A 288,358-nucleotide genomic window follows, 5' to 3' on the forward strand; every position below is an offset into this window, starting at 1 on the left:
CTGGTCTGACGTCGTGAAAGGAGGAGGACAGAATGCTTGGATAGTTATGGGGCCCCGTGGGCTCGTAGGAACCTTGGGGACATAACCCGGTCTGGGATGCAGAAAAGCCTTTACCATCCCAGGCGCAAACTCTAGGCATGAGGGCCCAACCGACAGGGACTGAATATCTCCTATTCTTTGCGAGATGATATGGCCAAAAGAAAGATAGTTTTGAGGGTGAGGAACTTATCCGAAACCTCCTCTAAGGGTTCAGACGGAGGCTCAGACAAGCCCCGCAAGACAATGGCCAAGTCCCATGCTGGGACCCTCGAGTGCATAGCCGGCCTCAACCTTAAGGTACCATGGAGGAAACATGTAATAAGAGGGTGTCTTCCCAAAGACACTCCACCCAAAGGGACGTGGAAGGCACCCCAGGCCGCCACGTACACCTTTATTGTGGAGGGGGGTCAACCCTGCCGAGAACCTTGCCTGCAGGAACTCCAGCACTGTACCAACCGGGCAGTTAACTGGGTCCCACTGGCGTTCTCTGCACCATGCTGAGAAAAGTTTCCATTTCAAAGCGTACAGCTTCCTCGTGGACGGAGCTCTGGAGTGAAGGATGGTCTCAACGACCTCGGCCGAGAGACCCTCCTCTATGAGCCTGGCCCCCTCAGAGGCCAAGCCCATAGTTTCCACATCTCTGGGCGTGGGTGCAGGAATCTCCCGCCCGCCTGAGAGAGTAGATCCCTCCTGGTCGGAATCTCCATCGGAGAGCCTTCCAAGAGAGATATCAGGTCCGAAAACCCGATTCTGGTCGGCCAGTATGGAGCCACTAGAAGTACCTGGGCCCCGTCCCGGCGTACCCTCTCCAGAACTCCTGGAAGCAAGACAATCGGGGGGAAGGCGTACAGGGGTAGCCTCGGCCACTCCTGTACCATGGCATCCAACCCCAGCGGGCTGGATGGGACAGAGAAAACCACTGCGGGCAGTGAGAATTCTCCTCCGAAGCAAATAGATCTATCTCTGCCTTCCCATATACCTTCCATAGGAGCTCCACCACCTCTGGGTGGAGTCTCCATTCCCCGGGCCTCGGCCCCTGCCTCGACAGGCTGTCTGCTTCCAGATTCAGGACCCCCGGGATATATACTGCTCTGACTGACAGCAATTTCCCTTGGGCCCACAGGAGGATCCAACGTGCCAATTTGTCCAACGGACGGGACCTCAGACCCCCCTGATGATTTATATAGGCGACCACCGATGTGTTGTCTGTCCTGACTAACACATGGTGGCCCCTGAGGTCGGGCAGAAACTGTTTCAATGCAAGAAACACTGCGAGCATCTCTAGCCGATTTATGTGCCAGTGCCGCTGATGTTCCTGCCATAGACCCTGGGATGAGTGACCACTCATGGTAGCCCCCCAGCCCGTGAGAGAGGCATCTGTCGTTAGCGTTACGCGTCGAACATGAGCCCCCAACACGGGACCCTGAGATAAAAACCCCGGGTTTTTCCACATGACCAGAGCACGTAGGCATCACCGCGTGACTTTGATCGTGCGGAGCGGATTTCCCCTCGGGGAGAACCCTTTTGTTTTGAGCCACCACTACAGTGGCCTTATGTACAGTAGGCCAAGAGGTATTACGTTGGACGCTGCTGCCATGAGACCTAACAGTTTCTGGAACTGCTTCACAGTGACGGCCCGGTCTAGCTTCTGCTCTTTGACTGCTGCCAGGATCGATGCTATGCGTGTTGCCGATAATTGCGCCCGCATAATTACCGAATCCCAGTCCACGCCTAAAAAAGTGGTTCTCTGAGCCGGAGAAAGCACACTCTTCTTGGCGTTCAGCCTCAACCCCAATTTCGACATGTGTGCGAGAACAGCATCTCGATGCTGAACCGCCATCTGTTCTGTATTCGCTAGAATCAGCCAGTCGTCGATATAATTCAGTATGCGGATGCCCTGCAGACGCAACAGCGCCAGCTGCATCCACACACTTGGTGAATGTGCGGGGTGACAGAGCTAGACCGAAAGGAAGTACACGATATTGGTATGCCTCTCCCCCGAAGGCAAACCTCCGGAACTTCCTGTGATGTGGAAGGATGGAGACAAAATACACATCTTTGAGGTCTATGGTGACAAACCAATCCTCCGATTTGATCTGCGACACAATCTGTCTGAGTGTGAGCATCTTGAACTTGAGCTTGGCCACTGAGCGATTTAAGAGATGCAGATCTAATATCGGGCGTAAGCCCCCATCCTTCTTTGGCACGATGAAGTAACGGCTATAAAACCCAGACTCCCTGCCGGGAGGAGGAACCCTTTCTATAGCCCCCTTTCGCAGGAGTGTCTCTACTTCCTGTGCCCTCACCAGAGCCTGCTCCGGGCCCACCTCTGTAGATAGGACACAGCTGAAAGGAGGTGGCCGCCTTTTAAATTGAATGGCATACCCCCTTTCAATTATCTGCAGGACCCAACGAGATATATTTGATAGACGTTTCCATTAGTCTAGAAAATCTACTAAGGGAACCAGCCTCTCGAGGCTGGCCTCTGGTGTACTTTGAACAGCAAGCACAGTGCCCTGAAGCGGCGGACCGGCAGGGAACGACTGACTTGACTGCTCGGGAGCCCCCCGAAGGGGGAGCGGACCACCCTCGAGTGGCCCGCGGGGACCGTCTGCGCCCCGGCATTGCGGCGGGGTTGGCAGCGCGGCCCCCAGAGGGCGCTGCAGGACAACGGGTACCGTAGGCAGAGGTAAACACCGTTTCCCTTCGGAGGGGACTACCCTCAGCGTCCTTTTGTTTCCCCTGCCCTCCGAGGAGGGGGCGGACCACCCTCAGGTGGCCCGCGGAGACCCTCTGCGCCCCGACATTGCGGCGGGGTTGGCAGCGCGGCCCCTTGAGGGTACCGAAGGAAGACGGGTACCGTATGCTGAGGTAAGCACCGTCTTCCCACGGAGGGGAAACTAAGGGAACCAGCCTCTCGATATCTTCCATACACAACACCGGGAATCAGACGTCACATCCACTGGCGCCACCCATTTTCCATAAGACCACACTACCTCTCCTACAGTAACTGCTGACCTATTAATCACAGTGAGGTGACCAGGATAGCTCTGTGGCAACAAGAAACATCTGTTAGAATCATACAATATAGTGTACTAGGCTATTAAAGAACACCAAAATACAAAATGTATAACCTATTAAATAGGTCTCCCCCCACACTCAAAAAAGGATACGAGTCAAGGCTATATGCTTACTGCAATTCATAGTCCATCAGCTTAACAGGGAGCCGGCGAAGACGCCCAGACTTTCGGAATGTCGGCACCGGACTGTGACAGGGGGAACTACTTGTACTGCTGACAGGACTACCAGGTACCGGTGCTGGTGCATCTATTGTCGTAGGAGTGTCAGATGATAGTGCTGGTGCTGCTGCTGGTTCGGCTATTGCCCTAGGAATGTCAGGAATCTGTGGGGTAGAGCTCACATCCCATTCCTCAATCTCAGAGTCCAAGTCCTCCTCAACTGCCGCTATTTTCTCAATGCTAGACCTAACTTTGTAACAATCGCTCAATCAAACTCTATACGAGCCACGTCATAGCTGTGATCCTGTAAACTTTCGAATGTTGCACCATGTCCCTTCAGTATTAAGTACCATATAACGACTCCGTGCCTGAGATTTATTCCAATCACTATACAAGTACACCAGATCTCCTGGGCCAACGTCTGGGCAAACTGCAAATCGGTTCGATGGTGCTTTGGCCTTACAGCTATGAGGATGGTTTGCCAGGCATTGAATATGCTGCTGAGTAATTAACTCCTGATCATGGAACGGTAACTGTTTAAGAGAAAACTGATCATGTTGGAACAGCATCTCACGGGCCGACATGCCCCGTGATCTAATCCAGCTGTTCAACTGAGCAACAGCCATAGACAAAAGAAGGTGTGATAAACTGACAATGTGGCTCCAATCGCAAAACCTCATCCTGCAGTTCTTGAATAGCTTTTTCAGCAACAGGGTTTTTGTTAACGTTTTTAGTTGCACCCACTTCGATGACCAATCTATGCCGGGCAAGCACCTCCTCCTTTGTTTATGCTGCAAATCCTGGTGCCGGGTCAGTCCTGACCACTGCCAGCGGACCATCAAGTGGACGCAAACCAATGCACAGGCTTACAATACCATCCCGCAATGTCCCCTTTCGCTCATTAGCGATTAAAAGGGCAGTCGTGAAAGATGTCACACCCTCACGAACAACTAGAATAAGTTGACGTTCACACTTTTTAGACATCCGCTGCAAAAGAAGATCCTACAGTCACTGGCGGGTCACTACTGGACTGTTCCACCACAAACGAAGGGGACTTTGCTAATGCAGCACACTGATGGCAACCCTTATTGATATGTTGAATAGCAGCCTCCAAATCCACTGCATAGAAGTATCGGCTAACCATAAGTCTCAACTGATGCGCAGAAGGGTGATTCAACCTGATGTGTAATGACATAAGTAAGCCATGCAACATATTCCTTGGATCGTCAATGCACTCAGACGACCTCACCAGTGGTGTATGATGATGTACGACTAGGAGCCCATCCTTTGCCAAAGTGGTATTATTCAAATATCGTTTTACATATCTGATATTGGTTACTTTCTTAGAGGGGCGTGTACCTTGGCGAAGATGTGCACATACTCTACGAAGATCTGGACACGCTGCTTGTATGGACACCCATGACGCTCTATTTGAAAAAGGTACTTTTTGTGCTCCCTGCAAAATATCACCAACCTCAGACCGGCGTACAACCATATTCGTACACTCCTCAACGAATCCACACACCTGACACGTTGGGCTGTTGCACACTGCAGCATTGCGACTAGCATGATCTGATGGGAGAATAGCAGCTCCAGCGACATGACGAACAGACACCTGGAATCGACTTGCAGTTGACAAGAACGTAGTGACACGTGGACTTGCCGAGAACTCGCCCCTTCACAACTTTTTAAAGGCTTGTACACATGGTTTGCTGTCAGTAAGAACACACACCTTCTTTGCTGACTGGATGACAAATGGGCCAAAGTGCTTTAACGCAGCCACTATAGCAAGAGCTTCAATCTCACATGGAAGCCAATTGATCTGATTTTTCTGAAGTTTAGCACTAAAGTAGCCAGCTACCATTAATTTTCCCTCCTGTGATACGTACAATGTTGCACCAAGGACTGGCTCCCCGAAAGCACCATCAGTAACGATCCAAAGTTGATCATTGGGTCGCGGTATTGTCACCGCACAGTTACTGGATAATGTCCTCTGAGCCCTGTGAAAACACTGGAGAAGTTCATCTGACCACACAATTGCACTCTTCGACTCACACCCAGCAACCATGTCATCAAGGGGAGCAAGAAGACTTTATAAGCACCAATAAAAGATCTCAAGCCTCTTACACACATGGGAGGATTACATGAGGCTAATGTGGCAATACGATGTGGACTAGCGCTGATGGTGCCTTGTCTCCATATCCATCCTAGGATGTTGGTTTGTGCGGGAGCCACAACTGTTTTTGCAGGGGATAAGCACAGACTACATGCCTGAAGAGCCAGTAATACCCTCCTCCGGACCTCAAGCAATTCCTCAAAACTGTTAGCGCCACAGTAAAGGTCGTCAGCAACTTTGATTACTTCTCCCTGTTGAAGAAGGTCACCAAGTACCCGACACGTCAACTCCTCCAGGGCAGTCTCTGATCCAGGCATACCCATTGCACATCTAGCATAAACACCAATTCCTTTAAATGGTGTTACTACTCCGCAGTACTTCATGGAATCTTTTGAAAGGGGTATCTGATAAAATGCCTTTGTAAGGTCAGTTGCAATAATATATCTCCACTGAGCGATCTGACGTAAAGTGGCATCGATGTTTGGCATGAGAGATGGCTGAGGCTTACTGTAGCGGCCTACGTCTGTGAACGCTGTCACAAGACGGAACCCTCCCTTAGGTTTTTTGATAAGGAAGGATGGATTAACATATTCAACTGCAACACCCACATCCTCAGGTTTCTGAAAGACTCCCATCTGTTCTAACATGTCAAATTGAGCCTGCAGTTCCTGTAACTGGCCTCTTGAATACTGGGGAATTCTACCCTTCCGCTGTGGTGGTTGAACAAGGCCCATATTTACTCTAGCCTGACAGGGCCCAACAGCACCATTATAACCCTTAAACTGTGGGTTGAAGACTACATCAAATTCTCGGTGGACTTCCCGGAATCTCTCTCTGATGTTTGGAGTCATTATATTATCTGGGTCTAATGAGACAAAATCAGAAAACGATGTCTTACTGGCACTATGGGTAACTGTCATTGAGGTCTCAGGCGGAGTCCGTACAGATTGCTCAGGCTCTGGGACATATGTCATACGAATACGACACACATGGTCATTTCTCTTAATGCCCTGTGTTGTGTTAGTCAAATTGGGAATTCAGATTTTACCTGATGTTCCTGTATACAAGGCTGGTGCAAGCTACTGTGTAAAGGCCTCATGTGGCTCAACGGCGAGCTTCTCATTAACATTCATCAACTCGGCAGGCAGTTCAAGCTCAACGGCCCCACTTTATATTAGGTGGCCTTAAGTACAATGTACTTACATGTACAAATTGTATTGCCAAACACCTTTTCTGATATTGAGGTGGGATACGGGTAGAGTTATGGACAGGTGTGGTGGTGTGGGTCAGTTTAAGGGTAGGGTTAGGTGTAAGGAAAGTACCAACTGTGTAATTACAAATGTAACTACAGAAATTAATTACAGACGTAACTACATGCAGGTTTTTTTTTAAATGTAAGTACAATGTAAAAACAAGTATGTACACAATAAGTGCATTGTATCAAATTGTTAATTACAATGTTAGTACATAGTAGTTAAGGCCACCTAATATAAAGTGGGTCCAGCTCAACAAAATCACCTGGCCACACAGTATGTGATGATGTAGCACGAAGGACATGTGCTCGCCGGACAACGTGCATATTCCCCACTGTTCGTCTAGAACCATACTCGTACATATTAGGTCCTACACAGACCTGATGTTTAGCAGGGTGAAGAGAGATGTCATTCCACTCCATAAATGGTATGCCAGCAAGAATATCAGAGTCTAAATTTTCTACAACAAGCCCTTCAAAGTAAAGCTCATGTCCATCTCTGTGAAACTGGGTTTTTGTCTCGCCAACTACTTTTAAAGGTGACGAGCCATCTGCCTGGTGAGCTGACTGGGTACTGCTGGTAATCTTAAGACCTAGTCTACTAGCACACGCTGTCCTTATCATATTTCCTGTAGCCCCGCTATCAATGGTCAACTTAACTGGAGCATACCCATGAAAAGCGTCAAGGTACGGTGACTGCATGATATGAACACGCTGCACTGCCATAGGGCAATACACAGAGTCATCCTGGCCATCATCAGATTCTCCCCCTGTGTGGTCTAACGAGCACACCACTTGCCGTGCTTTAGCAATGAATGCTCTGTCATGGGGAGGCAAATAGGAGCACTTACTGAGAAAATGATTATCTGGTCTGTGAGCCTCTTTACACAATGGACATGATTTCCTGAATCGACTCATAGACGATGGTTTCTGCCTCGGAAAGCTTGACACAGCAGTATGCATAGCTCTGGCATCCTCTGACGACTGAAGTTCGTCCAATAATGAGCTAAGAGCCTGTGATATCTCTGGTTTTATAGACGCCAGCGTACGTGATCGTAATTCAGTGCCATACCTCTGCTTTACAGGTTTTGGCAGCTCTTTATGTATAAGTCGTAGCCATTGTGAGAACAATAACATTTTCTATTGTGGGAGAGAGTTCTTCATCCTCTACAATAGATACCCCTCCATGAGAAATGCCACAGTCTTTACGGAGTAAATTGTCTTTGACAAAGGCCATTAATCTCTGATATAAATCCTCCGGACCCTCATTAGGCTCTAATTTAATTGCAGTAAAGTCAATGAAATGGTCGCCCGTGGACTGAAATCCAAAATGTAGCCTAATTGTCTGCCATATCTGATCAATGCACATGGAATTCTTAACAATAGTGTTGTGGGATATAACTGGACAATAATTTGCAATCTGTCCCAGCATAAGCTAAAGCATGCTAACCTTTTGTTGGTGCATGCATCGCTGAGCTGCAGGAATCTCCGCACCATCATAGGTGAAACCCCTATATGGTGACGTCCGCGTCCTCTTTTCCCACTGCACACCGTCCTTTAAAAACTGAGCAAATCCCGCGTCCAATAACAGCGTGTAGACAAGATTTTGATGCCAATTCTCAAAGGAGTTCACCATCTCAACTTTAGTAAGACACCACTGCTTTGGTGCTCTGTGTGTGTTTGCCATGCTTACAATTCATGTCTTGTCATCAAAGTTACTCCACTCCTAATTTTACAATCATTCGTAGCGTAAAATGTTCATCAAAAGCTCAACGAATGCATTGAAGGAGTGGATTCGTAACCGTTGCCACCACGCCAGTGTTTGGATAAACACAAATGAATCACAGACACGAGGAGCTGGTTAACACATGACTTACTGGTCACACCATCAGACTAATAAGCCATCATACATAGACCCAAACCCTACCCCACGCTGACGTGTCACACCACTGGAGATCAAACGTCACATTCCATACACGACACCGGGAATCAGACGTCACATCCACTGGCGCTGCATCTTTAACAGCCCAAGTTTTACAATTTCCCCGGACCCCGTTAAAATAAAAGACTCAACATGCAGGGCTAAAAGCCCCGGATCTTTTGGCACCAGAGGGAGGCTGGCACAGAGAATCACCTTTTCTCGACTAATTTTGTCTAGGCCTATATTAGTTTTGTATTGCTTTTGTATATTAACATTTGTTATTTATACTAGTAGCCTATTGTGATGATTTTTTCACGACCCAGATTTTTTGGTGAAAAAAAATATTAGTTCAAAAAAATATTAGTTGATGATATTGATAATACGAAGTAATTTTATTTAGTTTGACAACTTATTGGCTGAGATAAGAAGACTAACCTCTATACTGGGCATTCTTTTGATTTTCTTACTTTCTTTCTTTCTCTTTCTCCGTCACTGTAATGGGTGGCACTAGAGCGCGCTCGCACCCCTGACACAACTGTCGCCCTAGGCAACCGTCTAGCTAAAACGATCTATAACAATGCAATACTATTGCATATAAAAACATGTTTTACTCACATAAGTGTGTTACGCCATTCCTGTCGGATCCAAATCCAGCATCGAACAGAGAATTGTTTACAAACGATCCCGCAGTGAAATGAAGTGAACATGTCTTCCCCACGTGAGCTGGAACTTCATTAAAAATAAAGTTCCAACAACAGATTCCTAATATTAGGATCCGAAGGAAGCTTATACAGTGACCGTGTTCTTCCACAACCAGGAATAGTGCAATATCTTGCTATCTTCCTCAGCATGTTTATTGTTGTTGACCAGGTTAGCATGAGCACTCCATGAATCAGTGGAGGAGGCTACTGGATTAGATTCTGTAGAGGTGTGTTTCGTATCGCTATGACGTAAGAATGAAGCACAAGACCGTTTGCTGGGCCTGGTGTCTTTTCTTTGACTTTGACTGACAAGGAAGTTTTCAGCTCTAAAACTTAAAGGATATTCTTATATTACCATGACCTTTTATCAAAAGCTCAAGGGAAAGTTGATTTCTTAATTCATAACCCCTTAATGCACAGTAAATTAACTTGAATGATCACGGTAGTCCTGTAATTAAAATATTGATATTTTTTACATAAAAATATACTTAAAGTTCAATTTTAGTATTTGGAATAAGCTAAAGGTACTGAGCAGAGCACACAGTAGCTTTATTATTATCTGTAAAATAATATATTCTTAGTATATATTCCAGTTGCTTGTGTGTCCCGAGTACACTCATAATGAATCTGTATAATGTACTTAAAACACAAATAAAGTATACTTATAACACAAAAAGTATACTTTTAACACAAATGAAGTATACTTAAAACACAAGTTTACTTATAACACAAATAAAGTATGCTTTAATATCGCCAATCAAGCATGTAATTAGTCCCTACACTAGCATATACATAACGTGTACTATATACTTGAAGTTGTCCAAATTTAGCACATAAAAGTACACTAAATATACTTAAAAGTTATGCTTTAATACAACTGAATTACAACTAAAGTATACTTACACAAAACTACAAAACCAGTTGTTCTAAAATAGCACACCTCAAGTTATCTAATCATTAAAACAATGGAGTATACTAAAGATTAGTCTGGCTGCAAGTAGCATACTATTTTCCCTATTAGTGTTGTGGACCATGGCAAGCAGACTTTGGAACAAAATGAGAAATCAAAAGAGGACCAGTAATCGACGTGGTGTTTTCAAGATGGCGACAGCTTTGCAACTAACTTCGACCTGACAGAGATGCCGTTCTTGCATGTACTTTATTAGACAGGTGAACTACATAAAATGAATTAATGTTATGTAGCTCAACACTATTCTAATGTTGATGTAGCTTACTGCTTGTCTCATACAGCCAAAAAACTAACATACAGAATAACATTATAACATCCAACACACTCAAATGCAGTTTAGATAGTGTAGACCAAGTAAAACAGCATTGCGTTTCCTAACAATTTTTATTTGTTAAATAAATTGACCTGTATGAGTAGTAATTCAACACTTGCGGGTAGTTCAATAGAATGAAATATCTTTCTTTATATCCCTGTGGACTAACGCATGTGAGGCTGATAACTCTCTTATCAGTAATCGCGCCCTGCTTCATACCAGTCATGTTAAAAAACATGAATGCTTTCACTTATCCGTAAACATTATTTTGCCATAAACATTATTAGATCCATCTGTATCACGACAAGTTCTATGATTCCATGGTCATTCACTATGCCATCAATCTACACCTTTGTTATTGTTTTGAAGAGTTTAGTGAACCCTAGCGGTGAAAAAATACATAGTGTAGCTTTAAAGCTTGCCAAGTTTTCTCTGCTTAAAAAATTTAAGTTGATAAATTTAAGTTGATAAATTTAAGTTGATAAATTTAAGTTGTTTGAAGAGGTTAGCGACCCCTAGCGGTGAAAAAATACATAGTGTAGCTTTAAAGCTTGCCAAGTTTTCTCTGCTTAAAAAATTTAAGTTGATAATTTTAAGTTAACATTTATGAATTAGTATACTGAAATATTTAGAAGTTAAGAGTTATTCAAATGTATGAGTATATGTAAGTTCTGCTTAAACTTTAAATTTCTTAACTTACATCATTTAACTGTTTTGCCAACTTTTATTCAGGTAACACTGTAACAATAAAAAAGTGTAACAAATGTATTAATATAGGCTAATTTCTAAACATACTATTGTTAATTTAATAAATTGGTGGTCTTATTACATTAACACATTTTTATTTATACAACTAAAAATACACCAAGCAAATGCCTAACACAAGTGCATTGCTGTTTCTGTTTATTTAACCCTCAACATTATTCAGCTCAAACATATCATCACCTCATTCCAAATGCAGATTTCATTAAAAAAAAAACATAAGCAAGAGTGTTGAAAATGTAATGTTTTACATTGTATGTAAATGTTAATAAAATCATCAACACTGCATCACAAGTAAAGTTGTAAAATAAAGTCAAGTCAAGTTAAATAACAATAAAAGTTACAGAAAGTTAAGGAATCTATGCATTATAGATTACATTTATATTGATTGCCCTTGGCACAGAGAAGGAGGTGTTACATCTACAGCATGTAACTGCTCCAGATGGATGTCAATAGGGCAGTGCTGAGAGCCCCAGCCATGGACAGCTGGACAGCACTTGCTCCATTGCACAGATCTGTGGTACAGCAGAATTTGGTCACTGAGTATCCAGCACCCAAGATGGCTCCACTGCTGTTGTTGCAATCAGATGTGCAGCCACTCGTGGAGAGGCTCAGAAAATCGGACACATTGAACTCTGTGAAGTAATATACCATAGAGAACACCAGAAGCAGCATGTCAGTATTTTACTTTTGTTTTCATGTAAATTATTATTATTATTGTTATTATTATTGTTGTTATTAGTTGTATTATTATTATTATTATTATTATTATTATTATTATTATAATTATTATTAATATTTATACTACTGCTACTAAAAAAGGGGGAAAAATATCAACCAAAGAATATTTCTTTAACTTTCACCAATTAGTTACATATTTAAAATGTAAAATAGTTGAACTTGTGCCTTTGTTTGGAATAAATTTGTTCAAAAATGTTTTATAAATCTGACAAAATCTGATTTTTGCCTCTTTAAAGGTACAAATGATTTAACATTAGTGTGTGTGCGTGCGTGCGTGCGTGTGTGCGTGTGTGTGTGTGTGTTTGTTTGTTTGTTTGTTTGTTTCTGGTCTGACCTGCTTTTGCAGTATAGCAGTTGGTCATGGAGCCAGTGCAGTCAACTTTGGAATTGAAAAAACATTTGCCTAGAACACCCACTTTACATGAATTGCAGGTCAGGGCTTCAGCTGTAGAAACACAGATAAAGAATATGAAATTAAATGGACATTATAAACTTTTTGACACCCCCCCCCCCCCCCCCCCCAAAAAAAGGTCTGGGTAAATTAAAATCACAATGACTTGGATGATAGATGATTGATAGAATGCTGTGTCTAGAACTAAAACATATAAATATTTATTTTATATATAAAAAAAAAATCTTCAGGATCCTGAAAAACCAAACAAAAAACACAGACATCAAGAATCAGCATGTGAATCACAACAATGGTGACATGCTTCATGCAGCAATGCATGCTGGGAGCCATTGGTTACAGCATTCTTTGCAATAAATTATGTGCTTTGTTAAACACTGTTACACACTCATACAATCTGCTAAGACTCAAACTGCCCAACTAAAGGAAACACTCATCACCAAAATGGTAACAAAACATTTTCAATAAAAAAGTTTACATCTGAACCTGTTCATTCTTAACAAGAACTTCTGTTTCCAAATGACACAAAATGTTGAATATGCTCAACTACAAAAGATTTGTTACATATTAGTTGTATCTCTCCAGAAAACAAATCATTTCACATTGACTCAACTAAACATTTTTTGTGTCACAGACATCTTATTTTCAGTTCGTATAACTGTTATTTACAAAAGTTGAGTCAACAAAAAAAAAAGGCTAGGGGAAATTAGTACTACGATTTTTTTTGTTGAATGAGATTTTTACAGTATGGATTTTTGCTGAACCAACAAAACAAAATCAGTCTTCTCAACTTTTTTCAAGTTGTGTTTTTTACAGTGTATATACTGAGGAGAATACTAAATCATAATGAGACTTTAATTGCCTGTGCAAAAAGGATTCTAGCTGTTTGCCGAGTTTATTTAAATAAAAAACTGAAACAACACAAATCTTTAGTTTTTTACTTAAGTGTCATTTTACTTTTAATTAGGTTAAATTAAATAAAATGTGTTAAATGTTAAGTTAACCTAAACCATTTGTGTTGAGACTACATGAATCATTTATGTTGCGCTGACTGAACTGGGCAGTGTATTTCTATTTCCCAGCATGCTTTGCATAGGGATGTCTCAGGAGAGTAAATGTTGAAATTAAGTGCTGTTTAATGTGTTTTTTAGTGAAGGGGAAGACCTGTTAATGTTTTCATGTTATATTTGACAGTTATATTTGACATTTAAAAGTTTTTTTTTTTTTTAGTTTACGATTATCGTGAAGTGTAGATCTTGTGGTTAAGCTATGCTGTTCTGAAACTATGCTAATGCCAGTGATGAGAGATGCTGTACTTGATCATTGCTTGCATGTTACAATTAGCAATTGATCAGGTGTTGTTGACTAATTGTTTTTATAGAAATAAAGAAAACTAATTCATGTGATGCAGCTCCCATAGAATACGCATGGGCATCAGTTCTATCCCTCTCTATACTACTTTATCTAAATGGATTGACATAAAATAATTTAGTCAAAACTACTAAAAAAAATGAAGTTAAAGCAGGTATAACTTTTCAACCTTCATTATATATTTTCAAGACTCTTTTGATGATACATCGACTTACAATAGGTTGAACGACATGTCTGCCATAGCTTGATGGGGTCTGTATCTTTTTTAATCGTACTTTTAAATTTCAGGTTTCGGGTAGTAACCCGAGAACAAAAAGAACTACACAATTTGACTGCTTTACGGCATATACGTCACTTCCACCAACACCCACACTTCCTTAAATTCGGACGTGCGAGCCCAACTTTGTTCGTCGGATAATATAGTCATGTCCGAAGCAGCACAGAAAAATAAGAAAAAAAAGGTTTTGTTGGAGGAAAGAAATAAGTGGGAAAAAATGTGATGTGATTAAAGGCAGGACGAGGATCAACATTGGACCAGCGTTTGCTCGTTGGCGTGAGCTGAAGGAGGGGTGCCCGACCGATGCTGTCATGCTTGTTATGGTGATTACCTACCACTCAAACATTAAATTGAAGTATCATATAGATTCTGTAAAACGGTAACCAATAGACTACTATAATGACTCTGGCTTGTAAACGTGAGCATCTTGATTTTTTGGTGTTTGAAAAAAATAAAACCTATGAAATTATATTCATGACATGTTGAAACATATGCCACTGACTGTACCTGGGATGAAGACATTTCACACGCGACGCCAGAAGAACACCTGCATGTGAACTCCTCAGTGATCAGGGGAACTGTTATTGCTGCACCAACCCGCGGGAAGCTTTTATGAAGTTATTTGGCCCGCCCCGCACCACTGTATATATTTTTACAACCCGCGACCATTAAATAGACATACTGGGTCCGCGGGTTATGAGAAGACCCGCGCATTACTAGTTCAGTGCTATCAGGGTTGTCATGTCAACAAATGCACGCGCGATGGCATCCCCTGTTGTAGGATGACAGAGCTTACGACAGTAGTTGAGGACATTATTTTTTCCCAACTGTAGGGGGACCCCGATAGCAAAAGTTGCCAAGTGCTGCTTTAATACAACAAGATTACAAAAAATTTGTGTAGTTGAGCTGACACTATTAAATTAAGCTACATTAAATTGGAATAACAGAATTACATAATGCTGAAATAAAGCAAGTTAATTAAGTTAATCACTTTCCATGATTTTTTTATGTTCATTCAAAGAGTCATTTTTTGAGTGTAGGCTTAAGGCTTAATATAGCCTATTCTGCACTCAAATGTACACATAAAACTTGCAGCAAAGCACTGGCAGAAATAATGATTATGAATGTGTCATATCAAGGAGATATTTTAATTATTTATTAAACTAGTTTCTTTCTGAGGCATACGAAAGGCACACCTTAAGGAAAAATTGCTTTTCATTAATCCCATATGATTGCAGACCAAATATATATGTTTGTATTAAACATTGTATTGAGTAACAGATTTTGTGTGAAAATAAATCATAAAAGTGGGTTATTTTGTTTAAAAATCGTATAAATGTATGAGGTGGCGAGGTTTTTTTTTAATCCCTCACATGAGGTAAAAGGCTCAACAGCATGGGGCAAAAGGCACTTGATACAAATACTTAGCTAAAATAATATGTTTCTATAATGTCTAACTTAATACTTGTTAAAAACAATCACTTAAGCAAAGTTTTAACTATTTTCTGTTTATTTTGATAAATCAAATAATTCATTTTTGTTCAACAAATGATCATTTTGTTCAACAAAACACATGCTGTCATTAAAATGTTAATATAGAAATATATTTTAAAAATATAAAAACAAAATAATTTTAAAAAGTAAAGATTCTGAAAGTATTGATCCCATAATATTGTATATAAATTTACACTAGTAACAATAAGTTATATTTTATTATATGATATGCTTAACATATATTTTAAATATGATGGTTTTATAATAAATATGGTGATCTGAATCTAACCAGGTCATGTCAAACAAATGGAAAAGTCAGCTAAATATTTATTATCATGTTAAATATAATCCCTCTCACTCTCTCTCTCTCTCTCTCTCTCTCTCTCTCTCTCTCTCTCTCTCTCTCTCTCTCTCTCTCTCTCTCTCTCTATATATATATATATATATATATATATATATATATATATATATATATATATATATATATATATATATAAGTTTAGACACATTACTATTTGTAATGTTTTTGAAATAAGTTTCTTCTGCTCATAGAGCCTGCATTTATTTGATCAATTTGATAATTTGGTTTTCAATTTATTATACTTTAAATTATAATTTATTTTTGTGATGCAAAGCTGAATTTTCAGGATCCCTTCTCCAATCTTCAGTGTCATCCAGTCATCACATGATTCTTCAGAAATCATTCTAATATTCTAATTTATTATGAGTGTTGGAAACAGTTCTGCTGCCTAATACAGTTGATGAATAAAAGGTTCAAAAGAACTGCATTTATTAAAAATAAAAAACATATTTTCAAATAATATAAATCCACGTTACTATCCATTTTTATTAAATTAACACATCCTTGCTGAATAAAATTATTGATTTATTTCAACAACAAAAAAAAGTCTGATCCCAAATTACTGACCAGCATTCTGTGTATATTGTTGTTACAAAAGATTTCTATTTTTAAAACATTTTGCTTCTTTTTTTTCTTTTTTTTCTTCTTTTTATTCATCAAAGTATTATAAAAAAGTATCACAGGTATAAAAAAAAAAATATTACTGTTTCCAACTTTGAAAATGAATCATCATATTAGAATGATTTCTGAAGGATCATGATCACTGAAGACTGGAAGAATGATCCTGAAAATTCAGCTTTGCATCAGAGAATTAAAGGATCATTTAAAGTATAATAAATTGAAAACCAATTATTTTAAATTGTAATAATATATCACAATATTATTATTTTTTTCTGTATTTTTGATCAATTAAATGCAGGCTTGATGAGCAGAAGAAACTTCTTTAAAAAACATTACAAATAGTAATGTGTCCAAACTTTTGGCTTGTATACTGTATATATGTTATGATGCTGTGCACTTTATTTAAGCACTTCATCTTGATTTAACACCATTATGTCAAGTTTCTGGTTAAAATGTAATTTATTCATGTTATAATGACTTAAAATGGTCAAAATAATTAGGGGTGCCTTTTACTCCAAATAACGTAGCCAACTTTTACATATTCTTAAGTTATGGAAAAACTGTGCCTTTAATTACCCTGAAGAAAACTTAAAATCATTAAGAACATCTTATATAATGAATATTCAATTATTTTAACAATTTTAATCTACAACATTTTTTAAAACAGCACATATTTGATCAAATGAGTGCAGAATCAGCTTTGCGCTGCTGCCCGCGACCGATACTGATTCTATGGGCCTTTACATAGGTAAACAGAGAGTATTTATTTTAACGGGTCACCAACTATGTTTTCACTCACTTATATTTACATACGAGCACCCTCATCCTGTCTGACACGCATAGGCCTGCAATGCGCACCAGAATTGAGTTCTCTTTCGCCCCTTAACAAACAATAACGCAGAGAAATATGCCAAAGTGCCCATTTTGTCATGTATCTTCATAAGAGTAGTCTTAAATTAGTTAAATATTGTCTTAAAAGAACTTAAAGGGTTGAGAAAGCGCGTCAGATTCACGTAATGTTCAGCAGGGGCCCTTCTGTCCCTTCTGACTATGTGACTTTGCAGACAAAAAAAAAAAACAAAAAAAAAACAACAACAACATTAAATTGTCTTTAAAATGTGTTATTCTGTGTTGTAATAGAATGGTCTAAACATGAAGTTGTGTGTTGCTGGTTATCCAGAGATCCTTTAGTTTTAGTTACCAGTCTTAACATAAGTTTTTAATAATCTATATTAAACCATCAATTAAGTTTAAATACATTAATTGACAAATTTAATATAAATTAAAATATAAATACAATTTTTTTTTTAAATGTGTTGATCTGATGGATTGCTTAATTTCCCCCTATCAGCATCCAATTAAAAAAGGCATAATGACCAATTTCTATTAAGACTTACTTAGAGTGAAGAATCCAATCACTGCAATAACTCCAAGCACAATTCTGTTCATCGTGTTGACGATGTGAAAAGCAGAGAGCAAACTGAATTCTAAAAGAGAAGATGATTCTTCTGAGGTGAACCGGTCTTTGGACCGCAGCAGACTAGATGGCTTGTTTGAATACACCTAGATATATGGTGATGCTCAAGAAGGTGGAGTTTTTTGAAAGAGGGGAGAGCAATGAATATGTGCGGGTGTAAATAAGCATTTGAATCTGAGGAATGCACAGAGCAATCTGGTTTGGGGAGTTGAGAGATACTGATTATTGACACACACACACACACACCCACCCACACCCACACCCACACACACACGTAGTGTTTCCATGTTTTATGGGGACTTTCCACAGGCGTAATGGTTTTTATACTGGACAAACTATATTTTCTATCCTCCTACACTGCCCCTGCCACTAAACCTACCAATCACAGGAAACATTCTGAATTTTTAATTTCCCCCCAAAAAACTCCTTCTGTATGATTTATACGATTATTAACTGTAATAACTCTGTGTTGCAAGCACCAATCCGGTTCATTTTTTTCTTCTTCTCACAAAGATATAATGATCAAGATAAACTAAAAAATTCGCCGGAGTTAAAGGTACATAGTAGTATCTTAAAGGTACATATTAGTAACTTTTTGGTTTTGTACCTTAGGGTACCGCCCCAGTGACAGAAATGTAACTTTTTTTCTGACAGTGTACTTGTAAACACAACCCTCACAAAAAACTGTCATTCAGACAAAGCAAAAACACGCAGGAGCACACCAAACGCATCTGGGAATAACAGCCAACTAAACTATGTTTACATAGTTTTAGTCAACGCTTTTAATTACAGCCTGGAAAGTAAAGCGAATTTACAGCTTAACTATACAGCGTAATTATAGTGTAACTATAAAGTATGTACGTGCAGGCATAAGGGAACAATATGTAATATTTGGGGAATAAAGGGGTAACTTGCAGGAAAATTAACAAATTTATGTATCCATGTAGTTACGGGGTAAGTATGAATCTGCGGGCTGTAAAATAAAGTGGTGCTTGCTCCCCTCTTGTTTCATGTAGTTACAGGGTAAGTATGAATCTACAGGCTGTAAATTAAAGTGGTGTCTTGTTTCTGTCACATGCCTGTCCTGTCTTGTGTGCACATGTGGGTTTTTTTGTCATTCTGAGCATGTGCTCATGTAATTGTCTGATCCCTCCCCCCTTGTTATCTGATTAGTGTTTGAATTCTCCCTCCTGTTCCCTCTTGATTTCTTCCCTTTATAAGCTCCTTGTTTTTGTCAGTCTTTGTGTAATCGTTGTTCTGTCTATGTCTCCCTGTGTTGGTATGTTTTGAGTTCGTTATGGTTTTTGACCAGTTGTTTTGCTCCCTCGTGGGTTTTTGTTTTGTGTTATGTTTATTTTATGTTTCATAAATTCACATTGAGTTCTCACCTTAGTTTCATTAGTGTAACATGACAATCAAGTGGAGCTAAAGAATGCTGAGCATGCACAACAATTCCATTGAGAGCGTCTGAAAGCTCTGACATTCTTAAACGTGGAAAAAAGTTATACTAAATAAACAATTGAGATCAATCAGATTTAGCCATACATATATGATCCAGAATCAGATCTAGAGGCTGAAATTGAACAGGAGCAGCAGCAATAATGATTACAGCAGGACATCTCAATAGTATGTAAGTTACTGTAACTGTAGACGCTAAGCGTCTTGACATGCTAAAGAGTTTTACAACATTTGTCTGTGTTAACTGGTGGTTTTTGAGGACATCATTTGGTTTATGGACATTGTATGCAATTTAATGTTAGCAGTAGCAAGCGGAATGGTTTTACACATCAGACTAGTGTGTGTTTACATAGAAAAACAATAGACTAGCGTAATTGAATGAACATAACACAGTCGATAACTAACAACACAAAGACATTTGAAGGAATTTTAATCACCGCCTGCTTCCAACATACGATCATGAAGCTGGAACTGCTCCATCTTTTAGCATTAGACGAGTTACAAATCTGGAGTTGAACTGTACCTTGTTCATAAACCATTGTTGCCCGAAATGCAGGGAGCAAACAAAAACACTTGCACAACTCTGTTGCTGCTCCATAAAAACAAACTCCATCCACTGTCCCATTAACGCTGGATTCTTTGGGAAGCTGTGCAGGGTTGTCTTGCTCTGACAACCAAAAACAAACTTCTTTGGTGACAATGTTGATTTTGTGAAGTCCTGTATCACTGCAGTGCAGCCGACGGCTTCCCTAAAGCATTTGCTCTCTCGCTCTATTTGCGCTTCCGGGAGAAGATCTTGTGCAAGAATATTCCGCCCTATCTGACGTCAGATAAACCCATACTCGAAAAAAAAAAAACATTCCAAAACTTGTATGAAATCGGAAGAAGTATTTTGGCACAGAAATATTACATCAAATGTTTAACTTTTTTTTTCTGAAACTTTGTCCATGTTTAGGATGGGAATCCAAATCTTTAACTGTGTAAAAAGCTCAGTATGCATGAAACAGCATTTCACCCCCTCTTAAAGAGAATTAAACACACTGTAATATTAGGCTATACAACAAATAAAAAACAGTTACCAAATGGGAATAATTCATTGTTAATAATTATATAAAAAATATGGAAAGTTGTGGTATTTTTGGAGGTTAAAAAACTATTACAATATATATAATTATTATCTTTAATGTCCAAGAATCTAGTAATGCAAGCGAAATCCAGCGGTGTAGAGTCATCATTAATTGACAACAAACATTGATGTGACGCTAAAGGGAGCGATGATATATAGTTTCACTTGATTCAATTCTTTCATCAATCCTTTTCCTTGCTTCTTTCCCTCACATCCTGAAGGGGTAGAGCTAAGGTATGAGGAAAGGAAATGAGGATGCACAAATAAGAATTGAGAAGCACCCAAGGTGTGGTCTCACTACTTATTTACTTGCATCCACTATAAAGCATCATAGAGGCAATGCCGTAAGTTCAATTGTGTGACTTGTTGTGTTAAAGATTGTACAGGTGCTGGTCATATAATTAGAATATCATCCAAAAATTCACTAATTCCATTCAAAAAGTGAAACTTGTATATTATATTCATTCATTACACACAGACTGATATATTTCAAATGTTTATTTCTTTTAATTTTGATGATTATAACTGACAACTAAGGAAAAACCCAAATTCAGTATCTCAGAAAATTAGAATATTACTTACGACCAATACAAAGAAAGGATTTTTAGAAATCTTGGCCAAATGAAAAGTATGAACATGAAAAGTATGCGCATGTAAAGCACTCAATACTTAGTTGGGGCACAATGCAGCGTGGCGTGGAGTCGATCAGTCTGTGGCACTGCTTAGGTGTTATGAGAGCGCTGCTCTGATAAGTGCCTTCTTTTCTGGATTGTTGGGTCTGGCATATTGTATTGACCTTGGACATCAGAAAACACAGTGACCCAACACCAGCAGATGACATGGCAACCCAAACCATCACTTACTGTGCAAACTTTGCACTGGACCTCGCAACGTGGATTATGTGCCTCTTCTCTCTTTCTCCAGACTCTGGGACCCTGAAGCAAAATTTACTTTCATCAGAGAACATACATTTGGGCCACTCAGCAGTCCTTTTTGTCTTCAGCCCTGGCAACACACTTCTGACACATCTTTCCCTTCACCTCGCTATTAATGTGCTTGGACACAGAGCTCTGTGAACAGCCAGCCTCTTTAGAAATGACCTTTTGTGTCTTGCCCTTCTTGTGCAAGGTGTCAATGGTCGTCTTTTGGATAACTGTCAAGTCAGCAGTCTTCCCATGATTGTGTAGCCAACAGAACTAGACTGAGAGACCATTTAAAAGCCTTTTCATGTGTTTTAAGTTAATTGATTAGAGTGTGTGGCTCCAGGTGTCTTCAATACTGAACCTTTTCACAATATTCAAATTTTCTGAGATACTGAATTGGGGATTTTCCTTAGTTGTCAGTTATAATCATCAAAATTAAAAGAAATAAACATTTGAAATATATCAGTCTGTGTGTAATGAATGAATGTAATATACAAGTTTCACTTTTTGAATGGAAAATAAATCAACTTTTGATGATATTCTAATTATATGACCAGCACCTGTATATCAGAAATTATTTTGTTAAAAAGATGATGTTGTATACTATTGTGTACAAGCTTATGACAATACTAATAGCCATTATAAATCCTACTTGTGACAGATCTGTCAGGTTCCTCTGTAACAGAGGCCAGCTAGTATTTGCTGTACGAGTAAACCTCACTCCTCTGACCTCAAGAGACGCTCTAGCGACTGACGCTTGAGGTTGCAGCCTTTAGCTTCCATGTTAGAGCATCCGATTCTCATGCCGGCAGACCGGGGTTCGAACAGAAGGGGTTACCCCTGCATCAGCCACTCTCAACACACTCCTTCACCTGCATATTAATCACGCACACAACTCATGTCAGTTGTCCGGTCTTGTTTGTGAAGTGATACTTACCTTACTCTTCAGACCTAGTCCTATGACCAAATTGTGTTCAGCCTATAGCTCCAGCGATGTCCCTTCTCCAGATTTCTTGATTGTTCCATCAAGTTCCAACGAGGTGTGTGTTTTCAGACGGATTCCTCGTCATCCATGCTCTCCCGTATTTTTAAAATTCCGAAGATTGGACTGAATATCCATTCCTCACTCCAACTGTTTGCAAGATTCAACTTACTTACTTGAATTCCTCTGATTTACCTGAGTGTTATCAATAAATCTAGTGTGTATAAATCTAATGTAGTGGTTGGTTCACACTTCACCTCTGACATTATGATTTTTGTGTCACACTTCACCTAAGGTGTGGTTATGAGTACATTAGATGACCACCTTCGAGTACATCAGATTAACGTCAGTCAAGGTCTTTTACCCTTTCTTAGTTTGGGGCACCAATCAAGGTATTTTACCTTGGCAGCATGAGAACACTAGTGATGACAGAAAGGAAGAATTCATAAAAAATCAGATTATCCTATGTCAGTTTGGAAAAGAATCCATATGACAACCAGGAGAGATTAGGAAAGATGCCACTGCCTATTGGTCTAACTACAATGACAAGTAAATGCTCCAAAAAGTCAAATAAATACATTAATAAATATAAATTCTGAAATAAATAAATGCAGATATGCATAAATTAATAATTTTGTCAAAAGTATAATTTTTAATCGCTATTTTTGTATAATTTGTGTTATGCTATAATTTTTCCAAATTTTTATATATATTTTTTACATTTATTTATATTTACATTTATTTATGCATTTCTACATGTATTTATTTATCTGTATATATGTTAATAAGGTCTCTCATCTCTGCCTAACCTCTCTCATGCAGGATTAATCAATTAGGCAAACCAGTCAGAACTGTTGGAATGAAGACAAGATAGTTATGTCGTGTTCCAGGCAACTGGTTTGTTTTTTGCAAACCAGTACTCCCAGTAACAAGTTCTGATGTCACATAGTCCACGAAACAACAATGGCAGCCCCTATGAATGTGGTGTTTATGTAAGTCATACATTAAAAACCAAATCGTTTATTAAAATAAGGTATTGGTCTAACATTATTTATCAGCAAATGCTATGCGTTATTAGCAGCTTTTCTAGCGTTAGCTATTTTCCAATCCATTGAGTGTAAGAATAAATTATTACCTAATACATTTCCAAATATAAAATAATGTAAAATAAAAGGTATAACAGCTTCTTTTGCCTTATGCAGCGATTTTTGTTCTCCACTGTTTTCCTCAACAACAACAAAAATGAAGGAGTAAGCAACTTTGGCGATATAAATTATTGTAAATAATAATTTATAATAATTTGACACCATGTCACCGTAAAGTACGGCATGCTTTGTTTATATCTTGCTATCGCAATTCTTTGTGTTTAGAGAGTTTGGCGTGACTTTGCCTGGAATGTGACAAAGTCATGAGTCGTGGTTTGAAGTATTAACTTACATTAGCCTTCTTTTTTTGACTAAATCAAGGTAAATCATGCTAGAATGTAGTAAATCGTGGTAATTCATACTGGTGCCGCTGTCCTGCATTTGAACTAATTCAAGCAGTTCAACACTGACTGGACTTGCTCCTCAGTGAGGCACACTGTCAGACTGACCGAATCCAGCTCCATCCTGAGAAGGGATCCTCTGCGTGGGACAGAGTTTGCTATTTTCCCAGTTGACCTGAAGCCCCAACTGGCTGAGGTGACACACCATGTCCCTGTGTTCGCACAACTGCTCACACGACAGGGCAAGGATAAGCCGTCGTCAAGATAGCTGTGGATGCGAACACCACACTCTCTCATGAGAGCAATGGCTGCCTCCGTGACTTTTGTGAAGACACAGGGTGACAGAGATAGCCCGAAGGGTAGGACTTTGTACTGACATGCTCATCCATCTTGGAGAATCCATACATGAAAGTATGCATTCCTTCAGGTCGATTTCTGCAAACTAATCTCAATGTGTTTCTGCGTTAGCATTCTGAACAGCAGCCTGTGTAGGGATCAATTCAAGAATCGCAGATCCAAGATCGACTGTAACCCGCCGCCTTTCTTGGGTACAATAAAGTACGGGCTATAGTCTTCATATTGGCTGGAAGGACCAGCTCCATCGCGTCCTTCACCAGTAGAACTGTGATCTCCGTCTGGAGCACATGGGCGTACTCCTTCAACACGGAAGTGAATGCCCCTGAACTTGGGGGGACGCGGGGCGAACTAAATTGCGTAGCTGAGTCTGATGTACGACTCAGTACGGATGAGCCAGTGAGACGGGCTGGGAAGCTCTAGCCAGGCTCCCATGGACTGTGTTAGTGGGACCAAGTGACACTACAGACATACCCGCAGCGAGGCGGCATGCAGGGACCTGACTGATAGCATGGTAGCAGCCCGAAGTGGGGTCTGAGTGTGCTGTGCAACACTTACCTGCTTCTGCTGAAGGGGCACGCAAGTGTGGGCAGGCTGCTTGTGTGCATCCCAAACACAGCCGACACCCCTGCTGGTGATTGGAGAGGCACCTAAGGGTGTCAAGGCATGGAAGCATCAAACACCACCAAGCGCGCTCTCTTGGCACCCAGAGGTATTGGAACTGCTCTTAAGAATTTGGGTACCACTGGGTGTTTTTAACACAAGTGGCAGAACAGAATTTACCAATGATTCTCCATCTGGCACTCCTCTGGGGAAGAGCAACTCCTAACCAAATCTGGAAGACCCATCCCCACTGAGATGGATGGCATTGTGGGACCAATGCCCATGGGGATGAGCAGACAGTCGCCAATGGTGTTTCTAGCCTGGGGTGGACATTGTCTGGCCGAGGGCCAGCGCTGTGACCTAAAATATAAATCAGTCACTGTGCGCAGTTCAACCTTGGCTCAAAATAGTGGGAATTATTGTAATAATAAAAGAAAGGTTGCCTGTGTGTACTGAAGAGACAGAAATATAACCATTTTGAAATAAATAGATCTAATAAAAAGTACCTTATTATTATTATTATTATTATTATTATTAAAAGTAGTAATAGAATTGTACTACTTTGTTCAGCATCTCATATGGCCACTCTGAAGATCATGAATGACACTGACATCAACAACAAACCACAAAAGTTAAACTCATTTATTTCAATCTTATATTTGCAGTGACAACACCTTATTCGTGTAGCTGCTTCCTGCAATCTGACATCACCTCAGGCATGCTTGCGCTTCATACTTTGGAAGCTGCTAATAGATTCATGCTCTTTACAGTTATTTATTCCAAGATTATCAGCTTTAACAAGCAAACAAACAAACAAGCAAATGAACAACACCATGCTGAAAGCGTTACAAATTTGACAAAAATACAGATAAAAAAAGATAAACCCACACAACGTTTAAACTAAATGAGACATCAGGAGAAATAAAATCATAAAAATACACAGCATTTGCTATTAACAAATAAAAGGTTTATTTAACAATGGTTTTATTATTCAAACACCCATAAAGAAGAGTAAAACAATCTGTTCGATTGTGTGTATGTGTGTGTGTGTGTGTGTGTGTGTGTGTGTGTGTGTGTGTGTGTGTGTGTGTGTGTGTGTGTGTGTGTGTGTGTGTGTGTGAGAGAGAGAGAGAGAGAGAGAGAGAGAGAGAGAGAGAGAGAGAGAGAGAGAGAGAGAGAGAGAGAGAGAGAGAATTATCCTCTTCAAATGAGGATTTTGACCATGAACAAGGAGGTGATGATAGTGAAGGCCATGCTGACAGCAGAGAAGTGAAAGTGACTCAGAGCTGAGTTACACAGGTCAGTAGAACAGCAGGTCTTTTCCATTGTGTAAAAGGTCACTTTTGAACTTGAGTTGGAAGGGAAAGACACCTGTTCCGTTTTATTGCATTTGGCCAATTCAAGACATCCTTTCATCTTAATATCCACAAAACCAGCTGAAATTGAGATGCAAGAAAATGTAGATTAAGCTTTAAAATATAATAGAAAAAAAGTCTGAGAACACAAAATAAATGCTAAAAATAACAATGTTCTTTACCCTAGAAAGAGTAACAAATAATAAAAATATAATATAAAACAAATTATTCAGTTTTAGAATATTTTTAATATTTCTATGCTATAATTCTCTTTTAAGAAAATTAGAAAATAATTGTTTAATTAACATTTTTGTCATTTGGAGAAGTTGAAAAAAATGTGAGGGTGTTCAACATCTTTTGAACAGCACAAACTTACCAGCTTTCCCTACTCCACTGAAGCAGTGCTGACCAGCATCACATGTTGTTTTGGTTGTAAAGCAAAGACTCCCAACACCCAGATCACATTTATAACACTGCAGGGCCTGACCTGAAAGAAAGCAAATTCAAGCTGTTATTGATATGGCCCTCATGTAATTTATTAAAATATAGTATAAATTACTATTTCTTGATATAATAATAATAATGACATAGTAATAAATGTCTGAATACCCTGTTTTACTGGAAAGGTAAGGTCTAAAAGAGTTATTGCCCAATTTTGCAGATTTGTTTCTCATACTGATGTAATTAAGCAAGTAAAATTTTCGACATTTCTCAACTCTTTCTCCTCTCAATGTGTCCTCTCAATGAGATGTTCTGGGTTGTGGTGAGTGTGAGTCATGTGAAGCACCTGAAGCATTCCCATAACAAGAAGAAACGCTTGAAAATGACTATAAACCCTGCGGTTCTGGTCTGGTTTCTATACTACAATATGAGTGCTAAATGATGTCATTCACAGCCACAGAGGGATGGATAGTGCACGTAAACTAGTTAACTACAAAAAGATCTACAATAATAGTTCACCCAAATATGAAAAAAAATCCTTTCCTTTTCTAACCAATTTTGAAAGAACATAAAAATGCTATTCGAGTCGATAACCCTCTATACCTTTATGGCTATACATTATAGAGATGCAAATCATGGTAGTCCAAGTACACTGAAAATAATTGGCATTGAGCATATTCCTAAATCAATAAGAGCAGGAGATAGAGTTACATGCTTTTAAAAACAGAGTCTTTCTGGATCTATACACTGAAAGCAACTACATTTCCAGGCTTAAACGGAGTGCTAGATTTTGTACCATTTTTTTTAATATCATTTAGTCATTTCTAGTAATATGTTGCATCATGAATTATTTAATGTTTTTTAATTTAATTATATGAATTACTTGATTTATGTATTGCTATGTCTTACTTAATTTCAATGTGGAATATATACAATTTATTTATTTCACTTGTTATTTTTTTCATTGTTTTTTTTTCAGTTTTTTTCCATTTATTATAATTTATAATTTAAATCTATATATTTATTCCCCCCCCCCCTCTCTCTCAATTAATGGCTGGTTAAAAATGAGCTTGAGATGTTGTTTGTTATACACACCCTGATGAAGGCATGTAAAGCCACAACATGTAGGTGTATCTGTCACCATTTTTTAAATGCTTAAGCCATGAATAAATAAATGCTTTTTAACTTTTTCAACACACCCATTGAGTGCCTTGGACTACTTTGGCTTCTCAATCTTGAAATAGCTTTTATTTGTTAAAGAGATAACATTTAATGGTTATATACTTTAATATTTGGAGAACATGTACAAATGTACCCTTTGCGCACACACACACACACACACACACACACACACACACACACACACACACACACACACACACACACACACACACACACACACACACACACACACACACACACACACACACACACACACGAAGACAGAAACTGAATAGTCCCACTTTCAAAAGAGAGAAAAAAAATCTACAGAGGCTGGTTTCGGTCACACCCTGGGTGGAAGTTAAAACTTTTAAGGATCAAAGATTAAGGCAGTGACCTATCTACCACACCCACTCACCAACGTTTGATCCTTTTTGTCTTTGAAAACAATACTATATTTATGAATCTTTTTTACCTTTAAGGATTTAAAAAAAAAAATCTTATTACAGTTATTTACGATTGCTTAAGCACAATTTTGAAAAAAAGGGCTAATTTTGTCAAAACACTACACGCAGTTCACACATCAACACACACAAGTAGCAGAACACCTCAGTTCTTTTACAAAATGAAACACTTCTTTAAAATTGTGACAATAATTTAACAAAACCCAATTTTGACACTGGCACATACATGGTTCATACAATCTGATTCTGTTTATTAATCTACCCACTGCTGTTCTCAATCATAAATAGTTGTAAAATTTCTACTTTTCTAATGATATAATGTGGGTTTGATTTTTGTCGGAGATTTTATTAGAGTAAAGTATATGAATCATTTGATCAAACAGTACATTTTAACCAAGGTTGCGCGAATCACATCTGGCAAATTTGGTCCCCGCCTTCTTTGTCCATGTCCTACTCCAGGTCTACCTCTTCCAACCCCCCTACCCACTGAGCCATTAAACGCTGTCAAACACCACTTTGTTACAAAATAATTTGCTACAAATAGTGATAAGCAAACATATTTATATATTTTTTTCTATCATTCATAAGGATTCAGATCTACAGAGTTATTTTTGGTTTTGTAAGATTTGGCCAAGCATAGACTTGATTGTGACATGTCAGATAATTACTCTTCCCTCTTTTCTGTGAAATGTCTCTCTTTTCTTATATCCCTGTTAAACCTGTTTTCCAGGCACATGCTCATTTGATCTTCTTTAGAGCACATTGCCTCACTGACAGTCTGATGGGTGGAGGTTACAGAGAATGTCTTTAAAACCAAATGTTCTTTGAGACTCTACTAAATAAATAGCCACTTGGTTACTAACTTAGTAGTTGCTGAGACAATGTTGTCTCTACAAGATTCCAAGTTTAATTATAGAAATAAAAGACATGGAACACTTGTTAGTGGTAAGATTTAAAGCTACGTCAAATAGTTTCCACAATTACTCAGAGTTTTGTAATGTTTTAAAAACATCACATGGTTTGTCTGTAACAAATGCAGGCTAAAGGATAGCTAAACATTTGCAACAGAGTGGTTCTGGAAAATTCACATAGGAAATTCTGAAATTCTGTTTACTAAACCACTTATGACATTTCTCATTAGTAACATATTGACTGAACCGTCAGTTCTAATTATCTTACATAGCAACTCTCTAAATTGAGTAAATTGTTGTACATTCTGGTGTAACATTGGAACAACTAATATTTATATGAACATAACACTTTGAACTATAAAGAGAAAGAAGCATGGCCTTAAATGCAACTTTCCATTGTGATAGCTTTATCTAAAATATGTGAAACTGGTGTAGATAAAATAGGAATGAAGATTATCTTAAAGTTAAGTTGCCTCAGGCTGCAGCCTGAAGGTGCTGCTTGGGTTTCAGATGTTGAAGATTTCAGAAGCATCAGACAGGGTTTTCCATAGCAATAGTACAAAACACAATATCTATTGCATATATGAAGTACAGTATTGCAAATATTAATATATGCTTCAGTATATAGTTCATTTGCTGAATATAAATGACATCTTTGTGATATGTTTATTAATATCAACATGTATAGAACATTTTCTACTCCTTGGCGACTGAATTGGAAAAGCGATCCAAATATTTTCGTAGTAATTATTAGTAGTACTATAACTTATCATATTTATTAAAACGTCTTCATGATAACTGGACTGGAAAATAGAGTGAGGAAATCAACTCAGCATCAATTTGTGTATTGAGAAGCATAGTATTCCGCAGAGTGGCATGGTAAACTCCATCTAAAAATTACAATTGTTTTATAGCCTAGTTATTTACTGTCGCACTTTTGTTGTTGGGAAATTTGGTGTTGGCTATATGTAATGACCCCTGTACACACCCAAATCATGTATAGGACATGTATAACATGACATTGGTGTAAATATAATTTATTAGCAATATTCTAAGTGATCTATCAGCTATAACATATTTAAATATTTTGTGTATGAACCCATACAGTAGCCTAGCCTAGTGAAATACATATATTTTTATGTGATTTGACAGTTTATTTTTTTAAATATAAAAAATCGAAAAGGTGTGAATCATACATGACACCTAGATGAACACTTTACATATGGTTTTCAGTCATTCTCTTCAAATGTTATTAGTAGCCATGTTTACATGCAGCGGCGTAGCACCAAATTTTGGGCCCTGGGTACAAACCATCTTGCTGGGCCCCATACCATGTATGTGTATGTATAGAAAACTGACTTCTAAGGGCCCCTTCCTGCCTCGGGCCCTGGTTACTCGGTACCCTTCCCCCCAGTCCAACGCCCCTGTTTACATGCACACTTTTTTGTCATTCCGATTAATATAATTCCGATTCAAAGATTCAGTGGACTGTTTACATGAGACTGGTTTAAACTACATCTAAACTGGTTTACAAGTTCTGACTTTCAATCGCAATCATCACAGAGCAGTTTGTCTGCCGCTTCAGAAATGTCGACGCTGTCCTCTCCAGCAGCTGGAATCTGTTCACGGATGCCATAGCAACTCTCAACGGCCAGCAGGACTTACACGGTTTTATAAAAGCTATTTATTTGTTGTAAAGTGTTATCATCTCAGAAAAAAATAATTCATCTCTCAGGGGCAGTTGAAGTAAAAAATGCCTAGGACAAACGCTGTCAAGATGAGAGGATGTAGCCAGGCTATGTCTGTGCCATTATGGCAATATTATCTTCATAACTTCTTAAGAAATAAAAAGTTTACCCCTCAGAAAAAATAAGTTTCCTCTCAACATTATCGCCTGCGTGAGCGCGGTCAGTGGTGAAGGCGCGCTGTATAAAGCACACTGCGTCATATAAGGACGCACACTGAAAGGTAATCGGGTCAGGTCGTTTACATGGTTACAGTTTTCGTTTGATCGGTTCATGAAAAGGTTTATCCGACCCCTCTCAAACCGATTACAGTTTTATTCGGTTTGAGCATTTTTATTCCGATTGAGGTGTTTATGGACTATTTTCATTCGGATAGGACTTTTAAACCAATTACAGTGCTCCATTTAAACGCACCTAGTGTTAGAAACGTATTTACCAATCTTGTATATGTAACTTTTCAGACAGTCCCTAAATGCGCAAAAAATATGAAACGTCCAACATCAAGCCAACTTTATGCCAGTCACATGTGCTTTGGTTCTGCTATAATATTTGTTTTAAACTATTTTCAATGCTGAAATAGAACAAAACTCCAGAGTTTCAGCGATGACTAATCTGAACGCCTCTGATTATTCGACATTGCATTCATAAACTCAAAAGAATTGCGTATGATCTATTGAGCAACTTGATTACAACAGATGCCTTTTGAGAAGACTACAATACAATTTAACTCGCCAAAGGGGCTATTGGGAGTGACTGCAAATGTCTGGTTGGCAGGTGTTAATGTCAAGCCCTGGTTATTGTGAATGCATGTTGTTGACCTCATATTAATTGAACTACCTTTAGCATTTGTACTTTTAAACATGTATTTGTCATAATTGAACAAACACTGCCCCCATTGACACTCAGTATATTTTTTATGCTAGATGCTGTTTTCAACCCATAATCTCATAAAGCTGTGCTACAAATCTTTGCCCTCAGTTTTTCTGAATGAGCTGTAGATTTTCTATCCATTTTGGTTTCACACAAATGCTTAATTTAAACTTAATGTGATCCCTCTCTTATAGTTCCAATCCATATGTTTACTGCAATGTTTCCTAAAACAGGAAATTCAAGAATTTGTTGTCTGACAAAATAATGGAAAACACTTCAAAAATCCATCAATGTTTTTATTTAATTATGGAACATTTTTAGTCAGTTAAATATGTAATAATAGCTTTACACTCTCAGAAAAAAGGTACACTTCTTTACCTCTAAATGGTGCATTTTATTCCCTGAGAGTGTGAGGTATAAGTTATATTTAATATATCTGTTATATTATTACTCATCTGAGCTTTTGGAGTTATTTCCACTGCAGGTAATTTGTTAATACTTTAACGGTTTTTATGTTTAATCTGAAAATAATCGCCTCATTGTAATCTGTTCTAATCTGATTTCTTGCCAACTTTAAAGATAAAAATTAAACAGCAAACAGCCAAAATTATTTCATCTATTCATCTCACTGTTAAAAGTAAAGGTTCTTTATTGGAAGAAACTTTAATATCCATGGATTTTTCCTTGCACAAAAGGTTTCCTAGAGCAAAAAGGATTATTAAAATAATTTTCTTCACACAAAGAGAAACCCAAAATGGTTCTTCTATAGCATTTAAATCTTCCATTTGGAACTATTTTTTATGAGGGCTGACACGCCCTTATGAAAGAAAATATATTGCAGTATATTGGAAAATATCATGTAATACATTAGGCAATATATTCACATATATGATATTTAATATTTATATTTTCCAATATGTTGCAATGTATTGAAAGCAGCAATCATTTGTATTTTTTGCAATGTATTACATGAATATATAATATATTGTACAATAACATCAAAACGGTATATTATTTAAAATATGTTATTATATATTTCAGATAATATATTGGTATATTTTATTTTGGATAATCGGTACACCTCAATATTTCAACAGTTTGTTTAAAGCTCAATAAGGTCCAGTCAAAATTGTATGGTGATAAAATGTACTTGAAAATGTGTGCTGCTGCCTATTTGCATGTGATATGTTGCAATTCGTGATAGATTAATTTTTTGCCACCAGTTCTTTTCAGTCACACTTTAGCCAAGAAAATGAGCAGGCACCAAAGATAAAAACTAAAGTGAGATTACATAAATATAAGTTTTAATAAAAATTATAATCTATAAAGAAACAATGGGCTCTTTTCAATATAGGCTAGGTTACTCTGTAAAACACAACTGAACTTCCAAAAATAATACCAGAGGGATGACAAATCTTATATCAAATGTGGTCTAAAGCTCAACAGACTGGTTCTTTAGTGGGCAAAATCTGTCCCACTAAAGAAGTCTCTCTCTCTCCCTACAATCAAACATCGACAAATGGGCCCGAATTAACCAGACTTTCCATTATAACGTTATACCAACATGTTACATACCGCATTAGCTGCTATAAAACATAAAATGTTCTAAAAATCCAGAGTAGGCTATTTTTCTTTTTGGAAGCTGTAGACTCACATAACTGAAAAAATTATCCCAATAGGCTCCTACTCATAAGAATGACTCATACACCACAGGCATATTGATTCATTATGTTAGTGACGGGCGGATCCGCTTATTCCACAGTGACTGAATTAATGTGGAATGAAAGTAGCTCATTCCTCAAACAAATAAACTGGCCAGAAAAAAACAAACAAATAACCTACAGCGATTATATAGTTGTTATTCGAAGCCAAATTCACAATATGAAAGAAAACTTACCCACTGCGAAATACAGAACGACTGCAAAGAGGCAGAAAATGATTTTGTTCATCGTTCTTGCTGTAGTTGAGTTCAAGTAGAAGACCGTTAGACTCTAGTCAGACTGTTGTGAACAGCGGAGATCCGCTAGATTTATAGAACCACACCCATGACACCGCCCGTTACATTTCTAAACATGCAGCGACCTGTATCCAGGGCGCGGTGTAGCTAAACACACACATACACACACACAAGGGAAAAACCTCCCAAACATTCCATTTTTGTTTCGAGAATGTTGGAATGATCAACGTTTCTTTTCTATCAGCTTGATTTATTAGAAACTATGTATTATAGCCTACAATTAGCCTAATATTCTTTCTTAATTTTTTTTTCTATATTATAAATGAAGTGTGTTCAATAGGAAATAAACACAAGCAAACGGTCAAAAGCAGAAAGTAAACCTTGTTAAAGTACAGGATTTATACTGTCTGGATCCCAGACAGCAATCATCTGAATCATTGTTGATATTGAAATTTCAATGCAAAATAAATGTTGAATCAACATTACCATGAAACCTGCCGTTATTAATGTTGATAGCAACAACATTGGGAAAACATTGATCTATAGTTATCTTTATGCCTGATTATGCATTGATATTTGGTTTACCGGGCGATTGTGAATGTTTTGATTTGTGTCATTGATTTAGAGTTGACCGAACGAGCTGTTGTTGAAAAGTCATCAACATATATAAATTTGTGGGGTGTGTATTTCATGTATGTTTTAATACTTCAACAAAGTAATAGTTTTGTAGTTTAATTCAAATGAACCAATGCACATATCCACATATCCATAAACAAACTCCAGCTAGTCCAAACTTACTAGAACCAGGAAGTATGATCATATTAGTCCAGTTCTGTCAACACTGCACTGGCTCCCTATTAAACATTGCATACATTTTAAAATCTTGCTTATTACTTACAAAGCACTAAATAGTTTAGCTCCCCGGTACTTAAGCGAGCTCTTAACACATTATACTCCATCACGTCTATTGCGGTCTCAAAACTCTGGCCAGTTGATAATACCTAGAATATCTAAATCAACTGCAGGCGGTCGATCATTTTCCTATTTAGCTCCTAAACTGTGGAATAGTCTTCCTAGCATTGTTCGGGAAGCAGACACACTCTGTCAGTTTAAATCTAGACTAAAAACACATCTCTTTACTATGGCATACACATAGAACATTTTTAACTTTCATTATTCAATTCAATTGACTGATTGTTAGGCTGCATTAACTAGGTCAGCCGGAACCGGGAACACTTCCCATAACACCTGATGTACTCGTTACACCATAAAAAGAGTGGCATCTACGCTAATGTTAGTCTCTCTGTTTATCCCAAGGTTTATCCCGGATCTGGGCCCTGTCCGGATCGGATGGTGGACCTGCTTGGACATGACCAACGCATCCTGGAGTGTCTGCTGAGCCATGTCAAATGGTGTCTCCTCCGAATCTTGTCTCCTCCGAATCTCCGCCTCACTGGCACAACATGCTCAAAACCCGTCTTCGGCGCAATAATTCCGATCTTTCATGTATTCATACTCTTGTGTAATCGACGCCCCATCCTAAATAAATCTGTCTCTTCCGTGATACCCTGAAATTTTGAATATTCCAATCTAATATGATTTCTGACCTGTAAGGTTGCCAGAATAATAATCTTACACGGTGTGCTAATAGGCCAGAGGAGAACTGGCACTGAGTCTGGTTTCTCCCAAGGTTTATTTTCTCCATCATGCCCCGATGGAGTTTTGGTTCCTTGCCACTGTCGCCTTTGGCTTGGCTTGCTCAGTTGGGGACACTAAAAAATATGATTAAAGTTATTCAACTTATTATACAAATGGAATGTATGAATTAGGTCTTGTTTAATTCTGTAGACTTTAGTGCTGATCTGCCAACATTGTCGCTATGTGATAAATTGGAATGGGCTGATAACATCACTGTTTTCTCCGGTGCGACTGTGCAGCCAAATCTGGTTTTGTGGCAATATTGTCCTGTTTGACACTGTGAAGCTGCTTTGACACAATCGTGATTGTAAAAGCGCTATATAAATAAAGTTGATTGATTGATTGATTGACATATTGGGCAATTTTGAAAAGTGCTTTGAATGTAGGGAAAACCTGATAGGCTAGCCTACAACACTGGACCAATTGCCTTATCCGATCACTGAAAAACCCTAGGCCTAGGCTACTGAATTTGTTTCCAAGTGTGCAAATATTTTCTGTTTAACTTAAAGGCTAATTTTTTGCAGTGTGCTTGTATTTTCTGTTTTAGATGCTACACAGCAGATGGGGACAGCCACCGTCACCCAATTTACTTTTGCCCACAGGCTGTGGAAAAGTGACTTCCAGACCGGAGGGACTGGACAAAAAAACATTCAGACATCACAGGACCATGAACTGTAAATAGGCTAAACAGGACAATAATGAAATATGAGGCCAATGAAGTGAATTTATTTTTACATTAGGCCTACATAGTGTGGTGTGGGCTGTGTTTTAGGCTAGGCTAAAGGATATAGGCATACAAGCTTTCAAATGTTCCATCACTTTTTAACATCCTGTATGTAGATAAAGCAGGATATTCATTATAGGCTATTTAATTTATGGCATTACATTTTCGTACGCCTATAGTCATTTTCTATGGCTTAATAATGATTGAAATTCCCTTGAAATCACGTTGATCCCTAGTTAAAATTTCAACATTGTTTCTATATTCCTGATAATTGAAATACCATTAAAATTCTGTTGATCTATGGACAGGATTTCAACATTGTTTCAATAATAAAACAAAATGCAAAATGATGTTGAAACAACATCTGATTTCGATGTTGATTCAATGACTTAATGTTTACAACACAATGTTGATTTAACATATTTTCAATGACTGTTTGCTATCTGGGTACGGCCCGGATCCATCTTGAACAAGTAGATTAATAAGGCCAAATATTGCTCTTTTGATATATAATGTAATAATCATTATGGCAATATTGTGGAAAGTATTAGTATATATTAGATGACAATTATAGTGTGTTTAAATAAGGAAGCGCAACAAGAATAGATGTAGCACAACGTCTTAAGGCTAAAAGTAGCTCCTAAATTGCAGATTTAGAAGAAACTCTTACAAATAATTGGCGTGTCAGTCCTAATTTTAGGATTTTTTTATTTTTATTTTTTAGGAGTATGCATTTTAGCACTAAGACTAACGCTTAAATCCGTGTGGTGGTCAAGAGCTAAGTCACCAAAAGAGTAGCCTGACGTGGTCATACTCAATTCTAGTCAGAATATGAGTCTGAAACCGCTCCATTGGGCTGTGATTATGAGGCGTGTTTCAACCGAACCAAGAAAGACATCAATTGGATAGACCTACAACCAATCAGAGCAACGAAGCGACGCATTGTCAAATGTCAACAGAGTTCAACTGCACTGTGTTGCCAAGTCCGCGTTTTTTCTGCGGGTTATTTTCTATGTCTGCGGGTTGAAGCGACTATTATGTGATATATAGACCCATGAGTGCGAATTTTAGCAGGCAACCTTGCCAAAATAACACATTTTACCCCCGAGAAGCTATTACGGCTAGTAGTTGGCGCGTTTTGTTGTAAAAACTTGGCAACCCTGTCTGCACGCGCACTGAAATCAGGCTGGAATACACGATCTTTGCCAGTGTTGTAAAATAATTTAATGATACACAGAGTAGGGGAGAGCAGGGGCGAAAGTACCATTTTTCAGAAAAACGCACTTTTATAAGAAAATATTTTAGACAGAGATATACATTTGCTCTGGTCAATATCTCACAAGTGTGGTCTATCAATAGCAGGTGGTATTTTGTACAAATACAGAACGACTACAGTATAATATCACTTTGAACATAAGATGAAGATTGTTACTTTTGACCCCATCGGGTGGGACGAAAGTAACACACAGGTGGGCCAAAAGTAACACCACAATATAAGCTAGATTGTTTTGTGTTACTCTTGTTTTTATTAAACATACCTGACTATGACCTTGTTAATATGTAACTGCAAACATATTTTGTAGCTAATTTATCTTTGCAAAAAATATATTAAATTACATTTTCATTTTACATTTTAAGTTTAATCAAATGTTTCAAATATAACCTGACAGTACAAACTTGTAGGTTTAGTATATTTTTTTGTGCAATTTCGATCTATTTGATAATTTTTTTCTTCAACAATATGAACAATATGAAAATCAAATTAGCATAATATGCATTATATATATAAAAGTGGGACAAAAGTAACAAGTGTTACTTTCGTCCCAACAGGAAGTCCTGACATTTAAACAGGATTTACTTTTATACTGAAAAACTCTGAAAAGACAAACCTTCGGGATGTGTAACAGCAATAAATAATCTGTAGAGTGAGCATTACTGTGATGCATGAAACGAGAAACACAACTTGTAATTAGAAAAAAAAGTACCGCTTCAGTAATTTACTTTCCGTACTCGAAAACTATATTTCGGACTCAGCCGTGGGAAAAGATGACGAAATCACATGATTTTTGGCAGATCCATCAAGGGTTGCATGCTGAATGTGCTGTCATAGCTTGGAATGCAAATGTAGTCAGGGCTCTGAGAAAATCGCTTTGTTACTTTCGTCCCGCGTTACTTTCGCCCCGGTTCTCCCCTACTTATCCAACATGATCATCATTTCTGAGAGAAATTGGGATGGTGAATGCATATACAAACAAGCTCTCCGTTTAGGATTCAAACAAATATAATCCAAGCCCCTTTGATGACGTGATGATTACGTTACTGTTTATCATCTGTCCATCATCGTCTAAAGCCCGCCCTAATGATTTCATTGGTCCGAACAGTTTCTGTTCGGGGATAATTACTCCTCTATGGAGCAAGGCCAGACCGAATTGCCCGACCTAAAAAATTTCTGGGCGGGGCTAAATTCGGCTGGCATCCAGGCTACCAAAAGAGACCAAAATACAAACAATCCTAATGGCGGTTGTGAACCTTTCCCCTGTCTCTTTCACTTCACTTCCTGTCTACTGACTGTCTTATCATAACAAAAACATTAAAGATACATTATTAAAAAAATAGAAAATAATTAATATTAATTATAATAAATATTTATTTAATTAATAATAATAAAATAAATTAAATAGGCACAATGCCTGATTACCGGTGGTAGTTGTTTCACAAATTCACACTTACAAAGGAATTATAAAAGGTGTGCTGTCTGAGGGCTTCGAGATCTAATAAATTTAGACAAAACCAAGAATACCCATATCCTCAGCTGGGCTGAGAGTGAGGAGTCGGGGTGGTGGAGGGATGCAGAAACTGTCGAGGTAACTATAGGTGAGTCAGCTGTGTATACTGTATATGTCTCATTTCGAGGCTTGAATAGGCTGACCATATATTTGTTTAAAAGTGATACTCAGCCTACTAAAATATTTATTTGAATATGGCAACATCATGATAAAAGCATGCTGACATCATCCATAGCAACGAGGTCTGCCCCACCTTTATTCCTTAGTTTAAGACTTCTCTCTATTCCTTAGTAAAAGTTGCTCTCAGCAGCTTTGTGAATATATTTTGAGAGTAAACCCTTATCAAAGAACTTTTACTGTTATTTAGAATAACTCGAGATCAAACTACAGCTCCAGGGGCCGTATTCACAAAACATTTTATCTTGCCACTAAGAGTTCTCCTTAATGGCAGTACAAGATTTTAGTTACGAGTTTTCTCTTAAAACCTATTCACAAAGTTGCTGGGAGCAAGGCTCTAAGGAATGTTACTAAGGAATAAAGAGAAGTCTTAAGCTAAGAGTAAGGGTGGGGTTAATCTTGTTGCCATGGATGATGTCATCACGCTTACTAACTATGACCACAGTGAGTGGCTGATAGGGGAGGGAGCTCTGTCAGTGATTTAATTATAGAAATATATTGTTGAATGAGGTTTAATGTTGCTATATTCAAATAAAATGTTTAAAACAAAAATATTTTCATATTCAAATAAAGATTTTAAAAAGTAGACTAAGTGTCACTAGTTAAACTATAATTGTAAGCCACTTACATGTCTGCATCTCGAGAGATTGCAAAATTCAAGTGAAAATTATGTTTAATAAACATAGTGGAGCACGTTCAAACTGTCTATCTAATCAGTGCGAGAGGAGGTATATATACAGCCAAGAGCCGACTCACCTAACGGTAGTTACCTCCACAGTTTTCTGCATCCCTCCGTCACCCTGCTCCTCACTCTCGATCTGTTATATGGGGCAGAACTCTGGGTTTGGGTTTGGGCTACTTTCCCAGCTCAGAGCCCTTGATTGCTTCGGAAAGCATGTCAAATACGCTTATATTGTTTTACTTTATTCAATCATTTGTAAGGATGAACTTTTCATCTTTTTCAACTTTTCAAAGGATGACATTTATATATATATATATATATATATATATATATATATATATATATATATATATATATATATATATATATATATATATATATATATATATATATATATATATATATTTTTTTTTTTAAATTAAAGATACATTAATTATTATTACCTCGATGTTGTATAGTGTCTTTAAGTGGTTTGCTGCAACAGCCATTATGATTGTTTGTGATTTGGTCTAAGTGACTTATGAGTCCTCTTGACTCCTTCTAGTGTTTTATGGATTAATGAGCTATAGTTGTAGTGCTAAAATGCTTTGTGAAATACTCTTAGAGCAAAAACTTAGGAGTCCTAAAATTAGGACTGACACACTCATGGTTTTTAAGAGTTTCTCCTAAATCAACACATAAGGAGCTACTTTTAGCCTTAAAGGTCCATGGGATGAAATTTTCATTTCATGAGGTTTTTCAACATTAATATGAATGCCCCTAGCCTGAATATTGTCCCCAAATGGCTAGAAATTTTGGTTGGTGTAAATCAAGTTCTAGCTGTCTTTCTCTGCCTTTGAGAAAATGACAGCCCAGACTAGCTGATCTTAAATTCTCCTATTATGACATCATACCAGGAAAGGTTTCCTCCCCTTCCTCTGCTTTGCCCACCCAGATAATTAATAGAGAATGGATTCAGTTTATCAGTGGCAATGTCAGTAGCACAGGCTTTACCATATGGATTCGACAGCATTGCCACAAACAGTGAGTAACAGTGTTCATTAATGCCTGATCTGTGATCAGTGAGTTCTGATGTGTAGCTAATCATTGAAGCTACACAGACTTTCTTTCTAAATCGTTTAATACTGTCAATTTCGCCGCTGGCCTATGAAAGCAGAAAATAATCTTTAATAATTCACACAAAAAACACGATGCACACATGTGCAGCCAATTTCACATGCATTAAACCAAATTCACGTGCACAAAAAATATTCACGTGCGCAAAATAAATTGATATATTCATAAAATACATTTCACAAATGCAAAACACAATTGTAGATTTACAACTGTGCACAAAAACTTTTGAATGTTTAAAATTTACAAGTTTGTCCTTTAATGTGAATGTGGTGTTATGTCATCAGCGTTCGACCATAGTTCATCATGGGGATAAGCAACGGTATACGCAATTTGATCTGTTAAAGGGATACTTCACCATTTTTTCATATTAAACTATGTTATTCCCTTAACTAAACGAGTTGATACATACCTCTCTTGTCTGAGTGTGTGCACTTAATCGCTCTGATGCACGGTGACGATCTGATAGCATTTAGCTTAGCTCACTAAGCCCAGTTCATTCACTATGGTACCAAAAAGAGATCAAGTTAGAAGCGACCAAACACCTCCACTTTTTCCCTATTTAGATACAGTTACACGAATAGTTGAACGAACTAGTGGTGACATAAAATAAAACCCACGTTTAATTTTATGTCACCACTAGGTCGTTCAACTATTCGCTTTTCTAAGCGGATTAAAAAGGAGGACTATAATTTATGGTGGAATAGCACTTCTGAGAGTACTTCAACTCGGCGGAGTAAAAAGTCACGACTGAAAAATCCTCCCTCAAATCTTCCCCTCCCTCTCTAATTTCTGTCAATATGGGGAGAGGGGGAGATGTGAGAGCTGTCTGAGGGGCTCTGTACCTGCTAATATAAACAAAACAAGCATAATTTCCTTCATATGGGACATCTGATTACCACAGCAGTTGCTTACATCTGTTGATATTTAATAAGCTATCACTACAACTGATCTATAACTTCATAGTTTCATTAAACAAAAATAACAGATCAAATTGCGTATACCACCTTACATTATAGTTCTCCTTGTGTGCATCGTTTTTTTTTTTTGTGTGAATTATTAAAGAGTCTTTTCTGCTTCCATACTGGCCATCTTGATGCCCTAAGCATAATGCATCAGTGAATCAAGCCAGTGACTAAAACGATCAACTTCACGCTGTTTTTGTTAGTAGAATGAAACAAATCTGTTATTTAAATGATTAAACTACAGAGAGCGATCAAAGAACACTCTTTATAATGTTCATATCTGTCCATCACACATATCTGCATTGCACACTTGTCCAAACTGCCGTTATAATGAATGACGCTGTTATGCTCAACAGAAGCTCTTACTGTATTAATGTCGATGTTGTGATTGTTGTTAGTTGTGGTTGAAAGCACTTTGTGAGAGAAATAACATTGCAAAGTTCATAGAATAAGGGTTGGCGTGACTGGGTGTAATGAATATAAAGAATGGATCCAAGAGCAGAGGTTGACAGGAAAACAATAGTCTTTAATGAGAAAATAAACAAGGCAGTCTGTCGTTAAGGCACACAGAACTGGTGAAGCAAACTCAGAAAACAGCAGACATGATCCTGTCTTGAAGAGGTGAGAGAACAGGACACCCGTAGAGGTGGAGGCATTATCACAGCCATGTACAGAGAAGCGCGAAGGTACTCTTGCAGCAAATGCAGAACTCAGGCAAAACCTAGGCGCAAGGCTGTAACAGACAATCAAGACAACTTCCAAACTAATCAGACATGAAGAGTGCAGCAGTCGTAACGCATGACATGATACAATGATCCAACAAGGGCTAGCATGAACAAACAAAAGATAAAGGGTAAGCACTCAAACAAAAGTGGGAGCAGGTGTCATCACAAGGCAGTGGAGCGCTGATTGTGATGACTTAGGTGCAGGTAGACAGAAAGAAGAGCGTAATGAGCGAGAGAGTGAATGCGTAAGTGTGTGTGTAACAATCAAGAAGGTAAGCGAGAGAAGAAAAGATAGAGAGAAGCAAAGAGAAAGAACCTGACACATGACACTGGGACTCGTGTTTATTCAGAGCTCTCAGATACAAACAAAATAAACTTACGCTAACAGCACTCTCAACAACTCGGTACAATAACACTTTCTCAGCAATCTTTCCAAAGCTCTCAATCTCTCTGGCAGTGAAATATATATATATATATATATATATATATTATATATATATATATATATATATATATATATATATATATATATATATATATATATATATATATATATATATATATATATATATATATATATAGTTGAATATCATTTTAAATTTATTCAATAAAGTATTGAAGTCTTCATTTTTCTTGGAAACATGGAGTAGTTGTTCTAATAGCTAAGCCAGGAAAAGATAATTCCAGAGCAGATAGCTCTACCTTTGCACTAACATCAAACTTATGTCAAAAAATGGAAAAAATTGTAATAGCTAGACACAATTATATAATAGAAAACAATTCATCTTTGCCCACATCAAAGTAGTTTTAGAAAAATATTGCAATACAATTGATTCTGCCATATGCCTAGAATCTGAAATCAGAATAGCATTCATAAATAAAGAAGTGTTAGCTGGAATGTTTTTCGAATGCAGAAAAAGCCTATGATATTTTGTGGAAGGACAGACTATTAATTAAATTGGATAAAATGGGTATTAAAGGAAGGTTATATAATTGGATAATGGATTTCCTTTTTAATCGTACAATACAGGTCAAGGTTGGATAATGAAACTCCTCAAAGCAGTGTTTGTAGCCCAATTTTGTTTAACATAATGATTAATGACATCTTTTCTAGGGCAGGAATTGGAAAATCCCTATATGCAGATGATGGAGCTCTGTGGAAAAGAGGACGGAATATTACATTTGTGGAAAGAAGCATGCAGAAAGCAGTAGAGGAAGTGGAAATATGGGCAAATAACTGGGGTTTTAAATTGTTAGTAGAAAAAGTTCTGTTTCTCAAAAAAGAAGAGGAGCCCACACATAAAATAAAAACTAGGCCCATATGAACAAACTTTAGAACAAGTATCAGTAATTAGATGTGTGGGGTTGTGGATGGACTCAAAACAATCAAGGAAGTGCTGTATTTAGATACCTTGAAAGTATGCATAAACAGGTTAACTTTTGGGATGCATGCAAGAGAGAGCTGGGTGCAAGTGAATTGTCTTTAAAGCAAATATATAATACAGTAATTATATCAGCTCTTGATTATGAGTATGGTATGGATCTATGATGTAAAATATTATAGTATTACAGGCAGAGGTGTCAAAAGTACTTGCATTTATTACTCAAGTGGAAATATAGATATTAGCGTTTAAAAATACTTCTGTAGAAGTTAAAGTATCAACTCAAGCTTTTTACTTAAGTAAAAGTGTAAAAGTACTGGTTTCAAAACTATTTAAAGTATAAAAGTAAAAGTAATGTAAGGAAAAAAATGCCATTAAAGACAAGCTTAGGCCACACCACAGGGGCTTATAATGGACAACCCCACCTCCTCAAAAAACATTTTTCTAAAGGCCATAATGACTAATGTTACATTAATATGTTAATGTTGAAAAATTTGGGATGCATTAGGCTACCTGTTTCATCCGCATATATACCCATTGAAAATGAATGCATTTTAGTACAATGGAAATACCATGTGTACTGCTGAGCATTAACATGTGTTTCCTGAAGCGGAAGATATGATGACTAGTGGCCTATGTAATGGTACAAAAAAATCTAACTTCAGAGGCAATTTATGAATAACCTTTATTGGAATGTAAATGTAGGCAACGTGTGATCAGTGATCTCGAAATATAACTACTTAAAAACAAAGCTGAGGTGTAAACAAACACAGGTGTAATCCATGTTCGAGAGTTGGTGATCACTGTCCCACTCCTTACTGTAGAAACGGCTTGTAGAAACGGCTTGTATATACTTCAGTATATACAAGCCATTTCTACAGTAAGGAGTGGGAGAGTGAGCAGGAGATATTCAAGTGATCGCTATATGCTAAAGTAGCATACATACATGTATGTATGCCACTTTAGCATAGCGATCACTTGAATATACAGCTACGACGAGTTATCGCGCTAAAAACCTGTATGTATGTATATATATATATATATAAATATAAAAGAAATGGAACAGTTTAAGAAGTGTGTCACTCTCTGCCCTCGTTTGATTACGAGTGGGGATACACACAAATTGTGTGTAATGTGTTTAGGACCAGACCATGCCCAGGCAGCCCTTGAGGGGGCTGGCTGCGAGCATTGCGAGAGGTTGAGAATGAGAACTCTCTGGTCCCGCCGAGCACTCTTCGAGTTCCCCAGGGCTCGGGTCCCGCCGCTGCAGAGGCACGGAGAAGGCTTTCGTCCTGGGGATCGCAAATGGATCTAGCGGCGGGGTTAGAGACGGGTGATCTCTGCCTCTACCCGCTAGACATGACGCTTCAGTTCGCGAGTCAGAAGCATGTGCGGTGGTTTCTTCTGCTCGCGCTGAAGCTCAGGCTTCTCAGCACTCTAGTTCTGGGGAATTGGATGTTGAGAATCTGGATGTTTACAATGAACCACCACACACACATACACACACACATACAGAGGAGCTTTTGGAGGTTGTGACTCGCGATGTTGCCAGACTCAAAATAGATTGGCCAGCTGATGATCAGGAAGCACGTCATGTTAAAAGCAAATTAGATGAATGCTTTCCGCCAGCAAGATCGCAGCCTTCAAAGCGGGGCTTACCATTCTTCCCTGACCTTCACACTGAGGTGTCTAAGTCATGGGACAGACCAGCTTCATTTAGAGTATTCAACCCAGTTACATATGAATATTCAAATATAAAGAGGTTAAAAGAAAATGGTAATGCGGCGATGCCTCAGGTGGAAGAGACACTTGCGGGCTATCTCTCCCCTGAGTCTGCATCGTCGCTAAGAGCCCCGCAGCTGCCCACTAAGCCAGTTAGAACGACATCAGTCTTAGTGGGCAGGGCGTACTCGGCAGCAGGTGATTTTTACAAGCATATCAAGCCGCCCTGCTGAAAGATGTAGATGAGACTGCTGAAGAGGTAGAGAGAGATACAATAGTGGCGGTTAGGAGAGCAGCTGATTTATCTCTTCGGGCCACCAGAGAAGCGGCGAAATCTATCGGCCGCTCTATGGCAGCACTGGTGGCCACGGAGAGGCATTTATGGTTGAATTTATCGGAGATCAAGGCCAAAGATCAAAAGTTTTTGCTCGATGCTCCAGTCTCCGCAACCGGTCTCTTTGGCAGTGCTGTTGATTCGGTGGTTGAAAGGTTTCAGGAAGCCAAAAAGCAGGCAGCCACTTTTCAAAAGTTTCTTCCCCCGAAAAGTCTATGTCTCTGGGGCTGCTGGGAGGGAGCAGTCCCAACAGAGTATGTCCTGCTCAGCTCATAGAGCACAACAAAAAGCGAGCGTGGCTTCCCATGCTCCCCCACAGAGAGACCGGGGGCCGGGGCAGCGCGCTCAGCCGAGACCTTCCAGAGGTAGAGCAGATCTGAGGACTGTTCTTATCTCTAGGAAGGCTCCGGCAAAGAAGTCCTGATGCCAAAAGCGCCAGGCTTCGGATGGCAGTCCCCTCCAAGGGAAAGCGGTGCATCGAGCTGCCCGCCTCCTCTTGGTGCCATCAGAGGGCCGTTCTGCCAACCCCGCCACCTCTGGTGCTTCGGGGCGCAGCGGTCTTCAGTGGAGGGGAAATCCTTTTCGCATGATCAAGGTCACGCGGCGATGCCTTCGTGCCTTGGCTATATGGAAGGATCCTTGGTTCCTGTCCCAGGGTCTGGGGTTGGGGGCTCCTTGTCGTCGCTTAACGCTAACGACGGATACATCCCTCACCGGCTGGGGGGCAATCATGAGTGCTTTCCTGGCACATAAACCAGTTGGAGCTGATGGCTGCATTCCTGGCACTCAGGCACTTTCTCTCAGACCTCAGGGGTCATCATGTATTGGCCCATACAGAAAACACGTTGGTGGTCTCGTATATAAATCCCCAGGGGGGTGTGCGCTCACGCAGATTATGGAAACTGGTGCGTCGAGTCTTGTTATGGGCTTCAGGGAAATTATTGTCATTGCGAGCAATATATATTCCGGGGTGCTTGAACAAGAAGGCAGACTCCCTGTTGAGGCAGGGAGCGGTGCCGGGGGAGTGGAGAATTCACCCTGAGGTGGTGGAGCTCCTTTGGAGCCACTTTGGGAAAGCTCAGGTGCACCCATGCCCGGAGCTGTGGAAACTGTGGGCTTGGCCTCTGAGGGGGCCCAGCTCATGGACTTAGGTCTCTCTACTGAGGTAGTGGAGACCATATTACACTCCAGAGCTCCATCCACGAGGAGGCTTTATGCCCTAAAATGGAGAGTCTTTGTGTCATGGTGCATGAGCCATTCAGTGAATCCAGTTAACTGTCAAGTGAGTTCAGTGCTAGATTTTCTTCAAGAAAAGTTCTCATCTGGGTTGTCCCCTTCAATCTTAAAGGTATATGTGCCAGTCATATCGGCCTATCACGTTCATCTCGATGGTGCATCAGTGGGGAGACACCCTTGGGTAACCTGCTTCCTTCGTGGTACTCTGAGGCTAAGACATGTGGCACGTTCAAGGGTGCTGACCTGGGGTCTAGCTTTAGTATTAGAAGGCCTGACTCTGGCCCCCTTCGAACCTATTGAGGAGGTGCCAGAAAAGTTACGCTAAAGACATTATTTCTTCTGGCTATCACTTCTCTTAAAAGAGTTGGAGATTAACAAGCATTGTCTGTTGCTCCCTCATTTCTTGAGTTCGCACTGGGCATGGTGAAAGCTTTCTTGTTTCTGAAAGAAGGATATGTCCCAAAGGTTCCCATTAATGTGGCAGGGCCTATAATGCTGCGGGCCTTCTCTCCGCCTCCTTTTCAGAATCCGGACCAGAAGAAATTAAATCTGCTCTGTCCAGTGAGGGCAGATGTTTACATCCACAGAGCTGCCCTGTGGCTTAAGTCAGATCAGCTGTTTGTCTGTTCCGGGTCCCCGAGTAGGGGAAAGCCTGCATCTAAGCAGACCCTAAGCAAGTGGATAGTCAAGGTTATTTCACTAGCATATGAGTCGGCCGGCCAACCTTCACCACTAAAGGTCTGAGCCCACTCTACTAGGAATATGGCTGCCTCTATGGCTCTTTTGTCAGGAGTTTCTCTTCAGGAAGTGTGTCATGCGGCAGGATGGACCTCTCCGCACACATTCGTGAGGTTTTATAACCTGGATGTGCCTTCTACCCCAGGTTCTTGGGTGCTTGTAGCGTAGTGTGCGCTGTGATTTCACATATACAGGCATTTGAGAGTTATGGCGGCGTGGGTATTCAAATCCAGCAGTGCTGACGCAGTGAAAGTTTCCTCGATAAGGGAACGTCTCAGGTTACGTATGTAACCATGGTTCCCTGAGAGGGAACGAGACACTGCGTCGCCTTACCATACTCTCTGCACACCTGGGACCGACTTGTTCGACCTATCAGAAGCTGACACTGTTTGGTTCAGGGGTGCTATATATAGTTTCCTGGTCAATGATGTCACCCACCCGTGACGTCCGTGCACGCCATTGACTGATTTCACGAGTGCTTCATGACGCAATCACGCAGAGGCGTTCCCGCAGTGCTGACGCAGTGTCTCGTTCCCTCTCAGGGAACCATGCTTACATACGTAACCTAAGACGATTTTGATTACAGACACAAGCTTTTTATGATGTGATTAGAAGTATTATTATTTATTTATTTTTATTTATCTTCATCTTCTCTAGTTCCATTACTGCAGGGAGAGATGGTGAAACACCACAACATATTTATGAGCTTAACCTGGAAATAGCCTTTTGGATCAACTTAAAGGTGGGGTAAGTGCTATCTGGTAACCGTTGTTGGTATTTCAAATCACCAAAACAAACACGCCCCTACCCCCAAAAGGGTCTCGCCCCTATTTTGATAGCGCCGCCCCACACATACGTAACCCAGAGGCATCAACGGCTATGGCAGAATCTCTGTGTATCTAATCCAGGTCGAATATTCAATGAAAAAGTCATCCCTTCTATCACAAAAACACAAACCGTTCTTGTGAACAACTCGATAGTACACGAGCAAGACAGTCCAACTAACGAACATATTACAATTATGACAGGATTAGAGTTACAGCAATCACAAAAACACACACAAACCGTTCTCATGAACAACTCGATAGTAGACAAGCACACAGTCCAGCTAACGACATATTACAATTATGACATGATTAGGGATAGCGATCAAACTGTTCTCATGAAAAACTCTATAGAACACAAGCACGACAGTCCAGCTAACGACATATTACAATTATGACTGGACAAGGGTTATATAGATCATTAAAGAGTAAGCAAACATATATTAGGAGTATAGTATCTTACTTGTCGGAGACATTGTGTGAGCTGATGCTTGAAGCACACAGTGATGAGATTTAGATGCTCCATACGGTGTGGAAATGAACGGGTCTTTATCATCGCTGAAGTGAGCCACAATACGATCGCAAATGGACTAACAAGTGAACATAACACACGAGCATAGTCAAGCAGCATATATTAGGCTAGTTCTCGGCTAATGTCCGTCATGTGTGACTCGTGTGTTTTGAATAATGACGTGCACAGAGCGAGAGCGAGCGCACATTAGTAGACAAGCCCCTTACCTGCTGATTGGCTACAAGTTTGTTATTCCACTCGGCCCGTGTCCTTTTTCTAAAACGGTTTTGAAATAAGACTTACCCCACCTTTAAAGGGACATTCTGAGTTCAACAAGGAAATGTTGAAGCAGTGGAGCCTAGAGATGTTAAGGTCAGGGCCTGGTTGAAAGCCCTTAAGTTAAGAAAACCCTTAGTTGTAAGGTTAAGGCGGGTATAGGCAACCCTTAGTGAAACATGGGTTGCAAGAAAAAAAAAAACTAAGGGTCCACCTAAGGAAATTTTAGGCTGTCATTAAGTATTTATTTTTCTTTAATTTTTTGAGAGCTCCCATAATTTTTTTAATGCATTACAACAAAGTCCTTAGTAACCATTTAGCCCCTAAAATTTGAACGGAGTGTCTATTCACACCAAGTGCAAATAGGGTGCTTTGTTGACAAGTGCTATTCACAATCGCTCCGCCTAACAATGCCTGGCTGTGCCAAACAGCATTTAAAAAAACAAACAAAAAAAACAATTATAACTCCATGTGTTCAGTGACGCAGTCAGTAAAGTGTATTGGTTTTGACACAGTCAACACTGGTTTGAATCCGCCTTTTGCAAAGCTTGCTCTTCTCTGTTTTCTCATCACAAATCACATCGGAAAGGCTTTTACTTTCAATAAAAATTAAGAAAATGTTCTTAATGTGGAAATAAAGTGCCACACTAAAAGGTTAGGTGTAGGTGGTAATCCAGGTACTGAAATGGCCAGCCTGCAGTCCAGATTTTTCACCCATAGAAAACATTCGGCGCATAACGAGGAAGATGCGACACAGAAGACCTAAGACAGTTGAGTAACTAGAAGCCTGTAGACAAGAATGGGACAACATGTTAATTGAGGAGGAGGACAGGTGTCTGGTACAGGTGTCCATTTTTAGCTCAAAATAAGCCTGCTGAATGTATGATGTCGGCAGGCTTGAATGTTTTCTTCTTATTGTCCATGGTCCAGTTTGGTTTAGATTTCTTGTTTCCCATAAAGCTAGTTAGCAGACAGTATAGGCATTGAGCATCAAACACTGTTCTCAAAATATAGGAGCTGTTGGATGAATATCTGAACATACAATAGCCTACCAAAATCAAAAACAGAGCCTTGGATGGGGAAGTGTTGTGTCATAAATGTCGGAAAATCTTTTTAATGTTGGGAAAAAAGTTTAACTGTAGATGACAGACATACAACAAAATGCAAAATTATGTCTTTATAATCCACAAGACGTCTTGAAGACTATGTTTCTGAAGACTCCAATGTGGGTAAAGTTTTACTATAAATAATTATTAGCTTCATCTGAGCTTGTTTTGAACAACCCTAATTATACAAACTTGTATAACCAATGTGTGTTTGAATAAACCAATGTATATTTTAAACGTGCAGTATGCAACTTTTGGCCACTAGGGGTCACTCATTCAAAATAATAACAACTGACGTACTTTGGTGACGTCGGGAAAGTGCGTGGGCTCATGGGAGTTGTTGTCATTATTGCCACTGTCAACCAGCGAATCTGGCATCTCCAGCAGAAAACATGTTCACTGACAAGGTAATTGATTGTTATATTACATCTCTATTATTGTTAAGTTTAGTTACGGCTTTTCACTTTATGTAATGTCAATCTAATGAAATAGCAGCAAGCTACCGTTACTTAACAAACTTATCAGTAACGTTAGATAATGTGTGAGACAGAATGTTGAGCGGGCGGTCGCTGTGCCAACATACCTATAAGTTGGTAGGCTATGTTGACATATTAACCGCGCATCATAATTTGAGTTACTCAAATTATAGATATATTGACATGGCATCCGCGATTGTCGAACATTCTGTATATCAACTGTTCAATACGGAAATACATTTCAATTTAGTTTATCATTACCAACATAAAACAGTAAATGAGAGAACCAGGACCAGCAATACGTTGTTCATTGGAACACGCGCTGTGTCGCTCCCCACGTTCATCAATCATTCTAATAAACATTTATTTTGGAACTCGGAGATATATGAATAAGTAGATCATTATTAAATCAATATTATATGTAGCTAGTATTAACATATGATAAAAGTGACGGTCACCTTATATTAATTGACAAAGATAGTGGCATATTACCTTATGAAGCTAACGTTACTTTCTCCAGCTACATATAAAACCAATAATAGCTCGTCCATCTGCGTTTTACACATGACATCATCGTGTCACCAAATATACGGATAGAAATACTTTTGAATCAGTTTTTAAAAAAATAGCTCTTTCAGTCTCCAAAAACAGAGAATCCGCCTGTTTGAAAAGCCGATACAAAATGTATAACATTACGTATTCAGCTAAACGCGTCTCAATGTGGTCAAGATCGCTATGCAATATGCAAACATACAGCATGTTATGATTATATGATTATTATGTTAGCTGAATGGTTACTTAAATGACCTGTTTATTAAAACACAAGCGAGATCAGCATCTCTCTGCAGTCCGAGCTTGTCACGAAGATTTCGCCATCTTTCAAAGGCTTCTCCAAGGTTTACACGTCTCTTGCTTCTTCTACTGTCCCAAAATCTTCTCGGGTCATTTTTTTCACCCTTACGTTTGCGCTTTGTTGAGCTGACAAAACGTACAGGCAAAGAGTAGTCATGATCCATTATCATACAGACTTTTTTATACGGGGGTTCCCCTTATACTGTCTGTCAGTGTTCCTCTTTGAGTTTGGCGGTTCCGCCCATAGATATCTATGGTTCCGCCGAGTTCCGCAGGAAGCAAGACGCAAACGTGGATATGACGTGAAAGACTGGCGACATAACGGAAATAAAGACACGGTCCGTGTCTTCGAATTAAAATATTAATTTCTCTGGATTTAGAAGTTAATTAGAACTGTCGGGATAATGTAAACACACAACTTTAAAAAATATATAACATAGATATAGTGATCTTTTATATTTTTAATGCTGAAACATTACATATTGTGCCTTTAACAAACCAATATATACTTGAAAAGACCTATGTATATAACAAACCTGTGTATACTTGATCAAACCATTATATATATATATATATATATATATATATATATATAAAAATTTAAAACATTTTCTCATTGATGTACACACACACCCCATATTGACAGAAAAACAGAATTGTTCACATGTTTGCCGATTTATTAAAAAAGAAAACCTGAAATATTACATGGTCCTAAGAAGCCTACTAAAGGACAATTCCGGAGAATTTTTAAGGTTATCTTGATCGTTATATCTTTGTGAGTACAGTCTATAGAAGAAAAAAAACTCCTTGCAACAAGGAGCTATTACAGTTAATGCCCAGAGCCCCCACTCAGCTAAAACGGCAGCTTTGGGGGCATAAACGTAAAGGGTGTCTTTGTGCCTCTTAACAGATACAAAATGCAATTAAAATGTCTGTCCAACATTAACCCTTCTGCACTGTTCGATTTCTGTGTACACCCTTTATGGAGCGGGTCAAATGGACCCTAACTGGATTCAATACAATTCCTCAAAAATCACTCTATGAAAAACAACAGAGATTTAGGTACAAACTGTCAACTTTTAATATCAACATTTGTCAAATATTCCAAAAGAAATATATCTGAAGATATGATTTAATAAAAATGTTTTTTAACCATTTTTAAAAAATGTTTTGTTTTGACAAAATTTGAAAATAAATAGTATGCTGACATGCACATTTTTGTACTTTTTTTTTTAAAACACCATAACTGAACACTTAAATTTAGCTGTATAATGAAAATATTTACTTTTCCTAAGTTGGCTGTTTTGTAAACTAATTTCACAAAGTCAAGACTTCTAACTTCTTTACTTCTAAAACACGATGAGCACACAGGAAGTTTATGCTTTCTGCATATGAATTTCTTGCACTTCACACACATGGTACTGGTTTTGCTGTCACGCTTAGATGGGCACACCTCACATCTCTTCAATTTTTTCCTAAAATCTGTGTTCACTCCTTCTTTTTCTGTGGATCTGACTCGAGATCCACCTGCTTGCACTGACTCAACCAAAGCTGCAGTGTGGGAAAGCTCATTATTCACTCACAGGGGAGTGAGAAACAAAACATAAAAACATACATCAAATTAAAAAAAAAATGTATTTATGTTTTGGTTCTGTGAAGCTGCCTTTGAAAATCCCACATAAAAGGATTGGTTAAAAGCTAGGTATTTCAGATAGCTTGAATATATAAATGAGAGCTTAATTTACTATCTTTGTCTGTCAAAAATTTGCCATTAATTCTGAACACCATGCTTTTTGAAGTGTGTTTAGTTAGGGTTAGAACACTTTTAGATACACTTACACTTTAGAACTGCAGTTGATGCCCTGACATACATAAAATACATGTTTTTATTTTGTATCTGTACAGTTGCTTTTGAATAACTGCCTATGAGGGTCAAATTGACCCGCGTACATCACAAACGTAATAGTAGGTTTGTTTGCATATGTCAAAAAACACCAGCATGTTGACACTTTACATGCATGTTCATGATGATAAATGAGAAAAAGTCACAAAATATCAAGAAAAAAACCCAAAGGTTTAATATTATATCAGGTAGCTTGAACAAATAAATTATAGGTAATTTTTACCATCTGTGGCTGACAAAATATTTTTCTATATTGAAATAAGTGTGGAAAACGTCCCCGGTTACGTATGTAACCTTAGTTCCCTGAGAACAGGGAACGAGACGCTGCATCAGCTGACGCTACGGGGAACGCCTTCAGCGTGACAGGTGTCTGAAATCGCTATCAAATCACAATCCTACTGACCGTCGGCAGCTGGTGATGTCATCACCGTGCGACCAGGAAGTATAAAAGGGCCCCGTGCCAACATGACAATATCCGCTTTATCTGAAGGGACTGTGGGCAGGCACACCTTGAAGCATGGCCATGTGACGCAGCGTCTCGTTCCCTGTTCTCAGGGAACTAAGGTTACATACGTAACCGGGGATGTTCCCTTTCGAAAGGGACCTCGCGCTGCGTCAGCTGACGCTACGGGGAACGATATACCCACGCCGCCATGCTGAGGGGAGTGCATGCCCCTTACTGGCAGTGAGAACTGCCTGGACGAGTGTTCGCAGGAAGTCTGAACCACTCCCCCTCTAGCCACACAGGCTGCCAGTGACATCATTCCCTACAGTCATAGCCCAAACAATATGCCTAAGAGAGAACCTAAACAAGTTTTAACTGAGGTTTCCTACTCTCGGCTTGCTCGAGGGCCTGGGACCTACTACTTCGAAGGAAGGAGTCCCTTAAGGGAATGTGGCTAGGGGACCCGAGGGCACCCCAGCCCGTCACTATATTCGGGAAAACCTTCACCGAACGCCACCAGGGAGGCCTCACCTGGCATCACTTCTGTGGAACACCCCAGCTTGGCCAACCCTGTCTGTCAAAACAGAGCCTCCGGACATCGCTCTTACTCATGAGCATCCAGACTGAGGGACTGCAAACTGGCAATGTCCTCCTCAGACCGGAACTCGGAGACGGGAATCCTGGAGAGCAGTACTCAGCTTAGTGCTTCTTACCCTTGCCATCGAGGGGAGTCTCTTCTGCTCGATCCTAGGATCTACTGAACACATTTATTACAGGGGTGCTCAGGAGGCCTAAAAAAGGCCTATGGACTGATCTACCCGGGAGGCCCTGAGGGGGGCCTGCCCGTCTGATCAGACTCAAGCGGCCGTAAGCTCGCAGATGACCCTCAATGAGGGGAGCTCTTAAGCCAGCTTGGTAGGTAACCCATGCTGTAGGCTAGCCAGTCCCTGTCCTGAACGGACTGCGCAGCAGAAACAGAGTCTCGTTGTGCTAGGGCATGAGCCCGCCCTTTAGTTATACCGGCTCAGGCCGGGACCCACCGGCGGGCAGCCGCTAGCTGTCAGCCCAAAGCCAGTTATACGTTCCCGCTCCAGGGAACCGTTTCCCCTCCAGGGAGGCCATGAGGCACCTCCACCCGGCACCGTTAGTGTTAGCTGTTAGCTGTTAGCTGTTAAGAGCCGCAGGAAGGTGGCTTTACTGGTTCCTCAGGGGGCTCATGAGGTTATAACGCCAGAAGCCACCCATGCTAATGGCTAGCTTGTCACCGAGACCTTTGGTCCGGGAATCCTTTCCCAAAAAGGCCCAAAAAGGCCTGACAGCATAATACACTGGCCTAGCGAGCGTCCCAGCTCAGGGCTCACCCTCAGGCGGCCTGCAGGCAGGTGGCTTTACTGGTTCCTCAGGGGGCTCATGAGGTTATAACGCCATAAGCCACCCATGCTAATGGCTAGCTTGTCACCGAGACCTAGTCCGGGAATCCCTTCCCAAAAAGGCCCAAAAAGGCCTGACAGCATAATACACTGGCCTACCGAGCGTCCCAGCTCGGGGGCTCACCCTCAGGCGGCCTAGAGCGGCCAACTTCCTGCCAGCCAACGTGCAAACTGTCGGGAGCTGTTGTGTTCCCGGGGCTCGCCTCCAGGGAGGCCTGTTTGATGCCTACGTTCAGTCCGGTCTTTTTAGGGCGGCCTGGAGAGGCCTATTGCAGAATGGCAGTTCCCTATTAGATTGGTGACAGACGGTGCTTATCCGATGGCAAATCCCACCGGAAACCCCGCAGGGCCGGAAAACGGCCATAGGACGGCCTGAAGCGGCCCCTCCCTGATAGCAGACCATGCTAGCCGCCTGGCTAGCACCCACGCACACTGTTGTAAGACCTGGGAACCGGGTCTCACCCTACAGGAGGCCTAAAGCGGCCTAGATCCTGTCAACCAATGGTCGGAACCCTAGGTCACCCCCTCAGGGGACGCCATGTGAGGCGTGCTGAAACCCAGCGAGCCCTCAAAGTCGGGCTGACAGTGGCTGTCTGCTGGCTGATGAGGACTGGGTATCCAGTCACTACCTGGGGACTCATCCCCAGGGAGGCCGTTAGGGGCCTACTTATGACGAGGTTTCTGCTGCAGCCGACATCGTTGGGACTCACCCGCAGGGAGGCCTACTGAGGCCTACCACCTGACCCAGAGTTAACTGCCCGGACTGCCTCGGCTGGCGTCTCCCGCCAGCCAGCCTTCTATAGTCGGTCCGCCCCAGCGGCCCATAGAAGCCTTCTGTGATGGCGCAGTCTCTCAGGCAGCGCCTACCAGCATGGACCTAAAACACAATGCCCACAGCAGTGCACTCAGCATAAAACGCCTTGAACCCTCTAAAGCAAGGGGAGTACATCTTAAGCCACCTGCCTCCAGGGCGGCCGTCTGGTTGTCCAGCGGTCCGCCGTCCGCGCAAGGGCGTCAGCCGTGACAGTGTTTCGGCTCCAGGGGAGCATCCTACCAACCCATGCTTTCCGAAGGTTGCGAAGTACAGCTCGACCCGAGCCCTAAAAGGTGAAGCAGAAGACACGGAGCAAAAAGTGAAAGATATTGAACACACACAACCGGCCATTTCCTGAACCAAACCGGGGGGGCGCCCAGAAGTGACGGCCGCACTAGCTCTGGGGGGCGGGGCTAGCAAAACCAGTCTAACTGCGCACCGCGAAGAGACGCCTACCCCGTCCCCAAGACCACTGGCTGAGTCGCGATTCATTCTGCTATACACCTTTTTGCATTAATAACAACCCCCAAATGCAGAAGGGGGGTGGGCATTGGCCGGACGACCCTAACTGCAGGGAGGCAGGATAGGGATACAAAGCTCCTGCGGGACTACCGACAGGAGCCCGGGGCAACTGCCTGGGTGATATGCCACCGCGAGACGCCACCGCCATCCCATCAACAGCCTAGGCCAACCTGATGCACTAGCATCGGTCTGATAATCCCACAAACAACGGCCCTAAAAAGGACTGGGACAGACCTTACTGTAGTTCATGCGCTAGCCTAACCTCACATATTCATCTAGATATTTTACTAGCAGAGGTGCCAACGCTACCCAGAGGTGGCTACAGCTAAAAAAGTTCGCCAGGAGAACATACATCAGTTAATATCGCCGCTACATGCCCGCGGCATGTGTGGTGGCCTCTACTGCTCATATTACACATATCCAGAAGAGAAAACAGCCTTATAAACAACTGTTGCTACACTAGCAAACATGCAGCCTACATAAACACACTGTGTTTATACAAACATCATTCTAGCCACCTTTACCGGGGAACTACAGGCCCACTTCTCCAACTGTTACACTTTTCTTCATCCTTTGTAGACAAAATATCCAAACATACGGCATTGAAAAGAAGAATGTTTGCCCTAAAAGGGGACTCACCCGCTGTCTTCAGTGCCTCATCGCTTCATGTAACATGCATGCTTCGGCGCACTAACCTGAGGGTGGGGCGCTTTATTCTCAAATGTAAGGCCGAGCAGGCGGCCGCGAAATCCCGCTTTTCCCAGAGACGATGCACTGTGTGCGGGCAGAGCACACACCGGCCTGGCAGGCCGTCAGAGTCTCACATCCGCTCATCATCGGCCCGCGCGGCCTGGTATAAAGTGCGCCCGGGGGAGAAAAGAAAAACAACAGAAAAACAATGAGGGGACACAACATCACTTCCGCGCCCTCGGGGGCGGAGACTCACCACCTTGCTTCCGGCACTGGAAGCGGTCCTTCTCCCCGATGTCCCTCCTCCTGTTGCGGGTGTCCCGCCTCTTCTGCGTCCTACTCCTCCACGGAGGGGACGCACGAGAGGCCACGCTGCTGCGTTGGCCCAGTCGATGATCCTCGAATCTCGAAGGGCCAGGGACACCCTCCTGCCTGGGCGCCGCCCCGGACCTCAGCGGAATACACGTTCTATATGCCACTGAGCGCGCCCTCGCCTCTCTGAACTTTCCCACCACCGCCTCGACGGAGGTGCCGAAAAGTTCAGAGGGCGAGACCGGGGCATCAAGGAGAAAAGCCTTTTCTTTCCCCCCGATGTCCGCCAGGTTCAGCCACAGATGCCTCTACGTGGCGACCATAGCTGCCATCGACCGTCCGATGGCGACTGCTGTGTGTTTGGCCGCCCAGGAGAGAGAGATCCGTGGTGCGGCGCAACTCAGCCGTCGCATCAGGGGGTAGGCCCTCCCCCTGATCGAGGTCCCTCAGCAGATCGGCTTGATAGGCCTGCAAAACCGCCATTGTGTGCAAGGCCGCCGCCGCCTGACCCGCCGACGTATATGCCCTGCCGTTAAGACATGAAGTCGTCTTTAATGGTTTAGACGGCAGGGCTGGAGCTCTTAGTGTCGATAGCGGCCCGGACGCGAGAGTGTGCGAACGTCTCGTCGATGGGCGGCATCGACACATACCCTGCCTCGGCCAATCCCTTGACATCAGCGAAGTTAAAACGCTGATGTCAATGGATTCGCGCCGAGTAGGGTTTCTTCCATGCCCCCACGACCTGCTCGTGAAGGTCGGGGAGGAATGGAAGGCTCCCGGGAGCTGGGCGGCTATGGTCGGGGAGAAACCGATCGCCCAATCTGTCAGGGCGGGCGGCCTCTCCCCTGGCTCTCTGCCACGGCAGCTGAAGTCTCAGCGCCGCGCGCCACACTACATCTAACAGCTCCCCATACACAGGGCAGGATGGCTGGGAGGATTCAGCCTCAGCTTCATTTTCCTCCTCCTCCCCAGCCATCCTCTGATCGACCGGAAGAGCATGGGCTGACGACGAGGAGTCTCCATCCGACTCCTCCTCCGTCAGCCTGCTCTCGCTGAGAACCGCGAGAACTGTACTCTCCAGACGATGAGCCAGGTCCATCTGGGAGCCCCAGGACAGACGGCACCGCTCAGCCTCAGCATGAGCGGGACCGCTCCCAGATGCTGGCTCTTCTTCCCTCGAGAAGAAGGCCAGGCGAGAGCGGAGCGTCCTCAACGGAAAACACTCGCAGTTTGCGCAGGAAGCCCCCTCGAGAACCTCCCGCACGTGCTCTTCCCCCAGGCAGAGCACACAAAGGGTGTGTGTGTCCTCAGGCGTGAGACACCTGGGACACGGATCAGCGCACCTCCTGTACGCTCCCTTCACTTTACGTGTGCACTTCATTATTAGACTTTTCAGCGAACCAGACAAAACAGTCCCTGAAGATGAAAGGATATTGACATGTTGGCACGGTGCCCTTTTATACTTCCTGGTCGCACGGTGATGACATCACCAGCTGCCGACGGTCAGTAGGATTGTGATTTGATAGCGATTTCAGACACCTGTCACGCTGAAGGCGTTCCCCGTAGCGTCAGCTGACACAGCGCGAGTTCCCTTTCGAAAGGGAACCAATTTCTTTTGCTTAATACGGTAGTAAAAAAAAAAAAATAATAATAATAATTATATATACACATATATATATATATATATATATATATATATATATATATATATATATATATGAAACCAAGATATGTTATTATTTTGGGTCAATATAGTTGCCATAGAGCAGGGGTATTCCAGAAAGCTTGGTTAACTTATCATTTGATAAACTATAACCTCTGGGTTGATTTACCCCAAACAGGCATACCATGAGTATGTCGGTTCCAAAACACCTGAGAAGAGTTAGTTTAATCAACCTCTGACTGGTTACCCAGAGTTGATGCGCGTGCACGGTGCATGTATAAAGACATTTTAAAAGGATCGCCGATTTCACGAGTCACCATGGAAACTCAAAGCGAAAAAAGAGAGCGGCGTATTTCACAGAGGCGGAGTTGGAGGTTTTAATGCGTGCTTATGAGGAGTTTAAGCCAATAATATTAAAAAGAAGCAATACAGCTGCATCGGCTAAAGCAAGAGAGTTGGGTTGGCAAAAAATAACGGACAGAGTAAATGCGTGAGTGCATTAAATTGCAAATTTGGTTTTGGCTCCCGTTTTATTGAAATGCAAAATAATTAAGTATGACTTATACATCCTTTTGAATATGTTAAACCACTATGAAAGCATTTAGAATTTGCCCACAGATGAGGGTCCTTCAGCCTCAGCACACAATCTAAGCAGGGTAAGAATTTGTGTCCATGTGTCCATATTTGAATTTTATTGTCTGACCAAACAATCTCATTTATTACATTTTTCCACCTTAGTTGCCAGCAAAGGAGCTGTATAAGGTCCATCTTCAAAAACAAATAAGAAAAAGTGACATGGAGATGGACCTTATACAGCTTCAAATGGAAGAGAAAAGGCTCCTCATTAAAAAAGCAGCACCTGAAATAGAATTACTTGAGAATCGCCTTAAGGTGAGAACTTGTCTGAATATTAATCTGTTGCATGTTAAAAGTGGTCTGTGTCTATCTATCTGTCTATCGACTCTCTTTGGTCGTTAAAAATCCCAGGATGTCCTTCAATAAAGAGTAGGGGTGTAACCCTGGCATCCTGGCCAAATTTGCCCATTGGCCCCTGTCCATCATGGCCTCCTAATCATCCTCCTCTCCTGATTGACTTCATCACTCTGTCTCTTCTCCACCAATCAGCTGGTGTGTGGTGAGCATTCTGGCGCAATATGGCTGCCGTCGCATCATCCAGGTGGATGCTGCACATTGGTGGTGGTTGAGGAGATCCCCCCTTGAATGTAAAGCGCTTTGGGTGTCTAGAAAAGCGCTATATAAATGTAATGAATTATCTATCTATCTATCTATCTATCTATCTATCTATCTATCTATCTATCTATCTATCTGTATGTGTAAAGCAATATAAAAAAAAACATTTAAATGAATTTTACTGTGGCAAGGGGGGTGTGGTTCAGCGAGGTCTGCAGCGGGACGAGCGGTAAGTGAGTGGGTTGGACGCAGATTAATAACACCTGTATCTTGTTCCAGTAATGAGCGGAGAGGGGATAAAACGCCAGTGGAACCGGAGACCAGGGAGAGAGAGAGACGTACGGTTGATGCGCAAACACAGAGACCCTGAGTTGACCCGGAAGCCGGAAGTGCTGTGAACCGGAAGAGAATCTTGTTTATGAGTTTGAATGATTACACACGCTTGAGTGTGGAACTGAATAGAAATAAAGAGAGCATATCAACCGTCCAGCCGACCCCCGTGTCCTCTTCCTTCCTTACATTCATGAACTTTCTACATTTACTTTTATTGTTTTTCAGGAAATGAAGAAATAAACTGCCTGGCAGACCAGTGCAAAAAAAACTAATAAAAGTAATTTTGACAAATCCTGTCTCTCAAAAGTCTTCCGTCTCTGTTGGCCTCTAAAATCTGTCGGTGTTCCTCTGGGCCATCTTCCTCAATACAAGGAGGGTGGCTCTCTCCTCTTATAGTGGCAATATTGTGAAGCACAACACAAGCCACAATAATGTCGCATGCCCTCTCTGGACTAACCCGGAGCCCACGCAGACACTGAAACCGAGATTTGAGGATCCTTATAGTCATCTCCACCTTGGCCCGTGTCTGTGGTCACGGTTAAACCGTGTCTGTGGTCCAGGCTCAGGTTCATGGTAGGGTGTCATTAAATAGGGCAGACAAGGGTATCCTCTGTCCCCCAGCAAGTAACCATTGTACTGTCCTGTAATGATTGAAGTGTACAACACAAATATAGTAAAAACGAAAAGAAAAAATTGTATAAAGCAAATCATACCCTGCTGAAATGTCTGGTATAATGATGACTCTCGGAAAATTCTGGCATCATGCACAGATCCTGGCCATTTTGCCTCGGCATTGGTGATGATTTGGGTTGCCTCACATATTACCTATAGTTAGTGGAAAAAATAATGACTTTGATGATTTTAAGAAGGGGAAAAAAATAAGTTGTTACCTGCACATTGCTACTATGAATAGATTTCCTATTAACATAGTCTCCCTCATTTATTGATGGAGCTTTAATAAGAATGTGAGTACCATCAATGCACCCAATTACATTTGGAAACCGTGAAACAGAAAGTCATGGAAGTATGAAGTGTGTGCATAATGAATACATGTATAGATATTAATAATATGACTAAATATTACATATGCGTCATATATTTTACTACAAAGGACAAACCTGCCACTCTGTGGAATTCGTCTTTAATAACAAGCAGAGGTTTATGGCCAGGGAATTGTACAAACGTGGGTAACAACTGTTTAAGTGCCAGACACACTGTACGAACGGCTCTACACACAGTTGCCTTTCCCACATGCTCTGAATCGCCCACACTATACAAAAAATGGCCAGACGCAAAAAACCTAAGTGCTATGCACAGAATGTTTTCTGTGCTAAGCGCAGAGCCGCGGTTTGTCACATTTGCGATATGCGGTTTTAAAAGACGTGTTAAATAAACTAATGAATCTTTTGAAAAACGATAACGTTCTTTTAAATATTCATTAGGGTATGCAAACACATCAATACGCTGTCTTATAACCCTCTCCCGACGAAAAAAAACTCTTATAATTTGTGCTTCTACGTCCACAGGATCCTCGTCAAAAAGGGCACGCCATGCTCACCAACCTTCTGAAACGAAGTTACACTGAAAGTTACACTCTCAAGCAGGTTATCTTCAGAGAGTCAGTTGCTATGGTTACATACATACCCAGAAAGTTACCTCTGTTTTTGGAACCGAACGTTGAGGTTATCCACGAACTTACCCTTAAACATACCCAGGTATGTCACATAACCTGCTTTTTGGAATACCCCCAGGGCTATTCAAATCTTACCCTTGAGGGCCAATGCACTGCAGAGTTTAGCTCCAACTCTGATCAAACACACCAACCTGTGATTTTTTTAATGATCCTGGAGACATTGATTAGCATGTTCAGGTGTGCTTGATTAAGGTTGGAGCTAAACTCTGCACTGCATTGGAGTGTTAAAATATGCGAGTCAAATTGACCCCCGAACATCACGAACGTAATAGTAATTTTGTTTGTATATGTCAAAAAACACCAGCATGTTGAAACTTTGCATGCATGTTCATGATGATAAATGAGAAAAAGTCACAAAATATCTAGGAAAAAAAACATAGGTTAACCAGTATTTCCAACAACTTGAAAATCGAAACGGGTCAAATTGACCCGCAACATAACACAGCTCTTGCATGACAACAAGATGCGTTTAGCCACTATTGTTTCTGGGAAACAGAATAAAAGCACAAGAATATATTTGTAAATATTTATTTAAACCTGCAATCAAACACATTTAAAAAGCTTAATCTCATTCTTCCATATTTTTACTATAGAATGTCAACAACAACTAATCTGGAAATTAAAAATTTGTGAAATATGCCTTTATTGTGCAGTTGTCAGTAGTTTAATATTAACTTCATTCAACATTATTACCTGTTTGAAATAATCCATAAAACAAAACGCGATCTGAGGATAATTTCTGTTCCACTCGCCTGTATTGGTAGCCCCGCCTACGATATGATCTCATGAATATGAAAGCTCCACCCATTGGAACCAAATATTTCAGGAACTTAATATATTCCCTGCGTCCCAATTCGCATACTATCCATACTAAATAGTACTGAAAAATAGAAATGATATGTCCCAAATCGTAGTATGTTGAAAAGAGTATTCCATACATACCCAGATGGTTTACTATTTCCGGTTTGGAATTCGAAGTACAGATCGACGCACACTCTTAAAGTTATTTAGCATTTAGTATGACTGTGTTAGCCTTAAGTTATGAATAAGCTGGTATGTTCCAAAACAATGACAACATTTGCATTTAGGAGATATAAGCATTCAAAATTTACAGTCTCTCACTTCCGTTAAAATGAATCTCAGATTTTGATGACATCATCACGGACTTCACTTTCTCGTCAAATCTTCTCCTGTCCAATCAAATGCTCTCTAGAATCTAAAGCCCTGCCCCTACGCTGCGGCTGAAATCGGTCAGTTGTTAACACACATTTACTAATTTCTACATGGTGAACAGAACATAGCACACTATATGCGATAGGAAACGATTCAGTGTAAATATATGCTTTCATTTGAGGTGAATGAAGTCTGTTTTCACGTTAGTTTCACACACCGCAGCAGCGCACTCACACCAATGGCTCTGGTCTAAATTTGGACTACAGACACGAGAGAGCAGCGTGGATCACATGCGCGAGTTGGCGCAGACAACAAACATATCAACCCATTTTAATTCTGTACAGAATGCTGCATTTCAAAGCGATATGGAGGAGATTATGATGATAAATAGGAAAACAGCCAACTGGCTTTACCAAACAGAAAGGTCCGCCCTAGTCAAACTGTATATTAACGAAACTCTATTGGCGGTTTTAAAAAAGGGGAGGAGCTGCTAACAGCTTGAACCGTTTCAGGGGAAATTACGTCAACACATTGAATAATGTGGCCCGTTTCAAGGCACTTCAGTGGGCCTTTAATGCTTTAACGGCTTATAGTGCCCATAACCCATTACAAGTTGGACAAGGATTCAATTAGAACTACAAATGCGGATAAAAAGTGTTAAAAACTACAAACATGGCGGATGTGCGAGTCAGGCGGTAAAGTAGAGAAGTTTAGATAAAGGGGTTTGAGTGACCAACTATCAGTATTTAACCTGACAAAATTATATTTATTCAGTGTTGTCCACATTATATTTCACCTGCAGAAGCATTATGAATTTTTGTAATGACACGTTTGGCCATTAACTTTTAAATGCATCATTATATTTAAACTGCAAACACATGAGGGGAGTCTCTGCATTAAAGACACACATGGCAGATCAACGAGCGGCTACATCTCTCTCCGATACGGTAGTAGATTAAACTGAATGTGGAGGATTTGAACTGTGACGAATCTGACGATGATTGACAGAGCAGTTAAACGGTGACGGGGTGCACGTTGTATATATATATATATATATATATATATATATATATATATATATATATATATATATATATATATATATATATATATATATATATATATATATATATATATATATATATATATATATATATATAAAAACTCTTACTTTACATACAAACACCCCACATGAATCGCCATCTTGCTGTAAACATTGTGGTAAAGTACTAGCCTGACGTGGTCATACTCAAGTCTAGTTAGAATATGAATTCTGAAAAAGCGAAACAGAATACGAACTGCCCGTCCTAAAAATTTTGTGGGCAGGGCTAAGTTCGGCTGGCATCCAGGCTAGTAAAGTACCACATTCTCATTTTCTGACTATTTCTTTTAAGGCCATAAATTTGCTTTGTTTGGATTAAAATATTTACAATTTTGATACAAAGATAATCAGACTAACAATTAATAAAAGAGGATATGAAGGGCATATATTTTTTGCTGACCTTACAGCCTCTTTACAGTGAACCAGCTTTCTTTGGTTTTCACCAAAATAATTGAAATACAAAATTTTCTATTCATTAGGATATATCACCAGTAAAAAAGATTATGAATGAATCTTATAGATTAAAGAGCATGGTGAAACTGGAGAGGAAAAATAAATAAAATAAAACACACCATGAGTGTCCAGTGGTTATTCTCATTTACTGTCCCTATGAGCACATCATATGCCATAGGATCCATCTACAGTAGAGATGCAGGAAATATTGTTTAATTATTAAATATTGTAAAATATTGTTAAAAGTTCTAAAATAACTTGAAAATATTTGTTTGTTACTTTTCTTTTTACCTTTTTCATCGAACAAGCAGTGCCTTTCCAAATGCATTCTGCCTGAAATTAATCAATAACAGGCCTTGCCTGCATAGTTTTTAGTGAGGTAGGTCAAGTATGCATTACCTAAAAAAAATTGTTTGCACAGTTCTACCCCTCACAAAGCTTTATGTCTGGAGAACACAGGTGATTTAACATGTTTTAGAAAAGCCAAAACACACCACACTATTTGCAAATGTATGAATAAGTTGCATCATCTACCTCACTTTCAAGCTGTACTCCAGGTCTGAGCCGTTCAATATCCCACGTAAATAATTTGTATGCCCCAATTTTACTAGTGTCCCAGCTTTTTACTTGCCTATATTTCTTGTGTTACGTCCAGAGCCGTAAGGTTCTTTTGTTGGGCCAAACTCTGCTCTTGTTGTTTCTCTTCCTGTCTCTCTGGTCACGTCTCAATCATCTCAATAGTCCACTAGTCAGGGCACTGATTAGGACATAAGTCAATGGGCTGACTCCCTGATCAGTGCCCTGACTACTGAACTAGTGAGAGGATTGAGACGCCCTTTGTCTTCCTGCAGAGCCATTATCACCACCTGATGCTAATTGGAGATTTGCTATGATTTGCATATTTAAACTGTAGCTACAGAACAGTGTTGGTGGTGGCCTGATGGTGTGCAATGGCTGAGGTCTCGGCTTCATCTCCAGACTGACTTTGGCTGTGATCAAGCTATTCGTTTGATTTGCTGTATCCGTCTTTGTGTTGGGCCTCAGTAGAACTTCTGTCCATTGTTTTATTGCTTGCATCTATGATTGAGATTTCAAAGAGAGAAGTGACCCCCTAATTTGAGTTGTCTAAGGTAAATGCTGATCTAGCCTTATTATATGATGTCTTTTGTTTTTCTTTGTTGGGGTACCTCTTTTCTCCTGGTTATGTTAGATAGGGAGTTAGTTTAACCTTCTGTATTTTGTTTTCTTTATTTTGTAGCAGTTACTTGCTTTTTAGGTAGGAGTTAGCTTTATATTTGCTGTTTTGGCCTTGCCCCCTTCTGAAGCTGATACCCTTTTTTATTATTTTGCTTGTTTAATTATGTAAATAAACTTCCCTTATGTTATATCTGACTGGTTGTTGGGCTTATTGTAGTCATTCTGGGCCTGGAGATGGGGTTTCCTCTGCTGTTGCACATTAATTTACCATCAACCATATCTTTCTGCTGCGATCTGCCCCTAGACCAGTTCGTAACACTAGAGAGAGAGAGGTTTCATTGGGGGGGTTGCAGAACAGGGGTGTAGCCAGGTGGGTTAGGGAGGGCTGAGGACACTGTGACAGGAAACAAATCATCGGTGTGTCTTCCAAAAAATGAACTAAATGGTCTTTTAACTTTTGGACATGTATGTCCTTTGTCATCCTTTAAATCAATAGATTTTCCATCCACATTACTTGTGTTTGGACCAATATAGTCTGGGTCCAGCTTACCCCGCTTTCTCTGCCTGCTTCGGATGTTCTGCCGCAGTACCTTTTCCCCAACTTTAAACTCAATCGACACTCCTTTTTCCAGTTCTTTTCTTTTTTGCGCTGAAGACTACCAATGTTCTCTTGCATCGTTCTGAAAATCCTGTCCTGCCATCTGATGCCTTCTGCAACACACTCCTCTGTGGCCTCCAAATAATCTGTCCAGTTTTGCGGCTGCTTACCCACCAGTTTGTTCAAACACCTAAAGAGAAGAGTCATCCAGAGTGAAAGATTATCAATTTATGTGGCAATTATGACAAATCTCTCTGCTAAACGTGAATGTGGGAGACAAGAGAAGAGGAATTCTTTATCTACCATCTACACAATAGTTGATAATTTAATTAATGCTCATTAGGAATTGTCTGTTTTATACCATTTGAATTGTGCCGTTAAGTCTTTCAACCAATCCATTGGTCTGTGGGTGGTATACGGTGCACAAACTTCTCTTGATTCCAAGTAAGTTACAAACACCCGTATTGATTTATATATTTTTAAAAAAGAGAGAATTATAATATTTTTACAATTTATTAAAAAAATAATAATTAGAAACAAAACAAAAAATATAACCCCAACCTTGTTCACAAATTCTGTGCCTTGGTCAGTTAACAATCTTTTAGGGGCACAGAATTTGTAAAACAACTTGACAATATAACCAGTGACCTCCTCTACACTTTTAGATTTTCGTGGGAAAGCCTCACTCCACTTTGTGAAATAATCTACCATAACGCAGAAAAACTGATAGCCATCTTCAGTTGGTGTGAGCTTTCCCACTAAATCCATGCCAACTATTTCCCATGGCTCAGAAACCTGTGGAAAAAGTGACATGTTCAATGTAGTTGCTTTCATAAATCGGAAATTATATAACCATCTCATTTATACTAAATTACCTTAATAGGTATTTAATCTGCTTTGTTTTTGATTTCTGTTTTCTTTGACTGACAGGCAGCACAGTGCATGACCTAACAGAAAGTCAATTTAGAAATGATAGAATGTATTAATACATGAAAAAGTAGTCATACATTTTTACTCACCCAATTTCTGATATCCACAGTTATGGAAGGCCAATAAAATCGTTTGCTGATGGCATCAGTTGTTTTTACAGTTCCACAGTGGGCACCAATCGGATTGGTGTGGAATTCTGCAAAAACTTGTTTGGCCTCCTCTATACATCAAAGCACCTTGGCAAAACCACCCTCTCCATGTCTTTTGTAGTATAACACTTCATCTAAAAGTAGAATGTATGTTCGTTAAGATATCTCAACAGACCTTAAGACTCAACCAGCTGAGGTATTCTTAGTTCTATATCATCAGCTATAACCCACTCACCTTTGATCACATAGTTTTTTGCTTTTCTTAAAAGAACATTTTTGTTTTTTTGACAGACTATCAGATTATTTATTGGACACGCCCTTGATTCAAGATGGCTGCTGCTGCATGGCCAGGGGCTGCAGGTAGAAGCAAAATACGAACAAAACCTGAAATCTACCGCACAGATACAGGGAAAATGATTGTGGAAGATGAGTTTTTAAACTTTATTTTTATCAAGATCAAAACTGTGAAACAGGACGAGATTGTTTTGATGGCTGTGGACCATTTTGGATCAGAATGGATTACAAACTCCACCAAACTGCTATTTGAACTGTGCCCAGGTACTACTCGCAAGCTTGTGGCTCATACTGGGCCACAAAAAGACTCAAAGAATGTTAAGAATTGCCTTAAGCTTCTCAATGAAGCTGGTGAAAATGTTCCTCGGTTTGTTTCTCACCATCTTGATGAACTACCACCTGTGACTTTCAACAGCCTTGATGTTTCATGTTTGCTTGGGAAGATTGAACAACTAGGTGCAGATATTACCACCATGAAACACGCTGTATCTTTGCAGACAAACACCTGTAACGATCTGCGGATTATTACCACAGACATAAACCAACGTCTGGGGGCTATTGAGCAGCCTAGACCAAATCTGGATAGAGGGCCTATTCTCCAAACCAACAAGCCTGGAGCAAGTCAGAGATCATCCACTTCACGAGGCTGTGAGATGACCCAAGATAGCGTGGAGGGCCAGATCAGCAAGGAAGACTCAAGCCAGAAGGTGGAGATTTCTGCCTTGGGCCTGGACGGGGAAATCAGTGCCGCAAAGGGTGATCCTCAAGTCACATGGAGTGAAGTGGCAGCTACCCCACCTTGGAACCTGGTCCGGGACAAGAGGAGCAACAGCCGTCGGAAACAGGTCCCCGAAAATGCTTCCGTAAAGCACAAACCTCGCCTGAATCCTGCCAAAGGGAAGAAAACTTGTGGTATTGTTGGGACTGGTACTGGAGGAGACATCCAAGTCATTAAGTCCAAGCTGGTGAGTGTATTTGCAACAAAATTCTCACCTGATTTAGACTCTGAGACTTTGACTAGTTACATGAAAGATAAACTTGGGCGTGATGTAACCTGTCAAAAGTTAGAAACTGTACAAAGCCGGTTCGGTTCTTTTAAAATAACTGCAGAGTGCGAAGAAGTGGGTGAAATGTATAATCCAGAGCTGTGGCCTGAAGGCACTTTTGTGCGGCGATTTTATGAGGCACGCAAACCCAAGTCTTCAGTGGGGCTAATGTCAGTGATGAATGTGCCTTTAATGGGTGCTGGGGTACATGATGCCTAGTGCTAGTCGCAGTGATGGTGGTCAGAGTGGTATCATACAACTCACGAGGCTTGCGCCTAGGACAGACTGCTGGGGACAGAGCGCATCGTGTTGTTGTTGACCAGCTACTGGAGACCGCAGACATTCTCTGCTTGCAAGAGACATTTTTAGCCAAACAGGACCTTGATAAACTTAATTCTGTCCACAGTGAATTCCATGGAGCAGGAGAGTCCACAACGGATTTGAGCACCAGAATGGTGCATGGTAGAATACCTGGAGGTGTGGCCATTATGTGGCGCAAGAAATATGACCCGGAGGCTGCGTTCGGAACCGCATACTCATTGAGTAGGTACTCAATTTCAATAAGTACTTACTTAACGAGCGCTAAAAGAGTAGGTACTATATATCCAGATCTCGTTAAGTATGAATGCGATCCGCACTTTATGCGCCATGTTGACGTTATCATGTGACCCATGACGATATCACAAGCGCAACAACTCGTGTGACAGGTTTAATTCATCTGTATATTGGTTTAAACGTGCTCATTTTTTGTGGTCTTTTTTAAGAAACAGCTGCCCATTTATTTTGTCATTGTACTATAAGAAATACATTTTAACCCTACTAATCTGACAATTTCATCCTTTTTTATCCTTGCAAAAACCCCAAATCGTGATCTCTTGAATATGTTGTTAATTTCTTTATTTTATATGCAAAAAAATGTCATCCACAAGCAAAAGTGGGCTAAATCTCCTTTATATTTCCCTCTTTTTCTTGTTAAATTTAACTCCTGTTTGATCCCAGGCTTATGAAATAACTAAAACAAACAAATAAATAAAAATTATTGCATTATGATGATTTATTCAAGATATCTAACCTTGTTATTGTTTTTTCTCTGTATATAATGTACATAAACCCATTAGTTTTATCATTATGATTGTTCGTTGTTAAATATACCACCATGCAATTATAAAACAATTTAAAAAAAAGATATGAGTGACCGGTGCAGTAAGAGCTCAGCATCAGTAACTCCACAGCCCGACCGGTGCGGTTTCCCTCAGTGTTTGTAATGTCTGCTCAGAAAAATCTTTCAGCTGCTCGGAGATCTCGCCTTTGGAGGAAACTGTTGATTGTATACTCGAAAAACGTAAGTAATACTATAAAAAAAAAAAAAAGGTTTCCCCCAGAATGAACTGCACTGCTAGCACACCCACAAACACTTACAATAATAATGACAAATGCTGACCATACTTAATTATATTACCTTTTTATATATATATCGTTTTAGTAAAACATACAAAAGGCAACTTGTCATATGACATAGCGATGCATGCCATGAATACACATTAGACAAATGCAGCCAATGTGAATACGATGTGAATAATTTTATTTACTGACAACTAAGGAAACATGAATGAATGAGTAAAAGAATTAATAAAAGTAAACATCACAAGAAATGAATAAAAGTCAACACATGAAACAAAGCTTTATTCAAATGTATTGTTCTAACGATCACACATACAGAAGGTGAACGCCGCATCTGCTGCCCGTCTCAACACAGGTGTGCCAGTTCTGCAGCTTTATATTCATGAAGCAGTTGACCAGCGTGAACACCTTCATCTGTCCTAGCCATCCATTATGGCCCTCATAGCGTTTGGACTTTTGTGTGTAGTAGGCTTTCTGGTTTGATCTCCGTAACCGTCACCACCAGTGTGTCCTTGAGCAAGGCTCTTAGCTCCAGGGGGATCGTCCCTGTAATAAGTGCACTGCTTTTGGTCTTTTTCTAGAAGTCTCACTGGCTCTGGGTTTACTGAGGATGAAGAGACCACAGCAATATCTGGCCCAGATGAGGCACTAAGGTGAAGTGATGAAGGGTCCAGGATCCTCAGTGCTCACACCCGTCTGCTGACATCTCAGATCCTACAAAAATGCACAAACATAATACAAAAGCACTCATTTAAACAGCACAATGTCATTTGATTTCTGTATTAGAAGTAACTAAATGATATTACTTTATATTTTTGTTTCAGGTTTTCCCCACACATGACACCCGTGTCTTGCAGGCCCTGCTCCATCACAAAAGCTCTGCAGCAAATACAAAGCCATCAAGAATCAGAAAAGTGCTAAAATAACTGTTTGAAATAAAATACAACTTAAGATTTAAATAGATGTTTTATTCATTTCTGTAGTATACTGACTCAAAGCCTTTGATGACAGCATTCCTTTATCAGCCGCTCTCCACCAGATAAACACACACACACACACACACACACACACACACACACACACACGAGCTCTTCTGTCCCTGTAACATCAGACAAGATTACCGTTACCTATGTGATTTATGTTCAATACTACATTTAAATGTAGTTGCTGATGTGTTAATGTTCCTCAGTTTATCAACAGTACTAATGGACAAATTAAATTGATAACTTATGTTTAGTTACTTTATGTAGATTTGTTTATTTACATTGCTCAGGTTCATGTAAAGTAAGCAGAGTTGACAACAGTGAACTCTTCATTATAACACACACACACACCATTCTGATCTATTCAGATGTATCAGATGTCTATTTTATGGTGTGATGTGCTCATCTGCAATCCTTATCAAAAATTCCTGTCAGATGTTAAATAAACATTTAGTAAGTAGGCTATCTTTATCTTTAACATGCATATGTAATCCACTTTGGAGACGTATGTGTGTTACTGGAGCTCCCCTGTTAGCTATACACAATAAAACGTGTTTTTACAGCACAATCACAACTATTTAGACAACCTTACACCTTCAACAATTCAAAAGTTTACTCTACAGAAGCTCAACAAACGTGATTTGAACACAAGAGAACCGTGATTTTCGTTTGTAATACTCACGTTTGAAAACACCCGCATCACTTTCCTCCACCTGACGTATCCTTTCCTGTGGCCTTATGGGAAGGCAGGGATAGAAAAGTATCCGACGATGAGCGCTTCACAATCTGGGCGGAGCGCAGTAGGCCATCCGGGGATTTCTCGCCTACTCTTTTATGATTACTGAGGTTTCGAACATACTACTCCTTTCACATACTGTTTTCGCCTACTATATAGTAGGTTAGTAGGCATATTCGAACGCAACTTGAGTACACGTACGTCCGAATCTCGCGAGAAATAGTCCAAACGCCTGGTAGTTCTCGCCTACTCTTTTATGAATACTAAGGATTCGGACATACTTTTCGCTCGCCTACTGCTTTTTCCATACTATATAGTAGGGAAGTATGCGGTTCCGAACGCAGCCAATGATTAGTATTATCAGATTAGAGGTGGACTGGTGTATTGCAATTAAAGTTGTGCATGATATGAATGTTTTTATAATTTTAAATGTTTATACTCCATATGATTGCTATAATGACGATAAATGTTAATAACCTACCTGACTGTAGCAGATCGATAGAAGTTGGCGTCAATGGGGTTAGAGTGAATTGGGCTAAACTAGCAAAAGAAGATGTCTTATTTTATTGTGGGAGGACAGATGTTCTCTTAAAGGAAGTACACCTACCCAGGGATGCTATTTTATGTTCAAATATTAACTGTGATGATGACATTCATTGTAATGACCTATGTAAAATGTACAATAGTATGGTGAGCGCTATACATGAGGCTAGTAGACCTTTACAGAATCATTCCAGAAAGGCTAAGAATAACAAGCCTGGTTGGACCAAGTATGTAGCTGACCATCAAGAAGCCGCTAAGACGGCTCATAGAGCCTGGGTTATAGCTGGTAGACCCAGACAGGGGCCAGACTTAGAGCACAAGAAACTTACCAATGCCAGATATAAATATGCAGTGCGCTTTGTTGGGAAGCATGAGCAAGTCTTAAGAGCTCATTCTATGGCTGAAAACTTGCTTGGTAATAATGTCACTGAGTTCTGGAAAGAGGTAAAAGCTACAAATAGGGCCAAAGCTGTACTGCCATGCCACATTGAAGGGGTATCTGGTGCAGACAATATAGCAGACCGGTGGAGGCAGCACTACGAAGCTCTGTTTAATTGTATCAAAAGTGAGCCCTATTGTGTGAGCAAGTTAAATGAGGAAGTGATTCATTTTACTCCCAATGAGGCTTATAATGCTATAGAGCAACTAGCTGATAACAAAGCTAGTGGCAAGGATGACATCACTGCGGAACACCTTAAGTTAGCTAGCCCCAGAGTAGCAGCTCTGCTGTCCATTTGCCTCACAGGTCTGATGACACATGGTATACTGCCAGACACCATGCTAACAGTCATATTAGTGCCAATCATTAAGGACAAGGCAGGTAAAATAGGGAGTTTGGACAACTATAGACCCATCGCCTTAGCCAGCATTTTTTCGAAGGTGTTAGAAAAGATGCTCCTAGATAGACTGAGTGAGTTCATTTACACCACAGAAAATCAATTTGGTTTTAAGTCTAAGCACAGTACAGATCTATGTATCTATGCCTTGAAAGAAGCTGTTGAATCCTACAGAAGGCAGGGCTCTACAATGTTTCTAGGGTTTATTGATGCTTCCAAGGCATTTGACAGAGTGAATCACCATAAGCTTTTTGCTAAACTCTTTCTTAGGGGTGTGCCTGGATGCATCATACGTATCCTGGTTTACTGGTATGCCAAGCAACATATGCAAGTTAAATGGGGAAATTTCCTATCATTACCTTTCAGTGTAGGCAATGGAGTACGGCAGGGGGGGCTTCTGTCTCCAGCCCTGTTTAACCTATACATGGACAACCTGTCGAAACAGTTGGGGAAATGTAAGACAGGTTGTATGATAGGGAATGCTCTGTTAAACCATCTGATGTATGCAGACGATTTGGCTATTATGTCCCCCAGCACTGTTGGGTTCCAACAGCTGTTGGATATATGCTCTGAGTATGGGGTTGAGTTTGATCTACAGTACAATGCAAACAAGAGTGCTGTATTGATATGTAGGACCAAGGAGGATCAGAAGCTGCACTTTCCAATGTTTTATCTGTCAGGGCAATCACTCTGTGTATCTAACTGTATGAAATACCTTGGGCACATCATCACTGACAAGATGGAAGATGATGCAGATATGTATAGGCATAGACGAATGTTGTATGTCCAAGCAAACATGTTAGTTCGGAAATTCCATTACTGTTCTGATGATGTGAAAGTGAAATTGTTTCGTGCATACTGTACCCCTATGTATGCAGCCCCATTGTGGGTCAGCTACAAAAAAGAAACCCTGCGTAAACTTCAAGTAGCATATAATGACTGCCTAAGGATACTGCTGAAAAAGCCCAGGAGTACCAGTGCAAGTAAGCTCTTTTGTGACTCAAGGTTAAGCACTTTACAGGCTCTCTTGAGGAACCTAATGTTTAAAGGGTCATGAAACCCCCCTGCTGCAGCGGTGTTTTTTCACACCTTCGATTTGAAAAAGCTTGTTAAAAGGGGAGTGGTCGACTGTGAAAAGGTGGGATGGTATTGTGTGGAAAGAGGGAAAGTTTGCATAAATAGGGGAGTGTCAGTAGGTGCATTAAGACTAGCGATACCAACAGCAGCAGTTAGAGTGGTTCTGAGACATGTTCTTGGTTCACGTTGGCATTGTTTACCACAGTGAGATTAAATGAGGGATGAGTACAGCGAATGAGAGAGCTATGAGTGGCGTGCAGCAGAGATCGCAAATCATTCAGCTCTTCAAAGTTCAAACCAGCATAATTCAGTGAGAAATGAAAATAAATGTTATTCTGCATGACGAAATATTTTGCAAACGTGATAAAACTATATTTGTCCAAATATGCACGCTGTTTTGGCAAGATGAACAACGCGCCGACGTGATAACCGAACGTGAACCACCCAACATGCGATGTGACAGTAGTCTCGACCGCGCATCTGAAGCAGAGCGACGCGCGCTGGGTTGCCGTGACGATCCGCGCTGTCTATCACTCGGCAGCTAAATCTATATTTGTCCAAATATGCAGCACGCTGTTTCACTAAGAGCCCGAACACACGCGGTTTAGTGCATGGCTGTGACCACAAATAAAACGGAGAGGACGTGGCTTTTTTTCATTAGCCTACAGATTACAGATTGGTTATTTTGCACTCCTGACACAGATAGTCAACGCTTGCAGGTTCGGCGTGCGATTCCTCAGGTGAATTTTACTTTACCGAGCCTTTGTAGCAAAGGCTTCCACAGACGGCGCCGGTTACAGCTCGCTCGGCGCCCTTTACGTTACTTCGTATCAGCACAACGCCTAGCTTTCCTCCGTGACTTTTCCGCACGCTGCTTCCAAAACTTCCCCACCATATCTCTACAATAATGATGGAAGACGAGCCTGACAGAAGTGACTGTCTCATGCATATTAACTAAATTATCTTGTATGCATACTACAGCGCAGGGATTGGACTGAATGAGCTTCATGTCATGAATATATATCGAGAATCGCTCGGAGCGGTCGACGTCAGCATGTGCCCAGCTGCCCATACATGGACCGAAAAGGCCGCGCCGACGTCAGCATTTGTGACGTTGCTCCGACTAAGCTTTTCAAACCGGAAGACAGAAATCGCTCTGAAAAATGCAAAAATAACTATTTTCACATATGAATGCCATTAATGAGTACCCTTAGTGTTTTCAATGATGTGCAGCCTATACATATCTGTTTACATCTAAAAAAAAGTGTTTTGGGGTTTCATGACCCTTTAAGTTTATGTCCCGACTTGATGAGTCTCAAAACAGTATTATAATGATGCTTACAAGCCCTAGGTGCAGCTCAGTCAGATATCAATCATATTTGTGGAAACATTGGTATGCGTGCCTGTTAAGGCTCTCATGAATCAAGTATGTCTGTATGCGTGTGTGTATGTATCTATGCCTTTTTTTTGTTGTTGTTGTTTTTATTTTTTTGTATGTGTTGTGGTTGGGCCTAGAGCCTGTAATAAAGTTTATATATCTGGTATTTTTTCAGATTTTTTTCAAATCATTTGACAACTGGAAAGTAGTTTCATCCATTTTTTCCAATCAAACAGACTTTTTGGTTAGATGGTGAGGTTTATTTTATAAGAGGCTCCTTAGTTATTCAACTCAACACCATAGCTCATTCAAATTTGGATGCCTAACCAACTGGATTCATTTAGCTAATTACTCATATTTTTTATTAATTTTATATTTGTCCTTATTGTGCAGAGATGGTGTATCAGGAATAAATTGTCCTTGCTTTTTTTCTTTAGTTTGGACTATTTTCGTAATACTTTTGCTCCTCTACCAGCCCTGTGCATTTACATGTATGTATTTATTTGCCTTTAACATAACTAATTGGGTATTTAAACATACAAAAACATGAATCCATGAAACTGATTTTTTGCTAAATCTTTTTAAATGCAGTAAGAATACAATTTTAGTTTAATTTCAGTCATTATTCTGAAAATTGCAATGCTGAAAAACAAACAACCAACAAGGATAAGTTTACAACTTTTGTAGTTCTTGTATTAGTTTAACAACCTTGTTAAAATATGTTTTTATTTTATTTTACAGCACTAAATTCATAGTATGAATCCTGAGAGTAAAACACTTATTTCATGATGAGATTTTCTCCCCACATTCAATAGTTTTACTTCAATGAAGGTTAGATGTTTGTGATATTTTTGAATGAAAGATCAAAAGGATAAACAATGTAGATTTATTTTATTAAACCCATTATTATTTTGCGAAGTCGCTGACAAATGCCAGAAATCATAGGCAAATCAGTGCTTGTTATATCAAAAATAATTATATCAAACAGAAACAAAGTCCAAACATTTGCACATCCAGCCGCAGCTTATTGCAAAATTAATCATTTACCTCAAATTCTCTTTGCAGAACACAACCCTTGCTCCCTTGTCTCTCCAACAATTTCTTCCGCAATATACCTTTTTATTTTCCTCCACAAATCAGCACAGACAATTTGGAGGTAACTTTGTGCAGTTTATTATTTTTATTAACAATTCCAAGTCAAGCGCGAGAACTCCGGTCTAACACATGTGATCTCGAGTTATTTACTTGTCACATCGCATGTGTGTTTGATTGGGAATGGTGGGAAACGTAGTTTGCGCACCAGAGAGAGAGAGAGTTGTCGGCGATTCTTCCTTCTGTATAGTCATGCAGTGTGAACCCTCCTGTCGCCGATCCATCGTGCAGTGTGAACACAGCAGTGACTGACTGCTACCCTAGATAGTCATGCAGTGTGAAAAGAGCAGTGACCCAACGAGTTTGAAAATCATGCAGTCTGAACTAGGCTTTAATTTCTCCTGGTCTGAGTTTTGAAAGTGAGATGGGGAAAAGGCCTGAAGCAATATAGGACCCGCCACATTCGTGGGGACCTTAGGGACGTAACCTTCTCTCGGAAACAGGAAATGGACTGCATTTATATAGCGCTTTTAACAGACCCTATGGTGCTTTACATCTCTCCTCACATTCACCCATTCACTCTCTCATTTATACACCGACGGCGGTTTCTACCATGTAAGGCGCCATCCAGCTCGTCGGGAGCAACTGGGGTTAGGTATCTTGCTCATGTGACACCTCGACACTTGGAACTGGGGAATCGAACCACCAACCTTCCAGTTTGTAGACAATCTACATGAACCACTGAGCCACTGCCACCCAAACTGTACTAAAGCCTTCACCATACCAGGTGCAAATTCTAAACAAGAGGGAGCAACTGACAATGCTTGTAGATACCCTACTCTTTTTAACGAGGAAATAGCCAGAAGAAAAAGCGTTTTTAGTGTAAGAAATTTCTCCGGCACCTCTTCGATAGGTTCAAAAGGAGCCAACGCTAGGCCTTCTAGGACTATGGCCAGGTCCCAGGTCGGCACCCTCGAACGTGCTGCAGGCCTCAACCTCAAAGTACCTCGGAGGAAGCGAGCTACCCATGGATGTCTACCCACCGACGCACCATCCAGATGAACATGGTAAGCAGATATAGCTGCCACATAAACTTTTAAGGTGGACGGGGATAACCCTGAAGAGAACTTCTCCTGAAGAAATTCAAGCACTGAATTGACTTGACAGTTCACCGGATTTAGCAAATGGTTTGTACACCTTGCAACAAAGACTCTCCATTTTAGGTCATAAAGCCTCCTCGTAGAAGACCCACAGCTTCCACAACTCTGGACGAGGGTGCAGGATTGACCCCAGCACCTGAGAAAGGAGGTCCTCCCTGACCGGAATTTCCCAAGGAGGACCCTCCAGGAGAGAATATTGGACATCCATACTCGGCCTGGCCATAACGGGGCTATCAACAACAGCCTGACCCCGTCCCGGCGAACTCTCTCTAGAACTCCTGGTAGTAATGCCAGAGGGGGAAAGGCGTACAGACACAGTTTTGGCCACGTCTGCACCATGCCATCCAGCCCCATGGTGCAGATGTGGCCTGGCCTGTAATCAGACGTGGCAGGGAGCTGGATGCGTGAGAGAATAAAATAATGGACAGTGTTTCGTCTCTCGAGATGCGAACAGATCCACCTGAGCTTGCCCGAAGCAATCTCAGAGGAGACCCACCAGCTCGGGGTGGTGTCTCCTTTCCCCCGGCAGAGCCCCCTGCCTCGACAGGAAGGATACAAGAATGTATATTGCACGAATCAACAACAACTTCCCCTGAGCCCATATCAGGACCCGTTGTACCAATATCCATAACTGGCGTGAGCGCAAACCCCCTGGCGATTTATATAGGACACCACCGTTGTGTTGTCCGTACGGACCAACACATGGCGGCTCCTAAGGTCTGGAAGGAAGCTCCCGAGTGCCAGGAACACAGCCATCAGCTCCAGCTGCTTATATGCCAGGAGAGCTGATGACCACTCCACAAACCCCAGACCGAGCGACCACTCACCCCCCAACCGGTGAGGGAAGCATCCATCGTTAGCGTTCTGCGACGACAAGGAGCCCCCAAAACCGGACCTTGGGACAGGAATCAACGGCCCTTCCACACAACTAAGGCACGAAGGCATCGCCGCGTGACCTTGATCGTGTGAAAGGGATTCCCTTTCGGGGAAAAACCTTTGGTTTTGAGCCACCACTGTAAGGGTCTCATGTACAGCAGGTCAAAAGGTATCACATTGGACGCTGCTGGCATTAAACCCAGCAGTTTCTGGAACTGCTTTACAGTGAGCGACTGGCCTAGCTTCAACTTGTTTACGGCTGTGTGGATCGAATCAACCTTTTCTTCTCATTTAGCCTTAACCACAACTTTTTCATATGGGCAAGAACAGCATCTCGATGCTGAACCACCATCTGTCTCGACTGTGCTAGGATGAGCTAATAGTCTATATAATTCAGCATGCGGATGCCCTGGAGTCTTAAAGGAGCCAGAGCTACATCCACGCACTTTGTGAAAGTGCAGGGTGATAAAGCTAGGCCAAATGTAAGAACCTGATATTGGAATGCTTTGTCCCCGAAAGCCAACCTGAGGAACTTCTTGTGTTGTGGAAGGATGAAGATGTGAAAGTACGAATCTTTCAGGTCTATTGTGACACACCAGTCCTCGGCTCTGATCTGACACATGATCTGATTAAGTGTGAGCATTCTGAATTTTAATCTTTTGACTGACGATTTAACTGCCGCAGATTTAAAATGAGCCGAATCCATTCTTCTTTGGAACTATGAAGTACCGGCTGTAAAACCCTGACTCTCTGCTTTGGGGAGGGACCCTCTCTATAGCCTTTTTTCACAGTAGCATCTGTACTTATTTTTCCATTACCAGAGCCTGCTCGGAGCTTACTACTGTGTGTACAACCCCATTGAATTTGGGTGGGTGTGACCCAAACTGCCACGGAGCGTTTCCATGCTGACAGAAAATCTACTAAGGGAACCAGCCTCTCGAGACTGGCCGCTGATGTCATTTGTACGGCCAGCTCGGTGTCCTGAAACGGTGAACCGGCAGGAAGCAACCAAACTGAACCACAAAGAACCCTCCTCAGAGGGTGCAAGCTTCCCCACGCAGCTGTTTCCGGGCGGACATGGAGAATTGTGCCCGCTGAGCGCGCTGTCCCGACCGCCAGTCTCTCTGTGGGGGAGCTCGGGAAGCAACACTCATTATCTGCTGGGCTCTATGGGAGGAGGACGCACTCAGCTGGGGCTGCTCATGCCCAGCAGCCCCAGAGACATAGACTTTGCGGGGGAGAAACTTTTGAAATGCTGCCGCCTGCCTTTTCGCCTCTTGAAATTTTTCAACGACCGTGTTCACTGAGTCGCCGAAAAGGCCGGCAGCAGAGATGGGGGCATCTAATAAAAACTTTTTGTCCCTATCTTTCATATCAGACAAATTCAGCCAAATGTGTCTTTCCGTGGCCACCAGTGCTGCCATAGAGCGGCCGATGGATTTTGCCGTCTCCCTGGTGGGCCGAAGAGATAAATCAGCTGCCCTCCGAATCTCTGCTATCGTTTCTCTCCCCACTTCCTCACATTCATCATCTATGTCTTTCAGCAGGTCAGCCTGATATGCTTGAAGGACCGCCATAGTGTTTAAACTGGCGGCCGCCTGACCTGCTGCCGAGTACGCCCTACCCACTAAGACAGATGTTGTTTTTACTGGCTTAGTGGGCAGCTGCGTAGCTTTAAGCGATGACACGAGCATCTCTTTCACCTGAGGCATTGCCGCATAACCACTTTCTTTTAAACCAACAATATTTGAATATTCTGACGTTATTGGGTTATACACTCTAAATCAGGGGTCCCCAGACTCTGTCCTGCAAAGTTTAGCTCCAACCCCAATCAAACACACCTGAACCAGCTAATCAATGTCTTACTAGGTTCTATAAAGGCATTGATTAGCTTTCTCAGGTGTGTTTGATTGGGGTTGGAGCTAAACACTACAGGACAGCAGCCCTCCAGGATCGAGTTTGGGGACACCTGCTCTAAATGATGACAGTTTATTCCATGACTTTGACACCTCGGTGTGGAGGTCGAGAAAAAACGGCAAGCCCTGTTTTTAAGGTTGTACTCTCAATGGCAGAAAGCGCTCGTCTAATTTACTCTGACTGACGGGCTTCCTGCTCATCGGCTGGCCCGTCTAGATTTAACCGGGCAACAGCGCAAGTAATAACCTCAATAAGCTCCTCCTGTGCGTGTGTGTGTGTAATTGAGGTGGTGAAAAATCCTTGTTTTCTTCTCCCAGGCTCACGACATCCAGCTCCTCACAACTAGAGTGTCACTGCACCTGCGCTTCAGCGCGAGCAGAAGAAACCGCAGCGCGTGCTTCTGACTCGCGAACTGAACCGTCAGACCTAGCGGGTAAAGGAAAAGATAAGGGATCACCCGTCTCTAGCCCCGCCACTAGATCCATCTGCGAACCCCAGGAAGAAAGCCTCCGCTGTGCATCGACAGCAGCGGGGCCCGCCCCCTGGGGAACGCGAGCCTAAGCACCCTCCTCAAAGAGTGCTTGGCGGGACTGGAGAATTCTCATAGCCAGCTTCTCACAATTCACATTGGCAGCCCCCTCGAGAGCTGCCTGGGCATGCTCCGGTCCCAAGCACATTACACAAAGCTTGTGTGTATCCCCACCCGTAACGAGGGCAAGGAGTAACACACTGCTTGAACTGATTCGCCATTTCTTTTTTTATATAGAGAGAGACAAACACACATTAAATAGACAGAACAATATCAGATAGAGCGCTTGTGAAGAAACGAAAGCTGACACTGTTTGGTTCAGGGGTGCTATATATAGTTTCCTGGTCAATGAGGTTACAACCCGTGACGTTCATGCACGCTATTGGACTGATTTCACGAGTGGTTCATGACACAATCACGCAGGGGCGCTCCCGCAGCATTCAGACGCAGTGCGAGTTCCTTTCGATAAGGTAACCATGAATAACAAGCGTTCTGATAAAAGCACATGCAAAGCCGAAAAGCATATTATGCAAAGATTACAAACATTTTTAGGCTTACAAGTAAATCCATTTGCGCGTGTCCATTCGGCTGTATTCCCTTATCGAAATAATCCATCGAACATGTTGTGATCCCAAAAATAAAACAACACCTTTTAATCCATTCATTTGTATTTCAATAAACCCACAGCTGGGCGAATACTCATGAATATGCATGTGTGCCCCGCCCATTGGAACAGTTTTTCACAGGAACTGAATATTACACAACACCGGTTACACCAAAATAATTTGAGAGTCTATTGAAAAGAATGTTGAGGTAGATAGTATCAAATGTAGCATTAAGATCTAGTAACACTTATAGAGCGATACAACCATGATCGAATGATAAGAGCAAATAATTTGTAACTCGTGCAGTCTCATGTCATACACTTCAGTCTCTCTCTCTCTCTCTCTCTCTCTCTCTCTCTCTCTCTCTCTCTCTCTCTCTCTCTCATAATACTCTAATATACATAATAATAATACATTTTATTTATAATGTGCTTTTCTTAAACCCAAAGCGCTACAGTTAAAATAACTATAATACAACCAAGAATAAAATACAAAAACAATAAAAACATCTATAGCAATACAACAAATGATTAAAGAAAAACAGTTTTAAACGAATGTGTCTTAATCAACTTTTTAAAATGACACAACGTTGGTGCATTTCTGATGGGCAGTGGAAGCATATTCCATAGCTTGGGGGCTTCGTATGAAAAGGCTCTTTCTGCCATGGTCTTTAGCTTACATGAAGGCTGACAAAGTTGTAGAGAGTTAGCAGAGCGAAGAGAGCGTGATAAGGACTGATGAGGTCACAAAGATACTCAGGTGCAGTCCCATGAAAAGCCTTGTATGTTAAAATAAGAATTTTAAAATCAATTCTCATATTTATGGGAAGCCAGTGCTATTGTGAAAGAAAAGGTGTAATGTGTTCACGAGGAGAAGTACGAGTGAGCAAACAAGCGGCAGAATTTTGAATCTACTGAAGCTTGCTCAATGATAATACAATAAGGAATAATTGACAATGGGCCATTGAATTATTAGAAAAATAATGAACACCGGTCAGAGTGTCTGTTACATCTCAGGTGTGCTATATTTTTCAGCAATTCAACAGACCATTGTCTTTTGTTCTTAAAATGCTCTTGTGTCTAACTAGAAGTTACATTTTTTAGGTTGATTAAATTTTTAGGGCAGAAGAAATATGGGATTAGGATTGTTGCATTATTACAAATAAATTGTGCTTTATAAATAAATGCATTAAGACTCACAAATAAATGTAAAGAAATCCACAAAAATTCACAAATAAATCAAATGAAATTTGAAAATAAAAAATAAAAAACATTTAAAATGTGTTTTATGTCACAAACACAATTCTGCCTGGCATTAATTTGTGAATTGCTTCCTGTGCAGTTGTAGATCCTTCCACACATTTGTGAATTTTGAAACATTTCTAGCATCAAGAGATGCTGATAAATCCACAAATAAGTGGACTCCACCCACCACGCATTAATGTCGCATTAATGTTTAATGTTTTAATGTTTAATGTCGCACAGAGCAGCTCTGTGGATTTAACTATCTATAGAGCATTATAAATATTATTTTAAACATTAAATACATGTATTATGATTCCCTTTGTTTGTAAAGAAGATATAACCAGATTATTTTAAAAGGTGTGACAGGTTTTTGCATGGCCACATTAACAATAGGCCTAGGCGGGGCTGAAGCCTCAGGGCCTGACTGTCTACCGCAAATGTTGATGAACTCGTTTGAAAATTTTGCCACTCTATTGAACCTAAAACCAATATAAGTCACTGGTCTCAGTTGGTGAACCTAGCTGTCTTTCGAATAGCGCCATGAAAACTTAAGTGTCGAGGAAAACTTTAGCATACACCAACTGCTTTTCCAAGATTTTTAATACATACAACGCTACCACTATAAAAATGACAATACAGATACTAAGCTGCAGAAATATAACATGGTATTTACTTTTACTATAGCTATTATTAGCCTTACATTACATATTGGGTATAAGGGCAAACAAGTCACTTTTATAGAGGTTGTTTTATAATGTTTAACATGTTAGGAATTTTAGATAAGATTTGTCTACTATAGGTAAAAAAATTCAGTTTCTCGCATAAACTGATCGTTTTGTGTCTTAAGACATCAATATACTGTCACGAGCCGCAGGGTTTAATATGGATTCGTATGTATGGGGTTTTTTTTCATAGAAAAACACCATATTTACATGCATTATACGAGCAACGGTTGGAGATAAAAACTTAATTTGTGTTCTACTGAAGAAACACACATACATCTTGCATGCCCCATGGGGGTAAGCAGATAAACATAACATTTTCATTTTTGGGTGAATTATAATTAATATATTAAAATGATCATGCTCCCCCCAACTCTTATCCCCTGAGACAAGAGATTTATCCATTTTATTTCTGGAAAACATCCTCTGATGACGCAAATATAGCCATTTTGTGTTATCTGAGGATTTTTTGACCAGAGGCTATAGACAACAGCCAGCAGAGGGCGCTATTTCCGGGTTTTCAACCGCATTTCATGGGGAGTGGGATCGTTCCCTATCTCGAGGGAACTCGCACTGCGTCTTCGAGTGACGACACTCTGGGGAACGCCCCCAGCGTAACGGCTCAGAAGTATGAATGAAATCAGCCACCAATCCGATTGGTGCAACGTCATGACGTAGTAGGTGACGGCGTACGCGGAAGCTATAATATCTCATACAACAGACAGCCTTTGCGATGAAGAGCAAGCGAGCTGTTTAGGAGGTGTGCACCCGTGACCGCGCTTCTTTACGGGCTCGGACACACACCAGCTGTGTGTGCAGTGTCTCGGGGCGCAGCACGCTCAGGCAGCGCTTGAGGGTGCCGCCTGCAGTGGGTGTGAGAAGCTGCCGCTCCGGGTGCTGCGCTCACGGATGGCCGTGTCTAATGAGAGCGGCCGGGCTCGCAAGCCCCAGGGATCCGGTCCCGCGTCTGTTGAGGCAGCGCGGCGGCGTAGATCATGGGGCTCACAACTGGGTCTCGCGACGGGAGGCGGGCATGCTGAGGTATCTTCCCAATCCTCGTCCGATGATTCAGACACTTCCGCCTCGTGAGGAAGCCCGCGCTGCGGCTTCTTCCCCCGAGGCGGAGAACCCGATGCTCGAGCTGTCTGATTCTGAGGAATCGGACGCGCACAGCATTGAGGCTGTCAAAGCGTTAAGCCAGGAAATACGCTACTTTATTCATAAAATAAAGGCGCGCCGGCAGCTCTCGAGGGGGTTGTTTATAGCTGGCCAATGTTCTCATTCCTTGTGTGGAAACCCACGCTGTGGCTTTTTCCCCCGGGATGGAGAATTAGATGCTTGAGCAGTCCGATTCCGAGGAATTAGACGTGCTCAGTATCGAGGTAGCGAAGTAAATGAGAGCTTGCGCTTCATAATGAAAGGCTTAATTGCGCGTTGCCGAGGCAGCGCGTAGATTACGGTCTGTAATATTAGTGAACACACACCATCGGTGCACATGTGATACTGTTTGGCGCGAGTGCAGTCAGCTCCTGAGGGTGCTGGCTGTGTTTGTTGAGTATCTCGCAGCGTACAGCCGTGCGTTTCGAGTGTTTCAGCCTCGCGCCTGTGGTCTTTCATCTCGAGGGATGTTGTAACGAGTCGAATCTTAGTTGCTGAGGCAGCGTGTAGATGACGATCTGTTAAATACATGTTTAAACAGTATCGTCTGGAAATTAGGGCTGTATTAATTCTGGAATTAAAATTAAACATTATCTGACTTTGAGGAGTTGGGCAGGCCGGCTGGGCAGCAAACGTGTTCGCGCACCGAAAATCCTCTCCGACTAAGCCCTGCAGGGTGGCAGGAGGCTCGGTGGGTACCAGAGACCAGCCTTGAGAGGCTGGTTCCCCTAGTCGAATATCTCGGCGCATAGTTATGCTCCCGAATATATCTACTTGGGCCCTGGCAAAGGGTACAGACTGCAGTTCAGTGTTCCAATACCGAAGTCATCGGTGTGGTCTGGACTGGAGTGTACCCAGCCCAGTGGCCTGCGGGCCAGCCCCCTCTCCTGGGGAGCGATCGAGGTTGCCTCCTCTGTGGAGTTTTCTGGAAGTCGATGCTGCGATCCGCCGTCTACGACGCTCGGGCCACATCGATTTCCAGCAGACGCACGCTGCTCCAGCTGCCTCTAGAAAGACTTGCAGCGGGGCAGCGACTGCGTTCGCACACCGAAAATCCTTCCCGACTAAGCTCTGCCAGGTGGCCGCTTCAGGGGGTCGGGCAGGGGGTTCGGTGGGTACCAGAGACCAACCCCGAGAGGTTGGTTCCCCTAGTGGAATATCTCGGCGCATGGTTATGCCTCCCGGATATTTCTGCTGGGGCCCTGTGTACAGTGGGAAGGGGGTACAGACTGCAGTTCAGTATTTCACCACCGAATTCTACGGTGTGGTCTGAACCGTGGTTCCCCCTGCCCAGCGGCAGGTTAGGGAACATGCTTCATTGTTCCCAAGAAGGATGGGGAGGTTGCGTCCTATAATAGATCCAAGGTACTTGTATCGGTCTCTGAGGAGATTCAGGTTCAAGATGCTCACTATTCCATCATGAGTCAGAGCCAGTTCGAGGACTGGTTCGTCATGATAGATCTAAAGGACACATATTTCCACATCCCTATCCTCCCTGCCCACAGGAAGTTCCTGAGGTTCGCTTTTGGGGGCAGAGCGTGCCAGTATCAGGTTCTTCTTTTGGCAGCCGCACTGTGAAGCAGTTCTAAGGACTGCTGGGTCTCATGGCAGCAGCGTCCAACGTGTTCCGTTCGGCCTGCTATACATGAGGCCCCTCCGGTGGTGTCTGGGGACCAGGGGGTTCTCCTCGAGGGGAAAACCTTTCCGTATGATCAGGATAACGTGCAGATGCCTTCGTTCCCTCGTCATATGGAAAAATCCCAGGTTCCTGTCCCAAGGGCCAGTGTTAGGAGCGTCATGTTGCAGGAAGATCCTTTCAACAGATGCCTCCCTCACGGGCTGGGGCGCGGTCATGGAAGGCCGGTTTATGAGAGGTCTGTGGGGGCCCCAGCATTCCTCCTGGCACATAAATTGCCTAGAAATGTTGGTGGTTTACAAAGCTCTGAGGAGCTTTCTCCCGGACCTCCACATCAGCCTCCTATTAGTGGCACCCCGGTGGCCGTCCCGAGTTTGGTTCTCCGACATTGTGGCACTACTAGATGGCCCCCCATGGCAGGTCCCTCTGAGGAGGGATCTGCTGTCTCAGGCAGGGGGAATGATATTCCACCCCAGGCCAGAGCTGTGGGACCTCTGGGTCTGGCCCCTGAGGGGGCACAGTACCTAGAGGATGGCCTGCCACAAGAGGTCGTAGAGACCATTCTCAGCTCTAGGGCTCCCTCTATGAGGAAACTGTATAGCCTTAAGTGGAATGTCTTCACTAGCTGGTGTAGAGAACGGAGGATGGACCCAGTTAACTGCGCAGTGGCCTCAGTGCTGGAGTTCCTCCAAGACCGTTTCTCCGCCGGTGTGACCCCATCCACTCTGAAGGTGTATGTGGCTGCCATAGGGGCTTCCCACTCGCCTTTAGACGGGGGCCCGCTGGGTAGACACTACTTGGTAGTACGGTTCCTCTGTGGGGCAAGGAGGTTGAGGCCTGCGGCTCATCCCTGAGTCCCAGCTTGGGACCTGGCAGTGGTTCTCGAAGGGCTGGTTGAGGCCCCCTTCGGCCCCCTTCTCTAAGCCCAAGACTTAGAGAAACTCGTTCATGCTTTCATCACCAGTAGGGTGGACTATTCTGCCGTGCAAAGGCAAAAGACCTTAACTTCAATGTTGGTCAAAAATGAGTTATTGCCATTTTTGGACTAATGGACATCAGTTTTATCATGTGTAAAAATATCTCGAGTCAATTTTGTTCTTTTCAGCTAAAATTAGGATGTTGTTTTTGCCATAACTTCCAAAATCAGAGGGAAAGCAAAGGCAGAAAACCTTAACATCAGTTAGAGTCTTTTAGCTTTGTTCCGCTGCACTCTAGAACGCTGGAATTCAGTTACGCTTGAGTTAAGGCACTTTGCCTTTGTTTTACCAACGTTAAGATTTTTGCCACGCTGAAGTTACGGTGTCACTCTATATGCAATTGAAGCACTTTTGCCACACCCATTAACTTAAATAAAGTGGGACACTGATAGCCTATAGTTAAATAGCTAGCGATGCAAACTTGGGCTAAGATAGCTAGGCTATTTGACACACAAAACACAACTATTCCTACTCCACAAATAGACTACATGATAGATGGTGTGCCAGCTTTAAGACACCATAAATCAAAGCCTGGATACTATCCAGACAATCTGACAGAAAAAAACGCGAGTGGGTTGGGATGGGAACGCCTCACGACACACCTCCCCTGGCGAGGTGAAAACATTACACACAGACCAACCCGGCAGATATAACTTAGATGGCAGCTTACCTTTTTTTAAACATGTTCAAAATCCATGGAAAACATGAGAAGCACTGAGAAGACAAATCCATTGTTTAAATCCATCATCTGCTGGCGGGCTAGCATAATGTATCAAAGTGCAAAGTTGTCCGGAGGTTGACATTCAATTTTTAGTGTCGCTGTGGGTAGGCTATAGGGTGACCAGACGTCCAACCACTATGAAATTGTCCCAGTTAAACAGTTAAAAAGCTGACAGCTAAACGGTGTACATTGTGACTGTATTGGTAGAGGATTCCAACAGCGGAATGTACAACAGTCTGCCGTTAAAGTTGTATGAGCTAAAAGACACAAACTAGCTAGCAATTGGTCACGCACTGGCACTGCTGTTGTCGATAAAAACAACACGGACGTGAATAAAGGTTGCGTTTACTTAAAACTGTTAAAAGTCGTGGTGCATTTATAATTGTTGTAAAATACCCCTTTTTAACATTTCACATATTATATATATATATTTAAAAAAAATAGTGAGAATTATTGAATATTATTTTGAATAATTATTGTTTTATAAATCAAACTAACATTTTAATGTAGAAAGTGCACCTGTATTAAATGTTACTAAAAATAAGACAATGAACAGGAATTACAAATTGTTTCGTTAACTTTACAATAAGGTTCATTAGTTAATGTATTAACTAACATGAAGTAACCATGAGCAATATATTTGTTACTGTATTTGTTAATCTTTGTTAACGTTAGTTAATAATAATAATAAAGCTGTTCATTGTTAGTTCAAGTGCATTTACTAATGCTAACAATATTTTATTAAAGTATTAGTAAATGTTGAAATTAACATTAACAAAGATGAATAAATGCTGCATGTGCAGTTCATTGTTCATGATATTGTTTTTATTTATTTATTTTCGAACATGAGAATAAAAAATAAAATAATGTTCTGACATTTAAAAAAATTGAATAATACTGTAGAAAAACACAGCAAAGTATCTCACTTTCCTGTAAAAACATGCTTCTATCTCATGTACGAAAAAGGAGTAGTAAGAAGTAAAACTTATATACTCCTACCCCTTTAATTTTTATTTTCCTTTAAATAACATATATGCCTATGCATACACATATACACATCTACATATATACATATATACACATGTACACATTTGTATATACACATACATACACCCATATACCCTATATACACACATGCATACCCCCACATATCGTATAGATACATAATTCAAAAGTAACCACTAACAAGTATTAAAAATCATAACAAAGGAGCGCTCCCATTTTTCTTCAGTACTTCTTGATACTTTTTAAGAATCTTTTCTCTATAATTTTTTTTTTTACATTTGTTAACTAATGTAGTCAACTAATGTTAACTAACTAACCTTATTGTAAAATGTTACTGATGTAAAGACACCATCTTTTCTATAATGATATTCATTAGCTCCATGAATTAATTTTCTTTTCTACATTTCAGTTTCTTCAGAGTCTATTCCTGGGGTTAATGCACAAAATGCAGAGAACATGCCCCCCGCAAAACTAGAAGCAAAAGAATGGACAATTCTTCATAGTTATCTTGACATCAGTGGATTCAGCGATGATCTGTTTTATGGAGCAGATGAGCTGTTCACCACGAGCACATCAGAACCCACTCCTCTGTCACTAATAACACCAGAGCCTGTGATTGCCCATGTCACGGTCCCAGACCCAGTTCTTCCACCAGTCACACCAACCTCAGCCTCAGCTCCAGAGAACCCACCACTGTCTGTCCTTGTTTCAAACAGTCAAGCTCACTCCCCTGCACCTTCATCAGAGCTCACAAATAGACCACCAAAGAGGGCACCATGTGGAGCTAAATGCCGACGGCAGTGCTCTGGAAAATTTTCAGAAGACAGGCGGCTGGAAATGTGGTCTGAGTATGTTAATATGAGGTATGCACAGAAACGGGCCTTTATCTTTGCCTCAGTCAGCCAGGTTCCAACAGAAAAGGTCTCTGCCAATCGTAGTCGTCAGCGGAGCAGGTCATTTGTATACAGGCTGCAGGATACCCACAAGACCCTGAAACAATATCAGCAGAAGATGTCACTTTGAAGTTTTTCGAGCCGGGGCACACCTTTATGAGTGCCGACAGCTTCCATCATGGTGTGGAACAAGAAATGAGGCGCAGACCTGGAGGAGTCGTTTTCGATTTTGATGACTTTTTGTCAGTGGTGGCCAATTCCAACTCTAGGAAAGTGGAGGTGGTGGAGTTGAAGAATGATAACATCAGGGCATGGATGGATGGCCATTCTGCAGTCAAGACAAAAAAAATGCCCAGGCTGGCTGAACTCAAAGTTGTGCAACTGCGACGTGGGTCAAGGTCCATGTTTGTGAAGAAATCCCATGGGGAGGAGGACTTCATAGAGCTGGACTTCCTGCAGAAGAAGTTCAATCCCTGTATACCAACTACCTTGAGGCCGCAAGACTGGGGTGTGGAGGAGGCCAAGAAGACATAGATCCTAAAGAATCTTGTTCCCCTCATGCCTCCTACCAGGAGGCTTTTCTGGAGCTCCTTGGTGGTCAGAAACCCCAATGAGGGTGAAGAATAGGGATAAATTAAGCCTCTCTGTGGACGGATTTCCAGATACTTGTGATTCTCTACCTGTCTCACACACACGCACACACACATCTGTGCACGCAGACACACACAACAAAAATACATCAACATTTTTCATTTTATTCACCTCTTAACATTCTCTTTTCATGTTCTTGTTAATTTAATACATTTCTTAAAATCAGTTTGTTGTTAGACTCCCTTCTTTGTAAACTGTCATAAACTGACTATATCAAGGCAATCAAGCCTAATCAAATCAAATTTGTGAGCGAGAACTAGTCTGTACATGCATGTTTTACTAAATACGTTTTCCATTCTGTCCAGGAAAATGTATTACTACAGTTTTTTTTTATTAATTCTGGAAAACACACACACAGTGTCATCAGATATAAGCATATTCCTATACATTTTGTTAGAAAAGGGTGAATGGTATTTGAGAAAGGCGATCTAAATAATACTGGCATAGCCAAATCAAACCTTTCAAATGTAAGAAATATTTGTGTAAGGTTACTTTATTAACCTCTTAAAGTGTTATTTTACTTAAATTAAGTACAATAATAAAGTTTTAAAATTATCCAGTACAGTTGTAGCCTTCTCATTATTTTTTATTTTGTAATATTCTATTGATGTAATATTAAGCTTTAATAGACAGAACTCACTAAATGTTATTTTAAGGCTATCATTGTGATCATGTTTTTATAGAGTGATAAAGTCAAAATGATCCATAAATTAGAAGTTAAGGTGTTTTGCCTTTGTATGACCCATTAAACTTTTGCAGATAATGCAAAGGTAGAATACAGTAACTTCCGAATAAGGGTCAAAGGTCAAGTTTAAGCTCTTTTTTTTAATGTAGATAAATATATTAATTATGACAACTACTTGGCAAATTTTCAGTGTCCTACCCGTCATACAATTGGCTGGACAACAAAAAAACTTTAAAGTCATTTTTCTCAGTTTCACACTCGGGTGAGTTAAGGTCTTTTGCCTTTGTAGGGCAGTATTGTAATGGCCTTCTCACCAGCCTTCCCAAAAAGACAATTAGACAGCTGCAGCTCATACAGAACGCTGCGGCCAGGATTCTGAGTAGAACCAGAAAATATGACCATATCACACCAGTCCTCAGGTCTTTACACTGGCTTCCAGTTACATCTAGGATCGATTTTAAAGTTCTACTATTTGTTTATAAATCTCTCAATGACCTAGGACCTCAATACATCGCAGATATGTTGATTAAATACAAGCCCAACAGATCACTCAGATCAGCAGGATCAAATCAGTTAGAAATACCAAGAGTTCACTCAAAGCAAGGAGAGTCTGCCTTCAGCTATTATGCCAGCCGCAGTTGGAACCAGCTTCCTGAACAGATCAGATGTGCTCCAACAGTAGCCACATTCAAATCCAGACTCAAAACACATCTGTTCAGCTGTGCATTTACTGAATGAGCACTGAGCCACTGTACGTCCGACTGATTGCACCTTATCTATGCATCATTTTTTAAATTATTTTTTATAACTGTTTTAGTTTACCTGTTCTTTTATCATCATTTTATTATTTTTAATTCTCTTTACATTGTATTCTTCTTCTTATGCATTTTTTAGCCCTATTTTAATTCCTTTCTATGTAAAGCACTTTGAATTGCCATTGTGTATGAAATGTGCTATATAAATAAACTTGCCTTGCCTTGCCTTGCCTTGCCTTGCCTTGCCTTGCCTTGCCTTGCCTTGCCTTGCCTTGCCTTGCCTTGCCTTGCCTTGCCATTGGAGTCGGCTGAGGCGAGAAACCAGGGTAGCTTTTCTCCCCGCTATCACTTCTCTGAGGAGAGTGGGGGACCTCCAGGCCTTGGCGGTCACGCCAACTTGCTTGGAGATTGCCCCTGGCGGGGTGAAAGCTATCTTGCACCCCAGACCGGGCTACGTGCCCAAGGTCCCATCTACGGGGATGGGGTCGGTGTTTCTTCAGGCATTTCATCCTCCGCCTCACGCGACGGCAGAGGAAGCTAGGCTGCACCTGCTCTGCCCTGTCAGGGCATTGAGAATTTATTTGGACAGGTCAGCTCATTGGAGGAAGTCGGACCAGCTTTTGGTGTGCTTTGGCCCCCCCTAAGAAAGAGTTGCCTGCGGCGAGACAGACTATTAGTAACTGGATCGTTCAGGCTATAGCCATGGCTTATCGGGTGCGCAATTTGCCTTCACCCATAGCCGTGAGGGCTCATTCTACGAGGGGTTTGGCTTCCTCGGTGAACCCTTTTCGGGAGCCTTACTTATTGAGATCTGTGAGGCAGCAGGATGGGCTAAACCACACACCTTTATAAGATTCTATAAGTTGGACCTGCCGGCTACGCCGGGTAATAGAGTGCTCGCATCCTGAGTGTGCCTGGCATTCAGCTTCACACCAGGATGTGCGTGTTTCGGTGTGGCATAATGGGTATTTCGTTCCCAGAGTGTCGTCACTCGACGACGCAGTGCGAGTTCCCTCGAGATAGGGAACGTCTCGGGTTACTTTTGTAACCCTTGTTCCCTGAGAGGGAACGAGACACTGCGTCTCGTTGCCACACCTTCACGTAGAGCGCTTGCTTCATCGCAAAGGCTGTCTGTTGTATGAGACGGCGCCTTCTTATAGCTTCCGTGTACGCCGTCACCTACTACGTCATGACGTTGCACCAATCAGATTGGTGGCTGATTTCATTCATACTTCAAAGCCGTTACGCTGGGGGCGTTCCCCAGAGTGTCGTCACTCGACGACGCAGTGTCTCGTTCCCTCTCAGGGAACAAGGGTTACAAAAGAAACCCGAGACGTTCTCACAGCACTCAGCTCAGCAGCTGCAGCTGTAGGCATTAAAGCTACACTTTCACTTTCTCACTTTTTTGTAGGCATTTTTACACTACATTTTCCCCCATCTAGCGGTGAAAAGGTATATGACCATTCAGTGAATAATAGTTTCTGTTCCTCTGAATTCTAATTTCGTTTTAACTCCTACGGTGGCCGATTTAGTCCAAGATTATGGCAATCCCCCTATTAACATTCGACGCAGTGCCATTGAGTGTTAAACCGCGAAAGGCGAAGCTTGAATTTATGGGTATGTCCCTCTTTGGCTAATGTACTTTCAAGATGGAGGAGCAACATGGCGACCTGCATTCGAACCCCTCACCCGTATGCATTTTTAATGGCATATTATAAACTTACGAGAATACTTTATTACTTGAAAGAAGTAAATATACATTAATGAGCACATATATTTTTGAAAGAACTAAGTGTTTTTAGCTAAGAATAAACAAAAAAGTTACATAGTGTAGCTTTAATGTAAACGGGGCAGTGTATGTTGACCAAAGTGAGTGTTTCAACTTTTCAAATTAATTTCTATGAAAGTTAAGCTTCCAAAGGCATGAACTGAAAATGCGCCAGACTGAACACGAGCTGTGAATGTATGCCACGTCCTCGCTTACCTCAGCTCTCGTGAACGTAATCTGACTCCTACTGCGTTTGTGCCATGACTCTCGTTCGGCTCACTCGCACGTTCTTGAACAGACTCGTTCAGTTTTTAATTGTAGTGTCTGTTCTCTAACTGAACTGATTTTATGAAAATTAACGTGGTGGGCAATTGATCCAGAAATCCAGTGGTGACTTTGGGAGCTTTTCTCAGTCTAGAAGGCACCAAATTCAAAAATATTTTCACATTTCTACTACATTAATGACCCATTTTAAATACAAAGCTTAAATCTGCAGTAGGTAACTTTTGTAAAAACATATTTTTTTTACATATTTGTTAAACCTGTAATTTTGTCCCAACAGTAGAATATGTTAAATCAAGCTCCTCTGGCTCCTCCCAGTTGTCCTATTGCTATTTGCAGAAATGCACTGCTCCCAGTAAGAAACAACCAATCAATGACAGGAGGAGTGTCTTAGCAGTATCAATCAAGCTTGTGTGCACACTCATCACAACCCCCTCTCATGCACAGCACATACAGGGCAGGCATTTAAATTCAAGATTACCGGTGTGCTGCAGCTTTGCTTATGGCGGACAAACAATCCAAACTGCCAATTCCGTGAGAGGCACCTGCACATAAAATAAAGACAGGTAAACGGAAAAAGACAGATGATAAGAAAGACAAAAAGAAAAAAAATTGATAGAGCCCGAAATAAAACGAGGGTAAATATCGGAGTGGCTTTTCCGAAGTGGAGGGAGCTAACATTAGGTGTCCTGAAAGGATTAAAAACTGATGCAGAGTTAGCCACATTTCTGCTTGACAAGTATGTATCCCTGCTTGATTTGTTTCATTTTTTTAAGAACTACACAACTAAGATTGCTGTGGGTGTGAATTCCTCATCGGAGCCCATTGATTCAGTGGTTATACAAACATTAATGGGCAAACGTGTGGGCTGAATGGGTTTTAGCCCTAGCTCAGCCCTTATGATTATCCTTTTCTAGGCCAAGAAAGAAGACATTCTAATGATAAACCTAATTAAAGTAAACTCCTTAAAAGCATAGTTCACCATAAAATTAAAATTTGGTCATTAATTACTCACCCACAAGCTGTTCCAAGCAGGCCTGTTGTGACAAAGCAAGCAAACCAAGCAATTGGTTGAGTTGGCCTGTGGCCCCAGAACAACGACAGGTTAAGAATAAAATACAATGACAAACGGTGTGAGTGCCCCTTTGATTGTCAATGCAGTAAAGTGCAAAGACACAGTTATCAGGATTCCCCTTAAGGGGGCCCCTCTCAGCCGTCTGACAGCAGCCAGCCAACCACGTGTTCTCTTCTGCCGACAAAATACAAAACCTCCTCGGCAATCATTACACATTCAGACATCATCACAAGAGGTTATAACATTACAAAAGCCAACAAAATGTATCCTGCCATTTTGCTATAAAGAAGGTTTGCTATTAAAGGTTCATTTCAACAGTCTCATATAGTCTATTATCAAAGGTTCCCCTTTGAGTAGGGTCACCAGACGTCCCGAAAAATTAGGGACAGTCCCAAGCAAAAGCAAAGCAAATCCTGAGTAGTTATTGTTGTCTAATAATTATTAAAAACAGTCTGTGGAGGAGGCGTCCTGCAACCACCCTCCACCGGCTGCTCTCTGGCTGCAGCATCTTTTTTCTAAGCGGTATGTGCCGTCGAGCCTCCACAACCTAGGTAGGCTATAGCTGTGTGAATTTAAAGTTTTATTGTTTCTATACATGCATATTATTAATCTATATGCACAAAAACAATATGACCTTTTTGTCCCCATTTTGTTTTAATCCTTGATGAAGGATTTAGGAAAAAAAGCTCAAGTTGCTGCGTGCAGCCGCGAGGAGGAGGACGGTGATGTGATGCACGCGTAAAGGAGTGATTGCTTGCAATACTGTGTACAATAAAATACTTCACTACACAATTAGGCTATTTCTTTATTTTCATTTAAGCTTATTAGAGTTAGGCTATACAGAAAGGTCTGATTCACGCACTGTTACTTACAACAGCCATTGTGTTTGTTTTTTTCTTTCACAATAACTTTTCACAATAAATAATTTGAGTTCATGATTTTAATGTAGTGTTTTTTTGTGGCAGACTAAAGACTAACAGACTGTTGATCTTTGAATAAAAATATGTTGGGTTTTGTAATTCGTTATCTTTTATTATAGGCTAGTAAGGCTACGCAGTCTAATATCATAGAAGCCCCCCATCCCAAATCCCCCCTGGTCATCTTACCTTTAAGTTGGTCTCTGCATCATTCATAGGTGTCGCTATGGGGTTATTCCCTCCTTCTTGAATCTACTGAAGACTTATGAAATCTAGTGCGGCGATCTGCCATGTACAAAGAACAATCAATTCTTTTATATAAGCATTATAAGCAGCCCCCTGTCTCAGCACAGCGGTCTGTCACGTACAGAGGACAAATTCCCACCACACAAGATATGCAGCCCACTGTCTTAAAGCAGTGATCTGCCATGTTAGGAGCATGGAAAAGCTCCAGCCGCCCACTCTTCACGTGGCATAAGTAGCCCTCTGCTTTAGAGCAGCGGTGTTCCATGTACAAAGCTCAGTGATGTGACCTGCCAGAGGAAGAAGCGTTTTGATCGCTCGCCCGATCATAATTGGTAAAGCAGCCCCCCCGTCTCAGAACAGCAGTCCGGCTTCCTTGAAGCATGGAGCTTGGCTGCTCAGTCACTTTCATGGTATGCCGCTTCCCGTCTCGGAGCAGTTAGGAATCCATCATTTATGAAGCATTCCAGTCACTCACTCGTTTGCGCAATATAAGCAGCCCCCTGTCTCAAAGCAGCTGTGTCCTATATGTGCGCTGTATAGCCAAACTCCGTCCCTATGTCAGCCCAAAAGACGCTGAAGCACTAGTCCACGCGTTCATTACATCTCGCCTTGACTACTGTAATGTTCTTTTTTTTCCGGACTACCAGCTCACTCTATTTCACATTTGCAGTACATCCAAAACTCTGTCGCAAGACTACTAACTTACACAAAAAAACTGCCCATATAACTCCAATTCTGTTCAAACTGCACTGGCTACCCGTGTTATCCTGTATCACATACAAAATTCTTCTGCTTACTTTTAAGTCACTCAATAGTCTTGCTCCCGCCTATCTCTCTGACTTACTTTCTCCTTATACCCCCCCTCGAGCTCTCCAATCTTCTGGCTGTGACCTCCTCTGTGAGCGGAGATTTCGTTTATCATCTGGGTGACAGGTCTTTCTTTGTTACAGCCCCTAAACTATGGAACTCTCTCCCTCTGCCTCTGCAGGACAACAACCAGGTTACATGAAAATAAACTCAAAACACATTTGTTTAATCAGTACTATCAGTCATGAAAATGTTAACTTGACATAACACAATAAAAATGTTAACTCACTACCAATAATCTGCTTCTAACGGCCCACGATGCTGTCTGTAATTAATGTTTGTTACCTATGTCTTTCATGTTGTATTGTAAATGTAGTGTGATTTGCAACTGCAATTCACTCATTACTTGGACTGGGCAAATGTCCACTGTCCATCTATGTATAAACTGCTTGTTATTTACTGTTATTGTGAAGCGTCCTTGAGCTTGGGAAAGGCGCTACATAAATTAAACGTATTATTATTAATTAAACTTATTATTATATAACAGCTGCGTATGCTGCTGCTACTGACACTGGTGCTGCTATTCTTCTCTTTGATGTTTAACACTGACTGGCTGTTGGTTTTCATGAAAGGGGGTAATGTCAGTTACACTGGTCACCGTACACTCTGACACTGCCCATAGCCCTCATTTGATGGAGTGCTACGTATGCTGTTGCTACTGATACTGGTGTTGCTCTATTCTTCCATTCAATGTTAAACACTGACTGGCCCTTGGTTTTCATGAAAGGGGGTAGTATCAGTTACATTGGTCACCTGGTTACACTGTCACTGTAGCCGGCAGGTGATGATACCGGCTATACCGCTGTTTTCAATGCTATTTGTACGATTAATTGTATGATTAATGTTCCCCTAGACTGCTTACACTAAAACAGATACTCCCAGAGGTTGGCCTGTTTATTTCAGTGTGTCTCTAGAACGCTTGCAACTCTATGTTCAGAGCATCATATCCTGAGTGTAAAATGTACAAAAAAGATATGTAATTTCTTATAGAACCGGTTCCCATTCAGTTGGTCACTTTTGACGCCACATCGGGAGACCGATGAATAGTAATCTTGGCAGAGAGCCAATACTTTGAGTATAACTAAACAATCCACAATGCACAACTGGCATGTAATGATTGCTGTGCGGGGATAAATAAGCAGCAGCTGATTGCATTAATACAAGCTTTTGCATCTGAACAGAGCAGTGTATATTTCCTGCTCTGTACAAAGCGTTTATTAACATGATCAAAGTCAGGGTGCAGCCCTAGGACAGACAATAGGGACTTTAAGCAACAGCCACTGATGGAACGGCAACGGCGTTCTGGCGTTCTATTGCGCATGCGCGAGTTTAACTGCTACTTCGTGACGTTCTACTGTAACCGTCTACTACGGGAGAACAGCTGATTTGCCGTAGTCATTAATACGTGACAGATTAGATAAGTAAATATAGTTATGTGGCATTTTAATTGTATCTGTTTATAATTTAATGCCAAAAGCAACCATTTCCATGCTTTTTAAATTACATGTTTCTTTATATTTGGTCAAATTATGTTAAATGAACCATTACGCCATCTCTTTATTGTTGCTTAGTGATTTTTGCGTTCTTTGGCTACGGCAGTTAAAAGTTTATTTCCGGTCGCTGTTGCCGTTCCATCAGTGGCTGTTGCTTAAAGTCCCTAATGTCTACCTCGGTGGTAATGAAACGCCCCCTGACTTGCCTTGCTGAGGTGCAAGTGGTCATCAAAGTACGCTTTCGGGATGCTCCCATCTCATAAAAGTAACCTTTTCGGCGACATTGTCGAGAACTGGGCCCAACAGTTCTCTGCAGTCAATAACAGGCTGAGGCAATAAAGAGCTTCCCCTAGTGGAACATCAGAGTACCTCGTGGGTGGGTTGGGCATAAAGAAGCGGTTCTAACTTGGAACTATTTAAAAAATAACAATGTCATTAGAATCGCTTTTAAAATTTGTTTTCGATTCCAATCATCGGTTTCAAATGCGCAAGTTTTGGTTTCCATTGGCCATCTGATTTCCAGAAGTGCTTGCCACACCCGCTTGTTCTTGCAGCAATGGTGCTTGATATGCAGTACTCTAAAGTGTGGATTTATTTCACTTTTAAAAAGCCTTGGTCAGCACAGTGCAACTAGTGTTGCCAAAAATATTGATACTGAAATATCTGAAACGATACAATACTTTATTTCTACAGTATCGATACCAGCTGCGCTCTCCTCTCCGACCGACAGCGAGTTGACACACACCGGCATATTCTCATTCAGCCTGGTTAACCCTCTGAACACAGCGAACGTGCCTTCTGCTGGATTTTTTCCTCATGACAGCGTGTTAGTGTTAGTGTTAGTGTGTGATTGGTCGGAATTTCGTGCGGGATTGCACATAATTCTACTAATCCCTGCAGATTTCGCGTTCACATCTGAAACGCACACACATACCATAATAAAGCTGCCTCTGACATACAAGTGCAAACATTTGTTTCCTTTTCCAGCTTATTATTGGTCAAATACAATCAAAAAAATTCTCAGTGCACATCTTGAAGAGTATTCATGTAAACAAAGTCGTAAACATTTCAGGAAGAATGAGTAACAGGAACAGTGACAGTGTTTAGGATTCATGCGTGCGTTAGCTCTTAAAGGGACAGCAGTTATTTGTTATTCAAATTACAAAAAGACAAATGATCGCACTGCTCTTGACTGATCAACTTGTGTAACTTTAATGGTTTCATCAGTAGGCTATTTTTTTTTATTTATTTTTTTTACAAAGAACATTATCTAATGTTTTTTTAAATGAAATTATTTTGCATTTTTTTTATTCAGTTATCTGAATGTTAGACCTACCTGAAAAAATAAAGCAGTCTATTTCATTTGTACCTTTTATTCTATTGTTTTTATTTGTGCTATTGTTTGTAATCTGTTTATTTGTTCTTATTTTATTACTGTTTACTCGTCTTTTTAAATTAAATTTACCATTTGAAATCAAGCTTCCTTGTGCTGTGTGTAAGCTATTGCAACACATTTACCCCGTTGTGCATTGAAAAAATGCATTGAGTTAGCAAAAATTTGTGAGATAATTTTAATAGTAATTGGTTTTATATATATACCTATATGTCTCTCAACCTATATGAGAGAATGCTTAAAAGCATTTTCATATAAAGTGATCTCTTCAGAAGAATTTTTGATTGCCTAGACTTTCAATAGACGGACAAAAAATTATGTTATTAAAAATATATATTTAACAGTATGCAGCGTTCCCCCATGGTATCAAAAATAGCGATATATGAATATCAATGTGACATGTTTTGACTCCACCCCTCAAAGAATCAGAATCGAGAATCGAAAAGAACAGAAATCGAAAGTAAGAATCAGAATCAGAATCGTCCAAATCAAAATGATGACCAACCCCACTCGTGGGATGCCCTTTAATATGCTAGACAACAAGGAAGTCGCTTCCTGCATGAAAAAAAACTCCAGCACAGCCTGCTCTGCTGTGTCCCCGCAGGAAGACGACACCACCCTCTGCTTCTGTTTAAGCAGTTGGTGAAACACCCTTGAGATGGATGACACAGAGATGGGTAGGGCTGCTCTTAGCCAGTTAGGTCTTCAAGTCAACCGGGAAAAGAACAAACTCTCCCACGTTCAGAGGATCTCATTCCTGTTTATGGAGGTGGATTTGGTCTAACAGACAGCTAGGCCTGTCGCTATAGTCAATAAATCAATTCATCGCACAATAAAAATAATGAGCTCGATTTGCATGCTAGTGAAGCAGCTTCATTTTTCATATTCAGTTCAGACGTTCATTTTGAAATAGAGATGAACAAGGAAAAAAATAAAAGATTGGTAGAAAATGCCAAGAGTTCAAATATAACATCCATTACATTTTTTGAGAAAAAAAGATCTGGAAATGTTTTAAAATAAAATATTATAAATTTGCCATTTGTGATGCAGCAGTAATGCTCGTTCTATTCATGTTTATTAGAGGTTGAATTCAAATCAAATACTGCCAAACTGTCCATACTACTTGTGAATAGGATGTCTACTTATTAAAATGTCTGAAAATTATGGAAATATATGGTTCAGATCACTGAAACTATATGGAAATGGAGGTGCACTTATGGAGCTTGGATGTCATCTAGTGAAAAAGTTTAGTACTGAGCCCGAAACAAAATCTTACTGAAAGCTATTTTTTCATATAACCTAAAATTTAGAACACAATTTGTTCATGTTTCTGGCTGTTTTTCTTGTAGTTTGGAGTAAAACATGTTTTGTAAAATACATAATATTATAAAATATAAATAATTATATTTTTACATTTTCAAAAACTTTAACTTTTAAAACTTCTTTTCAATTTTACTTTCATATTTATTTAATTATTTCATAATTTATTTCAATAATCTGCCATTTATCTTCTTTAAAACAAGACTAACCTTTATATTATGTCAACATTGTCCCTACAGAAGTCGTCGAAGTTTAACTAAAATGGTTTGGCTACAACATTCTTCAAAATATATTATTTTGTTTCAAAGAAAAGAGAAGTTTGGAACGACATAGGGGAGAGTCATTTTTTATTTTTTAGAGTTTTATTAGCAGTACATTTAGTCAAAATCAATGCTTTGTCTAGTGTAGTCTATATTGTGTACACAAATGCAATATCAAATTTGTTAACTGCATTTTCTGCACTGTAAAAAAATATTTAGAAGAAAAGTTACCTGGTTGCCTTAAAATTTTGAGTTCATTGAAATTAAAATTTTGAGTTAATACAAGGAAAAAAATTTGAGATTCGACAAACTTCAAAATATTATTAAAAGATTTTGTAAGCATATTGGGTAATTGTGTGTTTTATTTCTGATGACGCAGTGAAACATGCCAAATAGTGCTGTTTTCATGATTTATCAAATTTTTTATGTGGTTCAGATACAAAAATATTTTGAGTTTCTATTTATTAAAAACATTTTCTTCATTGTATCAACTCAATTTTTTTATTTCAATAAACTCAAAATTTTAAGGAAACCAGGTTACTTACTTTTTTAAGTTAAACCAACAAAAAAAAAAATTTTTACAGTGTGTGTTTTCAATAATATACAGTATAGTATATTATCTGTTTCTGTCCTGATATTTGTTCATTTATTGACACCAATTAAAGTCCCCTAACCCCAGCAAAAACATTCACAGTAGAACAAATATGGGCTGGATTTTCGCCCCACACCTGCACCGGATTAACTTTGAAGGCCAAAGATTGGAAACCCTGTTGAAAACAAAGAAACATGCAGGGATTTAGCCAGGCTTATTTGTAGTTATTCAAATATGTTCATTGCTGTGTAAAGGCAGACAAACACAGTCTCACTTAGACACATGTTCAACCATTAACTACCTTAGCTTCAGGACTTAGTGATGAGCTATAACCTGTGCTGTTGAAAGAAAAATGAATGAATAAACACTTGATACGCATCGATCCTTCTGCTCTCCGCATCTGCACAGGTGGGTTGAAACTCAAGCCTTATTACATCAAGTATACCAGAGAGTAGGGATTCCGTTAAAAGCTGTTAAAAGCCTTATTACAAGATGGTTTTAAAAAGTAAAAGTTGCGTTGATGAATGAATATAACTGTCTGATGTTTTTCGTTAATATGACCTAGCCTAACTAATGCTTGTCATATTTTTAATGTGGCAGTTGCTATTTATGATTATATTGGTTTGATTAGATCATGTGAACTACTTTTTGTGAAAAATGTTACAAATTTAACTTTTAATCATTTAAATATTAAACTTTAATCATTATGCAGTTGCAATCTAAATTACACCCCCCCCCCATTATATTTGTAATGCAGCTATGTCATAATTATTCAACCCCCATTCAACACTGTGTTACATGTCTAGTCTGTTTCGCTTGTCATTTAGTTAGTTCCTTTGTTCAGTTTTCCCGCCACTCCTGTGTTCCCATGGTCACTGTCAATATGAGTTAATTTGTCGCAGCTGTGTCCTATTAATCACTTCGTTAGCCCTGTGTATTTAGTCCTCTGTTTCTCCTCAGTGTTTGTCAGTCAATGTTGTGTATACTGGTGTTTTGAGTGTTCCATGAGAGATTTTTCCATTAAAATTCCTGATCCACGTTCTCCTTTGCCTTGGCGAGTTTTGATCCGCACCACTTGTAACAGATCGACGGACCTAAACAGTTGTTTTTTTCGCCGTTTTTTTTTTCCTTTCTGTTTAGTTTGTTTTTTGTTCCCCGTTCCCATGAGCCTTCCCGCTGTTCGCCTTCTCTGCCTGGAGCAGGGAGACCGTCCACTGGAAACCCATACATGGGACTTACTGGACCTTGCATGGCAGACACACTTCCCTGACGCAGACCGTGGAGACTAGCCTGCCGCGATCCCAGGCAGAGGTTGAGAGGAATCATCTCCACGGAGCCTAGACTACAGCGAGGGTCTGACCAAGTGAGTGAGCTGGCAACATCATACGTCGAGGAAGGGGTACTCATGGAGCTTGAGGGCTGGGAAGAGAGCCCCACCAACCACCTTGCCATGATGGAAGTAACGAGGACCTCTGGCGGCTATTATGAGGAACTGCACAATATATTCGAGGTGAATATGATAGACTGGTATTTGGAAGTTTCTCCCACACCCTGTTTTTCCAGTAACCCCAGTTTCTCCAGCGTCCCCCTGTCTCTCCAGCGTTCCAAGTTTCTCCAAAGCCTTCAGAACACTTGAACACCCTCGCTCTACCTCCTCCTCCTACCAGTAGTTTACCATCTCTTCAGCCCTGCTTACACTTCTGTCCTTCATCCCCTCTGCTCATCTCAGATGCTGTGTATACTCGCCTTGGGGCCTCAGTTCAGCAGTTCCATCTCACTCAGAGGATCCCCTGTCATCACCGCCAGTCTCTTAACCCTACACTCCACCATGGCCCGTAAACACTTTGGCTATGCCATGGCTCCTCCCTCCCTCGGCTCCACTTGACACCTGTGGCCATATGGCTTCTCCAGGCTCCCTTGTCTTTCTGGCTCCGCCTTCGTCGATGGGCGACCTACCTACACCTTTGGTTTGGTCTGGCTCTGCCTTCCCCTCAGCTCTGCCTTCATCCACGGTTGCACCAGCTCAGCCTCTGTCCTGTTGTTTTCTGGTTCCCCCTCGGACTTCACCTCGTTCTCCTGGGCCTCCGGTCTTGTGGGGATTCAACGACTTGGTAGCTCCTCCAGTGGCTCCATCATCGCTGGTGGCTTCATCATTGGTCGTCCCCAGAGTGACGTCTGCCATCAAGTTGCCTCCATGGCTCCTCCCACTCTCGACTCTGCCCTGGGGCCTTATCTTGGCTGGTCTCTGTACCATCCTGCTCTAGGGCCCTGTCCTGGCTCCTTCCTCCCTCCACGCCCCCATGGTATTGTTCTTTTTGTTGGACTGTTTTTCTTTGTTTTGGACTTTCTGTTTTCTCCTGTTTGTTTCCACGGCTCCCTCCTCAGATGTGCAATGATAAACAGGACCGAAGCAGTTGCAATGCAAAAAGCAGTGTTTATTGAACAGATACTCAAGAGTAACGAAAGATTGTTGCACAAACACTTTTGCACATAGGCCGTGAAGCGAGAACACAGACAGCAGGAGAGCGTGATGCAGGGACTGAGATTTGGAATCCTGAAGACAGCGTGATGGTGAAGGTGAGTCCGTGGTGAGATCGACGACGAAGAATCCAGAGTCCGGTAGACAGGAAACACGACGAACAGGGAACAGGCACGCGACACGGGAGACTCAAACAACGATCTGACAACACAGAGAGGGAGACAGGGCATTAAGTAGGCTGAAAATGATGACATGCAGCTGCCACTGATCACTATTGATGAGCGACCACTCCCACCAGAACAAATAACGTAACGAGACACAACCACACAACATACACCTACAACACACATAAGACTAGAATGATACAGCGGATTTACCAACCGTGACAAGATGTTCCCGTTACGGCGTGAGGACGCACCTACCCAGGGGGGCTTAATGTTACATTATGAGTTCATTATTACCAGCTGTGTCCTTTTAATCACCTTGTTAGTGTAACAAAGTTCGATAATGGAAGGAAGGAAGAGGACACGGGGGTCGGCTGGACGGTTGATGCTTCTTTATTTTCAACTCTAAACACAGCAACACACTCAATGGTGTGACTTTTCATAAACTCAAGGATCACTTCCGGGTCGGCAATTCCGGCTTCCGGCAACTCAGTCTCTGGGTTTCGCAACAACCGTCCGATCTCTCTCTCTCCTCGATCTCCGGTTCCACTGATGTTTTGTACCCTCTCCGCGCTCATTACTGGAACGAGAGACAGGTGTTATTAATCTGCTTCCAACCCACTCACTTACCGCTCGTCCCGCGGCTCTCTCTCCCGCTGCAGACCTCGCTGAACCACGCCCCCCTTGCCACATACCCCCACCGCCCGACTCAGGCCGGGGAGCCGTCCGGCCTGCAGCCCCCCCCCCCCCCCCCCCCCCCCCCATTTCTGGAGAGGAAGTCGGCCACAGCCATCTGAGCACCCGGCCTGTGGACCACCTGGAACTTAAAAGGCTGAAGAGCTAGATACCAACGGGTGATCCGCGCGTTGGTATCCTTCATGCGGTGGAGCCATTGGAGAGGAGCGTGGTCCGAACAGAGGGTGAACTCCCGCCCCAGAAGGTAGTAGCGGAGGGTGAGAACGGCCCACCTGATGGCAAGGCACTCCTTTTCGATGGTGCTGTACTTAGCCTCTCTCTTTGAGAGCTTACGGCTAATGTACAGCACCGGCCGCTCTCCCCCCTCCACCTCCTGGGCCAGGACTGCGCCCAGCCCCCTGTCCGACGCGTCAGTCTGCAACAGAAAAGGGAGAGAAAAGTCAGGGGAGTGTAAAAGCGGCCCGCCACATAGAGCAGCCTTAACTCGGGTGAAGGCCTGCTGGCACGGCTCCGTCCATTGGACCGTATCTGGTAGCCCCTTTCTAGTAAGGTCAGTCAGAGGGCTGGTGAGGTCCGAATAATTTGGTATAAACCGTCTATAATATCCCGCCAGCCCCAAGAACTGCCTTACCTCCTTTTTGGTCTTGGGTCTCGGACAGGTTGCAATTGCGGCGGTCTTATCAATTTGGGGACGCACCTGTCCATGACCCAAGTGGAAGCCCAGATACCTTACCTCCACCCGCCCAATTGCACACTTCTTCGGATTGGCCGTGAGCCCCGCTCCCCTCAGCGACCTCAAGACCGCCCTGACATGCTGCATATGCCGCTGCCAATCGTGACTGTAAATCACGATATCGTCCAGGTAGGCAGCAGCATATGCGGCATGGGGACGCAAAATCCTGTCCATGAGGCGCTGAAAGGTAGCGGGTGCCCCGAACAAGCCGAAGGGAAGCGTGACGAATTGGTGCAATCCAAACGGCGTGGTGAAAGCTGTCTTTTCTTTGGACAATGGAGACAAGGGGATCTGCCAATAGCCCTTCGTTAAGTCCAATGTCGAATAAAATCGAGCCGTGCCCAGCCGATCAAGCAACTCGTCAACCCGCGGCATTGGATACGCGTCGAATTTCGACACTGCGTTCACCTTGCGGTAGTCCACACAGAACCTGACCGAGCCGTCGGTCTTAGGGACCAAAACGATCGGGCTCGCCCAGTCACTGTTGGACTCCTCTATTACTCCCATATCGAGCATTGCCCCTAATTCTTCCTGAACTACTTTTTTCTTGTGTTCAGGTAAGCGATACGGCCGGCTGCGAACTACCACGCCCGGCTCGGTCTCGATATGGTGCTGAATTAAGTTGGTACGTCCCGGTAGGGGCGAAAACACGTCGGCGAACTCCGCCTGTAGTTTTGATAGATCAGTGAGTTGGGACGGTGAGAGGTGATCTCCCCCAGGGGCCAGCGCGACCGATTGTGCTTTGATGCTCGCCTCTGGCCCGAGATCATCCTCTCCCCCGATCACCATCGCCAACAATACTGATTCCACCTCATTCCATTTCTTAAGGAGATTGAGGTGGTAAATTTGACGTGCCCCGTTCCTATCGGACCGTATCACTTCATAATCGAGGTCTCCAACCTGTCGTGCGACCTCAAACGGCCCCTGCCACTTTGACATTAATTTAGAGCTCGATGTAGGGAGTAATATGAGCACTTTCTCTCCCGGTGTGAATTTGCGTAGTCTCGTACCCCTGTTATACGACCGGCTTTGGCGGTCCTGGGCTTGCAACAAATTCTCCCTAGATAGCCGCCCCAAGGTGTGGAGTTTTGTTCGCAAGTCCAGCACATATTGAATTTCGTTCTTGGCCAAAGAAGGCCCCTCCTCCCAAGTTTCTCGTAGGACGTCCAGCACCCCCCGGGGCTGCCGTCCGTAGAGAAGCTCGAAGGGGGAAAACCCCGTGGAGGCTTGCGGGACCTCCCGCACAGCAAATAAGAGGGGTTCTAACCACCGATCCCAATTTTTGGCGTCTTCCTGTACGAATTAACGGATCATGGATTTAAGAGTGCGATTAAATCGTTCGACCAAGCCGTCTGTTTGTGGGTGATAGACGCTTGTTCGAATGGATTTAATGCCCAATAATCCGTACAATTCGCTTAACGTGCGTGACATAAACGCCGTGCCTTGATCAGTGAGGATTTCCTTCGGAATCCCCACTCGGGAGATTAAACGAAACAGTGCGTCCGCAACACTCTTCGCAGAGATGTTGCGGAGAGCCACTGCTTCCGGATATCGTGTTGCGTAGTCCACGATAACTAGCGCAAAACGATGTCCGCGTGCGGATCGCTCTAATGGCCCGATGAGGTCCATCGCAATTCTCTCGAAGGGGACCTGCATTAATGGTAGGGGGCGCAATGGCGCTTTTGGGGCGGCCAGTGGATTCACCAACTGACATTCAGGACAAGACGCGCACCACCTGCGCACATTGTCATGAATGCCTGGCCAAAAAAATCGGGTCATTAAACGATTCAGCGTGGCCGCCTGTCCCAGGTGGCCGGCCATCGGGTTCGAGTGAGCCGCCTGGAAAAGCATTTCCCGGCGGCTCTTTGGTACTAACAACTGGGTTGTATCCACTTTTGTCTGAGCGTCTTGGGTCACTCGATACAACCTATCCTTAATTATGGCAAAATAAGGATACGTGACGGGCAATGCGGGTTGGAGGGACTGACCGTCGATAGTGCGGACCTGCTGGAAAGCATGTTTTAGGGTCTCATCTTGAGACTGCTCCAGAGGGAAGTCATCGCGGTCCGAGAGAATCAGTCTCTCGACCCCGCTCGGTTCCTCTGAAGCGGTTCCCAAGGGCCCCGTATCAGTCTCGCCAACCTGCACTCGCACCGCCCCGTTCCTAGCCTTGTTCTCCCAAGCGGCATCCGCGCATAACGACCCCATTAACGCCGGAAAGGCGGGCCAATTCGTCCCCAGAATTAGCGGATGCCGGAGGTGGGGACTAACCGCCACGTCAACACTATGATTTTCTCCCCTAAACTGTATCGTGACTGGGACAACCGGATATTCCACCACATCCCCGTGCACACACCGCACCTTAACCATGCGGCTTGTATCCAATGCCCCAGGCTGCATCAGGCTTTGATGGATCGAGGTTTGGTTACATCCTGAATCCACCAAGGCCTGATATGTACCCCCCTTGATACTCACAGGAATTTGGTACTCTCCTGCTTGATCAGGGGTGGTCCACTGGAAGTCCGGGACCCGGATCATTGTCCCGATGTCCATCATCGGACATCGGTCCACAAAATGGTCCGGGTCGCCGCACCATCAGCAGGCCAGCCCAGGCCTGCCCGCCGCCCCTGCGGGGAGTGGGTTGGAAAATGAGCGCGGAGGGGGGGTGGAACCGGAACCGTTATCCCCGCCCGACCCCAGCAGCCCCGCTCCCCCCTGGGCGGGGCCCTCGAACTCCCGTACTGCCCTGGGCCCATTCCACCCCGGCCTCTGGGGGGAATGCGAGGGGGCCCTGGGGGGCGGGACCTAGGGAGAGGGACAGGGCGAGAAGGAGAGACAGAGGGGGGAGAGAGAGAGGGAGAGGTTAGTAGGGGCTCGCCGACCCCCGGGCACGCCACCAGATGGTCCTCAGCCAGGTTGATGGCCGTCGTCAGCGACGTGGGCCGGTGGCACTGGACCCACTCGGCGGTCTTCTTGGGTAGCCGAGCGATAAACTGCTCCAGTACCACCAGATCGACGATGTGGTCCACGTCGCTTCCACCGGCCAATAGCCATTTGCGGCACGCGTCCCGGAGCTGTTGGGCCATCGCGAAGGGTCGGCCAGCCTCGCCCCACTCCAGCGAGCGGAATCTCTGGCGGTGCTGCTCTGGGGTCCGGCCGACCCGCTGGATGATGGCCCTCTTCAGGTCTTCATACTCCAGGAGGTTCGCCACCGGCAGTTGTTGGGCGGCCGCCTGGGCTTCTCCGGTCAGCAGAGGTATGAGGCGCACCGGCCACTGTGCCCGGGGCCACCCGCAGGCCTCCGCGGCCTTCTGAAAGAGGTCTATGAAGGCCTCGGGATCGTCCTGTGGCCCCATCTTGTGTAGGGGCACGTGGACCGGTGCGCTGGCGAGCCCGGCGGCTTCGGTGCGAACCTCCCGGTCGATCCAGCTCCGGAACCTCTCGCGGTCCTCTTGCTGGCCGCGGACAATGGCCTCGAAGCGGCGCTCCTGGTCTGCCCGCAGGTCCAGCATGGACTGGTGTTGTTCCTGATGGAGGGCCGCGAGAGAGGTGATGATGTCCGCAAACGGCGAGGCGGAGGGCGTTGGTGTTGTCATGGCGGCGACGCGGTCCTACTTCCTTCCCGGGTTTCGGCACCAGTGTAACAAAGTTCGATAATGGAAGGAAGGAAGAGGACACGGGGGTCGGCTGGACGGTTGATGCTTCTTTATTTTCAACTCTAAACACAGCAACACACTCAATGGTGTGACTTTTCATAAACTCAAGGATCACTTCCGGGTCGGCACTTCCGGCTTCCGGCAACTCAGTCTCTGGGTTTCGCAACAACCGTCCGATCTCTCTCTCTCCTCGATCTCCGGTTCCACCGATGTTTTGTACCCTCTCCGCGCTCATTACTGGAACGAGAGACAGGTGTTATTAATCTGCTTCCAACCCACTCACTTACCGCTCGTCCCGCGGCTCTCTCTCCCGCTGCAGACCTCGCTGAACCACGCCCCCCTTGCCACAGTTAGCCCTGTGTATTTATGCTGCATTCCAGGCAGGTTTTTGAGCCCGTAAGGTACGACTTCAAACCACGAATCAAACTGCTGCTCTTTGGTGCGAGCTCCCTGGGTCTACATGTTAAACTGCTCTCCAGAGCAAGCTCGCTGGGTCTACATGTCCTGAGTTTAACTTCTCTTTGGTGCGAGCTCCCTTGGTCTACGTGTTAAACTGCTCTCCAGAGCAAGCTCGCTGGGTCTACGGGTGCTGTGTTAAACTGATCTCTAACGTGAGCTTGCTGGGTCAGTGGAGAGAACTGGCACTCCGACTGAAACTGGTTTCTCCCAAGGTTTTCTCCATTCTGTCACTTGATGTAGTTTTGGTTCATTGCCAACACAACATTGCCTGTCACCTTTGGCTTTTGGCTTTCTTAGTTGGGATACAAAATATTCAGCTATATTATTGATCTGCCTATATTGACAGCAAATGATAATTTAACTGAGCTGGATAACATCACTGTTTTATCCAGAGCAGCTATCCAGAGGATTTTTTATTTTCATTTTCATTTTTCATTATTTTGCTGTTACCATTGTAAAGCTGCTTAGAAACAATCTGTATTATAAAATGAAGTATATAAATAAAAGCAACTAAGAAAAACCCTCAATTTACTGTGAAAGACTTGCAAGATGACCTGATGCAAGGAGGAAAAAACATTTTATTGCTGAGTTTAAGAAGAACAGACACGCAAGCAAACTCATGACCAAGAAGAACATAAAATGCTTACTTGAATATGTTAACATTTATTTGGATAGACCTGTGGAGTTTTGTGATATGACTACACTGGAACTTTTTGGAAATGTAAACATTCCCATGGATCAGTGGTGTGTCTGGTAAAGATAAAGGCTTAAGCTTATGAGCAGAAGAACAGCATCTCCATGCTCAAACACAAAGGCGGTCCAGTCTTGTTATGGGGGACTTTTGCTGTTGCAGGTAGTGAAAATCTTGAATGTATGAAGGACATCATAAATTATTTGAAGTATGAAGCCATTTTGGCAAAGATAGTGATGCCTTCAGTGCAGACACTGAAGCTTGATAATAATAATAATAATAATAATAATAATAATAATAATAATAATAATAATAATAATAATAATAAAATTAATAATATTAATAATAATAATAATAATTCATTACATTTATATCGCTTTTACATATAGAAGGGGGGAATCTCCTCAGCCACCACCAATGTGCAGCATCCACCTGGATGATGCGACGGCAGCCATTTTGCTCCAGAACGCCCACTGCACACCAGCTGATTGGTGGAGAGGAGACAGAGTGATTAAGCCAATCAGTATATGGGGATTATTAGGAGGCCATGATGGACAGGGACCAATGGGCAAATTTGGCCAGGATGCCGGGGTTACACCCCTACTCTTTATCGAAGGACATCCTGGGATTTTTAACGACCACAGAGAGTCGGGACCTCGGTTTAACGTCTCATCCGAAGGATTGTGCTCTTTGACAGTATAGTGTCCCCATCACTATACTGGGGCATTAGGACCCACACAGACCACAGGGTGAGCACCCCCTGCTGGCCTCACTTACACCTCTACCTGCAGCCACCTGGTTTTCCGATTTGGTCTTCCATCCAGGTACTGACCAGGCTCAGCCCTGCTTAGCTTCAGTGGGAAACCAGTCTTGGGCTACAGGGTGATATGGCTGCTGGCTGATAATCAATGGACTTTCCTGTAGGACAACCATCCTAAGCATAAATCCAAATATACTTAAGCTTGTTTTCAGGGATCAGTCATAGAATGTTCTTGAGTGGCCTGTATAGTCTTTGGATTTAAATCTCATTGAAAATAGTTTTTGGAATTCGAAGAAAGCAGTGGTAATCGAAAAACCAAAGATTCTCAGTGATCTGGAAGCTTGTTCAAGCAAGGAATGGGCCAAGATTGCAGTAGAAAGGTAACGGAAGCTTCTAAGCACTTACATGTAGCATTTATTGGACCCTATAAAGAATAAATCATTTTGCACAAAATTTTACTTTTGGGGGTTGAATCATTTGGAACAGAAATGTTTAGAGACATTTTTTTTTTCTCTCATCAACTTAACATTTTCAGAATCACTCATGTGTGATAAACTTTTTATAATAGTTTACTGAGGCCTTGTTAAATTTATTTCATAACATTTTGTTTCTTGGCAGCGAAATGTCTTGCAGGCCAATGGGGTAGAACAATTTAGATTGCATCTGCAGCTTGCTATTTAAAGCTACACTGTGTCACTTTTTTGTTTATTCTTAGCTAAAAACACTTAGTTCTTTCAAAAATAGATGTGCTCATTAATGTATATTTATAATATTCCATTGAAAATACATACGGGTGAGGGGTTCGAATGCCGGTCGCCATGTTGCCCCCCCCCCCCCCCCCCCCCCCATCTTGTAAGTACTTTAGCCAAAGAGGGACATACCCATAAATTCAAGCTTCGCCTTTCATGTTTTAACACTCAATGGCACCGTGTCCAATGTGAAGAGGGGGATTGCCATGTTAATCTTGGACTAAATCGGCCACCGTAGGAGTTAAAATGAAATCAGAATTGAGAGCAACAGAAACTATTATTCACTGGATGGTCATATATCTTTTCACTGCTAGATGGGGGAAAATATCACACAGTGTAGCTTTAGACATGCCTGGGCAAACTTATTCTATGTTTATTATTAAACGTATAATAATTATATTATAATATAATAATTACTAAAATACTTTTCTTGTTCAAGGGCTCAAGAGAGTAAAAGATGCTGTCCTTTGCCACCAAAAGAGCACAATACATCACCTTAAGTGTGAGTGTGATCATCTGTCTATTTATATTCTCTCAACCTTCTGTACAAAGACATATCTTTGGAAAATGTGCATGTGGTCAGTGTGTGATAGACCTCGCTCATGACACCTGGTTCCAAAAGCGCTATGACCCCCACACCCAACCCTTACTGAATAAGAAAAACAGCATACTCAGCACCGCCCTCTATATGTGGTGGCAAGTAAGTGCATCGTCCAATATAGCCACAATATAAGATTATCTACACAATATCATTATTGACATTAATAATAAATTAACTTGAATAAAAAAAATCTAGTTGTTTGTACCACTTAATTTATTTAATTAAATGTGTTATTTAGCAGAGAAGACAGCTCTGATAATCATGTATGTTCTTCCATAATATTTGAACAGAAGCTACAATATAAGAGTGAAGTGAACTACAAAGAGATAGCCAAGATGTTATTTGACGTCTTCCCAAATGAAGAAGATTACTCTGACGCTGGCCCAGGCCGCTGCAGAACCTGTGCTGTAGTGGGGAATTCTGGGAACCTCAAAGGATCCCACTATGGGGCTCTCATTGATGCACATGATCTTGTCATTAGGTGAGTGAGTTAACTGGATGGAGCGAACTGTGTTAACTGTGTGGAGTCTCTATAAACTAGAATAATTATACAATTTCATTATATTGACATATTTCTACATATAGATCATTCTTATTCCTTAAAAATAAATGGATGCACGTTAAATTCATCTAAGCAAAGGCAAAGTTGTGTTCTTTAGTATGTGTTATTAGCATTGCAAGAGGTGATGCATAGTTAGTCAAGTACTAAAAACAATCATTACAATGATAACTTAGTCTGGGTGTTGCATGCACTGTGTATGAAACATGTATGTTTTGCTGTGAAGTGAGTGTCTCTTGGCAGTTTTAACTTTGCATAGCTATTTAAATGTACTATTTGCATGAAATAGTATATTTAAATAGATGTCATGGGGTGTATGCTTTTAACATACAACATGTTTTCAAAACACTGAAACTATGTTTTGTTCGACATGGCTATACCAGGGTGACCGATATACCAGGGTGGCACTGGGTGGCAACTGTCACCCTAAGAAAAAGCTTTGTCGCGTACCATCTACCCCACAGAATAACATATAAATGTAAGCAGAGTTTCAAGTACTGATTTTCAGCAGTGGTGCTTATATTTAATGATATATCATTTTATTTTTATTTTTTAAACAGTGTAACGCAAAATAATGGCAACACTTCTTTCAATAAACATAATGCATGATGGTTGGACACATATGCAGTGAAGTCAGCTTCATTACAGTTTTTCTCGATTGCCAACACACTATAACTGGTTCAGTTGGCCTAATTTCCCAAAACATTTGTTCAGTTTTAGAAACAAACTCACATTTCTCAAACCATTTAACACATTTAACATGTTTTCACACACATTCCAATTTTTTTTAGGAACACTCTAAACAAACATGCCCTAATTTTGCAAAGGTTTAACCATGTTCTTATTCAGAAAACACAAACAGATAATATAATTAAGTCCAGTGTCACACTGTGAATTAAAATAGCACACATTTATCCATGTGTAAACATTAAGTAGCAAAATAGATGACACCAATTAGAATTTCAGAATATTATAAATAGGGGATTTTGTGCTATGGAACAAAAGGAATTCTAGTGGTTGGAGACAAAGAGTAATAGGAAGAGGAGGAGGAGAGGGGCAATAAAAAAAGGATGCGGGGTCATAAGACATTTGTCCATGAGCGACCATGAGGGAAATTGGTCTACAGGCTCACCTACAGGCGGGTTTTTATACTACATGCACACACAGTATAATTACAGTACACAGTAGCAGTAGCACATACAATTCTACTAACAATATAATTTTGTTGCACATCTTGTATATCCTCAAATTCATAATTGTCATACTTATTATTTTATTTTATTTTTTACTTTTTTGTTTGTCAAACAAAAGTATTTCTTACATGTAGTATTTTGGCAGAACTGAGAGGTGACTGCCTAACCTAGAAATCTAGACGCACCCTAGTGGCAGCAAATTTAATCTGCCCACAAGTGTCGTCTAGGAAATCTCAATACCCTTCTGAGCTGTATTCCTCACAATCTGGACGGGCCAATCACATCATGTATAGAGTCGGCGGGCGGGGCCATAATGACGACAGCGGAGTTGCGTTTGCGTGCTTCTAGTAAACACAGAAACTGGCGAACGGCGGCGGTCTTTCGAATCAGCTTTGACTGCAATTCTGGACGACTTGGAGTTAAGCTTTTCTCTGAGAAAAGAACAAAGAACGGCACTGAAGTCATTCTTAAAAAGGGAAGATGTGTTCGGAGTTTAGCCAACTGGATACGGCGAATGTTTAATCTGTCAGCGAGCTCTGCTTCCCCTTCGTTGCTCTGGTTGGTGGTAGCGCTATCCTATCGCGTGCAGAGGGAGTTTGAAAGACAACTGTTTATCCCGCCCCTCGGATTGAGCCCTGTCTATGGTGAGTTTCCAGACCAAACATCTTGATGTGGGTCTGGCTTGTCAGGCTAGTGACTGCCTAGGGGAGGAAAATAAATCAGGGGCCGTATTCACAAAACATCTTAAGGCTAAAAGTAGCTCAGAACTTGCTGATTTAGGATAAACTCTTAAAAATAATGGCCGTCGCATGTCATTCCTAATTTTAGGACTCCTAAATTTTTGCTCTAAGAGTATTTCACAAAGCATTTTAGCACTAAAAATAGCTCCTAAACCTATGAAATGCTAGGGGCAGTCAAGAGGACTCCTAAGTCACTAAGACCAAATCACAAACAATCACAATGGCTGTTGTGGACCTTTCTCCCCTTTCTCTCTTCCACTTCGCTTCCTGTATACTCACTGTCCTATCATAATAAAAAAGGCAAAAATGTCAAAATTAATAACTATTATTTATTTATTTATTTTTATTTCAATCGCTGACTGAGACTTCTCCCCCATCAGCCACTCACTGTGGGCATAGTTAGTAAGAGTAATGACATCATCCATACCAAAGAGGTCAAGCCTGCCTTTACTCTTAGCTTTAAGGGATAGGTCACCCAAAAAATTTAATTAGCCCATGATTTCCTCACCCTCAAGTCATCCTAGGTGTATATGAAATTATTCTTTCAGAGGAATAAAAGTTGAGTTATATTAAAAAAGCCCAAGCTTTGAAATGGCATTAACAGTTGTTTTGTTTTTGAAGTCCATAAAAATGCATCTGTCCGTCAAATAACTTGCTTCACACGGCTCCGGGAGGTGAATAAAGGCCTTCTGAAGCAAATAGTTGCTTTTGTGTAGGAAAAATATTCATATTTAAAACTTTTTGATTTTTGTTTTTTTTAATTTTGAAAAGTTCTGTCAGATCGTCATCTGTGGAAATGAGTTTGTAGGAGCCATTTATACTCACTTTAAGACAGGTTAATTTTATTTTCCTATTTTAGCCACTAGAGGGAGCATTGCACTAGGCGTGGCACTTCACTGAGAGTTGAGTATATTTACAGGTGTGGTAATTTAGTTAGACAAGGTGTGGATGGCGGGGAACACACGGTTCTTACCATAGCCGTGAACACCCTTTCCACCAACAGCACAACACCACTTGTTTATAGCCCCACTGGGTGAAGAGCCATTCGATGGAAAATACCATTTTTACTTTTATAATAAAAGAGAAAAGAAAGCTAACGTCTGAGCTTGGATTCCTGTTGCTATGAGTTGAGAACACCACGCCATCCATGCCGAGGCTTACAGGATAGCCTCAACAGAGTTAAAAGTGCCTTCTCTGAGTTCAAGATGTGTACAAGACGTAGGACGAGCGTACCTGGTAGTGTAAGCCTTTGAACTCCATAGGCACTTTTAACACTATTTCCATAAACTGAATACTGAAGGTGATGAGCCGTAAAGTTTTAAATATGGATATTTTTCTTACACAAGCACATCAATTTACTTCCAAATGCATTTGACATATTAACCTCTCTGAGCCATGTGAAGCACGTTATTTTTGTCAGACAGATGTTTTTATTTTATGTATATATTTTTGGCTTGCTCAGTTGGGGACACAAAAATTTCAATCTTAAGTTTTCAACTAAATATCCAAATAAAATGAATTACTAAATTAACTGTATCAACCATATTACTGATCTGACCACATTTTCACTATATGATAAATTGAAACTCAACTTTATTTAATCTGAAAGAAGAATGTCATATAAAACTATATGACTTGAGGGTGAGTAAAATATGGGCTCATTTTCATTTTTGTGTGTACTAACCCTTTAAGACATCTCTCTGTTCTTTAGTAAAAGATGCTATTATTTCATAATTTAACCTAATTCTGGCCCTTCTTTGAGGACCACCATGCATTCTAACTCCTCAATCTCTACCTTGTTCTTGTCTAGGCATGTCTCCCCCTTGCCCTTGTCCCAATCCTCTTACTTGTCCTGGTACGCATCTCACTCTCCGTCATGCATGCATTTTTCTTACTTTCTTTGTGTTGCTCTAAATTGTTCCCTTTTCACACAAGAAAAGCCCAAAGAGGCCCACGTTTACTGTATACAATATGACCATATGATTGAAAGAACATCAGCACCTGAACAATCCTAGATGAGAAACAGTTGTGATTTTTATACAGTGGGGCAAAAAACTATTTAGTCAGCCACCAATTGTGCAAGGACTCCGACTTAAAAAGACGAGTGAGGTCTGTAATTTTCATCATAGGTACACTTCAAATATGAGAAAGAAAACAAATCCAGAAAATCACTGTTTCTGATTTTTAAAGAATGTATTTGCAAATTATGGTGGAAAAAAAGTACTTGGTCAATAACAAAAGTTAATATCAGTACTTTGTTATATATACCCTGTGTTGGAAATGACAGAGGTCAGATGTTTTCTGTAAGCCGTCACAAGATTTTTACACACTGTCACTTGTAGTTCGGCCCATTCCTCCATGCAGATCTCCTCTAGAGCAGGGATGTTTTGGGGCTGTCGCTGGGCAACACAGATTTTCAAAGATTGGGTGGGTTTGAGATCTGGAGATCTGGAGACTGGCTAGGCCACTCTAGGACCTTGAAATGCTTATTGCGAAGCAACTCCTTTGTTGCCCGATCAGTGTTTTTTTTGTGTGTTTTTTTTGTTTACTCAAAATCTCACGATACATGGCCCCATTCATTCTTTCCTTTACATGGATCAGTTGTCTTGGCCCCTTTGCAGGAAAACAGCCCCAAAGCATGATGTTTTCACCCCCATGCTTCACAGTAGGCATGGTGCATGTAAACATTCTTTCTCTTCCAAACACGACAAGTTGAGTTTTTACCAAAAAATTCAATTTTGGTTTCATCTGACCATATGACATTTTCCCAATCCTCGTCTGGATCATCCAAATGCTCTCTAGCAAACTTCAGACAGATATGGAATGTACTGGCTTAAGCAGGGGACACGTTAGACACTGAGGGATTTGAGTCCCTCGGGGCTAGAGGTGTAACGGATCGCTGTTGATCCGTGATCTGTACGGTTCACGACATGACACATGGCCCACAAATTTATTGCCCATTTTTTAAAATTTGCAGATTAAACTTAGTTGTTTAGCAATAACAGAGTAAAATATAGATTTTCTCCTTTTTCGTTCCTTTAAACTCGATTTAAGTGAAACTACACACAGCAGTCATGAGTTCATGTGAAAAGGTCATGATCAGTCAACAATGGCTAGCGGAGGAGCAGAATAACTTGAAAAGGCTCCCGGATCATTCTAATCGCATATGGGAGCATTTTGGCTTCCCGTAAAAATCTAATGATGATGGAAGAAGGGTGGTGGACAAAACTGTAATGAAAATGGCAATACATCTAGCATGGCACCTGCTGACGTCTGTTTCACACATATTCCATTTCAGTGTATCCACAACTTTCCTGCAAGTCTTATTGGGTGCCGCCATGACACTCGATACTTCTTGTTGACGGTATCTCACTTCCGGTTTAGCACACATAACAGTTATGCTGCGTTCACACTGGGCACGAATGATGCAAATAAATCGCAAAACATTTTGAAGTTGGACACATGAACATTTTGAATCCATCCGCTTCATTCGCGTGTGACATTCAACACACAACAGATGCGAATTCTCGTCATGGGAGGAGCTTCTGCCAGGCAGCGGCCGTCGGCAGAAGGACTAGCCGAGTTTAGGCTGCTCTCGCCGGGGTTGATGAGCGCTGAGCGCCGCTGATCGCCTGGGTCTCACACCTCCGATCCGAAACCTACTTAGACGTGCTTCAATTACCCATGCAACATAAACGGAGTCGGACCCGTTTGACCTGTTGTCTAGCAGCACCCTACGCACGCCATTCAGTGCCCAACTAGCTTCAAATAAACTCAAGAATTTTGATGTAGAATATTTGTATTTTAATAGGCTATTTGTAATTGTTGAAATGGTGTTCATGTCAGACATTGTCAGAAGACTTTTTTTTTAATCAGCATGAAAATAGATGCATGAACGTCAATTAATTTAAGTGCATTGTAATAAAAACGAACATTTCATTGGTGTAAATTGAATTATTGAGTCTATATATTAGTTTAACCTGGTTCATAGGAACAGCCAAGCTTACCACAGAGTGGCAAAATGTCTGCACCGCATAACTCAGGTGAATCGCTTAGTGCTACAGATATTAGTAAGTTCTTGTAAAATAGTCAGATCCATGCGACCATCTGGGAGATGTGATCATTTTGCCTGAAGTTTTGTTGTTAATTAAAAAGTATACACCTGAGTTCTGATAAAACAACTAAGCATTTAGCTGATAGAGTACAGACTAACGTAAACCGGAAGTTCATTACCGGCTTGTTCTACGTTGCCATAGTGATCATGGGAAAGGTCAGAGTTCGGGAAAGTTGTGGATATCCAGTGAGGATTTTTTCCCGTACCAATGTTAACGGATTACAGCTTTCACACTGCACACAGCTTCGGTCTGTCAGTCACTCCAGTGGCGGTGTATACAGCAGGTTAGCTTAATTGAAGTAATTAATTGAATAAAACATTGTTTAAATGTATTTTTTTTTAAACATGATATCTATAAAAGAGTGTATAGGCTTACAAAGAGAATGGCAATGCTGACAAGCATGAGAGGTCTACTCTCTCCCCTGAGAATGTTGACATCCTAATCTTTTTGAATAAAAAAAAAATGTCATTGTAAAGCTCAGGCCCATTTTCACGTCTCAGGTTGCTTTCATATGTTTAATATATAACCAACTGAATCAATCATCATAAATCAATCAAAGTCTTTAAATTGTATTTTGTTTTTGTTAAAACCACAACATTTAGCCTGTTATTTTTGTTAACACCAAAAGTTCCTTGTTAACCTGTAAAACATAGGTTTATGTTAACCTATATGTTTTTATATAATAAATGGAAAGCAGATAAAAATGGTCTCCTCCCCCTTTTTTTCTGATTCGAAAAATTATCCGATTCTGAGTTTTGTGATCCGTTACACCACTGGCGTAGTGCGTTACTGATGGTAGCCTTTGTTACTTTGGTCCCAGCTCTCTGCAGGTCATTCACTAGGTCCCCCCGTGTAGTTCTGGAATTTTTGTTCACCGTTCTTGTGATCATTTGACCCCACGGGATGAGATCTTGCGTGGAGCCCCAGATTTATGGAGAATATCAGTGGTCTTGTATGTCTTCCATTTTCTAATAATTGCTCACACAGTTAATATCTTCACACCAAGCTGCTTACATATTGCAGATTCAGTCTTCCCAGCCTGGTGCATGTCTACAATTTTGTTTCTGGTGTCCTTTGACAGCTCTTAGGTCTTGGTCATAGTGGAGTTGGGAGTCTGACTGTCTGAGGTTGCGGGCAGGTGCCTTTTATACTGATAACAAGTTTAAACAGGTGTCTTTACAGATTTTTCCAACTGCTTATACACAAAATCATTACTTGTCACACAATTTCTGAAACCTGACACTCAAACATCAGAACCAAACACGAAATCTGCAAAACCTTACACTAATTCACGGCCTGCAACTCTCAATTTCATAAAACACTTTGCAAAACACTACACACAATTCTCAATGTAACATACACAAATCTAAGAGGAAGTATCTTGATTTACTTTTCCAAACACAACCATTCAAAATGCTACACTAATTCATCAGTGCCTCACACACACTACTCACGTGTGAATACTCACTGCTTTATTTAACACCAACCAATCATGGCTTTAGAATAGGCCAAAGGTCAAGTTATAGGTTTTGAACAAGGGATGAAATCAATGCAGATAGAGTATAGGGGCACACACACACACACACACACACACACACACACACACACACACACCCTAAACCTACCTATCACAGGAAACATTCTGCATTTTACATTTTCAAAAAACCTCACTTAGTATGATTTAAGATGTTTTCATCATGGGGACCAAAAAATGTTTCTGTTTCTACATTGCATTGGTTTACAGTGTACTTGTTACTGCTCTTATCAGAAGACTTACACTGTAGAACATTGTATTGAAATGTAGATATAAGCCTATAAAAGACTATAGAAGCTTTACATTTAGAACAACAGTGTTTACACAGTATATCCAAAAATCTACTTTTATGAAAGAAGATTTGATGGAAATGCTTCATTCTTAGATGTGTTTATGGCATTTTGAATGCAGTATTACATTTTAAAGATGTGAAGCATTTTGCATTTTGTGTGTGCAGTTTTGGGAATTGTGTGTAGAGCTTTGAAAAAAGGAGACCATTTTGAAAACTTGTGCGAGCAGTTGGAAAAAACTGTAATGCAGGTAACAAGTGGAGGACAGAGGAGCCTCTTAAAGAAGAAGTCACAGGTCTGTGAAAGCCAAAAATTTTGCTTTTTCTTGGTGACCAAATACTAATTTTCCACCATAAATGCTAATTAATTCTTTAAATATCAAACAATGTGATTTTCTGGATTAGTCTTCTCATTCTGTCTCTCAAAGTTGAAGTGTACCTATGATGAAAATAACAGGCCTCTTTCAAGGCTGCACCCAGTCAGCTGCCAACAACAAGTCATTAGTGATTTTGACAAGACCTGTGTCTGTACTGTGGTGAGGACAGAAGCCAGATTGAAAAAGCTCAAACTGTTTATTATTTTAAAGATGAGCATGGACCTGTGTGGCAATACATTTTTCCAGGAGTCGGTGGGCGGGGCTTAACATAATGACGGCAGAGTTGCGCTTATGTGCTTCTAGTAAACACAGAAACTGTGGAACAGCGGTCTTTCGAATCAGCTTTGACCGCGACTCTGGAAGACTTGGAGTTAAGCTTTTCTCTGAGAAAAGAACAAAGAATGGCACTGAAGTCATTCTTAAGAAGGGAAGATGTGTTCTGAGTTTTGCCGACCGGATACAGAAAGTTTAATCTTTCAATAGCTCTGGTTGGTTGTAGCGCTATCCAATTGCGTGCACGCAGTGCAGAGGGAGTTTGAAAGACAACCGTTTATCCCGGCCCTCTGATTGAGCCCTGTCAATGGTGAGTTTCCAGACCAAACATCTTGATGTGGGTCTGGCTTGTCAGGCTAAGGAAAGGCTTCAAACACACAGGAGGGCGGTAGAAACATTGTAAAAAAAAAAAAAAAAATTTTTTTAAAAAAGCTAAGTTTCCAGAAGGGTTCCATAAAATTACAGTAAAAAAAAAAAAAACTTCACAAAATTACCTGCAATAAACCGTTTGCTAAATTTACAAAATAGAGTACAGAATCTGCACATTACAGTATTAGTCATTATACATAACACATTATATGTCAAGTTACTTCAGTTATAGGAAATACAAGTTTAATATATAATTTAGAATATGCAAAAATATATCTACATTAAAAGACAATTATCTTTATATTTTTATACTGTAACATTGCAGTTATTTTATACATGTACAATTACATTTTATCCAAAGCAACTTACAAATGAAGAGTATGGAAGCAGCAATAAGTGCAGTGACAATTTTTAGTTAGACTAGCAATTTGTTGTTGTTGTTGTTGTTGTTGTTGTTGTTGTTGTTGTTAAACAGAAAAGATCTAGATTGAATGGGTCAAGTGTTTACAAAAAGATGTATCTTTAGCACTTAGCAGTCTCCTGAAATGGCTGGAGTTAATCAGGTTATTCCACCAGCATGGAACAGTCCAGGTAAAGGTCTGTGAAAGTGATTTTGTGCCTCTTTGGGATGGCACCACAATGCACCATTCGCCTTCAGAACCCACGTTTCTGGAGGGTGTATAAATCTAAAGCAGTGAGTTTAGGTGTAGCTAGGTAACTTATTCAATGATAATTTCCTCAGGGCATCCCCCCCAAAAAATTCATTAATTAATTGAAAGATTAATATATGCATACTGTGAGGTTTTGTAAGCAGATGCACTCAGAATATGATTTTATTATGTTCGTATTTTAGTCTCATCTGCTTTCCTGTAGGCCTATAGGTCATAGTTTCAAGAGACTGAGATAATAGTGGTAATGTTTACTAATGTTACCACATATAAACAACCTTTCAAACTTTATGAATAACGTTAGCTAAATTGCGTTAATCTTTCTTGTTTAAAACAGATGGAAAATTGAAAGAGGCCTGCTGCGATGTTCAGTGTTACGCTCTCAACGCCAGTTATGTGACTGAACACAGATTAGAAATGCTAACAATAGTAATAATTTAGCTAGCAATAGTAATAATTTAATACTAATAATTTAAAACAATTAACAACACAAATGTGCATCCACATGATATAAATAGCATAGAATGAGACTCTTACCTCAGCCAGAAATTGGTGATCAGAAATCAGTGATCAGCGAGACATTCTCGCTGAAATGACGCGTTATTTTTCCTCACACAATTCCGAGTGTGTGTTCAATGCTGCTGCTCAAGGCTCCTCTTTATAATTATCCGCAATTACCATATCTCACGAGCATAGCCTAAAATAAATTCAAATCACCCGCCCTAACATCACTGTACCACTCGTTCAGCAATCTGCTGTTGTATGACTAACTGAAAATTAACTGGCACCAAATTTAAATCTGAGTCATGTGTGCACACGCACAAATATGCACATTGCAGCTCGATTTGTAAAACCATAAAATGTAGGCTAGGTAGCGGCTACATGAATAATATATGTGGTTAGGACATGTATGGGAATTATTCAGTGCAAAAAAAAAAATTTTTTCAAGACAAGGTTAAAAGATTAGTACAAGTTGATAGTCTACACATAATACTGGATGTACATATACTATTATTTAGCCTAAAAAACTCACTTTAACCAGCACATTATCTTATAGTAAGAATGACTGCTGATTTCTGTATATACATTCATCTCCTTTTTTCTATTTTTACAGAAAAAATCTGTAAATTATTAATCAAACTTCTGTAAAAATACAGACATTTCCTCTTAAAAAACAGAAATTTGATGTAATACCAAAATACAAGGAATTCCTGTAAATCTAATAGTCAAAAATGTATTTTTAGCAAATATCTGTAAAACAACAGACATTTTACTGTATAATGAAAAAGGGGAAATTCTGTAAAAAATTATAGACTATATACTGTTTGTTTTTTTTTGTTTTTTTTTTTACAGTGTAGTCATTAGAATGGTATGAATAGCCCCATTGATATTGATTTTTAGGTCAATACATTCAAATGAAGAGTATAGGCACAGTTTGCTGGGATATTTTCCATTTCACTTTATGAAATATTGCTAAACCCCCTCCCCATAGCGCGGGATTTATAAACAAAAGCATAACCCAGTTATGAATTCATCTAAACCACAAACTGGTTTAGATGGTGAAAATCCTCCGGTTTCTGCCAAGTCTCAAAGGGTAGGTAAGAATTTGTTAAAAAAAAAAAAAATTCCAAATTTGATTACACTTTCTTTATATATCAATACATAATTAAAATGTAAGTACTCTGAAAAAGAAAGTATAAAAATTGAGTGTCTGTAGACTATTTTAAATCACGACTATTTTAAAGACAGCTCATTATTTCCATTTACTCTACCTTCTCCCTTTTGGGCTCTTTCCAAAGCCACGCCCCAAAATACATGAACGGACTACCCCGACCCCTCAGCTTCAAGACGCATTATTTACCCGAGACTGAGTGCATGTAGTCACATCATGTCAGAATCATATGTAATAAAATATCTAACTTTATCAGTATGAGTATAAACACATAAGGGGCTCTATTTTAACGATCTGAAATGCAAGTGTCAAAGCGTGAAGCGCAAGTAACTTTGTGGGCAGGTCTCGGCGCTGTTGCTATTTTCCCGGCGGGATAAATGGCTCTTGCGCCCGGCGCAAATCTAAAATGGGTTGGTCTGAAGTAGCTTCATTATTCATAGGTGTGGTTTGGGTGTAACGTGAATAAACCAATCAGAGTGTCGTCCAACATTCCCTTTAAAAGCTGTTGCGCAAGTTCCATTATGGATTGCTATTATTATGGCGTATTTACCAGGCGCATGCCAGGAGCGGTTCACAGAGACTGATGTTCTTGTAAGAGCAGTGAAAGACAGAGAAGTTGTGTTGTATGGGGATGGGAGAACCCCACCAAAAATAGCGTCGGTTAAACAGGCGTCGGTTAAACAGTTTTTTCAGTCGATTTTTTTTCCTGGTTCTTGACGGACAAACCAATTTGTCAGATGTCCTTATATACATATATGTCTTGCCACTATTGGGCAAACAGGTCTGATCCTTAATTACTACAATTAGCCTGAATAAGTAAGCTAGATTTATGCTTATTTTTTCACATCTTCGTTTATGCAGTTTATGACAATTTAGGATTTGCAAAAATAACTGTTGCATCTGTGTAGATTACATGAGCAAAGTGTATGCGCATTGTGCACGCCATTATAGTCAAGTATGCGCCCTTAATATAGCATAATGAACAACGCGCCACTGACTTTAGACTAGTTTTTTTCTGGTCAGTGGCGCAATTGTTTAATGGAACAGCAAAATAGCACCAGGGAATGTTTGCGCCGGAACACGCCTCCTTTTTTGCGCTGAACCGCCCAGGGAGCGCAAGTTCATTCACTAGTTTAGCGACGTGCTTCTGTGGAGGGAAAAGCGTGCTTTGCACGGGTGCAAAATAGGAATGACACATGCATCGGTGTACAAAGTCAACTGCACTGGGTGCAAGATAGGGCCCAAGAAGTCTTTTAGTACTCACTATAAAGCTAGAATATCGATACTGGTAAAGTTTAAAATATATTTGTTTGATTCGGTAATGAGCTAGTTATATTTATAAGGCAAAGCTAAAAATGGGTAGCATTGATATATGTCTTTCCAATAACATCAGTTATACTGTGATGAAGATGAATTTAGTGTAAGATTCATAACATATACTGTGTTTTGCATGTAAGAGTTTCCATGATGAAAGCATTGTTGACAAGTAGTAGCTAAAGCTAACTTTTAGCTAACTCAAAAAAAAGTTTCTTTATGCGGTCTACTAGCTTTTACACATGCATTTTGTAATCTAAAGTTAAATTTTGCAAAATTAAACACGTCAGCGATCAACTTGAACTAAGCATATTAAGTATTTATTATCTTTACTAATGGCTAATGTATAACATTGTAACTTTATGCTAAGTAATTTTATGTTAGCTGTATTAGGCAGCTACGTGTGCTAGTGATACATGCTTCATGAAAACATAAACCAAAAAAAATGTATAATCAAAATGAAAGATTACTTGTCCAGCAGAAATACAGCCAGCAAGGAGTCGCTTTTCAGCCCCTTAAGGTCCCTCAGTTCTCACCATCGTTAGAAAGCCACGCCCATATTTACTCGCGTTTGATTTCTTTGTTTATACAAAAACTTTTTGTGCATGGCCTTTTCTTGTACTGTCGTCCTTTTTTTTCATTGTTTGTCTGTGAACCCGGCACACTGAATTTTGAATGATTTTGCTCTTTCTAGGGATGCGCGCATGTGGGAAAATTCTTTAGCAAAAGGGGTGGTAGCCATGGTAGCGAGCGAGAGTGACAGTCGCCCAAGCCAATCACTTGTATCGTCCCGAACAAAAAAAAATGAGCGTTGTTTATTGCAGATTAAAAAGTCTAGAGTCACTCGATTTTTATAATCTCTTTTTCAGAGTACTTACATTTTAATTATGTATTGGCATATAAAGAAAGTTTAAAGAAATTTGGACAAAAGTGTTTTAGATCATTCCTACCTTTAAAGAGAGGAAATCAAACTTATGGTCAGACAGCATATCATGCACCAGAGGTTCTTTATTGGAGAGTGATCGTAATGAGTAATCCAAAAGAGAGATTGTTCCCTTTATCGAGGGAACTCGCACTGCGTCGTCGAGTGACGACACTCTGGGAACGCCCCAAGTGTGACGGCTCTGAAGTATGAATGAAATCAGCCACCAATCCGATTGGTGCTACATCATAACGTAGTAGGTGACGGCGTATGCGGAAGCTATAAGAAGGCGCCGTCTCATTCAACAGACAGTCTTTGCTCTTCAGCGAGGCACTCTGTGTGATATTTTTATTTTATTTATTGTTGTCTGTCACTAGTTTATAGATTAGCCATGGCAAGCGAGCAATTTAGAAGGTGTGTGCACCCGTGCCTGCGCTTCATTACGGGCTCGGACACACACCAGCTGTGTGTGCAGTGTCTCGGGGCGCAGCACGTTCAGGCGGCGCTTGAGGGTGCCGCCTGCAGCGAGTGTGAGAGGCTGCCGCTCCGGGTGCTGCGCTCACGGCTGGCCGTGTTTACTGAGAGCGGCCAGGCTCGGGAGCCCCGTGGATCCGGTCCCACGTCTGTTGAGGCAGCCCGGCGGCGTAGATCATGGGGTTCACAACTGGATCTCGCGACGGGAGGCGGGCATGCTGGGGCATCTTCCCACTCCTTGTCCGAGGATTCAGGAAGTTCAGCCTGTGAGCAGGCTGGACGGACGCTTCTTCAAGAAGCGTGCTCAACCGCCAGGCAGGGGCTTGCCGGAAAACCATACTTGGCGCGCTTATCGAACCCCCCAGTACTCGATTTTGGGTGTGTCGTGGGCGCGTCTGAGGCTGGCTATGGGGTGCTGCCTCGCGTCGAGGAGGCGTTAGCAAGCTATCTGTCTCCCGAAGCAGCAGCGTCCCTGAAAGCCCCTGTTCTGCCCACCAAGCCATGCAGGGACACGTCGTCCCTGGTGGGCAGGCCATATCGAGCGGCCGGGCGAGCTGGTAGTTGCCTGCACACCATGGCGGTACTGCAGGCCTACCAAGCTGAGCTTCTGAAAGAGCTCGATGAGGGAGAGGGTCCATCTCCGGACGATATCACCAAGCTGCGAAAAGCAACCGACTTGTCTCTCCGCGTCACCAAAGAGACGGCCCGTGCCATCGGCTGCTCTATGGCTGGCTTGGTGTGCGTGGAGAGACACCTCTGGCTGAATCTATCAGGGAAGAAGGAGAAGGAGAAATCCTTCCTCCTAGATTCCCCGATAGCTCCTGCAGGTCTCTTCGGCGGCGCAGTTATTAGCGTCGTCGAGAGATTCCAGGAGGTGAGGAAGCAGTCGGTGGCTTTTCGTCGCCCGGGACCTCCTGTTGCCAGCAGGGAGGCCTCGGGTGGCCAGTCCTGGCCGTCCGCCAGCGCCGCCCATCGGCAGGCGCAGAAAGAGAGCATCGCTTCCCCGCTCCCATATCTCTGCTTGGGTCCTGAGTACAGTGGGAAGGAGGTACAGACTGCAGTTCAGAGCTCCACCACCGAGGTTCAATGGTGTGGTCTGGACCGTGGTCCCCCCGGCCCAGAGGCAGATTATGGAACAGGAAGTGCGCTCTCTGCTGGTCAAAGAGGCAATAGAACGAGTTCCTCCGCCAAAAAGGGAGTCGGAGCTTTACAGCCGCTACTTAGTTCCCAAGAAGGGTGGGGGATTGCGTCCAATATTAGATCTGAGGTACTTGAACCGGTCTCTGAGGAGATTCAGGTTCAAGATGCTCACAATCCAAGCTATAGTGACTCTGATCCAGTTCGAGGACTGGTTCGTCACGATAGATCTAACAGGTCTATCCTCGTAGAGACCATTCTCAGCTCTAGGGCTCCCTCTACAAGGAAACTGTATAGCCTGAAGTGGAATGTCTTCTCTAGCTGGTGTAGAGAACGGAGGGTGGACCCAGTTAACTGCGCTGTGGCTTCAGTGCTGGAGTTCCTCCAAGACCATTTCTCCGCCGGTCTGACCCCATCCACACTGAAGGTGTATGTGGCTGCCATAGGCTTTCCACTCGCCTTTAGATGTGGGTCCACTGGGTAGACACCACTTGTTTGTACGATTTCTCCATGGGCTAGGAAGTTGAGGCCTGCAGCTCATCCCAGAGTCCCAGCCTGGGATCTGGCAGTGAATCTTGAAGGGCTGGTCGAGGCCCCCTTCGAGCCATTGGAGTCGGTTGAGGCGAGAAACCTGACCCTTAAGGTAGCTTTTCTCCTCGCTATCACTTCTCAGAGGAGAGTGGGGGACCTCCAGGCCTTGGCGGTCACGCCAACCTGCTTGGAGTTTGCCCCAGGTGGGGTGAAAGCTATCTTACACCCCAGACCGGGCTACGTGCCCAAGGTTCCATCTACGGGGATGAGGTCAGTGTTTCTTCAGGCATTTCATCCTTCGCCTCACGCGACGGCAGAGGAAACAAGGCTGCACCTGCTCTGCCCTGTTAGGGCGCTAAGAATTTATATGGAGAGGTCAGCCCAATGGAGGAAGTCGGACCAGCTTTTGGTGTGCTTTGCCCCCCCCAAGAAAGGGTTGCCTGCGGCTAAACAGACTATCAGTAACTGGATCGTCCAGGCTATAGCCACAGCTTATCGGGTGCGCAATTTGCCTTCACCCATAGCTGTGAGGGCTCACTCTACGAGGGGCTTGGCCTCCTCGGTGGCCCTCCTTTCTGGAGCTTCACTTATCGAGATTTGTGAAGCAGCAGGGTCGGTTAATCCTCACGCCTTTATCAGGTTTTATAAGCTGGACCTCCCAGCTACGGCGGGTGCTAGGGTGCTCGTGTCCTGAGTGTGCCTGAGGTGTCAGCTTCACACCAGGACGGACTTGTTTCGTTGTGGCCTAGTGGGTATTCGTCCCCCAGAGTGTCGTCACTGGACGACGCAGTGCGAGTTCCCTCGATAAAGGGAACGTCTCGGGTTACGTATGTAACCCTTGTTCCCTGAGAGGGAACGAGACACTGCGTCTCGTCGCCACACCTTCACGTAGAGCGCTCGCTTCATCGCAAAGGCTGTCTGTTGTATGAGACGGCGCCTTCTTATAGCTTCCGCGTACGCCGTCACCTACTAAGTCATGACATAGCACCAATCGGATTGGTGGCTGATTTCATTCATACTTCAGAGCCGTCACGCTGGGGGCGTTCCCCAGAGTGTCGTCACTCGACGACGCAGTGTCTAGTTCCCTCTCTGGGAACAAGGGTTACATACGTAAAACCGAGACGGTTTTTTACCATTATCGTTGCCAACAGATTGCACAAGTCACGCTTGAGTCAATGGTATAGCTTTGTCGCGACCCACGCTGAGTGTTTTTTCAATGTGGTTGATACAGATGAAGATGTAAAGCTGACAGGGGTTCAAAAAGACGGGAACAAAACTGAAGAAGTTCTGCTGCAGAATATTGAAGGATTGACACCGCAGGATGATATATTGCAGAGATTTTCCAAACGTGGTTAATCCATACAAGCAGCCCGATGATCTTCATAGTTGCTTCCCGTGCCAAAGGCACCTTGAGGGAAAAATCAGAGGTCGATAACCGGCAGACAAACGGTCGATATCTCAGCAGCCAGGAGAAGGACAGATCAGCTGATAATAGCGACCGATTGTCCGATCTCACTGTAGTCAGTGTAGCAGGCAGATCACAGATAGAGGATGGCTTTAAAATAGCTTAAAAACAGCAATAAAACAGCTACTAAAATTAAACATTTCCAGGAGCAGCGGCAGCAAGTAGCAGCATTCACCCCGGAAGTGTAACAAGTGTAACAGTAAATTAAGAGATGTCACACCGATCACGAGTTCAGTATGGAGTACCGCAGTGCTCAGTGCTAGGACCTTTTCACCCTGTACATGCATGGCGTGGTTTTTATTGTTATGCTGACGATACTCAGCTCTATATTTCTTCAAAACTTACGAAACTTACCAATTAACAAGATTAACGGAATGCATAGCTGATATAAAACATTGGATGACCAGTAATATCCTGCAACTTAATTCAGAAAAAAACTGAATTATTAATTATTTTACAAAAAGTAGTAACCTAGAATAGTCAAGTGTCTTACACTTGATGACTGCTCTGTCAAGTCCTCGAGGTCAGTGAGGAATCTGGGTGTTCTCTTTGTTACCTATCTTTCATTTGAAAGCCAAGTTTCTAGCATCTGTAAAACTGTAAAACTTAATAAACAATCCAACTGGTCTAAAACACAGAAGCTTGAGTTCTTACTAGAACCAGGGAGTATGATCATATTAGCCCAGTTCTCTCAACACTGCACTGGCTCCTATTAAACATCTTATACATTTTAAAATCTTGCTTATTATTTACAAACCACTACAAGATTTAGCTCCCCAGTGAGCAAGCTCTTAACACATTGTACTCCATTACATCTATTGCAGTGTCAAAACTCTGGCCAGTTAATAATACCTAGAATATCAAAATCAACTGCAGGTGGTCGACCCTTTTCTGATTTAGCACCTAAACTCTGGAACAGTCTTCCTAACATTGTTCGGGAAGCAGACACACTCAGATTAAATCTAGGCTAAAAACGCATCTCTTTACTATGGCATACACATAGAACATTATCAATTTCTAGTTTTTTTAAATCAGTAAATTGATTGTAAGGCTACATTAACTAGGTCAGCCGGACTTGGGAACACTTCCTATAACACCTTATATGTACTTGTTACATCATAAGAAGAATGGCATCTACGCTAATGTTAGTCTCTCTGTTTATTCTGAGGTTTACTGCAGTCAGACAGCCGTATCTCTGCCATATCCAGATCAGATGCTGGACCTGTGCCTGGATATGACCAACGTATTGCTTAAGTGTCTGTAGAGACTGTATCAATTAAACTCCCCCCTGTAAATACGATATAATATAATAATCTTAAAAATATCTATTTACCTAATAGGAAAATTGACATTAATTGTAATCTTGAGTGTCTGGCTGTGGGGGTGTGTTCAATTATTATAACCCCTGTCAATCTGTCAATTTATTACAATCGCTGTCAATAAATAATGGAGAAGGTAAAATAATATGTATGGAGTGGATATTTTAATGCACATAATCCAATATGGGGTTGTGATCACATCACACAGAAGTGTGTTATTGTAGAATATTTTCTAGATAAATATGAATTGGTGGTGTTAAATGATGGAAGGCAGACAATGTATTATATTATTAGAAATACATGTAGCCATATATATTTATCAATTTCTTCAATCAAACTTAGCTAGAATATGTAAATGGAATGTTATAGATTCATAAGTATTACAGAAGGGTGATATGGCAGTTTCCAATAAGGACAAAGCAGACATGTGTGTAGATAGTTTTCAAGCAGTGAATAGATCAGAGAGGATGGGCAGTTGAAAGGTGTAGGAAAAGGGATGAGTCTGTGGCAATTAATCAGTGGACGTAGAGAGGAGTTTAGCAAATGATAATCCTTTGAAATTCTTTTTTACTATGAAATAGTTAAAGGATGCAATTATGTCTGGTTCTAACTCTGGGAGAGAGATAGGTTGTCTCATGAGTTTTTTAAACATCTGGATGACACTGTACTTCTTAAATCTTAGCTTTGTTTAATACAGTGTGTGAAGAAGGTTATTTTCCCAAGGAGTGGAAACATGCAGTTGTGGTTCCTATCTTGAAGCCAGGCAAAGAGGAATCAGACCCTAGCTCTAGTAGCTCACTGGGCAGTGCTCGGGTTGGGTTATAGAAAGCATGATAACCAACAGACTGGTATATTTTTTTAGAAACCAGAGGACTTTTTGTTGATGTTCAGAATGGTTTTAGGAATGGAAGATCAACAATGGAGTCAGTTACAGTTTTAGATCAGGATATTAAAAGGGCTTTTAATAGCATTTAGGGGTGGGCCATATCTCGATATTTAAAATATGTCGAGATATTTTTAAAACTCGATATGAATTTTGACATATCGTATATATCGATATATTGTTTATATTTAATTCTGATTCCGCCACTTTGCTTGTTTGCCTTCTCAGTGCTGTGCTCACGCGCCTCCCGCCTCCTTGCTTTTGTTCCCCCTCCCCTCACGTGTTGTCTCATTGAACACGGTGGCGTCCGCAACCAGGTTAGGATTATTTATCATGTTGACAAGCGTGTGCGTTGTTTAAGACTTAGTTTAGAGACCATCCCTGCGTCCCAATTTGCATACTATCCATACTAAATAGTATTCGAAAATAGAAATAGTATGTCCCAAATCATAGTATGTTGAAAAGAGTATTCCAAAGATACTCGGATGGTTTACTATTTCCGGTCCGAATTCGAAGTATGAGGGTGCTTCTCAATATCCCTCCTCATTTCCTCCACCCTATGACCCGGAAACCGATGGAGCTCAGCCATCTTGTAGGAGATCTCAATTTTCTAATTGCACCGCGAGGAGGCGAGGATGGAGGAGTGAGGAGGCTTCCTGAGGAGTCATGAGCAAGGATACACAGGAGTATCCTTTGCGGAAGTGTTTTATCGACTAAACGTGACGCAAGCAAACAAACTGATAACATCACTGTTTTCTCCAGAACGACTGTAGAGCTAAATCAAATTTTGTTGCAATATTATCCTGTTTGACACTGTGAAGCTGCTTTGACACAATCGTGATTGTAAAAGCGCTATATAAATAAAGTTGATTGATTTATTGATTGAAGCATTAATTCTCCTCCCCTTTCACATTGTGCCACAGTTTATTAATCATTATTATTATGTTTACATGTACAAGACACAAATAATTGTCAAATAACAACACCTGAAAGTTGCAGAATTTTATCAAAGCACAAGAAAATGAAAGAAACAAATAGAAACTAATATTATACAAGGAAAAGCAGTTAATAACTAGAATTCGTTGTTAATAATAACTGGTAATATTCATTAAAATATGGACAAATGTGGGATTTTGTGGAGGCCAAAGCACACAATATAAATAGTTATCTCTAATGTTCAAGAATCCCGACTAAATCCAGCGGTCATCATTAATTGACGCCCCTTTGAAGTGACATTTCACATGATTCAATTCCTCCGCCCTCGCGTCTTTTCCTCGTACCTTTCCCTCGAGTCCTGAAGGGGTGGAGCTGAGGGGCAAGGAAAGGAAGGTAGGAAAGGAAACGAGGATACACAAATAAGAATTGATGGGCCCAAGCACCCAAAATTGATGGGCATGTCACTACTCAATCCGTACCGGAAACACGATTTGTTCTGGGCATGCGCAAAAATGTATCTACTTCCTGTCTGACATGGCAAAACAAGAGTTTTGCCATGTCAAGAGTTTTATTTGTCATATACACAGCTATACAAAATACAACCGGCAGTGAAATGTAAACAGGTCCGCTCCATGGACAGCAAATAACAATTAACAAAAAAAGCACAATAAATTATAAAATAGGAATAGGATAAAGGTGCTATATATATATACATATGTAGAATTATGAATAAATCAAGTAAAAGAAATAAGAGATGTGGAATAAAATAAGTGAGATAAAGTAAACTGGAGACTATAAAAATAAATACGTGGATAACAGAAGTGCAGGAGTGTAATGTGCAAACAGCATTATAATGAGTAGGGTAACACTTTAGAATACTGTTTCTTACTTAATGCATAACTAATAAAGAGTTACTGCAGTACTAATGAATAATTCTTCATTAACACTCAAGTCACTAATATTAACTACTAAGGAATGAGTGTTAACTAATCAATATGTAATAGCATTTTTTAATTGTGTTAAGTATCAATTAGTTAATCAGTAACTACTCAATTCAGTTATGCCTCCTTAAGAACTACTATTAAGTAACTACTAATTCAGCTTCACAAGGAATAACTATTAAGTAACTACTAATTAACAGTGATGCACAGTATCAGATAGAGGCCCTTTCTTCTTCTTTAGTACTAATGTTGTTAGATAAATGCACTACTGTTATATGTACTATATTCATTTACATTCACTCGCAAATGTGCCGATTAATGTTTCTGTCTGTGTATGTCCCCACGCTATAATGTTGCAGTTCTTGTAGCATTAAATCCGAGAAAACAATTCTAGTGAAATAGTACACAGATTCATGAGTGCACATGCAGAGTGCACAAAATGTGAGCGCACACGCAATTTCTGTGAGTCCAGTTTTGTGCGAGAGAATGGATTGAGATTCCGGTTGTAAGCAGAGATTTATTGCTTGTAAACTTGATGTGCTCTCGCGGTACAATATTAATACTACATTAATGAGGATGTTGATGATTTCTTTTTTTTTTTTTTATGTAAGTATTGTCTGCAACCAGAAGTTCAGGACGGAACCCCATCCCCAATCTAAGTGCCTTGCCAACATGGCTCAGGCATTTTATGTTTATGTGATACCAAATTATTTCTGTATTTAAGGCAATGACAGAGGGGAAAATGAGAATACAGGGAACCTATGAGTCATTAAAAAAGAATTACCAAATAGTTCTCAAGTAGTTACTTAGAACCTGGAACAGTATTCTAAAGTGAAAACAAACCCATTCATAATTAATGAAGAATTACCAAATAGTTCTCAAGGAGTTACTTAGAACCAGGAACAGTATTCTAAAGTGAAAACAAACCCATTCATAATTTATGAAGAATTACCAAATAGTTCTCAAGGAGTTACTTAGAACCTGGAACAGTATTCTAAAGTGAAAACAAACCCATTCATAATTAATGAAGAATTACCAAATAGTTCTCAAGGAGTTACTTAGAACCTGGAACAGTATTCTAAAGTGAAGACAAACCCATTCATAATTAATGAAAAATTACCTAATAGTTCTCAAGGAGTTACTTAGAACCGGGAACAGTATTCTAAAGTGAAGACAAACCCATTCATAATTAATGAAGAATTACCAAATAGTTATCAAGGAGTTACTTAGAACCAGGAACAGTATTCTAAAGTGAAAACAAACCCATTCATAATTATTGAAGAATTACCAAATAGTTATCAAGGAGTTACTTAGAACCTGAAACAGTATTCTAAAGTGAAAAAAAAACCCATTCATAATTAATGAAGAATTACCAAATAGTTAAATAATTAAGCCTAACTACCATTAATACAGTACTAATAAAGGCAATTTGACCCTCTATTCTAAAGTGAAAGTTTTATATCCAATTAAGGTAGTAATTTATATAAGTTAATAAGCAGCTTCTACAGACACAAAACATATTTTTTGTCTATTTGGATAAATAGTGAAAGGTGCAACATTTAAACAAAGGTGTTTTTACCTCAAAATACATAAAATATATTTTATATCATATACACATTTACAATTTTCCTTTTACCATTTTATAGATACATGTTACTTCCCTAAACACAAACATAGCAATTTAACAGAGACTAAAAATGACAATACATCTTAATGGGTAAATGGGCAATCTAGCATTACAATTATATTTTGAGCCCCTAATCTCACTCAAACCTCTAAACATACACATAATGATTTTTTTTAAAGTGAAAATATATAAAGAAAAACATAACTAACAAAAGTGTAATCACAATCATTTCTTTATTGTGAAAATGTCAAAAGCGGTACCAATAGTAGTCCGAGTGACGATGTGTTGCAGTCGAAGTCATCTCTGGTGATATAGTTTTGTATGAGGTAACGTTACAGAGAATTTAAGTTATTTAATTTAAACTTAAAGGGTTACTTCAGCGATTAGCATATGGCTTTGTATCAGTAGAAACCCTGGAGAATATTCAAATTATTGTGCTTTCCCCCCTCATATCTCCCTGAGACAAGAGATTTATGCATTTTATTTCTGGAAAAATTCCTCCTATGATGCAAAATGACGATTTTTGCATCATAGGAGGAATGTTTGCCCAGAGGCTAAAGACTACAGCCAGCAGAGGGAGCCATTTCCGCATGTTTTGAATCTGCGCATGGGGGATGGGAGATAACACTCAGCTGGCAGGGAGAGCTCAGCTTGCAGACAGGATCATTTAAACGGAGCTATGTTGAGCAATGTAAGTCTTTTAACTTCTCAAATTCATTTCTATGAAAGTTAAGCTTGCAAAGGCATGAACTGAAACGCGTGCCAGACTGAACTCCTGTGTGATGTATGCCGCGAATGTAGTCGCGATTACCTCAGCTCTCATCACTCGTGCAGTTAGTGCTCAGTGCTGTGACACTCCCGCGGTGACTCACTCATTATATTGAACAGACACGTTCAGTTTTTAATTGTAGTGTCTTCTCTAACTCAGTCACTGTAATGAAGTTGGTGGTGTTGGGAATGACCTCACAGGGCAGCGAAGCATTCTGGGAATTGTAGTCTTTCATCCCCATGGGACAAAAATACATTTTCTGTCTTTTCTCAGTCTAGAAGACACCAAATTCAAAAATAATTTCACATTTCTACTGCATTGATGACCCAGTTTAAATACCGATTCATCTTCCCAGCGCTGAAGTACCCCTTTAATCCCACTATTTGAAGGCGCGCGCGTTTCTCATTCACCACAGACTAAAAACTAAAAAACGGCTTGTCGCAATCTGTGACGAAGCAGGCGAGAGCCAATGAGCGTTTGATATCACTGGCGTAAAATGCAATGTTTGAATTCCCAAACAGCGCGGGTTTTGTTTACGGTCGCTGTTGAAGAGAAAGATGGAGCGCGGGATTTGTTTACGGTCGCTATTGAAGAGAAAGATGGAGAACGCTGGATAAAGAAGTTCCTCGTATGGATTCTAAAGATGTGGATTACACCGAACGAATTAAATCAGTGTCTTTTGTGAATTTATGTTGCGTTTTGGTGTACTTTCTAGTCATTGTGGCCCATGGCAAGCAACATAAGTATTACTTGATAAATAATGGTTAAATGATTACAGAAATCTTATTCATTTTAGGGTTTTAAGGTGTAACGTTACTTTGTTTAATGTAAATCCTTTGAACTGAGTGTGCAACAGAATGTTTATTGCTTTTAATGATTTACGTATTAGATTCACGTAGAACCACACATAAAAATACACATAACTGCTAAACAATAAGAACTTATCTTTAGCATAGAGGGTCAAATTTCCTTTATTAGTACTGTATTAATGGTAGTTAGGCTTAATTAGTGGCTTATTCTGGTTAGTAAACTTAAATATCATTCAATAAGTGTCATAATTAATGAGGATAAAACTTTCACTTTAGAATAGAGGGTCAAATTTCCTTTATTAGTTCTGTATTAATGGTAGTTAGGCTTAATTATTTAACTATTAACTATTTGGTAATTCTTCATTAATTATGAATGGGTTTGTCTTCACTTTAGAATACTGTTCCCGGTTCTAAGTAACTCCTTGAGAACTATTTGGTAATTCTTCATTAATTATGAATGGGTTTGTCTTCACTTTAGAATACTGTTCCAGGTTCTAAGTAACTCCTTGAGAACTATTTGGTAATTCTTCATTAATTATGAATGGGTTTGTTTTCACTTTAGAATACTGTTCCAGGTTCTAAGTAACTACTTGAGAACTATTTGGTAATTCTTTTTTAATGACTCATAGGTTCCCTGTATTCTCATTTTCCCCTCTGTCATTGCCTTAAATACAGAAATAATTTGGTATCACATAAACATAAAATGCCTGAGCCATGTTGGCAAGGCACTTAGATTGGGGATGGGGTTCCGTCCTGAACTTCTGGTTGCAGACAATACTTACATAAAAAAAAAGAAAAGAAATCATCAACATCCTCATTAATGTAGTATTAATATTGTACCGCGAGAGCACATCAAGTTTACAAGCAATAAATCTCTGCTTACAAGCGGAATCTCAATCCATTCTCTTGCACAAAACTGGACTCACAGAAATTGCGTGTGCGCTCACATTTTGTGCACTCTGCATGTGCACTCATGAATCTGTGTACTATTTCACTAGAATTGTTTTCTCTGATTTAATGCTGCAAGAACTGCAACATTATAGCGTGGGGACATACACAGACAGAAACATTAATCGGCACATTTGCGAGTGAATGTAAATGAATATAGTACACATAACAGTAGTGCATTTATCTAACAACATTAGTACTAAAGAAGAAGAAAGGGCCTCTATCTGATACTGTGCATCAAAACTTTGTTATTGTATGTTGGATTCAATTCTGTAATTCTTATGTTCTTAATAATAAAAATAAAAAAAAAGATACTGTGCATCACTGTTAATTAGTAGTTACTTAATAGTTATTCCTTGTGAAGCTGAATTAGTAGTTACTTAATAGTAGTTCTTAAGGAGGCATAACTGAATTGAGTAGTTACTGATTAACTAATTGATACTTAACACAATTAAAAAATGCTATTACATATTGAATAGTTAACACTCATTCCTTAGTAGTTAATATTAGTGACTTGAGTGTTAATGAAGAATTATTCATTAGTACTGCAGTAACTCTTTATTAGTTATGCATTAAGTAAGAAACAGTATTCTAAAGTGTTACCATGAGTAGTTACATGGAACACAAGAATAAAGTGCAGTGCAATATCAGTGTCTGAGTTTGTTAGTACTGAAGTGGGGTGAAGTCACACGTTGTTAAGTGACAGCGTTCAGGAGTCTGATGGCCTGTGGGAAGAAACTCCTCCTGAGTCTCTCAGTTTTGGCCATCAGGCTACGGAAGCGCTTACCAGAAGGCAGCCGGGTGAAGTGTGGGTTGGCCGGGTGATTAATGTCCTTGATGATTTTTGTAGCTCTACCTCTGCATCGTTTGATGTAGATGTCCTGCAGAGACGGGAGAGCTGACCCTGAGATGCGCTCGGACAAGCGCACCACTCTTTGCAGGGCTTTGCAGTCGTGACTGGTGCTGTTACCATAACACGCTGTGATGCACTGAGTCAGTAAACTTTCTATCGCCCCTGAATAGAAAGTTTTCAGGATAGCTGGTGAGACCCGGAATTTCCTCAGCTGGCGCAGGTGGTACAGTCTTTGCCTGGCCTTTTTCACCTGAGACTGGATATGTGCAGTCCAGGTCAGGTCCTCGGAGATGTTCACACTCCTAGTTTAACTTTCATAGGAATTTGTTTGAGAAGTTGAAAGACTTACTTTGCTCTGCTGGCCGCACCGTTTAAACATGAATGCCTGAGGCTGCAGCTCCCATCCCCCACGCGTGAGTTGAAAACCATAGACCGTAAAAAAATATGGACGACTCGACATCATCCGTTTCCGCTTGCCATATTTGAAGCTTTCAGGCGGCCTTGCACGGCGCTGACATCTTGGGACCGAGTCTGCGCAGTAGCGATTTCGGGACCGGAGTTGCGCAGTAGAGCGCAGGAAGTAGAGCAGGAAGTACAGTCGCGATATCAAAAGCCCGCCCACACTCTCGCAGATGCAGAACAATTAATTATGTTGGTGTGAAATAAACAGTTATGGAAATGTAGAAATTAAAGCTAAAGCTCTAATCTGCTCCCAAAAATTTCGAAAAAAGTCCGTTAGTGCCTCAGTGACAACTTCACTCAGAGAAGCCGTGTGTCTCAGCTGTCAATCATGACGTCACACCCCCCGTTTTTAAAGCGTCAGATAACTAACTCAAAGTAAACTTATTTTTAAAACGAACACCTGAAATGAAATCATCGTGATGATAACTGCCTTCAGTGACATAAACTAACTTTGGGGGGGAAATTTTGAAGCGTAATTTTATTATTTAGTTTGCCTCGCGTCCATTAGAAATCACAGAGGGGCGGCTATACTGGGACCAGTCACCGGGGGGCGATCGAGGCGCGAAAGCTTCAGTAAATGAGAGGGAGACTGCAGGCTTGTTGAAAACATGCGGAAATGGCTCTCTCTGCTGGCTGTAGTCTTTAGCCTCTGGCCAAAAATTCCTCCAATGGCGCAAGTTGACGCTATTTCCATAATGGGGGGATTTTTTCCAGAAATAAAATGCATAAATCTCGTCGGGGGGGGGGGGGGGGGGGGGAGAGCACAATCATTTGAACATACACCAGGGTTTCTACTGATACAAACGCCAGACTGAACATGCGCTGTGAATCTATGCCGCAGACGCGTTTACCTCAGTTCTCATCACAAGCTCATCCATGACTGTCAATATATCTGACTCATGCAGAATTTTGGGCTGTGAGACTCCCTTAGTAGCTTAAATCACAAATTGAACAGACATGTTGAGTTTTTAATTGTAGTATATTCTCTCTAACTGAACTGATTTTATGAAAATGAACGCGGTCCTGGTCCCGGTCGCGGTCGCGGTGGGAAAGTGATCAGTGATTCAGTAATCTAGTAGGTGGCTTTGCTAGTGGCCTCGTAGGGCAGCGAAGCATTCTGGGAATTGTTGTCTTTCATCCCCATGAGACAAAAATACGTTTTCTAGATGGTCTAGAAAGTACTAAATTAAAAAATAATTTCACATTTCTACTACATTAATAACCCAATTTAAATACAGATTCATCTTCCCAGCGCTGAAGTACTCCTTTAACAATAGCAATAACATTTTTCATAATGTTTGTGTTTATTTATTTTTTTAAAGTTTGTTTCCCCAAGGTAACATTGTACCACAACGGACAAATTGAAACATTTTACATTTTCATGTAGAAAAAATTAATGTATTCATTGAATCCACTCTAAGGGGTTTATTCTGCGATAACAACCGCCTGGGTGTACATTAGGGACTTTAAGCAACAGCCACTGATGGAACGGCAACGGCGTTCTAGCGTTCTATTGCGCATGTGCGACTTTAACTGCTACTTTGTGATAGTGATGGGAAGTTCGGTTCTTTTCCGCGAACCGGTTCTTTCGGACAGTTCGTTTCAATGATCCGGTTAAAAAAACCGGATCACCGGTTCTTTTACGTCTTTATGTAATGACGTCATTTCTATCATCCCGGCGGATGAAAATACATTCAAACACATTCATATAAAGTATTTGTAATCAAAACTTAGTATAGTAATAATTATAATTGACATCATCATCATCATCTTGGAAACATTTTTTCATTTATGTTTTGCAACAGCACTAAATACAGTTCACCAAATCGAACTGAATCGACTGTTACAACATCTACTTCAAGATATTAGTTTTATTTCTAGTTTTCTAGTGTGCTTATTTCTAGCACACCTTTGGGGTGCAAACACTGATGTTTTACACGGATTAAATAAACGTACATTGACAGAATAGGCCTACTTACACAAATCCTCAGTGTTCACCCGTGCTCATGTATTATCAGCATCAGCTGTCCCAGTCCGAGAGAAACAGTTCGGTTACGACGCTATCACGCATGCTCAGTATCTCAGCTCACCGGTTCTCAGAATCGAACATGTCCGAAAGATCGAACGTGTCCGATAGAAACGGTTCTCGATTCTGTACCGGTGATCCGTTGCAACCGGTCGATCTGACTCGAGAACCGCTGTATCAGTGTGTGTGTGTGTGTGTGTGCTGAGCACAGGGTGCTGAGCTGCGAACTGCTGCAAGCTGAATAGTCTATATCAAACCTACTGTTTTGATTACATCTATTTTAAAATCTTTATCGACTTAGAAATTAAATAAGATAAAAGCTGTTCCTGAAAATATCATGCATTATTGATAAAACAAATAAATGTTTAATTTGACCGTTTTACAATCTATTGTTTCCAAAACTTTAAAATAATACAGTGACAGCTTTGTTATAATGTTTCCAAACGTGATTAGTTTTAAATACACTTAACCTGCATTTCGTTCCTCTGAACAAATAACACGCATGCGCAGCTTATCGGCTCATCGGTTCTCAGTATCGAACGTGTCCGACAGAAACGGTTTCGATTCTGTACTGCTGATCCGAGGATCCGACAACCGGTACGTTCGGTTACACGCGCATGCTCAGTATCAGCTGCTCGTGAGTTCATCAGATCTCTCAGCAAAACATGTCTCACTTCAGCTAACGATTGGAGTTACAACATCTACTTCAAGATATTCGTTTTATTTTTTAGTTTGAGAGACTGTCACTGATGGCAGAAAGTTAATATCTACAGTATTTGTGGGATCAGCCCTGATTTGAGACGCGAACCGTTTAGAACGATTCAGTTCGATTTGGTGAACTGGTTCGACCGGTTCACTATAAAGATCCGGTTAAAAAGAACGATTCGTTCGCGAACCGGACATCACTACTTTGTGACGTTCTATGTAACCATCTACTACGGGAGAACAGCTGATTTGCCGTAGTCATTAATACGTGACAGATTAGATAAGTAAATGTAGTTATGTGGCATTTTAATTGTATCTGTTTATAATTTAAAGGGTTAGTTCACCCAAAAATGAAAATTATGTAATTAATTACTCACCCCCATGTCGTTGGACACCTGTAACATCTTCGTTCATCTTCAGAACACAAATGAAGATATTTTTGTTGAAAGCTGATGGCTGAGAAAGGCTTCAAAAAGGCTTCCATTGGGATTCAGTACATTTCGACTGACCCACTCACAAGACCCATAAAAGGCACTAAAGACTTCGTTACAAAGTCCACCTCACTACAGTGGCTGTGCAATAATTGTACCAAGCGGCGAGAACAGTTTTTGTGCGCAAAAAATATCAAAATAATGACTTTATCTGCCAAGATATTGTCTTCCGTGTAGGTCTCGGACGTGAACTCACGCGATAGCGGCGCTCCTCCTCTTCCGGGTCATGTATTCGCTATGATTCGAACGGCAGAGCCGCGTCATATTCTCGCTCATGCGTCGAGTTCACGTCAATAATTTGGTGGATTATATCGTTATTTTGATTTTTGTGTGCACAATAACTATTTTCGTCGCATTGTAAAATGATTGTACAGCCGCTGTAGTGAGATGGACTTTGTAACAAAGTCTTTAGTGCCTTTTATGGGTCTTGTGAGTGGGTCAGTCGAAATGTACTGAATCCCAATGGAAGCCTTTTTGAAGCCTTTCTCAGCCATCAGCTTTCAACAAAAATATCTTCATTTGTGTTCTGAAGATGAACGAAGGTTTTACAGGTGTCCAACGACATGAGGGTGAGTAATTAATGACATAATTTTCATTTTTGGGTGAACTAACCCTTTAATGCCAAAATCAACCATTTCCTTGCTTTTTAAATTACATGTTTCTTTATATTTGGTCAAATTATGTTAAATGAACCATTACGCCGTCTCTTTATTGTTGCTTAGTGATTTTTGCGTTCTTTGGCTACGGCAGTTAAAAGTTTATTTCCGGTCGCTGTTGCCGTTTCATCAGTGGCTGTTGCTTAAAGTCCCTACTATCCCGCTTATTACATGACTACTAGTCTCAAATAAATTAGACACAAAATATTGTCTTGAGATTAAATAATTTATTAGCTCTTACGCAAAGCTTCTGCGAAGAAAAACAGTTCCAAACTGCTTTAAGCCTTTATCTATTGCAGAAGATTTGTTTTCACCATATGCTAAATGTTGAAAATGAATGCTAAAAGGGTTAGTTCACCCAAAAACGAAACCACACCTATGATTGTACTCACCCTCAAGTTATCATAGGTGTATATGGCATTCTTCTTTCAGACGAATACAGTCCGAGTTATATTTAAAAACTCCAGGCTAACGTTAATCCAAGCAGTTGTTTTTGAAGTGTCCATAAAAATCCAGCTGTCCGTCAAATAATGTGCTCCACGTGGCTCCGATGGGTTAATAGATGCCTTCTGATTCTAATCAATGCGTTTGTGTAAGAAAAATATCCATATTTAAAACTTTATAAAGGAAACCCACCTTGAAGTCTTCCATTGTAACCCATGACGGTTAAGCATTTAACAGCCACACGATGGTGCCAGCATTAAGCATAGAAGTAGTAACGGTCAAGATAACTTGTAGTACCCGGATGAGCAGTGTTATTCAGTTTTTGCATGGGGAGTGAAGACTGGTCTATGTGGTCTGATTAAACAGACAAGCAGTAGCTCAAATTGCTCAAGACGTTAACGCTGGTTCTGATAGAAAGGTTTCAGAATACACAGTGCATCGCAGATTGTTGCGTATGGGGCTGCATAGCTGCAGACCAGTCAGGGTGCCCATGCTGGTCGCTGTCCACCGCAGAACATGCTAACAGTGGGCATGTGAGCATCAAAATTGGACGACAGAGCAATGGAAGAAGGTGGCCTGAGCTGATGAATCACATTGTCTTTTACATCACATTAGCGTCGCTTACCTGGTGAACGCATGGCACCAGGATGCATTATGGGAAGAAGGCAAGCCAGCGGAGGAATTGTGATGCTTTGGGCAATGTTCTGCTGGGAAACCTTGGGTCCTGCCATCCATGTGGATGTTACTGTGACACATACCACCTACCTAAACATTGTTGCAGACCATACCCTTTCAATGAAACGGTGGCTGTGACTTCTTTCAGCAGAATAATGTGCGCTGCTACAAAGCAAAAATGGCCCAGGAATGGTTTAAGGACTACACCAACAAGTTTGAAATGTTGACTTGGCCTCCAAATTCCCCATATTTTTATCCAGTCGAGCATCTGTGAAATGTGCTGAAGTCCGATCCATGGAAGCCACACCTCACAACTTAAAGGACTTAAAGGATCTGCTGCTAGCATCTTGGTGCCAGATACCGCAGCACACCTTTTTATAAACAAAATATTAGTAAGGTGGTCATAAAGTTATGCCTGATCGATGTATGTGTTTGTAACTGCCCTAAGAATGTTAGCAAGAAAGCCAGATGTGTCACAATTTCAATTCTTTGGCCAAAAAAGTAAATAAATACAAAAATACAAAAATGTTTTAGGCAAGTCATTAAATGCAAATAAAAATAATACTACTTCCCAAATTATATGCTTTTTTTCAGGATTAATAAGGGCCCAACAGAGGGTTTTGAGCAGGATGTGGGGTTTAAGACAACTCACCGTATTATCTACCCTGAGAGCGCTGTGGACATGGACAACTCCACCCATCTGGTGCTAATTCCTTTGAAGACTCTGGATCTGCAGTGGCTCATTAGTGTCTTTACCTCCAAACACATTGATCAGTAAGACCAGTTTAACAAATGAACATGCATGGCAATGCTATTATGATTTCAGTTGTTTAAAACAAACTCACCAACCACTTTATTAGGCACACCTGTTTAACTGCTTTTTAATGCAAATATCTAATCAGCCAATCAGCAACTCGATGCATTTAGGGATGAAGACATGAGCTATGTCTCATTTCACTTAATTTCAAAAGCTGCTTCTCAATATCCCTCCTCGCTCATCCGTCCTCCATCATGGCTTGGGTTTTATCAACTAAACGTGACGAAAGCATTAATTCTCCTCCCCCTTCACATCGTGCCACAGTTTATTAATCATTATTATTATGTTTACATGTACAAGACACAAATATTTGTCAAATAGCAACATCTGACAGTTACAAAATTATATCATAGCACAAGAAAATGAAAGAAACAAAAAGAAACAAATATTATGCAACAAAAAAGCAGTTAACTGGAATTCGTTGTTAATAATAACTGGTAATATTGATTAAAATATGGACAAATGTGGGATTTTGTGGAGGCCGAAGCTTACAATATAAATAGTTATCTCTAATGTTCAAGAATCCTGGCTAAATCCAGCAGTCATCATTAATTGACGCCGCTTTGAAGTGATGTTAAACGGAGCGAGGATATATCATTTCACTTGATTCAATTCTTCTGCCCTCGCGTCTTTTCCTCACGCCTTTCCTTCACGTCCGGAAGGGGTGGAGCTAAGGGGCGAGGAAAGGAAGCTAGGAAAGGAAACAAGGATGCACAAATAAGAATTGGGAAGCACCCACGGAGTGTCCTCAATCAGAATTAAATGAGACGTCCTTTGTAGGACACACAGGCAGGAAGTATCATATTGCTATGCCAACATTCAGCCTCATTGGTGTGTTTACTCGATTGCAGGTGTTTAGTGTTTTTAAACGTTAAGAACAGTACATTACTGTCAAGGCAATGTACTGTTCTTAACGTTTAAAAAACACTAAACACTTGTAATCCTGTTCCCTTTCGGGGAACTCGAGCTGCGGCGAAACGCTGTGAGAACGCCTCTGCGTGAATGCGTCGTGAAGCGCGTGTAGAACCAATCCATCAGGAGATCGATCGTCGCCGACGACGTGATGACGTCATCGACCGGAGACTATAAAGCGTCCGCGAACACAAACAGGAACTATTTTGAACTATTACTGCCTTCAGTAAGCGATCTGTGTGAACCTGTCTGTCTATTTGGTGTTTTTGTCTTTCTATTAGAGAGAATTTTCCACCTTTGTTAAATATATCTGATATATATTTTATAACATTAAGAGAAAAAGGAGATTATGGCGAGTGAACAGCATTTCACAGTGTGTTCATCCCTGCCCTCGAAAAAATATATTGCGTGTGGGAAACACACTCATTGTGTATGGCTGTTTGGGAGCGCAGCACGCTCAGGCAGCCCTCAAGGGGGCTGCTTGCGAGCATTTTTGAGCGGCTAAAAGAAATCCGTTAAGAATGCTGCACTCCCGCCGGGCACTCTTCGAGGAGGGTGCTTCGGCTTGTGTTCCCCGCGGCTCGGTCCCGCTGCTGCCTTACAGTGGGGTTTGAGACGGGTCCAGCCTTATCTCAGCCCTCACCTGTACCGTCCAGTGCCTCGTCTTGGGGTTTGGAAGGCCGCTCTGCGGTCTCTTCCTCCCCGGGCGGGGCACCGGTGCTCCAACTATCCAGCTCTGAGGAGGTGGACGTTGAGAGCATTGCGACTGAAGACTCGCCACTTCAGTCACCCGCGAGTGAGCATTGAGGTTCTTACGAGAGCTGTGGCCAGGTTAAATATAAAAATAAAAAACGACTGGCTGGCGGAAAGATCTGAATTCCATCGAAATCAGAGAAAAAGAAATTAGATGAGCGATTCCTGCCCTCTCGTGCAGAGCCTCAACGTCCTGCCGTTCTTCCCCGACCTGCACACCGAGGTGTCTAGGTCATGCATCCACGCCCAGAGTTGTGGAAACTGTGGGCCTGGCCTCTCAGGGGGCCAGGCTCATAGAGGAGGGTCTCTCGGTCGAGGTCATAGAGACCATCCTTCACTCCAGAGCTCCATCCACGAGGAAGCTGTACGCTTTGAAATGGAAACTTTTCTCAGCATGGTGCAGAGAATGCCAGTGGGACCCAGTTAACTGCCCGGTTGGTACAGTGCTGAAGTTCCTGCAGGCAAGGTTCTCGGCAGGGTTGACCCCCTCCACAATAAAGGTGTATGTGGCGGCCTTAGCTGCCTTCCACGTCCCTTTGGGTGGAGTGTCTTTGGAAAGACACCCTTTAATTACACGTTTCCTCCATGGTACCTTAAGCCTAGTTCAGACTGCACGATTTTCAAACTCGTAGGGTTACTGCTCTATTCACACTGCATGACTATCTGGGGTATCATTCAGTCACTGCTGTGTTCACACTGCACGATGGTTTGACGACAGAGGAGTTCACACTGCATGACTGAACAAGAGGAAGAATCGCCGACAACTCTCTCTCTCCCGTGCGCAAACTACGTTTCCCAAACACACGTGCGATGTGACAAGTAAACAACGCGAGATCACACGTGCGTCAGACCGGAGTTCTCGCGCGTGACTTGGAATTGTTATTAAAAATGATAAACTGCACAAAGTTTGCTTGAAATTGTATGTGCGCTGATTTGTGGAGAAAAAGAAAAAAGATTATGGCAGAAGAAATTGTTGGAGAGACAGAGGGAGCCTTTGTTTTGTTCTGCAAAAACAGTTTGAGGTAAATAAATAATTTTGTAATGTGCTGCTGTTGTGGCTGGATGTGCAAATGTTTGCCCTTTGTTTCTGTTTGATAGAATTGTAAATATATCTATTAAAATACTGAAATTCTGCTTTATAACTCCTCCCTGAACCTCCTGCTGCCCTTATCTCACTCTCTCATTGGCTGTCGGTGTAATTTTCAGTCAGAACGCTGTTCACACAGCAGGAGTTTGAATCGCTGACAGGTCCAGATATTTAGCATGCCAAATATCTCACCGGCGTCGGCGACTCGTCGGCGATTCTCTCTGATCGCGTCTTTGATTATTCACACTGCGTGATTGTCACTCGCGTGCACGAGCACCGATTTGCCTGTGATCTCGGGCATTTGTCGGCGATTTCACAAAACCTGTCGGCGACTCAAAATCGGGGCAAAAATCGGGCAGTGTGAACTAGGCTTTAAGGTTGAGGCCGGTTGTGCACTCGAGGGTCCCGGCATGGGACTTGGCCATTGTGTTACGGGGCTTATCTGAGCCTCCGTTCGAACCCTTAGAGGAGGTTTCAGAGAAGTTCCTCACCTTAAAAACCATCTCTGTTTTGGCCATTTCATCTCTCAAAAGATTAGGAGATATTCAGTCCTTGTCAGTAGGGCCTTCATGTTTAGAGTTTGCGCCTGGTATGGTAAAGGCTTTCCTGCATCCCAGACCAGGTTACATCCCCAAGGTTCCTACGAGCCCACGGGGCCCCATTACTCTACAAGCCTTCTGTCCTCCTCCATTTTTGACGATAGACCAGGAAAGATTAAATCTGCTGTGCCCGGTTAGGGCGTTAGACGCATATGTCCACAGAGCTGCCCTGTGGAGAAAGACTGATCAACTTTTTGTCTGTTTCGGAGCCCTGAAAAAGGGGGGCTCCAGTGTCTAAGCAGAGAATGAGCAAGTGGGTGGTCGAGGCCATCTCACTTGCTTATGAGGCGGTCGGGCAGCCGTATCCACTGGCTGTCCGGGCGCACTCTACCAGGGGTATGGCTGCTTCTAAAGCACTTTTGGCGGGGGCTTCCCTCCAAGATATTTGTAATGTGGCAGGCTGGTCTTCGCCGCTGACGTTCGTCAGATTCTACGAGTTAGATTTGGCATCTACTGTTGGGGCGCAGGTGCTTTCGTAGTCGTGTGCGCTACGGCTTCACACATACGAGGCACTTGGTCGTATGGCTATGTGGGTATAAGCGTTCTCACAGCGTTTCGACGCAGCTCGAGTTCCCCGAAAGGGAACGTCTTGGTTACGTATGTAACCCAAGTTCCCTGAGGGAACGAGACGCTGCGTCGCCCGGCCATACTCCCGGCATGCCCGTGATCACTTACTTCAGGCTGTTCCAGAAGCTAGTTCCTGTTTGTGTTCGCGGACGCTTTATAGTCTCCGGTCGATAACGTCATCACGACGGCGACGTCATCACGTCGGCGACGATCGATCTCCCGATGGATTGGTTCTACACGCGCTTCACGACGCATTCACGCAGAGGCAATCTCACAGCGTTTCGACGCAGCGTCTCGTTCCCTTAGGGAACTTAGGTTACATACGTAACCGAGACGTTTCCCAGCCAACACACTCATGTGGGGCCCAAGGGGGTGGACGTGGGCTCATATCTGTAGCCCACCTGGGCTACCCAACTGGGACCCAGCTAATTTTTTCCTCATTTTCCATGGAGGCCCTACATGGGTTAGCCCAGATGGGTTGATGATTGGTCTCTTGTTGGGCTCATACCAGGCCCATGTAGGTAAACCAGGTAGCACCCATTTTGGGCCTATATATATATATATATATATATATATATATATATATATATATATATATATATATATATATATATATATATATATATATATATATATATATATATATATAAGAGTCTTATATGGGTTTGCACCCAGGAGCCAGCCGTGGATGCCCAGATGGGTTTTAAGTGGGACCTGTAATGGTCTTATGGGGGTCTTAACTGGGTAATTCATGTCAGACCCATTTGAGCCCACCTGCCTAAAGAGGTTTAAAGTAGGCTTGCACCATGCAGGATTCAACCGTGAATGCCCATACGGTCTTAAAATGGGCTCTGTAAGAATCTTACGTTGGTCCTAACTGGGCAATTCATGCAAGGCCAACCATGCCAAAAATACATTATTACAAAATTGTTACGTCGAACAACAAACAATCTTTTTATAAAAAAAATTAATGTCACAACATACCGGTAAAGAAATCAAAAATATATTTTAAATAGATCTACTGTACCTTTTACAGCCAACACATCAGTGTTGGTGTATGAGCTACACCTTAATAGAAACACATGCTACTCCTTTGTCCAAGGACATCTAACAAGACAGAAGTGGAAGACAGATTGATGATGAGTCCTCCTGCAAGTCCTTTTCTAACAAATATTGAATTATGATTTCCTAAGAGATAATAATAAATGCATCTTATTCATGTCCATAAAGGCACTAGCTGTCTGTGAGCTATTTGCCAAATAGCTCATCTAATGGCCCCGTAAAACTTCAAATAGGATCCCGAAGTTTTATTTGACCAAACAGAACATTGGGACAGGCAACGCGGGGTTATTTGTAGGGATGCTTGACATTGATTTTGTACTGATACCCAATATACCACTATTGTCCATTGTTTAATTTCCGATACCAATATTAGCCGATACAGATACTGAAACATAGGATCGTTTATAGGCTTACTGCCCAATGTTACATGACTCCCTTGATACTGGGGATTTGAATTTTTTAAGGACTAGCCAGCAACCGGTAGGCTAACTGGGTGAACATTTCTTTGACTGAGGTAAACTGAAAACTAATAGCCCGACATGAAAAAAAAAAAAAAATTAAACTCATTCCACTCATTGGGGCTTAGATCTGCCCTGCTCAAGAATATATTTACTCTACAAACCTGTGTTTATCCTGGTTGGCCAACAACCTAAAGCAACACCCAGATTTTGTCTGCATTCACTTTGAGAGGAAACAAGCTTTCTAATAAGGTATAAAATTACATACTTTAGTCATTTTAAACCATTTCAAAAACCAATACCGATATTTACCGATATTGAATTTTAAAGCCAATATCGGCCCATAATATCGAGCATTCCCAGTTATTTGTCTAAATATGTGTTTCTTCCCCAAGGGACAGATGTCTGGGACTGGGCTATTATTTTAATTGTTACGGTAGGCCTGCAACCTTTCTGAGAGTCCACTAATCAGCATAATTCAACACAGCATAAACTTTGACCTATTGTGATATTTTATACATTTTTGGGAAGTTACATTTTTCATTATCATTATCATAATCAGAGTGGAGACAATGGTGATTTAAATGAAGAAGATTTTTTTTTTGTAATCCAATTAACAAAGCATTTCTGCATCAGCCAGATTGAGGGAGGAGCGTCATGGGCAAGCTGCTCCCGCTTCATTACGAGCGGGAATACACACTCGATGTGTGTTGTTTGTTTGGGTGAGCAGCACGTGCAGTCTGCACTCAAGGGTGGGGCATGTGGGGCAGTGTGAGACTCTACCTCTTCGTTTGCTGCAATCCCCCACTGTTGCCAAGGCACACAGGAAGCTCATGTTGTGGGGTTCGCAAATGGATCTGACGGAGGGGTTTGAGACAGTGCCCGCCCTTCCAGCCTTCACCCGCTAGATCCATGGCCGCTTGTACAGGTTCGGGAGCCCACTCTGTGGTTTCTCTTGCCCGGGGGGCGGCCGCGGTGCTGCAGTTGTCTTCCTCTGAGGAGGTTGATATCTGCAGTATCGACGCGGGGGTTGAAGACTCACCACTTCAAACCCCCGATAGTGAGGAGCTTGTGGAAGTACTGAGCAGGGATGTGGCTATATTAAATATTGATTGGCCGCAAGAACAGCAGGAGCACGCCTCAGTTAAAAGCAGGCTTGATGAGCGCTTCCTGTCAGCCCGTTCTGTTCAGCCTCCAAGATGGAACTTGCCATTTTTTGCTGAGGTGTCGAGGTCGTGGTGGGTGGCGATCTCAGGCGCAACCTTCTACCCAGCCAATACGCCCATGTGGGGCCCAAAGGGGTTGTACATGGGCTGATATCTGGGACCCACCTGGGCTACTCAACTGGGACCCAGCTAATTTTGTCCTCAGTTTCCATGGAGGCCCCACATGGGTCAGCCCAGATGGGTTAATTATGGGTCTCTTGATAGGCTCATACCAGGCCCACATGGGTAACCCAGGTAGCACCCATTTGGGGCCTACATGGGTTTGCCCATATGGGTTGATGATGGGTCACTTGATGGGCTCATACTTGGCCCACATGGGTAACCCAGGTCGCATCCGTTTGGGGCCTTCATGGGTTAGCCCATATGGTTGGATGATGATGGGTCACTTGATGGGCTCATACCTGGCCCATATGGGTAACCCAGATCTCACCCATTTGGGGCCTACATGGGTTAGCCCAGATGGGTTGATGACGGGACTCAGATAGGTGTTATGTAGGGCTCTTATGGGCCACAACAGGTATAGAGAGATCATATATATAGATTAACATATTTTCTGTTTGGGTTATCTTATAGTAAACCCCTAAATACAAACATTACATGTAATCCACTAACTACACTAAAATTTTAAAGGTATTCAATGAACAGAAACCAGTAGTTCATGCTTTAGTTTATTATGCAAGGTTAATTTGGAATAATTTGAAAATGACTCACTACATTTACAACTTTATAATACAAAAGTATCAAAAAGTACAGTCTAAGATAAATGTATTTTACAAACAAATCAATGAAAACAGTGCAGCTTGACTGCCCCTGTCAGTCAGCGCTCTCCCAACAGCCCTTTGAAAAAGACCAAACAAATTAATCAACCATCCGAGCTAACAATTTTAGGTTATAAGAACGTTTCTCTAACGTTCCCATTAAGTTCTAAAAACGTTTTTGAATGTTCTAGGAACGTTGAAATGTCCATTTTGTGGAACGTTGTATTAACATTCTCATTAGGTTATAAGAACGTTAAATAACGTTCTTATAAGGGTGTGGAGTATGATCAAATAAAATATTCCTGTTTTCTCCTTTAATGTACTTGCCTTTGTTTATTGACATCTTATTCTTTCTTTTAAAAAAAGCTAAAACCACTTTTATAATTGACTTTTATATTTATATTACATTTATATTTAATACATAATTAGTTTACTAGATTTTTCTTCTGATTGTAAAAAAATAAATATATACACGAAAATAGCATTTAAGTGTCATTAAGTTGTCTCTGGATATACAAATTATGTATCTGAAGTTTGAGAAAAAAGCTGTATGACTAATTTGTAATGACTAATACTTTTTAATGTAGTAACGTTTTTAAAACGTTCCATTAACAATATAAGAATAACGTTTTATAGCTAACGTTTTTAGAACGTTTCTCAATAGCAAATAACGTTGGCACAACATTCTAATAACGTTACTGCAAGAACGTTTTTTGATAACTTTGAGAGAACTTTCAAAGAACTTTCAGAGAACGTTAGCCAACGTTCTGAGAACGTTCCCTGTTGGCTAGGATTGTGCCACTTTTTTAATTCCCTTGTTCACAGTTAAAGCCTTTTGGTACCCCACATAAAGTTGATCTAGATGAAATATTGAGAAGGGTCAGACAAAAACAGATGGCGAAGAAACGACACACACTAACTGCCAAATAATTAAGAATTAAGGTGAATAATTAAATGTGAAACCATCAAAAACCCTTTAGTGTCCAGCACCACAATTTTCCAGAACTGCAACCTATTGGGAGTCTCCTGAAGTCAAGATATCAGGATCTCAGAGACTTCAGTTAAAGAATCCTAAAAGAATGACCCCACTAATAAGAATCACAAGCAGATAGGTTGTAAAATGCATGGTTATGGTTTCAAACCTGTCTTGGAGTACCCACTGCAGATTTTGTATGTCTCCCTATATCTGACACACCCATTTCAGGTCTTGCAGTCAATACTACTGAGCTCATGAGTTGAATCCGGTGTGATAGATGAGGGAGACTTACAAAATATATAATTCATTATAAAGTGAAGATCCTGGTGTAACCTACTAATAAAGTATTTCCAAATCCTTCTAAAGACATTACAAATTATTTGGAACAGTAGGCTACTCTAAAGTAGTGGTTTTCAAACCTGTCCTATAGGCACCCCAGCCCTGTCATTTTGTTTCACACAATCTGATGAGTTGAATCAGGTGTGATAAATATGAGGGAGACACACAAAATTTGCAGGCCTGGTGTGCCTTCAGGACAGCTTTGAAAACCACTGCTCTAAAGTGTTAAGCTTGGAACATACTCTACAAGAATAAAGAAATGTGTTCGTTTTCTCGAGGTGGTAAGAACAAGAACAAAGTTCGTTCTTGCCAGTACATTCATACTTGACGAGAAAAGCAGGTGCCGATCATCTGCGTTTCTCCGCATTAACCACGCCCACTTTAAATGTCTGACCTATCACCCAATAGTTCTCGGACACCTGCAAGAAAAAAGTTCTGCCCAAGCGATGTGTCGAGAACAAGCTGCGAGGACCATAGATTTACATTTACATTTACATTTATGCATTTAGCAGACGCTTTTATCCAAAGCGACTTACAACTCAGGAGAACAGGAAGCGATCCGTCAAGAAGAGGCAACGAAACACAAAAAGTGCCCTAAATACTAAGATTTGTACACTGCTCAGAGTAGCAAAGACCAGAAAAGGAAAGAAGAAAGGAGAAATAGAGGGGGAATTTTTTTTTTTTTTTTTTTTTTTTTTTTTAATGTAAGATTAAGTGCTCATGGAAGAGATGAGTTTTTACCTGTCTTTTGAACGAAGTGAGTGATTCTGTTGTGCGTATGGAGGACGGAAGATCGTTCCACCAACCCGGAACAATGAAAGAAAAAGTTCGAGAGAGGGATTTCATGCCTCTCTGTGATGGTACCACAAGCCTTCGCTCATTAGCTGAGCGAAGGCTTCTGGTGGGTGTGTAGACGCGAAGGAGTGAGTCGAAGTATGCGGGTGCTGCGCTTGTGGAAGATCCATAAGCAAGAGTCAGGGCTTTGAATTTGATCCGGGCAGCGAGTGGTAGCCAATGCAGAGAGATGAATAGAGGTGTGACATGAGCCCTTTTGGGCTCATTGAATACAAGACGTGCTGCAGCGTTCTGGATCATTTGCAACGGCTTGATTGCACAAGATGGAAGTCCAGCCAGAAGCGCGTTGCAATAGTCAAGTCTAGAAATGACCAGGGCTTGGACAAGAAGCTGTGTTGCATGCTCCGTAAGGAACGGTCTGATTTTCCTGATGTTGTGCAATGCAAACCTGCATGACCGAGCCGTCTTCGAGATGTGGTCTTTGAAGGACAGCTGGTCATCAAAGATTACTCCAAGATTTCTGACCGACCCCGAAGGAGTAATCAGAGATGAACCTAGCTGGATGGTAAAATCGTGTTGTATGGTGGGGTTAGCAGGGAAAACAAGCAGCTCAGTCTTTGCTAGATTGAGCTGCAGGTGATGTTTTTTCATCCATGCCGAGATGTCCGCCAGACAGCTTGAGATTCGTGCAGCTACTGTGGGATCATCTGGTTGAAATGAGAGGTAGAGCTGTGTGTCATCAGCATAGCAATGATAAGAGAGACCATGTGCCTGAATGATGGGTCCCAGTGATGTAGTGTAAATGGAGAAGAGGAGAGGTCCAAGCACTGAGCCCTGAGGAACCCCCGTGGTCAGTTGATGTGTTTTGGATACCTCTCCTCTCCAGGCAACCTTAAAAGACCTACCTGTGAGATAGGACTCAAACCAGTGGAGTGGAGTCCCTGTGATGCCCAGTGATGAGAGGGTGGACAGAAGAATCTGATGATTCACAGTGTCAAAGGCAGCAGACAGATCAAGGAGGATGAGGACTGATGATTTGGATGCAGCTTTAGCCAGCCGCAGGGCTTCAGTAACTGACAGTAATGCCGTCTCAGTTGAGTGGCCCTTTTTGAAGCCTGACTGGTTTGCGTCCAGTTGATTAGTCTGTGAGAGGAAAGATGAGACCTGGTTGAAAACAACTCTTTCAAGTGTTTTCGCAATGAATGGTAGGAGAGAAACAGGTCTGTAGTTCTCTACAAGCGATGTGTCTAATGTGGGTTTTTTAAGCAGTGGGGTTACTCGAGCCTGCTTGAATGTGGTAGGGAAGATGCCGGTGGAAAGAGAAGTGTTGATGATGTGTGTGAGTGCTGGTAAGAGTGTAGGGGAGATGGCTTGTAGGAGATGTGAGGGGATGGGATCTAGAGGGCAGGTAGTGGGATGGCTGGAGAGGAGAAGCTTAGATACTTCGTCCTCAGTGAGTGTAGAGAAGGAGGAGAGAAGATGTTTGGCTGTGGATGTGGCTGATTCAAAAGTGTGTGTGTTTGGAGGTGTGAACTGACTGCTGATGAGTGTGGTTTTGTTTGTGATAAAATTGGCAAGATCGTCTGCAGAAAGAGAGGTGGTGGGAGGTGGTGGAGGGGGACAGAGGAGAGAGGTGAAAGTTCTGAAAAGTGTGCGTGAGTCTGAGGTGCTGTTGATTTTGTTGTGGAAATATGCGGATTTAGCTGTATGGACGTCCTGTGAGAAGGAAATGAGCAGAGATTGGTACTTACTCAGGTCAGATGGGTCGTTTGATTTGCGCCATTTTCTCTCTGCTGCCCTAAGTTTGGTCCGGTGTTCACGAAGAACATCAGATAACCAAGGGTTAGAGGGAGTAGCGCGAGCTGGCCTAGAAGACAGAGGGCAGATAGTATCTAGACAAGTGGTTAAAGTGGAACATAAAGTGTCTGTTGCAGTGTTGACATCCATAGAGGAGAATTGTGTGGGTGATGGAAGAGAGGATGATACAACGGAGGAGAGGTGTGAGGGAGAAAGAGAACGCAGGTTTCGTCTGAAACTAACTGGTAGAGGAGGTGGAAGCATAAGAGTAGTGAGATGTATATTAAATGTGATGAAGTAGTGATGAAGTAGATATCCATAATAAAGGCTAGATGACTCGTGCGCGCTGTTGGCCAATGGAGGTCGCCGTTCGCAACTGGCGGACATCTTGTCACAGGCAGCTCGCTCACTCGTAACAGTGTGTTTTAATGGTGCATGTACTTTTAAATAACCATAATTGCTCAATTTTCACCCAATTTTCAAACTGTTTTGTTTGTTATAAATGTCAGAGATTTAGTTATGACTCCATGGACTTCAATATGAAAGTAACATCGAACAGAACAGATAGGTGCAAATTTGAATACACACACACACACTAACACAAACACACACACACACACACACACACACACACACACACACACACACACACACACACACACACACACACACACGGTATTGTTAAATCAATATATAAGCTACTAAAATTGTGTACTGAATGGCAACATGAGAAATTATACATATTTATACACATATACACTCTGAATTTTTTTCCAGAGCTATATATATATATATATATATATATATATATATATATATATATATATATACGCTTTTATAATAAGAATATCACTATTATAATAAAATAATTTCTTTCTTTTTTTTTAAATGAAACAAAAAAAAAACATGCAAACTAAGTTTATTTTAACGGTTTTCGTAAAATCGTTATTGGTGTCAATAAAACCTATATAATTGAACAGCTCGATTGTGGTCTCAGCCTTGATAACGTGCATGTAAGTTAGCCGTGATACACAAGCTGCACGATTTAAGTCGTTTATCGAAACGAAAAGCTGCAATTTCAACGTGTTAAAGAATCCAGATTTGTAGCCATGTTAATAAGGTTTGTAAGAAACCAAACCATTTGAAAATCCGTCAAGATTTCAGCGAGATAAGTGTATTTATGTTCATACAGATCAGTCATCTTGCATCAGGTTCCACAGAGCCCAACAGAAAGCCTGCCTGTGACAAGATGGCCGCCGGTGATGACGATGGTGACTCCGCCGTAAGATATCTAGCCCTTATTATGGATATCTATGGCAAGAACTCCCAAACCAGGGCTGCGAGAACAAAATGATGTCATTTTGTTCTCGCAGCCCTGGGAGCGATAACTTTTTTCTCAGTTCTTGTAGAGTTTGTGGCAGCCTTTACTATATTGGATATCTTTTGTGCATTTTTTATTTGAATTAGCACTAAATAAAAAAAGGGAAAAAAGCACACATAGCTAAGTGAGGAGATGGATAAAGCTCCTCAGATCTCATGGCTCAGTGGAAACTAGTTGTTCTGTGAAAAAAAAAAAAAACATTTATTAAAGATCTATGGAAAATTAAACATTTAAGAATGGAAATATTTCACTCAATGTGCAAACTTTTTGAATAAAAGCTAAAATGGTCCCTGTATGGCGCTGTTCTATGATCACAAAATACACTTTTTTTTGCCTTTTTCTCTGCTCTGGATGCCTGTTACCACTATATGGCAGAATATTTGGTAAAATTGCAATTGTGCTGGTATTTTAAGACTTTGATTAGATTGAAGTCACATTGTCTTTAAGTGTCAAAATAACAATACATATTTATTTCAAAGGTCATATTTGTGTACTATCTAACCATGTAATCAACCGTTGGAATTGACTGTGTTTGCACTTGTCTTGACTATGAATGAGTTAGACCACTGAGTAGCCCATTTTCAACCCATGTACTAATTTTCCATTAGTGAACCATCTAGGTCCCACATGGGGAGCCCAGCTGGGTTTGCCCATGTGGGACCTAATTAGTTCACCCAAGTGGGCCCCAGATATGATGTCCATTTTGAGCTCATGCCCATGCCTCTGTACCCCTGTAGCCCATGTTTAACCCACAGGCTGCGTCTAAGAAGTGCTGACGCCAGTGTGCTCAGGACTGTGAGGGTGGACCCCTCCTGGGGCAGGCAGTGCTCACATCAGTACACATGCCTGTCTGCCTTCGGTGCCCTCACAGGGTTGTTCAACCAAAGTGCTGGGGCGTGGATAGCTCTCACAGGTCATCGGAAGATGGTTTGTGCATCCTGAGGAGGGAAGTGGCCCTGTAGAGTCAGTCGTTCCCTGCTGGTCTGCCATTTCAGGGTGCTGCGCTCGTTGTTCAGAGTACATCAGAGGCCAGCCTCAAGGCTCTGGTGATGACTCACAAAGTACAGACTCTCCTGCAGAAAGAGGCTATAGAGAAGGTTCCTCCACCAGACAGGGAGTCAGGGTTTTACAGCCGGTACTTCACTGTGCCAAAGAAGGATGGGGGGCTGCGCCCTATTTTAAATCGTTGCATCCTAAACCGCTCAGTAACAAAACTCAAGTTCAGGATGCTTACAATCAAACAGATCGTGTCTCAAATCAGGTCCGAGGACTGGTCTGTGACCATAGATCTAAAACATGCATATTTCCATATCTGAGGTACCTGAGGTTCACTTACCAATATAGGGTACTTCCCTTTGGTCTAGCCCTTTCAACCCACATGTTTACAAAGTGTTTTTCGACGCAGCGTTAGTCCCTTTGCGCATGTAGGGGATTTGCATTCTCAACTACATGATGACTGGTTGATTTTCGCTCAGTCAGCTCATGCGACAGCTCAGCATTGAGATGTTGTTCTCACCCACATAAGAAGGTCAGGGCTGAGGCTCAACTCCAAGAAGAGCGTGCTTTCGCCAGTCCAGAGAATAATGTATCCGAGTGTGATTTGGGATTCTGTCTCAATGCAGGCCCGTCTATCAGAGCCTTGTATAGGGTCAATCGTCTCATCAGTCAAAGGGGTGAAGCTAGACCAGTCACTCACTGTGAAACAGTCTGATTATAGCAGCGGCCAACGTGACTCCTTGCCGCCTGTGAGACCATTACAGTGGTGGATCAAGATCAAGGGATTTTTCCCGAGGGGAAACCTGATCCCTGGTTTCTGGCCCAAGGTCCATCCGTGGGGGCACCGTGTCAGCGTGTTTCTCTGACCAGGTATTCCTCCCTGATGGGCTGGGGGCGACCATGAGTGGTCGCTCGGCCCAGGGCATGTGGCAGAAGGGCTATCGTTCATGGCATATACATTTTCTAGAAATGTTGGCGGTGTTTCAGGCTCTGAAACATTTCCTGCCATATCTCAGAGGCCATCATGTGCTGGTCTGCACAGACAGCACATCAGTGGTCTCCTATATCAACCATCAGGGGGTCTGAAGTCTTGTATGTTTCAACTAAATATACAAATAAAATTTATGAATTAGGTTTTATTTAATTCTATAAACAATAATACTGATCTGCCAACATTGTCGCCATATGATAAATTAAAATAAGCTGATAAAATCACTGTTGTCTCCAGAACGACTGTACAGCCAAATCGAATTTGTTTTGATGCCTGTTTGACATTGTGAAGCTGCTTTGACACAATCGTGATTGTAAAAGCGCTATATAAATAAAGCTGATTGATTGATTGATTGATTGATTGATTGATTGATTGATTGATTGATTGATTGATTGATTGACCCTATTGTAGGGTCCTTAATTGAAGGGCCCTACAATAGATTGTAGGGGTCAGAATTTGGCATAAACAACATATGTGTTTCATATGAAAGCATGTCCTGCCTTGTATAAATGGTTCAGACTATTGGTGGTGTAATGGTGTGGGGGATATTTTCTTAGCACACTTTGGGCCTCTTGGTATCAGTTGAGCCTTGTTTAAACACCACAGCCTGCCTGAGTGTTGCTGACAATGTCCATCACTTTTATGACCACAGAGTACCCATCTTCTGATGGCTAACTCCAGCAAGATAACACACCATGTCACAAAGTTTAGATTATCTCAAATGGTTTGTTTGACATGACAATGAGTTTATTATATTCAAATGGCCTCCACAGTGACCAGATGCCAATCCAATATACCAACTTTGAGATGTGGTGGAACGGAATATTCGCATCATGGATGTGACCAAAATCTCTGAGGAATATTTCCAACACTTTGTTGAATCTATGCACACAAAGAATTAAGGCAGTTTAAAAGGCAGCCAACCTGGTACTAGCAAGGTGTACCTAATAAAGTGGCCTGTGAGTGTATTTTCATTACTTTTACTTTAAATAATTCTTTAACACTTTAAACATAAAGACATCACTTTATTTCATCAGTTCCCACTATGCTTTTCCTTAATTTCCTATGTTGACCAGCTTTATATATTTCCATACACTGTATATAAAGTTTGCCCTAGAAGCATTGCAATTGCTCAATATATTGGTCAAAGTTCGGACCCTTTGCTTTATAATCTGCATTGGCTGTTTTTATCTGCATCCAAAATAAAATTCTACTGGTAACTTTTAAACATCTGCATGGACTTGCTCCCCATTATTTATCTGAACTTCTGCACTGGTATTCTTTTCCCTGTACTCTCCGGTCATCTGACTCAAGACTACTCACTGTACCTCGTTTCCGTCTTTCTACTATGGGTAGAATCTGGAATTCTCTCCCGCTTTCTCTGCGCGACACTGTTACTATATCTTCCTTCAAATCTCAACTAAAAACATATATTTTCTTACAGTGTTTCCAATCCTCCTCTTCTTAGAGTTGTTTTTCTCTTCTGTATATTTGTATGTTTATGTTCTTCATTGTATATGTATGTCTATTTTGCGTATATGTGCGTATGTATATTTTTTATACAGCGACCTTGAGCTTGGGAAAGGTGCTATATAAATAAAACATTATTATTATAATTAATAGCAAACATTTCCCTTTGTTTTGTTTATTTCTTTTTTCTTTAGAACATATGTTCCAGTAAAACCCACTATAAAAGCAAACAGGGACAAGGTGAGTAGCAGCACTCAGTAAACCAGTACTAACCAACATATTTACCAACCAATTAAACAACGTATCAGGTATTCCCTCACAATACATGCTTGAATATTAAATTTGAATAACACTTAAGGAATAATTGACATTGGGCCATTCAAATTTTTGAAAAAGGTGGTAATGCACCTATTGTGTGTGCACTAAGCTTTTAAGTTCTTAAACTATTTTACTGACACAACTGTCAGATTGGAGCTGACAACATGTTGTGTGCAAATGTGTATCTCTACTGTATGCGTGTGCGTTTGCGTGGGAGAGAGTGGAAGAAAGAGATTATTTGATTTTCCAAAATGAAAAGCCAAATAAATACATAATACATAATAAAATGTAATTATGTGGTATTTTATGTTTTTATCCTGTTGTTTACTATATTAATTTTCTTTGTTAGTGTCATAGTGGGTTTTTGGTTATTTTGCAGTTGTAGGCTGTAAGGAACTAATAATGTGAATAAAGGCGAAGTAATACGGAACTCTAATGTGGTCAAGACCTGCTTGGAACTTCTTTAGCCATGCGTTTTCCTGAAAATAATTGCATCAGATTCAAGCATTCAACAGCCCCGTAGTATAAATAAATAGAATGATTGTCTAATTGTCCCGGTGTGATTTCTCTCTGTGGCCTCAGGTGATGATCCTCCATCCTGGTTTTCTGAAATATATTCAAGAGCGCTGGCTGCATAAACATGGCAGATATCCATCCACTGGCTTTGTTACACTCATATTTGCCTTGCACATCTGTGACCAGGTAAAACTCATAGAATATTACATTATAGAATATTAAAAGAATGCACCTTTGTTAGAACACACACAAACAAGTGAGGTAGTTAGAAGAAGTCCTTGAGCAGTAAATTACATCCCGTTATGATGGCTTGTCTGGCTTGTCAATTAAATGCTTAGTCTTAAAAGATGCCTTATAAAAGTATTATAGTTTTACCATGTATAATTAATATGGAACTGAAATATGATGTGTCGTTTTAAAAACTTAATTTAGGCTGGTACATGATTTACAATGCATAATGTCAGTGCTGTTCATTGCTGAAGCTGTCTAATCATTTTGTAATGTTTGATCTTCTCCATGGTGCAGTCCAGGGACGTCACTAGGATTGGAAGACAGGGGGGGCTTAGCCCCAGGGTAGGCTATTTAGGGCCCAAGCCCTGAAAGGGCGCAGAGCCCTATTGTTCTTCTAAGAACAATTTAGCTTTTTCGACTATTCGGGCACTTTCGGGGCCCTTATCATGCTCGAAAACTCTTGAAACTTTGCACACACATTGGAATCTGCGGCCATCAGGGCCGGACCAAAGCTGGTACCCGGGCGTGGCAGGGGGGCTCGACAGCGCCCCCTAAAGTGGGGTCTGAAAACATGGTCTATAAATCAAACACACTTGCACGTACATATATGAAACGTCTCAGGTTACGTATGTAACCCTAGTTCCCTGAGGGAACGAGACGCTGCGTCGAAACGCTGTGAGAACGCCTCTGCGTTAATGCGTCGTGAAGCGCCTGTAGAACCATTCCATCGGAAAAAAGATCGATCGTCGGCGTGATGACGTCATCGACCGGAAGCTATAAAACGTCCGTGCAAACAAACAGGAACTAACTTCTGATAAAGCCTGAAGTAAGTGATCACGGACACGCCGGGAGTATGGCAGAGCGACGCAGCGTCTCGTTCCCTCAGGGAACTAGGGTTACATACGTAACCTGAGACGTTCCCTTTCGGGGAACTCGAGCTGCATCGAAACGCTGTGAGAACGCTTATACCCACATCGCCATAGGACCAAGTGTCTCGTATGTGTGAAGCCGAAGCGCACACGGTTACGAGAGTACCTGTGCCCCTACTGTAGATGCCAGGTCTAGTTCGTAGAACCTGACGAAGGTAGAAGGAGACGACCATCCGGCCGCGTTGCAGATATCGTGGAGGGAAGCCCCCGACAAGAGTGCTTTAGAAGCAGCCATACCCCTGGTTGAGTGCGCCCGGACAGCCAGTGGAGATGGCTGCCCGGTAGCTTCATAAGCAAGTGAGATGGCCTCGACCACCCACTTGCTCATCCTCTGCTTGGATACTGGGGCCCCCTTCTTAGGGGGTCCAAAGCAAACAAACAATTGTTCGGATTTTCTCCACAGGGCAGCTCTGTGGACATAAGTATCCAGTGCCCTCACAGGACACAGCAGATTTAACCTTTCCTGGTCTGACGTCATAAATGGAGGAGGACAGAAGGCTTGTAGAGTGATGGGGCCCCGTGGGCTCGTAGGAACCTTGGGGACATAACCCGGCCTGGGATGTAGAAATGCTTTCACCATCCCTGGCGCAAACTCTAGACATGAGGGCCCTACTGACAGGGACTGAATATCTCCTATCCTTTTAAGAGATGAAATGGCCAAAAGGAAGATGGTTTTTAGGGTGAGGAACTTATCCGAAACCTCCTCCAGAGGTTCGAACGGAGGTCCGGACAAGCCCCTCAGAACAATGGCCAAGTCCCATGCCGGGACCCTCGAGTGCATAACTGGCCTCAACCTTAAAGTGCCACGAAGGAACCGTGTAATTAGAGGGTGTCTTCCCAAAGACACTCCACTGCAAGGGACGTGGAAGGCACCCAAGGCCGCCACGTACACCTTAAGTGTGGAGGGGGTCAACCCTGCCGAGAACCTCTCCTGCAGGAACTCCAGCACTGTACCAACCGGGCAGTTAACTGGGTCCCACTGGCGTTCTCTGCACCATGCTGAGAAAAGTCTCCATTTCAAAGCGTACAGCTTCCTTGTGGACGGAGCTCTGGAGTGTAGGATGGTCTCTACGACCTCGGCCGAGAGACCTTCCTCTATGAGCCTAGCCCCCTCAGAGGCCAGGCCCACAGTTTCCACATCTCTGGGCGTGGGTGCAGGAATCTCCCGCCCGCCTGAGAGAGTAGATCCCTCCTGGTCGGAATCTCCATCGGAGAGCCTTCCAGGAGAGATATCAGGTCCGAAAACCATACTCGGGTCGGCCAGTTCGGAGCCACTAGAAGTACCTGGGCCCCGTCCCGGCGTACCCTCTCCAGAACTCCTGGAAGCAGGACAATCGGGGGGAAGGCGTACAGAGGCAGCCTCGGCCACTCCTGTACCATGGCATCCAGCCCCAGAGGGGCCGGATGGGTCAGAGAAAACCACTGCGGGCAGTGAGAATTCTCCGCCGAAGCGAACAGGTCTATCTCTGCTTTCCCATAAACCTTCCAGAGGAGCTCCACCACCTCTGGGTGGAGTCTCCATTCCCCGGGCCTCGGCCCCTGTCTCGACAGGCTGTCTGCTTCCTGATTCAGGGCCCCCGGGATATACACTGCCCTGATTGACAGCAATTTCCCTTGGGCCCACAGGAGGATCCGATGTGCCAATTTGTCCAACGGACGAGACTTCAGACCCCCCTGGTGGTTTATATAGGCCACCACGGACGTGTTGTCTGTTCTGACTAGTACATGGTGGCCCCTGAGGTCGGGCAGGAACTGTTTCAATGCAAGAAACACTGCGAGCATCTCTAGCCGATTTATGTGCCAGTGCCGCTGATGTTCCTGCCATAGACCCTGGGACGAGCGACCACTCATGGTCGCCCCCCAGCCCGTGAGAGAGGCGTCTGTCGTTAGCGTTACGCGACGAACATGAGCCCCCAACACGGGACCCTGAGATAGAAACCCCGGGTTTTTCCACATGACCAGAGCACGTAGGCATCGCCGCGTGACTTTGATCGTGCGGAGCGGATTTCCCCTCGGGGAGAACCCTTTTGTTTTGAGCCACCACTGCAGTGGCCTCATGTACAGTAGGCCAAAAGGTATCATGTTGGACGCTGCTGCCATGAGACCTAACAGTTTCTGGAACTGTTTCACAGTGACGGCTCGGCCTAGCTTCTGTTCTTTGGCGGCTGCCAGGATCGATGCTATGCGTGTTGGCGATAATTGCGCCCGCATAATTACCGAGTCCCAGTTCACACCTAGAAAAGTGGTTCTCTGAGCCGGAGAAAGCACACTCTTCTTGGCGTTCAGCCTCAACCCCAGCTTCGACATGTGGGCGAGAACAGCATCTCGATGCTGAACCGCCATCTGCTCTGTATTCGCTAGAATCAGCCAGTCGTCGATATAGTTCAGTATGCGGATGCCCTGTAGACGCAGCGGCGCCAGAGCTGCATCCACACACTTGGTGAACGTGCGGGGTGACAGTGCTAGACCGAAGGGAAGTACACGATATTGGTATGCCTCTCCCCCGAAGGCAAACCTCAGGAACTTCCTGTGATGTGGAAGGATGGAGACATGAAAATACGCATCTTTGAGGTCTATGGTGACAAACCAATCCTCCGATTTGACCTGCGCTACAATCTGTCTGAGTGTAAGCATCTTGAATTTTAGCTTGGCCACCGAGCGATTCAATAGCCGCAGATCTAATATCGGGCGTAAGCCCCCATCCTTCTTGGGCACGATGAAGTAACGGCTGTAAAAGCCCGACTCCCTGCTGGGAGGGGGAACCCTCTCTATAGCCCCTTTTTGCAGGAGTGTCTCTACTTCCTGTGCCATTACCAGAGCCTGCTCCGGGCCCACCTCTGTAGGTAGGACACCGCAGAAAGGAGGTGGCCGACTTCTGAATTGAATAGCGTACCCCCTTTCTATTATCTGCAGGACCCAACGAGATATGTTTGATAGACGTTTCCACTCGTCTAGAAAATCTACTAAGGGAACCAGCCTCTCGAGGCTGGCCTCTGGTGTATTTTGAGCAACAAGCACAGTGCCCTGAAGCGGCGGACCGGCAGGGAACGACTGACTTGACTGCTCGGGGGCCCCCCGAAGGGGGTGCGGACCACCCTCGGGTGGCCCGCGGAGACCGACTGCGCCCCGGCATTGCGGCGGGGTTGGCAGCGCGGCCCCCCGAGGGTGCCGTAGGGAAACGGGTACCGTTAGCAGGGGTAAACACCGTTTCCCTACGGGGGGAACCACCCTCAGCGTCCTGACGCTTCTGGCGTCAGGAACGCTTCGACGAGGCCTTCTTGGCGATCAGGACTGTCCGCAGATCAGCCCTGCCCCTCGAAGGCCTCGTCTGAGAGCGCCGCCCCTCGTCCCCACGCTGAGGGGGAGCTCGGGCAGCGACGCTCTGCTTCTGTTGAGCCCTGTGTGAAGAGCTCGTACTCGGTTTGGGCTGCTTGGTGGTATCAGCAGCAGCCCCAGGGACCTGGACTCGGAGAGGGAGGAACTGCTTGAGCGCCGCAGCTTGCTTTTTCGACTCCTGGAACCTCTCGGTGACAGTATGGACTGCGTCACCGAAGAGGCCTCCAGGAGAAAGCGGCGCATCAAGCAGAAAGGCTTTCTCCCTCTCCTTGATATCTGTGGGGTTCAACCATAGGTGCCTCTCCGTAGCCACCAATGCTGCCATGGAGCGGCCAACACATCTGGCCGTCTCCTTGGTGGCCCGGAGAGCTAGATCGGCTGAAGATCTTAATTCAGCTACAATATCTCCCCCCACAGCATCACTACCGTCCAGATCCCTCAGCAGGTCAGCCTGGTATGCCTGCACGATAGCCATCGTGTGCAGGCATGCAGCCGCTTGACCCGCTGCCGAGTACGCTTTACCCACCAACGCCGACGTTGTTTTCAATGGTCTGGTGGGTAAAGTCGGGGCCTTAAGGGACGATGCCGAAGAAGGAGAGAGATGGCTCGCAAGCGTCTCTTCAACCTTTGGCATCGCCCCATAACCGTACTGTCTCAGCCCGCTGATGATGCTATAGACCGAAGTCTGCGGGCTGAAGACACGATATGATGCCGGTCTCCTCCACGATCTTGCCACCTCGGTGTGCAAGTCGTGGAAGAACGGCAGGCCCCGTCGCTGAGGTTCTGAAGCGCGAGATGGCAGGAAGCGTTCGTCTAGCTTGCTATGACGTTTTCTTCCTGCCTCAGATCTTTCAGTGGGCCAGTCGATGTTTAATCTGGCCACTGCTCGCGTCAAAACCTCAACTAGCTCTTCACTAGCAGGGGACTGAAGTGGCGAATCTTCAGTATCGATACTTTCAACGTCCACCTCCTCAGAGCTGGACAGATGAAGTACCGGCGACTCTCTCGGGGGGGAAGAAACCGCCATGCGTGCTTCCATGCCCCGAGAAGAGCCGCTGGATGGAGCAGGTGAGGGCAGAGATAAGGCAGCGCCCGTCTCTAACCCCTCTGCAACATCCAGTTGTGATCCCCACGACTGCAGCCTTCGCTCCGCCTCGGCGGAAGCGGGACCAGAGCCGCGGGGAACACGAGCCGAGGCACCCTCCTCGAAGAGTGCCCGGCGGGAGCGCAGCGTTCTTAATGGTAAACGCCATTTCTATCTATTTTATTTTCTCTTTTCTCTGTTAATATATGGAATATTTAACAAAAAGGGTGGAAAATCTCTGATAATAAACAGACAAAAACACCAAATAGACAGACAGGTTCACACAGATCGCTTGCTGAAGGCTCAGAAGCTAGTTCCTGTTTGTTTGCACGGACGTTTTATAGCTTCCGGTCGATGACGTCATCACGCCGACGATCGATCTTTTTTCCGATGGAATGGTTCTACAGGCGCTTCACGACGCATTAACGCAGAGGCGTTCTCACAGCGTTTCGACGCAGCTCGAGTTCCCCGAAAGGGAACTCGGTACACATATAGAGCTCATCGGGTCAAACAACTTTCGTGCTCTAAGTTATGTGTCAGCGAAACAGGAAGTGAGCTATTATGGGTTGTTCGGAAAACGCATGCTGTGGAATTTGCGATACTCCTCCTAGACGATTCACCCGATCAGCACCAAACTCGGTCAGCATGAAGGCAAGACACTGAGGATGCTAAATTGCGATCAACTTTTTGATATCTCAAACGGTTAGGCTGTGGCGAGGAGACGAATTTATGGCGAGAAAAGGGAAACAGGAAGTGTGTTATAACTTCTGCATTCATTAATTCATTTTGATTAAACTTCAGCTGTGTGTTCGTTGTAAGAGGCCGATCACATGGATATGACTTTTGTGAGTCAAAGTTATAGCGCCACCAACTGGCAGCAGGAAGTGTGTCACTTTCAAAATGCTTTGAAATCACCATCTTATTTTTACCCGATTTACTTCAAACTTCATCAGTATAATGTCAAAACAAAGCAGATATAAAGCTGGTAAGCACTTCCTGATATTGTATATACTGTTGCCACAGCAACACATCAAACTATAACATTCTTTTTTGCTGCTTTTGAGACTCTTAAAATGCTTCAAATTACATGAAACTCAACACACACATCAGACATGCTGTCCAGTAGATATGGGCAAAGACTCAGAAACGGGCATGGTGGAGGAGCTCAGTAGCGCCATCAATTGATTGAAGTAATGCAATCTTTTGTCAAAAGTGGGGGGGTTAGTTTTATCTTCAGTCACCAAACTCTATATATATATTGTTCTCTTTGAGCCGAACAACTTTCTAATTTACAGTCATTAGCTCCGACAAACAGGAACTCAGATATTTAGGGCTTAAGGTGTGAGGACCTCACTGTAATTGCTCAAACCATCATTTTTATTTTCCCAAATGAATTACATTTTTGAGGGCCTAAACACGCATGAAAACTCATGAAACTTTGCACACGCATCAGAAGTGGTGAAAACATGCATCTGATGTGGGTTTCAGAATTAGGTGTGACAAAATGGTTCGATAGCGCCACCTACAAAATTTAAATTAAGCGTCATTCGCACTATGTTTCATGTATGAGTATGAAAATTCAGTAGACGCATTCAACAGCCCAATACCTACAAAAAAGGCCCAGACCCAGGGCGCCAAATCTGAAAAACCAACAGGAACTGAGATATTTTGAATTTTCTTTGGTAAATTGGTGCAGTTTTTGCCATTGCCAGACGTTGTACTTTAACAAACTCCTCCTAGAGATTGAATCATATCAACATCGTATTTGCACAGTCTAATCTTAAGGCCTTTGTGGTGTTAAATTGGGAAGATCTTGAGTTTTCCCTGAAGGGTGTGTCCGTGGCGGCCTCACAAATGTTGATGTTTCGCCATGACACAGGAATTTGTTGTACCTCAGGCATACAATGTCCGATCTGCCTCAAACTTCACATGTTTGACAAGAGTCCTGGCCTGAAGACATCTACATTCCAATATTCAGTCAAAGTTATAGCGCCACCAACTGGCAGCAGGATGTGTCACTTTTTGAAACATCTTTGAATCACTGTCTTACTTTCACCCGATTTACTTCAAACTTCATCAGTATAATGTGAAAACATGACAGATATAGACATACGAATGGATTCCTGATATTTTATATACTGTTGCTATGGCAAAGTGTCAGTTTAATTATCTTTTGGGGTGTTTTTGAGACTTAGCATGCTTGAAATTGTGTGTGTGTGTGTGTGTGTGTGTGTGTGTGTGTGTGTGTGTGTGTGTGTGTGTGTGTGTGTGTGTGTGTGTGTGTGTGTGTGTGTGTGTGTGTGTGTGTGTGTGTGTGTGTGTGTGTGTGTGTGTGTGTGTGTGTGTTTTATACATGGGCTTTACAGAAGGTCATTTGCTGTTTTTGAAAAGACACATGTCTTAAAATTAATTATTTACTGATAAAAATCAAATTGATTTAAAAAGTAAATTTCACATGATTTTCTAGTTTATAAGTTGTCTGGGTATCACCAGACCAAGCTCAATTTAAGATTGATCAATGAGCATTATTTGAATGACTCTGTATGCAATTGGATAGTCAACTAAACAGACTACTAAACTCGCCAATAGCGTGCCAGGTGAATAAGTTAGTCTGTGATTTGTTCCTGGAAAAAAGTGTAACAGAAGCAGTAGAAATGAATGTACGGGTTTTTAAAAGGTGTTGCAGGGCGAAGTCAAATCGCTGGCAGATCAGGCTGGGTTTACCCAGTCAGTCTAAGTAAATTTTATAATAAAGTTTATAATAAACTTCCATAAAATTTAGACGCGCATCTTACTCTTACCTGACACTAATATTAAAATCATTGCTGCAGTTTCTGTGATTTGGCTCCAATTGGTCATTTTGTAATTAACATTTTTTATTGGATGCTACAAATATTGAAATGAAAGCATGCTTAATTGCATCAGATTGTATATAGCTAAGGTAGGTCAAAAACACATGAAGAGAAGTGTTAGGATAATACAATATCACCATTCGGACGGTATTCTGCGCTCATTTGAAATTGATGTGACATCATCTGACATGAAATTGATTAATTCAATTTAATTGATCTCATAGATGTGACTGTTGTGGTTCGTTGTCATAGCAGCACCAACTGCTGCAGTTAATGTGGTGAATCCAACTTCATTTGTATGGCACTAACAATATAGTTTTATATAATTAGTTTAATAATTGTTAATAAAATAAAAAGACCATGAATTAAATACTGGCCTTCTGGACTTTACACATATTTGAAAATTACCTATTATATCATATTACATTAGAATTCATCTATATTTAAATTACATCATGGGTGTGGCTTGTGGTCATACCGGCACCAGCTGCTGCGGTAAATGTGGCATATTTGAGCGATTTTAAAATACTCTCCTGTTTAAATGCATATTGCCTGTCTTGCACAATTTGCCTGATGCCACCGGGGTGGTGGTGCCACCGGCTTGGGCCCGTCATCGCTGCTCGCAGCTTTAATTGTAATTTGTATTTGCAAAATCTTGTGTGCCTGTTCACTCTAGCTAGACTATAGTTTTCCATATCAAACCAAAATATCCCCTTTCTTTTACCTCAAGAAAAACGTAGCTAATGGTAAGCAGGTAATTAAAAAATAACTTACAATTTGACTGTATCACACGATTCACGACACTTACCAATCTTCTTTTCACCATTACCGTGTTTTTTTATTTCAAATTTAAGAGTTGTTAGGCTATTGAACATGGCTTGTCATCATTGCAATTCTCTTGTACACACTCTTTCATAGATGGCATGTTTAAAAGCACTATTATAATATAAACAACGTTTTATTCAATCCCTTTACTCCAATTCCTTTATATTTATATAGCCTTTAGATTTATATATTAAGTCGCTCACACAACGAAAGTGGCATAACATTTAAACATATGTTATAGGCCTAGTCAATGTTAAAAATCACACATTACAATGGACAAAAAAATCTTGTCTTTTATTTCTTAAATCTCTTTTTAGTTTTAAGAAATCCAGCAGGTCATAAAGAACTTTGTTTTTCCACCTCCAAAAAGAAAGGAGGATGAGTGCTATCCATTATGTCTTCTTATTTAGCTAAATGCCAGGTATGATGTTGTTTTCCTTGATTTACAAGGCAAAAGGCCTCATGACTTTGAAACAGAATAGAATTATAGACTATATTCACATCATATGCGTCTGGTGCGAAAACGATCGCCGCACTGCTCTGTATGCACCGTTCCTGGAACGGTTCGCCGGACCACGTCCGCTGTCATCCGTTGACAATGGGTACAGGAAAAAAAAACACACCGCATATGCACGGCAAACGAAGTATGTGTGCAATGGCCGTCACTTGCAGCAGCACTCCGGTCTGCAATTAATGCTCTGAAAGCTGCCACAGTTGCAACGAGATGGTGCGACGCATCATATTGATAGCACAGCGACTCTTTGTACTTCTATCCAACTTCCAATTTTTCGGCTATTTTTGGTAGCTGGATATATATAATTTGTATAGGCTATATATAATTTGAGGATATTAATAAATCAAAATGTTTTAAATGTTTATCATTTAGGGGGGCTTAGGAACATTTTAGGGTAGCTTCAGCCCCCGTAAAATAAGCATAACGACATCCCTGGTGGCTCTACAAAGTTCGTTCTGGCCAGTACATTCCATACTTCACGAGAAAAGCAGTTGTGATCAACTGCGTTTCTCTGCATTAACCACGCCCAATTTAAATGTATGACCAATCACACAATAGTTCTCAGACACCTGCAAGAAAAAAGACGCGTCGAGAACAAGCTGTGAGAACTCCCAAACCAGGGCTGCGAAAACTTTTTTCTCTGTTCTTGCGGAGTATGTTGAAGCCTTGAAACAAGACCCTCAGAGTTTCAGGTTATCTGAAGAGCTCTTTGTCTGTTTTGGCAGACAACAAAAGAGAAAGGCTGTCTCCAAACAGAGAATATCCAACTGGATTGAGGATGCAATTCTCCTGTTCCCAAGCCTGAGGTTTACCGTGTCCCTTGAAAATGAAGGTGCACTCAACCAGGGTGTCGCAGCTTCTTTGGCTTTACTGAACAGTACCTCACTAGCAGACATTTGTAGAGCTGCAGGCTGGGCTACACCCAATATATTCACCAGATTTTATCATTTGTGAATGGAACTAGTTTTATTTTGAGTTCTGGGTACCATAAGATGAATTCAGATGATTGTTTAGATTTTGCATTCAGTGTTTAATTAAACACGAATCCATGGTAGCCTACACAACTTTCAGCATAAAAATATAAAACACGATTACAAAGTAATACGAAAATATTTTAAACGAATCATTATATCTGGCACAATACGTACAGAGTGTGTGTGTGAGTGCCTCTTCGGACACATGACGCAACATTGCATGGGTGGTTTTGTCTTAGGCTTGTTTGACTTCCCCTAGCGATGCGCAGACCGATCGGCGGCTGACTTGAAGCAGTGCATGCCGGTTAGAAATTTTGTCCGACTGGAGACAGCTCCGACGGCACGTGACTGTGACGTATATGTCAACAAAGTACCGCGAGAGCGATTCAAGAGCAGCCGGCTGATGCAGCCGGTGCAGATTCTCAAGGGTGGCTGCAGGAGGCTGCTCGAGCTCTGATGACGACACAGCTGATCCACGATTGGCCGGATTCACCGCATGACAGCGACCACGTGTGTTTCGTGTTTATTCTAAAACCTTATGTTACACTAATGCTCACAAATCATTTATTTATAACAGTAAAACCTCTTTTCATGTAGTCGCGGTTATATTGTCATATTTATCAAACTAAAACTGATAAAAAACGTTGACAACACTTCATTAATAATGTAGGTTTAGATGTTGAACTTTAATCTTGTCCAAATAGACGCTTTATTAAACAGTACATAAAGTATTGGATGAAAATATCATTTGACACATCTGTGTATTTGAGAAATACTGCATTTATTTAACTTCAGCTGTGATAAAGTTTGCAAACGCAGTGCAAGCGTCACCACGAGAAGCAGAAAGTGTCCAACTTCACGTCTCCGTTTGCAACTCCTCCCCGCCTGCACTCGGCTACTCTCGCCGATCGCATGCATCCAGCCGCAGCCGATGTCGAACACACCTATCGTTATAATGTGATGTCATGTCTCCGGTTTCTTGTCACCCCGCCTTTCTTGTTATATCATTATTGGTTAATTTGCCCCACCTGTTCTCCCTCATTTCCCACTTGATTTGTCACCATTTATATTCTCATTGGCTGCTTTCAAAACCTGGACAATGCTGCCTCCGGAGGACACATTTGAAGGCAGGGAGGCATCAAGCCATGTCCGAATCTAATGCTTGCTTCACTTCCTGTCTCCTGAGAGACCTTTATCTGATCGATTTTTGAAGGCAGCATACATGTATCCTTCACTGCATTAGATATCCCACATGTGCTTTCCATTCAGTGACAGTTAAGCTGGGAAAATAAGATGGTGTTCGAGAGTTGTGTTTGCTGGTCAGTTTGTTTATAAATTAGTTTGTTTACCAATATTTTCAACTTATGTCATTTCTAGTGAGGAATTACTAATGTAGTAACTAAATTTGTTTAGTTCTCACCTAGGATCATATTTTTTAGAATTGACCAGTTAAAAAAGATAACAGAATTCTCATAAGTTTCAATCTTTCTCATCCTACTGGTGACTGCAGTGAAGTTAAGACTAGTATATCGGCATTCTGTGACTTGAATCATGAAGAAGGGAGTGGATGAGGGAGAGAGTTTTGGTCAGGGTGGTGTCCAAAAGTCTCTTGGTGAGATTGCCTTTCCAGTTTAGAGAGCATTATTGTTTTATTGCAGGGCGTTGGATCTCAGATTTTGTCTTAGCAGTAAAACCGCTCCTTACAGACAGCCCCTGGCCCCTTGGGACAAATTCAGATGAGTTTCCAAGGGGACATATGTGGCTATTCCCTGTTTCCATATTTTGGATGTTGTTTCCGGAGTGTTCATGGTGTTGATCCTTAAGTTAACAGCACAAGTCAATGGGTGCAGGAATCAAGTAGTCACCTGAAATAACAACATTAAGACAGGCTTGCACATGAAGATAAAAACACTGCAAAATTCGCCTCTGTGACACAGTTCCTTTAGGTGTAGGCGTACTGTTCTGACTGGATGCTGTCGCAATTAAGCAGGATATATATGATCCTGTTAGTCAGGTTTGCTTCCACCTGCACTTGACTGTGATTTTCAGTCTGCAGAATGACTTGTTGTCCCAAGTCTGTTGAGTTAATCAGTATGAGCTGAACGTGTCAGTGGAAAGTGTCTTTAATCTTCGAGGGGACCACTGTGTCCTCCCCAGGATCTTAGCTATGACTGACACTTTGAGAAGTCCTCGGTCACCTTCAAGCAGAAGGTTTGGTTTGCCGGGCAGATCAGATCTCCATGGGTGAAGGAATTGTTTCACTGATGATGCTCCCTTGTTGTGAGACACCTGAACAACTTCTGAATAACCATGCAATAATTGAACACTGACGAGTTTGTGGTTATTTTGAGATAGGAAAAGAGTTGATGGATAAATACAAGAACATAAAAATAACAACACATGATAACTCGTGTCAGAAATGTGAGAGGTAAATAAGGTCTTGTTTCTCAGGGTCAAATATTTAGTGGGCAGATCTCATTTGATCACCAGATTCGTCACTACTGAGGGGGTGCTCACCCTGTGGTCTGTGTGGGTCCTAACACCCCAGTATAGTGATGGGGACACTATACTGTCAAAAGAGCACCGTCTTTCGGATGAGACGTTAAACCGAGGTCCTGACTCTCTGTGGTCATTAAAAATCCCAGGATGTCTTTCAGAAAAAGAGTAGGGGTGTAACCCCGGCATCCTGGCCAAATTTGCCCATTGGCCCCTGTCCATCATGGCCTCCTAATCATCCCCGTCTCCTGATTGGCTTCATCACTCGGTCTCCTCTCCACCAATCAGCTGGTGTGTGGTGGGCGTTCTGGCGCAATATGGCTGCCGTCGCATCATCCAGGTGGATGCTGCACATTGGTGGTGGTTGAGGAGATTCCCCCCTTCTATGTAAAGCGCTTTGAGTGCCTTGAAAAGTGCTATACAAATTGAACGTATTATTATTATTATTATTACTACTACTGTGATATAGGAGTTGAATTTATATGTGGTCTGGATGAAATAAAGGAAGGGCAACAAACCATCATATATTCATAATTAAAATATATCACATTATTTAACATGAAAATAAAACAATTTAACAATTGCTATTATAAAATTGTCTATATATCCGTTTAAATTGCAAATCATTACTGAAAGCTAATGTTTCAATCAGATCAGTAGGAGAAAGAGATTTACAGAACCAGAGATCTCTAGTTTAGATTTTGCAATCATCTTCTGTGCATTTGATGTACAGGCCAATTCACACTCAATGATACAGGTCTGATTGAAAATTGTTTGATAGATGTTGTTTGATAAATTTGATAGAAATGCTTGCATTCCAGATCTAACTCTTTAGATACATTGTCATTAGTCATATGTTGGAAACAAGTGGGCCCTCCTATAGCTTTCAGCAATGCTAAGGACTGGGTGATGTCTATCCTACCATAATCTGTGTTATTTAATTTAGTTCCAGTTTTTACATTGGAAGGCTATGTAGCTATGTGTGCTGTAATGTGTGAATGGCCTCTTTAAGTCTCTTCACGGCATGTTAGGTTGTGTGTCTGTCCTGTCCAGTGCAGGTGAGCCCAGACCCTTGTGAAATCTAAAGAGCAGCAGCCATCAGCCTCAGAGAAAACCATACACAGAGAGAGAAACACAATCTAATATTGGACCTTTTCACAAATTTCATTAAGATAGATGGTGCTCTTTGATATTTTCTTTATTGGTCTTGAGAGTTGTTGTAGATGGCTTTAACCTGTTAAGTTATGCCATTATGAGGAAAAAAAATCAGTTTACAAAGATATGGATCGTTATCATGATTCATTTATTTATGTAAAAAAAAATAATAAAAATAAAAACTGATTTATAATGGTCAGATTTGACTACTGGTGTTTCAGCACAGTCAGACAGTTGCACCTTATGCTGCTGTTGCAGTTAAGTTTACACAATCTGCTTTGTTGATAGCATTGTCACACTCAGATCCCCTGGGGGAATCTCTTTAAATGATACCATGTGATGGTTAAATGATACCAAATGATGGTTTACACCATAGACCGTAAATCATATGGACGACGCGACATCATCCGTTTCCACTTGCCAGATTTGAAGCTTTCAGGCGGCCTGCACGGCGCTGACATCTTGGGACAGAGTCTGAGCAGTAGAGATTTCGGGACCGGAGTTGCGCAATAGAGAGCAGGAAGTACAGCTGTGATATCAAAAGCCCGCCCACACTCTCACAGATGCAGAACAATTAATTATGTTGGTGTAAATTAAATAGTTATGGAAATGTAGAAACCAAAGCTAAAGCTCCAATCTGCTCCCAAAAATCCCGAAAAAAGTCCGTTAGTGCCTCAGTGACAACTTCACTCAGAGAAGACGTCGATCTCAGCTGTCTATCATGATGTCACACCCCCCGTTTTAATAGCATCAAATAACTAAAACTAAACTTATTTTAAAAACAAACACTTGAAATGGAATCGTCATGATGATAACTGCCTTCAATGACATAAACTAACTTTGGGGAAAAAATATTTGAAGGGTAATTTTATTGTTTAGTTTGCCTTGCGTCCATTAGAAAACACAGAGGGGCGGCTATACTGGGACCGGTCACCAGGGGGCGATCGAGGTGCGAAAGCTTCAGTTTCTATCAGGCACCAACAGACTTTTTTCTGGATTTTTGGCAGCAGATTGGAGCTTTAGCTTTCACTTCTACATTTCCATAACTGTTTATTTCACACCAACATAATTAATTGTTCTGCATCTGTGAGAGTGTGAGCGGGCTTTTGATATCGTGACTGCACTTCCAGCTCTACTCCCTGCTCTACTGCGCAACTCCAATCCTGAAATCTCTAATGCGCAGACTCGGTCCCAAGATGTCAGCGCCGTGCAGGCCACCTGAAAGCTTCAACTCTGGCAAGCGGAAACGGAGGATGTCGAGTCGTCCATATTTTTTTTGATGGTCTATAGTTTAAAGCATCAGATCACCAGTGGCCTGTTGCACAAAGCTGGTTTCAGTTGCTACCCAGGTAAATTGAAGATTAATTTGAGCAAACTCTGGTTTTTCGGGCTCAAGAAGGTGGATTGGTTTTTAGCTGTGTTCATCACCGGTAACTTACACTACATGGCTAACCTGCTCTGGAGCAGGTTTTATTCTGGGTTAGTGATCTCAAACCCAAACTGGACCAATCAGCTGCAAGTAAAGATGCAATAAAGCCACACCCTCTGTGTCTCTCGTTCCAAATTAAAGAATATTTGGTATTCTGGGTTCTGAGGAGATCGCAAACCCAAACTGGACCAATCAGATGCAATACAGTCACTCACACCCCCTGTCTCTCGTTCCAATTTGAACAATTTGCAGTAATAGTGAAAAAACTTGAGTTGACAGAGAAGGTTTATACCAAGCTTTGAGAAATGGTTGAACTTTATCTAAACCAGTTTGGATTTATCTGGATTTGTTAACTCTAAATTTAAACTGAAACTCAGAATTTGTTCAGCTATACTCTCAGAAAAATAGGTACAGTGCTGTCACTGGGGCGGTACCCTAAGGTTCAAAAGTGAAAAGGTATATATCTTTGTACCTTACTCACCCCTAAATAGTACATATTAGTACAAGCAGTACTTTAAGAGTGCGTATTAGTGCCATAAAGGTACTTTGTACCTTTTTGGTTTTGTACCTTAGGATACCGCCCCAGTGACAGCAATGTACCTTTTTTTCTGACAGTGTAGCTTCATGCAACAGCCCTCAGGTTTGCCGTTTGTTTAGGATTTGGTATTTATGGTGCCATTCAAAAACTTGACCATTTGGATCTCAGTGGTGTGGAAACCCTGTGGAGGAAAAGCCTGCGGTTAACATAACACAAACCTTCATTACATTTCCAGTATAATAACTAAGCTGACGCTCCCAGAGAGGAGTTTGCTAACACTTGCGCCACTTTGTTTGTGGTTCTTTTACAATGGAAAACTTGCACCTCCCCTTTCTCACAGGGTTGCAGATCACTGAAATGTAAATTATTAAGCCTTGAATGAATTCAGCCTACTTATCATTTTAACTGGGCATTGTAATTTTCTCAATAAAGATTATTGCACAAATAGAAGGTAAAGAAGTTATTTATCTTTAGTTTTTAATTCAGTTTTCCTTTTTAACAGTTCTTTCTTTAAACATATATTCTCCTTTCCATCTTTTCAACACTAATAGTGCTCATGCCATCGTTTTCCCTACCTGCACATCCAATCTTTCTGGCTACAGAATGTTCACAAATGGCAGCCATGCTAAGTGCAGTGAAGTTGAGACCAATTTACCAATCACACTGAGACCTTTAAAAAGACACTAGACATGAAAGGGATAAAACGATAGACTCACAAAATCCATCTTTAGTATATCTGAATTCTGTGACTTGAATCAAGGAGCAGGGGGGGAAAGGGAGGAGGGAGAGGGGAGTCTGGGGACAGTTAAACCTATTAAAGGTGGAAGGTTTGCATGAAACAAAATATGTAATTTATGTGATTCATACAAAATAAGTTTTGGCATGTATGTTTGACATCCCCCTATGTGGTTTGGGAAAAAAGATTTGTTTAAACCAACCTAAGAGTTTTGTTATTTAAATTATACATATACTACATGAGCCTTTTGTGAATATGGATTTTACAAATCAGCCCATCCAGAGATGCATTTCTGAATGACTACAGAATAACCCCTGATTCACAAAATTGACGTATAAGTTAAGGTACAGTTTAGACAAAAAGATGCAGGAATTATTGGTATCAGTTAAGACATTAATTTATGATCGCACTTTGGTACATTCAGAACTAATTTAAAAGACTTATTACAGTGACAATTTAAGTTACATTTTATTATAAATAATTATTTTTATGTGGTGTGGGCTATATTATCAACATTTCTGCTGTTGTCCACCAAACGCAGCATGATCACAGACAGTCTATTTTTTTTAGGTAGGCCTAAAGGTATAGATCAGTATTCATACACAGCCACCTTGCACTACTATGAACAAAAATACATCACAAGACCATCATATCTCACAGCCAGAGCCAGAACTCTCACAAACATTAGGTGCACTGATCATTTTTGTTATTGCTAAGTGAGACGAATAAAGAGTGTACATCGAAAAAAAAGAAAAACCTATGCTATAGTTTGTGAAATTAAATATTTTTCATTCTTCAACTGCTCAGCATTCGCTTATCGTACTGCTAGCCTGTTAAGGTAGTGAGCCAAAAGTGGGTCACAAGAGTTGTTTTTAGTTGTGTAGTTAGTCTTAATTCTTTCAGTAAAGTAGAGTGCCTAATAAAAATGCTCATGTGTCCTGTAACAGGCTATCTGCTGTCAGGTGAGATGTTGTCAAGCTATTTTATTAACATTATTTTTGTAATGAAATAAAGTCTCTCACTTCAGAAAAACATACCCTGAATAGGGTATCCTATTCAGGATTCAGGATTCAGGATACCAGGATATAAGATATCCTGTCCTCTTAAATGTTATACTGTGCTCTTCAATTGCTGTTATTCACTATACTTTTTTATTTACTATTTTTATTTCAATTACTTCACTATATAAAGAGCAAATAAAATCATAAGCATGCAATGTTGCGGTCATTAAATTACCAAAAAGTAGCTACATATAAATAAATTAACTTACGTTGTGTGTTAGCAGGGAAGGATTTGCAGGTGGTATGTTTATTCTATTCACCAGGATCAGTGTATGTTTCATCAACATGTTATGTTAGTACTGTGTATTTAATTTTACCATGGTAACATAGTTTACAAAATGCCACTTTATATTGTCTATATATTTTCGATGACTTTGGTGGCTCATAACAACTTATTAACTTTAATTGTATTAACAATATGAATTAAGTTCTAGTTCTGAATAAGAGAATTAGAACTGATATGGCCTGACACGAATTAACTCAGTGCTACTCAACCCTAGTTCTGGAGAATTGCACAGAAAATTACCCCATTGCGCCATCTAGCATTAAATCAGTGCTAATACCGGTGTCATTGGTTCTGAGCGTGGACACCGTGTGAAAATTATGATATTGTGGCGAACAAACTTAAATGACATTCCAGCTATATGGGATTGTGTCAAAGGTTGAACCTCTGGCACTCTCACAAAGGGTTTTAATGTAAAATGTCCAATTTACATACAAATGTATATGAATACTAATGCAGTCCCATTGATATTACAGTTATTTATTTATTTTTTATTTTCCAGGTGAGTGTATTTGGATTTGGAGCAGATGAAAATGGAAACTGGCATCATTACTTTGAACAAAATACGCATGATCGTAATGCTGGCAATCACGGAGGAAGCTACGAATATCTTATTGTACTTAGGCTTCATGAAAAAAAAGGAATTCGGTTGTATAAAGGATGGTGACATTCCAGTAAATTTCTACATGTTTAAGTATTCGTAATATATTATGCATGGTCTAGACATTTTTGTATAAGTCCATTATGAGCAAAACAAGCTATGTACAGGCAGTACAGCTCAGAACTCAGTAACACCTAATATTATGGTTTGGTTTCACAGACAAGGCTTAGATTAAGCCAGGATTAAACCTTAGGGCATTTAAGTGACCTTTACCAACATGCCTTAGAAAAAAAACATTACTGATGTGCATCTTGAGACAAAATAAAGGCACTTACATATTTTAAGTCAGTGCAAGTTGCTTTCAATTAAACACTTCAAACATGCCTTTTATCTGGGCTTAACCCTTGTCCCCTTGTCTGTGAGGATTATATATATATAATAAAATTAATTTCAAACACACTGATCCTGTCATGTTCTTATGAAATTGCTGTCATTATCAGATGGCATTTATGTTATTCTGAGTAGTTATCAACAAGGAACAAATCTTATATGCCGTATTATCTTTCCCTCCACTGGTAATGTGTGTTGTGTTAATGTGTCTTTGTTAAATGAGTTGTGTGGAGATTAGAGAGATTCTTCCTTTTCTTTTGTCTCTCATTTGTATGCTGTTACTCCATTTGCCTATATGTTTAATCTCCTGCTCCATTTGATCTGTCTTATGGCCCTTTTGTTGTTGATGAGTTTTGTTAATAATAAATAATAACTCTGTTCATTGATGCAACAACTCCACCGACCTCTTGTTTCCAGAAGACTCTGCCAGAGCAGGAAAAGCTAGTTCAAAGCTAGTGCAAATGCACGTTATTATAATAAAATATCTTGGAAGTGGTACTGGTTACAAACATTTATGAGTTTCTTAATGTTAAACATTATTTAATGCATTGATTATATACGTACTCGTCTGATCCTCAAATTAGGCACACAGCCACCTATGGTGCTGGTAAAAAGTAATCAAAAGAATGTTGATTTGCTGAGCAAAAATATCAGTGAATTAAATGACCTGGTATATTGGCTGTTTTTGTTTTTTGTTGTTTTGTTTACAAATGTACCTATATTTCCTGAATGCAACGTTCAACCTTAACAAATCTTAATACACATAGACATGGTTTCACAGACAGGGCTTAGATTAAGCCAGGGGGTGCATTAGGACATTTAATTAGCTTTTATAAACATGCTTTAGAAAAAAAAAAAAAAAAAAAAAAAATCCCCAGGTGCATATAGGGACAAGTGAATGGTACTGACATATTTTGCTTTCAGTTAAGCCTATAACTAGGCTCAAGCCTTGTCTGTGAAACTTGGACTTTCTAAAACTGGGGTGTACAATCCTGTTCTTTGAGAGCTACCTTCCTGTTGAGTTCAGTTCCAACCCTGACCCAAGATTCTTGTCTGTAATTATCAAGTGTTTCGGAACACCTTAATCAGTTTGTTTGATAAGGTGATTTTTGCAGGAAGGCAGATCTCAGGAACATAACTGGAAAAAGTAATTTTTCCATATTCGTATGGTTGAATCGGATTATCAAAGGGCAGCATTAAAGACTCTAGATTAAATACACAACATATATTTGTGTTATTTATCATTTAATTACTGCAGGTTTGCGGAATATTTTGAGTTTGCATTTCCCAGTTTTTTTCATATTAATTAATATTAATAATTTAATTCTAGGAATATGGAATCTGTTTGAGAGACGAGACGAGTAAATGTTTACACAGTGCACAAGAACTGTGTCAGTCAATAAAACAAAAATATTTTGTAGTAGGCTAATTTTACAAGTAATGCGCTACTTTAGTTACTTGGAAAAGGTAATACAAATATGTAACAAGTAATTTGTAATGCATTACCCCCAACACTGTGGTGTCCTTCCTAGTCGATTCTTTCAAAGGCTTGTAGGCTAATTCTCAGCATTAAACACCTGAATGAGATGGTTTAGTAAGTGTTACCTTTCTCTATGCCCCAACCTTTCGTCATGCCCATTACTTCATCCTGCAAATACCCATACTATGAAACTGATACTTAAAAAATGGCAGCAGCATATCAGATTTCAGCAACTAATAACGTAAAAAGGAATTGCCTACCATTACAAAAACATTCATGCCATCACTGCGTGAAAATTGATGTGTACTAAATTTTGTGCAAATCAGATACAAGGTGAATTTTTGCTAGTAATGCCGGAACCATGCATGTTTTTTCTATTCTTTTTCGAACACCTCCTAGGACATTTGTCAGATCGTCACCAAACTTTGCACACATCACTCTCTACACCATGCTGACAAAAGTCTTCGAGCCCTTTAACCATTTAGCGGATACGATCTGATAGTTGTTAGGTGTTGCATCATGAGATTTGATTGCATTTAATTTATTTCATTAGAAATGCAAGACATAACCCAACACATACCAATATGACCAACATAATAACACAGGTAATAAAATGGTGCTGTATATGAAAAGGTTCAACATCAAGACTACTAAATGAATGGTCTCTATAAATGGGCAATACATGTAAGGCAGAATGGATTTAGTTCAATACAGTTAATACAAATATGTGCTAGGCTTCTTGCATTCTACAACAATTTACTTTTTTCCCCCCACATATGCCTCTAAAATTCTTAAAGTCCAATTTAACTTTGTTTGTTTATATAACAGTGCATAGGCCTGATAGAACTTTTCAAAAAGAAAAACACATTTTTAGATCCGTTGTCAGGCCAATAATGCGATTACATTTTAAACACAGAAAGAAAGAAATTATCAGCAAACTTAAAGGGTCAGTTCACCCAAAAATTAGATTCTTTATCATTTACTCACCCCACGTCATTCCAAACCCATTCCTCTTCGGAACACAAATTAATGATTGAGTGATGTCTGTCCCTTCTTTGAAAACTACGCACGAAAAATTCGAAATAAAATAAACATTTAAAAAATAAATTTCATATGATTTGAGTGGTTTAGTTAAAATTTTCTGAAGAGGCACTATCGCTTTATAAGATGAACAAGATTAATGAAGGTTTTGATTCATATATAAACACGCACACATGCTCAATCACGTTTGTTTGACGTGTGAGAAAATGAGGCATCACGTTTGAGTTTCCGCAAGAGATTTGTGCTCATGCGTCAAGCAGGTTACCGGTAGTTTTAGTTTGTTTATGTTGGCTGATCAATGTTTATATGTGAATAAAAGCCTATAGTCAGTCTGTTAATAATTTAAAGTGATTGTTTCTCTTCAGAAAATTTTGACTAAACTGCTCAATTAATATGGATTAGTTTTACGTTCTCTTTATGAACTTTTTGAAGCTTCAAAGTGGTAGTTGCTTAGCTGTCAATGGAGGGACAGAAATTGCTCAGATTTCATAAAATATATATATTTTTTATTGTTTTCCAAAGATGAAAGAAAGTCTTATAAACAAAACAGGTTTGGAACAACATTAGGATGAGTAAAAGATGACAGAATTTTAATTTTTGAGTGAACTCTCTCTTTAAAATTGTTTTTAACATCTTTAGGACACAAAATTTTTAGCTGTTTAGGGAAAAAGTTTAAGATTGTAAAATTGTTGTTTTGCTTAAGTTGACAGAACTTCTCCCAGTGACAGAAGACAAATTGCACTCACCATCCAATATATATTTTCTGAAAACTAGTCTTAGACAGTTTTGCCTATCCGGAAAATATATCTTGTTTTACGAATGTTTACATCCTTAGTTACTCTTAAAGAATGATTTTTTGCAGTGCAACTACAGCAAATGATTCTGACAGTCTTGTGGCCAATAAATGCTGATGATTCATGTGCAAGTTCAAAAGTTTGGTTTGTGTTTCTTGACTTCCACCATCAGATGATGGAGGTTTATGAGCTCAGAGCGCACCGCCAGACTGCGGAATGTTGGCTGGGAGAGGACCTTATGGAAACCATGGTAGTACTGGATGAGCTGGGTCAATGCTCCCTATTGAACACAACCAGACACAAATTGATAAATTTAAATACATAAATAAATAACTTCATCGGGACACAAATGGTCACGAAACTTGTCCCATGTACCTGAATTATGCTGGTTCCGTTTTTGAAGTTGGTGAAAGAACGCATCACATCCTGACTCAGGGCCTCCACAGACTGCTTCCATGTGCTGGAGAAACCCCGCACCAACTGAGTGATACGAGCTGTCAAACAGATATAGACATACAGATTTTTTTTAATTATCCAGATTTGTGGGTCAATGGACACTCAGACTTCTGTGGGTGTTTCTGGGGACACATCCTCTGATGGACACATTGTAATATGATTCATAAATTTGGGGACAGGATTATTTTTAAGTTTTTGAAAGAGGTCTGTTCACCAAAGCTGCATTTACTTAATCAAAAATACAGTAAAAGCATTAATATTGTGAAATATTAATAACACCTTAAAATAACAGTGTCTATTTACACCAAGTGCAAATGGCACGCCTCGTTGGCAAGCGCTATTTATACTAGCGCCGCCTAACAATGCCTGGTTGGTACATTACAAAAGATTATTTCAACATCTTTAATGGCATAGTCAACAGAGCGTATGGCTCGTGGAACAAGGTTGACGCAATCAACCCCGCTCTTCTCCCATCACATATCACATCAGAAAGGTGTTTACTTTCAATAAAAATTAAGAAAATTTTCTAAAAGTGGAAATAAAATGCCTAACAAAATGTTTAATAATAATAAGAGAAGAATGGGTAGGGAGGGCTTTTGTTGTTCGATTAAGGCAGCATCCATATAATAATTTTAATAAATATAATAATTTACACCATGTTATTATTGCATCATGTACGTCCTGTTAAATGTCCAACAACACTGAGGTGCAAATAATATGCATCTTCCAAAATAAAGTAGGCCTATAAATAGCATCTAATTCCTTTAAGCTTTAAATATTCTTAAAGGCATCTATTGCCTTAAAATAATTGCTAGCTAGTCTGTGCAAAAGTCTTAGGCACCCTATTTTCACCCTCCAAAAAAATATTTTTATGCCAGTTATTTATATATTTTGCAATAGTGTGTCAGTAGGTAATATCAGTTTACATTTTCAAACATTACATTTATTCTGCCATTAATTGTAATAATCTATTCCAGTGAGATTTTTGTATGCAGAAGGAGTCTGACAACAGCTGTTTGATCCACACGGCAATCTAATCTCACCATCATCAACTCCCGTCTGTAAATACACGAAGAAACTGAAAAAAACTGAGACAAAACTGAGGCTCCTTCTGCATGCAAAAATCTCACTGGAATGGATTATTACAATTATTGGCAAAATAAATGTTTGAAAATGTAAACTGATATTACATACGGACACACTTGCAAATTATATAAATAACTGGCTTAAAACTTTTTTGTTGTTGTTGAAAATACTAACATGCCTAAGACCTTTGCACAGCACTGTATTTAAATTGGTCTCTTTTTGTGATGGTAAAGCTGAATTTTAAGCAGTCATAACTCCAGTCTTCAGTGTCACATTATCCTTTAGAAATCATTCTAATATGCTGACTTGCTGCTCAAGAAACATTTCTTATTAGTTGTTGTGTTGCTTAAACTTTAAAAAATGTAGGACTTATGATGAACAGCATTTATTTGAAACAAATATTTGGTAACATTATAATGCATTTAGTGTCAATTTTTATTTAAATATGAATTTATTTAAATTTAATTCACCCTAGCTAAAGAAAACAAACCAATTATTATTTTTTATTATTTATTATTAAATATTAAATTATTATTATTTCAAGTATATAACATTTTGTTCACAGCATCCAATCATACAGCAGCACATTGCTGGGTGTTTGTAGGATCACAAAACTAGTACCAAATGCACAAGTTTTATCGCTGAGGTGGCATGCAAATTTATTATTGTGGATGTCCACATGAGAAACAATTTCCATTCAAATAGGGTACATTCAGAGAACAGGAAAAGAGATCAAAAACATGCTAAACATGTAACAAACAGAGTCAAAACATGTAAATTATGGGATGTCAATGAACCAGAATATGTAATGATAAATGGAAGTAGGAAGAGTTATGATAATCTGCGCATGTGTTTATCCAATTAATTTTGAAAGTCTTTGTTCAATTAAATATTAATTGATTGAATAAATACTGTTTTGCTTGGATCTCACTTTTTAGCTCTCTGAGATATGTTTCCGCTGTAAGAAAGACTATCCTGAATGTAGTGATCCCCATGTCCCCATGAATGCTGGTTAGGACAAAAACTTATTAGATTATTATGGAAAAGATACCTTTTATCATGTGTCACAGCATTGTGTCATGTCTGGTTAGGACACGGTGTAAGAATCAATAAATGATGAATGAATGATAAAAGATCAAAAATAAAGCAGTACGATATAAAAATTAACTGTGAAAAAGTAGCTCAAGCACTGACCTTCATCATTTTTGAGTTTGTCAAGTTGCCCTTTCTCTATTAGTCCCTCACTTTCCTTCACAAATGCAATCATCCCTCCAAACGGAGATGAAAGAATCTCCTCTATAAATTCCTATAAAATTACACATCAACAAACAGAGGTTACTTGCATTACAATAAGGAAAGCAACATCCTACTTCAAAACAGCTGCCAGTCTGAACCGGCACTTCATTTCCCAGAAAGTACCTGTGTTCTAGCCAGTAGGAGCTGCTGAAATCCCTCAACCTCTTTACTGTCATCAGCTGCTCTCTCCTTTATAAAACACACAAAACATATAATCATGATGCATTCTGGTACCGAGTCTTAACCATTAACTCTTTCCCTGCCAGCGTTTTTTAAAAAAAGTTGTCGGCCACTACCAGGGTTTTTTGACAATTTTCATAAAAAGATAATAGCCCGGAGGTAATATCTCAGCATGCAATATATCAAAATAAAGAGCTGACCCTCTCCTTTTAAACAAACAACAAAAATAAAATGATTCTAGCTTCATGCTTTCCTTTTTTTATCAACACTTGAATATGGGTTTCTAAAAAAGCTCAATTTTGAACAAAAAGCTGAGAAAATCAGCTTTTTATGAAAGAATGTTTCCAGATTAGATTCAGAGCGATGATCAAACACAGATGGAGTAGATATAGTCCTTCAACATCCATAATGCTTCACAGTCCTGTAGCTCTAGGTCCACATCTCATTCAGTAACATTAGACAGTTTTGATTTATATGCTGTTTCATGATGATGATCAGGTTATTTTACATATGTAAATGATTACATGCGATCACTTGTTTTACTGCGTCTTACTCGCTTGTGTTTTGATCAGGAGATTCAGTACTCATTCAGAAGATGCGCAATATCGCCCCCTAGCGCCCGACAGTGAAAACACAGAAACCCAGAAAATTCTATTTTTGGCCTGGAAGCGTTCTCTCACAAGTAACGGAAAAGTTGTTTGTCATTATCAGTGTTTGGCGGGGAAAGAGTTGGAATATATGGAATAAATAGACTTTGCTCTGATATGCGAGTAACCTCACCATGAGGACACTGAGCATCATGTCATAGTTGTTGATGAGGAAGATGAGCTGGTCTCGTCTAGAAGGAAACTCAGCCGCCATTTTCAGCACAAAATTCTCCACCTCGATCTGGAAATCATATCCATGTCAGGTTTCAATATAAGGCACTTTACCTTTTGAAGACACAGAGGGGTTTCTGTTCTGCTCACCTGCAGCTGTCCTAGTAGCGTGTTGGTCCTCTCGTTGGGAAAGGTTTGGTTTATGCTGACAATAGCAGAGGAGAATTCAGCATAGCGACGTGTAATCTACACAAACGAGGCCAAAACAGATGATTTATGCCACATACATGTAAATGTGTATTTAAATTATACTGTACATAGAAAAACATGTAAATATTTAAAAATAAACGTTTTTCTTTAAAAATGGAGCATCATATTTAGGAGAAAATGTTACACTTTTCACTGAATATAGCTGAATCATAAAATGTTCCCTCTTTAAAGCAGCACTAGTTAACTTTTCAACCTTCATAATATATTTTCAAGACTCTTGTGATGATACGTCGACTTAATATGTTGAATGACACCTCTGCCATAGCCTGATGGGGTCTGTATCGTTTTAAATCGTACTTTTAAACTTCGGGTTTCGGGTAGTAACCCGAGAACAAAAGGAACTATAAAATTCGACTGCTTTACGGCATATACGTCACTTCCACCAGCACCCCCACTTCCTTACATTCGGACGAGCGAGCCCAACTATCGTTTGTTTGTCGGATGTTATAGTCATGTCCGAAGCAGCACAGAAAAATAAGAAAGCAAAGGTTTTGTTGGAGGAAAGTAATGAGGAAACGAAAAAGTGATCAGATTAAAGGCAGGACGAGGATCAACATTGGGCCAGCGTTTGCTCGTTGGCGTGAGCTGAAGGAGGCGTGCCCGACCGATGCTGACTTGGTCATGCTTGCTTTGGTTATTACCTACCACTCAAACACTGAATTGAAGTATCATAGATTCTGTAAAACGGTAACCAAAAGACTAGGCTACTATAATGACGCTGGCTTGTAAACGTGAGCATCGTGATCATTTGGCGTTTGAAAAAAATAAAACCCATGAAATTATCCTGAGATAGATGTTTTATACTGAGATGTAGTTTCACATATCAATACATTAAATGTTTGGTAGGAATAAAAAATAAAACTGATTAATATGGAACAATTGTTGTTTCATTTTCAAATCTAAAAACAACATGAGCATAAATGAACATAATCGTTTAAAAATATAATAACTGATGATAGGTTGCGGTCTAGATGTGAACATACTAAATTCTTGCACTACCAGAAAAGCTAGTGTTTGTGTAAGAGGCTTCGTACATAGTGTGGTCTGGTGTCCAGTACACCCAGTTTCTGAGGGTCAGTGTTTCGAATGCTCTGGATGTTCATCTCCAAAATGAGCTCAAATCTCGGCCACAACAATTCTAGCACAGCCTCCCAGTACCTGCACAATACACATACAAAAACAAAAGGCATTTATAAAAATACATAAACCACAGGAACATACAAGTGTCATGAAAATCTTGGCTTGGCAAATGCAGAGGAGCTTGTGTGTGTGGGCGATCCGAGATCAAATTTATGGATCCCACCATTTTGTTTCTTGTCATAATTTAAAGTAGTAATAAATGGAAGTAGTGACTCATCTTTGCTTCTGTATTGTGACGTAGATCATGGTGAAACATAGAAGAAAAAAGGTTGTGGGTTGGATTTTAAAGGCGTCATGAACTGACTTTTTTTCCCTTTTTTTATACTGTTGTCTGAGGTCAACTAATGACGTTCATGTGGTTTTTACATTCAAAAATATCATAACTAATAAGTAATAGGCTATTTTCTACACTGGTTTTAAGGCTGTCTTCTAAACGCTGGGTTTTGATGGGTGTGACGCACTGGAGACTTGGAATTAAACGGCTAGGATTGGATAGCATGATCGGTTGACATAAGCGTGAACCGCGGGCTCACAAACACACACACGTACGTGCGCTCCCTGATCAAGAAAGAATTTCTGCCGACAGGCATACGTTTTGGTCTGTTACAGCCTTGGGACTAGTACTATTACATATAAAAAAGACGTTTAACTCGCATAAGTTTGTTGCACCATTCCTCTCGGATCCAATATAGAAGGCACAACATTGTGTCTGCAAATCCAGCTCTTGAGACTTGTATACAAACGATTCCGCAGTGAAATGAAGCGAACACACAAACAGTCTTCACCACGTGAGCTGGAACTTCATTAAAAATAACGATAACGATCGTTTTCTGGGCCTAGTGTCTATAAAAGCTTTTCTTTGACTAAAAAGAAAGTTATCAGCTCTGAAACTTACAGGATAATCTTATATTATCAAGGGATGCTTTAATATGTGGATATAGCACTCAAAAAATTTGGCTGAAAAGAATGTGAACTACACTGCAAAAAAATGCTTTTCTTGCCAAGTATTTTTGTCTTGATTTCCGGTCCAAATATCTGAAAATTCCTAAATAAAGATGCTATCATTAGATAAATAAATTAGATCATATATTTATTCTTGTTTTCTGTAAAGAGAAAAAAAAGTTTTTGCTTAAAACAAGCAAAATTATCTGCCAATGGTAAAAGACAGAAAATAATATTTTTTTCTGTTTGGGACAGAAACAAGAAAACAAGATTTCAAAAGGAAACGATCATTTTTCTTGTTTTAAGCAAAACACACTTCATTTTGATCTTCTTTTCACAGAAAACAAGAAAAAAAAAGGTAACACTATTTTGATGGTCCCTTTTCTCTTTTCTGTTGACTATGACCCCCTACATAACTACATGTCAGCTAACTCTCATTAAAGTATTAGTAGACTCAGAGAGAGACTAAACAATTAGTAGACTCAAATTTGTTCTCATGTTAATTTAGAACGCTTTGACAAATAGACTTGAATACCATGTTTTATGTTGGCATGGTTTTAGTATGCGATTTCATTAAATTTGTGTGAAAATTAGCACAGTGGTCTAGGAGGAGTTCAAAAAAGTGGCGGACAGGTAGTAGCGGACTATGTCAAACATAGTGTATTTGCAGTATTCTCTCGGCATGACCCAAGGATTGTTGCCATGGTCAACTAGTCCAATGAGGTTTGTTTGGCAGCCATCTTGAAATTATGTCAACACGAGTTGCGGAAAAAGTAGATTTTCCTAACTCCTTAACCACACAACCTACAAAGACATATTAACCCAAATTTTAATATAATTCTGACACCAGGAATCAAATGGCAAGGTTATTGACATGGTACAACCACTCTTTATTGGTGAAAAATAACAGTTTACCCTCATAACGATGTAACATTTGCCATTTTGCATTGCAAATTCAGCCACATGAAACTAATTTATTCTGTTATAACAATTGCAAATTTATTAAATTGATCACTATTAAATTGATAAAAGATCAGCATCATTGTCCATCTCATCATCAATCTCCACCTCAACCTCTTCCCCCTCATCATCATCACTGATGACACCAGCAGCAAACAGGTTAATGAGAGATTTCAAACATCAGACAGGCTCCAGAATCCAGAATCAAAAGAATTGGGTTAATTTGTCTTTGTAGGTTGTGTGGGTCTGGAGTTATGAAAATCTGCGTTTTTCGCCACTCGCGTTGAAATAATTTCAAGATTGCCGCCAAACAAAACTGATGTGATGTTAGTTTACCTCGTCAACATAAAAAAATCTTAACTAGACATTAGGGTCCCCAAAAAAAACAGGTTACAAAAAAACTACCAAGAGGGTACATGGGAACCTATTGCTCCTGCTACACTAGTAGTTTGCAATGACAGAGGGACTGACTTGTCAAGTGCAGGGATGTTCCTCTTGGCCGTGATAGCTCTGAAGCGAAGGATGATGTGAATGCAGAGAAACACAGCAATACTGTCATAACAGTCTGACAAGTATGTTGACAAATTCTTCTACAAATAGAGAAAAGAGAAAAAAAGTAATGTAATGACAGAATGTCTAATAAAAAGAACACTAATTACATTTTCACTAACTATTTAAAAAAAGAACAATACATAGTTAGTTTTTTGTTAGCAAACTAAACACTGGACATATGAAACATTTTTTCATGTTTTTCCTACAAAGATACTGATACTGAGATAGTGTGACTGTACCAGGAACATGCTGAGCGTTTTTCCCATAATGCTGTTGAACAAATCCAATGCAGAATTTCCAGCCACCATAAAGAAGTCAGACAAAAACAGGAATTCTCGACAGCCATTATCCAACAAAGCATAGTGCTGACTGCGGAAGAGAGTTTCATATGGGTACTGGCAAAAAACAGAGAGAGGTTAGTAAGAAAGTATACTGCTATAGTAGCAAATGTAACAAAAATAGCAATTATGCACAGAAATATATTTAAAATTAACCATTTACAGAAAAGTGCATCATGATTATTGGTGGGTTTTCACTGTAAAACAACACAAATGCTGCATATATTGCCACAATTTAATTAAAAAAGTGTATCGATTTTTGCCACTGCAAAAAATGTCTGATTAAATCCTGGTGGGACTGCTCATCATAGCATGTTGCTATGATATTTCTGTCTCTATATATGACAATGTAAGTCTATGGGTTTTTTTTCCGGTTGTTGTTGTTGTTGTATCTAGGACTGTCACGATATCAGACTTTTCACTACACGATTATCATGATTTGTGACCAAACAACATTATATTAACAATATTACAATATCTATAGAACTCTTTTAAAAAGAAGAAGGGAAAAAAATAATAATGCTATCAGCCAAATTCAGATATTTAAGATAGAAAAATACATGTTAAACCTTATAACATGTTAAATATGGAAAATATGTTACATTTTTCTTACAAAACCCTGTTAATTTGCTTCAGAAGGCCTTATTAACCCTGGCCATGGCCCTGGAGCCATGTGGATTATGAAGGATGAATGCATTTTTTTGTTGAGCTTAAAACTTAAACCCCATCACTGCCATTATAAAGCTTGGAATATGTATTAATATAATTCCGAATATGTTTATCAGAAATAAGAAAGTCATATACACCTAGGATGGCTTGATAAATGGTTCGTAAATCCTTGGGTCATTCGAATTTAAAGTGAACTACTCCTTTAACATGATAATATTTAATTTAAAAAAAAAATGTGATTATCATCAATACCGGTATATTGCGACACCCCTAGTAATATCTTATCCCAGATAACAAAGAAAAGAAATAGTGACCCATGTTTTGAAGTATTATCCATGTCCATAGCACAGACAATGCTGAAAGAGTTTGCTAAAGTTTGGTCATTAGGATTAGATCAGTTGTAATTAATCTAGTGACTCACTCTGGACTCTCCTCTCTGAGCGGCATGTGGGATCAGTATGGGCCCCTCCAGCTCTGCAGGGTTCAATACTTCCCCCCTCTGGCCAAGAGTAAAAATAGTGTTCCTACTCTTGAGAGAAGGCTTGGAGAAAAAACCTGCGAAGCAGTTAAAGAAATCAACCACATAACAATGATACAGAAAACAAATGGCTTTCTCTACCAAACTCAAAGGCAAGTATGTTTATTGACTTGAAGTAAGTTGTTTGGCATGCTAATTTTCTGTGATTGTGATTAGACGTAAGTTTAAAGGATATCTTTTTTGGCTGTGTCCTCTACTCCCATCAGATCATCCTTGTCTGCAACGTCTTCATACTGGCAAAAGGAGAGAGGAAAAAAAAAAAAATAGAAATATATGTTAGCAGTAAAGAATAGGGTCATGCCAAGCAAAATATAGCACAACTTTGAGAATGTCTTTGCTTTTATATAATATATTTTTATTATATTTTTATCACTAACTTCATTACAACTAAGGTTAACAATGGTTTAACAATGGTATGGGTGCTCTGCAGAGATCTTATAAACTGTGTCCTGTTCCATGAAGCCAGTTTCTGTGGTAAATTTGAGTTTAGTTTGAGAAAGATTTTAACGCTCAATAAGGTGGATTGGTTTTACTGCTGTTTTTTCTCCCAGAAATTATGTAAAATCGACTTGTGGTTTGTGGTGAACTGTAGTGCACTTCTGTGAATGTCACCTGGACTTTCAGCAGTCTGCCGCTGTATGACTTGAAGTAACTGAAGTAGATTTTGCTCATGGTGTCCACATACTCATCTCGAATCTCCTTTGCAACTGTCCTCTCATTGGCTAACAGGAACTGATAAAAAAATCTGTAGATGACCAGAAACACATCCATACTCAGTACGGTGCTTCTCACTCAATAGAAATAAGAGAGAGACAGAAGTTTAAAGTGGAGAAAATATCTTAGTGCAATTTATTTTTGTTTCCATTAGATATTGTTAATATCTGTAATGGTGTTTAATGTAAGTCAGTATCAGGAAATGACAGGACTTTTACATATTTTTCGAGGGGATCAATTTTCTATTTTCATTAATTTAATTAGTGAAAGTCTCTGCTAAACTGTCTACTTGACTACTATAGCAGTATCATTGGGTTACCCAAAACGTTTTAAATAAACGGTCAACAAATAAGAGTTGATTATTGATAATTAACAATCAATCTATGACCCTTCTCTTTCAAGACATTTTAAAGAGGATAATTTGGTGTTTACCATTACAAGATTGAAGCAAAAAATATCTAACAAGATTTTGTTTTCCGTCATCTACAGTCGCGTTCATATGTAAATGGTGCCAGGGGGGTCAGACCACCGCACTTTTGATGAGGGAAAATAGCCTGTGTTATTTGCTAACTAAACCTTCAGAGAACAAACATTAAATTCACTGTAAATAATTCAAGCCATGCAATATGTATAGTCTGCAATAATATCGTAATTGTTGTTTTAACGATGTACGACTTGACATTATCAAGTATATCCCTCACACACACACACAGAGAGAGAGAGAGAGAGAGAGAGAGAGAGAGAGAGAGAGAGAGAGAGAGAGAGAGAGAGAGAGAGAGAGAGAGAGAGAGAGAGAGAGAGAGAGAGAGAGAGAGAGAGAGAGAGAGAGAGAGAGAGAGAGAGAGAGAGAGAGAGAGAGAGAGAGAGAGAGAGAGAGAGAGAGAGTGCATGCTTACACTAAATGGTGTAGTCTTATAGATTATACTAATGTGGGTGTGCATTTACGGTGCAAGCTTTCACTGTGTGATATGTGTGAGACTTTTTTTTGTAATTAGGCTCTCCAAAATAATTAGGGCCGGGACTCGATTAAAAAAATTAATCTAATTAATTAGAGGCTTTGTAATTAATTAATCGAAATTAATCGCATTTTAATCGCATATAAATATCTGACCTGAGAACAATGAGAAGTAATTTTTCACATGTATTTTTAGTATACCATTGAATAATGACTGAAAACATAAGCTTAATCAACAAAATATTGTTTATTTATTTCAGTCCAGCAGACCAGTGCAATGTTTGCCATTAAGTTAACCAAAAGCATATTTGTGATATTTGAGGCTCGATGTGCTGCGGTGATACGCTAACTCCTTGTTGTATAGCTTGCACACTACCATGCTCTTGACGACGCTTCCATTCTTTCGTTTTTTAAAACAAAATTTCCCATCCACGGGGCCAAGCAAAGCAGTCTCATCAGCTTCTTCGTTCATGTTCACTCATGCCCTGCGTCTCAATCAGCTCCCTAGTTCCCTAGTCAGGGCACTGATCAAGACATAAGTCAATGGGCTGACTCCCTGATCAGTGCCCTGACTACTGAACTAGGGAGCGGATTGAGACGCACCCATGGTTTGTTGTTGTAGTTGTTGCGCTAGTTGGTGTTCCAGTATAATCAGTCCGTCGAAACTGATTCATTGAAAAACTAAATGCGGTTAAATTTTTTTTCTGTAATTAATTAACGCGTTAAAGTCACGTAATTAATTAATCTTAATTAACGCGTTAAAGTCCCGGCCCTAAAAATAATATAAAAATTTAGATTTAGATTTACTGGCCAATAAATCAGTTATCGGCTTTCAAATGTAAAGAACTATCGGTTACCTGGTATCTGTTTTGTACAGTGTTGTACCTGTATTTGAGTAGTGTGTTCTGAGGGATCTGGTAGTTGGTCATGGGCTTTCTAAATGAGTAGATCTTCTGTAGGATGAACTCACGGATCTTTGAGACAGCCTGTGAACAGAATCAAGACAGATACATTCTGCAGCAGAAAACTGAATTTAATTAATTTTGCATGCATCTGTTTTATAAAGAATGGGTTATACCAATCAATCTTTGATTTTCTCTCACTTTAATTTTGAGGCGATCTACGATGTCCTGTATATCAGAGCAGGCGAGGGTCTCTCTGAAGCTGAGCTCTTTAGCAAAGTTGATCTTGTTATTTAGCTCGTGAAGCTGCTCCAAAAACTCCTGTTCCGTTACAGGACTGTCCAGTATCACACTGCAACACACAAACAGTTTTTCAATCTATAATTTAAGAAGGTAAAGCAAAATATCCCTGTAATAACAAGCACAATATGTGTCCTTACGAAATCATGGTGCTGGGAACGACCAGTTCGTCAACCAGCTGGCTGAGCTGACTGCGGACAGCCTGGCGGTTCTTCAGCCTCATGTTCATACTGACTGACTGCTGCTGCAGAGTCTGAATCTCACTGCTGATGGATGACAGGTCGCTCTGAAAACTGCTCAACATGCCCTCCATGCGCTAGACAGAAAGCAGATGCACTGAATTGTCAATAAACACATCAAAGACCACATCAAAATTTTTGACTAGTAAACTGCTCTCTTTAATGTAAATATCCCTTTCCTTGAAATTGCTGGACGATCACAAAAACTGACTATTAAAACACACACACACACACACACACACACCTTGTGATATTTTCAGCCATATGTTCCCATTTTCTTAAGATATGTCAAAATAAATTTACTGGCAGTTTTCTTATATTAAAGGGCATTTTTTCAGGTTTGAAAATGCGAGGCGCTGCCTTATTTTGGTAGCTTTTTTTCTCCATTCACTCGATTGGACAATGAAAAAAAAAAAAACATTTGTAAAAACATCCTCTTTAGACGCCGTGCAAAGCACTCACTGCCAATAGAAAACTATTTGAAAAAGGTGCCTCTCAATGCAAAAAACACATTCTGTCTATTTGGGCTCTAAGTTTTTGGTCCCATCAATGCATCTGAGGCAATATTATATGATGGCATTCTACAGGACTTCTATTATGAGTAAATATATTCTAAAATATAAATAAGTGATGATGATAATGATTCCAAAGTTACTATTTTCTGCAGCTTTTCTTCTTAATTATAATATGTTTCATTTTAAACTTGAAGGAGATTTTCCTCCATGTTTGATTTCCACCTAGAGGTTAATCAGTGATGTTTAGATTCTCGACAGGTAAAACATATTTTAGCAATACAGGTCATAAGCCCTGTTCAGACAGTATTAGTTCTACATGGAGAGGTGGAGTAAAATAATTATTACCAAAGCTTCTCAGTGATTTAATTTCCAAACCACAACAGTGTAAAATCCTAATGTCCACTAAATACACTCACCTCCAGTATTGAGTCACAGGCTGTGATCTGGTTGTGTAAAGAGGCAATATTCTGACTCTCTTTGATATCTACACCAGTTAAGGGTTCTTTATTAATATCCATGACCATTTTTTAAAAAGTCTTAATTACAAAAGTATCAATATAACAGAGCAGGAGGAAAAAATATATAAATATGCAAAATCATAACAGGTTATTGCATCAATATGAGAGTGAATCTCACTATGTAATCAACAGTGGACATGGTTTTGTGTGATTCTGCAATAAAGCCATTAAAGACAAAAGTATGGATACAGTCTTTGATTGATGCTTGTTCAATTCGCTGCAGCTCGGACTCCACCTGCTTGGAGTACTGTCGCAAATCCACACCCTGTTCCACATAAAAAAATGTTAAAAAACATTTAAGACATAATGATGATGATCACAGACACGTAGGCAGCTGAACTTTCATCTCACCGTCTTGAGAGCCTCTTTCACCAGATCGTCCTCCAGATTAGCTTGAATGTGAACTAAAAAAAAAAAGACAAATAATAAAGGAACTCATTAATGAATAATGAAACGAGTAACTCGCACTTCCCTTACTCAAGTGATGAAAAACAAAAATGCCAAACTCACTGTCCACCTCATCCAGAATGAACTCATCTGTGGTGATGTCCAGATCACCCAAATTTAGTGGAGGAACCACATCAAAGTCTGACTTCTGCCAACAGATAACAAAGAGAGACAGTCGTCATTAAAAAGTTGATCTTGCTGATTCAAGCATTACTGCAAAAAGATTCTAAAAGCGTTAACCTGAGAGGAGGAGAGCAATATAGCAGATTAAAACCAAACACATTTATTAAAAATGTTAACTGCAGTGAATTTAGAGAGGGACTGGCCGTAAGGAGCATTGTGACTTTGAAACCCGTGAAAAGCCTTTTTTGATGCAGCTGAACCTCTCTCCTCGAAGGTCTCTATGATCTGGTAAATGGTTCTTTTTTCAAGTGCAATATTTTTAGCAGCAATTTCCTTGTATGAGGCCATTTGAGGCAAAGCAATGAACATAAGAAATAAATGATCGGAAGAACTTCAGTGACTGCATTTTGTGACACATTCCTCCCATGACAGTCATTCACATTTCATGTGACTTGTGCCACTTGTGCCACAGTAGACAGCCTTCAATGCCCTTTTTTGCATTGATGAGCCTTGGGCATCCAACAACCTGTAACTGGTTTGTGGTTTGTCCCTCCTCAGACCACTGCTGAGTCTGATCAGGAAACAACCCACAAGACTCGCCATTTTAGAGATACTCTGACCCAGTCACCTTGCCATAACAATTTGGCCCTTGCCAAAGTCACACTTTTTCTACACAATTCTTAAACTAATCTAATCTAATCTAATCTAATCTAATCTAATCTAATCTAATCTAATCTAATCTAATCTAATCAGACCGTAATATGTGGTATTGTGGTCTAGATAATCAACGAAATTTACTTAATATATGTTTATAGCCCATCAGTCTGTAATATACACACACATACACACACACACAGACATAATGTTAATCAACTGACTCATCTATGTCTTAATGGATCTTGCTTTGGGCAGTTATGTTGGGAACAGAAAGGGGCCATCCCCAAACTATATCTTGGTATGCTAAAGCATTAAGAGTTATTTCACTGGAACTAAAGGCCAAGCCCCAAACCCTCAAAAACCACCCCACACCATAATCCCCTCTCCACCAAACTTGAAGGAGTGAATGAAAACGTATGCATGAAGTTGGATAGCTGTTGATTGCCGTTATTATGGTGCTATGTGGGATTGAATGAGTGCACTTAAAGTCCACTACGGTTTCATACACCACTACAAATGTCTGTCCCTTCGTCCCTTCAAATAATGCCCTATCTTAGGGTATAGGGGGCGATTTCGCCTATATCTTCAGGGAAAACCAATCAAGGACAACATATGCCTTGGACACCTCTTTGTGCTCATTACATAAAATAAAAAGGCCAAAAAATGAATTATTTCTTAAAGGGATAGTTCACCCAAAAATTTTAATTCTGCCATTACTTACCCTCATGTTGCCCCAAACCTGTAAGACCTTCGTACATCTTCGAAACACAAATTAAGTAAAGTGATGCATTTGTACAAGAAAAATATCCATATTTAAAACTTTACAAAGTAGTAATATATCTAGGTTCCGCCAGATTGAGGGAAAAAAAAAATTAAAACTGGTGTGCAATGTTGTCAGATGTATGTTGAACTGCAAGAAGCATTACACTCTTTTTCAAGTTGAATACATTAGGCAATATGGTGGAAGCTAGACAATAATGTTTTGTAATAATTTAAAATAAAAAATATCTAAATTACGTTTTAAATATGGATATTTTTCTTACACAAATGCATCGCTTTGCTTTTATTATACCCCCAGAGCTGTATGGAGCAGTCATATGATGGATGATTATACTTTTATAGACTTCAAAAACAAAACAACAATGTTTGTTGACTTGAGGGTGGGTAAATCTTCAGAAGACCGTCTTGGACCGACCGAATTTAGAATTAGGCAGATAGGCAGATCTATTTATCACCATTTTATCTTTATTTTTAAAATTCTCTTTACAAAGGTTTTAATTATCTTTGTTTTTATTTTAATTCTTACACGTTATTCTTATTTCTTATGCATGTGTTATCACTATTTTAATTTATTTCTATGTAAAGCACTTTGAATTGCCATTGTGTATGAAATGTGATATAAAACAAACTTGCCTTGCCTTAATGTATTATTATATGAAACAATCAAGAAATGGTTGAGTCGTCTGGAGGCAAAGGCAGCTTTTACACCTTTTGACCACAAGATGTCATTAACGCGCACCGTGTTGAAAAGCTTTCGACTGGACCGGACTGGACACAGTGAAGTCCATTTCACGATACAGAAGAGGATTCACCATCACTAACGTACTTAAATGAGCAATGCGCAGAAGAATGTTACTACTTCCTATTGTTACATGCTATACCAAAGTCTTAATTTTAACATCTGACATTATGCGAGAGCGCTTGAACACATCACTAAACTGTCACATGATCTTATCGTAGGATATTACCATAGACTGTGAAAAAAAGGGATATGACAGAAAATATATCTTCAGATGTTGGCCGAAATAAAGACCTGCATAGGCCTATGACAGTCGCGATCAGTAAAACAGCATAACATGAATTATAATAACTATGATAAGTAATTTGAAACAACAGTACGTCGGTGTTATTTCTATTACATTCACATCTGAGGCTATTTACAATTCTAGCGCTTACCGCAGTGTAACTTAAACAGGTTCGGTTCAACATGATCAGTAAAAACAAAGAAAACCGCATGAGACACTGCTATATCATGAAAGAAAAGCATCACCTTATCCTGTAAATACGCCATCGCGCCGCTCACAGAATCATCGGGTGTGTTTAAGTGAACAGCTCCAGTAATCAGCGTCTCCGCCATGACGTCTGTAGTTCACAAAAACTACATGTCCGTTCAGTATTTTAGTCCCTCCAGTCATCAATTTTCCCCAAAAAGTCACACTGTAACATAATAAGAAATGTATTTCCAAAGGAGTAAAAGCCCTTAAATATATTATACAAAATACGAAACAGCAATGACTGCGCTTTATATGTTTCAACGTCATCGGTTAAAAATACAGTATTGTTTTGCATTAGCATAGCGTTAGCATCTGCCCGTACATTGCGACGGAATCTGTTCCGGTCAAAGTTCGCACGTCGAGTGGACAAATTATCGCGAGAACGTGATCACTTCCTCTTTGCGCGGAACCAGCGAACAAGATGGTGAGTACGAAATGAAATCCTCAAGATTTTACATGAAATCTGATAACATCGCACGTATTCGTGTGCTTATGTTAGTACAGATTTAACATTTAATGTTTTTTGTGCATATAGAATCGATATAAATAAATATTTTAGGCTTCCATTATAGAGTTAACGTTAAAGTGAGTGATTAGAAAGTCCGTGTTCAGTCCGCGCCGGTTTAAGTCTACAAAACAGATTACATTGTATTATCACAGTATTCTGAAAGTTTATGCAGAAATTTAGTAATTTATACTTTTATTTTGTTTGTTTAGTTTAAACCAATGAGAGAAGCTTAAGTATATATGTCTAGCCAGTGAGCTAACGTTAGCTGGACAGTTCGTGCTACTTGCTTCAAATTAATTAAATTTGACACTTGTTTTTAAAATAAGTTTGTGATTTGTCTGTTTTCTTGTAGTCGCTCGTCATTCCAGAGAAGTTCCAGCACATTCTTCGTGTTCTCAACACGAACATTGACGGAAGACGCAAAATCGCATTTGCCATCACTGCCATCAAGGTGAGTGATTAAAACTAATAGCGTTTCGGTTTGTAATGCCTGTGAAGTTAAAGTTTTCAAACCTGCATGCTGTACATTTACTCCACAGGGTGTTGGAAGACGATATGCCCATGTGGTCCTGAGGAAAGCTGATATAGATCTGAGCAAGCGGGCTGGAGAACTCACTGAGGATGAGGTGGGTTTGTCTTTTTTTTTTTTCCTTAAGTACAAAACTTATTATAAACTAGTATAATAAATAGTGATTTTGGTCAATAATGATTACAATTATTGGTGGGTGATATGATCAAAGTTCTAGTAATACTAGGTTAAAGGGATAGTTTACAAAAAAATTGGCCTATGATTTACTCACCCTCAAGTCATAGGTGTATGACGTTCTTCTTTCAGACAAATATAATCAGTTATATTAATAAAGTTTTGGCTCTTTCAAGCATTATTATGGCGTTGACTTTATGTAGGTTTGCACAATTATTCAAATTATTAAAGGGGTACTTCAGCGCTGGGAAGATTAATCTGTATTTAAACTGGGTCATCAATGTAGTAGAAATGTGAATTTTTTTTTTTTTGTTTGTTTAAATTGGTGCCTTCTAGACTAAGAAACGACAGAAGCTGTGTCTCATTTCGTTAAATTTCAAAGGCTGCGTCCTCCGGAGGACACGTCCGGTGTAGGATGCAGTATACGGAGCGTCCTTAATCAGAATTAAACAAGATGTCCTTCCTAGGACACACAGGCAGGAAGTATCACGTTGCTATGCCAACACGTTCAGCCTAATTGCGCTCTCACGCCAGTTTATATGAATGAAAATTATTTATAACTTAAAAATTACTATGAAATGTTTTTTGTCTTGACAGTAATGTACTGTTCTAAACGTTTAAAAAGAGCTAAAGCGTTGTAATCCTGTTAACCACAACTATCTGTTTAAGGAAATGGAGCTTAAAAAATAAAAACAAGCTTGAACTTACATTTTAAACACCACACCTACGCTTGCATGTATATCTGGCAGTGGTTTCAGTGGGGTTTTTTTTCATATAATATAAAAAGATTTATATGACGAAGTGTTAACGGCGACGCAAAGAATTGTGGGTTATCTCCATTCGCGAAGGCTACACCTCATGCACACTCCGAAATCCTGTGAAAGAAGGACGGATTTGGAGTGTCCTGCTCACTTTTTTGAAATGAGACGGCCTTATGACGGATGCAGCCTTTAAATGCGACCTCCGGAGGACGCAGCCTTCTGAAATGAGACACAGCAAGAAAATGTATTTTTATGGTGTACTACTAGGTTATAGAGAGATGGTCAAATTGATTTAGCTATCATATCAAGAGGATTTAGTATATCCAACTTGTGTAATAAAATGTATTTTTAGGGTAGGCCTACTTTTATTATTAAACTGCTATTTTGTTTAGTTTGCCTGCAACAATTTCTTAATTCTTTAATGCATAACTGACATGCTGCATAAAATATTTGATTAGTTTACTCATTAAATTAGTTGAGTCCACTAACCTTTGCCACTGTCGCTTTTGACTTGCTTAGTTAGGTATTCTAAATACTGTTATTTTACTGATCTGCTCTCATTTATCAAACTTGCGTAGAAACGTGCGTATATGTTGGCGTAAGATTATGCTTGCACTCCTCTCACCGCCTGACTTATGAAGCTGCTCTGCAATACTTGCCCTTGATAAATGCAGCGGCTGAAAACGATCGTCATTAGAATAACACGCCCCTCTATATTCAAGTCTCTGCCTCCCCCACGCCCTCATTTTACGCCATGGACACACAGAAGACGGCAAAGAAGCGAAACTTCTCCAACATGGAGATCGGGTGCGTCTCAATCATCTTACTAGTCCACTCGGGGTCTGACTCCCCGATCAGTGCCCTGACTAGTGGACTAGTAAAATTATTGAGTTGGGATGATTGCCCAACAAGACCATAACCAGGGAAGTGGAAAAAAATGTAATTGTTTTATTTGAGAGTAAGAGTGGGATTAAAGGCACCCAAAAAAAAAACAAATATGGACCCAAATTACGAGTAGCCTAATATTAATAGTGTGGAGGTTGAGAAGCGCACTCCAGCAGTTTAAAGCTGTTTGGATGATAAATTAGGCCTACCTATCACAATGCATTATTTTACAGCACATGTTTTGAAACAATTAGCATTTAATTTCGTTAATGTATTGGTGTGTACGATATGGTGATGTGGAGTAGCCTACCATTCATTCACATTAATAATTGCATGACAATTAAGATTCTTTTTATTATTTTTATTACCGTATTTTATAAGCTGGACTAGTAAGTCGCTCCGGAGTATGTCGCATCAGTCAAACGCGTAGAGCGCATTCTCACAGCTATATGTTTATTCTTGTCAGTCAGTATGAATTAAATTTGATATATAAGTAATGACGCTTATTGTTATTTAGAAGAAGAATGCCGTTATTATTTATTTTGTTATTATTTAAAAGAATGTCATTTTTATTATTTTGTCAGTCTGAATTATTCAGTCCCAGTCCATGCGCAGCTGCCGCATAGGCTCGCAACTGGAGGAATACATGCCTCAAATGCTTTGGTATAGTCACACAAATTAAACATTGAAGTCTGTTGCACAACAATAAACATCGACGTTTATAATTACTATGTTGTTGTTTTTTACAGTGGGTTATATATTCACCGTGGGTTTGGGTGTACGCTGGAAATTTGGTGTACGCACTTTTGATAAATGAGGGCCATTGACACTATATGATAATTAAAGAGCTGGATAGCATCACTGTTTTCTCCAGAGCAGCTGTACAGCCAAATCAAACTCTATTGCGTTATTTTTCTGTTAACACTGAAGCTGCTTTGAAAAAATCGGCATTGTAAAAAGTGCTATATAAATAAAAGTAATCTGACTTGACTATACAAACATAGAAGAAAATTCAATGCAACTGAGGGGACCAAGCGAAACAACATAATTATGCATTTCGGCTCAGCTAGCTACGTCGGACATTATCCACACTGCAAACGGCAAATTTTTTAATGTCTACTTTATTTGTATAATAGTTCTACCTAATAACATATTAGACAGGTCTGTTAAACAGCTAATGAAGATGTAAGTGCTGTGACCATTTTACCTCAGATTAAATTCTGGTATTATTAAGTTTTAAGGCACAGTCCTGCAGTGTGGCTTCGGTCATATCAAAAACAAAAAGGAGTGCAGAACCTGATGTTATTAGTTGCAAGAACAACAAACCACTTGCTCTACAAAGATTTTTTATTATTTTATAACTCCAGATGAGTCCTGCAGAGTGCATCCTTTTTAAACAAGTTTTTAACTGCTGTGCAGTCTGAAATTGACAACTGAGATCCTGCTGTTACATGGCTTACAGCTGGGTCATGTTTGTACAGTCTGACAAGTAACATTCGCACCCCACTTAAGCCAATGGAGAATGTTCTATTTGGTACAGTTGACGTTGCTTTGTTTGTGATGTATCCAAATACAGTTTAAAATTTAGTTGTATGGTCAAGACTATATCAGTTACTTATATACAGGGTTTTCATGGGTCTTAAGTCTTAATTTGACCCTCTACAATTTAAGGCTTTAATTTCTTAAATTGGTGCAGGAAGTCTTAAATTCAATATCATGCCATTAAATTAGGGCCCCAGGATTGTGTACGGAATTGCAAAATACATTCACAAAATAAATTTGAGGGGCAACTGAAATAATTTTAGAAGCCTGTTTAAAACGTCAATTAAAAAATAATTGAAATTGGAATCGCCAAAACACTCTTGAGTTTAAACAATAGCTTATATATCCTACACCATCTCGTACACTATGCAGAACGTACCGACAGTAACAAAAATATGCTGTTAATGAAAGTGCTCGTCTGTGGCATTCATTCACACAGACATGCAGGATTCATGTGTAAATTGTTTTGCAGGTAAATTTTCACAGACACTAGTCTATATTGTTTTTATTATAATTGTTTTTGGATTTAAAGTATGTCCTTAAGCCATGCAGCCATTTATTTCAAAACAATTAAGTTAAAATTGTCATTTGAAAAACATAAACAGTAAATTTTACATTCACTGACTCAAACACAGTTGTTAATTTTGTTAACTGTGCTGCTTTAAGCATAGGGATGCACAGTATCTTTAATAAACATTCTTTTTCTTTTTACTGATGCGTTCTGTGTGACTGCAAATAACACATTTGTAACCAAACCAATTTGCTTTATTCGGTGAACAGGTTGAGAGGGTGGTGACCATTATGCAGAACCCTCGCCAGTACAAAATCCCAGACTGGTTCCTGAACAGACAGAAGGACATTAAAGATGGGAAATACAGTCAGGTATGAGGGTTGGGTGTTTGTTTGTTTGTTTTTTTTATAGGGTTGTCGGTGCAAATCTGGTTGTTAAATCAGATCTTTAAAAAAAAAAAAAAAAAAAAAAAATTCTAACACAACCCATGAATAATGAGTGATAGTCTTTGAGCTATATCATACCCTTCAGACCAGGGATATGCCAGAACAGTGGTGCTCCAGGACCAAAGGTGGTGATAAGCTTTTAGCCAACTAGTCATGTTTAATAATTGTTCTACGTTAGAGAAATACTAAACCATGAAAACGGGCCTTTTGAATAATAAGTGCACAAAGCTTTTCACAGGGCACTGACTGTGGTACTGATTTAGCTTCCAATGCTCTAAATAAACATTTGGATATGTGCCTAACAATAGTGCTCATTTATCTAGGAAAATTTTACTTTATTACTTAATTTTACTATTACTTGCATGTTTCAAATAAGCCACGTTTAAGTTTGATGAATGATTGAAGTAGTTTCCTGCCTGACATGCTGTCATTAGCACATGGATCAGCCATATTAAAATCATATTGCTATTTTATTTCACAAATAAGTGCTTTTACTTAAGTAACTAGAATATATATATATTTTTAAATGTTGTTGTGGTGTTCCCAAGGTCCTCGCTAACGGTCTGGACAACAAACTGAGAGAAGATCTGGAGAGGCTGAAGAAGATCAGGGCTCACCGTGGCCTCCGTCACTTCTGGGGGTGAGTTTCCCTGCAAATGCTTAATCAATAACTAATTGATGTCGTTGATTTGTTTATAACAAAGAATGGAGGAAATTATTTTTGTTACCAGAAAGTCGTAAGACTTGTTAGAATAGTCTTGAATTATGTTGGACCTTAATGCCATCAGGTCCAGTGATAAAATTTGGCACTGGGTGCATTTGGATTTTATTTTTTGGACTATTAAGGGTCATATTTTTAATGGTGAACTCAAATATAATGTTCAAAATCTGTATGGCCAATCATTTAATGTGATTTTTGTTTTACTTAATTTATTTCTTATTTCTTATCTTTTTTTCTTTAGTCTGCGTGTCCGTGGTCAGCACACAAAGACTACTGGTCGTCGTGGTCGTACTGTGGGTGTGTCCAAGAAGAAGTAGACTCAAAATAAAACTGAACTGTTCAGCCATTCAGTGTCTTGGTCTCTATTTTCAGCAAAATGTGATTCGATGCTAAAATTTGCATGACACTTTTTTATTTTTATAACATGGATGATCATGCTAAATAAATAAAAAATACAGTGTTCAATTCCCTACCCAGATACCCTCTGCAAGGAGAGAGTGAATTTATGAATTGTGCAGAATCTATGTCCCTGGAATATTAGTACAGCTATGATCTGTTAATTCTCCATAGGACAATATCTCAATTATTTTAATTGTTATTCCAAACCTCTATTTCTTCTGATGAACACCATAAAATCTATTTTGAAAATGTTGGTATTGGTAATGAAAGTCAATGGGGTCCCATAGACTGATCACTGACATTCTTTAAAATATTGTGTTCAGCAGAGGAAAGAAATTCATGAAGGTTTGGAACAATTTGTGAGTAAATACATTTTTAGGTAAACTACCTTTATGAGGATGTCTGATTAAGTTCAACAGTGATGTCAAAGTAAGTATAAATATTGATATACAAGTATAAAAAATATATTTTTTTATTGATTGGGGGAAATGAGATCTCATTTTAGCCACTACATCAATTTATCATGAATTCTGAAAAAATGTTACTAAAAACATTGTGAAGGGGTACGTTCCCATTATTGATTGGAGATTTTTGTTGGTCATTTTAAACGGGCAGCACTGGGCTAAAAACCTGAATAGAACATAAGTAAGGAGTTTACCATTAGGATTGTCAGTAGATTTAAATAATTGATTTGTCTAATTATCTGTTATGTTACTGCATTCACTTCCATTTAAAACTGATTTATATTATTAGTTCAATTTGATTATTGTAAACCATCATCTGCTGTGTTAAATCCTGTCCAATGTGCTGCAAAGGCTTTGTTCAGACTGCAAGCCAATCAGATTGTTTTCCTCAAATTGGATCTTTTCACTGTCCACGCTGTTAACTGCATGTAATCAAATAAGATTTGTGTCCAGACATAATGTGTGCATGGACTGCTTTGATAATGATAAAGGTGTACCCACATTTCTGACGAGCACGGAAGTGGAACAGCTTGTCTTTTTTCAACCCAAGAGGCAGGGGAAAAGCAGAAAGCAGTACATAATTTGTTGGATAAGCATATAAATCATGAAAGAATTATAGGAATAAATGAATTAGTATAAATGAACAAAAAACAAATGAAACCATACAAATGTGTGGCCACACTCTTGGGTTACACACATACAGGTTGCTACCAAGAATCCTCTGATCCTTTCATATAGACTCTTGCCAGAGGTAATTTCTCTCATAAACATTTATACATACATTATTTCACTAGTATAAGCTGATACTATAACATGCCACCATACAACAACTGCAAATTACTAGAATATAGGGTCTGTCCTAATACCCACACTCACAGTCTTTGCGCTTGACCACTTGTCTACTTGCATGATGTATTGCGTGGGTATTTAAGTGGGTGTGAAAACCACAAGTGTGTAGAACTATGATTACCTGATGTGACATAATATAGAAAATATATGTTTATATATCTACATAGAGTAAAAATGCCAATATTTACAAAGTTGTATTTACATTTTAGATTTCATGTTTAACATCAGATACAATTGTGATGCAATATTAAAGAGTTCTAGTGTGAATTCAGTTGAGCTTTGGCATTTTTCAGACCTTGGAAAGTTGCACACTTTCTTCCTGTTGCATGCGCACACTCAAGTCAAGTGTCCAAGACCAGAAGTGTAGCTATCGGGACAAACCTTTAGTTTCTACAAATGTATGTTTATTGCCTTGTCTGTGGTAATTGTTTTGCTATTGTACATAAGAAAAAAATGGTCTCGGGGACCTTCCACCATTGCACATTTTAGATGTTTACCTCTTCAACTCGTTAGTACACAACCCAAAATGAGTGCGTTCGATAAGAAAACCATCCAAAATGTGCAGTGGTGGACGGTCCCCATGACAGGTTTGAGTAGCACTGGTCTAGACTGGTTCATTCATCTGTGCAGGAGGAAGTTGGTAATCTTGATGGACTGTCTTTAAACTCAAAAGTTACAGTCAATCTTGTGCATCTCAGAAAGAGATTGTTATTCTCCTTTAGGTTAAAGATGATTTTCCATGGCTTTCGTCCATCTGTCCCAATTGAGGGGTCTGATTCTGCTGCTGCTTCTGGTCTTGTGTAGGAGCGTAGAAGAGCTCCAGAGGCTTACAGACCTTCCAATACTTCTCATTCACCAGCTCCAATGTCAAAGAGCCATTAAGTGTCTGAAAGACAGAAATGACAAAAGATAAGACAAGCCAAATTGATTTTTGTTGACAGAGTACTGATGGCAGCATGACTCACAGAGTACTGTCCTCCTGCTGTGCTGATGTAGATTGTAAACTGTTTTTCACTGACATCCTGCAAAGTACTACTGCCACCAGCTCCCGGCTCTCCCTCTATGTTTCTGTTTGCCTGCGTGTCACTCTGACTGTCCTCCAGAGCAATGCGGAGAGCCAGGTATTTGGAGAGGTGATCTACTGTAGCGTTGGCTGTGGTTTTGACATATCTGCGAGCAGAAAGGAGAATGTAGCACCCAAGATGTTCATTACCATAATTACATTTCCATCCAAAAAGCTTTAGGAGTAACCACTTAAAAAAGACAACTGTTTAGAAGACAAAGACAATCTGCATTGATAGACAGCTCTCTGAAAAATCTGATTGGTCAGTTATTCCCCAACAATGACAATTGAAACATCGTATAATGACAGTCATCTGGGTATTTGAGACAAATGAATGGACACCCTCTCTCGTTTCAGTCAAACTCAGCTGCTGCCATCTTGCACATTATTTATTGAAAATATTTACTGTTAAATGAAACCGGTGGACTTCAGTATTAATAGTTGGCCGACCTTAATATTGTTGAAGTGTTCAGTCTTGTTGCTAGAACAATTGTTTTGTACACTGTGATGGATTATAAGATCATAAACAGGAATGATTTTAAAGTTTAAATCAATATTTCACGTCCCTATAATGATATTTGATTCATGTGATGAAAAGCTGTGTAATAAGTGAGACGACTGTACATTTTCCTTTAAATGTCCATCTTGTTTGAACTTGTTTGTTCATCTAGACTCAAAGCTGCTTGCTAGGAACATTTTTCTCTGCAGAAGCTTCGAGTTTAATAAGTGAATAAAATATAAAATCTGACAGAAAAATGGCCCATTTCACGAATTTTCCTAATACCTTGTCTGACTGTACTGTTGGTTGTTGACCAGCAGGGGATGTGGGCAAAATATAAGCTCAATTTCTGAGCCTGGCAGTTGTCCAGGAGGTGTTCGACTCTCTCCAAAAGCCTCAGGTCCAGAATCATCAGACATTTGCTGCTTTTTATTACGACTCGGTCCGGCCTCTGGAGCGTAGCTTGCTGGGGCAGAGGTATGGTGTGAAGGGGCAGAGTCATGTGAGACGTGTGAACGAGTGTCGCCATTGTCCTCACCACCGCTGAAGGTAGCGTTTTCACTCTCTGGATGCAGTTTACGGACACGCTGAGCTCTAAAAAAAATATATATATATACGTCACTGTTAGCCAATGTGTAAGATTTGTTACTCATTTCACATATAAAAATAAAATATCTTAAAGGGATAGTTCACCCAAAAATTAAAATACCCCCATGATTTACCCTCAAGCAATCCTAGGTGTATATGGCATTCTTCTTTCAGACGAATACACTTTATTGGGCTTCAAATTTTGGGCTGCCATTCACTTGCCATTATAATGTTTGGAAGATCCAGGACATATTTTAATGCAACTCCGATCGTATTGGTCTTAAAGGGATAGTTCAACCAAAAATGACAATTTGATGTTTATCTGCTTACCCCCAGGGCATCCAAGCTGTAGGTGTGTTTTTTTCTTTAGTACAACACAAATTAAGATTTTTAACTCCAACCGTTGCTCATATAATATATCCTTTTAAAGAGTAATGTCATATACACCTAGAATAGCTTGAGAGTGAGTAAACCATGGGGTAATATGATAATATTATTTTATTTAACCTGAGATGGGGAGATACCAGCCAAAAGGGGTAGTCTACAATTAGACAATTAGTAGTCTACAAAACTTTCGCCCTATATGCCGAGTCTTCAGATGCCAGAACCATTGAAGTTTGACGTTAAATTAACATTCAACCTGTTATAGAAATGTTGTTATAGAAAACTGTTTTAGAAAGTGCTTCAGGTGAGGTTGAGTAAATAATGACAGAAGTGTCATTTTTGAGGGCACTATTTCTTTAAATGGACATGCACTCCTAAGCTCTGTGGTGACCTGTGTCTGGCCTGCATGCGCAGTCCCTGCTCGATGCTGCTGCTGAGTGCCTCTTTGTTGTGCAGACGGCTGAGCTGCTCCAGTACTTTGTCTTGATGGGCCTCATATTCATCACGACTAGGGTACATCTTTGATATCAGGGCATCAAAATTTGGGTCTGCACGTAGAGAACGCTTGGACACAAGCTTCTTCCTGCAGGTTGGACATTCCTTATTTCTACAGCGGAAAACAACAAAAGGGCACAACTGAGCAAGAAATATCTGATTGGATATTAACTGGAAGCACCTACTTCCAACCCAAATACAAAGTGTAAAAGTAAAAGCAGTCGATCAGAAGTTTTGGTCTTACCCTGATCGGAGCGCGGTGACGATGCACTCGGAGCAGAAACGATGCAGACACTCTTTGGTGGTCATGGTGTTTTTCAGCATGTCCAGACAGATGGGACACATAAGCTCACTGTGGAGGCTTCTGGGCGACACAGCAATCTCTGTGCTGTCCATGATCGCCTCCTGAAACAATCCATATATCAGGGGAATTTACTACATAAATATATTAAAATCCTACTTCTATAAATCTAAAAATGAAAAGTGTGCATGTCAAATTCTGATTTATCTCCTTGTCCCAGAAAAGGATGGGAGCAGCAGGATGAAAGGACCAGCGGGATTGTCTGTGAAATCTGGGGCCAGTTGCATAAACATAGCCAATAAAGATCGAGTATGCCAATATCAGTTAGTCAAGGGGCAGTCAATCTTACTTTTCGGTATCAAATTAGCCTAATCCACATTTTTATATAGCTCATAAATGTTCTTTATGAATGATATAAATGATGACTAACATAAAACTACTCTTACATGTTTATGGAAAATGTAACTTACAGTGGTTTATGTAAATGGCCCGTTTATTAAATCGCCATTATTTTGTTTGTTGCTGTTATTGACACAGAAACTGACCGGCTGTAGTCAAGAGTCAGAAACGTAGGCGTGAGCGTAAATTTCACATCTCTGAGCACATTTGAGGCAACATTAACTGATGGAGCATGGGATTATATGCCTAAATTTATATGCCTAAAACTGGCAACATGCAGCAACTGTGAATATTAACAGGCTTTAAACGACATTCATAAGGGTTAATCTCAAGTGGCCCAACGGAAGTTCTCTGACCATTTTTTAAATTTCCATTTTTTCCTCAAAGTATTGGTTTTGCAAAACCATACTTACCTTATGTATCCCCTAAAACAATGGGTGGACACTTCTCATTATAAAATTGCCCTAAAAGTGGATCTCTGAGAACCCTTGATAATTACTTAAATTATATCCCTGGTTTATTTCCAGGTTTAAACTATTAAAGACTAAAGTGCATGTGTGAACAGTTTTAACATAAAGCAATTTGCACTGACATATCCTAACTGTACCCATGTTTTGTTTTTGTTTTATTTTTGTCTCAAGATGCACACCAGTAATGTGGATTTTTTTTTTTTTTTTTTTTTCTAAGGCACGTTTCTAAAAGCCTAATCTAAGACCTGTCTCTGAAGCCAGGCGAGTGTTTTAACCAATAACTAATTTAACTTCCATGTATTGGTAGCCTTTATGTAATAAAAAAAACTAAAGAAAAGAAAAAACGGATTTTATAAATTTCTCCAAACCAACAAGAAACTAAAAACAGAGTCCATTTTGGTTTCCAAGTTGATATTTGAATTTGAACAAGTGAGCGTGTACCTGTGGCGTTCGGTGGAGTTCATATAGACTCAGTTCCCATGTCTTACTCAGAGTCTGAACACTCACTGGATTCGCCATCATCACTGACAACTGAAGCAGAACACAGTTTACACCCACGAACCATGCAAACGTCATCAGCTTTTACTGACAGTTTAATCTGAACAGAATCATTAAAACGGATCATTTTAGAAATATTAAGCAAATGAAATGTAACCCGTTTGAAACAATATATGCACACATAGTACAAACTTCCCAGACTGGTTCGATGAAACAATACCACGGTACTGAATGATACCAATATTGGTATTTACATGATGCCCCATTGAACAGTACTGAAAAAAAACACTACCACGGTACCACCTTAGAAGCATAGTAACACTATAGTAGTTTTTTGTACTTTATGGTAATTTAATCTACAGTCAGTGATGAAGAGCTGACGAAAACTGAGATTGAAAGCATAAAAGTTCACTCACTCACTCTCAAACGTTTCTGTCTGCAGGCAAGAGTGTCATCTGCTGCTGAACTTTTTCAGCACACTCGAGAAAAACCTCCTAATTTTCTAAAATCCTAATACCGGATGTTGTTATCTTCGGAGTCACATCTCACTTCCTGCCCAATGCCCTCTGGAGGCAAAGTACAGTACTTGTGCGCATTTGCAGAATTCTCTAATTAAAAGCTGAAGGAATTTCACCTTCTGTAAATCCTTCTCTACCTCTTTACGTTGATTTTTGTCATTCTGTAAATCCATTGACTCTCTTAATTTAAAATGTATATAGAAAAATATAGTGGAACTCGTCAGCAGAAACTAATACATCCATACAAAGGTAGGTTTGAATGTCTTAGATTTTTTACATTGGACCAGGTTTTATATACATGAAAGGTATCGTACATTTAAATAACAAGAAAGCAAATTTCCATGTATATATATATATATATATATATATATATATATATATATATATATATATATATATATATATATATATATATATATATATATATATATATATATATATAGTATAGGTTCTGGATTCCTATTAGATTTTTAAAAGATGTGGAAATGTACATGTTATTTACATGGAAATTTGCTTTCTTGTTAAAAATGTACGATACCTTTCATGTACAAGACAAACTCTCAAGACCTTTAATCAAATGTCAAATTTAACTGTGTCAACTATATCACTGATCTGCCCGCATTGTCGCTATATTATAAATTGAAATGAGTTTCCAATATTTTCCTGTTTAACACTGTGAAGCTGCTTTGAAACAATCGCCATTGTAAAAGTGCTATAAAAATAATGTTGACATGACTTGACTTCTATCAGGTTAAGGTCATGAACTCTGTGCAGGCCAGTCAAGTTCCTCATCCATGTCTTTATGGACCTTGCTTGCAGTCATCAGGGCCGTTTCTTGCCTTTCTGGCACCCTAGGCAAGATTCATGTTGCACCTTCCCCCCCCCCCCCCCCCCCCCCCCCCCCTTTAAACTATAACTTATAAAGAAAATATGACTTCCTTATTTCAAACACCCTTCTCATCATGTTGGATGTTCCCCTTGTGTCTCCGTGTTGGTTGTCGTTTCCCCCTTCTGTGAAACGCTGGATCCCTTCCCGGATTACCTCAACCTCGCTCCCGAGTCTCTGCTGCTCACAGTCTGCCCGTGTCGCCAACAGAGTCTCTCTCACTGCTCCGTCTTATCCGGACTTCTTCTGTGTTCTGAGTTTTGGCTTCTGTGACACTTCTGTCAATAAACTGAGTTACTTGCAATTGAATCCTGCCTCTGTGAATCCGTTACAGTAGACCAACATACCTGTATATTTCGCTTTCTTTTTTATATTTCCTTTTTTTTCTTTTTACGATACTGAGCCCCTTTGGCTTTGACCTTTTCATGATGATGAAACTAAAGCACGCTGTAACGAATAGAAATATAGTGTGGCCCCTTTAAGAGTTGCGCGCGCTCCCTGCAAACGAAGTCTGCATTTTGTGTGTGTGTGTGTTTATGTTGAGTATTGAGCTCCAATGTGTGGGGATTATTTTCTGTTTTCTGTTGCTAACAGTCAGTTATTTTGTTTTATTAAGTAATGCTGTGGACGGAAAGGGAGTTTGTGATGAGAGTTCAGCGGGGAATAAAGTGCGATCTGTTTGATGTTAATCGCCTCCGATTATTTGAAATAGCAAAAAATATATATGAAATAACTAAAAAATCTTGTTGGGGCGGGGGCTCACTGGCGCCCCCCAGGTGTTGGCGCCCTAGGCGACCGCCTAGTTTGCCTATGCCTAGAAACGGCACTGGCAGTCATGTTGGAACAGGAGAGGGCCATCCCTAAACTCTTCCCACAAAGTTGGGAGCATGAAATTGTCCAAAATGTATTGGTATGCCGAAGCATTAAGAGTTCCTTTCACTGGAACTATGGGGCCAAGCCCAACCCCTTAAAAGCAACCCCACACCATAATCCCCTTCCACCAAACTTTCCACCATACCATTCTCCTGGCAACCGCCAAACCCAGACTCGCCTATCAGATTGCCAGACAGAGAAGTATGATTTGTCGCCCCAGAAAACACGTGACGTCTCCACTGCTCTAGAGTTCAGTAGCGTTCAGTGTGCTTTACACCACTGCATCCAACGCTTTGCATTGCACTTGATGATGTAAGGCTTGGATGCAGCGCTTCAGCCACGGAAAAACATTCCATGAAGCTCTCTACCCACTGTTAAGCTAATCTGAAGACCACAAGAAGTTTGGAAGTCTATAGCTATTGACTCTGCAGAATGTTGCCGACTTTACACACTGTGCGCCTCAGCATGCACTGACCCCGCTCTGTGATTTTACATGGCCTACCATTTCATGGCTGAGTTGCTGTTGTTTCCACACTTGTTTCATCTTTGTTATAATACTACTATCAGTTGACCTTGGAATATTTAGTAGTGATGAAATTTACTTACGTGAACTTATCACAGTACCATGCTTGAATTCGAGCTCCCAAAGAGCGACCCATTCTTTTACAAAGGTTTGTAAAAGCAGTCTGCATGACTAGGTATAATATAGTGTATATGTATGCTTGAATAAATTTGTCATGAAGACAAGTGCTAATGTAAAATACTTTATATGTGCATTTTAGTTCAATATAAAAATATCTGTTTGTTTTTTATTTGTGTGAAATTAGCCTATTATATCTGAAAACAAATAGCTGTTTAATATAATACGTTTGTTGTTAATTGCAACCAATAGTACCAAATGAGATAATTATGTGTATAGTTTGCAGCATTATTTGGGAGAGGTTTCTTTTTCATAAGAAAAATCAAACTATCAGTATTGGCATTGGCCGATAGCATTCTGGATAATCAACGATCAGTATCGGCTGAGAAATTTAGTATCGATGCATCTATAGGTCCAGCAGATATGGAGTCGATTCAGCGAAGCTCATGTAGACCTGTTAATTCCTCAATTCCACAAACCTATAAGATCTTCTGAATGTATACAAACAATAAACTTTTATAGAAAAGAGAATTGAAAATATAACAAATAAATCAATGCCTGAAAGGTAACTGTAGTCTGATTACAAGTATTTTAAAATGTAATCTAATTACAATCTACTCTAATTACCAGTACTTCTTTTTTGGAATCTGATTACGTAATCCATATTATGAAATGAAGAATGAGTCAAAGTGTCAGTAAAGAGCACTGACGTGATGAGAATATGATGTGTGAAGAAAAATAAAAGAATGGATTGTCTGAGAGATGAGTTTGTTTGTTGCTAGTGCTTTTGCTATATGCTTTGTTTTTAGGGGCAGTTAATGTCACATGTCACCTCTTCTGTTTGCTTGTGTTTGATTGTTTTCCTTTGTTCACTTTTCCTGCTTCTCGTTTGTATTCAGTTGTATCTCCTGTCTCATTTATCATCGTTATGTGTATCACTTGTGCTTTTTTCAATCAGTGTCATTTGTGTTTGCATTTAAGTTCTGTCTCCTCAGGCTCAGTCAGTCCGTTCTACATTAGTTCTAGTGTGAGTGTACCTTCTGTCTGTTTTTGATCTTTATTTGAAGTATATGTTTTGGAACTTAAGCCTTCTTTGTCTTCTTCTGCCTACACCATACTGTGACACATGCCTGTTTGTGCTTTTGAACACAGAGCTTACAACTTAAATACATCAATTTATTAGGCTACAGTGGGTCAAAAAAAAATTAGGCAGCCACCATTTGTGCAAGTTCTCCCACTTAAAAAGATAAGAGAAGCCCGTAATTTTCATCACAAAAAAAAAAAAATCCAGATAATCACAAATCACAGTTAACGAGTGGAGGACAGAGGAGCCTCTTTTAAAGAAGAAGTTACAGGCCCGTGAGAGCCAGAAATCTTGTTTCTGTACCAATAAGAACCAAATACTTATTTTCCACCATAATTTGCAAATAAATTCTTTAAAAGTCAGACAATGTGTTTTGGATGTGTTCTGGATTTTTTTTCTCATTCTGTCTCTCATAGTTGAAGTGTACCTATGTTGAAATTACAGTCCTCTCTCATCCTTTTAAGTAGGAGAACTTGCACAATTGATGGATGACTAAATACTTTTTTTGCCCCACTAATAATTTACTAATGGTTTGTTTATAATTTGTTCAAGATTAAAATCATTGTTTATTTAGATGATTCCAGAACTATTTTGAAATAAATATAATGATTTAAAAAGTGATAATGTACCAACTAATAAACTCATCAAAAATCTATTATTGATCTGTTTTAATTTATTTCATGATTTACAATTGTAAGTTTTACAGCATATTTGTAAATTGCTAGCATACCAATTATTTTAAAAAAAGAAGTGTTTGTGTTTTGAAAAAAGTGTTTTGTAAATGATTACTTCATCATTAACTACTAATTTATAAATACTTATGACTCAAGTAACAAAACATTTATAACATGTTAGCTTGTAACTTATTAATAATTCGTGAACATGTCATGTTTTATAAATGATTAATTCATCATTAACTTATAATTTATAAATGTTAAACGAATTAATAAATCATTTATAAATAGTTAGCATACCACTTAATCATTTATGAATGTATATTTCATTTTTTGTAAGTGATTAGTTCATCATTAACTAATTACTTATAAGTTACTTGTAACTAAATGTTTTTATATAGTGTTACCCATTCAGCGTATTGTGATTTTTTTCTTTTGAAGTTAACAAAAGGTATGCAATTATACACTTTAGTTTACTTCCATCTTTTTGCACAGTATATTGAAGGTTCATTAATACAAGCAATACAAGATTCAAGAACAACAGTTTATTCATGTAAAAGTACAGTCTGTAAAATAAATGTACATCATGTGCAAGTGCATGCCAGAGCAATGAGAAACTCTCAGCCCTTTTAAATTACAAATAAAATAACATGGTATATTATAATTATGTATAAAATACCAAGAGATTTTTTCAAGACCACCATGAGTGTGACATCAAGACAAGAGAAAAGTCGAATAATGTGAAGAGTGTGTGATGAATCCATGCAAATGTGTAGGCGCACATGATGTGTGCACACATGCCTCTCCGTACCAGTGAGGATTAGTGTGTGTGTGTGTGTGTGTGTGTGTGTGTGTGTGTGTGTGTGTGTGTGTGTGTGTGTGTGTGTGTGTGTGTGTGTGTGTGTGTGTGTGTGTGTGTGTGTGTGTGTGTGTGTGTGTGTGTGTGTTAGGGGGTGGGAGTGGGGGGGATTAACCTCAGTGTGTGTCCAGCAGTGATTAGTCTGGTCAGTAAAGCTGTTGTGTATTCACTCAGTCCATTAGCATATTAATGCCCATCTCTCTTGATCTCTCTCCCTCTTTCTTTCTTTCTGCTGTTCTCTATGTTGCTTTTTTCAGGTCCATCTGCACAGTAGATTGTCACAATATACCTCTGATTTGAGCCTTTGGTTACACTTTATTTTGATTGTCCACATTAGACATTCTTTAGTAACTTTGCAACTACATTCACTCATTACAGTACACTGTGAGTTGAAAGTAGTTATGTTAAGGTAAGGTGTTAGAGGTTCAGTTTGAGTAAGTAGAATAAATTGACATGTAGTTGCAAAGTTACTAGTAGACCATCAAAATGTGTTGTTTTATTTATTTTATGTCAGATTTTCACCTTGTTGACTTGTTTCAGCTCTTACAGTGCAACTCCTTTATAACTACATTATTTTCCTTTTATCTTTAAATATCTAATTTCAGTAAATATGTTTTGTTATTGTTTTTTGTGTCCATTTAACTTCAAATGCACCTCCAAAGGAAAATTAAATTGCCAAGAGTTTGCTATTTTATTGTTTCGGAGACTTAATGAAGTTAGTTACGGTTCATTTAATCATCAACTTTGTCTTAGAGGTTTCACCTAAACTGATTAAGGCAATTTAAACATGAGACAAAAACAAGGCAATAATTGAAATGAAGATACTACAGGGAAAAAAAATTCACACAGAAATTGCTAGTAGGCTATTCACAAACAATTACAAAGAAACAGCAAGTAAAACTAACAAACATTAATATACTAAGTATAATAACTGAAATAGAATGTTCTTATAAAACATACTTCAGTAATTTTAAATGTTTTATTTACTTCTTTGAAAAAAAAAATATATATATATATCTATATATAAATAAATAAATAAATAAATATATATATATATATATATATATATATATATATATATATATATATATATATATATATATATATATATATATATATATATATATATATATATATATATATATATATATATATATATATATATATATTACCATATATAATATATAGTAGTGTAGCACCAAATCAATGGTTCTCATTCCTGGTCCTGGATTCCTGGGTCCCCGAACACTGAACATTTGGATGTCTCTCTTATCCAACACACACATTTGAGGTATTGGAGTCTTTATTAACAAGCTGATGAGTTGAATCATGTTTGTTTCATTAGGGAGACATAAAATGTGCAGTATTCAAGGAGTAACCCTGCACTAAATTAATGTGGATTAGCTCATACTGACTTCGGTTTCCTGGCAAATCTGAGCACAGCTTGAGGCATTGTTGAGGTCTCTTCTAAAGTGATTCTCTTTTAAAACTCTATAGACCTGGGCTGTGTTTTCCAAAAGCATTGTAAGCTTAAGTTGATCATAGAACAATTGTCAGCAATGGTCTCTACGATCTGTTTTTGGGAAACGCAGCCCAGGTCTTTCCCAAAAGTTTTGGCAGCCAACCACCAAACAATGTTCACAGTTCTCTGATTACATGACCTGCAAAAGTATTTATTGTTTTATATAAAAAAATGATTTAAAAATGATTCATTTTAATTTGAAATTTGTATTATTTAATAATTATTCACTTCATAATAACTTAAAAAACACACTGTAAAAAAGTTATCTGGGAATTAAATGAAATAAGCTTGTTTTGGACTTGTATTAAATCATTTTAAGGCATCTTGAGGCCCCCTTAGAAGTTTGCTGAGGCCCCCTGTCGGAGAACCTTATCTAGAGGGTGCATAACACTAGAAAAACAGTTGAGGAACAAATGACTTAAGCAAATCCTCCGTTTTTTCCCCATTTTTTCCTCCAATTAATTTGAATTTGACATTTTTATTATTTAATAATTATTCACTTCATAATAATTTGTGAACCCATTTTAAGGCATCTTGAGGACCCCTTGGAAGTTTGCTGAGGCCCCCTGTCAGAGAACCACTTATCAAGAGGATGCATAACACAAGAAAAACTGTTGAGGAACAAGTGACTTCAGCAAATCCCTTTTCCCTCCATTTTTTCTCGGATGTCATCTGAATAAATGTGTGAAGAAAAGTCTGAATACCTGAAGATGTCTGAATGTCTTCAAATCTTTCCTTTGTAGCCTTGAAGGACCATGAAACCTTTAGAAAACCCTTGAAAAACTCTTGCTTGGCTTATTCTGGTGACGAGAGGAACGGTTAGGAGCATGATGTCCATCCACAACTCCTGCTTTACACAAGCACAAGAATTGCGTTTGGACAATCAGCACCTAACAGTCAATATCAAACCAAACTGATCTGAGAAGAGAAGAGAAGAGAAGAGAAGAGAAGAGAAGAGAAGAGAAGAGAAGAGAAGAGAAGAGAAGAGAAGAGAAGAGAAGAGAAGAGAAGAGAAGAGAAGAGAAGAGAAGAGAAGAGAAGAGAAGAGAAGCATTGGTCTCTCCCTGCTGTGTTAGGGTCTTAATAAGTGATTGACCGGACACAATAGTCAGCGGTGAGAGGGTCAGCGCTCCGGGCAGCTGTGCAGTCACAATAGGATCCTCATGGCCTAAGTGATCAAAGCACACAGCTTCAGATAATAGTACCGCCCAACTGCAGAGTCTTAACCCATAACTCAAATATCCACACAAAAGATCTGAGATAAATCAAACCATTCAGTTTCTCTCGCTTTGACAGGCTGTAAATATGCTTCAGTTTCCATGGAGTTTGACTAAATGATGCTTCAAAACCTTCCCAAATGGTTTGATTTTTCCCTCTTTCTCTGGTTTTGGTTGGTTTAACTGAATTGAGACCTTAAGAGAGACTTCATCTGAGCATAAAATGATAGAGAGGACGTTTACCTTAAGAGAGATTTTATCCGAGCATAAAATGATAGAGATGACATTTATCTACAGCTGTTAAATTTTGTTGCATTAAACCATCCATCAACCTCAAATTCTCCAAAATCTAAAGCCTTTGCTTGAAATTTGTGATTCATTTATTTTGATTTATCCTATAACCAGGCACACATGGTATCTGTGCCTGTACAACTCAGGATACACTTGTCCACAAGTCCCCTGCTCCTTGCATATTAATTTCCTCCATTCTAAGGAACCATTCTCCCCCAAATCTGTGCAAAAAAATAAAAATAAAACAACAGTCTGCAGATTGTAACTAGATTGATGGAAACCTGCTAATAACAAATTCAACCAGTATCTCATTTGAAACACAAAACCATTCACGCTATCTTGGTGACTTTACATGGGTTTAACCATCAAAACGAGTTTTGAAAACACAGAATACTCAACCCCCAGCGAAAGAAAAATCCAAATGAAAAACTTTTAGTATCTTCCCCTAGGACATGGTTGCAATGAAATGAAGAGTCTTCATCTTCTCTGACAAAGAAGTTACCAGTGACCCTACAAGCTTCTTTCTAGAGCTTCAGAAGAGATCTTAACAGAGTATCACACTGTGCTCAAAATCCGCAATCATCTCAATATTAACGCAAACATTTTTCATTTCGTTTTCACAAAATTAAATCAGCTGTTCCACATTATGTAGCTCTATACTCTTACTGTCTATCAAAAGTTGACCCAAAGAATTTTATGAGAAACATCTTGATTCTTAAACAAAACATTACTCCGAATTCTATCTCTTATAAGCTATAAAAGAGAAACCCCTGAGCGATGAAATAATCCTCAGTGAAGGCCTGTTTAAAAAACGAGTACGTTTAAAGAGAAATCAGGTTAAGATCCCTGGGCCAGAGCGACAGATGTTCTTACGTCCTCCTCAGCGTCATAGTCTTTCCTCTGATCCGCTCCTCTGAACCACCTCAACATCTTCTGTTCGATCCTCACACTGTCCCTCAAATTTTGTTTCCCTTCTCTGGATTTTCCCCTCCTCTTTTCCCCCTTTCTCCCTCCTAACCTCCTTTTCTTCAGTCCCCCTCATTTTATGCAGGACTGGGGTTTCCTAAGAGACTCAAGCTCAATGGAGAAAATCTCAATGGGCACAATGAACCAGGCGAGAGAGAAAAAGAGAGGGAGGAGGCAGTGTGAGGGAGAGATGGAGATACAGATGCAGGTCTGGGAGTTGGAAATCTAGGACTGAACAAGTCTGTGTAATTTCAGCTCAACAGTCAGGGTTTGGGGCATTTTGACGGGATCTAAAGTTAGTCCTTTAGAATAAAGTGCTCAAAAGAACTTAACATGGTTCAGTCTTTTTTAAACCCTTTGCTGTGTGTACGGAACTGGAGCTCAAGTTCTCACATCGTCTTGTTTGTTGCCTTGTTTACTCAATAAAAGGGTCAAAGGGGAACTAATTTCTCTGTAAAGGATGGAAGTGTGTGTTTGGACAGCACAAGTTTTCTACAATGCCCCCTTAAGGGCCATAAACCAAGGAAGCATTTACACTAAGAAAAAAAAGATCATATTCATTTAGAATTGCATTACTCTCTGTTGGGAATGTGGACATGGGTAAAGGGTGCTGCTAGGCTACGTGAACTCAAACACTTTTAGCTACTTAAACCCACTGCAATCAATATAGCTGCATTACTATGGACTGTTCACTTCTACTGCAAGTTTTCACTTTCTTGCCATGTCAGAGCAACAGTATGAATAATTTCTAAGTAAATATGTTAAGTTGGTTAAACTGTGTTATGCTAACTGGCTGAATACATTTGAAATCATCTCTCTCTCTCTCTCTCTCTCTCTCTCTCTCTCTCTCTCTCTCTCTCTCTCTCTCTCTCTCTCTCTCTTTCTCTCTCTCTCTTTCTTTCTTTCTCATCTTTTCCCAGTAAAAGATTAAATTTAATTTAAATTTAAAACTCCAATTGAAAATGTTCTAGTTATTGATCCCATCTAAATTTGTCAGTTGGCCGAATTTAAATTCTGTGAAATGATGCAATTTAATTAACAGAAATTCAATTCGGCTAACTGAAAAATTTAGATGTGATCAGTCACTTGAAAATTTTCAAGTTGGAGACCTGAATTTTTTTTTTTTACAGTGTGAGTACTGAGGGTTGTTATTGCCACAGTAACACAAGGACGAGTTTACTTACTGTGCAGGCTGGTGGTGGTGGTGTAATGGTGTGGGGGATGTTTTCTTGGCACACTTTAGGCCTCTTAGGGCCAACTGGACATTGTTTAAATGCCACGGCCTACCTGAGCATTGTTTCTGACCATGTCCATCCCTTTATGACCACCATGTACCCATCCTCTGATAGCTACTTCCAGCAGGATAATGCACCATGTCACAAAGCTAGAATCATTTCAAATTGGTTTCTTGAACATGACAACGATTTCACTGTACTGAAATGGCCCCCACAGTCACCAGATCTCAACCCAATAGAGCATATTTGGGATGTGGTGGAATGAGAGATTCATGCCCTGGATGTGCATCCCACAAATCTCCATCAACTGCAAGATGCTATGCTATCAATATGGGCCAACATTTCTAAAGAATGCTTTCAGCACCTTGTTGAATCAATGCCACATGGAATTAAGTTCTAAAGGTGAAAGGGGGTCAAACACAGTATTAGTATGGTGTTCCTAATAATCCTTTAGGTGAGTGTATATCAGTGCTGCAGTGACTCAGGCAAATGTGTTCAAAGGCAATTTAGAGATTTAAACATTGGTATAAGCTGTTTTTCCCATAAAAGAATTGTGAGTCTATGTAGATTGTAGAACCTTTGCCACCAATGCTTTAGAAAAGGAAACAGCCCTGGGTTGCATTTACCAAAAGTATCGTTAGCCAACAAGTTCCGTCTTTATCAACATAGTTCAGCGAGTCAGTGTTTGCCGAAACCATATTTACAACGAACATCCACAAACAGCATTGCAAAGTTGAATGGCTGGAAATACAGCTTAAAGGACTTAATGAATCCTTATCTTGTGAGCAAAATAAGCAAGCTCTGACATTCAGTACATCTTTGTTATTTTTAATACATACAAATTTAAGTTAGGTCTTTTAGTTTGTAGAGAGATTTAAAGCACCGTTTTTTTAAGAGTGTGCATGTGCGTACATGCTCTAAGAATGAGTCTATGATTGAATCTGGAAATAAAGCTAAATAACAGAAAAATTTGGTTTCGGGAAACAGACGTGAAGTTGATTTCTTTAGCAATGCATCGTATTATGGTAGTTAAGCAGTAAGTTGCATCGTTGTATGGGAAACAAAACCTAGGTTTGTTAAGCAAGAATGAGCAATTCTCAAAGTATTAATAAAAAGGTGGTATTAAGGGTGGGGTGTCTCTGATGTCAGGCAGAATTACTATTTTTTAATATCTGTCCTTACTGTGGTCATATCATCTATCTCTAAATATTTTAAAGTGTTAGAAAGTCACACACACACACACACACACACACACACACACACACACACACACACACACACACACACACACACACACACACACACACACCATGATTAGAGGTGCTCAAATGGTGTATGATGTTTCTTGAGGAGCGTTTCAGGCAGATTGTCCAAGTCACTGCCGAATAAAGTTATTTTCACAACTCTATCCATCTGTTACCGTGACAGCAATGGCCTCAGAGTTGCCATAGCGAGGTCCGTACAAAAAGGTGTGGCGTGGGAACGAGTCCAGGGGTCAGGAGTGAGGGTCGAAAGGTGAGGGGTTACAGCCAGCTGGACAGCACAAGAGGAGGCGAGGGTATGAAAAGCTGGAGGGTGGAACCCGCTGGACGTTAACATTGAACTGAGGGGCCGCTGGGAGAGTGTGTGAATGAAAGGGGCCCGCTGACCACTTCTATGGGAGCCACAACAGCCTAATTGTGCATATAGCATTTGACAGGCAATTGACTGTATTGACAGTCTACGTAAATGCGTGTATGTGTGTGTGCCTTGACTAAATAAGTGAGGCACAAATAATAAAATAAATAAAAATTCTGACAAATCATAGACATTCCGGGTTCTTCCGGACAACAAAAAATATCTGTTAGATTAGCACTGTCTTCAAATTGAGCTTGAAATGACGAAAATGTACAACATCCCCCAAAAATATGTAAAAATTGAGGATTTGTGGCAATATTATTGCCTCTGCTCTAATAAGATGTGATTGCCCTGCAGCTGGTGTCACTTCATTTGCATTTCTCTGAGGCATTGCACAAACCCTGAAGTCACACATGGCTGATTTTAACTTCTAATACGGGCAGCCGTATTGGAAAAGTATAAGGCCCTTATGTTTTATTATAGAATAGGACTCACTGGATCTTTGTGAATTAAAGCATACTGAAAAAATAAGAGTCCACATTTGTTTTTAATGTAATAAATAGCATTTGATATTTTGTCATTTTTATATTATTTTGACTTTTAAAGTTTGGCAATTCAGGGTGTGTATTCAACAACCTATACACAAATCTCACAAATAAACGTATGTTATCCATGGTCCAAAATATCCTATATTTCTCCAGTATAAATCATTCTAAGGTATCACCTTATAAAACCAAGTGATACAATCAAGGTATCACAGTACAATATATATATATATATATATATATATATATATATATATATATATATATATATATATATATATATATATATATATATATATATATAAAAATCTACATTTTGTACATTTTGGCCTGTAAAAACAAGGCCTAGATTTATTAGGTTAAATTGGGATATTTAAGTAACTTTTATAAACATGCAAAAAAAAATTTGACAAAAAAAATTGACATATTTTAAAAATAATATATATATATAATAGAAATGCAAAACTTACAACAGAGTAAACACAGAACACAACAACAAAAATAAAACAGCAGTAATAGTAACAGCAATAAAAAAAAGCAGAAATGACAAATAATAGTAGTAAAAATTTAATTATTTAAATAGTAATAACATGTATAATAATAATGCTATGAATTTAAAAAAAAAAATTGTGATGACGGCAACAGTAATATCAGTAATGATAATAACAATAATGATACTAAAGATGGTGATCAGCTATGTTGACGGCAATTATTAATATCAATAATAGATAACATTAATAATAATAATAACAGTAGTGGTACTAATACAAAAAAGAAAAAAGGTGATGATAATATTTGTGTTGACAGAAAAAGTAAAATCAATAATAATAATAATAATAATAATAATAATAATAATAATAATAATAATTATAATAACATTTGTATCCATAATACCAACTGTAATAATAATAATAGTAATACTAGATATGGCGATGATAATAATACTTTGTATTGACAGTACAATTGCAATAGTAATATCAATAATAATAATAATAATAATAATAATAATAATAATAATAATATAACATTAATAACAACAATGAAATAATGACATTGACAGTGGCATCGATATATTTTTTAAGATATATTTCAGGGCAAATTGCTTTCGGTTAAAACAACTCAAATGTGCATTTTAGACTAGGACTAGGCTTAAGCCTTGTGTGAAAACGGGGATATAACAATTAACACATCATTCGAATTTTAGAACTGCTAAAAGTCGACAAATCACACATTTGTAATGGCATATGTTTTATAAATATCTTTAGCATGACCATTGATATTACTCTGTCATAATTTTCGAGGCAGTATGGTACTTTTACCACTTTCAGCTAAGACAGATAAGGATATAAAATAATATTAACAAAGAATTAACAAATAAATATAATGTTTGAAGGTATCTAAGTTCATGAGATTTGGTATATAACCTAGGCTTTGTGAGTGTTCTAAATAATGTACATTTAGATTAATATAGTCACCCACTATTTGTAGTCTTTATACAGAGATTCTAGGTAAAGTCCTACAGAGAGGCGTCTGCTGCGATATGGGTGGCATGTAATAGGATTAAAGGCAGCCATGGTCGTCTTACTCCATGGGCTCTGTGTGACACCTTTTGTGCATCTTCAGCAACACAATTCAGAGCCGAACCTCATGGACAAAAGACCTCAGAGTATCATGGATAATCTACAAATAGCACTAAAGGCAGATATGCAAAAACTGCTGAGCTGGCCTAAACTGTGATGTCTCCATCTTCACCCCTTACTGAATTGTGAAATTCCTGTAATAGACATACGTGTCATGTTGTCATGCAGGGTAAATCCAAGGAAAGAGAAGGATCCAATTACTGCACTCAATTTACATAAGTCAAAATACATACACAACAGAAACAAGGTAGCGTTGACAAGAATGAATTTTACCAAATCTCTAAAGAACTAAACCAAACTGAGGATAAATACACAAAACACAGGTGAACATAATCATTAATGAGGGAAACCAAATAAGTAGTAACCAAAAGAGGGCAACCTATGTAGCATCTAAAGACACAGTGTTAGAAGGCCGATTGTGTCACCACTGTGCAAAGAAGGCTGTCCCAATTCAAAGGCTCTTTCAAATGCAGCCATTAAACATATGCTTCATTTCCTGTGAAATAATAATACAACATTTTTCGATCCATCGTGACCTTGCCTACCCCAGGATTCATTGTGCCCCACCAGTGATGGCAGGATTTTTTTGGGGAGAAATTGCCGAATTACACTTTTAAAAACAACATTGTCTATCACTGAACATAATCACATAACCACAGTGAGTAACTGTCTAAGGTGAATTAAGTTGTATGTGCATTCCAAAAAATGCATTTCACACAAGAAGGGAAAATAAATTTGAGCTCTGTCATCATCATCCTCATCACAGTCCACCATTGTTGATATGCTGGAGCAGAATGGCATCTAAGCGATTGTGGTGTTCTGTTCTTGGGTGTAATAATGTGGAGCGACCGACAGAAGAGTGGCCCTTCGGGCTGTCCCTGTCGCCTCGCGACTTCACGATGGTCACGGAGGCAGCCATTGTTCCGCTCAGAGAAAATGGCGTTCGCATCCTCAACTATCTCGATGACTGGCTCATACTTGTCCAGTCTCGGGAACAGTTGTGCGAACACAGGGACATGGTGCTCCGTCACCTCAGCCTGTTGGGCCTTCGGGTTAACCGAGAGAAGAGCAAACTCTGTCCCACACAGAGGATCTCTTACCTCGGTATGGAGTTGGATTCGGTCAATCGGACTGCGCGCCTCACAGAGGAGCGAGTCCAGTCAGTGTTGAACTGCTTGAATTCATTCAAGAGCAGGACAGCGGTCCCACTGAAACTTTTTCAGAGGCTCCTGGGGCATATGGCATCTACAGCCTCGGTAATGCCGCTTGGATTGCTTCATATGAGACCGCTTCAACGCTGGCCGAGTCCCGAGGTGGGCGTGGCGGAGCAGCCGGTACTGGGTACTGGAATGCAGTACTGCATTGGCATATCAATTGCCTCGAGTTACTGGCAGTACACTTGGCACTGCGCCGCCTCAAGGGGCCGCTATGTGGCAAGCATGTACTGGTCCGTACGGACAGCACCACGGCCGTTGCCTACATCTACGCTCCTGTCGTTTGCTCCAACTCGCCTGCCACCTCCTCCTGTGGAATCATTTGCTTCGGGCCATTCACATCCCAGGTGCGCTCAACCAGACAGCCGACATGCTCTCTCGGCAGCTGACACCTCCGGGAGAGTGGCAACTCCACCCCCAGGTGGACCAGCTGATATGGGACCTTATCGGAGCCGCACAGGTAGACCTGTTTGCCTCTCTGAACTCGACCCATTGCCAGTGGTACTATTCCCTGACTGGGGGTACCCTCAGCACTGATGCACTGGCGCACAGCTGGCCCCGGGACCTACGCAAATTTGCGTTTCCCCCAGTGAGCCTTCTCGCACAGACACTGTGCAAGGCCAGGGAGGACGAGGAGCAGGTCTTGTTAGTTGCGCCCTACTGGCCCAACCAGACCTGGTTCTCAGAACTAACTCTCCTCACGACAGCCCCTCCTTGGCCGATTCCCCTGAGGAAGGACCTTCTTTCTCAGGGACAGGCACTCTATGGCACCCGCTCCAGACCTCTGAACCCTGGACGGGACGCGGAGGTTCTAGATGGGCTACCACAAGCAGTCGTAGATACCATCTCAGCTACCCCCTCTATGAGGCGCCTCTATGCTCTGAAGTGGAACCTGTTCGTTGAGTGGTGCTCTTCCCGCCGGGAAGACCCCCGAAGGTGTTCGATTGATGTTGTGCTTTCCTTCCTGCAAGATGGGTTGGAGCGAAGGCTGTCTCCCTCCACCCTGAAAGTGCACGTTGCAGCGATAGCGGCGTATCATGACGCAGTTGAAGGTAAGTCTGTGGGAAAGCACAAACTAATCGTCAGGTTCCTCAGAGGTGTGAGGAGACTAAAGCCTAGATCAGACTGCACGATTTTCAAACTCGTCGGGTCAATGCTCTTTTCACACTGCATGACTATCTGGGGTATCATTCAGTCACTGCTGTGTTCACACTGCACGATGGTTTGACGACAGAGGAGTTTCCCCTGCATGACTGAACAAGAGGAAGAATCGCCGACAACTCTCTCTCCGGTGCGCAAACTACGTTTGCCAAACACACGTGCGATGTGACAAGTAAACAACACGAGATCACACATGCGTCAGACCGGAGTTCTCGCGGGTGAGACTTGGAATTGTTATTAAAAATGATAAACTGCAAAAAGTTTGCTTCAAATTGTATGTGCGCTAATTTGTGGAGAAAAAGAAAAAAGATTATGGCGGAAGAAATTGTTGGAGAGACAGAGGGAGACAGGATTGTGTTCTGCAAAGACAGTTAAAGGTAAATTTATAGTAGACAGTTAGAGGTAAATAAACAATTTTGTAATGTGCTGCTGCTGTGGCTGGATGTGCAAATGTTTGGCCTTTGTTTCTGTTTGATAGAATTGTAAATATATCTATTAAAATACTGATATTCTGCTCTATAACTCCTCCCTGAACCTCCCGCTGTCACGTCACATAAAAAGGAAATGGTGCGAGGACTCAAGTGCAAGAAGAATAAAATATTTATTTATAACAAATAAGACATAAATGCAAAACAAAACCCATGAGGGGGAAAACGTAACTAGAAATACATAAACTGAAACTGAACACATACCACAAAGAAGTCACAGGGGAACGGAAGACGTAGACAGTACAAGGATACGACTCTGACTGACAAACACAAGGAGCTTATAAAGGGAAGAAATCAGGAGGGAACAGGTGAGAGAAATCAAACACTAATCAGATAACATGGGGGGAGGGATCAGACAATTACAGGAGCACATGCTCAGAATGACAAAACCCACATGTGCACACAAGACAGGACAGGCATGTAACACTACCCCCTCCTTAAGGAGCGGCTACCAGATGCTCCACTAGGGACGGGAGGGACAGACCAGGGAGGGACGGGAGGGACAGGCCAGGGAGGGGCGGGAGGGACAGACCAGGGCGAGACGGGAGGGACAGACCAGGGGGGCACGGGAGGGACAGACCATGGGGGCAACGGGAGGGACAGACCAGGGGGGCACGGGAGGGACAGACCAGGGGGGCATGGGAGGGACAGACCAGGGGGGCACGGGAGGGCCAGGCCAGGGCGGGACGGAAGGGCGAGGCCAGGGCGGGACGGGAGGGACAGACCAGGGTGGGACGGGGGGAAAAGGGGAAACAAATCAGGAAGGAACAGACAAGGGAGGGGTCAACAAGGGAAACATGAGGAAAACAAAAAGTTCAGGAGACCATGGTGGCCCACAAAGTTCAGGCACCCAGGGCGGCGCGGTCAGAGCAGGGTGCCGGTTTTGCGCGGGCAGGGCAGGGTGCCGGGGCGGTGTAGTCAGAGCAGGACGCCTCAGCGGCGCAGGGAGAGCAGGACGCCTCAGCGGCGCAGGGAGAGCAGGATGCCTCAGCGGCGCAGGAAGAGCAGGACGTCTCAGTGGCGCGGGCCAAGCAGGATGCCTCAACGGCGCAGGCAGAGCAGGGCGCCTCAGCAGAGCGCCCAGCCCTAGCTTTATGTTCGGTTTGCGCTCTTTGCGCTTATGTAGACTGGACTCAAAGCTTTCGGACCTCAGAGCACCTCTTTGTCTGTTACGGAGTTCAGCAGAAGGGAAAGGCTGTCTCCAAGCAGAGGTTATAGGCTAGTGACAATGCCCCCAAATTTTTGAGATACCCCTACCGGAGGTAGAACCAAACCCAACAATGTTTTTCCTCCTCTCTAAGGTCTCCCATTTATGAAATGGATTCTTGGCTAAAAATATTTTACTGCTAAGATTGTTAAATTAACAGATATTGTTATACACCCCAAAACCAAAAAGGGACTAAAATATAGCCTGTCCGTTTGGGAGTTAAGGCATATAAACTAATGCAGATCAATCACACAAGCTCTGAGAGCTTTGAAACTTGACATGTTTGTAGTCAGGAAGTTGAGTTAACTGCTAGAAAAGACTGGATGTGAATATATTGATGTATGGAATAAATAGAGACATATAAACACATACCTAAAATAACCGGACATGCACAAATTGAATATCTATACAGAATGTTTTCATTTACTTTATGGTTGCTTAGCCAGGGATTGTCATATAAACACATATGATGGCTTGTTGGAAAGGTGAGGTTGTGCTGAATCCAGCAATACCAAATATGAAAATATAGCATGATCAAATCAGGGTATTCTGTTACTCAATGTATGAGGTGTCTAAAATGAATGGAAATGGAACACTAGCATAATTTAGTAGGCCTACAAAGCCCATTATCAGTGGTGAGAAGAATGTTGAGAAATTCAAATATGAGATACATCTAATAATGAAACATTTCATATGGCACCTTGTACTATATGGAAACAAAGACTGAAATCGAAAGATAACACGTTACCATAGCACAAACAGGAGACTCGGAGTCAGGATAGCAGTTTGACTTTAATGAGCCTTTTAATAGAACTATAACTTAACATCACACAATACAAATTAAATTACTGTCTTAAATCAAACAAATGGCAATCTAACTAAACAAACACTCCACGGGGGAATGAGCCCTGTCTTCTCAGGCTGTTTTTTTTCTAGTAGCAACCATTTGGAACATGAACTGCTTTTGGTAGCCATTCTTAGGTCAGCCCCTCATTATGTTACAACTGCAACACACCACTGTCACTCATCCACATTGTCATCAGTGACAAAGTTGGTCATATTTGGAGAGTCTGGGAAAGGGCAAGAGCAAAACCCTGTGCAGGTCAAGCCCACTGAAAGACACTGGCATTTGGTGGCATCATTGCAGTTTTCATCTTTACAGTAGAGGTGGGTGATGTTTCTAACTTCTTTAGGTGCTGGTGCCTTCTGTAACATCACAGGTTCAATACACCCATCTTCTCTGAGCCTCCATCCTCTTCCAACTGGGTTCCAGAGAAGAGGTTTGGCCAGGTGGCTGTGGCGCCACACTGCTGTTTGATACAAAGCTCTCAGCACATGTTGCTGGAAGGCATCTTCTGTTGGGGGTAGATTTGCTGCTGACAAATCTGTGGTAGATGCTAGTGTGTACCTCAGCTCATCCAGGTTGGTGCAAGGATGCCTATCCACCTTTTTCTTTTGGCCATACAGGAGGAGGGCATACCTTCTTGCCACAGGCAAAGCCTCTTCCAGGCTACCAGAGAGTCCAAATTTGGTCATTTCCTGTAACTCACAAAGATGGGTTTTCAGTCTTGTGAGGGCAGTGGCCTTCCCAATTCTGTACAAACTGCTTGTGGTGTCACAACCCGTGAGGGCGTGGCATGCAGGTAAACACTCACAAAGCACTGCTCCAAGCTTCTGAGCGATCGAACAGATAGGGACAAATCTTTCCTTAAGGCCATGTCCCGAGTGCATAAACACTACTGAGGATCCAAACATCCCTTTGCTTGAATAGTACAGAAGCAAAACGAGTACATCTGTATCATCACATTTGACAATTAGACAAGAATGTGACTGTGCAAGGTGTATTGCATGTAACACCAGCCTCGTGTCAGCCTCCTCTTGGTCACTGTAAAGGTCTTTTAAGCAGTCAATGCCTGACTTGCTAACACTCTTAACCTCCTGACCATTTTCAAAGCCACCTGCCAAGATGACAGTGTTCCCTGAAGGAATTCTCATTGGCCCAGTACTGGTGATGTGGGTGCTGACAAAGCTACATAGAGCAGCCTTGTTTCCACTGATCCTGAGGTATTTTCTGTAGTTTGGAACACTTGTTTGTCCTGTGATGATGTGTGTTTGTCTGCTGGTGTGAATTGTGCCTCTTCTTTGTCTTTCAAGATCTTTGACGGAGTGTTGGTGGTCATATCTATCTAACACTATAACGACACAGCTGTTACCTTCCTTTCCCATTAAAGTTGCAATCTTTTTCCAGACACACTCACCCAGGTCATTGAACGTTTGAAAGACTGAATCATTGAGACTCTGTAGAAGAGCCATGCCATCAATGATATATGCTGATGGTTCTTTAACATTTGGCAGCTGCTGTGTCTCTTTAACAACAGCTATTATACAATGATCTATTGCTAAGGGTTCTTCGCTCAGAGCGTGAAGCTGACTTTCAACTTCACCTGAATTGCATGTGTGAAGTGATACCTTGGTTCAGAGCTGCTGGCAGGACCAATTATGGCAAGTACATGCCAGTCTATGTTGCAGAAATGAAAGCACTTGAACATGAACAACCAGAAGCATACACATTCATGCAGCAAGGCGGTTTTGTTGTTCGCCGGTCTGAGCATCGAAGCTTCAACTGTGTGGCTACTGATCAGGCACTAGAGCAAACCATTAATTGAGAAGGCAAGAGTCAAGGTGGAGTTGTTGGGAGTTGTTGGGTTCACATTACGAAAAGGAGCTCTCACAAGATGGTTGATGACAAGACATGTGACCACAGCATATGTGGATGCCATGAAAGAGCTTTGCGACACTGATGATCAGAGCTCGAAAGCACACAAGGAGCATGGAGCATCCAGAATGGACAGAGACAAAAGAGACATACAGAAGATAATGGAAGCTAAGGAGCAGAGGCAGAATCCCTTTGATCTTGATAACATTCCTGAGGAACTGATCAACATTGCAAGTGGTCAGGTTGCATCTGAGAAAGTTAAAATCTGCCAAATGTTAAAGAACCATCAGCATATATCATTGATGGCATGGCTCTTCTACAGAGTCTCAATGATTCAGTCTTTCAAACGTTCAATGACCTGGGAGAGTGTGTCTGGAAAAAGATTGCAACTTTAATGGGAAAGGAAGGAAACAGCTGTGTCGTTATAGTGTATGATAGATATGACCACCAACACTCCGTCAAAGATCTTGAAAGACAAAGAAGAGGCACAATTCACACCAGCAGACAAACACACATCATCACAGGACAAACAAGTGTTCCAAACTACAGAAAATACCTCAGGATCAGTGGAAACAAGGCTGCTCTATGTAGCTTTGTCAGCACCCACATCACCAGTACTGGGCCAATGAGAATTCCTTCAGGGAACACTGTCATCTTGGCAGGTGGCTTTGAAAATGGTCAGGAGGTTAAGAGTGTTAGCAAGTCAGGCATTGACTGCTTGAAAGACCTTTACAGTGACCAAGAGGAGGCTGACACGAGGCTGGTGTTACATGCAATACACCTTGCACAGTCACATTCTCGTCTAATTGTCAAATGTGATGATACAGATGTACTCGTTTTGCTTCTGTACTATTCAAGCAAAGGGATGTTTGGATCCTCAGTAGTGTTTATGCACTCGGGACATGGCCTTAAGGAAAGATTTGTCCCTATCTGTTCGATCGCTCAGAAGCTTGGAGCAGTGCTTTGTGAGTGTTTACCTGCATGCCACGCCCTCACGGGTTGTGACACCACAAGCAGTTTGTACAGAATTGGGAAGGCCACTGCCCTCACAAGACTGAAAACCCATCTTTGTGAGTTACAGGAAATGACCAAATTTGGACTCTCTGGTAGCCTGGAAGAGGCTTTGCCTGTGGCAAGAAGGTATGCCCTCCTCCTGTATGGCCAAAAGAAAAAGGTGGATAGGCATCCTTGCACCAACCTGGATGAGCTGAGGTACACACTAGCATCTACCACAGATTTGTCAGCAGCAAATCTACCCCCAACAGAAGATGCCTTCCAGCAACATGTGCTGAGAGCTTTGTATCAAACAGCAGTGTGGCGCCACAGCCACCTGGCCAAACCTCTTCTCTGGAATCCAGTTGGTAGAGGATGGAGGCTCAGAGAAGATGGGTGTATTGAACCTGTGATGTTACAGAAGGCACCAGCACCTAAAGAAGTTAGAAACATCACCCACCTCTACTGTAAAAATGGAAACTGCAATGATGCCACCAAATGCCAGTGTCTTTCAGTGGGCTTGACCTGCACAGAGTTTTGCTCTTGCCCTTTCCCAGACTCTCCAAATATGACCAACTTTGTCACTGATGACAATGTGGATGAGTGACAGTGGTGTGTTGCAGTTGTAACATAATGAGGGGCTGACCTAAGAATGGCTACCAAAAGCAGTTCATGTTCCAAATGGTTGCTACTAGAAAAAAAACAGCCTGAGAAGACAGGGCTCATTCCCCCGTGGAGTGTTTGTTTAGTTAGATTGCCATTTGTTTGATTTAAGACAGTAATTTAATTTGTATTGTGTGATGTTAAGTTATAGTTCTATTAAAAGGCTCATTAAAGTCAAACTGCTATCCTGACTCCGAGTCTCCTGTTTGTGCTATGGTAACGTGTTATCTTTCGATTTCAGTCTTTGTTTCCATATAGTACAAGGTGCCATATGAAATGTTTCATTATTAGATGTATCTCATATTTGAATTTCTCAACATTCTTCTCACCACTGATAATGGGCTTTGTAGGCCTACTAAATTATGCTAGTGTTCCATTTCCATTCATTTTAGACACCTCATACATTGAGTAACAGAATACCCTGATTTGATCATGCTATATTTTCATATTTGGTATTGCTGGATTCAGCACAACCTCACCTTTCCAACAAGCCATCATATGTGTTTATATAATCCCTGGCTAAGCAACCATAAAGTAAATGAAAACATTCTGTATAGATATTCAATTTGTGCATGTCCGGTTATTTTAGGTATGTGTTTATATGTCTCTATTTATTCCATACATCAATATATTCACATTCAGTCTTTTCTAGCAGTTAAATCAACTTCCTGACTACAAACATGTCAAGTTTCAAAGCTCTCAGAGCTTGTGTGATTGATCTGCATTAGTTTATATGCCTTAACTCCCAAACGGACAGGCTATATTTTAGTCCCTTTTTGGTTTTGGGGTGTATAACAATATCTGTTAATTTAACAATCTTAGCAGTAAAATATTTTTAGCCAAGAATCCATTTCATAAATGGGAGACCTTAGAGAGGAGGAAAAACATTGTTGGGTTTGGTTCTACCTCCGGTAGGGGTATCTCAAAAACTAAAGCACTTTTTGACCATTTGTCACTAGCCTATTAGCCCACTGGATAGTGGATGCTATGGTCTTGGCTTACCAGTCCCAAGGCGTGCCTTGCCCGTTCAGGGTGAGAGCACCCTCCACAAGGAGTGTGGCTTCCTCCTGGGCGCTGGCTCAAGGCGCCTCGCTGACAGACATATGTAGAGCTGTGGGCTGGGCGACACCTAACACGTTCACTAGATTCTATAGCGTCCGTGTAGAGCCGGTATCTTCCCGCATCCTCGCCTCCAGTGGACAGTAGCGTTAAGTGCCCATTCTAAGTGTCGGCTTGCAAGCGCCACTCCCACTCTCTGGGCCGGATACGTGCGTCTATCTTCTCCAGTTGTGTTCCCCAGAAATGGCTAACCCTGTGATGAGCTCTTTCATCACCCCTACAGTGTCAGACGTTGCGGACCGTCTGACGCTAGGCCTGCACCCTTATGCTTGTGGAATGGGATGTAGGCTGGGTTCCGTATGTAGCGGTTCGCTCACAGCAACCACATATGTGTATTCGTCCATGGTACCAGCTACTCTACCAGTTAGACCGTGTCTTTCCCTTGACAGAGTCACCTTTGTCGCCTCTGAGCGTTTTCTTTCCCCCCTAGAATCAGGTTGGAACCACCCCAGAGACTGCCATATGTTGCACTACCCTGTCAGGTTAGTCCCTATGTGTATTCCGCCACCATGCCTTCCGTAGGCCGTGGCTCCGCAGCGTACCATCTCCCGAGACGGGCACGCTTTCCCAGCATTATCCAATAGTCATTTAGACACTAAAGAATCATATTAACTTGTACAAAAATTGCTTTATATGACCCATTTAAGAAGTTTTTGTTAAAGGTTCACTATGTAGTATTTTTGCAGTAAAATATCCAAAAACCACTAGGCCAGTATATTTTGTTCAGTTGAGTACTTACAATATCCCAAATGTTTCTATTTGTAACTATTTGTAAATTGTAAGAAAATTGCAGTTGCCTGTCAATTGCGTCAAATCTGCGTTACCCTCGGTTTCCGGTTTTATTCTGCAGAAGCGCTTTACTCTTAGCAGTGTGAACAGTGCTGCGTTCTGCAAAGGATGCATCCATGAAACAAAGGAAACTTTCAAATTGTGATAGCCTTCAGCGACTTTTGATGACATGGCAGCCGAGATTTGCAGCCTTTGTAGGATGTAGCCTTCCGTTTGAAAAATACCCTATGTCTGTTCCTGTTTGCCTGTGTTCTTATTTGTCTCAGTGATTATAGTACGTTCAAGTCATGTTGTATATTTTCATGTTGTGAACGCACATGAATGCCACCACAAAATCGTAGATACCAGTAGGAAGTTCAGGATTTTCTTTAAGCCCCGATCTGTATGAGTTGGGGGCGTGTCAGTGAGAAACATGGCGGAATCAATGGATGCAACATCTGTAGTTGAATATAACGGGTATTTATAGCAGTGATGCTGTCAGGCTTTGTCATTTACAACAAAGTAAGCTGGCGTTGAAATATAACAACTAGCTTAATATTTAACAATACCATTTACAGTGACAGATTATTTAATTAATAACATAAGATTAATAAAAGAATATTTAAAAAACGTAAAAGATTAAAACTCACCTGATGTGCATTCTTTGTCCTTAATTTTCTATAAGCAGAATTAACAAACCTTGCTGTATTTTCATGAAATTCATTAAAAGAAGGTACACCGCCATCTTGCTCCGACCAAAGAGACTTGAATGCACATGATGTCGTAAACGGGACTTCTCACCTCAAGAATACGAACATCCCAGGAGGACTTGAACACACCATCAGTCATTATCAACTTGTTTGTTACCATGACTCAGTTCCCGCTTCACCTGTGTATGTTTCTCCTCTAAGTTTTCAGTTTGTTAACAGTTATGGGTTATCTTCTGGGTTCTGAGTTAGTTTTATTGTTAAAGGGTTAGTTCCCCCCCAAATTAAAATTCATTAATTAATTAGTTACTCACCCTCATGTAATTCCAAACCTGTATACGACCTTATATCACCTTCGGAAAACACAAATGAAGATTGTCCGGCAGTATTCATTGCACTCACATCGCTTCACAAAATTGTTAATTCACTGAAGCCACATTTATTTACTTTTATGATGTCTTTATTGGCTTTCTTGGGCTTGAAAGTGGTAGTTGCATTGGCTGTCAATGGAGGGCAGAAAGCTGTCTGATGTCATTAATAAAAGATCGTAATTTGTGTTCTGAAGATAAACAAAAGTCCTATGGGCTTGGAATGACATGAGAGTGAATAATTAATAGTCAATTAATACAGAATTTTCATTTTGGGGAGAACTTACTCTTTAAAGGGGAGTGAAGCACTCAGTTTCAGTCAATCTCATGTCAATCTTGAATACCTATAGAGTAGTACTGCATCCTTCACATCTCCGAAAAGTCTTTAATTTTATTATACTTATAAAAGAAATACAAGCAGTACCGAGTCTTTCCGGAAAAAAACGGAGCGGCTGGAGATGTATCGTGTGGGCAGAGCTAAAGAATGATGAGCACGCACAAATCGGTGACGTCCTCAAGCGGGGAGAAGAAAACGTTACTCTAATAAACCATGGCTATCAATCAAATTCAAATAATACATATATGATCCAGAATCAGATCCGGAGGCTGAAATAAATTGAACAGGAGAAGCAACAACATCAGGACGTCCGTCTCTGTGGTATGCAGGGCCGGCGCTAGCTCAAATGCCGCTCTAGGCAGAGCACGATCGTGCCGCCCCCCACCTCACACTCACAATTAGGTATCCTTAAGATGCATGTACATACAAATTAATATGTTCTTTATCTAAAAAATTACACTAAAATAAAAACGTGCAGGCATGCTTTCAGATTTTATTATTCATTCTGCAACGTGAAAAAAGTATTCAGTGCTACAGCTGCATATCATTTCTGTTTTATAATAGACAGTGTACAGAATAAAACTAAACATATGCACACAACTTTTTAGCTCATTGGAGGTTTCGATTTTTTTCTTGACTGATACACACAAACACATTCACATAATAGCCTACATTTCAGAAGCGTGCTCCTCGGGCTTTCGCAGCGGCAAACGGCTTTGATTGCGTCCTCGAGTTTAACTTTTTCAGCAAGTTCGTGCTCAATTGCAATTGTTGCTAGTCCATTGAGTCTGTCTTGTGTCGTTGTACGTCGGAGATGATTTTTAATCAGTTTAAGCTTTGAGAAACTGAGCTCACAGTGACGGGGAGAGTGAGAAGCACTCTCAATGCTATACAAACATTTAATTCATTAATAATTTATAATAATTCATTACATTTATATAGCGCTTTTCTAGACACCGAAAGCACTTTACATATAGAAGGGGGGAATCTCCTCAATTTCCATTTGGAATCTCATGGTCATGCGTATAAATAGTAAGAGTGTAAAATCTTTTTTGCGTGCATATGATACGCACTTTATACGTATGTATAATATTCCATAACCCTAATAATACGGTTCATATGTATAATACGCCATAAAGTGCGTATCATAGCACGCGAAAAACCACGTACCATATGCATGCCAAAACTCATTTTGGCGTATACATTCCACGAGATTGCAACGCATTTTCGTGAGATCGGGCTCAGAAAAATTTATTCCATCCCTTTTTCACAGATGAATTTAAGCGCATCCAGTGGTTTAGATCCAGCAACCAGGCATCTACCCAAAGCAGTCAGCTCTTCAAACTATTTATGCCTTTTCCAGTCTTAAGCAATCCTGAAGAACTATTGTAGGCTATTCTCTTCTTTGAGAGATGCGATGTCATACAAAAATCCAAATACGCGCCCATGGTCTCGAAGCAGCGGAAAGCGCTCTTCCGCGGAACGGATGGCACAGTCGAGCGTATTTTGCACGCATACAATCGATGCCGCTCTAAGTGAGGTGGGGGCGCGGCCGGGCGGGAATTTTTATTTTTAAATTTATACTAATGGAGTGGGAAAAAATGTTGTTGATATAAGTGCGATAATTGTAACCTACCTAATGTAAAACTAACAAATACATTTTTTTTTAAAATTCTCTCTCTCTCGCTTACACACTCTCTCTCTTGCCGCCCTGGCTGAGCGGCCGCCCTAGGCGGCTGCCTAGTTCGCCTATAGGCACGCGCCGGCCCTGGTGGTATGTACTGTATTTAGTGGCCCGTCAACATTTGTGTGGGTTTACTTGTGATATATGATGACATGATTTGGTGTATGGACTATTGTATGCGAACATATAATGCGACTATTGTATAAACATTAGCAGTAGCAAGCAAAACAACGTTATACGTAGAACAACAATAGAGAAACCGTTAGTGCATTTGAAGAAGCACGCTTTGTGAAAACGCCCCTTAGCTTTATGTTTAGGTGGTTTTACGATAAACAAACTGACACTTATATTGGTCAGCTAAACAAATGTATTTAAACACACACCATAGATTGCATGCTCCATTGATAAATTAACTATACACGATCGTGTTGTTTACTGATGTTTACTTATGCGACGATAGCCAACAGTATAGATATTTGAAGCAGTTTTACTCATCGCCTGTTTCCAAAGCACGACCGTGAACCTTTATCGCTGGGACCGCTCCGTCAAGACACACTTCTTTGGTAACATTGTTGATTTCGTGAAGTCCTGTGATAGAAGTGACCGTGGAGATCCACTTTTGCGACACGACTAAAGCGTGATGTTGTGACGCTTTCCGTCATTTGTGCATTCAAATCGGTTCAAATGCAGCGCTGCCTTCCCGGAATGCTATACAGGCGCGTTGAAGTCTCTTGACGTCACTCATAGGAATAAAGTGGAGCGCGGCACGACAGAAGTGTTGCATGGACGAGTGGATCTGCACTGCATGGGAATCCAAGTCTTTAACAGTGTCAAAAGCTCAGTATGTAAAAAGCTCCCCCCCCCCCCCCCCCCTTTAAAGCGGCCATGAACTGCATAGTCTTATTGTTTTATTTTATTGTCACCTTTGGCTTGGCTTGCTCAGTTGGAGACACTAAAATTATGATCCAAGTTATTCACCTAAATATACAAATAAAATTAATTAAGTATATCTTATTTAATTCTATAAACTATAATACTGATCTCACAACATTGTTACTATATGATGCTATATGAGGACTATACAGCCAAATCAAATTTTGTTGCAGTATTGTCCTGTTCAACACTGTGAAGCTGCTTTGAAACAATTGTCATTGTAAAAGCGCTATATAAATAAAGTTGATTGACTGATTGATCGATAGTGTTCACTGCTCCTCCATTCTATCTGGTTGTTACACTGCTGGCAGCAGTGGAATTAATCCCTAATAATAAAGCAGCTGGATGATGGAGGGTAGAGATGCGCACCGGGATGGGTCAGTGGCTGCTCCATCTACACCAGCAACTATTGTATCTTCTTCAGTAGCCACAGCTGCATCTTCAAACATGTCTATTGCACGTCCGGTATTTATGCCGGAGACCTTTACTGGTACGGGCTGGGAATGATCTGATTGGAAGGAGCAGTTTGAGATGGCAGCTGTGCTGAATAATTGGAATGATGGAAGGAAATTAAAGTTTATGGCACTTTTATTATCAGGGCGCGCTCAAGATATTTATAGTGGCCATCCATTAGGCCAAGCACAGTTATGTTTTATTGAAAAATGCTGTAGGGAAATGTTTTGAACCATGCGAGACCACGGAATGGAATCGGGTTAGTTTTTCTTTAACGAAACAGGAACGCAAGTATGCCAATACAAAAAAAAAAAAAGAGTTACTTAGTTTGGTCGTATTTAATAAATACTTCAAACAATATTTGCTCGGGAAAGAGTTTGTATTGTGTACGGACCACAGCTCTCAAAGGTGGTTGCGCTTTCACGATTGCCATCGTTTGGTGTTAAGCAAAAAGATGCTTTAGATCCACGTTTGGATGGTGGTGCTTCTCTCTGCGCTGTGCAGAGATTGGCTCCTTCTGAAGAAGTCAAGGTTGAGGATGAGTTGGTAGGGGTACAGACGACAGATGATGTTTTACGGCTGGTGGTTCAGTTGTGGTCGCGGGGAGATGAGGGGCTTGTAGAGGCGCAGACTATGGTGTGTAAACCACCCTTGAATATTGATGCGGCTTTAAAAATTCAGGTGATCCTTCCAACGGTAATGGTCCCAGATGTATTGGAAATGTTGCATAATTCAGCAACAGGTGGCTATCTAGGGGTGCAAAAATTACAGGCAAAGGTAAAATATCGGTTTTATTTAGTGCAGAGACTGTACGTGCTTCTCGTAAGTCCTCAGGTCAAAATTTTCGTGCCGCCTTACTGGTTTCTTATGTTTCTTGGCCCTTTGAACAGGTAGCGGTAGACATTTTGGGGCTTCTGCCTAAAGAGAAGAATAAGTATATCCTGGTTATTGGGGATTACTTTTCGAATTGGACAGAAGTGTTCGCCCTCCCAAATCAAGAGGCAGTATCTCTAGCTAAGGTTTTTGTGCAGGAGTGGGTGTGTAGATTTGGGGTCCCACGCAGTATTTAGTACGATCAAGGTCGCAATTTTGAGTCAACATTAATTATGGAATTATGTCGTCTGTTGCCGATGCATGAAACAAGAACGACAACGTATCATCCGCAATCTAATGGAATGATCGAACATTTTAATCGAACCTTGCTTTCTATGCTGTCTTTGTTTATAGATAGTAACCAACTGAATTGGGACACACTCCTGCCCTATGTTATGATCGCCTATAGGAGCAGAACGCATGCTACTACAAAGTTTTCACCATATAGGGTTCTTTTTGTACGAGAAATAGTTCTGTCTGTTGACATTGTCTTGGGAGTGAGGGAGATGGAACGTTTTGATTCCGTAAATGATTATGTGGTGAAAGTAGCTGAAAGCCTGTCTACTATAGCAGAAGCTGTGAAGATACAACAATTAAAAGCATCAGGACGGCAGAAACAATGTTTTGATTTAAGGGTTTCTCATCAGCCTTACACAGAAGGAGAATTGGTGTAGGTAAATAATATGGCACATAAGTAGGGGCTATGTCCAAAATTACAAAGGCATTTTGTGGGGCCGTTTGTTGTTATGGAGCGAATGACGGATGTTTTGTATTGAATAGCTCCACTGGAAAAAGGATCTGAATGAGCTGTACATTTTAATCGTCTTAAGCCATATGTCTCTAATTCCTTCGTAGGGATACCCGAAAAGCAGAGTGGTGGGGGGGATCGAAGGCCTCCTGATTCTACCCTCCTGCCGGATTCTGCGCTGACTCCTGACTGCACTGACTCCTGATTCTTTGCTGCCTCCTGATTCTACCCTCCCGCCAGATTCTGCACTGACTCCTTACTCTGCACTGCCTCCTGATTCTACCCTCTAATATCTATAATCTTTATTCTGCATTAAATATACTAAAACAATTTATCCCTGTGGGGGCCCCCAGGCAATCATCTGCATTGCCTGAATTACCGGCATAGAGTTTTATAAGCTATGACTTTATAAGCTCTTAAAGTCATAAAAAGCATCAAAGAATCCCTTTGTCTTTGAATAGTTTGAGCCTCTTGCTTTAATGTACACAATCTATTAAGTGTTGCTTTAACCATGACACTGCATACTACCACAAAAATCAAACACTGACAAAAGAGTTAGAGGTGCTAAAATAAAAAGAACATTCTTTGGATTTGGTTGTTGGTATCACATTGGTAGCCAGGCCAAACAAACACCCGGTGAGAACAACAATAACAACAACGAAAAGTGGTCCATGTGATTATGAGCACACACACACACAGACACACACACACACACAGAGAGAGAAAAGGGCTTTGATTACCTTGAACTTTGGTGTTCCATCTCACCGGCGGTTCACTGATTGTGAGGGGTTTGAGAAGAAAGGGGGGGAAAAGGGGTGAGCAGGTCGAGGGCGGTTGTAGGGTCATTTGGGGCTGTGCAGAAGGGTGGGGAAGGGATGGCTGGCCACATTTGAGGGGCAGATGCTCAATATGCAGATGGCTGTAATCGAATCGAGTGATTTTCAATTTGCACTCTGATTAGCATGTGGACAATGGTGTCTCCCGTCTATGGGTCTGGGGTCAGAGGAGAGGAGGTCTGAACTTGAAGAAGAAGATATTTCTGGAAAAAAAGCAGGCTGGAGACCAGGATGATTGATTAGACAAGTGTTATGGACGCGTCTGTCACATATTACAAAGTCTAGAGTAGCATTTGACTATGAGAGGTATAGCGTAGACTATGCTCCCATGGACACATGGCAGTACTCACTGACTCTGCTCCAAAATCTACTAAGCTTGCTGACACACATCTAACATGAGCATGCAGTATCCTCCTGACCTACACTGATTTGTAATGTAGAAACTCTATGCAAAGAAACATAACTAAAATTCATGAGAGTTTATCCTTGATGTTGCTAAGCTAAATACATTGATCTGATTCATTGTGACTCCACATAAGCTGAAAACACCCGCAAAATGCTTAAACAAATGCTTTTACCCAGACTCCATTGCGGCGTGCGTTGTGTGCAGAGGTTAGTCACGTGATAATTTAACCCATTTGCGCCCACATACAAGCTGTCTTGCACTTCCATCTTCTTCCTACAGCAAGGAATTGCAGCATTCTGTGATTTAATGTGATGGATGCATCAGATTTAGCAGGATGTATGTCTTACTTGGCAGTACAATAGGATTTTTATTTTATTTTTTTATTTTTTTTTACAAACTAAGGAATAATTATTATGATACCGGTAGTTATAGTAGTATAGTAGTACTAGTGCATTAAAATCGAGGAATCAAGAAACAACAAGAAATCAAGTTTTTAATATAAAGCTCACTCAGAAAATGGGACGCACACCACACACATGCATTTATTATAATTGGTTTATGTGAAGATTGTTCCCTTAAATTAAAAGTTGTTTTATTAAAGCCTAATAAAATATAAATATATATAATGCTTGCAATAGTACTGTAATGCTGAATGCCTGCCTATAGGCCTAATTAATGGCTAAAATTGAGAGATAAAAAAAATAATAATAATAGAGACATCAGTAGCGAGATTGGTGGTCAGTGATGCCTTTCATTAAAAAAAAGATGCCATCAAACAAATGTTTAAAATATAGGCTAATGTCTTCATGTTGTTTCTTATGGGGCGCCGTTTGTAAAGTGGCTCACGCTAAAAATAACAGCAACATTTTGTCACATTTAGCTTCAAACAATATTTAAAAAACTTGTATGAATTGTTGATGGTCACTTTTTAGCACATTTACAACAATATTTGTCAACTTAGAGATATTTTAAATAGTTAAATCTAAATATTAAATGTTACACCTAAATGGTAAATGTTAAATCTAAATGTTACACCTAAATGGTAAATGTTAAATCTAAATGTTAAATCTAAATCTAAATGTTAAATCTAAATCAAAATGTTGAATACATATTTCGGGTGAAACTAAATATTTAACTAATATGCAAATTCAAATGCAGATAACCAGAAGTGCCAAAATAAAAGTTTTATTTTAAGATGTAATATTTATATTTAACATTTAGATGTCGATTTAACATTTAACATTTAGGTGTAACATTTAATATTTAGATTTAACTATTTAAAATATCTCTAAGTTGACAAATATTGTTGTAAATGTGGCAAAAAGTGACCGTCAAAAAGTTTTTAAAAAAATTGTTTGAAACTAAATGTGACAAAATGTTGCTGTTATTTTCAGCGTGAGCTGCTTTACGAACGTCCCATAGTTTGTTAATTTGGAGATAAAAATGGCATCTTCACCTATATTAGTCCTTTTGTCGCCCTTTCTCACTCTTGGGATTCTTGTCCCTTCGAAATCTAGTCAAAAATTCAATTTGCCCCACTATATGTTGCTATCCAACGACTAGCATGGCAGGTGGCTCTCATTACTTGATTCATTGAACACATCCCTTTAATACAATCTTTAGAGTTACTTGTATCATCCATTGGTTACACATTTCCTCATCATACGCGGATTTTCACATGCATATGATATGTACTTTATTTTTTATTTTTTTAATGCTGAACAAATATTCATATACAAACAGCATGGTAATAGCCTAACATCACAATTTTTTTGTGTTACAAAAAACAGATCAAGTGCTTGAAAGTATAGTAGAAAAATCATAATAATAAAAGAAACAACAAAAACAAACAAAATACATTTAAAGGGACTAGGGTTTTGTTTGAAGATTATATTTTTCTATCATGAAAAAAAAGACTGATTGCATTTTTCTGTTTCATACATTTGAGGCTTTTGTATAAGAGTTAAACTCATTATGAAATGAATACAATCTTGGTTTCACCTTTAAGAACTAGCATTTGTGTATAAATTTCCCCAGCATGAGGTTGTTGTTAATAAGGGAGTTATCTTTGTTATTGTCCATTACAAGTCCAAAAATAATGTCCTTCACAGTGAAGTATTCAAGATGAGGTAGGTTACCTTTGGGAAAAGCCAGTCATAAATATCAGACTATAAAGCCTCTACATAGCCTATATGAAAAAAAAGATGATCCATGGTTTCAATGTCATCACAAAATACACATTTATTTGAGTCAAAACCAAATCTAAGTCGCAAGTATTCACTGGATGGATATATCCCATTTCAAAATTTAAAATCAATTTATTTCATTTTGGGGGGTAGAGGAAATGTTAAATATTTAGTTCTACCCTTTGAGAAACTTTTTTAAATTGAGTTTCTATAAGCAACTATATAGGATAAGAAATGCTATTAAATTTATTTCTAATAATTTTGTTTGAAGTTTTATTTCCTTTAAAATCATAACCATCAAGTGAGAGTGGTGGGAGATGCGGGGCCATGGAGATTATATGAGAGAATTTCTTTAATTAAACAAATAACAGAGTTGGGATGGCTTTATTAATAGATTCGAATTTGGTCCGGTTGCAGATTAGGCTAAATTATGTTTATCACAGAAATTTTCATATGATAGCCTACCTTTACTAGGCTATCAGTTAAAAGGGGACACTGACCAAATAGGCTACCTTTCTCCATCCAGACGCTACAGAGATTTGTTCCTAACTAACTGTACAGTATATTGTTCCATAATGGTGTGTTGTGTGGTGTGAAGATATGACTATACAAATTCTTCCAGTAGCCTAACAAGACCTGTTGGTAAAAAATGGATAATTTAATTGGGAGACGGTAAACGGTAAATTAGCTAAAATTATATTTCCTCCTAATTTCTTGAACAATTCTCGGGAATATGAAGCCTGTTAATTTTAAGGCTCTCGTTTATAGAATCAAAATCAATGGCCCTACAATTTAAATCTGATGTCATGCAGCTAAAAGTCCCCGCGCTCCGCCTGGTGGAATAATACATTTAGGTCTCATAAATGCCAGGGAAGCAGGGAGCGGTGAACAACATTTGCCGCACAATATTGCAGTGATTTAATATAATCGTCTTTATCTAAGGAAAGATACCTTTAAAATAAAACTGCATAATACAAAACTGTATAATAATAGGCTACTAATAAATCGTTTTTACAACGATGCAGTAGGCTATGTATTTGAGTATTTAGCGTACACCATTCGCATCCGGCTTGGGCTTGACGCGTGACCGTAATATCGCGTTATTTCATTGTTGTTTTCTTTTTGGATACACGACTCCAAAAATCTCGCGGTACTTTAGCGCGTTGATTATATGCCACGTCGGTTTGAGAGTGTGAGCAGCAGCATCTTATGGGCTCTACTCCACCGACAGTGCAAAATAAGCTATAGCTGGGTTTTTTGCAAACTTTAACATTACTAGGCGCGTGCACAGCTATTTTAGACTACTGATTGTGATACAGTGTGCAGTACAAGGCGTTTTCATCAACAGCAGGTATTTACACAATGATCATTGCACTTTGTGAGACTTGATCGTGTTTACAGTACTGATCACTGGTCTGTTTACTCTATAGGTAACTTTATTAGTTGTTTGTTGATACTCCAGATACTTGTTAATCTATTTTAAATAACGTACATAGGCTCATAGTGACGAGGCCTGGATCTTGATTTATCTAGTTCTGTTTTAAACGAACGGGGCCGTTGCATCATCAATATATGCTTTTTGTTATTATCTTTAGTGTGGCTACTGTGAAACTATTTTTTTTTATTATACTCAGAACATTTATTTTAAGATTGTTTGGTTTGGTTAAGTTTCTGTAGATTGATAATCCATGGTTCCAACTATTTTAAATGAACCACTTTTAGTAAGTCATAGTCATGTTTCCTTCGATATGATTTTGTCTGAAAATATTTATTTGAATTGCTCTTAAATAACAATTATTTAGTAACCACGGACCTCTTGAAATGTTTAAATGTGTGTGATCTTCCTGTCAGGTGAGCTTTGCACCAGGATGTTATTCTGATGTCACATTTACTGTAAATTGTAGAGTGGTGCAGGATGACGTCAAAACCCGGAAGTAAGGCTGCGTTTACACTAGCACAACAACAAAAAATAAGATTTTTTGTTTTACTCACATCTGACACAGATCAGAATTTGTTGTGCACATATAAACACAAAATCTGCAGGATATCTGATTTTTTTGCATCTATTCTTCCAAATCTGGTTTTAAATCAGATGCATATCCGACATCTGACACGTCTAAACCAGGGCTGTGTCCGAATAGCTCATTATATCCTTAAAAATGGCATTATTTGAAGGGACAGCCATAGTAGTAGTGTCCGAAACCATAAAGGATGTTATTGAGAGCACTTGTTCAATCCCACAATGCATCTCATTAACAAGTGTACAGCTGCGTCCATAAACTTAGGCAGCCGACTTGTTGCCTCATCCGACAATGACTTGTAAGGCAGCGTTTGTGAATGAAGGCACCTCACAAAACTGATTTCCGGACAGACTTATTTGGCAGTGTAACAGTTAATGATGTACAGCAAAATAGAGCGAGCTTTGGTGAAAACTAAACAAATATTTGATGACTACATTAGTAACTTCTTGCTAGAAATGACATCATAAAGGACAGTAAAAGGATACAGCAAAGGATGCATACTTTTATGCAGCCTTTAAAAATCAATCAGATGAAGGTCTCTCAGGAGACAGGAAGTGAAGCTAATATTAGATTTGGACCATAATGCCTTCCTACTTTGAAATGGGTTTTTCTTAGTTAGTAAGTGGATTCGCACGAATGAGGAACTCAGCACTGAACAAAAACTGCTGCTTTGAGCAGTAACTTGATTCTAACTTAATCACCACTGATTGGACATTGTGTTCGAGAGATCAACAAACATGCCTGTGATTGGCTACATTTCTCACCGCTGCAGAAATGCACTGTAAATAGGACCATTTCACGTTCTCCAGAGCGCAAATTAAAAAACGCAATAGTGGTTGCCAAATCTTTTTTGTCAATAATATAACAGTTTCAAACTGAGGATGCTCTTTCTTTCATTTCAGAGAGCTTATATTTAAATTAGACTTTGTGATGTTTTTAATATTAATGTTTTTCACATTATTTGTGATCAGACATTCATTGAGAGGCTATTCACTGCAGAGCCATTACCACTGCCCAAATAAATACAAATACAATTTAAAAAAATGTATTTTGATGGCTGCTGCAACACACTCCAAAAAAAGTTGGGACGGAGACAAAATAAAAGATGAAAAGATTACAGAACATTTCGAGTGTGAACCAGTCCATAATTAGAAGGGGAATTGGCAATAGGTGAAGGGTGATATGAGTGTGGCTATAAAAGGAGCTTCCTCACCACTTTGTGCTTTGTGTTTGGATCACCAAACCAATGTCACGTGATTTCAGCAGTTTGGCAGTTTGACACGTGATCCAAATCATGAATCAATACGCTGATTTATAACAGTTTGAATTTTTATTTGAGGACTGAAAACAAACACGGAAGAGAAGACAATGCTGTCAATAAAGTCGTAGTTTTGTTATTTTTGGACCAAAATGTATATTCAATGCTTCAAGAGATTCTAACTAACTAACTGATGTCACATATGGACTGCTTTGATGATGCTTTTATTACCTTTCTGGACATGGACAGTATAGTGTGTGTTCACTTTCATGAAGGAACAGAAAAGCTCTCGGACTAAATATAAAATATCTTAAACTGTGTTCCGAAGATGAACGTCAGCGCTGGGACGATGAATCTGTATTTAAAGGGGTACTTCAGCACTGGGAAAATGAATCTGTATTTAAACTGGGTCATCAATGTAGTAGAAATGTGAAATTATTTTTTAATTTGGTGCCTTCTAGCCTGAGAAAAGACAAAAAATGTATTTTTGTCTCATGGGGATGAAAGACTACAATTCCCAGAATGCTTCGCTGCCCTGTGAGGCCATTCCCAAAGCCACCAACTTGATTACAGTGACTGAGTTAGAGAAGACACTACAATTAAAAACTGAACGTGTCTGTTCAATATAATGAGTGAGTCACCACGCGAGTATCACAGCACTGAGCACTAACTGCAGGAGTGAAAAAAATGAGCTGATGAGAGCTGAGGTAATCGCGACTACACTCGCGGCATACATTCACAAAGCGAGTAGAGTCTGGCACGCGTTTCAGTTCATGCCTTTGCAAGCTTTACTTTCATAGAAATTAATTTGAGAAGTTAGAAGACTTACATTGCTCACCATAGCTCCGTTTAAATGAGTGCCTGTAGTTGCAAGCTGAGCTCTCCCTGCGAGCTGAGTGTAATCTCCCATCCCCCATGCGCAGATTCAAAACATGCGAAAATGGCTCCCTCTGCTGGCTGTAGTCTTTAGCCTTTGGGCAAACATTCCTCCTATGATGCAAAAATCGTCAATTTGCATCATAGGAGGAATTTTTCCAGAAATAAAATGCATAAATCTGTTGTCTCAGGGGGATATGAGGGGGGAAAGAACAATCATTTGAATATACTCCAGGGTTTCTACTGATACAAAGCCATATGCTAATCGCTGAAGTAACCCTTTAAACTGGGTCATTAATGTAGTAGAAATGTGAAATTATTTTTTGAATTTGGTGCTCAAAAAGACAGAACATTTATTTTTGTCTCATGGGGATGAAAGACAACAATTCCCAGAATGCTTCGCTGCCCTGTGAGGCCACTCCCAAAGCCACCGCTACTGAATCACTGGATCACTTTCCCCACCGTGTTCTTTTTCACAAAATCAGTTCAGTGAGAGAACAGACACTACAATTGAAAATCGATCATTCGACTATACTCCAGGGTTTCTACTGATAGAAAGCCATATGCTAATCGCTGAAGTAACCCTTTAATGACATAAATTTAATTTTTTTAATTTGCTAATTTCATATGCTAATCGCTGAACTAACCCTTTAAGATTTCCAATGAAAACGCTAATAACTTGTACCAAGGCTAATTTGCTTTCATTTGACCCGTGACTATAAAGCTGCTGCTGCAACCTTATGACAATAGATTTACACTTTGAATGAAATATTCTGTCATCAATGACAGTAGTTCATTGGAAAGGAAAAATGCCCTTCATTTTGTTTGCACTTATAAATGCTGCTGCCTACCAGCTGCAATAACCAATACAACTTCAATACAACTTTGTTCTACATATTTTTTTCTATATCGTCATAAATATCGTTATCGCAAATATTCTTGAAATATCATGATATAATTTTGAGGCTATATCGCCCACCCCTAACGTCAACACAACAAAAGATGTAATGGACTACTCTTCACAGAATGGTCGTCAATGGCAATCTCAGCAAAGATATCACTCGCAAATTTCAACCATTTTAAACGCAGCCTGGAGCCCTACTAACATATGTAAATAAACTAACCAGATACTGAATTAACTCATATTTTTAGCACTGATGATTCAGAATCTCTCTGTGTGAGTTCAATAACAGTGTGTTTTTCTTTTCTTTTCAGGAAGAATGTGGACCTTCAGCAAATCTCTATTGCTGTTCAGTGTTGGGATCTTAATATCCCAGCAGACACGCGCTCACTCCCACCATCATCACGGACACGCCCATGGTGACGGTGGTTGCCACGGTCACTCGCATGGTGGGGCGAAGTTGCATCATGGGGCAAGCAAATGGAGTGCTGAAGCTAACCTGCCCAATGCCAAAGAAGAGCACCACGACCACGGGCACGCACACGACCACGGACACGCACACGACCACGAACACGGGCACGCACAAGCACACGCACACGACCACGGGCATGCACATGACCACGAACACGGGCACGCACACGCACATGGACACGCACACGACCACGGGCATGCACACGACCACGGGCATGCACACGACCACGGGCATGCACACGACCATGATCATGGACACACGCATGATCATGGAACTGAGCGATTGAAAAGAGATGTGGAAACAGGGAGACGGAACATGATGGAGCTTTGGATGCAGGTAAAACATGCTGATGGATAAGTAATAGATTCATAAGATGCCACTAGGGTTATTGTGAAACAGTTGGCACAATATGTCAATCTGTTTAGTTTAAAATAAGATATGATATATTTTTGTTGAAATCTGAGATCTTTCTGACCCCTTCATAGAAGCAATATAATTAACACTTTATTAAAAAAAACAATTAAAATAGTCCACGTGACGAGAGTGTTTTTGCGCGCAAAATGTCATCAAAAATAGCAACTTTATTCAACAATTTTGTTCTAGCCTGTGCCAGTCTCTTACGCAGTTTACCTAAATACAGACCAGTCTTTGGCAGGACAAAAATTTGTTTTGCGGGCGACTAAAAATGTTCAATGTAGGAAAAACCCTGAGACTAAAAACATTTACAAATCTTACCTTGTAAGGCTGATGCCGTGCATGATTCCACAGGTATCCTCTTTGCTTTATGCATGTATATGTAATTCTGTGGCATTAAATGATGGACATAATGGCGCAAGCACATAAGTCATTTACAGCAGTGTGATCTGCAGGCTTACATTTTACATGCAAGCTTTGTCACCTGTAAAGTCACAAATCGTGCGCATAATTCAACACGTTTTGAGAATACTTCTTGCTGTCTTTATTTGTGCACAATCATATTTGCTCACACTGCTGTAAACCGCTTGTGTGGTGCATTTATGAGTTTTGTCAATCATTTAATGATATACCTTTCAGCTGTCAAAACACTGAGAGATTAAATGAGACATCATACAGTTGTACTGTACTTTCAACATTCTTCTGATGTCATTCATTTATTTGGTGCTGTAACTAGTAGTAAATGGGAAGAGATGATCATTTTGTGTGCCACTTTAACCAAAACCACATTTATTGTTTGTATTTCATAAAAAGAAAAAAATTTGAAAGCTAATACTTTACTTTTTGTATGTCACCGCATTGTTGGTCTCATCTTTGATCTGCTGTTTTTTCACTTTGTTAGAAAATGTGGCTTAATCCTGAGAGTTGGCAGCCTTGTAATATTAGGATAGAGTTCTAATGCATGAGAAAACAATTCACATGTAAAATAGTTATTGAAGAATTGATAAATGTTAAGAAAATTGTTTTCATGGAACTGACAGGCTGGGCTAGCTGTCATGGCCCACCCAGCTGGCGCACCCCCGGCCATGAATCTTGAATATAATATTGATACACTGTCTCCAAACATATTGCATTATTCACATATATATATGTGTTATATATATATATATAACAATATTGTTATATTGATGCACATCTTGTCGTTGTAATGTTTGCATATATCAGCTATTTTATAACAGGCTATTTTAGATGGCTCATTAATGGTGGGACCATTTAAAATTGAAGACAATCTGCTTCCAATATTACCCTATACTGAATATTAAAATACTCTTAGTATACACAGTACAGATGTTCTATCATATTCACGGTCTTTTACCATACAGTTAATACAAGCTGTAAGGCGAGGATTATCAATCGTTTTCATTCAAAAATATTATGGTAAACTTGTACTAACTTTCCTCAATACACTGCCTTAACACGTATATATATAGCATATTAATGCCAATATATATATATATATATTGGCATTAATATGCTTTGTTTTTCAAAGACATTTTTTCTGTATTATCTTGCAGTCTGCAGACCTGCTTCTGCAATAACCTTGTGACATTCAGGGGTCTGTGGCCTAGCAACCAATCATGGCTTTTAGACACTAATCTTTTTCTTTTGACTGTTTTTAGGCAATTGGAGCCACTCTGCTCATCAGTGCTGCACCCTTCCTCATCCTGTTCCTCATTCCAGTGCAGTCAAACACGGACCAGCACCAGAAACTACTCAAAGTGCTCTTGAGTTTTGCATCTGGTGGTTTGCTTGGAGATGCATTCCTTCATCTTATTCCTCATGCGCTGGGTGAGGGAGTGCAATTTGCGCAATCATGTAACTATAACATCCTGTCACATAAACTGATCTGTTAAACCACATTCTGCACATAATATGCATTATTACTGTTTTGACAATAACCTCTTAGTTCTGTAGCAATACTGCAGTATATAAATATATTGGCATATTGGTGTATTTTGAGGAGAGGTTTAAAGGAATACTTCAGCACTGTGAAGATGAATCTGTATTTAAACTGGGTCATTAATTATTTTTGAATCTGGTGCTTTCTAGACTGAGAAAAGACAGAAAATGTATTTTGTCTCATGGAGATGAAAGACAACAATTCCCAGAATGCTTCGCTGCCCTATGACTCCCAAAGCCACCACTACTGAATCACTGGATCACTTTCCCACCGTGTTCATTTTCATAAAATCAGTTCAGTTAGAGAACAGACACTACAATTAATGTGATTTAGCCGCTGAGGGAGTGTCACGTCACAAAAGCTGCAGGAGTCAGATTACATTCACCGTCATGACTGAGTTGAATGAGCTGTCGTGATGAGAGCTGAGATCTTTTACAGCGCGTGTTCAGTCTGGCATGTTTTCAGTTCAACCTTTTGGAAGCTTAACTTTTAATAGGAAATAATTTGAGAAGTTGAAACACTCACTTTGCTCCGCCGGCCGATCCATTTACATGAATGCCTGCAGCTGTGAGCTGAGCTGGGAGTGCGATCCCACCACCCATGTGCAGGTTGAAAACATGCGGAAATAGCTCACTCTGCTGGAGCTGAATTGCCATTGTGCATGAAATGTGCTATGTAAATAAACTGGCCTTGCCTTCAAGTCGAAAAGTGAGCCATCTAAAGTGGCTCTCTTTATGAATGGGCCATTAAATCATTGGTTTACCAAATTGATTTGCTCAAAACAGATTTATTAAGATACAAAACAAGGCTGTGTTTTGCTTGGAGACACATCAGATCTGCTCTGGTTTTATAGGTAATATTTTCATTAGAAAAATTCCAAGTTTTCTTATAATATTACCAGGTGGCAGCATAAATAGCCTTGAGGCACTCCATAATTTACTGACATTATCTTGCAAAGAATATATATCGGACGAAGAAGCTAGAAGTCAGTCATTTGTGATTTTAATGATCAAAGTTTCTGTGATGTTATAGGGCCTGAATCCAGACTAAATTTGTCTTAGATATTTCATTTTTCTACTAGTATTTTAGACATAAATGGGAGATTTGACATGGGTCTGCAATTTGACAATTCATTTGGATCTAATTGTGTTTTCTTAATGAGAGGTTTAATAACTGCCAGCTTGAACGGTCTTGGCCTAGATATGACCTAGAGATGAAGACGAGTTCATAATACTGAGAAGAGGCTCTTCTGCAACATGTAACAACTCTTTCAGTAGTTTTGTTTGTTGGATCTAATAAACATGTTGGTTTAGATGCAATGATAAGTGGCTTGTCCTGTAGTCTAGTAAAGTCTAGTAAAGCTCTGAAATTTTTCTTGAGGGGCGATAATTAAGGCTCAATCACAAAAGTTTTACATTTAAAATTGTATTCCTGATGCATTCAATTTTCTCAGTGAAGAAATTCATAAAGTCATTACTACTAAACTGTAATGGAATATTTAGTTTAGGTGATGTATGTTTATTTTTTTTAATCTAGCCACTGTCCTTAACAAGAACCTTGGGTTGTTTTGGTTATTTTTTCTAAGTTTACGAAGATGCTCAGCCCTGACTGATTTTAGAGCCTTTTTTTTTTAATATCGGGAAGTGTTGTCTTTCAATGCGATTCTAAAGACCTCTAAAAAAAGTTTATTTCCATGTGGACTGTAGATTACGAGTTTCTCTCTTGATAACATAAGTAATACGTTTGTACCATGGTGCAGTACTTTTCTCTGTATCCTTTTTTTAATCTGATGGGTGAATTATGTAGACTTTTGCTTTTTGCTTTGTTTTGGCTGCACACTCCACGACCCACTCAAAACGTTCTTGCAACCTTCTTTTTTGGTCTCAACCAACCAGTTGAGAAACACTGGTCTAGAATAAAAAAATTATCAGAAGTCATGACTTCTGTTGAATAGATTATTTTGCATCTAGATGGTGTAGTTATAAAAACTATTGAATAACTGGCCCGTGCTAACCAGCCTGACCTTTACCTTTTCATTTCATCTCAACACAGAACCTCATTCTCATCATGGTCAATCACACGACAGCGAGGACTCACTTGGTCACTCCCACAGCAGTGAGGAGTCACATGGTCACTCCCATGGTGCGTAATTGTTCAGTTATTGAAAAAAGTGTTTTTCTGCATTTTTTTTTTTTTACAGTGGTTTTAATTTGGTCAAATAAATGCATTAATATATTATTTATTAAAATATGTTATTTTTTATGCAATGTCAACAAATGCTTAATTTCTGTCACAGGAGATGCCCATGGTCACATGATGTCAGTTGGTCTTTGGGTGCTGGGTGGCATTGTTGCGTTTCTAGTGGTTGAGAAATTTGTTCGTCTTTTGAAGGGAGGACACTCACATTCTCACTCTCATGGTAAGAGTATTGTAATATACATTTAAAAGCACTGAACTTCTTAATTCTTAATGCAGCATTTCTCTAAAACAACTGTTTTAATCAGTGTTGACTGAAAAAATGCTGGCTATTTTTGATGAAATGTCTTTCGGAGAACTGCCATGATTAAGAATGGCAGAGGGGTGATGGACCAAACAAATTCTCTTGCTGAAATATGAACAAGTGCACCATACCTGGGGCAATGTGTGTTTGTCTCTTTAGGCTGCTGTATCTACAGAGTTTCTGTTTGAATGCAATTCCTTAAAAACAGATTGCTCTGTTTCTGCACACTGAATTAAGACTCAGGGTCTAGCATAAAAATAAATAATTTATTTTTCTTTTGCATTTTAAAAGTGCAAGTGAGGTAAATGCCAGACCAACGATGGAAAATATTCCATTAGTGCTAATAAGGAAGCAGCTGTTCCTAGTTGCATAGTGGAGTGGCACACAGGTCAAGAAAATTGTCGTCATAAAAATGTCACATTAAACACAATGCTGCTAGTGCTGAAATATATATATATATATATATATATATATATAAAGAAAATCTTTATATATATATATATATATATATATATATATATATATATATATATATATATATATATATATATATATATATATATATATATATATATAAAAAGATTTTCTTATTTTTATGTATTTATTTAGAGAGAACATTGTTGAAAGGTGGAAACATAAACATCTTTTCTTGTTTTCAGCTGCTCCAAAAGCAAAGGATAGTGATAATGAGGATGACAAGAAAAAAGAGAAGGGAGAAAAAGAGAAAAAAAAACACTCCGATAAGAAACCTGCAGAGAAAACAATAGAGACGAGTTCTGGTATGGAAACCCAAGTATTTGAGTTGTTTTTTTTCCATCCGCCAATGCCGCTGTCCTGCTGATAGAATAACTCAACCTGTCTTTGTATTTACAGATATTAAAGTGTCTGGTTATCTGAACCTAGCTGCTGATTTCACCCACAATTTCACGGATGGTCTTGCGATTGGAGCGTCATTCCTGGTTGGTCCAGCGGTTGGTGCTGTTACCACCATCACAATCCTCTTACATGAAGTACCACATGAGATTGGAGACTTTGCGATTCTTGTCCAATCAGGCTGCACAAAAAAAAAGGTATGGAGCTGATTTGTCAATATACGGTTTTGGGCAAATTTAAGTAATTTAAAGGGGTAGTTTCCCAAAATCCATTCATTTACTCACCGTCCAAACCTGTAGAACATAAAAGAAGATATTTTGAGAAATGTCAGTGTTTTTTTTGTTTTTTTCCTCCATACAATGGAACTCAACAAAGCTGTTCTTCACAAACATTCTTCAAAATAAATGTTGTGTTCCACAGAAGAAAGTCAAACAGATTTGAAATGACATGAGGGTAAATTATGACAGAATTTTCATTTTTGGATGAACTATCATATTGTCAAGATTTTCAGCGTCCAGTTATATGTTTAGTTAATATCTATACAATTATACATTTATAAAATTAAAAACATGAACATAAAATAATGTCTTAAACCCCACAAAATCAAAATTCAAGTTTTGCTGGTTGCAGTCTGTACAGCATCTACTAGCTTTAGGATAATCTGGCAATCAACTGTTTTACTTTTAAACACATTTAAAATGTATTTGTTTTCAGAAGATATATGGATATCAAATCTGTAGTCTCTCTTCTGACTAAACCGAGGCAAAATCATGACATCTCAGAGGCTGAGACATGTCAGAAAAATGCCTGCAGGCAACTAAAATGTATTCACTTCTTACTGATTTAAGTTTGTTACAAAAGTTATTCAGTCAACAGCAGTCTTTTTTTTACTCTTTATTTGACCATTTTATCACAATAAGACCTGAAAAAGAACTCGTTTGACAGGCAGTTCCCTGTACATGTGTTTTGTGTGTGTACGCATTGTCAGTAGCTTGAGCGTTTAAACTGGCAAGACTTAAAGCACATGCACATGATAAACTTTTGTGAGAGTGCAGACCTGCTAAGTCACGTGGGCATAACCACGATAATTCAACATTTCTACTGGTTTTCAAATTTCTACCAGTTTTTGTGTCTGTCAGTATATTCCTCAACCCTACACTGAGCTGCAGAGTGGGTCATATGTAAGATTCACCCAGTCTTCCCTTTATCGCATTCCAGATCCATTTGAACTCTGCACAGGCCCAAACATCCCCAGTGGCTAGATTAGCCTCTTTATTATAAACACTAAAACAGAGAACAGGAGACAACTCGCTTTTCAAAGTGCATCATTACCCTTTCTTATCACTGTTTTAAATGTCTTGTTCCCGTTCATGTTTCGATCTGAAACATTTGAACACAAAGAGGAAGACTGTGCTTATGAAGCCACTTCACAGAATATAGCAAAAGTGAAATGGGTTGCGACAATAGTTTCATGTTGACTTCATTAAACATCACTGTCTTTACCATTAATTCTTGACTCTTGTTTTCATCAGGCCATGTGTCTTCAGCTTCTCACCGCCATTGGTGCTTTAGCTGGAACTTGCTGCTCCTTATTGGCTGAAGGGGTGGGTGCTGCGGCCACAGCCTGGATCCTCCCTTTCACCGCAGGAGGCTTTGTTTATATCGCCACCGTCACGGTTCTCCCAGAGCTGCTGGTTGGACGGTCTAGTTTCTGGCAATCATTGCTGGAGATCCTAGCTCTGCTGTTTGGGGTTGGAATGATGGTGCTGATAGCGGAGTATGAGTAAGAGAGGAAATGATGTTTGAAAAATGAACTTGGTGTAGAAACCAAAGCATCGTTGCCTGAACCTTTAACTGAAGACCTGAAATGAGTGTTTTGAATTGAATGTTGATATAGACCACATAAAGAAAGAAAAAAGCAATGAATAAGGGAGAGAGTAAAAGAAAATAAAGCAAAAACTGCACTCATTTACCCAGAGACCAACATGAATGGCTCGCTTAGTCATTTTAGGCATATGAAACAACTTTCCCAGGGACCAACAGCTAGAAAATTGTCTGGTCCATTATACTGATATGGATGGGATCGAAATGTGGGGACTCTTTGACATTGACCATTATGTTCCCATGATGTATGTATTTTCACCAGTCACGGAAGCAATTGCTTCTGCTCATCAGTAGTTTGCTTAAGAAATATCAGTTATGTTATCATTAGGTCATTTGACTGCTGTTCTCACAATAAAGGTGTATGTGATTATTTTTAAAGCAATGTCTGCTTTCTCTTTGACATTGTGTTTCTTTGATGTCTACTGGTGAAATAGCTGTTTCGGGTATAGCCGTGACTCGCTTTTTAACACACAAACACTGGAGAGGAATCTACAGCTTCAGATTATCATTGGTGATGGTTCTTCAGAAGGTGCTAACATAGCATGCTTACTGAATTTGCTTATTTAAATGTGTTTTGTTATCTGTAAGTAACCTTGTTCATGCAGATGTTTTGACCATGTCTTTATTTTTTTTTATGTAAACCATTTACATTCGCAATAAGACATCCTTTCAAAAACAGAAGTGGATGCATTTTGTTCAATTTCAATTAAATAAAACAATTGTGTTTCTTCTCTAACAGTCTCTGTTCTGTCTTAAAATGGCAAACAGAAGTGATGTCATGAATTGAGCAAGGAATTTCTCATAGGATAAGGCCTCCGGATGATTATGAAACACTGCTGATGTCTGAGGCCTGAAAACTCCCTAAATCATAAAAATAACACTAACACTTATCATCATGTGCAACACATATTGCATCTCAAATGTTTTTTTAAGTTGACCTGTGATTTTCAACAAGTGTGTGTAGTGTATGATCACAAAATTCCTATCCTGTTACCGCTTTTTAATTTTTTTTTTATAAAATCACTAGGACACTTTTCTCAGTACTTCAAAACTCTTCACACAGTGGGCACGACAGCTGTCTATGTGGGCTAAACTGGGTACTTTTCCATTGCTTTGGCATTGAATATGTTCAATGACTACTGAGGAACTGATTTCAAAGCCAGTCCTCAAACAGACCTTTGTGAAGACCACTGTTTGACCTCTCCCTTATGTGCGGAACTGAAATCAAATTTAAAGGGTTAGTTCACCCAAAAATGAATTTTATGTCATTAATGACTCACCCTAAAGTCGTTCCACACCTGTAAGACCTCCGTTCATCTTCGGAACACAGTTTAAGATATTTTATATTTAGTCCGAGAGCATATCTTAGTGTTTGCACACTATACTGTCCATGCCCAGAAAGGGAGTAAAAACATCATCAAAGTAGTCCATATGTGACATCAGTTAGTTGATTAGAATCTCTTGAAGCATCTTTCCTCAGAGGATGATACTCCTTTGGTAGTACTTTTCTTGGAGACTTTAACATCAATCTAGAAACATCTCAGGCTGCAGACTTCCACACTCTGCTTGCCTCGTTTGACCTCACAAATTTGTCTACACACAAATCAGCGAACATCTTTCATTCCGTACAGCTTGTTCAGATAACCCCACTACTTAAGAAACCCACTTTAAATGCAGCACCCCTTCTTCCTTTCATTACTAAGACACTTGAACAAGTTTTGTCTACATTTCTAGTCTGGTTTCAAAAGTGGCCCCTCAACTGAAACTGACCTTCTGTTGGCCTCTGAAGCCCTGAGACTGGCAACAGCAGCTTCCAAATCATCAGTACTTATCTTGCTGGATATGTCTGCAGCTTTTCACATGATTAGCCACCAGATCCTTCTGTCAACCATCATGTCGTAGGGTGTCTCAGAAACCTCACTCTAATGGTTCAAGTCTTACCTCTTTGGTAACCTTTGTTAGGCGTTAACAGCTTCTGACCCAAGACCAGTAGTGAAAAATGAATACCAAGAGTCAGGAGTGTAATTAATTAAAAGAAAAAATTACTTAGTTTGCAGTTTTAACAGAGGAAGCCAGCTTCAAGTCTCACAGGGAGTTTGTAGGCCGCTCTCCCTTTCTCGTTGCCTCGCCCTATTACATACAATTGTCCCAAAAGTTATACTGTTTTTTTTAAGGTCTATCCACATCATTATTGCAATGTGGATGGTTCTGATTGCCTCAGAGAAAATGGTATTTGTAAATTTTCACACATACCATTTAATCTGATGCACGTTTCCATAGACGTGTCACATGTTGCTTCTTTTACCCCGGAATAAGACCCGTAGTGACCTCCCAGGTCTGAAGTAGTCACCAGCTTGCCCAGAACAACAAGTCCACTCATCTCTTAGGATGTCCATTCTCAACACTGATCTGTAACACAGAGAATACTGCGCACATACAAAGATTCACAGTCTCTCCAAGGTTGGAGCTAATTAAGCTCCAGTTCTAACCAAAACATACTGATAACATGTGCTTTCTCTCAGTGAGAGGTACAGAAAATAGTACAGGCAATATTCATCTTGATTCTTTAGTGTTTCAGTAAAAGAAAATATACAAGGAATAAAATATAATAAATTAAATGAAAGACAAATCCCTATTTCATATCTGGAAGCTGGGCTAAGTGAGCAAACACTGTTACTGCACTCCGGACATGTTAGGGGGTCGTGATACATCAAAAATCCAAACACACGACACCTTGTTAATCAAGTGTTTAAGTGATGCATCACACATCTCTAGGCCAGACCCACAGTCACTCCTCAGAGACCAAATATACACTTTAGAAAACAAGAAACATAAAGCAAAATCATAACTGGAAAGAATCATTATACTAAAAAGAGTTTACAGTTATATTGAAGTGGCAGTGGATTTCAGAATCGCCCTTTCACCTTTAATGTGTCAATCCTCGTGGAATGACCTACCTAACTACTCAACCAGAGCTGCTGAGTCTTTAGCCATTTTTAAGAAACCGCTAAAACATCATCCTCAAAAAACCTGTCTCCAGCACGATGACTCAGATCCTTCAAGTATTCATATTCTTGTGTAATCGACACATCAGCCTCAATAAACCTGTCTCTTGCGTGATACCCAGAAATTTTGAATATTCCGATGTAATATTATTTCTGACCTGTAAGGTTGCCAGAATAATAATCATACACTGTATGATAATAGGCCAGAGGAGAACTGGTACCCTGACTGAGGTTTCTCCAAAGGTTTATTTTTCTCCATCATGCCCTGATGGAGTTTTGGTTCCTTGCCACTGTCGTCTTTGGCTTGGCTTGCTCAGTTAGGGACACTAAAATTTTGATCTAAGTTATTCTACTAAATATCCAAATAAAATAAATCTACTAGGTCTTAATTAATTCTATAAACTATAATACTGATCTGCCAACATTGTTGCTATATAATAAATTAAAATAAGCTGATAACATCACTGTTTTCTGCAGAGGAATGTACAGCCGAATCAAATTTTGTTGCAATATTTTCCTGTTCAACACTTTGAAGCTGCTTTGAAACAATCGTCATTGTAAAAGTGTTATATAAATAAAGTTAACTTGACTTGACTTGATATCGGAAAGTATTCAGACCCCCTTAAATGTTTTCACTCTTTGTTATATTGCAGCCATTTGTTAAAATAATTTACGTTTCTAGTGTCCTTCAGGTGTTTCTCATTAATGTACATACAGCACCCCATATTGACAGAAAAACAGTATTGTTGACATTTTTGCAGATTTATTACAAAAGAAAAACTGAAATATCACATGGTCCTAAGTATTCAGGCCCTTTGCTCAGTATTTAGTAGAAGGTCTCTCCAGAGATGCTCAATTGGGTTTAAGTCAGGGCCATTCAAGTACAGTCACGAAGTTGTTGTGAAGCCACTTCTTTGTTATTTTAGCTGTGTACTCAGGGTCATTCTCTTGTTGGAAGGTGAACCTTCGGCCCAGTCTGAGGTCTTGAGCACTCTGGAGAATGTTTTCGTCCAGGACATCCCTGTACTTGGCCGCATTCATCGTTCCCTCAATTGCAACCAGTCATCCTGTCCCTGCAGCTAAAAAAAACACCCCCACAGCATGATGCTGCCACCACCACACTTCACTGCTGGGACTGTATTGGATTGATATTTTTCTCCACACATACTGCCTCGAATTAAGGCTTAAAAAGTAATCAGACCAAAGAATCTTATTTCTCACCATCTTGAAGTCCTTTAAGGTGTTTTTTTTAGCAAACTTTCAGCTTCCTTATGGCTCAAACAGTAGAGGACTAGCAACACCAAGGTCATGGGTTCGATTCCCAGGGAAAGCAAGAATTGACAAAATGTAAAATGTGTACCTTGAATGCAATGTAAGTCGCTTTGGATAAAAGCATCTGCCAAATGCATGAATGTAAATGTCTTGAACTGAGGAGAGGCTTCCATCGGGCCACTCTGCCATAAAGCCTGAATGGGTAGAGGGCTGCAGTGATGGTTGACTTTTTACAACTTTCTCCCATCTCCCGATTGCATCTCTGGAGCTCATCCACAGTGATATTTGGGTTCTTCTTTACCTCTCTCACCAAGACTCTTCTCCCCCAATAGCTCAGTTTGCCCAGACGGCCAGCTCTAAGAAGGGTTCTGGTCGTCCCAAACGTCTTCCATTTAAGGATTATTTAGGGTCATTGACCAGAAAAAAACCTAGTCTAAAGTCTGTGGAGCGTTGCGCGTTGTCCATTATGCTATTTTAAGGGTGCATGCTTGACCATAATGTAATGTACAACGTGCATACACTTTGCTCATGTAATCTACACAGATACAACAGTTATTATTGCAAATCATAAATTGTTACACTAAAAAAATATTAACACATGAGATGAAGGAAATCATTGTGGTGTGCCATGAAGATCTGAAAAAATAGGCATAAATCTAGCTTACAAATTATTCAGGCTAATTGTAGTAATTAAGGATCAGACCTGTTTGCCCAATAGTGGCAAGACATATATGTATATAAGGACATCTGACAAATTGGTTTGTCTGTCAAGAACCAGGAAAAAAATCGACTGAAAAACTGAAAAAAACTGTTTAACCGACGCTATTTTGGGTGGGTTTCCCCCATCCCCACACAACACAACTTCTCTGTCTTTCACTGCTCTTACAAGAACATCAGTCTCCTCGGCTGTGAACCGCTCCTGGCGTGCGCCTGGTAAATACGCCATAATAATAGCAATCCATAATGGAACTTGTGCACCTGCTTTTAAAGGGAATGTTGGATGACGCTCTGATTGGTTTATTCACGTTACGCCCAAACCACAACTATGAATAATGCAGCTACTTCAGACCAACCCATTTTAGATTTGCGCCGGGCGCAAGAGCCATTTATCCCACCGGGAAAATAGCAACAGCGCCGAGACCCGCCCACAAAGTTATTTGCGCTTCGCGGTTTGACACTTGCGTTTCAGATCGTTAAAATAGGGCCATTGTGTCTAATCATCAAAGTCTCTAAGTGTTGGACGATGTAGGTCACATGACATCTCACCTATCCACTTTTCACATTTCCCGAGCTTTCCTTGCCTATTGGATTTATTGGATTTTGTTGATCTCCTTCATCTTTGTGGGCTTTGTACCTGTGACAGATACATATTGATCTGTCAATGGCTAGTTAAAAATGTCACCACTGCAGTACTCATATCATGTTCACAGGATTACACAGCAGTTAATTCTGGCATTTCTGGAAATAATAATTTTATATTTATTTAATATAATCCCATTTTACAAACTGTATAGATACAGAAACGTGCGACAAACATCAGGGGAGCAGCAAACCGAAGCTCCGGCACAATAATCAATCAATCAATCAATCAACTTTATTTATATAGCGCTTTTACAATCACGATTGTGTCAAAGCAGCTTCACAGTGTCAAACAGGGTAATATTGCGACAAAATTAGATTTGGCTGTACAGTCGTACTGGAGAAAACAGTGATGTTATCAGCTTATTTTAATTTATCATATAGCGACAATGTTGGCAGATCAGTATTATAGTTTATAGAATTAAATAAGACCTAATTCATATATTTTATTTGTATAATAAGTTGAATAACTTTAATCATATTTTTAGTGTCCCCAACTGAGCAAGCCAAGCCTAAGGCGACAGTGGCAAGGAACCAAAACTCCATCAGGGCGTGATGGAGAAAAATAAACCTTGGGAGAAACCAGACTCAGTTGGGGTGCCAGTTCTCCTCTGGCCTATTAACACACCGTGTAAGATTATTATTCTGGCAACCTTACAGGTCGGAAATCATATTAGATCGGATTATTCAAAATTTTCAGGGTATCACGGAAGAGACAGATTTATTTAGGATGGGGCGTCATTTACACAAGAGTATGAATACATGAAAGATCGGAATTATTGCGCCGAAGACGGGTTTTGAGCATGTCGTGCCAGTGAGGCAAATTCGGAGGAGACACCATTTGACACGGCTCAGCAGACACTCCAGGATGCGTTGGTCATGTCCAGGCAGGTCCACCATCCGATCCGGACAGGGCCCAGATCCGGGATAAACCTTGGGATAAACAGAGAGACTAACATTAGCGTAGATGTCACTCTTTTTATGATGTAACGAGTACATCAGGTGTTATGGGAAGTGTTCCCGGTTCCGGCTGACCTAGTTAATGCAGCCTAACAATCAGTCAATTGAATTGAATAATGAAAGTTAAAAATGTTCTATGTGTATGCCATTGTAAAGAGATGTGTTTTTAGTCTAGATTTAAACTGACAGAGTGTGTCTGCTTCCCGAACAATGCTAGGAAGACTATTCCACAATTTAGGAGCTAAATAGGAAAATGATCGACCGCCTGCAGTTGATTTAGATATTCTAGGTATTATCAACTGGCCAGAGTTTTGAGACCGCAATCGACGTGATGGGGTATAATGCGTTAAGAGCTCGCTTAAGTACCGGGGAGCTAAACTATTTAGTGCTTTGTAAGTAATAAGCAAGATTTTAAAATGTATGCGATGTTTAATAGGGAGCCAGTGCAGTGTTGACAGAACTGGACTAATATGATCATACTTCCTGGTTCTAGTAAGAACTCTAGCTGCTGCATTTTGGACTAGCTGGAGTTTGTTTATTAAGCGAGCAGGGCAACCACCCAGTAGAGCATTACAATAATCTAGCCTTGAGCTCATGAACGCATGTACTAACTGTTCAGCATTTTGCATTGAAAGCATGTGCCGTAATTTAGATATATTTTTAAGATGATAGAATGCGGTTTTACAGATGCTAGAAACGTGGCTTTCAAATGAAAGATTGGTATCAAAGAGCACACCCAGGTTCCTCACTGACGACGAGGGCTTGACAGAGCAGTCATCAAGTGTTAGACAGTATTCTCGGTTACTACTTGTGGAGCTTTTCTGTCCAATAATTAAAAATTCAGTTTTATCTGAATTAAGTTGCAGAAAATTACTATTCATCCAATTTTTTATATCAGCTATGCATTCTGTTAATCTTGTGAATTGGTAGGTTTCATCAGGGCGTGAGGAAATATAGAGCTGAGTATCGTCAGCATAACAATGAAAACTAACGCCATGCTTCCTAATGATATCTCCCAGTGGTAGCATATACAGGGTGAAAAGCAGCGGTCCTAACACTGAGCCTTGCGGTACCCCATACTGAACTTGTGATCGGTGTGACATCTCTTCATTTACTGCTACAAACTGATAACGGTCAGATAAGTACGTTTTAAACCATGCCAAAGCAGTTCCACTAACGCCAACATAATTTTCGATTCTATTCAGAAGAATATTGTGATCGATAGTATCAAATGCAGCGCTAAGATCGAGTAACACTAATAGAGAGATACAACCACGATCAGATGATAAGAGTAAATCATTTGTAACTCTAATTAGAGCAGTCTCAGTGCTATGATACGGTCTAAATCCTGACTGGAAATCCTCACATATACCATTTCTTTCTAAAAAAGAACATAATTGTGAAGACACGGCCTTTTCTAGTATTTTTGATAGAAACGGTAGATTCGAGATTGGCCTGTAATTGACTAATTCTTTAGGATCAAGTTGCATTTTTTTTAATAAGTGGTTTAATTATAGCCAACTTAAAAGTTTTCGGTACATATCCTAATGTCAAAGATGAATTAATGATATTAAGCAGAGGATCTATGACCTCTGGAAGTATCTCTTTTAATAGCCTAGTCGGTATAGGGTCAAGCATACATGTTGTTGATTTTGATGATTTTACAAGTTTAGCCAGTTCTTCTCCTCCTATAGCAGTGAATGAGTGTAATTTTTCCTCAGTGACCCTGCAGTGCTCTGTCTGAAGTGATACTGTAATAGACGGCTGCATGGTTTTAATTTTATTCCTAATATTATAAATCTTACTAGTAAAGAAGTTCATAAAGTCATTACTGCTGTGTTGTTTACAAACATCAGAAGCTGAAGCTTTATTTTTTGATAATTTAGCCACTGTATCGAATAAATACTTAGGGTTGTGTTTGTTTTCTTCTAAAAGAGTTGAGAAATAAGCAGATCTAGCAGTTTTTATGGCCTTTCTGTATGCAATCATGCTCTCTTTCCACAAATTGCGAAAAACCTCTAGTTTTGTTTTCTTCCAGCTGCGCTCCATTTTTCTGGCTGCTGTTTTAAGGGCCCGAGTGTGCTCGTTGTACCACGGCGTTGGATTATTTGCTTTAATCTTCTTTAAGCACCGGGGAGCAACTATGTCTAAAGTGCTAGTAAGGAGAGAGTCAATAGTTTCGGTTGCAGCATCAAGTTCATCTTGGCTATCTGTAATGCTGAGGAGATGGAACTGATGAGGAAGATTATGTACAAAGCAATCTTTAGTCGCAGCGGTTATCGTCCTGCCATATTTGAAGCGAGGGGATGGCTTTGCAGCCTTAGGTAAATTAAGTATACATGATATTAGGTAATGATCTGAGATGTCATCGCTCTGCTGCAGAATTTTAACAGTATCAACATTTATTCCATGTGACATTATTAGATCTAAAGTATGATTAAGGCGATGAGTGGGTGTCCGATACGTGTTGTCTAACTCCAAAAGAGTTTAGAAAGTCTCTAAATGCCAATCCCAATGCGTCTTTTTCATTGTCTACGTGGATATTAAAATCCCCAACAATTAGTACTTTATCTACAGCTAATACTAACTCCGATACAAAACCAGCAAATTCTTTGATAAAGTCTGTATTGTGCCCTGGTGGCCTGTATACAGTAGCCAACACAAATGTCAGAAGGGATTTATCATTTACACTACACAGTGTTACATAAAGCACCAAAACTTCAAAGGAATTATATTTGAAACTAGACTTCTGAGTAATACTGAAAATATTATTATAAATTACAGCCACACCTCCCCCTTTACCTTTCAGACGTGGCTCATGTTTGTAACAATAATCTCGGGGGGTGCACTCATTTAAAGTAATGTAATCGTCAGGTTTTAGCCAGGTTTCTGTCAAACACAGCACATCTAAGTTATGATCTATAATCATATCATTGACAACAAGCGTTTTTGGCGAAAGGGATCGAATATTCAGCAACCCAAGCTTTAGCAATTGTTCATCCGTATTATATCTGTTGTTTATTTGTTGGACATCAATTAAATTTTTACTGTTGAATGGTTTTGATGGTTTTTTGTATTTACTAATTCGGGGAACAGACACAGTCTCTATGTGATAATATCTAGGTGAAAGAGTCTCTATGTGCTGGGATTTAGCTGACTTTGGTGACGTGAGACGGTTGGTTTAACCAGTTTGTCTGCTTCCTGACCTGGGCCCCAGTGAGTCAAGGTTTAGCTCTAAGACTATGTGCCAAATTACTAGAGAGAAGAGCAGCACCAGCCCAGGAAGGATGAATGCCGTCCATCTTCAACAGGTCAGGTCTGCCCCAAAAACTTTTCCAATTGTCTATGAACCCTATGTTATTTTGCAGACACCACTTAGACAACCAGCCATTGAGTGATGATAATCTGCTAACTATTTCATCACTCCTTTTCGCGGGGAGAGGACCAGAGAAATATACGGCTTTTGACATCGTACTTGCGAGTTTACACACCTCTTTAATGTTAATTTTGGTGATCTCCGACTGGCGAAGTCGAACATCATTAGTGCCAACGTGAATAATAATCTTAGAGAATTTACGATTAGCTTTAGCCAGCACTTTTAAATTTGCTTTGATGTCAGGCGCTCTGGCTCCCGGTAAACATGTGACTATGGTGGCTGGTGTCTCTATTTTCACATTCCGTGTAATAGAATCGCCAATAACTAGGGCACTTTCAACAGGATCCTCAGTGGGTGCGTCACTGAGTGGGGAGAACCTGTTTGATGTTCTAATCGGAACGGAAGAGTGGTTTTTTGATCCGCGACTATGCTTTCTCATCGTCACCCAGCCCTGCTGCGCGGGCTCAGCCGTAACCAAACAATGAGTGTTCACTAAGCTAGTCGCATCCAAAGCAGTATCTAAAGCTGTTACATTCTCACTACTCTCACATAAAGCTTGGATGCGTGTCTCTAAATCTGAAATCTTCTCCGGCAGCCTGATTAATTCCTTACATTTATCACATGTGAAGCCCTGTTCGCCAACGGAGATAGATATGCTAAACATGTAGCATGCAGTGCAAGTGACAATGACAGGAGAAGAAGACATGGCTTACCGTATTTGTTGATGAATCCAAAACTTACCACAGTTGTCTGATGGAGTCTTTTTAATAATCCAACTCACCACAGTTGTCTATAGCACTCAGAAAACAGGAGACCTGGATGCTGGGATGGAAAGCTACCAGGCTAGCGAAAAGCTAACGTGTGGTAGTGATTTAGATTAAAAGCTAGTAATGTCAAATTTAAATTGATAGGCTATATTAAACACTATATGGTGATGAATAAGTTATATTTAGCAGTGTAAATTACAAAGAAAATATATCAAATAGAGATTCAAACACAGCTATACAGAGCTACAAACACTGTGGTGGCAGCAGCAGCAGGCAGACAGACAGGAGCAATCGATGCTAAGAGACAAGTATGATAGTTTGAAAAAAAAAGAAAAAGATTTTGTCATGGTGAGGTCACATTGATAGTGAGAGTGAGTTTCACAATATTATAGCAGTGACACGGGGCTTCCCTTTCTAACACAATCAGTAAACCTTAGTCAGATGACCTCAGTGATTAAGGATTTTTTTTTTAAATCATTGAGGAATTATCCAATATCTCAGCACCTTTGAAATTTGAGGATGTGGCCCATTTCTTTTTCTTTTTTTGAGTCTAGTTCAACATTTTAGGTATGGGGGAAAAGCATATTTGGTAAAAGATGACATATGAAAGCAGTTTCGGACTATAGAACAAGGTTGGATTAGGAAGCCATTTATATCTACAGACAAGTCTGTTGACATACTTCAAGTGAAAAAAAGTATGATTTTTGGAACTGATTAATAATAATAAAAAATTCTGTTTCCCTTGAGAATATTACTGGTCATTTTATTTAATTCATACGTGCTTTTAATGAGCATGTAGGAATGTATTCATTAGATTTTCACATTTTGAATTACTTAGTTTAATGAATTTATATTACTCACTATTATGTAAATGTTGCTTTTTTAAAATGTTAATAAATGTAAACTAAATTTCTCTTCATCAAATACTTTTATCACAAATCCCAAATAAATACAATAAAGTTAAAGAGTTTATAATGTCAACATTCACAATGAACCATTAAATCAGTAATCTTCACATCAACTGATTAGTAGTTAAGGTACATTCAGTATAATTTACAATAACTGTAGAATTAACCTTGTATGGTTCAACTAAACCTCAGCAGCCAACAGTGGCATCTTGTGACATATAGCATGATACAAGGGAAGAACTGAAAGACCAAAATCCCTAAATCATTTCTGCATTTTTTATTTCATCACAGATATATGTTGAAACAGTCCGTTGACAACAGACAATCACACATCATCCCACTTATGAGAGTATGATATTTTCTAATGGGTCCTTTAATGTATGTCTGTGGCATTTTATTGCACATTTCCCACTTTATTGTTCAGCAAGTAAAACATATTAGTCTGATCACTTAAAATAATAACACTCTACTCAACAAGCTGCATAATCCAAGGTATTGTTCATGTCCATAGTACAAATGGTGTGGAAGTTAAATAAAATTAGGGGTTTATTCAAATATCTAACACTAAATATGAATAATAGTAACAGAGATGCTTTTTTTTCTTATAGCAGAAAGTAAGCTAATTTAAATGTCAAAATCTTTCTTGAAGACCTTAAATTAGTTTGATTCCATTTCTCTCAGGTTAATGTAATCAGTCTCCAGTGTCTGAGCGTGGCCTGTAGTGTGAGTTCGCTTTACATTGTTCGAAGAGTAACACGCTTGTGCTGCTGCTGCTGTAGCAAAGAGAAACATCAGAGCCGCCAGTCCAACACCGCCGAACATCAACACTTGCTCCACCACATTTACATGGACAGCACCTGAAAATGAACAAGCAATTTAAATGTAATTCTCATCATAGGAGATATTCCGGCCTACAACGACAACTTTACTTTTTCTTTTTTTCTTTTTTATCAGTGAATCAAACTGAAATTTTGCACAAGAATGCTCCTAAATACCTTTCTTGAAAAATTATTAAGAAGTATGTGAGATGATTTGTTCATAGGAGAAAAATAGCATTTTAGCCTTCACTGTAAAATTCAACAGTGATTCTAACTAACACAATTTAGTTAACTTTTACTAGATTTTTACAATTAAGTTAAGAGAGACATTAAGTAATCTACACATATTATTCCTTGTTTACTCAGAAAACGTTAAGATTAATTTATTGTTTTGAGTGCCATTTTGTCAAGCAATAGAAAAAACAGCAAAAAAGACCTCACAATTATGGTGATTAATATTCCTTTTGGTTGGGATTTGAAACATTCATATTATTATAACTCTCTGCCTATTGATGTAGTGATGCAACAAGAAATCACAGTTATTTGGTTTCAAAGGAATATAACTGATAAATAGGTTAAAAGTTGACCTAGCTTCAGACTGAATGATTAAGTTAATGATATAGTCTGAAATTAGGTAACCTTATAATAGCCTATGTAATATTTCCCCTTATGTCGTATAAATGTTTGTTTACAATTTTATTGGTAACACTTACATCATAAACACATGTGAAACGTTTAATTGGCTTGATATAAATTAAAAGTTGAAAAACAGTTGAAAAAACCTATTATTACCATCCAACAATTGTAATACAATTGTATTACCATTGTAATACAACAATGTTAAAACATTCACTTCTTAAAGGGGGGGTGTAACACTCAGTTTCAGTCAATCTCATGTCAATCTTGAGTACCTATAGAGTAGTATTGCATCCTTCATTTCTCCGAAAAGTCTTTCGTTTTATTATATTTGTAAAAGAAATATGGGCTGTACCGAGTCTTTCCAGAAAAAAACGAGCGCCTGGAGGCGTATCGTGTGGGCGGAGCTAAAGAATGAGGAATGCGCAAAGCGGTGACGTCCTCAAGCGTGGAGAAACCCATCGCTATCTCAGCTAATAGATATGATCCAGAATCTAATTCGGAGGTATCTCTGTGGTAAGTACTGTATTTAGAGGCCTGTCAACATGACATGATTCGGTTTATGGACTATTGTATGCGACCAAACCTTAGTAGCAAGCAAAACGGTTTTGCACGTCGAGTAGTGTAACGTTATAAGTTACATAGAACAGCAATGAAGTCCGTTAGTGCATTTGAATGACGAAGCACACAATCGTGTCGTTTACTGATGTTTACATACGCGACGATAAGCAACAGCACAGACATTTGAAGCAGTTTTACTTACCAGCTGCTTCCAAAGCAGGACAGAACCTTTATCACTGGGACGGCTCCGTCAAAAACACACTTCTTGGAGTGTGGAGATCCACTTTGCGATGCGACTGAAGCATTTCTGCGTTCAAATCGGTTATAATGCAGCGCTGCCTTCCCGGAATGCTGTGCTGAAGCGTTGAAGTCGCTTAATGTCAAAGTGGAGGAATGAAGTGGAGCGCGGCGCGGACTATAACCGACATTAGTGTTCACGGGCGACTGGATCTGCAGCTGAGAGCAGTTTACTGTTTACGGCCGTGCATTTCCTCTCTCGAGCTAGTGACGCGCGCGCACCCTACCGGGAGAAGAGCCGTACGGCCCATACAAGGACCTTCAGATCTATTAACGTCAAGTAGATCCATACTCGAAAAAAACTCTCCGAAACTTGTGAGAAACCAGAAGGAGTATTTTTGACACAGAAATACTCCATCAAACGTCCAACATTAGTTTTTGAAACTTTGACTATGTTTAGGATGGGAATCCAAGTCTTTAACAGTGTAAAAAGCTCAGTATGCATGAAACAGAATTTCACCCCCCCCCCCCCTTTAAGTTAAAACTAATTCTCAATGCTGACAAAACAAAACTAATGTTCTTTACAAACTCTAAGAAGGTGCCTGATATTGTCCCATAGTGTCCACTCTTAAAGGGAATGTCATGGGAATGGTTCATGAATATAACGGTGTCTTGATTGACGACTCCTTTACTTTTAAATCACACATAAAAACTAAAACTTAAACTGGGGGTTTTCTTCCATAATAAATAGTTTTTCTTTTGAAGTGAAAAGGTGCCTTGTCACTGCTACTTTTTTTTTATCTGTGCTAGATTATGGTGATCTTTTTTATATGAATGCTTCATCTTCATGTCTTCAATTGGTGGATTCGGTTTATCATGCTGCTCTGAGGTTCATTACTAACTGTAGAGCTATGACGCATCACTGTGATTTGTAAGCACGTGTGAAATGGCCTTCTCTGGCCACTAGAAGACGGGGACATTGGAACATTTTATTTACAAGGCTATGTTAGGATTATTGCTTCCGTACATCTGTGCTTTACTCACACGTGTTGACTCTTACTCCCTGCGATCAGACGATCAGCTGTTGTTCTCTGTGCCTTTTGCCCACACAGAGCTGGGGAAGAAAGCCTTTGTCCACTCAGCTCCTTTTGCTTGGAAAATGTTGCAGAAAGACTAGAAATTGACTGAGTTTAGGTCTTTAAATGCTTTTAAAACTAAGCTTATAACAGTGAGTAGAGACTGCCTCAATTGTTTGTGATTGTTTCTCATAAGCTGTTATTTTAATGTTGTATGTACAATGTAACTGTTTTTAATTGTTTAACTTTGCCTCTTGGCCAGGACTCCCTTGAAAAAAGAGGTTCTTAATCTCATGGGACTCTCCTGGTTAAAAAAAAAGTACTCTCTACAGTACTCACTTTATTTACTAGAACTCTTGTGTAAGTGAACTATACTAACAAAGCACAACATGATATTCCTATTTCACTTTATTTTCTTTAAGGCAATCGGTTTGCATTATTTTTTAAGTAAGTCTTGCTAATTAGATTTTACAGTGTTGAGAAAAAAAAAAGAAATCAGGGAGGATGAGATTTCTTTTTCTTAATAACCCATAATATTTCCGTAAAAATCACAGTAGTAATCTCTTACATTTTATAAAGTTTTAATGCCTAATATTTAAAATAACTTTAATTCATCATCTTACCTTTGTTTGAAAAAAAAAGATTATTCTTAAAAAGATCATTCATAAGGAGCACAAAATATGTATTATCATTTTTTTTTTAAAATTAGACAATTAAAACAAAATAACAATAAAGAAGAATATGTTGTGAATCTGGTCCCCTGGAACAACTTTCTATTAAAAAAGCAGGTTTCCTTATTGTGTTTTGAGACAGTTGAGTAATATTATTTTTCAGTAGCCCCTTTAGATGAATGTATCTTGTTTAGTTTATCACAATGCAAACGTTCATAATAAGGCAGCGAAAATATAAAGTAACAAATGAATGACGCTCTGCAATCTGTATAGTCCTGAATTCCAACAAAACACACATACACACCAAACACAACAGCTGTGGAGCAATTGGTTTGATTTCATGAAAAAAAATTGAAATTAGTTAAGCAGCAGTTAAAAATTAAGAGTAAAAAAAAGCCTTTATTTCTTACTGACCTTTGAGACATTCAGTCAGATCTTCAATGTTCTGTCCATCAGCTGTGTAAATAATACAAAGAACATTATTAAATGCAACAAAGTAAAATTATGTTCTCAACGATAAATTCATAATCTCAGTTAAATAATTTTTCACAATGTAATTTTTTCACTGACAAAAAACAGGCAAAAATAAGAGGTGTAATAAACCTGCTTCTGTCTGCCATTAGTGTTACTGTAATCAAACAATAAAAGAAAAAGAAAAAAAATCATGCGATGCTCTTAACTGAATAATTTTACAGTTTTTCTCAATTGCTTAAACACTATTTCTGAAACCTTGTTCCATTTTCTGAAACCATTAAACACAAAACCTCCTCTTCAAGCACTATTCACAAAACCTCTGACTTCTCTTGCAAAATGAAACTTTCGCCTCAAAACAGTTTTGCCTGTGTTCAAAATAAAACACTGCTCTCAAATCATAAACAAAGTTAACAAAATGATAAACACTATCAAGCAATCAGTAAACAATACAGCAAAAAATAGAAAACACATTGTTCAAAACATAGTTCTCAGGCAGAAGTAAATTTTAATCTCAAAACAAATTTCATATTTTTCTGTCATTGTCTTGTGATCATAGTAACTCAAAATTGGTCAGAAATTATTACTACTCTGCTTTGCTTTGCAATTTTTTTGTTCTTACTCTTCCTTGTAGCCCTATTTTTACCAACTCATTCTCATGAAATGCATATACATCACAAATTGTATTTATTGTGCGATTTATACGGCACAATTATTTTTTATGTGATGATTTGCATTGTCAACCTATTGGTTGAGTTGTTTGGAGTATGTGCACATAACACAATATAAAGTATATATCATATGCACACGAAAACTGCATGCGTAACATATGCACATAAAAACTCATAAAAATCGCACGATAAATACAATTTGTGCTATAGATATGCATTTTCATTAGATTAGGCTGATTTTTACAGTACTGTACTCTGCATCTCACAAACTTGTCCTTTGTTCTTTGTTGATATGAACCTGCAACCAGTCAAAATCTATTGAGCAGTCAGTAGCCTACTGTAAACAACTGGAAAGCATCATGTTCAGGGCAATTTGATTTGTTAATTGTACAGTATACAGCCTACAATGCACTGTACTTATATTGGTTGTGTCTCATCATTTGAAACAGATTAAATCAGTTTTGAGCGGTTTGTTCAATCAATGACATTGTGTTCTCCATTTGTATTTGATTGTTGCCACTTGTGTTAACCCGTATGAAGGCATGTGCATTAGAGTGCAGAATGTGTCTTGACAATGAGAATGTGTTTAGATTTTAGCTGAAAAGTCTAAGTGAGATCTGCAAATTGTGTTTTACCATGTGAAATGGTTTAAGGTATTGACAACAGATTGCACAATTAGCTAAATGAGTTCAGACAACTGAGAAATTTGTTCAGCCGATGGGTTTTAGTGTTTTAGCACTTGAGAAAAACTGTAATAGCTTTAATAAGGATTATTCTATTTTTTTTTTATTTATAAATTTTGATTCGACTGAGACAAATCACTCTAAAACTCAATCAGGGGCTATAGAACCATTCCCCAAAATACCACTTAGGGCAAGAAGGACCTGAGTTACCAGGGGTACCAGATGAGATTGATAAGACCAGAAATACTGCTTATTTCTTGAAAGAATGTGAAAAGCAAGGGCCGAAAAGACCCATAGCCCTTAAAACAGACTTTCCTGCATTAGTTTATAGACAAACTGATCTATAAATGAACATGCATCCCAGGACACTGTGTGTATGATTATTACTTGTCTTGTGTAGTGTCTCTCATATGATATTTTGTTTTTATGCATGTTTTACAGAGGCGGACAGTAGTGAAGTGTTTTTACTTTCTACTCAAGGACATTTTTCAATTAGATACTTTATCACTTCCCAAACCATAATATAATGTCATACTTTTTACTTCACTAAATTTCATAAATAAAAGTAGTTTTTTTTTACCTTTACCTCTTAATTGCATTACAGTTTTTCTCGATTGCTTAAACACTATAACCAGGCTTTTGAATTAAAATTTCAAAACCATAACGCCATTTATCAAAAAGCACACCCATTTCACTAAACTATAAACACTATTCCCTGTTTTGACACATGAGTCAGATTTGTTGAACTGTCACTGCAAAACTCTACACACAAATCCCTTACAGTTTTTCTCGATTGCTTAAACACATTTCTTGAAACTATGCCTCATATTCTCAAAACTATAAACACAAATCCATAACTTCTCACCCAGTTTCCCAAACAACCTATTTTCAGGTCAAAATGAAGCTCTACACTCAAAACCATTCACTCTTGCTGAAAAACCAAACTTTGCCCTCAGACAAGACACACAAGCCCTCAAAATCACACACACTACAACATAGTCTAACACACTTGTGCAATAAATTCAAAACAACATTTCCAAAACTGGTATTTTATATTACTTGTGGTTCCCCTCCTCACAAACCTTTTCACATGATGAACAAAAGACACAACCAATGGATACATTGGCACATTTTTATTCATTCATTCATACTACACAGTACAAAAAAAAAAATGTATTCCGCCTCAGCCTCCCGTCTTTGGTCTGGGTCAGGCCAGAGAATCTCATCCACATCACAGGCTATATTAGCCCTAGCCTGGCAGCGGGGGTAAAATCCTCTTGCATGCCTGATCCACCCCTGGCACGCATCTACTGACACATGGCTTGGACGAGGTGAACAAGCATATAAGGTTCTCGAGCATACACTTTCCACTAGTGTTGTAGTCAAGACCACCTAAACCGAGACCAAGAAAAGACCAAGACTTTGAAGGGCCGAGACCAAGACAAGACCAAGACTTTTAAGGGCCGAGACTGAGACAGAGTCAAGACCAAGACCAAGACAGGCCGAGTCCGAGTCAAGACCAAGACCAGTGCATGTCCCCACACTTATGTTAAATGTGGAATATGCATATGCTTGGCACTTCTCTCGTATGATCAACTAAAGTGTCTCTAATTTCATCCGAGACTGCTTGTCGTCCTCCTCCTCCTCCTCCTCCTCCTCCTCCTCCTCCTCCTCCTCCTCCTCCTCCTCCTCCTCCTCCTCCTCCTCCTCCTCCTCCTCCTCCTCCTCCTCCTCCTCCTCCTCCTCCTCCTTCACCATGTCCTCTTCCACCTCCTTCACCACCCAAGTCCTCTTCCTCTCCCTCCTCGACCTCTTCCTTCATTTCTTTGTGGATCCATTGTTCCAAAGCTCCAATGAACTGACTCTGGCACTTTTATGTATCTTGAAAGTTCTGATTGATGTGTGTTAAATTTTGACTCTTAGTGTTTTCACCTGGGTAATTGTGTGTTAATTGAGCTGAAACTATGCTGACTTGAGTGAACAATATTGAATGCTAGTGCTTTCTAAATGACCACATGGTCTAGGCAATGAGAAATTATGGGATTTGTGTGTAGAGTTTTGCAGTGACAGTTCAACAAATCTGACTCATGTGTCAAAACAGGGAATAGTGTTTATAGTTTAGTGAAATGGGTGTGCTTTTTGATAAATGGCGTTATGGTTTTGAAATTTTAATTCAAAAGCCTGGTTATAGTGTTTAAGCAATCGAGAAAAACTGTAATTTCTCATTGCCTAGAGACCATGTGGTCATTTAGAAATCGCTAGCATTCAATATTGTTCACTCAAGTCAGCATTGTTTCAGCTCAATTAGCACACAATTACCCAGGTGAAAACACTAAGAGTCAAAATTTAACACACATCAATCAGAACTTTCAAGATACATAAAAGTGCCAGAGTCAGTTCATTGGAGCTTTGGAACAATGGATCCACAAAGAAATGAAGGAAGAGGTCGAGGAGGGAGAGGAAGAGGACTTGGGTGGTGAAGGAGGTGGAAGAGGACATGGTGAAGGAGGAGGAGGAGGAGGAGGAGGAGGAGGAGGAGGAGGAGGAGGAGGAGGAGGAGGAGGAGGAGGAGGAGGAGGAGGACGACAAGCAGTCTCGGATGAAATTAGAGACACTTTAGTTGATCATACGAGAGAAGTGCCAAGCATATGCATATTCCACATTTTATCATAAGTGTGGGGACATGCACTGGTCTTGGTCTTGACTCGGACTCGGCCTGTCTTGGTCTTGGTCTTGACTCTGTCTCGGTCTCGGCCCTTAAAAGTCTTGGTCTTGTCTTGGTCTCGGCCCTTCAAAGTCTTGGTCTTGTCTTGGTCTCGGTTTAGGTGGTCTTGACTACAACACTAGTGGAAAGTGTATGCTCGAGAACCTTATATGCTTGTTCACCTCATCCAAGCCATGTGTCAGTAGATGCGTGCCAGGGGTGGATCAGGCATGCAAGAGGATTTTACCCCCGCTGCCAGGCTAGGGCTAATATAGCCTGTGATGTGGATGAGATTCTCTGGCCTGACTCAGACCAAAGACGGGAGGCTGAGGCGGAATACATTTTTTTTTTTTGTACTGTGTAGTATGAATGAATGAATAAAAATGTGCCAATGTATCCATTGGTTGTGTCTTTTGTTCATCATGTGAAAAGGTTTGTGAGGAGGGGAACCACAAGTAATATAAAATACCAGTTTTGGAAATGTTGTTTTGAATTTATTGCACCAGTGTGTTAGACTATGTTGTAGTGTGTGTGATTTTGAGGGCTTGTGTGTCTTGTCTGAGGGCAAAGTTTGGTTTTTCAGCAAGAGTGAATGGTTTTGAGTGTAGAGCTTCATTTTGACCTGAAAATAGGTTGTTTGGGAAACTGGGTGAGAAGTTATGGATTTGTGTTTATAGTTTTGAGAATATGAGGCATAGTTTCAAGAAATGTGTTTAAGCAATCGAGAAAAACTGTAAGTCACTTTTGTAATTACACAATTGGCACTTCCCTTACACCTAACCCTACCCTTAAACTTACCCATATACCACACCTGTCCCTAACTCTACCCGTATCCCACCTCAATATCAGCATATATATATATATATATATTTGCAAAGATTTCAATCAAACTTCTTTCACATTGTCATTATGGGTTATTGTTTGTAGAATTTTGAGGAAAATAATGAATTTAATCCATTTTGGAATAAGGCTAAAACTTAACAAAATGTGGAAAAAGTGAAGCACTGTAAATACTTTCCAGATACACTGTAATGGCAGGCGTCCTAAAACTTTTGGCAATATACTCTATATCAGGGTTGCTCAAACTTGATCCTGGAGGGCCACTGTCCTGCAGAGTTTAGCTCCAACACTGATCAAACACACCTGAGCATGGTAATCAATGTATTCAGGATCACTAGAAACTCACAGCTAGGTGTGTTTGATCAGAGTTGGAGCTAAACTGTGCAGGACAGTGGCCCTCCAGGACCGAGTTTGGAACCCTGCTCTAGATAGAATGTATTTGAAAATCTTGTTACTAAATAACAATTCTTGTTATTTATTGTGAAATATATATATAGAGAAAACTGATGTTTTTTTTTTTGTGTTGGAATGTCTTTTTCCACTCACTACCAATTTACCAAATAGTACCCAATAGTTTATCTCTGTGGCCTGGACCTTGTTTTTTTTTTTTTTTTCTTGTTTTTTTCTTTTTTTTCAAGAGTAACTTATATTTTAAACATGTTTTTAACATTTTTATCTCACAGAGAATGAGTTCTTGAGTAGTTTCCATTCTTCTTTCTCCCGCATCCACCATCTTATCTGTTTTACTGGGTACTGGGCATATTCAATAAGCCTCAAATTTGGGTGCTTGTTTATTCAAAAAAATATTAAAATGCTCCTCTTTTAATTTTATGAAAAACCTTGTTTTGGACAAGAATGTGTTTAAATGAATATTTACAGTTCAGTACACTACAGAGACTATCCAAACATTTCTTCACGTTGCCATCCAAACCAGAAGCCCTGAGGTATGACAAAAATATATTTTTTTAGGATTATAACATAAATATTAATTGTTATATATATATATTTTATAATTATTGTTTTTAAAATACTGTGAAATATTGTTTTTATTTAAGTTGCCATGGTTATTGATTTGTAATATCTGGTTTAGTACTTCAGTAAAAAAAAAAGTATACATTAATGTTACCATCTGAAAATAAGACCAAGATTATCTTAAAGATTGTCATCATGTTTTATAAACTGATGCTGGAACTCTGCTTGAAGTAACCAACTCATCATGTTTAAGAATATGACTAGATCACAAATTGGTATTTCAGGGTTATTATAAATACTTTGCTTCTCTGGGAGCAACAGAACATGATGATGACTGCTCAGAACAACCACATGACCTACAGAACCATATAAGTGTTTCATGGAGTATAAGTGAACAAAAAAAGAGGAACAGTGTTTCAGAGAGACATTACATCAACCCGATCACATCTCTGAGACTATGAGTGTCACTGGTTTACTCCATCTTTCGTTTTATGGATTTATTCTGTCAACACATGGTATGTCTGATTTTTCCCTTTAATACTGCTTTCGTCTTCAATGAGTTGATTTGTAATGCTGTGTTATGTCAGCTCTCCAGCACCAGCGAGTCCGACCTAATGGAATGGCCATTCTTCCCTGTGGTGACCTAAAGGTTGGGAAAGTGACCTGGAGCAGAGATATGAAAGGACGTCAAGTGTCCATCCTCAGCACTGATAATGGAGAGATAATCAGACACATGAATAATAACAATCACAGCACATTGCCAGACCTGTCTCTGATTATCTGGTTTGTCTCATTTTGGGATGAAGGATTGTATTATTGCAATGGGACACCTGTGGCGTGTCTAACAGTTAAGCCAGGTAAGAAACCATAACATCAGAATTATATTTACAGAAAACAAACAAATAAGCAAACACAAAAACACAATTTTGATTCTAATATATGGCATATGTTTTACATATGTAATATATTAAATTTTGTAGAATAACATGGTGGAATTGATACCAAGATGTATTTTAAAACACTATTTTGCTAGTACAATTGTGGTCAGAATTATTGGCACGCCTGATAAATGTGACCAAATATGGCTGTAAAAATAAATCTGCATAGTTTAATTTTTTGATCAGAGAACACAAACCATGAAATAGGTTTGACATATGTGATCAAATATGGGATCAAATATTGCTGTAAAAATAAATCTGCATAGTTAATTTTTTTAATCAGAGAATGCACACCATGAAATAGGTTTGACATAAGTGATCAAATATGTGATCAAATATGGCTGTAAAAATAAATCTGATAGTTTATGCTTTTGGTCGGAGAACGCAAACCATGAAATAGGTTTGAAATGTTGTAATGTAATTTGACACAATATTGACACTTAATGACATGTTAATGAAAAATTAAACTTGTACCACTGTAGTTTAGGTTAAGAAATATATTCATGACACTGTTATAAAATGATTTGAGAGAATATTGACACTTATTGACATATTAATGACAAATTCAATGTATAAAAAAAATCATGACATTATAATGGCCTCATGACAGCCAATGTCAAAACCAACCACATGACAGTTTAATGTGATGTTAACCCATAAAGCTAAGTAGTTTCTTACATTTTATAATTAATCTGCTATGTTTTCATGTCTGTTTATGACAGGTTATGTTGTCTTGGTAATGTCAACTTGTCATGACAAAGACACTGATAGGTTATGATGTATTGGTTTATGTCAAGTTGTCATAACAAACACAACTCCAAAATGTTATCATTGCATTAAAAAAAAGATATAATTGAGCGAATGACACTTAATGACAGTTGTCATAAATATGCATAAAAACTTCATATTCATGACACGTGTCATGTCATGATTATGAAGGTGTCATGTCAGTCTTATGCACACCCCTTCAAGTAAAGTGTTACCAAAAATATTTTTATAGTTT

General features: G+C 40.2%; 7 protein-coding genes, 1 long non-coding RNA gene and 1 pseudogene across 10 annotated transcripts; 3 read left to right on the top strand and 6 right to left on the bottom strand.

Annotated features, from left to right (window-relative positions):
* Positions 1 to 10,048: 10,048 nt before the first annotated feature.
* On the bottom strand, positions 10,049 to 18,142 carry lye (lymphocyte antigen-6, epidermis). The gene is made up of 3 exons (XM_067426201.1): positions 17,985 to 18,142; positions 12,389 to 12,499; positions 10,049 to 11,948 (listed from the first exon to the last, which is right to left on the bottom strand). Exons 1-3 carry the CDS (start codon positions 18,034 to 18,036, stop codon positions 11,734 to 11,736), a joined length of 378 nt encoding a protein of 125 aa, XP_067282302.1. The 5' UTR covers positions 18,037 to 18,142; the 3' UTR covers positions 10,049 to 11,733.
* Positions 18,143 to 25,623: 7,481 nt separating this feature from the next.
* On the bottom strand, positions 25,624 to 33,985 carry spaca4l (sperm acrosome associated 4 like). The gene is made up of 3 exons (XM_067425198.1): positions 33,841 to 33,985; positions 26,728 to 26,838; positions 25,624 to 26,432 (listed from the first exon to the last, which is right to left on the bottom strand). Exons 1-3 carry the CDS (start codon positions 33,890 to 33,892, stop codon positions 26,200 to 26,202), a joined length of 396 nt encoding a protein of 131 aa, XP_067281299.1. The 5' UTR covers positions 33,893 to 33,985; the 3' UTR covers positions 25,624 to 26,199.
* Positions 33,986 to 61,417: 27,432 nt separating this feature from the next.
* Positions 61,418 to 67,824, bottom strand: LOC137047386 (putative nuclease HARBI1; annotated as a pseudogene).
* Positions 67,825 to 71,726: 3,902 nt separating this feature from the next.
* On the bottom strand, positions 71,727 to 73,644 carry LOC137047654 (uncharacterized). 2 transcript variants are annotated; one of them, XR_010899221.1, is made up of 3 exons: positions 73,232 to 73,644; positions 72,373 to 72,445; positions 71,727 to 72,280 (listed from the first exon to the last, which is right to left on the bottom strand). It is a non-coding gene; the product is annotated as an uncharacterized lncRNA (long non-coding RNA). The 2 variants fall into 2 exon arrangements; XR_010899220.1 differs by having other exon boundaries at positions 71,727 to 72,445.
* A 28,705-nt stretch (positions 73,645 to 102,349) lies between these two features.
* Positions 102,350 to 184,387, top strand: st3gal1l3 (ST3 beta-galactoside alpha-2,3-sialyltransferase 1, like 3). The gene is made up of 7 exons (XM_067426260.1): positions 102,350 to 102,463; positions 114,785 to 115,045; positions 115,237 to 115,427; positions 147,717 to 147,896; positions 164,301 to 164,346; positions 165,007 to 165,126; positions 183,886 to 184,387. Exons 2-7 carry the CDS (start codon positions 114,803 to 114,805, stop codon positions 184,048 to 184,050), a joined length of 945 nt encoding a protein of 314 aa, XP_067282361.1. The 5' UTR covers positions 102,350 to 102,463; positions 114,785 to 114,802; the 3' UTR covers positions 184,051 to 184,387.
* A 1,987-nt stretch (positions 184,388 to 186,374) lies between these two features.
* On the bottom strand, positions 186,375 to 204,586 carry vps52 (VPS52 subunit of GARP complex). The gene is made up of 20 exons (XM_067425201.1): positions 204,355 to 204,586; positions 201,588 to 201,672; positions 201,429 to 201,481; positions 201,267 to 201,342; positions 200,976 to 201,043; positions 199,946 to 200,121; positions 199,707 to 199,857; positions 199,489 to 199,589; positions 197,547 to 197,679; positions 197,110 to 197,167; positions 196,818 to 196,951; positions 195,629 to 195,784; positions 195,309 to 195,427; positions 192,830 to 192,953; positions 191,676 to 191,771; positions 191,488 to 191,595; positions 190,651 to 190,716; positions 190,426 to 190,537; positions 188,065 to 188,183; positions 186,375 to 187,969 (listed from the first exon to the last, which is right to left on the bottom strand). Exons 1-20 carry the CDS (start codon positions 204,439 to 204,441, stop codon positions 187,823 to 187,825), a joined length of 2,169 nt encoding a protein of 722 aa, XP_067281302.1. The 5' UTR covers positions 204,442 to 204,586; the 3' UTR covers positions 186,375 to 187,822.
* Positions 204,587 to 204,723: 137 nt separating this feature from the next.
* rps18 (ribosomal protein S18) lies at positions 204,724 to 210,781 on the top strand. The gene is made up of 6 exons (XM_067425202.1): positions 204,724 to 204,782; positions 205,219 to 205,317; positions 205,406 to 205,492; positions 209,538 to 209,639; positions 210,263 to 210,354; positions 210,677 to 210,781. The coding sequence occupies exons 1-6, from the start codon at positions 204,780 to 204,782 to the stop codon at positions 210,750 to 210,752; spliced, it is 459 nt and encodes a 152-aa protein (XP_067281303.1). The 5' UTR covers positions 204,724 to 204,779; the 3' UTR covers positions 210,753 to 210,781.
* A 980-nt stretch (positions 210,782 to 211,761) lies between these two features.
* LOC137047413 (E3 ubiquitin-protein ligase RING2-A-like) lies at positions 211,762 to 217,402 on the bottom strand. 2 transcript variants are annotated; one of them, XM_067425042.1, is made up of 7 exons: positions 217,265 to 217,402; positions 216,788 to 216,877; positions 215,421 to 215,581; positions 215,073 to 215,288; positions 213,995 to 214,303; positions 213,113 to 213,317; positions 211,762 to 213,033 (listed from the first exon to the last, which is right to left on the bottom strand). In XM_067425042.1, the coding sequence occupies exons 2-7, from the start codon at positions 216,866 to 216,868 to the stop codon at positions 212,866 to 212,868; spliced, it is 1,140 nt and encodes a 379-aa protein (XP_067281143.1). In that variant the 5' UTR covers positions 216,869 to 216,877; positions 217,265 to 217,402; the 3' UTR covers positions 211,762 to 212,865. The 2 variants fall into 2 exon arrangements, with proteins under 2 accessions (XP_067281143.1, XP_067281144.1); XM_067425043.1 differs by having other exon boundaries at positions 217,261 to 217,399.
* Positions 217,403 to 252,405: 35,003 nt separating this feature from the next.
* Positions 252,406 to 265,166, top strand: slc39a7 (solute carrier family 39 member 7). Its single transcript, XM_067425869.1, has 8 exons — positions 252,406 to 252,622; positions 256,642 to 257,135; positions 258,893 to 259,061; positions 261,226 to 261,315; positions 261,470 to 261,592; positions 262,333 to 262,452; positions 262,547 to 262,743; positions 264,079 to 265,166. The coding sequence occupies exons 2-8, from the start codon at positions 256,647 to 256,649 to the stop codon at positions 264,331 to 264,333; spliced, it is 1,443 nt and encodes a 480-aa protein (XP_067281970.1). The 5' UTR covers positions 252,406 to 252,622; positions 256,642 to 256,646; the 3' UTR covers positions 264,334 to 265,166.
* Positions 265,167 to 288,358: the final 23,192 nt, after the last annotated feature.

Source organism: Pseudorasbora parva, chromosome 19, assembly GCF_024679245.1.
Source record: "Pseudorasbora parva isolate DD20220531a chromosome 19, ASM2467924v1, whole genome shotgun sequence".
NCBI lineage: Eukaryota > Metazoa > Chordata > Actinopteri > Cypriniformes > Gobionidae > Pseudorasbora > Pseudorasbora parva.

Excerpts from the sequence above, each read along its gene's own strand:
- slc39a7 (XM_067425869.1), top strand. The coding sequence starts at position 256,647 with ATGTGGACCTTCAGCAAATCTCTATTGCTGTTCAGTGTTGGGATCTTA. Across the intron at positions 259,062-261,225 it reads TCTTATTCCTCATGCGCTGG|AACCTCATTCTCATCATGGT; the intron begins GTGAGGGAGTGC and ends ATCTCAACACAG. Across the intron at positions 262,744-264,078 it reads CAGGCTGCACAAAAAAAAAG|GCCATGTGTCTTCAGCTTCT; the intron begins GTATGGAGCTGA and ends TGTTTTCATCAG.
- rps18 (XM_067425202.1), top strand. Across the intron at positions 209,640-210,262 it reads AAGATGGGAAATACAGTCAG|GTCCTCGCTAACGGTCTGGA; the intron begins GTATGAGGGTTG and ends GGTGTTCCCAAG. Across the intron at positions 210,355-210,676 it reads GGCCTCCGTCACTTCTGGGG|TCTGCGTGTCCGTGGTCAGC; the intron begins GTGAGTTTCCCT and ends TTTTTTCTTTAG.
- lye (XM_067426201.1), bottom strand. The coding sequence starts at position 18,036 with ATGAACAGAATTGTGCTTGGAGTTATTGCAGTGATTGGATTCTTCACT. Across the intron at positions 12,500-17,984 it reads GATTGGATTCTTCACTCTAA|CTGAAGCCCTGACCTGCAAT; the intron begins GTAAGTCTTAAT and ends GTGTTTCTACAG. Across the intron at positions 11,949-12,388 it reads CTGCTATACTGCAAAAGCAG|AGTTCAATGTGTCCGATTTT; the intron begins GTCAGACCAGAA and ends ATTACTTCACAG.
- vps52 (XM_067425201.1), bottom strand. The coding sequence starts at position 204,441 with ATGGCGGAGACGCTGATTACTGGAGCTGTTCACTTAAACACACCCGAT. Across the intron at positions 190,717-191,487 it reads TGATGCTCAGTGTCCTCATG|GAGAGAGCAGCTGATGACAG; the intron begins GTGAGGTTACTC and ends TGTTTTATAAAG. Across the intron at positions 187,970-188,064 it reads ACGGAACCAGCATAATTCAG|GGAGCATTGACCCAGCTCAT; the intron begins GTACATGGGACA and ends TGTGTTCAATAG.
- spaca4l (XM_067425198.1), bottom strand. The coding sequence starts at position 33,892 with ATGAACAAAATCATTTTCTGCCTCTTTGCAGTCGTTCTGTATTTCGCA. Across the intron at positions 26,839-33,840 it reads CGTTCTGTATTTCGCAGTGG|GTCAGGCCCTGCAGTGTTAT; the intron begins GTAAGTTTTCTT and ends GCTTTCTTTCAG. Across the intron at positions 26,433-26,727 it reads CAGTGGAGTAGGGAAAGCTG|CTGGTTTTGTGGATATTAAG; the intron begins GTAAGTTTGTGC and ends TCTCAATTTCAG.
- st3gal1l3 (XM_067426260.1), top strand. The coding sequence starts at position 114,803 with ATGCTGTCCTTTGCCACCAAAAGAGCACAATACATCACCTTAAGTGTG. Across the intron at positions 164,347-165,006 it reads TAAAAGCAAACAGGGACAAG|GTGATGATCCTCCATCCTGG; the intron begins GTGAGTAGCAGC and ends CTGTGGCCTCAG. Across the intron at positions 165,127-183,885 it reads CCTTGCACATCTGTGACCAG|GTGAGTGTATTTGGATTTGG; the intron begins GTAAAACTCATA and ends TTTATTTTCCAG.
- LOC137047413 (XM_067425042.1), bottom strand. The coding sequence starts at position 216,868 with ATGATGGCGAATCCAGTGAGTGTTCAGACTCTGAGTAAGACATGGGAA. Across the intron at positions 215,582-216,787 it reads AACTCCACCGAACGCCACAG|GAGGCGATCATGGACAGCAC; the intron begins GTACACGCTCAC and ends GGATTGTTTCAG. Across the intron at positions 215,289-215,420 it reads GTCACCGCGCTCCGATCAGG|AAATAAGGAATGTCCAACCT; the intron begins GTAAGACCAAAA and ends TTTCCGCTGTAG.